The sequence below is a fragment of the Dipodomys spectabilis genome, unplaced genomic scaffold (genome assembly GCF_019054845.1).
Source record: "Dipodomys spectabilis isolate Male_0828 unplaced genomic scaffold, ASM1905484v1 ptg000231l, whole genome shotgun sequence".
NCBI lineage: Eukaryota > Metazoa > Chordata > Mammalia > Rodentia > Heteromyidae > Dipodomys > Dipodomys spectabilis.
The window spans coordinates 6,601,749-6,849,712 of record NW_024870908.1 but is presented as its reverse complement, the minus strand read 5'-3'; the positions used below and the strand labels follow the sequence as shown (position 1 = coordinate 6,849,712).

The 247,964-nt window shown below is 48.6% G+C and overlaps 5 protein-coding genes, 2 long non-coding RNA genes and 1 pseudogene across 16 annotated transcripts; 4 read left to right on the top strand and 4 right to left on the bottom strand.

Moving 5' to 3' along the window:
* Nucleotides 1-342: 342 nt before the first annotated feature.
* Nucleotides 343-21,260, bottom strand: Nlrc3 (NLR family CARD domain containing 3). 6 transcript variants are annotated; one of them, XM_042698167.1, is made up of 19 exons: nt 20,814-21,254; nt 17,474-17,532; nt 17,027-17,228; nt 15,175-16,927; nt 14,029-14,115; nt 12,769-12,852; nt 12,189-12,272; nt 10,635-10,718; nt 9,012-9,095; nt 8,449-8,532; nt 7,788-7,871; nt 6,815-6,898; nt 6,238-6,402; nt 5,497-5,580; nt 3,142-3,225; nt 2,672-2,755; nt 1,758-1,841; nt 1,057-1,140; nt 343-649 (listed from the first exon to the last, which is right to left on the bottom strand). In XM_042698167.1, the coding sequence occupies exons 3-19, from the start codon at nt 17,202-17,204 to the stop codon at nt 418-420; spliced, it is 3,423 nt and encodes a 1,140-aa protein (XP_042554101.1). In that variant the 5' UTR covers nt 17,205-17,228; nt 17,474-17,532; nt 20,814-21,254; the 3' UTR covers nt 343-417. The 6 variants fall into 6 exon arrangements, with proteins under 6 accessions (XP_042554101.1, XP_042554099.1, XP_042554100.1 ...); XM_042698165.1 differs by having other exon boundaries at nt 343-769; nt 20,814-21,253; XM_042698166.1 differs by having other exon boundaries at nt 343-769; nt 6,238-6,321; nt 20,814-21,252.
* LOC122123753 lies at nt 3,715-17,180 on the top strand. Its single transcript, XR_006150438.1, has 3 exons — nt 3,715-4,271; nt 13,874-14,004; nt 17,108-17,180. It is a non-coding gene; the product is annotated as an uncharacterized LOC122123753 (long non-coding RNA).
* Nucleotides 21,261-23,203: 1,943 nt separating the features above from the next.
* On the bottom strand, nt 23,204-42,569 carry Slx4 (SLX4 structure-specific endonuclease subunit). The gene is made up of 15 exons (XM_042698135.1): nt 42,509-42,569; nt 40,194-40,634; nt 37,842-38,066; nt 36,099-36,288; nt 35,137-35,349; nt 33,069-33,268; nt 32,659-32,975; nt 31,443-31,620; nt 31,009-31,097; nt 30,146-30,292; nt 29,405-29,571; nt 26,259-28,477; nt 25,381-25,480; nt 24,622-25,047; nt 23,204-24,293 (listed from the first exon to the last, which is right to left on the bottom strand). The coding sequence occupies exons 1-15, from the start codon at nt 42,567-42,569 to the stop codon at nt 23,954-23,956; spliced, it is 5,313 nt and encodes a 1,770-aa protein (XP_042554069.1). The 3' UTR covers nt 23,204-23,953.
* Nucleotides 42,570-55,383: 12,814 nt separating this feature from the next.
* Nucleotides 55,384-85,708, bottom strand: Trap1 (TNF receptor associated protein 1). Of its 3 annotated transcripts, XM_042698181.1 has the most exons (18): nt 85,617-85,708; nt 79,149-79,313; nt 77,891-77,973; nt 76,127-76,267; nt 73,172-73,243; nt 71,522-71,682; nt 70,403-70,512; nt 69,752-69,825; nt 69,052-69,207; nt 67,160-67,280; nt 65,765-65,834; nt 64,054-64,201; nt 62,905-63,090; nt 62,502-62,640; nt 62,142-62,227; nt 61,104-61,249; nt 60,276-60,348; nt 59,987-60,194 (listed from the first exon to the last, which is right to left on the bottom strand). In XM_042698181.1, exons 1-18 carry the CDS (start codon nt 85,690-85,692, stop codon nt 60,093-60,095), a joined length of 2,109 nt encoding a protein of 702 aa, XP_042554115.1. In that variant the 5' UTR covers nt 85,693-85,708; the 3' UTR covers nt 59,987-60,092. The 3 variants fall into 3 exon arrangements, with proteins under 3 accessions (XP_042554117.1, XP_042554116.1, XP_042554115.1); XM_042698183.1 differs by lacking the exons at nt 59,987-60,194; nt 60,276-60,348; nt 61,104-61,249; nt 62,142-62,227 and adding exons at nt 55,384-55,396; nt 61,693-61,697 and having other exon boundaries at nt 62,463-62,640; XM_042698182.1 differs by lacking the exons at nt 59,987-60,194; nt 60,276-60,348; nt 61,104-61,249; nt 62,142-62,227 and adding exons at nt 55,384-55,396; nt 61,630-61,634 and having other exon boundaries at nt 62,463-62,640.
* Nucleotides 57,663-77,077, top strand: Dnase1 (deoxyribonuclease 1). 2 transcript variants are annotated; one of them, XM_042698185.1, is made up of 11 exons: nt 57,663-57,756; nt 57,949-58,096; nt 58,382-58,470; nt 58,558-58,641; nt 58,819-58,934; nt 59,005-59,117; nt 59,191-59,345; nt 59,693-59,789; nt 59,902-59,982; nt 76,914-76,917; nt 77,067-77,077. In XM_042698185.1, exons 2-9 carry the CDS (start codon nt 57,950-57,952, stop codon nt 59,947-59,949), a joined length of 849 nt encoding a protein of 282 aa, XP_042554119.1. In that variant the 5' UTR covers nt 57,663-57,756; nt 57,949; the 3' UTR covers nt 59,950-59,982; nt 76,914-76,917; nt 77,067-77,077. The 2 variants fall into 2 exon arrangements, with proteins under 2 accessions (XP_042554119.1, XP_042554118.1); XM_042698184.1 differs by lacking the exons at nt 76,914-76,917; nt 77,067-77,077 and having other exon boundaries at nt 59,902-60,043.
* Nucleotides 85,709-90,790: 5,082 nt separating the features above from the next.
* Nucleotides 90,791-219,706, bottom strand: LOC122123684 (CREB binding protein). Of its 2 annotated transcripts, none has more exons than XM_042698094.1 (31): nt 219,422-219,706; nt 189,348-190,060; nt 165,039-165,215; nt 157,761-158,001; nt 156,401-156,514; nt 147,447-147,689; nt 142,795-142,897; nt 141,288-141,434; nt 139,905-140,022; nt 138,809-138,980; nt 138,442-138,486; nt 135,938-136,062; nt 134,482-134,670; nt 133,457-133,873; nt 130,876-131,052; nt 129,211-129,400; nt 126,322-126,440; nt 123,387-123,626; nt 122,860-122,948; nt 115,283-115,363; nt 112,291-112,347; nt 108,782-108,859; nt 107,950-108,017; nt 104,390-104,540; nt 103,990-104,136; nt 103,040-103,153; nt 101,187-101,352; nt 100,540-100,707; nt 97,305-97,466; nt 96,731-97,012; nt 90,791-95,490 (listed from the first exon to the last, which is right to left on the bottom strand). In XM_042698094.1, exons 1-31 carry the CDS (start codon nt 219,504-219,506, stop codon nt 93,340-93,342), a joined length of 7,329 nt encoding a protein of 2,442 aa, XP_042554028.1. In that variant the 5' UTR covers nt 219,507-219,706; the 3' UTR covers nt 90,791-93,339. The 2 variants fall into 2 exon arrangements, with proteins under 2 accessions (XP_042554028.1, XP_042554030.1); XM_042698096.1 differs by having other exon boundaries at nt 157,761-157,995; nt 219,422-219,582.
* Nucleotides 143,589-144,433, top strand: LOC122123705 (annotated as a pseudogene).
* Nucleotides 219,707-220,752: 1,046 nt separating the features above from the next.
* On the top strand, nt 220,753-224,629 carry LOC122123775. The gene is made up of 3 exons (XR_006150443.1): nt 220,753-220,839; nt 223,565-223,678; nt 224,593-224,629. It is a non-coding gene; the product is annotated as an uncharacterized LOC122123775 (long non-coding RNA).
* Nucleotides 224,630-247,964: the final 23,335 nt, after the last annotated feature.

Here is a 247,964-nt window from a genome sequence, read left to right as displayed (position 1 = left end):
GACTACTGCAACTTTCTGTTCTGTGTAGCTCTCTCAAAGACAGTGCAGACCAGCAGCAGTAGAGCAACAGGTTGAAAGTATTGAAAGGAGCTGGGCGCCAGTGGCTCATGCCTGTAATCCTAGCTACTCAGGAGGCTCAGATCAGAGGATCACAGTTCAAAGCCAGCCTGGGCAGGAAAGTCCATGAGACTCTTATCTCCAATAAACCACCAGAAAACTGGCAATGGCGTTGTGACTCAAGTGGGTAAAGCACCAGCCTTGAGCTGAAGAGCCTCAGGGACAGTGCCCAGGCCCAGAGTTCACGATCCATGACCACCCAAAAAAAAAAAAAAAAGATAGCAACTCATTTCAGAACTTCTACATGAGTGAATAAGGGAAGAAATCATCATTGTTTTTAAGTTGGGGCTCATGAAGTCCTCAGATATAAATAAGCTGGAACATCTTCTGGCGATACTGAGCTTTCAAGCTTAGACTGAGTCTCGTGGTGGCAGCCTCTTTCCTTCTCTGCCATAACAGTGTTCCTCTACCCTGCCTGGACTGGCCCTGGGCAGGAGAGGTGCCTGCGACTGCCTTTGGTCGTGCCTTGCCTTTCTCCGGGCAGAACTTCTTTTGTGCCGGGCAGCAGCATCCTTGAAGCACGAGATGGTGCCTAGGATTGGAAATTACCCTTTCTGGTTGGTCCACAAAGGAGCTAATTTTCCTCACATTTCCACAGTGCACATGGGAGCATTTGCCTTGATAGCATCTGAGATCATCCTGGCACCCGATTCTGCAATGAGATTTCCCTGCAGACTAGAACAGAAGGGTTAGAGCAGGGCTCAACACCAACAGGTTCCCTTTAGTAGAACAATCATCACTATAGCAATGTAGGACTCTGTGGACCCATGGTCGAGACTCTCAGACACAGGCTCCTCCTTAGACTAAGTCCCCTGGAGAACTTCTGGGGAGTCTGCATGGCAGCTCATGCCCAGAACTGGGCTAGACGCTGATGTGGGAACAGTTTTCAGGGTGAGCAAAAGTGGCCCAGAAGGGGCAGGTGCTGCCAAGTCTACTCACTTGATTTGCTGCAGCCCGTGGTTCTCAGCCAGTGCAGTGGCCACATAAATCGCTCCATCCATCCCCAAGTAGTTCTCCTGGAGACTAGGCAAAGAAGAGACCGAGATGCTGTGGGTAGCTCTCAGGACAGAAGAAACACCAGAAGAGCCAACACTGCCTTGGCGTTGTGGGAGATGAGAGGTGAGTAGTTCTGGGGTTGGTCTGCCCATAGGCATCATGGCAACTGCTAGGTGGTGTTGGACCCCTGAGATGGATATCTCTAAGTAACCATAAATGCAGATTTTTAAGTGACTTGTGTGTGACTTAGAATGAACAACTAACTACAATGGATATGAACTGTCAGAATAGCTCTGAGTCATTTACATCCAGAAGTAAGCAGCAGGGGGAAATCAAAAATATTTTTTTTGTTGTTGTTGTTGTTTTTTGCCCGCCATGAGGCCTGAACTCTGGGCCTGGGCGCTGTCCCTCAGCTCTTCAGCTCAAGGCTAGCGCTCTACCACTGGAGCCACAGCACCACTTCCGGCTTTTTCTGTTTATGTGGTGCTGAGGAATAGAACCCAGGGCCTCATGCTTGCAAGGCATGCACTCTACCGCTGAGCCACCTTCCCAGCCCCAGAAATCAAGAATATTTTATACCGAGATGATCCAGCATAGAAATTTCCTGCTCTGAGACACACGTGTAGGTCTCCATGGCCACTTACTTGAGTCTTCGGAGACTGGAGTTTATCTTCAGAGCATTTGCCAGGGCCTTGGCTCCAGCCATCCCGATGGCATTTCCTCGTAAGCTGTCAGGAAGCACAGGGACAGGCTAAGTGGTGGTGACGATGCCCCTCCACATAGATGTGGGGTTCCTGGACTTCCTCAGCTATAGGAGATGAGGGTCATTTCTTTCCCTACATCTGCAGTAGAACAGAGCTAGGCTCTAGGGAGAGGAGGGCACACAGGAAGGGTTGCTCTGTTGGAGCCCTTGTCCCCCTGTTCCATCCCAAAGGTGGAAAAACTGGACTGAGAGAGACCACTCTCCTGCCAGCACCTGCCACGCTTGGCGGGTGCTGGCATCATGGATTCCCAAGTGTAGAGATGTCGTGGACAGGCCTGAGAGCCTTGTAGAGCTTGAGCCTTCTCATAGAACCAATGCCATGGCCACTGGCTACCCCAGAGGACCTAAAGGGGTCCTCTAGACAAGTACAGCCAGGACAAGAACACTTCAAGACAAACCATAGAGACTTCAGGGAAGAGGCACTAAGGGTGAACACTAACGGGGCACACTTGACCAGGAGTGAAGATCGTGACAGTGACCTGTGAGTTTTTATGTAAATGGACAAGTTTATTCCTTTGGGATCAATCCCTTTATTTCTTATTTATTTATTTGCCGGTCGTGGGCCTGAACTCTGGGCCTGGGCACTGTCCCTCAGCTCTTCAGCTCAAGGCTAGCGTACTACCACTTGAGCCACAGCACCACTTCCAGCTTTTTTTCCACTTATGTGGTGCTGAGGAATGGAACCCAGGGCCTCATGCATGCGAGGCAAAGCACTCTACCACTGAGCCACCTTCCCAGCCCCAATCGCTTTATTTCTATGGACAAAAGATTGTCAGTGGAGACAGGAATACTCACTCAAGTATCTCCAATGTCCTGTTCACAGCCAGGGCCTCCCCCAGTGCCTGGGCCCCTGGGGTGCCAATGGAGGCCATCTGGAGGCTATAAAAGGAGGCCCAGTCACTGCATGTAGGAGCGATCCCTTTCCCATCATGCACCTACTCTGGGTCCAGCCTTTCTCCATACTCTTCCCCCTCTCCCACCCTCCCCCACCTCCCCCCACCACCCGGCTAGGGCTGAAGGTGGAGAAAGTTGAGTCCCCTATATTCATGACAAATGTGTGGATGTGGAGGTTAGCAGACAGGAAGTAAGAGTCTCCTAGCACCGGGGAGAACACTCACTGAAGCCCCTAACTCTTACATCCTAAAAGTTTGATTCACTAATTGCTGATACTAGGGAAGTGAAGCACACCTTCCTTGACTGGTAAAGATGGTGTGTGGCATCAGAGGATGGTGGGGGGCTGGGCTCCCTGCACATTCAAGACTTACTAGAGGGCAGTGAGGGTTGTGTTCACCTTGAGTGCGTTGGCCACTGCAGATGCGCCTTCATCCCCAATGTCATTCTCCTGTAAGCTGAACACAGAGTCACCCCTTAGCGCACAGGGCGTGCAGACTGGCACTCTGGGAGGACCGCTAGGTTTAATTCAGACCGCACACCAGGTATACCCCCAGTCACCTTGGGGTGACCGCCCTGCTGTGCAGCCACTGGGGCCTGTGTCCTCATAATCAACACACAGAGGAGTCTGGGCGCTTCATGATTCTGAATGAACCATCAGGCAAGCAGGGAAAGGAATATATGGGAATTACTGTCAACAAAGATTTGAGGGGCTGGGAAGGTGGCTCAGTGGTAGAGCGCATACCTTGCATGCCAGAGGCCCTGGGTTCGATTCCTCAGCACCACATAAGCAAAAAGAAAAAAGCCAGAAGTGCCGCTGTGGCTCAAGTGGTAGAGCGCTAGCCTTGAGCTGAAGAACTGAAGGACAGCGCTCAGGCCCAGAGTTCAGGCCCCATGACCGGACCCAAAAATACAAAACAAAAAAACAAAAACAAAGATTTGAGACCAAAAAGTATAGCTTGGAGTTCTCAAGTCATGGCACATTCTTGTTTGTTAGGGTTCTATATCATCCTAGAACTAGAAATAGTTGGAGGAAAATACAGGCTCTGGAGCAGTAAATGACCAGTTCAGGTCAAACAGACCTGATGTGTTTGGGGAGCAGTTCACAATCATTAGCAAACACCCACGTGGCCAGTGTGCGAGGTGTACAAGGCGTGGGCCTAGCCCACCCTGCAGGTATGAAAGCCAGGCTGCAAGGAAGACCAGCAGGGTCTCTACCCCAGTGTGGTGTCCAGAAGAAACAGGTCTAAGCCAACATCCAGAGAAGACAGGAACAGCTGAGAAGCCCAGGGAAACAGCTGAATTCCCAGAGTGGTGAGAACCAAGGTTTGGGAGTGGAAGCAGAGTTTCAGGGGCCTTGGAAGCCAGGCTTGGAGCCTTACACTTTGTCTTGCAGGTGCAGGCAGCGATTTAAGGATCTTGTGGGTCAGGTGGACATTTGGGAAAGAACTCTGCCAGCGGTGTGAAGGCACGGCCTGGATGTGGAGGCTGCGCAGTGATGGAGGTGAGTGGTGGTGTCCGTCAAGACAGACAAACAGGGAGAATGGAGCTAGAAGCGGAGATGGTGCAAAGGTGGACTGCTAGCTGGTGTGTTTCTGGGAGCCAGGTGGGGAACCAAGAAGCAGGCTTTCTGGAGAGGAGGTGGCCACCAGAAATGCCCATGGGACATGGAGAGAGCATGTAGAATAGGGGTACATTCATGCTCTGTGGAGCTATCATCAGTCCAGTCTTCGGGCCTGTGGGGTCATTGGAGGGAAAGGACAGCTGTGCAGAGAAAGAAGGTCTGGACCAGAACACTTCCCATCTCAGCGTGGAGTAGAAGGAGAAAACAAGGAGAGCCAGCTGGAGAGGAGGTGGGCAGAAAGAGATCCTGGGAGCTGCAGAGAGGAAATGGTGAAAATGGAAGCAGATGAATCTCAAGAAGTTAAGCACCAGGTTACCAGGGACCCCGCAGTTCCACTCCCTGCCCTGTATCCCCAGAGACAGGAAGTCTGTGTCCTCCCAGAAAGCATCCTTGCAGCATTTATAATAGCCACAAAGTAGAAGCCAACCAGATGTCCATCAACAGGAAAATGGATACATAAGATGTGTATCCATACAATGGGGGAGGATTCAGACTTAAAAAGGAATGCCAGGCTGACCCGTGCTACAACATCGATGAACCAAGTAGGAGAGGTGTGGTTCAGTGAGAGTGTGCAGCTTGGCTGCTCAAGGCCCTGGGTTCAATCCCCAGCACACACACTCTCTCTCTCTCTTTCTCTGTCTCTCTCTGTCTGTCTGTATCTCTGTCTGTCTGTCTGTCTCTCTCAATCTCACATTTGTAAGATGAGATTTATTAGACCTAATTGTGAGAGTAGATTTATGTGAAATGTTCAGGGTAGGCAAATTGAGAAATGGATGGATGGTTTCTAGCAATAATGTGGAAGAGAAAAATGGTTTGTTTAGGGATGATGAAGTGTTTTAAAATTGTGCCAATGGCTGCCTGATTCCTGGTATGAAGTGAGTAGTGAGTGGACTTCGTGGTATGTGGACTGTTTCTCAGTTAATCTGTCTAAAGAGCAGATGAGATTGGGGCATGGCTCAAGTGGTAGAGCTCCTGCCTGGTTAAGAAAAAAAGCAGATGAGGACTGATAGTAGCTTGCCTATGGCAGAGGCTGTGTCTGCAGGGGAAGCTCTGAGTGCTCCCCTCCCTCCCCCTGCAGACTCCCCCCGCCCCCCTCCATACTTACTCTAAGCTTCTCAGGCTCCCGTTGAGCTGGAGAGCTTGTCCCAGTGCCCTGGCCGCACCGGCCTGGATGAAGTTCCACTGCAGACTGTGCAGACACACACACGTGATCCATGGCCCCGGAAGAGCCACAGAGGCTCTGGAGGTTCTAGGAGGCTGGTGTGGTGGGGTGAGGCCTGGCAGGACTCCTTCAGCTCCCCTCAGTCCCCAGAGGGTCAGTGTGTACTCTCCGTTAGTGGTGACACAGGGGCAAGCTCATATAGCCCCTGCCTGGAGCGTGGGTCACCTCCGGGCACGGAGCCTCCTCACATGGGTCTGCCTGAGGCTCAGCCTCAGGCCCTGGAGGCTTCTGGAGTTGGGGAACCTTAAATAGGCCCCTGGGACCTTGGAAAGGGGTGTCCTACAGTCAAGTTTTTTTTGGGGGGGCAGTTTGGTCCTGGGACTTGAACTCTGGGCCTGGGTGCTGTCCCTCAGCTTTTCAGCTCAAGGCAACTCTACCACTTGAGCCACAGCGCCACTTCCAGTTTTCTAGTGGTTTATTGGACATTAGAGTCTCACAGACTTTCCTGCCCGGGCTGGCTTTGAAGCACGATCCTCAGATCTCAGCCTCCTGAGTAGCTAGGATTACAGGGGTGAGCCACCAGCACCCAGCCAGAGTCAGGTTTTGAGGGCCCGTGGTTTAGACATAGTCCTGCAGCTCTGCGGCAGAGTGGTAGGTGGGCTGGGGCAGGGGTGGTGAACTTACTGGAGGGATGTGAGGGCGTGGTTTTCCCCTACTGCCACTCCGATGGCCTGTGCGCCCTCATCGTGGAGGAGGTTGGCTGCCAGGCTGAGAGGTGAGGAGTAGGAGCGAGTGAGTGGGAGCCCAGCTGCTCCCCATCCTGTGCCGATGTTAGTATCTGGCCCACATCTGTGGAGAGATCTGGTGTGCCAGGCACGTGCTCCGGCGTGTTACGCCAGACCCTGGCAACCACCCCAGGTTGTCCCAGGCTCAGCTCAGTTGGTGTGGTACTAGGTCATACAGCCAGGACTCTCTGGAGCTGCCAAGGAGACTCACCGATGGCCTGGCCCCACACCAGCCCTTTCCCGGTGTGAGCCTGGCTGTGTATGCTCACCCATGTAACTTATACCACCCTGGGGGGAGGCTTGTGCCAGAGCCGCTGCCATCTACCAGGACTCAGACAGCCCTCCTCCCACCGGGAAGGCGAGGGTACCGAGGGCCTGGCCTTCACCAACCTAGACTCTAACTAGCCAGGTGGCCAGGGGCACAAGTGAGCCTGAGAAGCCCAGTTTCTCTGGCCACCCCCTGCCCCACCACGTACTCCAGGTGCTGCAGGGTGCTGTTCATGCGGAGCATACGAGCCAGGGTCTGGGCTCCCTCGAGGCTGATGGAGTTTTCTCGAAGGCTGAGGAAAGAGAGAAGACCCTGAGCTGCCCATTGGGCAAGTGAGACCTCTGGTTGGAGACAAGACCTTTTCTTTTCTTTTCTTTTTTTTCTTTCGGTTGGTCATGGTATTTGAACTCAGGGCCTGGGCACTGACCCAGAACTTTTTCACACAAGGCTAGTGCGCTATCAACTTTGAGCCACAGCAGGGCTTCCAGTTTTCCGGTGGTTAATTGGAGATCAGAGTCTCATGGACTTTTCTGCCTAGGCTGGCTTTGAACCATGATCCTCATAGCTCAGCTTCTCGAGTAATTAGGATACAGGCTGAGCCACTGGTGCCCAGCTTGTCTTTTTTTTTTTGGTCAGTTGTGGGGCTTGAATTCAGGGCCTGGGCCCTGTCCCTGAGTTCTTTTTGCTCAAGGCTAGCACTCTACCACTTTAGCTACCACTCCACTTCATAAGCTTTTTTTTTTTTTTTGGGTCTGGTCGTGGGGCCTGAACTCTGGACCTGGGCGCTGTCCCTCAGCTCTTCAGCTTAAGGCTAGTGCTCTACCACTTGAGCCACAGCTCCACTTCCAGCTTTTTTTTTTTTTTTTTCTGCTTATGTGGTGCTGAGGAATCGAACCCAGGGCCTCATGCATGCAAGGCAAGCGCTCTACCACTGAGCCACCTTCCCAGCCCCCTCATAAGCTTTTTTTTTAAAGCCTCCCAAACTTCAGAACAAGGGAAGAATACTGATCTTCCTGAGACAGCAGGGAGGGGACAGAATCCCCGGCTCCAGAACCAATCTTTCCCTGATTACAGATTTCCCAATTGCGGGCTTCCTGGTTTCAGACTTTCTTTCCAAGTCCCAAACTCGCATTTTCTCTGGCCAGAGGGATGGCCTAGTGGGAAGGAAAGCCAGGACTTACTTGAGGCTGAGTAGGGTCTGGTTGGTGCAGAGGGCCCCCATCAGCGCTGCCACTCCCGTGTCACTAATGGAATTACTCTGCAGGCTGCAGACAGAGGACGGGGCACCCTTGGCGTGGTGCTCCAGGACCCGGGAGGTGGGGGTGGGGAAGGGAGCTGCCTCGTGCAGCCTGGGACCACAGGCACTGAGTTCAACAGGGAGTTAGGGGACTGTTCTCATCCTCCCTTCTTCTTCCATCGCCCCACCTTCTACCCCTGGTCAGGTTGGGGCAGGAGGGCTTAGCACAAGCCCCAGGGATTAGACTCTTGCCACCTAGATGGCTCCAAACATCCCCAGAGGGAAGCATTGTGGCTGTACCATCCAGACTGAGTAGTGCAGAAATCACCCACCTGCCCCCATCCTCACCATGGCTTCTCTTCAGCCACCTGTGCTCAAGACAACTGTCATTCAGAACATTCTAGACACAACCACCACTCTTACTGTCAAGAGAAGTGGAGCTGGTGGGTAGAGTAGAATGAGGCTGATGGTGAGGCAGAGACGGGCTCATGTTGATGGGGCTCTGGTAGGGGAATGGTGCTGGCTGACAGCCCTCCTCCAGACCACCAGCTGCATGGAGAACCCGGGGGTAATTGTCACCGCTGAAGGGTGGACAGCAGACTCACTCCAAGCTCTGCAGGACCTGGTTCATCTTTAGCGCCTGAGCCAGGGTTTTTCCACCTCCATCACCAATGCTGTTACTGGACAGCCTGTAAGAGACAGATGCTGGTGAGCCATCTTCTAGAGTCACCATGGAAGGCCATCTCTGTTTCAAGGGTGCCCATGGCAGTTTGTTCTGCCTGAATCTTGTTCATCTATAATCTGTACACATGACTCCCTGCTACCTGTAAGAGAGTGAGATCTTCAGGTCTTTCTTGCCTCTCAGGCAAGAATCAGAATAATTATGCCATACTGAGAGGTGTTTGTTTGCTTCATGTCAAGAAAGCCAAGAAGAGCCATTTCCAGCTGGGTAAATATAAGGTCAGGGCTCACTCAGCCCTGAGAATCTCGATCTCTATTTTCCTTGTCTAGGAGGGTGCTATGGCAGGAGGATTCCTGTCTATTCTCCACCCACCTGTCCATCCGTCTATCTACTCGTCCATTCATCTATCTCTCTGTCCATCCAATCACAAATATTGAAGAGGGGCTGGCACTGAGAAAACAAATTTGACTCTTCAACATGTCTTACATGAGCTCCTTCAGAGTCCTGTTCTGCTTCAAGGCATCTGCCATCCGTTGGGCTCCCACGAGCCCAATGCTGTTCTTCTGTAGACTGTGAAAGTGAGAGGGGCACATCAGCAGAGTGGCCACAGCCACCCAGGCAAAGGACAGCCTGGGCCTGGGGGAGGAGGTCTGAGAAATTAGGGTGTCCTCCATTTATTACTGTAGTAAGAAGGGGTCCCATAAAGGCTGAGCATGAGAATAAGGATCAAGGGCAGCTGGGGCTGATAGAAGGGGCTGGTAGTTCCCAAGAATCTAATGGGTGGGGACTGTCACGCACAGGTCTGCTGCTCACTCACCCAACAGTCTACCTTCCATTCAGACCAGCCAGCAGTCTGCCTCTGCTTTGAGAACCTCTCTGGGGAGAGGCACAGGAGAGACAGGGAAAGACCCTCCTATATGATGTTAAATAACAACCTTTAAAAAGTATAATCTTCCTAGAAGGAAAAAGATACCCCCTTTTTTTTTTTTTTTTTTTGGGGGGGGGGGTCCGGTCATGGGGCCTGACCTCTGGGCCTGGGCGCTGTCCCTCAGCTCTTCAGCTCAAGGCTAGCACTCTACCACTTGAGCCACAGTGCCACTTCTGGCTTTTTTTCTTTTTGCTTATGTAGTGCTGAGGAATCAAACCCAGGGTGTCTGGCATGCAAGGCAAGCGCTCTACCACTGAGCCACCTTCCAGCCCGATCCCTCCTTTTTCTTAAGACTGTTTCCTTGAGGAAACTTCAGGCTGCACATCCTGTCCCTTTGAGATATATTATCTTTTCAAAAGCACGATTGGCCTGCTGCTCCTTTCTAAGCCTTATATCTTTCTGAGTCTTGGGTCTTTCCTTAAAAGGTGAAAAAGCAATATACTGTTCCTGTCTCCCTACCAGTACAGGAATTAGCCTAGATGCCTGATTCTTAAGTTGTAAAGTACCTTCTTATCACAAAAGAGAAGTTTTAAACCTCAAGCAGTTAGGGGCATGGGTGACCACCCACTTATTTGGTACATTCAGGACTTGTGTTGTCTGGCCCTTTTGCTTCAGGAAAGGATGAGAGTTCTTTTTGTCCTCGCAACTGCATGAGCGGCAGTCTGTGATGCTCACTGCAGTCTGGCTGAGGTGTATTCAGTAATGCAATTATTGGTGCCTCTCCTTTGGATTGGCCAGAGGTTTTATTGTCAATTAATTCCTCCACCTATTTTCAGTCAAAAAAGTGTGTGTGGGCTAGGAAGGTGGCTCAGTGGTAGAGTGCTTGCCTAGCATGCATGAGGCCCTGGGTTCGATTCCTTAGCACCACATAACCAGAAAAGGCCAGAAGTGGTGCTGTGGCTCAAGTGATAGAGCACTAGCTTTGAGCTGAAGAGCTGAGGGACAGCGCCCAGGCCCAGAGTTCAGGCCCCAAGACTGACACAATAAACAAACAAACAAATATATAAATAATTTAAAAAAGTGTGTGTGTGTATGTGTGTGTGTGTGTGTGTGTGTTCCAGAGAACATCCAGGTGGGTCAGAAGAATTGAGAATCAGCCCACCCATTCCTTCTTTTAGGAAACGGGCAGAGGCCAAAAGAGGGAGGGAAGAAAAGAAGAAAGAGGAGGCAAGTTGACTCACTGTAGCACACAGAGGGTCTGGTTGGAGGCCAGGGCCTCAGCCATGCACTTGGCACCTTCATCCCTGATCCCGTTGCTCTGGAGGCTGTGGGCACAGGAGGGGATGTGTCAGTGAAGGAGCAGAAGAGAAGTCTCATTGGTGGCATGAATGCCACTACAATGGGATGCCTCCATGCTACAAGGTGCTGCAGGGGTGCGGGCGGAGAGCCAGATGACCTGTGGAGAAGAGACTGTGCCACCACATGGAGAGGAGAGTCAGCCCTCACACACTGAGTCTGTGAGCACTTGCCTGTTAACTGGGAAGAAGGTGCCGTGCTGTATGGATTGCACAATGATGAGGTCATCAGTAGTCCTTTCTAAGCTAAGAGCCACAGCACCAGCCAGGCACCCATGACTCACGCCTGTAATCTTAGCTACTCAGGAGGCTGGGATCTGATTATCTTGGTTCAAAGCCAGCCCGGGCAGGAAAGTCCATGAGACGCTTATCTCCAATTAAGCACCAGAAGACCAAAAGTGGTAGAGCATTAACCTTAAATTGAAGAGCTCAGGGACAGCACCCAGGCCCAGTGTTCAAGCCCCATGACTGACCGCCCCCCTCCCCCCCAAAAAAAAGTCACAGCCCCTAGGTATTGGTGAAGATGTAGAGATATTGGAACCCTCACCCTGCAGGTAGGAATGGAAATGGTCCAGCGTGTATGGAAGATGGTTTGGCAGTTCCTCAGCAGGTCAGATTTGTGACCCAGTAATTCCATTCCTTGGTCTATACCCAAAAGAGTTGAAAACAAGTACTTGAATACTTTATACACAAATATAGCTGCATTGCTCATAGTGGAGACAGACAAAACGTCCACCACTGGATGGAAGGATAAACAAACTGCTCTCCGTCTATACGACAAACACTCCAGTCATTAAATGGAATGAGACACTGATAACATGATGCAGTGTGGACAGACCTCGGGAACGTGGTGAGGAATGAGGAAGAGCGACACAAAGGGTCTTCCTGGAAAATTCCCTTTGTATGAAATGTCCACGGTTGGTCGGGAAGCAGATGGGTCATCAGGGCTGGGAAGGACCTGGTGCTGGATGCAAGGTGGCCTGTGCCAGTGTCCAGATGCTTTGGAATGGAAGCTGACGGGTGCACAGCATTGTGAATGCACTAAATGCCAGTGTACTTAAAAGGCAACATTTTACATGCTGTGAGTTTCACCTCAAGAACAAATAAATTGAAGTAAAACAAGAGAACACAAAAACACTGCCGGCTTAATGGACTGGATACAGCCACAGGCTCCTCAAAGACAGCCAACCACGCCAGCTTCGCCATGGAGGTGGGCTTTTCAGTATCTTGGGAAACACCATGACTGTGGGGATTCGTAGAGGTACAAAGAGGAAGAAAGAGCTGGAACTTGAAACTAGCTTAGGATGTTAGCCTGGGTCCCCAGTGAGGTGGTATCTGGGGCCCAGGGCCCCCATTTGGAATCACCTCCCATCCCACAGGTGGCTCTAGAGGCACCAGTTTTCTGGGTCCTTTTGGGGCGCAGGGAGCAGGGTGTATTACCTCAGAGAGGCTAGGGTGCGGTTAATCCTCAGCGCGTCGGCCAGCGCCTTGGCCCCCTGTGGTCCGATGGCGTTGCTGCGAAGGCTGGCAGAAGCAAGTGAGAAAAATGACTTCCAGGTAGAGCAGGAGGGAAGAGACTGCAATCACACAGACTTTTAAATCTGTGATCCTTGAAGCCCTAGATGAGGGCTTCAGAGTTCATGTTTAGTTGGCCCAGGATAGATTCTTACACAGGTAAGCAAGGAAGGAGTGTCTACACCCTCCAGGTGATGAGGAATAGGGAACAGGCCCTGACAGTCCAGTGGGCGTAAGAGTGTGGAGATGAAGGGAATGGTGATTCTAGGTTGAAGGTTGAGAGCTGTGTTCTTCATGGGATGAGGAGGGATGGCCTTGTTCGATCGGCTGGCATATAGAAAAGAAAGTCATATAGTCTGGAGAAGCTAGGAACTTGGAACTACTTTAAACAGAAGAGGATAGCATGCCCGGAGCCTACCGTGGACCGACTCTGGGGAGCCAGGGAATGATGATAAAACTACAGGCGCAGAACTCCTCATTCCTGTGAATTCTGCTGTCTACTTACTCCAAAGCAGTCAGGCTTCTGTTGACCAGCAGAGATCTGGCCAGAGCTTTGGCCCCTTTGTTACTGATCTGGTTCTCAGCTAGGCTGCTCAAGAAAAAAAGAGAGGAGTGGTCATTCGGGTATCTGAGGAAGCCCTTGCCCTCCCTGAAGAGAAGGAAGAATGGTAGAGGGGCAGTTATGATCAAGATGTATGGTATTCATAAATCGCTTTGTGAACACCAAGTCCCCTTGTACAACTAATTGATACCAGTTTTTTTTTTTTAGCGCCACTTCTGGCTTTTTATTCTTTTTTCTTATGTGGTGCTGAGGAATCAAACCCAGGGCCTCAGGCATGCAAGGCAAGCGCTCTACCACTGAGCCACCTTCCCAGCCCCTGATACCAGTTTTTTTTTTTTTTTGTCGGTCGTGGGGCTTGAACTCTGGGCCTGGGTGCTGTCCCTCAGCTCTTCAGCTCAAGGCGAGTGCTCTACCACTTGAGCTACAGCGCCACTTCCGGTTTTCTGGTGGTTTATTGGAGATAGGAGTCTCACGGTCTCTCCTGCCCGGGCTGGCTTTGAACCGCGATCCTCAGATCTCAGCCTCCTGAGTAGCTAGGATTACAGGCGTGAGCCACCAGCACCCGGCTGATACCAGTTTTTTAAGACCATTCATCCTTCTAAATAAATATTCTTACGTTTCAGACAGACTTTTTGTATAATGTTTTACAAATGTTTTCTTATCAGCAGTTATATATAGTATATTTGTGGGGGTTTTTTGCCAGTCCTGGCCTAGGCGCTGTCCTTAAGACTCTTTTGCTCAAGACTAGCACTCTCCCACTAAGCCACATTTTCAGTCCTAATGTGTATTTTCTAAAGAATGAATGACTTGGACATTGCAAACAGGAACATGGCATTGAAGGCCAACCTTAAGGGGGCGGGGAAAGAGCACATGGCCATAGGAGCAATGTTTTCTTTGTTCAGAATAACTTCTGAACGCTACCATGCAGAATAAAAAGTTCTATATGCTAAAATCTCCATGCACCATGGCCGCACTTGCAGTGCTTAGAGACACCCTCCTGTGTGTGCCACCGTCTGAGCCTCACCAGGTGCCTTCTCTGCTCTTACAGGTGGCACTTTTTCCGAGAGGGCAGAAATTAGCAGACTGTCTCCTGAGTCACACACTACCTCTCCTTGAGGATGGCCCCGGCTGGATGAGCAGAGAGGATGATGGGAGAGGCGGTCTGGACCCATGACACAGGTGGGTCTCCGGGGTTAGCGTTACCTGATCTTCTGAATGCGACAGTCTTTCCCACTCAGCACGCTGCCCAGCAACTCCATCATGGGGTCCTGGAACTGGTTATTGTCCAGCCTGGCCAAGGAGAAGCAGTGACAATGAAGGCTCCCGCCATCCACACGCAGGGCGGGGACCCCTCTCCTCCTCTGATCTACGCCTTCACCCCCACAGGGTGCCTGTAAGTTCTGGCCTTCCTCCTGGGGTAGCAACAACCCTGAACACCGTCCACCTCTGTGGGTCCCCATTTCCCAGCTCTGCTTTGTAAACTGCTCTCCGGTCCTGAATGACTCTCATCCCTACATATTTCCTCCCTACTTGCTAAGGTCCGGAGCAGTGGACAGAGCATGGGCTGACAGCCCAGTCTGTAGGCAAAGCTTCTGTCAGCACTGCATGGCTCCCAGGGTCTCATGGGGTTGGATTATGTCTTCAAAAAGGGCAGATTAAAGATGGGTGCTGGTGGCTCACACCTAATCCTAGCTACTCAGGAGGCTGAGACCTGAGGATCACAGTTCAAAGCCAGCCTGGACAGGAAAAATCAATGAGAGTTTTATCTCCAATTAGCCACTCAGAAAACCAGAGGTGGCACTTGGCTCAAGTGGTAGAGTACTAGCCTTGAGCTGAAGAGCTGAGGGATAGCACCCAGGCCCAGAGTTCAAGCCCCACGATGGACATAAAAAGGGGGCAGATTGAAGTGCTAACCCCTAGTTCCTCAGGAATGTGATGTTATCCAGAGTAGGGCCCTTCCATATTCATTAAGCAGACATCACACTGGCAGACACTCAGAAGGCCTCTAACCCAGTGTGGTGGTGTCCTAGGGGGGGTCAGGGCCCTGAGAGGCTGACAACACCCCACCATGTGACAGTGAGGCCAGGGCTGGTGGGAGACAGTTACAAACCAAAGACATGCGATCGCAAGGATTGCCTGGCTCACATCTAGAAGGGCAGGAGGGGCCTCCTCCAAGGGCCCTTCAGATGCTGATGTCTTGACTTCTGTTTTGTGGCCCCAAGAACTGTGAGAAAGGGAGGTGCTGTGGTATCGGCACCCAGCTTTGAGAACTCTGCTGTAGGCAGCAGAGCAGTAGCCGTTCTGGGTCTGTCTGCACTCTCCCATGCACCCTGTACCCCGTTTCCTCACCTGAGGCTCTGGCAGTAGAGAAGCTGGGGCAGCAGACTCTGGAAAACTCCCTGTCCCAGGCACAGGGACAGGTTAATCTCTCGGGAACAGGTGTCCGACACTTGCAAGAGGTAGGCCAAGGCAGCCCAGTGTTTGGGGCCAGTCAGCTTGGCCAGGGCCCCGTTCTGCAAGGCCTCTTCCACGCTGCGGGCCAGCTCTGTGTGTTGCAGCTCATGCAGGCAATGCAGGATATTGACTGAGCGAGCACAGACTGCAGTGTTGGGGTGCAGGCACCCCTGTAGGAGCTCGGCCACCTGGGCGTGGTAGGCCTGGTGCTCGCCTTGGGCCAGCAGCAGAGAGCTGGCCAGCAGGGTATTGACCCGTGGAGACAAGAGGCCTGCGAGGAAGCGCAGGAATACGTCCAGCCTTCCATCCTCAGCCTGCATAGCCCGCTGGGCTGCGCTCCTGAAATGCGCCAGGAAACCCAGCCTGGGCCATGACATGCCACTCTCGGTGAAGAGATCAAAGATGGCCCTCTTGGATGCACTGTAGTAATAGGTAGCTGCCACAAACTCCTGCAGGGACAAGTGGTTGAAACAGTAGGCCACAGAGGATGTTAGTGTCTCCTCCTGCTGCAGGAAGCAGCCACACAGGGTGCCCTGCAGCAGGGCGAGGTCCACACCGAATGCCTTCATGTCTTGCTCATAAAACACATACTTCTTCTTGAGCAGCCCATGGAAGGCCAGCCGACCCAAGGTCCCTACCACCTTGCGAGCACTGTGGGCTACCTGCTCGATCCGTGGGTTCCCCTTGCCCTTTTCCTGGCCCTCCCCGCCGAGAGCCATCCTGAAGTACCAAGAGTAGAGTTCACACAAGGTCTGCGGGGGCCCCAGCCCCACGTTGTGGAGTGCCAGTCTGCTGCGGTACACGTGACCCAGCGCCACCCCAGTGAGCTTGCAAAATGCCGGGACGGTACACATCACATACAAGGCCCTGTCCGTCTGCACCTGGCTCAGGACCTGGCCCAGGAGGGTCTGGTCCTCGGGGAAGGTCTGCTTCAGACACGCCTGGATCTCTTCCCTGGTAAAGCCCCGGATCTCTGTCATCCTGTCTATGAGGCCTCCTGGGATCTGCCCAGCTGCACTAGGGCGTGAGGTGATCCACACGGAAACATCTGGAAAAAGGTTGCCTCGGATGATGTTGGTAATCAGGTGGTCCACTTGGATGTCCTTCTTTGGGTCCGTGCAGGCCATGGTGTTGGAGAAATCCAGGGGTGTCTTGCACTCGTCTAAGCCATCCAGGACCAAGAGGACCCTGGCTGGGGCCATGGCTGCCAGCCCAGCCTCCCCGGCGTTTGGGAAGGCAGAGCAGACGAGTCTGTCTGCAGAAAGCTTCTCATGGGTGTTGAGGTCCCGGAAGGTCAGGGGCAGCACCAGCGAGAAGTCCTTGCCCACCTGTCCCCGGGCCCAGAGGCGCACAAAATGCCTCACCAGGGTGGTCTTGCCCATGCCAGCCACGCCGACAGTGATGGAGATCCGGGGTGGGATGGACACTCGGGACAGAGGCAGGAAGAGCCTGTCAAGGGGGATGGTCCTGGCCGGGCGCCGGCCCCCACGCATGGCTTCTACCTGTGTGAAGTCATGTTCCCTTAGCTGTAGGTCTGTCAGGCCATCCACCAGCAGGAGGCTAGCCAGCCGGTGTGAAGAGCCGCCCAGCTCCTGGCCGCTTCCTGTCCTGCTCAGCAGAGCCTCCTGGTGCCTCTGTATCCTAGAGTCTGCAGGCCAGCAGGCCAGAGAGCAGGGCAGGTGAGGGCCACAAGCAAGGCAAGGAGGTCCCTGTGTGCCCTTCCCCTGGCCTCCCAGGCTGGCCTTACCATTGCTGTGGGGTGCCTGGGGGGAGTCCGGCGTCCTGTCCGGGGCTGGCAGGTTCTGACCAAGCTGACTCCCTTTCCCAGCCAGCAAGTCCACGAGGGCCTTGACCTGCTCAGCCGGGGAGCTGGCACCATGGATCTGGTTGGCCTCCCCACCTGACCGCATCTCCTGCTTCCTCATGGAGTCTCGGATTATGACCAGGAACTGTGAAGACAGGACCCAGACCTGCTGCCTGCCATGCCTCTGTACAGCAGCCTGACAGGTGGGTGAGCCCCGAGAGCAGGGCAGGACCCCACTTCCCTCCCCAGCCATGGGTGGACCACCGGCTTGCCTCTTAGATGAAGCTCCAAGAGCTTTTTGGTCCTGGACAGTGAGAACTGTCACATGGATGCAGGGGCCCAGGGGACCAGGCCTGGGGTTCTGGCTCAGACCTTGGCTCTGCCACTTACCCGCCCGGTGACCCTGGGTGGGGTGTGTCACCACTCTGCACATTGGTGTCATTTGTGACCTGGAAACGGTGGTAAGGGTATGAGTAGACTTTTTCAAAAGGAGGGAGGAATGAAATTGCCAGTCTGGAAGGAAATAGAGTGCATGCTTCTCCAGGTGAAGTACATTCTGGAAAAAGAACGGTGTTAAGGAGACCATTCCTTGACACTGTAATGGAGCAAATGTGCTGTGCACGTGTCCAGCCCATAGAATGTCCAAATGGCAAGAGGGAGCCCTGGTGTAAATGGGGTTTGGAGTGGTTGCGTGGAGTCTCTGGAGGAAGCAGAGGTGGATGGGAACTCTGTACTTCATCATCATTTTTTTTCTTCCTGTAAACCTAAACCTCTAGGATGTGAAGAGTTTAGTTAGGAAAGGTAGAGGAGAGGGAAGGGAGGGAGGCTCTGCCCTTAGCTTTCCTGGGCTGTCCTGGAAGCCCGGGGTTTCTGGGCTGCGGGGAACCCTGTTTGCTGTGTGCCAATGCAGAGACACAGAGTGGCAAAGCTGTGTCGCGGTTCCACCTGCCCCAGTCCCAGTGCTTCCCTTGCCAAGATCAGCCACTCTGTCTGCAGCTCCCTGAGCCTGTCCACCCTCTGTCCCTCCTGACCAGGCACAGAGGGCACAGCCGTTCCTCCAGCAGGCCCCAGAGACTCAGGGAAGGGTCAGCCACCTGTCTATGGTTCTATGAAAGAAAACACAGGGTCACGTGGCCCACTGCACTGGTGGCCACGCTGTGTTTAAAAATGACTCAGATGAAAAGCCGGGTATGGTGTTTCATTCTGTAATCCCAGCTATTCAGGAGGTAAAGACAGGCCAGCCAGGGCAACTTATTGAGATCCTCTCTCAAAATAAAGTTTTTAAAAAGGGCTCTAGACAAAGTATTTGCCTAGCAAGTACAAGGCCCTGGGTTCAATCCCTGGCCCAGCCGGGCCTGGGCAATTAGTTTCTCTCTGCCCAACATTTAGCTAACAACACGCTTGATGCCAACAGACTCCCTGGCTTTGGATTTTATTGGGGATCCCTGGCTTTTTAATGTGGCGTGGAAATGTTAGAACATTGAGTTAGAAGTAACTAGCACTCCCCAGCCATTGAGCAAATTAGCCAGTGCCTGAGATAGCCTGGGATTGCTAGAAATGGGGCCGGACAACAACGCCCTCACTATATTTCTGCAACATCCTTCCGGCTCTTCTCACTCTTTTATTCTTCTAAGCACCAGCCCTGCCCTTCCCAGCCAGCAAGTCCTCTAGTAATACGATGTGCATTCTCTGGGACAAGCCGCTGGTCTCCTGAATCCCGACAGAAATGAGCACTCATGCCTACTGAGACACTCATACCAGAATGCTTCTAACTACCGTTCTGCTTTCTGTCTGTGTGAGTTTGACTGTTCTAGGGACTTCCTGGGTGCAGTGTGAGGGTATTTATCTTTTGGTGTCTGTCTTGTGTCCAGGCCAGTGCTTCCTCCCTTTTTACAACTGAAGTATCCCATTGTGTGTATAGACACGTTTACATCCAGTGATGGAACCTTGGGTGGTTTCTACCTTTGGCGTCTGGTGAACTATGCTGCCGTGAGCATGGTTATATAGCTAACTATCACTTGGAGACCCTGTTCTCCCTTTTCCCAGAGTGGGACTGTTGCATCATATGATCATTGTATGGCGCTCAACTCTTTGTTGTCTTTGCTTGTTTTGTTTTTTTTTCTTCCTGAGACAGGGTTTTGCTATGTAGCCTAAGCTAGCATTGAACTCAGATCCTCCTGCCTCAACCTCTAAGAGCTAGGATTGCAGACAGGCGACACCATTAAAAAAAAAATCCATGGTGAGGGACTGGACTAACAGGAGGATGAACAGGTGGACGTGGTCGAGCCTTGAGCCTGGGAATGGGCCCCTAGCCCTATGAGACCCCCAGGGAGGGGTCAGTACTCCTCCTAACCAGTTGTACATCTTTCTTCCCTACCTTCTTAGATTGAGGGTTTCCAAATTTAGCAACTTAAAATACAAGGACACAAGTCACGCACTGGTGGCTCACGCCTAGTTACTCAGAAGGCTGAGATCTAAGGATCATGGTCCAAAGCCATCACAGGCAGAAAAGTACCTGTGAGACTCTTACCTCCAATTAACCACTCAAAAACAGGAAGTGGTGGTGTAGTTCAAGTGGTAGGGTGCTAGCCTTGTGCACAAAGAGGCTCAGAGACAGTGCCCAGGCCCTGAGTTCAAGCCCCAGGACTGGCAAATAAATAAGTAAACAAAATGAAATGAAAATAGAAATAAAAAATACAAGGACACTTGTGAAATTTTACTCAGACAAACCACATTTTTTTTTTTTAGTATGTGTGTCCCTTGGATATATGATATATACAAAGCTCTGTTTCTGGCTTTTTGGTGGTTTATTGGAGATACAAGCCCCATAGCCTTTTCTGTCCTCAGGTCTCAGCCTCCTGAGTAGCTAGGATTACAGTGTCGATCACTAGCAGCCAGGTTTGGCCACAGCTTCTTAGATTCTCCTCTCTCCTGATTCCTTGCCTTTGTCCCGCTCCCTGGGTCTGGGGATTCAGTGAGCAGCCATCTTGAGGTGGCCACTGAGCCCACTGAGGAAGTCACACTTGTCCCTGAGACATCCTGGTGAGGGGCAGGCCCAACCTGGGGAGCCCAGCCTGCAGCTCGGGATGGTGAGGGGCAGGCCCAGGCTCAGGGAGGCTCGTACCCCCAAGAGAAGAAGCCCTGAGGCCCAGAAGCCTGCCCCAGGAAGGCACTGTAGCCAATACCCCGTGGCCACCCTGCACTAGCCCTGTGCGGCGCCTGTTCCCAGCAGGCCTCTTGCATGGAGCCTCGTCCTGCTCAGGGGTGTGGCAGGGAGCCCTGGGGGTGGGGGTGGGGGACATGCACTGACACCAGGTGACATGGGATGGCAGCTGTAAACTGGACCTTGACACACACACCCTTTACCTTTGGGGCAGGGGCTGTTTCCTCCATTTACAGGTGGGCAACCAAGCAGAGCAGTAACTGGCCTGCTTGGGGTCCCACGTCAGGCGTGGAGGGTGGGGATGGAGCCTGGCCTGCCTAGTCCTGTCCTTATACCCTGTCACTGGTACCTGGGTGCTGGGCTTTGTCCCTGGGGCCCATCCTGGGGCCTATGTTAGTTCAGTCCATGCTGTGAGCCCCTGTAGCTCCAGCAGCTCCAGCACCCAAAGGAAAGCTTCCTCTAGTTTCCCTCCCTGCCCAGAGAAGCTCAGGCCAGAAAGGTCTCCATCTTCCTGCCAGCTGCCCCTTCTCCCTCCCCTGTCCCTATTAAGGCTCAGGCTCTGCTTACCTCTGTGGCCTTGATGCTGTTACAAGGATGTGAAGACTGGGGGGCCTGGGGACTCATGTCCACGTTCCTGAGCTTGGCCCTGCTCCGGCAGATGGGGGCTCCCAGGCTCTGGGCGGTGCCCAGGTCTGAGAAGCCTGTCTGAAGGGATCAAGGTGCCTGACCAGGATGACCGCTCTCGGGCCAGGGGGTGACAGACTCGCCACCTCTACCCCCTCATCACACCCCGGCTGTCAGTGCAGCTCCAGCTCCTCACCTCTTCCTGTACGGCCTCCACCTCAACCTTCCTTCCTGTCTGATTTCAAAAGCCAACCACCTCCCAGACAGATCAATGAGCTGTTTCCTTGGGCTCGTCTCTGGCTTTGTCATCACCCCAAGTGTCGGGGGGGAGCCACATTGGGGTTCTGAGACTGAGCATCCCTTCAGACGTGATGCTCAGGAGAACGTGGTACAGTGCCAAAGCTGCAGACCTGCCACCTCCCCGTCACCAAGGAAGACAGGCACCATCTGCAGAGGGTCGCTTTTAGGTGGGCGGGCAGGGGAACCAAGTGAGCATCTAGCCCAGCTCGCCCCGCAGTGACTTCCTGTGGCTCCACATCACCTGAAGACTGGTCCCCTGAGTTGTGAAACGGTAGAGTGTGGCTATTTACAGCAGTCAGGAAGTCACTGTATCTGGGCGTGTTGGGGGGCTCAGCAGGTGTCTGCACTGACAGGGAAGGGGGTTGTGAGGGGTGAGAACATGTCCAGACAGAACAACACAGAAAAGTCACGACAAAGCCAGTGTGTGGAGCACCTTTCAGTGATAGGGAGCACCTCACGACGTGGTCGCTGGGGGAGGTAGGAGTCAAGGAACAAGGGGTGCCTCCGGTGTGAACTTTCCCCAGCAAGCAAAGGGGAGTCCAGTTGAAGAGCGGGAGCCTGGGGAGTTCAGAGAGCTGTGGGACTCCACGTGGGATTGCTGTCAACCCTCCTCCCGTGTGATGGATGTGGGGGAACCTCAGGTAGCCCACTGGAGATGCTGTTTGGGGCCTGCCTGTCACCTCGGCACTCGGGAGACTGGGCCAGGAGGATTTTCAGTTTGAGGCCAGTCTGTTCTGTACTGCAAGTGCCAGGCCAGCCTGGGCGATGTAGTGAGATCCTGTCTTAAAAACGGAGTGGGCAGCAAAGAAACCTGTGGGTTTAAACAGCCCAGTGTCAGAAACGCTATTTCAGGAGCCGTTGTCTCCCTCCCCTCCAGCTGTGCTTTCCGAGTACCCCAAAACTTGTTGGGTGCTGGTGGGACAGACAGTGGCCCCTCAAGAAGCCTGGTGAGGCTCCTGGCAGGCGGAGCCTCAGCTGTGGGGTGCAACGGTGTCTGAAGCCAGGCGCCCACAGGATGTTGAAAACCACAGGGGTCGAATGAGTCTGTGATCTGCAACAGGCCAGAGAGGCTCACTGGTTCCCACAGACCGATGCCAAGCCTCTTCCATGGAACCTTCCAGACCCAACCTCCTCCCATCCCTATATCATGGGACTGTCCGTTGGCCCTCAGGACTGATCTGTATTTTCACTAAGCAGGCTGAAGTAGGCGGGCCGTTCTCCTGGTGTGTGTGTGCGTTGGTAATGTGTGTGGTGTGTGCATGCGCACATGCATGTGAAGAGTAGCTCTCACTCTCGGCTTTCTGTCCACCAGCGGTGCAGTCAGTGTGGCGTCAGATACAGACCCCAGGGTCCAGGCCTTTGCTCCCTTGGCTGGGCCGGTGGCTGCTTGCCCAAGCTAAGCTTGTGTTTCTCTTTTGGCTGTTTCCATGGGACAAGGCCAGGCCGTAGCCAGGGCTGGGCCACACACAGGAAGTAGACAGGCCAGAGGGCTGGTCAAGTCACAGTGAGGTATGGAGGATCAGGTTGTGTCCTACGAACACCAGTTCTGCTGCAGGGTGTGGTTCTTTCTTAGGCGAATTCCCCAGCTTCTGGAAGGGAGCTCCTCCTCCCGCCTCATCCACCGAGCAGCTGGGCCCACTTGGCTTCTCCAGCCTTGCTGCAGGTGCCCAGAGGCAGCTCTGCAGCCTGCTCTCTGGGCTGAGCAGCTTCTGTGGAAGGAGCTGGTGCTCTCCTGGACAAGCCGCACATGCCGCATGGCAGAGGGCTCAGGGTCTGGGGAAAGTTGGCACACACGTGCGCCTCCTGCAGGCCGCCTGGACCATCTGCCATATCCATAACTTTGTATGGTTGGGGAATGTTATAAATATCAGAAAAAAGGGATCCCACTGGATCTGGAGAGGCCCGCCTGTGCTGGTGACACTGTTGAGCAGTGGGGGTCGGGCTCAGTGCCTCTCGCGGGGTCACCTGGTGTGGGGACAGGGGACAGGGAATGCACATGAGAAATGAACAGAGAGAAATGGAGAATCAGCAGCCATCGAACTCGTGGCCTGCATCACTAGTGACTTTACTGGAACACGTATCTACATTTCTATAAAGCCTTCTTTGTTTTATTGCACATCATAAAAAACCAACTGCACTGTATTTAAGATGAGGTCATACGCAGGATGAGGAGGCCAACCTTCTCTGTGTGTTCCATACTGTTTCTGGGCCACAGCTTTAACACAGGTGGGTGGAACCCGCTGCCACTCACCATGTCTGTTGGGGAGGTTTCAGACTTGAGCCCTGGTCCCTGTCCCATCTGGAGACTGCTGGTGATGACAGGTGTCTGGGAGGGACACCAGGAGGAGCAGCACCTGGGTGTGGCTGTGAGAGGCGCGCCCACCTGGTCTGCTGGTGGTGGCTGAGATTAGCCTGAGTGCCGCCGAGCTGGGCAGACAGCTGGACCTGACGTCCACCTCGGTGCACTCTGGGACAGTTGTGCTTGGGCCTAGCGACCCTGACATTTGGGGAGCAGTCAGACCTCGTGAACACATGGGGGGAGACTCTGCTGGGCTAGGGGGAGACACGCTGTGCGACTGAGGGAGGGTCAGACCCTACAGGCAGTGGGAAGAATGGCCCCGCTGGTGGAGAGCAGAGGGAAGGGTGCAGGCACGTCTGTTGTACAGGCCCAGGCTGATGTTTGAGGGCGACATGCCTGTGGAGGCCTGACCCCCGCGGGCTCCAAGGCTCTCACACAGACGGCCGTGGACTGGAGCGGATCGGAGTGGGGGGGAGGGGGCCTGTTAGTTCCGCTCCTTTCTCTTCCTGCCCATGCGCTGCTGCCCTCTCTTCTTGAGCTTCTCCTTCCGGGCTGCAGCGGTGGTGAAGGTGATGCACTGGGTGTCCAGGATGTCCAGCAGCTTGGTTGTGGCTATGTGGATGCCATCCCGCTTCAGCTCCGCCTGCAGCTCCGCCAGCTCCAGGGGCTGGTACTTCAGCACCTTCTGGTACAGGTCCGGCCTAGAGCGGACGTAGCGGCGCAGTGCCGCCTCCATGTCTGCTGTCTGGATGGCTGCCTGCGACGCGCTCAGCTCCTCCCCTTCCCCTGCAGACTCAAGGGTTGCTCCGAATTCGCAGGAAGAACTGGAAAGAACAGATGACATTTTGCGATACCCCTTGGACAAAGGGCAGGTTTGACAGAGGGAGCTTTTATGGCCCGGTGGAACCTGGCACATGGCAGGGCCAACCCCCAGCTCTGCAGCTGGCTGGCTGGAGTTCCTCCTCAGCTGGAGAGCCAGGGTGGGACAGGGCCTGCTGCAGGGAGGGAAATGGCTTTCTAATCACCTGGGTTTCTAACAGCTCAAGCCTAGAAGTCACTGGGCTCCTGGACTTCGGCTGACACCCTCTCAGCCCCACTGCCGCTGCTCAGAGGATATCGAGTGGTGCTGACCTGTGGCCTCCGTCTGGTTACCTTTGTGAGCTAAAGGAGCTGTCACTGCTGTCCACGGAGGTGGCCACTGACTCCTGGGAGCCTAGGAACTGGGTGTCACCGGCAGGACCTGGAGAGGCTGGAGGTGGCCCACGGGCTGGTGACCTGCTCAGGAGTGGGATGCTTTCATCGGGCTGCAGCACACAAGGTTGGGGGCCCTTGGTCTTCGTAGGCCCCTTGGACCTTTGGGTCCCAGGACTCAGGGATGCCTTGAGCTGGGTGTGGCCTCTGGCGCTCAAAGGCTTGTCGGTGTCAGTGGTGAGGGTCTGGCTGGAAGGCACCTCAGGGGGCACCTGGGAGGGCTGGATCTCATCCTCAGATTCTGACTCCAGGGTCTGGTGTGTATATTGGAAAATCTCCTTTAGTTTTAGAACCATCTGGCGTTTGGGCAATGGGCGGACTCCAAATCTGCACAGAGAAACAGAGCAGTGTTCACTTAAACACTGTGTGGCTACAGTCCCACTTCCACCCAGGGGAGAGCATGGAGACCTGTTTCCCAGAGGAGACCTAAGTCTCATTTGTTGGCTTCATGGGGTCAAATAACCTGGAAACAGAATGCAGAAAGCCAGGCGGGTCCCTGCCCCAGCCACATGCTCCCTAGAGACAGACTGTAGGACTTCCCTCCCACGCACAGCCCACTGCAGGGCCATGCGCTGGACCTTCTGACTCCAGGCTTTCCAGGCCCAATTATGCACAGGATGGAAAAGACCCAAGTATTAGAAAGTGCTGAAAGACACCCACCTGTCCAGTTCCTTCTTCAGTACTGGGGTCTCCATGATGGAGTACTGTGGCATGGGAGTTATGGGCACTTTGGGGGGCAGGTTCTTCTGATCAGCACCTTTGGGGTAAGCACAAGAAGCACAGGTCTCAGTGTGAGGGAGACAGGCTTGTCACTACTTCCAGTCCTGGAAGTGTCACCAAGAGAAATACAGTATTGAAAGACTCCAGCCAGCAATGGGTAGATCAGGGCAGGCAACTTCTCCAAGTAAGATGGAGAATGACCAGTGAGCACAGGAAGAGGTGCCGTCATGGGTGTGTCAGTCAAAACCATACATTCGCATGGCGAGGCCAAAGGGCACAGGGGCCAGAGTGTGGGTGGGGACGGGAGGCACTGAGGCTGCTCGGGCTTGCCTAATCCCAGGGCTCAGGTGAGATGCTTCATCTCAGGGCTGTTGCTCCAGACATTTTTTTTTGGTCACTTGTGGGGCCTGAACTCTGGGCCTGGGCGCTGTCCCTGAGCTCTTCAGCTCAAGGCTAGCACTCTACCACTTGAGCCGCAGCTGTGTATGTGGTACTGAGGAATCGAACCCAGGGCTTCATGCATTCTAGGCAAGCATTCTACCACTAAGCTGCATTGCCAGCCAAGGCCCAGATTTTTTTTTTTAACAAGTGTCCAGGTGAACATTTGATGGAGACCAGGCAGGCTGAGGAAAAGCTGACTGACTGGCTATGAAATAGATGTTGGTAGCTATCTGCGTCTCCCGTGCTGTGGAGAAGGGTGTGGAAGGCAGTGGGAGAGTCTTGTTCAGGTGAGCAAGGCCTTTGGCATTGTTTTTACCCATCTCCAGACCCATTCGCGAAGTCAGTGTAAAACATAAGGCCCTTCCCAGGCCACTTACTTGGTGTCTCTGGCCTTGCTGGTTTCTGAGTTTGGGCATTTGGTGTCTGTGCTGCAGAAGGAGCCTCTGGAGAGTTCTCTTCCTCATCCCAGGTGTCCCACAGAGCTGGGTTCAGGAAGCTCAGCCTGCTGCTTCCTGGTGTGCTGGCCCGCGGGGGCCGCGCTGGCAGTGCTCCCTGGGCGGCCACGCTTCCCCAGTTCAGGCTGGTGTCTGGGAATCCTGGGGAGAGGCGGCCACCACTGTCCAGGGCCTCCTGGGCCCGACTTCGGGGACTGCTGGTACTCAGAGGGCCCGTCCGCTCCAGGTTCAAGTGGTCAATTGGAATTGGTGAAAGAGGCTCAGCGTGCCAAGAGTAGTTACCTGCCGGAACTGGGGGGTCACTGTCCTCAAGGGGGCTGCTGTCAGCCGGATGGGAGGCCACCACCACCTCTTCCTCATCTTCGCTGTCTCCAACTTCTACCACTTCACTCACGGCAATCTCATTTGGCAGGCCCAGCCCCGGTGGAGAGTGTTTCTGGTACTGCCGAGTGAAATCAGGGCAGCTTCTTGTGACAGGACTTGGTGCCAGCAAAGACAGCCTGTGGCGCCTAGGGTAGGGGCAGCTGACAGGTGACACGTGGGGCCTGGTGACCGAAAACTGTGCTGTTTCTGGCCCAGGCCTGTGTTTTGTGGAGGTCTTGGTCAGGCGCCGAGCCTTCTTGTCCGCTGAGGGCCTCATCCTGAGGCTTGTGATTTGGGTCTGTGATGAGCAGTCACGGCTTCTGCCGGCCAGGGGGGTGACAGGCACCAGCCACGAGGTGTCTGTGGTGGCGTCCTCCTCAGGGCTGCTGTCCTGGTCACAGAACAGCTCAGGTGAACCTCTGCCGCCCACCGTGACCTGCCGGTCTGGCTGGCTGTCCCCTTCCTCTGGCTGCAGCCCGACTCCTCTCCCCAGTGGGCTCGGAGAGTCTTCCTGATCTGCGTCCACATCAATGGCTGAAAACAGCTCAGAGGACTTGAGGCTGACTTCTAGGACATTCCCTCCTGGGGGATCGTTAGAAACTGACTTGGTTTTCGTGTGTTCGAGCTCCAGCTCTTCATCTGAATCCAGCAACAGGATGACTTCATCCTCTTTGTTCACGTGGGATGGGGGACTCTGGGGCCTGGAGCTCAAGTGGTCACACTTTGACTGGGTCAGGTCAATGGGCTGAGAATTTTCTGGGGAAATGTGAATGCTCTTGTTTTTGCCTTTCAGTGTGGAACTCGGTCTTTTGCCTCTCTGGTGGCCTGGCTCCTTAAGTACTGTAAGGTAGCTACTGTCCCTCTTGCGCTTTGATGGTTTAACTGGAGAGGGTGACCTTGGGGAAGCCATCTTGGAAACGCCACTGTGCGAGTGGGGCGCTGGCAGGGGCGCATTGCCGGTGTGGCGAAGGTGAGGCTGGGACTGGCTGGGACGTCCACTCCCAGGGGACTGTTTGAGGCTGCCGCACAGGGGTTGCTGAGGGGTCGGGGGACAGACACAGTCTGTCCCTGACTCCTCGACCGTGTCATTGTGCTCATTGTGACTGCTTGGTGTTGGGGACAGTTCAAAGAATTCATCTTGAGTTGACGCAAGGAGCTGCTCATAATCATGGACCGTGATTGGGTGCACGGGGGAGCCATCTTTACTCCCTGCGCGGCAGCCCGCTGAAGGGCTGCAGGAGCTGGTGCGTCCAGGCATCTCCATCGTTGCCTCCTGCTCCTGGGTCTCTGCCTTCTCTACTTGGTCTGAGCACTGGTCCTGGAGCAGAAGGGGGTGTTTTGAATTTTCCCAGCTGGCTGGAGTCTCAGCTTTTTCTGGCCAGACTGACTCCGCTTGTTCTGGCTTTTCCAGCTTTTCGTCCCCCTGGCCTCCTAGCTGGGCAGGCTTTGTGTCGTGACCGTCCTCCCCGAGCTGGCCCTCGTCCCTGTCTTTGTCTCTTGCTTTTTCCTCTTGGAGCAACTTCCGTTGAGTCGCTGCAAACTCATAAATTTCTTCCATGTCTGCTTCGTTCACTTTTTCTCTGTCTTCTTTGTGGCCCTCAAATTTCAACAAAGTCTCTGCTTCCTCCTCTTCATCCCCCCACACTGACCTCAAGAGTTCTTGGAAATTCTCCACTCTGCTTTCACAATTCTCATCTTCCTTCTCCTGTTGTTCACACTCCATGTCTGTCACAACTGGCACTTGTTCACACAGATAAGCAAGGTCACTCACACCAAACCTGCAACAGGAAAACTGGGTTACCAGTGCTCTGCACAGAGGCTTCTCTGGGCACTGGGGCCAGTGGCCAGAGCAGCCTGCACAAGGAGGAACAGGTGCACCTCACTGTGGCCTTCCTCCACTCTCCTACACCCAGGCTTTCTGAATGCGAGGCCTCCACAGCTGCAAACATAAAAGGGGGTCGGACTTTCTGTACATCCCAGGAGTTGGCAGAGCAGTGATAGCAAGTACAGGTGCTGACTTCCCCTGGCAGGCCCTCCAGACAGGCAGGGCCGCCAGCTAGTCAGTCAGCCGCTCTACAAGCTAATCAGTGCATTTTAGACCCCCAGAAAAGCACCTGAGGGCAGTGCTGCCTGGGATGAATGGGCCTTGGCCCCAGAGACCCTCCCCCTCCCCTTGAGCCCTGCTGCTACTATCCTGCCCTCGTGAGGACCATCGAGGAGGTGTGCTATGTGGGGTACTGAGGCCACGCGCCAGTCATCGCATGCCAGAGAGGCCTTTCAGCCAGTGCTCCACTGACTTCAACTGCAACGCTCGATGCGGGGGGGCTGCTGGCCATAAACGTGGGGTTAAAAGATATTAACAAGACTGGAGGGCTCTGTTTTTTCTTCTTCTAGTGTGTTTGCACTGGAGCTTGCCAGGCTGGGAGCTCTCCCTTAGCTTCTTTGTTCAAGTTAGCACTCTACCCACTTGAACTAAACCTTCATTTCCAGCTTTTTGTTGGATCACTGAAGAGTCTCATGGATTTGTCTGTCAAGGCTGGCTTTAAACTATGACCCTCAGATCTCAACCTCCCGAGTAGCTGGTTTATAGGTGTGAGCTGCCAGAGCCCTGCTGGGAAGTCTTTTTGATGGCCTGCACTGTTGCCTGCCAGCCCCTGTCCCTGACACTCAAACACTGTGGAGCACACGGAGTTAATCATCTCAACCTGAGGGCCAGAGTGTGCAGGTCGGGAGCCAGGTGGGAAGGCAGGTCCAGGTCTGCGGCATAGAGATACTGCAGGAATGCGCAGACTGCTTCGGCCCTCACGCTGCTCAGCAGGACACGCTGGGTTTGATCCCCGTCCTCCACAGCAGAGAAGCCTTCACGGTTTACCTAAGGACAAAACAAAATGCAGAGGCGTACTGATGGACAGCTGTTGCTGGTGTGGACAGCGACTGAGGGGTGCCCGTGAAGTTTCTGGCCTCAGAGAGCACCGGACCCCAGGAGAGTGGGTGACACGTGTGACTTTTCTTGCCCAGAATTCCGCAGGCTGGACCTTCATTTTCAAAGTCAATAGTGAAGTGGATGTTCAAGGAACTGCTTGGTTTTCACCTGATAGATGTATCCTGGGCTCTAGAACCTTCTGACAAAAACATAACTGTTTACTGAATTCTTGTAAGTCAACACATTGGAGGAGACACTAAACCTTAGAGATCAATAGTGAAAATTCATAATGATGCAAATGGGGGAGAAAAGAAATAATTCTGGGGGAAAGAAAGCGTTTTTACTTAAAGGAACTGAAAATAGGACATTTCCCAACCTTGAGGCCATTTCTTACCTCCCACTTCTCACTGAAGCAGAACACAGGAATCAAGCTGTGGAGTGGAGTGAGATGGAGGAGGGTGGGAAGGCCAGGCAGGTGTGCGACGGAGGGAGGCGCTAGGTTGCTGCTAACCTACATACTTACATACTGAATGAGCAGCGGACATCGGGCATAAAGAACAAACTTGTGGGCATAAAGCGTGTCCCCGCTGTCTGTCTGGAACTGGACATCGCTCAGGTGTGGGTTATTGACCATGGTGCCAAAGTCAGAGACCAGCAAGCCGAGGGAGTGCTGCAGTGGGGCAGAGGACAGCGCAGTGAGCTTCCTCCATCACTGCCTCTACCTGGCTGTGAGGGGCGCTGGGGAGGGCTTCCTCCATCACTGCCTCTACCTGGCTGTGAGGGGCGCTGGGGAGGGCCAAGAGCCTCGGTGCTCGTTTGCACTCTACAAAGTGTCCACGAGGTGGCGGGGGGGGGGCCCACCCCTGGGTTATGTTAAGGCCCTTGGCCATCCAGAATAAACCCACACCCTGAGCTGGAGCTGCTCAGGGACCTGCCACTCTGAGGCCACGGGAGGGACATCACCAGGTTGGCCCTCAGAGTGAGGTGCTGGGCTGATACTGGTCCTCATGGATGACACCCAGAACTCTAAAGTTTCCATCTCCAACACAGGATACTGAACTGCTGGTTGAGACCAGTTCAAGACACATGCGCACAAGGGCCCAGTAAGTCCCAAGCGAGTGCCTCAGTGAAACAGGCAATCTAAGATCCCTCTGGACCCCCAGGACGAAGCTGGCGATGGGGCTCAGCTGTTGAGGTATCCACAGTGTCCAAAGGCAGGAGGACAGCAGTCTTTTCTAGCCTGACAAGGGAGAGGGCTCTCAGCTGCTCCATTCTGGGGTTATCAGGGTATGTCCACCCTATGGAAAGCAGAGATCGTGGGGCACGAGCACCAGTAGTCAGACCACACAGCCAGGGCAGAGCTGACAGGCTGGCTTGCGTCCTTACCGACGCGAGGCTGCTCCTCTCCAGGGGCTTCTCCTTGGGAGACAGGACAAACCCAGTCAGTGGAAGTTGGCTGGGCATCACATCCAAACCTGAGAGAAGGATTTCCACATTAAAACGATGTCAGGCCTGGCAGCCGTCGTTTGCCAAGCAGACCACATGGAAGGCAGGCCTCGCTGGACCCAAGGGCATCTTCATTTCATGCAGGCTCCTCTGACCACTTACGCTCCCCCAGGAAGACAGACAAAACTAGGCTGTCTTTGGTTAAAGTTTAAGGAAATTGTGACAGACCTGAGTGTCTACATCATATTCCCTTCGAGGAAACAAAAGAACCCGAGCCTGTATTCTCCGTGTGCTGCCTTCACCCTGGCACACGGCGGGGGTCCGGCCTGCCTGGGAACTGGTGGGTGAGCCTCTACGTCCCCCCAGAGTCTCACCTTCTGAGCTGATGGGTAATGGGCTGGCGCTCAGCCCCTCCTTGGCCAAGTCCACGAGGTCCTGGAGCGCCTGGTGCTCCCTCTGACTGGCCGACGGTGGTTGACAGCCAGGGCTGACAGCAGGACTGCTTTGGAGGGCAGGTGGCTGTTCAGATAGCACCAGCTCAAGTTCAGGCTCCTGAAGGCGGTGGGAAACCAAGATGAACGGTCATTGTGGTGAACAAACACGCAGCGGCAGCTGCTCACACACAGGGGCAGGGCTGTGCCGTGCTGAGATGGCCAGTCGCAGCCAGAAGCAGCACCAGGAAGCTTCCCCTCCACTGAGTCAGCAGGCTTCCATCACGGCCCAAGCCTGCCCGTGCCTCCAGGTCTGTGCAAGCTTACCTGAAAGTTGGAAGAGCCCCAGAGAGCCCACTGCCCCTGGTGTCATCCGTATGGCTGCAGGAGCTGAGCACTGGCTCAGTGCTGGAGCAGGGATGTCTGGTGCATGCATTTAGAATGCAGGTCCAGGCCCCAGCTCAGATTTTACTACATCCAGGGGATAGGGCCTGGACTCTATATTTAATTAATTTCAATGTAATTTATTTATTTTTTGCCAGTTCTGGGCTTGAACTCAGAGGTTGAGCACTCTCCCTGAGCTTCTTTTGCTCAAGGCTAGCACTCTACCACTTGAGCCACAGCACCACTTCTGGCTTTTTCTGTTTCTTTTTCTGTGGTACTGAGGAATTGAACCCAGGGCTTCATCCATGCTAGAGAAGCACTCTACCACTAAGCCACATTCCCAACCCCTGGACTCTGTATTTTAAACAAACTCTCCAAACGCTAAATTTCAGGAGCCCAAATCCTCCCTTTTCTTTTTTTCTTTTTTTTTTGCCAGTTATGGGTCCTGAACTCTAGGCCTGGGTGCTGTCCCTCGGCTCTTCAGCTCAAGGCTAGCGCTCTACCATTTGAGCCACAGTGCCACTTCTGACTTTTTCTGCTTATGAGGTGCTAAGGAATCAAACCTAGGGCTTCATGCATTCAAAGCAAACACTCTACCACAGAGACACCTTCCCAGCCCCAAATCCTCCCTTTTCTTAACCAGGAGAGCCATTTGGTTCCTCCAAAAAGAAATGATCTACAGCCAGTGTCCCTCTGACTTCCTCCTCTACTTTTGGACTCTCTGCCCCCCAACTGTGGGCTTTCCACGTGTGTACTGGGGCAGGGGCAGACTCACCCCGGCAGGCTGCTGAGGCACAATGAGAGGCATCAGGTCGTCCGTGTAGAAGGACTCTGCAGCCCAGCCTCGGGTCAGGGCGCTGCCCTCCCACAGAAAGTTCTGCTTTCCTTCTGGGAGCTGCAGGCACCAGCCTGCCTTTTCCAACTCTTCCTTGAGGATCCTGCTGGCAGGAAGCGGTGGTGTGCTGGTCAGTTCCAACTCTTCTGCCAGGAGCTGGGCCACGCGATCCTCGATCTGTCTCCCTGTGGTCTCAGAGTCCTGGACTAACAACTGTGGTGGGGACAGCAGGACTCTCTTTTTACGACTCTTCTTCTCTAAAGATAACAGAAGGGACTCAGTCAGCAGTGGATCTGTTTACCAACCTGGTAGCCGCCAGCATTAGCTCTCAGCCAGGCAGTCACACATACCTGCTCCTAGTCTTATCTGCTCTGAAAAAGCACTTTCCAGGGTGAGTGCAGGCACGGCAGGACTCTGCTCCATCTCAGACCGGGATAGAGCCATGGCCATCAGCATGTCTTCAGATAGAGGCTCTGGCTTCACCTTCTGCCTCTTCTGTGGCTCCTTGTTTGTGGCTCTTTTCCGTTTCAGACCTCCGGTGTAGTCGAAGCTAAAAGGCAGAGAAAGTGAGGGCTTGTGCCGAGTCCTGCCTGTTTTCCTTGGAGCGGAGAGGGAAGGGATCAAGGTGTCCCATCACACACTGCCATCATCTTTCTGGTATTGGTACCAGGCTGAACTCCGGGCCTTGGGCTTGCTTAGATTGCTACCACATCTCTAGCCCAGAAGCCATCAACAGCTTAGACTTTCACTGTGCTGATTCTATTCCACATGAGCCCATTCAGTCCTGGGCCAGAGGTTCTCAGCACGGTCCTGACACGGGAGGGTCTGGGCTGTTTTTTGGCAGAGGGACAAAGCTGTCATTGGTATCTACACAGCCAAAGATTGTGGTGAAGCCACTGCTCTATAACTCTTAAGTTGGCTCCCTGGATATCCAGCAGATTCTGTTACTGAAATCAGATGCACTCAGAGGCAGCCGTGGCCACACTGGCCACGCGGGGGCCCTTGCCTCCTGCAGACCCCATGGAGGTGCCTCTGTCCAGCTGCTCTGGGAGCTGAGGTACAGCACCCCTGACTCCAGGGAGGTTGGCAGGAAGGAATCTCTCTCTGGCTGGAGAGGACCCCTGCTACCTGCATGAGCCCCAGTGAAACAGGAGGGTGCGGTGGGAAGTAGCTGTGAGCACAGACTCAGATTTCCTGTACCGCAGGTGTTTCCACCCTGTTTTGCAAAATCTCATGCTCTTCCCTGGAATGGGAAGTCCAGACTTTCTCAGGTGAGGCCTCAGACCTAAGCAAGCCGTAACTCAAACCCAGGTTTCTGAGAACCTGCATACTAACCACAGCCAGCAAGCAGGAAAGAAGCTGCCCAGGGACCGGCACCCTGCCTTCGTGAGGGCAGAGCCTGGGCTCAGGGAGCTATGTGAGGGACTCGGTGGAAGAGGCCTTTAGGCCTGCCCATACCAGGGAATTCTGGCCACTGGAAGCTGAAATACCTGGGCGTGGCTTAGCAGAGGGAGGTACAAGGTCCTCTTGGGGGTGCTCAGTTTCTGTAGCTTTCTACTAACCAGCCTTCTAGAAGGATCCACATACATCTAGTTTCATTACTTAGAGGCACTTTTAAGGTAGACATATTTAATCTGAGAGGCAAGCAACTGGCTTGGATAGTCTGTTGTAAGGCTTCAAGGCTTCCAGTCCCAGGACACTCATGTGGACATGCTAAATATAGAAGGTTCCAGGGCTAGGAGAAACCTGTGTCCTCTGTGATCTCGGCTGTGGCCCAGCCCAGAGACCCTGAGCCATGTGCAAGGCAGTTGCCAGGAAAAGCAGCCACCACTTTTAACTTTCCCTTCACTCTTGCTAACTGCAAAGAATTCCCAAACATAGAAAGGCCTGGGGCCTTGTTCCCTGTAAAGCTCTGCTCACTCAGTGTCCTCGGCAGGAGGGAGCCAGTGGGCAAGGCTGACTCTTGTGCCTGGGGTATGCATGCCAGGCACCTGTCTCCCAGCTGTTGGAGAAGATTATTTTAATATGCATGCATTCATTCATGTAAATTACAACATAAGTAAGCTCAACTCTGGTTCTGTTTACTCAACTCTTTGACCTCCGCAGAATAATCTGACACTAACAATATGAAAATCAAACTAAGTTGGAAATGGAGGTTAAAGCAAATGCCAGATCCAGCCAGGAAAATTGTCAGATTGTGGGACCAGCAACGTCTTTAGGAACTCAGAAACACCAAAGGGTCCTTTAGCAACCATCCTCATGCACAGGCAGACTCCTCTCCCTCAACCCCTTCAAGACTGGACTTGATTTCCTCCCCAAATGTGTAATTTCCAGGACCCATGAGGACCCTCCAACATGACAGTAAGCTTTTCCAAAAAGTATAATTTGAGCGCAAGCGCTGCATTTGCCTTGTCTTACCTGGGAGCAGGAGGGTTGCTGCCCGCCCTGGGCTCAGCTGCCTGCAGCCGCACAGCCTGCAGCAGGAGCTGCGGCCCCACCTCCATCCTCACCGCGCACTGCTTCAGGTGACTGGCTCGGCTCTTGGGGCTGAGGAATGGTTTGCCACAAATGGGGCATTCTGGGATCTGGGGTGCAGAAGACTTCTGTATCCCTTCAGCCTCATCCAAGCACCTGGAGGAAGTCAGCACATACAGGAGCCGCTCCCCAGCAGTGTGGACCGCAGTGCATGCCGGTCCCACACCAACAAGGGCTTAGCGCGGCCCAAAATCAATCTCCTCACAGTCTGCATGTCTCCTACGGGCGGCTCTGGATGCCAAACTAGGTGTGTGTTAGCAGCGGTAGCCAGAAAGAACAAGGGCAGATACTCCTAAGTATGGCCCCAAAGAACTAAAAACACTTGTTCAAGTATATAAAACTTATGTCCACAGCAGCTGTAATCAACGAAACACAAAAGATAGAACTAAATGCCCACCAAAGAGGATAAACATATGTTCTAGCCATACAATGGGCTGTTACTCAGCTGCAAAAAATGAATGATACCCATATATGCCACATGAATGAACCGTGAAGACTCTAAGTGGAAGACACTACTATGATTCCACTGAAACGATGCATCCAGAACTGGCAAATCCAGAGTGACAGACTTCTGTCAGGAGTGAGGAGCAACAGTGTGAAAGACTGCCAAGAGTGGGGAGGTTTCTTTTTGGGGAGATGACAAAAAAATCCAGAACTGGTAGTGGCAATGGTCGCACAACTTTGTCAGTGTCAAAACAGCCACCGATGAATTGTGCACGTGAAGTGGGTGACATACATGTGTCAGTTTTACAGTGGCATCTCAGCAGAGCTGTGTGTGATGACAGCAAGGGCATCCTCACCTGTGTGGTACTGTCCGGCGGGGGTGCCCTCGGCCGTGCCCCTACCTGTTCACATGCTGCTCCCTGCGGGTCACGGTCATGGTCGAGAGGTTCTTGTGGCACATTTGGCAGAAGAACAACCCCTTCTCCTCCAGGCCGTCGTCAATCACGGAGGTGCCTTCCCTTCCAAGCTCCTGCTGCAGGGCCAAGGCCACCGCAGCGTCGCTGTCTGTGGCAGGGAGTCTGGGCTCAAACCCTGCAGAGAAGCAGTCAAGATCCATGAGTACGGCCTGGAGGCACCCCTGCGGCGTGGACACAGCTTGGCAGCACTGGTGTCGGAGGTGTTGCCAAGTGAGGAGTGGGCACTGTGAGCTCTGAGAATACCTCTTCCCAAGTTGCAGTACACATGGATTGCCTAGGAAGCTTGTTAAAGGGTAATTTCAGAACTGGTTGCAGTGGCGCAAGCCTGGAATGTTAACTTGGGAGGCGGAGACGGAGTTGCAGTTCAAGGCTGGCCCATGGAATTAAGTCCGTGAGACTTGAGCTGGGAAGGTGGCTCAGTGGTAGAGTGCTCACCTCCCATGCATGAGGCCCTGGGTTCGATTCCTTAGCACCACATAAGCAGGAAAAGCTGAAAGTGGTGCTGTGGCTCAAGTGGTAGAGCACTAGCCTTGAGCTGAAGAGCTGAGGGACAGCACCCAGGCCCAGAGTTCAAGCCCCATGACCAGGAAAAAAAAAAAAAAAAGTCTGTGAGACTCCATGTGAGCCAGTGTCTGGGAACAGTGGTATGTGTTTGTCACTCCAGTTACGGGGGAAGCACAATGGCAGGGTACAGTGGCCAGCTTGAGTGTAAAGAAGGAAAAAGAAAAAAAAAAAGCAAGGGACTGTTCTACAAGTCTAACCTTAAGAAATGACTTGAAGTTGTGGGCTAAAAAATACAAAAACTAAAAAGGAGACTGTATGAGCTGCAGCAAAGTGCAGCATGTGAGCTTATCCTGAAGACTTGTTCAGATAAAGCCCACAAAAGATATCCTTGAATTCCTGGACAACTGGGGAAGGGGGAATATAAAGTAGACATCAGGCAATGTTATGAATTAGGCGTAATGATAGAATTGTGGCGATGTAGGAGCGTCTGAGGGTGAAATCTCATGATGTCCAGCCTTTTCAGTTGATGCAGAAAAAAAAAAAGGCATGTTTGTAGAAACACAAAAAAATACGTGGAGCATTCTAACCATTTTGGCCCAGATTGCTGCCCAATTCATAATCACAGGGCAAGATCTGAGAAAGTAAAAAGATTTGTGTGTGTGTGTAGGTATGTTACATCTGAAAGAAAGCTACAGGTGACTCAATTTGTTTGTTTTGGGTCCGGTCATGGGGCCTGAACTCTGGGCCTGGGCGCTGTCCCTCAGCTCTTCAGCTCAAGGCTGGCGTTCTACCACTTGAGCTACAGCGCCACTTCCGGCTTTTTTCTTTTTGCTTACGTGGTGCTAAGGAATCGAGCCCAGGGCCTCATGCATGCAAGGCAAGCGCTCTACCACTGAGCCACCTTCCCAGCCCCGACTCATTAGTCTTTAAAAACTTTTCCTTTAAGGCAAATTTTTCTAACAAAAGGGAAAAAAAAAAAGGAGGAAAGGGCATCCTATCAAGAAAGCTGAGGGGTAGCTCACGCGGCGCCTTTATTATGGGGCCACATCTGGTGCAGCAGGGAAGGGAGATGCCGCACAGCAGCCCTGTCCACAGCAGGAATGAACTCTGGCTCCTTCTGCCTCACCTCCTCCAGAACTAGAAGACAGAACATGCTTGCCATACCGTTTCCTGCCACCACCTCCTCGTAAGGGCTTTCTGGGCCTTCTTCTTCTAGGGCAGCCCCAAGGATGTTCTCTTCGGAAGCATGACTCAAACGCTCAGGGTCTACTCTCTTAAACTGTTGCATCCGCTGGACAGCCAGCTCCGCGGCACGGCATTTGGATGGACCTGGCCTGGCTGCTGTCAAACAGGATGCGGCAGGCTGCGAGTCACCATCAGGAGCACTCTCTGGCAAGGAGGAAAGTATTTGCAGCAGCTGTTCTCTCTGGACAAAGAAAAGACTTGCCCCCAGACGTAAGTGAGCCTCAAGCCTCCAAGGGGTTCTTTGCCAATGCATTTAGGCTTGGCTTGACTTGCAGGCGGGAGCAGGACCCATGGCTTGTTGGAAATCAATGACTGGGGTCTGGGGAGTGAGTGCTGAGCAGCTTGGGGGCTCTTTTTTTTTTTTTTTGGTCCGGTCGTGGGGCCTGAACTCTGGGCCTGGGTGCTGTCCCTCAGCTCTTCAGCTCAAGGCCAGCGCTCTACCACTTGAGCCACAGCACCACTTCTGGCTTTTTTCTTTTTGCTTATGTGTTGCTGAGGAATCGAACCCAGGGCCTCAGGCATGCAAGGCAAGCGCTCTACCACTGAGCCACCTTCCCAGCCCTTGGAGGTTCTTTCGGGGTGATAAAAAATGTTCTAAAGTGAGGCTGCGGTTGCACAACTCTGAATGTACTAAAAAGTATACTTTCAGAGTATAGTATGGCAGAAATATTCATGACAAACGTTTATCTCGTTCTAGCTCAGTTCTATCACCTGGGATCCACAGATGGCCTTCAGTGGAGGTCCTGAGGTCTCTGAAGCTGGGTGTCCACCCCACAGTACATACGGGCGGATCAAGGGCAGCGTGAGGGCCAGCAGTGGAGGAGCTACAGCCCTGACCAGGAAAAAGTGTTCCCTCGGAGCAGGAAGTGAAGAGGAGGAAGATCTAAACCAGACTCAGGAGCCCAAACTCTTGTGGTATGTTTGACATGCAAGGATGGTGCTCAGTTGTGTGTGACAGATGTATGGCGTGATATGCCAAGAGTAGCTGGGCAGGAAAGCTAAGCTTTACACACACACACACACACACACACACACACACACACACACACACACACGGAAAAAAAGAATAAAAGATCTCTGCACACCCTTCAACAGCCTTCTTAGCAGCCTAATCAAATTGGCTACTTTGGAAGGATTTCAAGAAAATATGAAAAGTGGCATGTAATCCTGTCAAGTACATCATGCAAATATTCTTAGGAAATTCTCAAACAACTAAGGGCTCTATAATCATAAAGAAAATTCATAAAGGGGTTATGGTTTCCATGACTGATATTTGCAACAGGAGTGGGCAAGCTAGTTCCAGTTCTGCTGCTGGTTTTTTGTCAATAGTTATCTTGGCACAAGGCCTCGTCCGCCCTTCTGTCAGGTCTACAGCTGCGGTCAAGCCCGCCCCACCCTCTTCTCCACCCTCCTCTGCATCCATGAGACCCTGGACACTTGCAGAAGCCCCTGCCAGTGTCAAGGTCTGCACAAGCCTCTCTGATAATATACAGTGTACTACCTGCATATAACCTGTGCGTATCCTTCCATGTTCTTTACATCACCTCTCCTTTCACAGAATAGCTACAACACTATGTAACTAGCAGTTATCCTGTATTGCTTAGGGAATAAAGGGAGCACTTGTTACATACACAGGTAAGTTTTTCTCAAGTGTTTTCCACCTGAGGTTGGTTGAATCCTCAGATCTAGGACTCACAGCTAAGGAGTACTAGCTACAGTTGCAACACAGTTTTTTTTGTGTGTGGGTGTGCTGGTCCTGGAGCTTGTTCTCAGGGACTGGGCAATGTCCTGAGCTGCTTTTGCTCAAGACTAGGGTTCTACCAGTTGAACTACAGCACTGCTTCTGGCTTTTTCTGAGTATTTTATTGGGAGACAAGAGTCTCACTTTCCTGTCCAGGCTTCAAACCGTGAGCCTCACATCTCAGCCTCCTGAGTAGCTAGGATGACAGGCCTGAGCTACTAGTGCCTGGCTTTTCAAGGTTTTCTGATCCTGTTTTAAAACATTACAGATCACTTCTCATAGGGCTGGGAAGGTGGCTCAGTGGTAGAGCGCTTGCCTTGCATGCATGAGGCCCTGGGTTCGGTTCCTCAGCACCACATAAGCAAAAAGCTGGAAGTCGCTGTGGTTCAAGTGGTAGAACGCTAGCCCTGAGCTGAAGAGCTGAAGGACAGCGCCCAGGCCCAGAGGTCAGGCTCCACGACCAGACCCCCCCCAAAAAAATCACTTCTCATGTCCTCTGGAAAGGTCTGGAATAACTCTAGCTTGGTTACCTGTCCAGATGTTCTGTGCCTTTTCCGAGAGCACAGGAATGTCTGGAGCAGGAGCAAGCACATCATCTTCTCCATTCACGGCGGGAGTGGGTTCGCTTTCTTGTGACTTGATTGCTCCTTGCTGTTCAGTCCTAGTGGCCTGGCTGTGTAGAGGAGGTTTCTTCTTCTCCACAATGCCTTGAAAGGTCTTCTTGGTAGCAGGTTGTTTGGTCTTTTTCAATTTGTTTCTTATCTGAGTGCTGTTTGAGGTCTTTTGTGGTTTCTTTTCTGCAAATACTTCTTTAGTTCCATTTTTTTTTACCCTTTGGAAAAAGCTGGCACAGAGTTCTTTAAAATCATCATCAGACTCATCCATCATCTGACCAGTTTTAAGGCCCTCAGACTGATCTTTAGGAGAGCGAGGGCCAATCTTGGAGCATATCCACAGCCGAGAAACCAAACCTGTGCTTCACCGAGCTGAGCTTCCCCCTCCGGCCTCCCCCTGCTTCTCACCCAGCCACTGAAGTGCGCACAGCTGAGCTAAAAGTATTGTGTTCCTCTCTGTAATTATTTAAATATCTTTCTGCAAATTGGACCCACAGTTAAATAATAGGTTTAAAGCCTCCCTCTGTTACAGGTTCATAGCTGAAGAGTATCTTGTTGTCCAACAGCTGCCTCTGAGCTAGAATGTGTATGAACGTGGCAATCAGATGATTCTCCCAAATCTCCATTTCTCATAAAGGACGTGGGTTCGTTCAACTTCACATCTGTAGAAAATTAAAAGCATCAAAGTGTAACTAGACAATTGCTAATTTATGCTATTTTTCCCCCCCAGGAAGGTAAAAGAGCATGTGAGATAGAGCAAGTCTCCAGAGTAACAATTCTGTCAAGTGTGTGGCACCACTTGGTTAACACGGACCTACCAGACAACAGACACCTGCCAACAGGCAGAAAAATAACCTACCTCACGGGAGAGTGGTTTTTACTGAAAGCTGGAAAACAAACTCCATGAAGGCAAGCTGTCACAGAAGGGGGATGACCACCAAGTTTAGGGGCCCTATCTCCTTACTCTGGCCTAACACCACCCCCAGCTAAAAGATTTATCAGCAGAAAAGGGCTACAATGATTGATATGCCCCTGAACATTCAGGGGAAAGGAAAGGCCACTTTTCTCCGTCTTCTCAGGTACTGATGACTACAGTGAAGTCTATATGCAATGTTTGGGTTTGGAGGAAAAAAAAAACAACACAATGATCCAATGGCAAAAAGTTCCTCATATCAAATATAGTAATGCAGTCCCCAGTGCCCAGGAAATATGGTTACTTTTATTTAGTTTTTCAAAACTGGACAGATATACTAACCTAGATTCTGCTTTGTATTGGCTGGCCCTTCTTTCAGAAGCTTCCTCTAATCTTTTTTTTCCTTTTACTTGGCTTTTTCTTTTTTTGCTTGTCGTGGGGCCTGAACTCTGGGTCTGGGCGCTGTCCCCTGTGCCACAGCGCCACTTTCAGCTTCTTCTGCTTATGTGGTGCTGAGGAATCGAATCCAGGACCTCATGCATGCAAGGCAAGCACTCTACCACTGAGCCACCTTCCCAGCCACTTCTGGCTTTTTTGGAGTAGTTTATTTGAAGATAAAGAGTTTTATGGACTTTCTTGCCCAGGCTGGCTTTGAACTACAGTCCTCAGATCTCAGCCTCCTGAGTAGCTAGTTTTGCAGGAGTGGTGGCCTCACGAATCTTTTAAGTGGGTCCTCTCCACTCCCCTTTGTTCTCTCTCATCACGTGTGGTTTTCACGGGTTATAATCATACTAACACATAACATTTATTGTATGCTGTGTGTGCCAGACATGATTCCCATTACTGTTAGTTCATTTCATCCTTAAAACAATGCTATACAATACAATCTACTCATCATCCTTTCTTTACAGGACCAGAAACAAGCAGGATGAAGAACTGGCTCAATTCACACAGTTTTTGAAGTGGCAGGGCAGAGAATAAAAAACTGAGGCAGTGTGGTTCTAGCCTACCAGCGAACGTGTGTGTGTGTGTGTGTGTGTGTGTGTGTGTGTATTTGCCAGTCCTGGGGCTTGAATTCAGGGCCTGAGCACTGGTTTGCTCAAGGCAGGCACCCTACCACTTGAGCCACAGCGCCACTTCCAGCTTTTTCTGAGTATGTGGTGCTGAGGAATGGAACCCAGGGCTTCACGCATGCCAGGCCAGCGCTCTACCACTGAGCCACCTTCCCAGCCCCCCAGCGCTTATATTTTTATTCATCAACTTCTCTGTCTCCAGCTAAGCCAACATTTTAGGAGGGCACAACGTCCGGATCTATTACATTTTACTTGGTGTTCTCCTTGGATCATGGAGAGCTGGACGAGTAAGTGCTCAACAACCATCTGTTGAATTCATGAACTGCGAAGAGCGTGACATGGGAGGGGGGCTGCGGGGCCGGCACGGCAGGCCCGTTCGGCACGCAGGTTCCACGGGCCACTAGAGAGCTCGCGTCTCCGCTGCGGACCACGATAACGGATGCCTCCAGGCTGCCAGGCACCGGGCGGCGCGGGGACCGGGACCCCGGCCGCCTCCGCCTCGGCCCGCGGGCGCCCCGAGAATGAATGGAGGGGCGGGGCGGCCGCTCCCGCCTCCCCAACCCCACCACCCGCCGAGGGGAACGGCCCCGACGGCCCGGAGATCCCGATCGCGGGGCGGGCCCCACCGGTCGCGGGGCGGGCCGTGACCAGGGCCCCCCGCCCCCCCGACGGGCCCGGGCCCCGGGCCGCCCAGCGCGGCGCCGCCCCACTGCGGGGGGCCCAGGCCAGGGGGTCGAGACCGGAGGCGGGGGAGCAAGGCTCCGCCGCCCCGGGAGAACGAGGCCGACCCGGGGTGACAGCCCTCGCCTCCAGGGCGCGGATCGCAGCCCGAAGTCCGACTCCTCCTACCTCCGGCGCCGCGGTTTCGTCTCAACGGAGAGCCTCGCGCCTGCGCCTGCGCCGTCCGTCCGCCGCCTGAGCGAGGGAAATGGCAGGTGCGCAGGCGCAGAGCGCTCGCGCCCGCGGCTGTCGGGGACTAGGCGCAAGGGGGAGGGGGGAGAGGGGAAAGCAGAGGCTTAACCGCTTTCCCGCGGTGCTTTGCGGGCGCGCAGCGGCGAGCGTTTCCGGACAGCGCGGGGCGGGGCCGGGCGGAAGCGGCGTCTGGCTGGCTGTGTGTCCGGACGCGCGCGGTTCGAAGACTGGTCAGTGTGGCGGGACTCGGGGCGGGGGTGCGGGAGGGGGGAGCCGGCCGTCCTCGCGGGGCCCCCCGAGCCTGTGGGGAGCAGGGCCGGGCCGGCGCGGCGTCCGCGGGGCGTGAGGGGCCGGGGAGGGGGGAGGGCCCGGGGTCGCGACCCCGGGGTCCGTGAAGCGGCCTGTGGAGTGCGCGTGCGCGGGCGCGTGCATACGCGCGCCCGGCGGCCCCGGGCCCGTGCGGGCCCGCCGAGGCCCCGCCGCGGCCCCGCGTCTGCCCGGCCCGAGCGCCAGGCCCCGGCCCTTCCCGCGCGCTGCGCCCGCCGGCCTCGGGCCCGCCGTCAGGCCGCGTCTGCCTCCCGCCGGCCAGCTCGGGCCGCTCCTCAGCCGCTCCCCGGCCGCGGCGCGCGAGCGCGCTCTGAGGGAATCCCTGCGTAGCGCTGCATCTGGCCGCTTGTGCGGAGATGGCAGCCCCTCTGTATCCCCTCACCAAAGCCAGTGCCCATGTCGATGGGAAAAGAACAACAACAGGCTTTTTTTTTATTTTTAATTGTCAAGATACTATACAGAGCGTGAGTGAGGTAATGAGTACACTTCCTCTTGAGCCTTGTTACCCCCTCCATTGTTTTCCCCTACCATCCCCTCCCTCCCTCCCTTCCCCGAGGTTCTTTTTTTTTTTTTTTTTTTTGATTGTGATTAAGTGATTACATAATTTCCGGAATTTCACAGTATTGTGGAATAATGATGCTCATTTTAAAGTCACAAGTTCATTCTAACTTTCCTGGAGCAAATTGTCTATCAAAGTCTATAACATGTAACGGTGCTCACATGTTATACACCGTACATGTGATCAGCAGCATGGGGATATTTAGTAGTGGTTCAACCAGATGAGTGGGAGTTCTTTGTTTCTTAAGTCCTGTTAGTTTTGTCGTATCACCTAACATTTTGGATTTAGCATCCACTTATCAGGGAGACCATGTACCGTTTGTCTCTTTGCTCTTGGCTTACCTTGCTCAACATGATTCCTTCTAGCTCCATCCATTTCCCTGCAAATGCCATTATTTTGTCCTTTCTAATGGCTGCATAATATTCCATTGTGTATAGATACCACAATTTTTGGATCCATCCATCTGTAGTGGGGCATCTGGGTTGTTTCCATATCCTGGCTATTGTGAACAGTGCTGCAATAAACATGGAGGTGCACGTGTCCTTGTATCCTGGTTCCTGTTGTTCAGGGTTGATGCCTAGAAGTGGTGTGACTGGGTCGTAAGGGAGGTCAATCTTTAGCTTTCTAAGGACCCTCCAGAGTGCTTTCCAAAGTGAACAACAGGCTTTTGATCAAATCAAAAAGGCCTTACTATCAGTCCCCGTCTCGGGCCTCCCAGATGTGTCCAAACCTTTCATTCTATATGTGGCCCCCCATGCCATAGAGACAGTCAACCGCCAGCCCCCGACCCTGGACTTTCAAATGCCCGGATCACCCACAATCACGGGGCGCCTTGTGTTAAATGTTAATCTTATGGTTTTTGCTTTTAAAAATGCCTATAACCGCTGCTGGGGGCTCTCTCTCCTCGTGAGGCAGAGACCCGTTTGGGCAAACGTCCAATAAACTCCTCTTGCTTGTTGCATCGGCTGGCCTGGAGACTGGGTTTCTGGGGCACCTTCCCGTTGACGAAAGTATCCTAGGAAACTGGGGTCTTTCAACAGCTCACTCCCGAAAGCTCCCCTCCGGCCTGTGAGGGGCTGCGGGACAGGTGAGCGTGCGTGGGGCCGGGCGGGGGGTGTGCACCTGTGAAGACGCTGCGGGGACACCTGTTGGCGGTTACGCGGGGCGCGGTGGGGTGCGGCTGTGCCTCTGTGGAAATGTCGTGGAGGCCCCCCTGCTAATGACGCTGACAGAGAAAGTTACGTTTTCTCTTTTCTTTTCTGTCGGTCGTGGGGCCTGAACTCTGGGCCTGGGCGCCGTCCCTCAGCTCTTCAGCTCAAGGCCAGCAGCACTCTACCAATTGAGCCACAGCACCACTTCTGGCTTTTTCTGCTGAGGAATCGAACCCAGGGCCTTGTGCATGCAAGGCAAGCGCCCTACCAATGAGCCACCTTCCCAGCCCCAAGAAAATTAAAATTTCATATTGTAAAATTTACCCTTTTAAAGTATGCTGCAATTTAATAGTTTTAAGTGTATTCATAAGGTTGTGGGCCTATCATCAACGATTCTCAACTAGGAAGGGCCGTTTGTGTTAGTAATCATGTCTCTTTCCCTTTTTCCCACACCCTGGTACTCATTAGTTTTTAATTGTTTGTTTATTTTTGGGTCTGTCCTGGGGTCTGAACTCTGGGCCTGGGCGCTATCCCTCAGCTTCTGTAGTGCTGAGGAATCGAACCCAGAGCCTCATGCATGCAAGGCAAACACTACCACTGAGCCACCTTCCCAGCCCTAATTTTTTTTTTCCTTGATGGTCTTGGGGCTTGAACTCAGTCTCTTGCTTTCCTGTGGCTATTGCTTACAGCCTGAGCTCTACTACTTGAGCCACACCTTTATTTATTTATTTTTTTGGGGGGGTCTGGTCATGGGCCTGAACTCTGGGCCTGGGCGCTGTCCCTCAGCTCTTCCGCTCAATGCTAGTGCTCTACCACTTGAGCCACAGCACCACTTCGGCTTTTTTTTTCCTGCTTATGTGGTGCTGAGGAATCGAACCCAGGGCCTCAGGCATGCAAGGCAGGCGCTCTACCACTGAGCCACCTTCCCAGCCCCTTGAGCCACACCTTTAATCTGTCATTTTGTTGGTTAATGGAGCTGGTGTTTATTGAAGATGGGAGAGACTTTTCTTCCCTGGTTGGCCTCATTTGGTCTTTTCAGATCTCAGCCTTCTGAGTGGCTAGGCTTACAGCATGAGGCGGCCAGTGCAGCTGGCTTTCTGTTTTATAGGCATGCATATGTTGAGCATTCTATATAAAAGCAGTAAAATGGGCACTAGGAAGCAGGCTCAGTGGTAGAGTGCTCACCTCGCATGTATGAGGCCCTGGGTTCAATTTCTCAGCACCACATAAGCAGAAAAAGCCAGAAGTGGCGCTGTGGCTCAAGTGGTAGAGAGCTAGCCTTGAGCTGAAGAACTGAGGGACAGCGCCCAGGCCTTGAGTTCAGGCCCCATGACCAACAAGAAAAAAGAAAAAGTGCTAATACGTGGCCTTTTCTGCTGGCATGTGTTTAAAGGTCATCCACATTGAGTGTGAATCCTCCATTTCTTTTCATGGTTGACTAGTATTTTCTTGTATGCATGTACTACATTTTGTCAGCTGATGAACATTTGGATGTTTCTGCTCTGGCTGTTACAAATAATGCTGCTGTGAACTCATGACTGTCTTTAGGCCTGGAAGAGGCAGTGCCTGATCACCAGCGTGATTTTTTTTTGTATGTCAAAATATAAGATTCACAACATTTTATTTTATTTTTTATTTTTTTTGGGTCCGGTCATGGGGCCTGAACTCTGGGCCTCGACGCTGTCCCTCAGCTCTTCAGCTCAAGGCTAGTGCTCTACCACTTGAGTCACAGCACCACTTGAGCCTCAGCTCCACTTCTGGCTTTTTCTGCTTATGTGGTGCTGAGGAATCGAACCCAGGGCCTCAAGCATGCAAGGCAAGTGCTCTACCACTGAGCCACCTTCCCAGCCCCGACTAGATACTTCTTATTGAGTTAATGTTTTAAACAGGTCTTAGGAAGAAATGTCAGACTCTTTCCCAGGCTCTGGTTTCATTGTCAATTACAAAGCCAAAACCTGACCAGTTCCTCCTCTGTCCTGCAGGGGTTGGGAGTACAGACTGGACAAAGAACTAATTGTCATCTGTGTTTTGGTCATATTAACATATTTTTGTAGGGCTGGGAAGGTGGCTCAGAGGTAGAGCGCTTGCCTTGCATACATGAGGCCCTGGATTCGATTCCTCAGCACCACATAAGCAGAAAAAGCTGGAAGTGGGGCTGAGGCTCAAGTGGTAGAGTGTTAGTCTACAGCTGAAGAGCTGAGGGACAGCGCCCAGGCCCAGAGTTCAGGCCCCACGACCGACAAAAAAAAATAATAATAATAATAATTTTTGTATCATGTGCTTTCCCACCACAGTCCTTGAAGGCAGAGGGAAACAACTGAGAGCTGCGTGAGTGTCTGGGCTCTGGGCTGGCGCCTGCCACTGTCCTCCTGGCCCCTCTGCTGCTCTGTGTGTGCGTGACAGATCGACATGGACACCAGGGCCTCCACCGTTCATAACTTCGATGTTGTTTGAGGCACCCTCACCCAATATATTGAAATTACAGGACTCCCCCAAACCATCTACAGATTCAATACAGTCCCTATTAAAATCCAAGTACTCCGTTGTTGTAACCAGGGAAAACTGGTCTTAGTTGTGTTAGCAAGGGACCCTCAATGGCTGGGTATTGTCTCACCTGGAGTCCTAGTTAGGATAGAAACCTGAAGGATTGAGGCTCGGAGCCAGTCCAGGCAAAACAGTCTTCCACCGCTAATTAACCATCAAAATGTTGGCTGGAGGCATGGTTCATGTGATAGCCACAGGGAGCCCAGATCTCTCAACAGAAAAAGCATAGTTTCTCCAGTGCTTGGTGCTCAACAAGGGTGTACCTCTACACCTTACATCAAAAAAGACAAGCATAAGAACTAAAGCGGTATTAAAATTGTTAGGAAGCAGAAAAAGGCCTGTTAGCCTTTTTTTGACTTCACAACTTCATCTTAGGTCCTCAGCCCTTTTCTCGAAGTTAAGTGGCCAGACCAGGCCTGACCACAGTTGTTAACCCCCACCACAGCCCCTAGCCATATAAGTTACCCGCTTTGCTCAAGCTGTGAGGGCTGCAGCCTCCTCGGCTAGCTGACAGTAAGACTGCTTTACCAGACTTGGTGTCCTCATGGTCTTCTGAGCTGGTGCTTTCGAGGCCCACTTTGTTTTCTGTTCATAGCAAACTTCTTGAGGAATTACTTCCTTGCCTCTATTTGACTTAATACTGTATTAGTTTAGTGTTTTTTTTTTTTTGTTTTTTTTTTTTGGTTGGTCGTGAGGCTTGAACTCTGGGCCTGGGCACTGACCCCGAGCTCTTAAGCTCAAGGTGAGCGCTCTACCACTTAAGCCACAGCGCCATTTCCATTTTTCTGGTGGTTCATTGGAGAAAAGAGGGACTTTCCTGCCTGAGCTAGTTTTGAACCATGATCCTCAGATCTCAGCCTCCTGAGTAGCTAGGGTTACAGGTGTGAACCACCACACCCAGCTTGTTTTTTAAAATTGGTTGTGGGGCTTACATTCAGGGCCTGGGCACTGTCCCTGCGACTTTTCACTCAAGATTAGCTAGACTCAACCACTTGGAGCCAAAGCACCATTTCCAGTTTTCTGGTGGTTAACTGGAGTAAGAGTTTAATGGACTTTCCTGCCTGGGCTGGCTTCAAACCATGATCCTCAAACCTCAGCCTTCTGAGTAGAATTACAGGTGTGAGCCACCAGTGCCCAGCTCTGTTACATTTTTAATTACAAAAATTATAGATACACAGTTTGCACTGTCTATATTCTGTCCTTCTTGAAGTACCCAGTGTTAAAGTCAGATGTGTTTTCACGTCTCAGTGCTCTTACAGATACACATAGAAAGTCCTTTCAGCCTGATATCCCTTTACAGAAAGGGTTGTGTTTTATACATTCGGTATTTCTTGTGACATCATGAGCATTTCTGTCCGTAACTAAATCAGATAGTGCTCTATTTGAGGCTGGGAAGGTGGCTCCGAGGTAGAGTGCTTGCCCCTGTATGCATGAGGCTCTGGGTTTGATTCCTCAGCACCACATAAACAGAAAAATCTGAAAGTAGAGCTGTGGCTCAAATGGTAGAGCACTAGCCTTGAGCTGAAGAGCTGAGGGGCAGGGCCCAGGCCCAGAGTTCAATCCCCATGACCGATTTAAAAAGAAAAAAAAAGTTCTCTATTTGAAAGTATATTGTTTGTAGCTTTGTTTTTCAGGTAGAGTCTTGTGTTTTTGCCTAGAGCTGGATTCAGATGTTTCTCTGTATCTCAGATGTGGCCTCCCAAGTAACTGAGATTACAGGTGCATACCATCACACCTGGTTTATGGGTTAATATGGAATTTGGTTAACTTTTTGTCCTGGCTAACCTTGAACTTAAATCCTTTGGATCTCCTCCTGGGCAGCTGGATTATAGATAAGAGCCACCGTGCCTGGCCTCTTACTTGTATTATTTATTCATTGGTAGGTATTGTTTTACAATGAATAATGCTGCACTGAAAATTCTTGATATACTTTAATCCATGATTGAGCATATTATGTCTTTAATTATTTGAGGAATAGAAATTGGACTTGTAGCTTTGATTTACATTTATTGAGGAAGTGATTCTCTTTATGACTGGTAATGTGAAGTCTGCTTTATTTGTGGACATTGTATCAGTGGGTTTATAGTTTTCATCATATTTGGTAAATTTTTATTTTTGATATATTTTGTTTCCTTTTTTGTTTTGTTCGTCCTGGGGCTTGAACTCTGGGCCTGGGCGCTGTTCCTCAGCTCTTCAGCTCAAGGCTAGCACTCTACCACTTGAGCCACAGCGCCACTTCCGGCTTTTTCTGTTTATGTGGTGCTGAGGAATCGAACCCAGGGCTTCATGCGTGCAAGGCAAGCACTCTACCACTGAGCCACCTTCCCAGCCCTCTGTCCTTCCCAGCCCTCTGTTTCCTTTTTCTGAGACTGCCAGTTGTGTATAGCTTGCTGTTAGTGTGTGGCACTTTACATAGGTCAGTTGCTGTGTCTTATAGTTTGCAGAACTCTCTTACTGTTTATCTGATGTTAATGCCATTGATCTATTTTTCTTTTACTTCAGATATTTTTACTGTCTCTAGGAATTGCAATGGATCTTTTTTTTTTTTTTTTTTGCCTTGCACGTTCTCACGCAGGCTATATTGTTGTGGGCTAGTTGTTTTGTCTGTCGTTTCTAGGTCACATTGTTTGAGGTTTTGTGGTTTATGGTTCTTGGCCTGGGCCCTCTGCACATCTCTGAGGCGATCCCTGTGTGTTGCTTCTGTACCCTGGATGCCTAGCATTGCTGTGTCTCCCCTGCTGCTCTGGAAGGCGCTGGAGGAGCAAGGCCTCGGGTGCTGTGTGCTGTGCTTAGGACACTGTGTGACTCAGAGGCACATGGGACATGGGCAGGCGTGGGACAGCTGGCCGTGTGCTGGTGAGATCAGCGGTATTTCAGAAGAATGCGGCTCCTCCGTGAGCACTGGCTGCTGCAGGTGAAAGGGGCTGTGAGCAGAGAAAGAGGTGGACAGGTGTGGGGTGCAGGCAGGCTGCCCCAGGGAGGATACTGACAGCACTCCGCGCCCGGCTCGCAGCTAGGCTAAGCACAGGTGGGCTCCAGCTAACCGGATGTATTTGGCTTTTCTCAAAAACAGCTGATATGTTTGAACTTGGTTTAAGAAGCAATCTGGCATTGCCGGGCACTGGTGGCTCACGCCTGTCATCCTAGCTACTCAGGAGGTTGAGATCTGAGGATCGCGGTTCAAAGCCAGCCCGGGCAGGCTAGTCTGTGAGACTTCTATCTCCAATAAACCACCAGAAAACCAGAAGTGGCGCTGTATCAAGTGGTAGAGCGCTCACCTTGAGCTAAAGAGCTGAGGGATATCACCCAGGCCCAGAGTTCAAGCCCCACAACCGACAAAAAAAAAAAAATCAATCTGGGCATCAGTGGCCAGAACAACATACTATCTGTTAATGATCTTGCTTATCTTGGGGGAGGGTATGGGTGTGTACCAAGTCACCCCATGGGTACAAAGGGGATTTGTCAAGATAGCTGTAGCCAGGCCAAGCAAGATCTCTAAGGTCAGAGAAAACCCTCTACTTACACTAGTGTCTTCTCAGCACTGTTACAAATAGCCTTGGAGATCATTTTATTAGCATCCTCCCAGGTGGCACTGCGCCCCACCTCTGGCCCAGGACAGTCCATGAACCTCAGCGTCCATTGGACAGGTGTAAGGTCTGAATTATTCCATTGATATGTGTCCACCCTGAGATGTGCTATGCCATTCTCTTTTGGTCCCCTCTTAGTAAATTGCCTGCACATAGTTAATAGTGCTCTGTTTCCTTTGCTTAAAACACTGTATAAGCCACAAATCGGTGGTTCATACCTATAATCCTAGCTACTGTAGAGGCTGAGATCAGAGGATTGTATTTTGAAGCCTGTCTGGGCAGGAAAGTCTGTGGGACTCTTATCTCCAGTTAACCACTAAAAAGCTACGAAACAGCGCCCAGGCCCTGAGTTCAAGCTGCAGAACTGGCTTGCACTTGCGTGCACATGTGCAAGCGCATGCACGCATGCACATGTGTGCACAGCAGCAACAACAGTATTGCTCATGTGACCCAGAGGGCAAAATCCCCAGCAGGGACCCTCCTGAGCTGCCCTGCAATGCCTCGGGAGTGGGGCGGCAGCCGAGGCTGGACAGCCGCGCTTCGGGAGCTGAGGCGCAGCGCTGGTGAAAGGCGTCCCGTGCCGGCGCCTGCTTCCACCGCCTGCTTCCACCGTTAGGACCTGGCTGATAAAGCCCCCTGGCCGTGACCCTGAAGCCGCACAAGGCAGCTGAAGCCTCTGCCGAGTGCCCAAAGCTGTCCAGGCTGGCACTCCCTTATTGTTTGGCCCCCGGTGGCTGAATGTCCGTATGGCAGTGTGCATGGACCAGCCTGGCGTGGCACTAACTCACGTCCCCCACCTTCCTGTTTCAGTGATGTCGGTGACCAGGACTGCAAGCGGACTCAGCAGGAAGCCCTGCCCAAAGGCCTGGAGCTGGCCAGCTGCCATGATAGAGATGGAGCTGGCGGAGGTGAGCCCCTTCTGCCCTGTGTGGGGCCCTCCCTGGGGGCCCTGGCAACCTGGTAAGAAATCCAGAGGCTGCAGCACCCCTGTCCCAGAACAGGGGTCCTCAGGTCAAAGTCCCGGAAAGAAGGGAGGCCAGAGAAAAGGGGGGGGTGGGCCAGTTTCTCTAATTATTTGTTGCTGGAGCGGGGAAGGGAAGGGAAGCGAAGCGGGACAGGGCAGTTTCTGGAAGAGGTCAGGGCCTGTCAGGAGGAAGGGCCCTACGTCATCACCTGAGCTTTACACAGACTGTAGGGTCGGCTGGGTGCTGAGGAGCCGAGTGCTCTGCTTGGAGGGGGCGTGTTGCGATCCCACCATATTTCGAACCGTGCTTGAGGCAGCCAGGCTCACTGAGAAACAGCAGCAGCAGAACGGGTGCAGGCAGATCAAGACTGCTGTTTAGACACAGACCTTGAACTAGTTTGGCTAACATGGCCAAGAAAATCGGCATGATGGGGAGTTCCACAGGGAACAAATTCATGAAAAATGAAAGGAGCCAATGCAGCGATTCGCACCTGTAATCCCAGCTATGCGGGAGGTAGAGATTGGGAAGATCGTGGTTCCAAGTCCCCCATCTCATTTAGCTGCTGAGCCCGGTGGTTTGCATCTGTGCGGAGCCAGGCAGGCAGCACCGGTGAGGAGCGTGATGTCGGGCGGGCCTGGGCGTGCAGCCGGAAAAGCGAGACCCTGAAAGAAACCGGGCAGTCGTGCTAGAGGGGCGACGCGCTCGCGAGATGGAGAGCCCTGCGCTGAGCCTGAGATCACAGAGATGAGGCGGCTCAGCCTGCCCGCCATCCCAGCTGCTCAGGAGGCTGAGATCTGGGGACTGCAGTTCAAAGCCAGCCTGGGCAGAAACATCTGCGAGACTCTTCAAAAGTCGGAAATGGCGCTGTGGTTCAAGTGGTTGAGCGCTAGCCATGAACACAGGCTCAAGGACAGTGCCCAGGCCCTGAGTTCAAGCCCCAGGACTGGCAAGAAAGATTAGGTAACTAAAATGCAAGTAGAAAAATACATGAAGGCAGAAGTGTTGTAACTGAAATTTAAAATTCAGTCGGTGATGTCCCCGCTGAGCAGCGCCAGCCCGAAGCCTAGCGAACCCTAAGACAGGCGCTGGAAAGCCCCGCAGTCCCCCCCCCCCCCCATGCCTGCGGGCCCGCTCACCCCCTGCGCACCTTCACCCTGAGGCAGGTTAGGGCACTGCCAGAGGCTGTTTTGGAAGGGATAGAGGCGGCTTTGGAACTCGGGTTCTGGGGAACACTTCACTGTGGCCCCCGCTGGGAACATGGCATGCCGCCATGGCTGGCCGCCACGGGGGTGCTGACCCCCCGTGCATTGCATTCCACTTGCATCTCTCCTAAAGCAGAGTGCAGAAAAGCGGGAGGTGGTGGTTGTGGGTGGCGGGGGCACGGTCACTGGCAGAGCTGTCCTCCTGGCCTCGTGTTTCATGTCACTGGGTGCCAAGCGTTCTTCCGGCATGCTGGGCTTGGCATGACTGGCCAAGCGCAGCGGGCAGCGCATGCGTGCTGTTCCGAGGAATTTTCCATGGCCCTGAGGCCAGCCAGCCAGGCTGGGTCTGGGGCCAAAGGCAGCGGTGGCTCAGGATGCCCTTGTCCTGGCCAGGACGTGGCTCTTGCCTTCATTTCCCAAGATGCTGTGCCCAGGGGCAGTGCACCGCATCCCATGGGTGCTGCGGGCGGCGTGGCTGCAGCAATGCAGTACAGGGGTTGCTTGAGCGCGTGGCGTGGTCTGCGGGGTTGTGAGTTTTGGGGGGGAGGGGCTGCAGCTCTGGAGGAGCTTGCCACGCCTGGAGGCTTCAGTGCGCCCTGCGTTCCAGGCTGGAGGCGGCGGGGGAGGGGGGTTGACAGATGGGTGACACGGCCTTTGCTTCAGCGGAATGGGGTTCCGGGGAGAAGCTGGCGCGAATGTATGTAAACAAGGAAGTGAGCACGCGCATCAGAGCAGACTCATCAGAGCAACACGGGCCGCGCTGTGGTAGGTCGGGATTAGGTGCGTGAGGTGTGGTTGGGAGTGGTGGTGCTGACATTGGAGAAGGCGCTGCTCTCGGGGTGGAAGACAAGGTGCTCCGCTGGAACTGCAGACGGGTCACTGGGTTTCATGTTAAGGGCAATGAGAAACTGCTGACAGGTCTTGAGCAGCGGAGACAGGTGATCTTATCACAGGTGTGACCTGTTCTGGGCACATTTGCACATGGGGACGGTCTCAGGAGGCCACAGGCAGGGCGGTGGTGACTGGGCCGGTTCAGAGTCCACCAGCTGCAGGGGCAGGAAGAGTGGAGCCTGGCTGAGGGCCAGCAGGGACCCCAGGGTGTCAGGAATGAAGGGACGGAAGACAGGGTTCATAAGGACTTGGGGCCGTTGCCGTTGGCGTGGAGGCATCGCATCCCCGCAGCAGCGCGAGTCTGGACAGAACCCCTGCCACAGAGCTCGCAGGAACGCAGCCGGAACTGCAAAAGGCTGCCTGGAAGGCGGGCGCTGGGGGCTCGCGCCTGTCATCTTAGCTGCTCAGGAAGCTGAGATCTGAGGATGGAGGTTCAAAGCCACCCTGGCAGTAAAGTCCATGAGTTTTTTTGTTTGTTTTTTTTTTTTTCTTCGGTCGGTCGTGGGGCTTCAACTCTGAGCCTGGGTGCTGTCCCTCAGCTCTTCATCTCAAGGCTAGCACTCTTGAGCCACAGCACCACTTATTTTCTGGTGGTTTATTGGAGATAAGAGTCTCATGGACTTTCCTGCCCGGGTTGGCTTTGAACCGTGGTTCTCAGATCTCAGCCTCCTGAGTAGCTAGGATGACAGGCGTGAGCCACTGGCGCTTGGCTAGTGCATGAGTCTTATCTCCAAAAAGCCAGAAATAGAAATGTAGCTCAAGTGGCAGTGCACTAGCCTTGAGGGGAAAAAAAGCAGCCCAGGACAGCATCCAAGTTCCAGCCTAGGACCAGCACACACACGAAAGAAGGCTCCACAAGCCCTGACCTGCGAGCTGATCTCTGCTAAGCTCTGCTGTGACACCGACCCCAGGAAACCTCTTCCTCACACTGCTTATCCAGCTTGCCCGAGGACCACACGCTCCCACCATCCCCTCCGCCTGGAGCCAGCCTGCTCCTCAGCCTCTCAAGCCGGCTTCCACCGCGCCACACTCCACAGCTTCCCACATGCAAATCTTGATGATTTTTTTTGGTAGTTTTCGTGTGTTTGTGTATGTGCGTACATGTGTGCACATGTGTTGCATGCACGTGTGCCGACCCTAGGGCTTGAACTCAGCCTAGGTGCTGTCCTTGAGCTTTTTTGCACTCATAAGCAAAAGCCACAGTTCTACTCTAGTTTTTTGGTGTTTAATCAGGTAAGAGTCACATAAACTTTCCTACCTGGGCTGGCTTTGAACTAAGATCCTCAGCTCTGTCACCAGCAGCTCTATCCATACAGCCAAGAGCTGCCTGGCACAGAGGAAAGAGTTGGAGGAGAGGTTTGAGCCTCAGGGATGGTGGCCTGAGTGGAAGTGTTGTTTGTTGGCAGTTGCCCTTCAGGGTTAACGAAGGCCTTACCTACCTTCCAGTGAGGGTTCCACGGCAAGTCCTGACTCAGTCCTGCTCTGGAGGCCACCCTGCGCCTAGGTAGACCAGGCTCAGCCATTTGCTCCAGGCCTGCGTCCTGACCTTCCTGCTGGATAGGGGGAAGAGGACAGGGTCGCCTGGCGGCTCCCAGGAGCGCAGAGGGGTGACAGCACCTTTAAGAACTGGACAGCTGGGCTGGGAAGGTGGCTCAGTGGTAGAGCCCTTGGCTTGCATGCATGAGGCCCCGGGTTCGATTCCTCAGCACCACATAAGCAAAAAGAAAAAAGAAGTGGCGCTGTGGCTCAAGTGGTAGAGTGCTAGCCTTGAGCTCAAGAGCTGAGGGACAGCGCCCAGGCCCAGAGTTTAGGCCCACGACCGGACCAAAAAAACAAAAACAAAAGAACTGGACAGCCTAGACCCCACACCACGAGCCACAGTGCCAGCTGTAGTTGGTGTTCTTGTGTCTGGTAGGGTGTTGAACCAGGCCACCTCTGGACGGTGGCTGCTCACAGAGCGCCTCTTCACAGGACTGACAATGTCAGAATCAGGAGAGCCACCCACAGCCCTGGTATTTTGGGACCGGGTATAGATGTGCTTGAGCCTGTTCTGGCCTTAGATAACTGGAAAGGGCAAGGCTGGCACCCACCTTAGCTGCAAGGGCAGCCCACCCCCCCAGATGCTCCCTCCCCGCCCCCCCAGGGGCACCAGAGGCTGCTGTGGGCGTGGCTCCTTCCCCTCGGTCAGTCAACCCCCACCTGCCTGCCCTTGGCTTCCAGGCCAAGCTGCTGACCTTGGCCTTGCTTTGCTTACTCCTGCCTTGAGCCTCAGTCCTGCCTCCACGCTGTCTGGCCCCCACCCCTTCCTTCGCACACAGCGCGCTGTCCTCCTAGAGCCGACACAGCCACTTGAAGCGGTGGAAAGACAGTTCCATAGTCCTGGAACTAACTGGGTGTGATTAAGAGTGCAACCCTCCATGCAGTCACGTTGATTTTGTAGAGAAAGGCAGACATCAAAGGGGCCACAAGACCATGGGGACAGAGACTGGACTGGATGTGGCTGCGTGTCGGAGAGGCCGCCGGAAGCTGGAAGGGACAAGGACCCGCCCAGAGCTTAGGGAGCTCAGTCCTGTTGGCATTTGGGCTTCCAGCTTCTCTCCAGAATGGTAAGAGGATCTTCAGCCTGAGTTAGTGGTAATGTGTTCTAGCACTGCAGGACATGAACGGGAACGGGAAGGTCGGGATTCTGCAGAAAAGTGACCGAGCCAAAGCCGGGCCCTGGGCTGCTGCAGTCCCCCTGGGGCTGGAATTCCAGCCTTCCATCAGCCCTGGTGTTATGTCCACACTTCCTGTCCAGAGCCCCCAAATTCTTGCCCAGTTGCCCACCTCACAGTTGGCAAATTAGGGGTTGGAGTGGTCACAGTCTCGGGCCCCCTTGCAGTAGTCAACCTGAGGTGTGGCTTGGCCTCTGGCATCAAGGTGGCCTCAAGGTCAGACCAGAGATACGGATGAGCAAGTCCAGCTCTCTAGCGCACACCTCCTGCCATCCCTGGTTGAGCGCACAGGCTGGGCAAAGGACACTTTGGCACTTGACAATAATGTTTGCATAGGGGTGTAAAGTGTTTTTACAACAGCTGTGTCTGTTGAAGTTAGCACATGCCAGCGGCCCGCCCACGACCCCGGGGAAGCACACAGGCAGCGCCTTTGTTCTGTGTTCTCAGGTGGAGGGTGCACACAAGGCCCGGGAGGTCAGACGCCTGAACCTTTAAAACCTGGCCAAGGGCATGCATGCCTGGCATTGCCTGTGTAGACACGGAGCCCTGCAGCTCTGCAAGCTCTCTGCTCGTCTTTAGACTCAGCTTTGTAAAGGACATCAAAGAGTATTCCAGACTCTTCTCTGTGGACATCACTTCAGGTGAGCGCCAGGTTTGTCCCTGGGGGTCAGGCAAGCAGGCCCCCTTCCCACAGACAGCACTGTTCCCAGGGCCGGACTGCTCTGGATGCCAGGCCTGAGCAGCTGGGGCTCCCAGATCACTAGGTGAGCCTCAGGCAGAAGGCTGCAGGGGTGCCTCACTGCTTGTCTTCCCGTGGCTCACCCTCCACCCAGGATGAGGGGCACCGTGCTGTTGGGGACACTGGTTGCCCTGGCCAGCCTACAGCAGGTGGCTGTGTCTTTGAGGATCGCAGCCTTCAACATCCAGACTTTCGGGGAGACCAAGATGTCCAATGCCACCCTCTCTAGGTACATTGTAGAGGTAAGCCCAGGATGACCTGTCCTGGGGACAGCCAGCTGCATGCAGGGTTGAGTGCCTCCAGCCTTGTTAACTGGGGGAGACAGCAGACACCTTTGTCACATGCCATGCTGTCTGGCCGGCAGCACGTAACGGTGTAGCTGTGAAAATGCCCCAAGGAACAGAAGCTGTAACGCTAGTTGTGGCCTGTGTGTGTCCTGGGAGTGGAGAGGGCCGTGACCTGGCAGCAGGTGGCTTGGAGCAGAGACGGTCCCCACAACACTCGGCTGCCCTGGCCTTGCCCCTTAGATCCTGAGTCGCTATGACATCGCCCTTGTCCAGGAAGTCAGAGACACCCATCTGGTAGCCATGGGGAAGCTACTGGATGAACTCAACCGGTAGGTGACCATCCATCTGGGTGGCAGTGAGCAGGTCTCTTGTGTCAGTAGCCGGCCCCAACGAGACCCTTTGTTCATTCTATTCAGGGACGCACCGGACACCTATCGCTACGTGGTCAGTGAGCCACTGGGTCGCAGCAGCTACAAGGAGCAGTACCTCTTCTTGTACAGGTGAAGCCCAGGGCCACAGCTGTGCCCCAGCATGGACGGGGCTGAGGTGGTCTGGGGCCCTGCAGAGTGGTGGTGTAGCAGGATGCAGGGTCCCGGGCTAGGATGAGACCCTCGGGTCCCTATGGGCACGCTTGCAGGCATGGGGAGGGGCGGCTCCGAGCTCACCTTCTCCCACAGGCCTGACCAGGTGACCGTGCTGGACAGCTACCACTACGATGACGGCTGTGAGCCCTGTGGGAATGACACGTTTAGCCGAGAGCCAGTCATTGTCAAGTTCTACTCCCCGTTCACAAGTGAGTGCCTGTCACGCTGTCTCTGCTCTGCACAGAGGCAGTGCTTATTAGCGTGTCTGCTTTCTCTCAGGTGTCAGGGAGTTTGCCATCGTGCCCCTACACTCAGCCCCCACTGACGCTGTAACAGAGATCGACGCCCTCTATGATGTCTACTTGGACATCCAGGAGAAGTGGGGCCTGGAGGTGAGGCGGGGGCCAGGGCCTGGCCTGTGGAGACCCTGCGTCCCTGGGCCAACAGGTAGCTGTCTCCTTTCAGGACGTCATGTTGATGGGTGATTTCAATGCGGGCTGCAGCTATGTGACGACCTCGCAGTGGTCCTCTATCCGCCTGCGCACAATCCCTGCCTTCCAGTGGCTGATTCCTGACACTGCGGACACCACAGTCTCCTCCACGCACTGTGCCTATGATAGGTGAGTGCGGCCCTCACTGGTGCCCGGCCACCGGCCTCTGTCCCACCTCGGGCTGCTTCTGTATGTGGTGCTGAGGAATTGAATGAGCCACCTTCCCAGCTCAAGGCCTGGGCACTCCCTGAGCTTATTGGCTCAAGGCTAGCATTATACACCACTTGAGCCACACAGCGCCACTTCCGGCTCTTTCTGTGTATATGTGGTGCTGAGGAATCGAACCCAGGGCCTCATGCTTGTGAGGCAAGCGCTCTACACCACTAGGCCATCTTCCCAGCACTGTAGTCTGGTGTTTTGTCAGTGGTCTTGGCTCAACCGCCTGAGGAAACCTTGTCTCCCCGGCTTGATTGCAGGATCGTGGTTGCCGGGAAGCTGCTCCAGGAGGCCGTCGTTCCTGGCTCAGCTGCTCCCTTTGACTTCCAGACAGCATACAAACTGAGCGTCCCACTTGTAAGTGCCCTTGACCGGCACACAGTGGGGGGAGGTGAGGGGGTGGCGGATAATAGCTAGCATGGCTCCCTCTTCCAGCTCATCCCCCAGAGCCCATGCCTTCCTCCTACAGGCCAAAGCCATCAGCGACCACTACCCCGTGCAGGTAACACTCCAGTGAGCAGCATTGTCTTCCTCAGCACATCTGGACAAAGACATGTGGATTAAGAAATACCTCTTTAATGGAGATAAATAAAGCAGTGGTGGTCTCACTACTTTCAGTGTCCAGGCCTCTTTTGTGCCTCTGAGACAGATGGACTCCTGTCAGTGTTTCTCCAGGGCCTTAACAAGAAGGTCATTCAGACGGCCAACCATGGGCCTGGGGTCATCCACGAGACCTGCGGCTATCATGGCGTTTTCATAGATCTGTAAGGCAGGGAGGAAAATGCATTAGAGGGAGGACAGGGACTTCCCCCTTCTAAGCCAAACCCTAATAGCTCCCCTTACCTGGTCCACAAGCAGCTGGGCCAGCTCTGGCTCGCCTTCTCTCAGCTGGTTGAGCTTCCTGATCAGCGTGTGCCTGCAATGATGGGAAACACCAGAAGAGTCAGCTGAGACGGAGCACCGGGTCCCATCCTCAGTACCACATGAACAGAACAGGCTGGAAGTGGTGCTGTGGCTCAAGGGGTACAGTGCTAACCTTGAGCTTTGGGACAGCAGTTCAAAGCCCCAGGATTGGGGGGGGGGGGGGAGGATTTCAGGACAGAGAGGCCCAGGGCCAGTAATCTTTTTTTTTTGTTGGTCTTGGGGCTTGAACTCTGGGCCTGGGTGCTGCTCTTCAGCTCAAGGCGAGCGCTCTACCACTTGAGCCACGGCGCCACTTCCGGTTTTCTGGTGGTTTATTGGAGATAGGAGTCTCACAGTCTTTCCTGCCTGGGCTGGCTTTGAACCATGATCCTCAGATCTCAGCCTCCTGAGTAGCTAGGATTACAGGCATGAGCCACCAGCGCCTGGCTAGGGCCAGTAATCTTGATGCCTGACCAGCTCAAGAGATAGTGAGTGAGTGCATCTCTGGTGTCTACCTCTATCTTAAAGAAGCAGACCCTGTACTAGAGGCAAACAGAAAACGGGTGTGCATGCTGTATGGTGGATATGTACATTCACCTTGGGTTGTAGTGATGACGGGGGCTGCTAGGGGTTGGCAACAAGGTTCATTTTAAACTTCACGTAGGTAGTCTCAACTGTCCTCTAACTGCACGCAGGTCTGTGTTCTTCCCCGGTCCATATGCTGCACAGTAGAACCCCCACACATGCAATTTGTAAGCAAAGTGGCACCTGGGGTTGATCTCCAGCGTGGGCTGCAGCAGCTGGGCGCGCTCCTCCTGGGTCTTGGCCAGCTGCTGCATGCGCAGGAAGTGCCGGGCAGCTCCCATCTCCAGCACTGTCACCATGGCAGGGTGGGTGTCCAGGCGGAAAGTGACCTGCAAATAAGGCAAAGGTGGGGCGGAAGGGTTGGCTGTCCAGCCAGGGAGAAGGCACTTCCGGAAGCTTACACACAGAGTCCCGCCTCCTTCCCCCAAGACCAGAAGGTCGAAGATGTCCACATGGTACTGTTTTCACCTTAATCCTCCAGCTTACACGCTAGGGCCTGGGTCAGGGCGCTACCTGTGGCACCTTGAGTCCCAACGCAGGCCAAAGACTCGGCGTGTCAGCCTGGCCACTGGGGGACATTTGGGCTGATTTGAGCCCCCAATCCCTGACGCGTGCTGCGACCTTGTCTACTAATCAGCCTGGGGACAAGTTACTCAAAGCCGACTGTGTGTGTGGGTGGTACTGAGGCTTGAACTCAGGACATGGGCACTATCCCTTAGCTCTTCCTCTCAAAGCTGAACACTACCACTTCAAGCTTTATTGAGTCTCAGACTTTTCCTGCGTAAGTTGACTTCCAACCACATCCCTCACATCCAAGCCTCCAGAGTAGCTAGCGGTTGTAAGGCAGGGGTGTCGTGTGATCCAGTCTGCTGTGCTGTCTGTAGTGCCTTCTCAGTCTGAGACCTGCCTGCGCCCAGCCGCTCCGGAGTGTGGCATGAGCCCCTGCCCTGCACAGGACTGCCCCCTCTTGCTCTGAGCTCTCTGAAGGCCGGCAGCATCCCGCACTGGGGCTACGATGGCCTGGCACTAGTTTGAATCCCTACTGTAGGCACTGCGGCTCCACAGGGTCCACACCAGGCTGTCCCCGGGGACCTCAGCTTGCTGCACCCGAGGCCTGAGCTCTCTACCGTGTGGGGAGGGCGGGCCCAGGCTTACTGCCACAGCAGGACCCCACATGGCGGCACTGTGGCCAGTGTGGCCGTCAGTCCCGGGCAGCCTCACCTTCACGTTGGCAACTCGAGGCCCCAGCGCGTTCCTCATCCAGGCCGTCAACTCCTCCGCCTCCTTCTCAGTCAGGCGCTCACTGGCTGCAAAAGAGCGGGAGTCACAGGCCTGGGGCCCTGTGCAGCCCTGCGCACCACTGCCCTCCCCAGCCACCCTGGAAAATCCCACCTCCGGTGGAAAGAAACCTCGGGGGGCTCTGGCGCCTGGGCGCGCTTAGTTCTGTTAAGGATGAAAGAGCTGGAGACATGAGGACCTCACGTTTCCACCAACTGCTAGGATGCTTCCAAGCACCAGCCCAACCGCGGGTGGGCTGCCCACCTCATGCGCTGCCCAGCCCGGGAGAGGGGCAGAGCCAACCTGGGGATGTGTCCTCGAACTTCTCCTCCTTGTAGTGATCCACCACGATGTCCGTCTCCACCGAGATCAGCTTCTTCTTGTCGAACTCACGCAGGTGCAGCAGGGTGAGCTCGTCGAACTGCTCGTAGCAGAAGAGCACCTGCAGGCGCCCCAAGCTCCATCAGCCAGACAGCGAAGGGGAGCCCTGCTGGGGGCTTTGGGCCTCTAGGCCTGACTATTCGCCAGAAGGTTCTGAGAGGGGCTCTGTTGGTGCGTGAGTCCCCTTCTGAAGGTGAAGGCTGGCTGGCTGGCAGACAGGCCTCCCCCGCACGGCCCTACCTCCTGGCGTGGGCACATCTGGTCACCCCTCCCAAGCACCGAGCGTGAGTTTGAGACCCTCCTTCCGCTGAAGTAGCTTGCTCACCTCTGTGTTCTTCTGCTTCATGGCCTCATAATAGGGCGAGTGCTCGGCCAGGTGGCGGCTGGGTGCGCACAGGTAGTAGATGTTGCGGGTGCCGGGCTGCATGCGGCTGGCGTAGTCGGACAGGCTGGTGAGGCGGCCGGCCGGCAGTGCCGAGGACTCATAGCGCAGCAGCTTCGCGATGTCCTCCTGTGCACACAAGGCGCTCACCGCGGGGCACTCACAGAGGCCCGGCACCTTCCCCCCAGGTGGCCCAGAGCCACCCAAGGCCAACCCCGCTCCCCAGGCCCTCTGCTGTCCTCAGTGACACAGCCATGGGGTGAAGCCCGCATGACCCAGATCCCCGTGGTGTAAGAGGTCCTGGAGCGGCCCTGCACGCCGCGTGCAGCAAGCCGGTCCCTGCGGCCTGCAGCCGGGGGCCGCCTGGTCTAAGCCACGGCCCCGACAGCAGAGCGCAGGAGACAGCACTGGAACCTGGGGAGGTGCAGGTGACCGGGCTGTGCCGGGTGAAGGGGCTGGGGAGCACGGCTGTGCCCGTGTGCGCACGCTGCGGGGACACGCGTGCAAGCGTGTCTCTTGGGAGAGCTCGGCACGTGTGAGCTGCAGCGTGCTGGGACCACAGTGCGATAGAGCAGGGGCAGCAGGGCTGCAGCAGGTCTTGGTCCCCAGGGGCGCTCTCGCACGCCCGCCCCACCCCCCACCTACAATTCCTCAGCTGCCCCCCCTTCCTGCGGGCCCGACTCCCATCACCCACCAAGAAGGCCCATGGGGTCCCACTTCCTGCCAGCCTCCAACGCGCAGGGGCCAGGAGGGGAGGCCTGGCCCTTCGGCCCGTGCCGGGGATAGGGCTGTGCGGTGTGAACCTGACCTGCCAGCGGGGCGCTAGGAGCACGGTAAGGCTGGCCTCTGGCTGTCTGAGGGGGTTTCAGGGAGGATTAGCTGAGGAGGAACATGGGGGCATTGCTCTATAGGTTGGGGTTCAGGTGAGGTAAGAGCGGAGAACATGCTTGCATCATGACAAACATTTGCAACTGGGAGAGGGAGTCCTGCCCGCGCCGCACCGCACGGCGGCCGGACGCTGAGAGGCGCAGAGGCCCGCGCCCCACTGCACCGCCGAGGCCCGCGCCGCACCGCCGAGGCAGGCCCGCTCACCTTGATCTCCTGCTCCGCAGAGGTCACGATGCCCTCCCGCATGAACAGGCCGTAGTCTTCAAAAAACTTGGCGTATTTCTCAGCATCTTTTTTGCTCTGGTCAATGAAAAACTTTATCACCCTCTGCTGTAGAACATCTCGAAGTTTCCTGCAAAAGAGAAGTCGATGCGGGTGAGCAGGAGCTCGGAGTACCAGGACAGAGGAGACAGGACCAAGGGAGCAGGGCGGTGCCACACGAGGGACAGCACTGCCCCCTGCAGGCAGAGACGTGCATGGACATCCCCTGGGGAGGACCATCAGCCACACTCAAGCCCAAGTCTATTGCCTGAGGCTCCAGGAAACTGTCAAGGTGTACTGCCAAACGTATGGACCAGAGCACCCACTGGGGCACATGATCTAACAAACTCGGGCGTTCCGTGGGGGAGCGCGATGCAGGGTGATAAGCCACGCCACAGAAAATCACATCTGACAGTCCCATAACAGCGCGGAAGGAAGCGGCCGTGCGGAGACGGGCTTAGCCTGGATGCGTAGTGCGAAGGCTGGGCTGCAGCTTTCCAAAAACAAGATTGTGCGCGTCAGGCCCAACGAGGCCTGCAGCACCAAGTAAGGCACCAGCTAACAGTGCGTCAGGCCACACTCCCGTCAGCCTTGACTTTCCTTTGCAAAAGTAAAGCTTCCGCTGGGTGCTCGTGGCTCACGCCTGTCATCCTAGCTACTCAGGAGTCTGCGATCTGAGGATCATGGTTCAAAGCCAGCCTGGGCAGGAAAGTCTCTGATCTCCAATGAACCACCAGAAAACCAGAAGTGGCACTGTGGCTCAAGTGGTAGAGCGCTCGCCTTGAGTTGAAGAGCTGAGGGACAGCGCCCAGGCCCAGAGTTCAGGCCCCACGACAAAAAAAAAAAAAAAAAAAAAGCCACAACCTATCCCTACCACAGTCCAGAGCAGTGACAACAATTCTAAAACTCATGGTTTCCTTCCTCTTCCTCTTCCTCCTCCTCCCCCCCTCAGCCTCAGGTGAGAACAGGACTGGATCAGGACTGAGGAGGACCTGTGCAGGTTCACAGCTGGCCGAGGGGAGGGCACGTACAAGGGCCAAGAGGAAAGCAAGACGGAATGTCTGACCACGCAGGGGGATCAGGCCCCAACAGTGAGTAATGAGGCCAAGCTGGCTTTGGATCTGTCACAAAAAGGCTACCAAAGGGAGGCTTCCTCACTGCCAACAGGGTCTCTCCAAACACCAGAGGGGAGAAACTAGAATGTCGCAGAGTAACGTACTAGCATGAGCTGGCAAATTTATAATACCAGGCCCAGGGGCTCACCCTGTGATCCCACCTAATCAGGAGGCAGAGATCATGAGGTTCAAGATCTGAGGCTAGTCCCCTGGCAAGCACTTGAGACCACTTGCAAGGCTGAGACCTGAGAACCGTGTTTCAAAGCCAGCTCAGGTAAACAAATCCAAGACACTCACCTCCAACTAACTAGCAAAAAGCTAGAACTGGGATCACGGCTGACTCAAGCACAGGCAGGAAAGTCTGTAAGACTCTCTATCTCCAATTAACCACCAAAAAGCAAGGCAAAGCTGTGGCTCAAATGATAGAGCACCAGCCTTGAACAAAACTGATGGTGCCCAGGCCCCGAGTTCTAGCCCAGCACTGACACATCTGAGCAGGGAGCCCGCTGTGACCTCCCCCAGCCCCGTGACAGACGCACCTGATGAGCGCGCTCTCCTGCAGGAGCTCGCGGCTGAGGTTCAGGGGGATGTCCTCGCTGTCCACCACACCTGAGGGGGCGGCACCGTCACACGCCAGCTTCTCACGGCTCTCCTCCCACAGCCTGGCCTGGCAAGGGCCACGTACGGCGAGGAGGAGCAGGGAGGAGGGGGCGCCCTCCTCCATACCCTGCCCACCCCCCACAGAATGGGCACAGACAGCCTGGGGTCAGGTCAGGTTGAGGGTCAGGCCTACATGTACTTGGGGACTCAGGAGACTCAGGACACTTGGCAAACATGTTCTGGATTTTATTTTAAAAGTCCTAAGCCAGGCTGGGAAGGTGGCTCAGTGGTAGAGCGCTTGCCTCGCATGCTTGAGGCCCTGGGTTCAATTCCTCAGCACCACATAAGCAAAAAGAAAAAAGCCGGAAGTGGCGCTGTGGCTCAGGTGGTAGAGTGCTAGCCTTGAGCTGAAGAGCTGAGGGACAGCGCCCAGGCCCAGAGTTCAGGCGCCAACACCGGACCCAAAAAAAAAAAGTCCTAAGCCAATGCCGGGCGCTGGTGGCTCACGCCTGTAATCTTAGCTACTCAGGAGGCTGAGATCTAAGGATCATAGTTCAAAGCCAGCAAAGGCAAGAAAGTTTGAGGTTCTTTTTTGTTTTGGTCCGGTCGTGGGGCCTGAACTCTGGGCCTGGGCGCTGTCCCTCAGCTCTTCAGCTCAAGGCTAGCGCTCTACCACTTGAGCCACAGCACTATTTCCGGCTTTTTTCTTTTTGCTTATATGGTGCCGAGTAATCGAACCCAGGGCCTCAGGCATGCAAGGCAAGCGCTCTACCACTGAGCCACCTTCCCAGCCCCTGAGGTTCTTATTTCTAATTAGCCATCAAAAAAGCTGGAAGTAGAGTTGTGGCTCAACTGGTAGAACACTAGCCTTCAGCATGAAAGCTCTGGGGTAGGGCTGAGGCTGACTGAGTTCAAGCCCCAGCACTGGCCTGTGCACACAGGTACACACAAAACCCTAAGTAGACAGGAGTAGTAGGGTACCTGTCTAATCCCAGCACTAGGGAGGTTAAAGAAGACTGTGACTTCAAGGTCAACCTGACCCACACGGCAACATACTGTCACACGCACCTCTCCTACACCACCAACAGTCTGCGCCTTTGTGCTGCTGTAGAAAGGTCTAAACATGAATTCTTTACTAAGCCATAATCTCAAAATCTTGCAAGTCGTGTTGCTTTTTTACGCACTGAGCGAACTCAGCGCGCCCTCCCTCCCTCATCAGCAGCTCCTGCCGAGGCTGGCAAGCGCCATGCTGGCATGCCAGGCCACGCTCTGCACCAGCAGCGCGCTTGCGCATACCGCCCACGGGCCGCCCAGGCGTGTGCCCGGCCCCGTACCTCGAACGAAGCGCAGCCACTTGGGCAGGACGTCTGTGGCTTTGGTCTGGATGAGGACCTTGCGGCTGTACAGTGAGACGCTGGAGCCCAGCTCCCGGCTCACATCAAACATGGATGGTTTCTGGGGGCAAGAAAGGGCAATGCTCGCTGGCATTGGCAGAAACCCACCCTAGCCATGGGAGGCGGGGTGATGGTGGCGCAGGGCTGGCCCACCCTAGGCCAGCCCCGGTGATGACCCCAGACGACAGTGAAGCCGGAGGACAGCTGCTATGCTGCCCACCCTGTGTTCCAGGAGCCTGAGGTCCAGGATCTCCCCCGAAACCTGCTGGCGGGGAAGGTGGGCTGTCTGGCACTGCTGCCATCCTGACTCACACTCTAAAGAGACATAAAGGTCCAGCAGGTCCCCAAGAACCAAGCCAAACCACGCGCCAGGGATCAGCCAGCAAATCCACAGGCCAAAGGATGAGTTTTACATTTTGAAAGGGATGGAGATAAATTCAAAATGAGTATTTCGTGAAATGTAAGAAGGCAAAAAATTCGAGGCTAGGTGCAGTAATTCAGGTCTATTTACCCTTGCTACACGGGAGGTAAAGTTCATAAAGAGCCCAGCTCAAACACAAAAAAACGAGACCCTATTTTAACCAACAAACCAGACACAGCTTGTGGTCTAGCTGCAAGGGAAGCATGAATATGCAGATTAGGGCCAAGTAGACCCAGGCATAAATTAGATCCTGTTCAAAAGGCAAAGGCAGCCAGGTTCTGGGGCTCACGCTGTAATCCCAGCTATTCAGGAGGCTGAACTCTGAGGATGGCAGTTTGAAGCCAGTCCAGATAGAGAAGATCCTACGAGACTCTTATCTCCAATGAAGCACTCAAAAACCAGAAGTGGTGCTATGGCTCACAGGGGCAGAGCGCTCGCCTTGAAGAAGAGCTCAGGACAGCGCCAGCCTCGAGCCCCACAACTGCCAAGACAAAGAAAAGAGCGCCCGACTGGCAAGCACAACCAGAGCGAGGGAACCTGGACGCCGAGTCGCAGCTCACTGTGCCCGCCTCGTGTGCAGGGAAGCCGCCGGCAGCCCTCTGTCCCTCTGTCCCGGCGCAGTGAACACCGTTAGCGCAGGACTGTGACCAGAGAGCTACTCAGCCCACCAGAAGCACTCCGCCTCAGCACAGGCTCTGGGGATGGTCTAGGCTGAGGGGGAGGTGCCGCTGGGCAGAGATCTGGCATTCTAAACAAGTCCTCAGGACACGGCGGCTCTGGCACACAGAAGCCACTTGAAAACAGGCAAGATCCCGCCTGGTTCTGTCCCGGATGGGTCACATGATGGAAGAGTGGGGGGGGGGAGGGTCATAAGTGGAGGCGTGGTGAGGCGCAGGGGGAGGCAGGGGAGGGGGTCCTGAGCAGTGGGTGTGGTGAGGCGCAGGAGGAGGCAGGGTAGGGGGTCCTGAGCAGTGGGCGTGGTGAGGTGTGGGGGGGGGGTCCTGAGCAGTGGGTGTGGTGAGGTGAAGGAGGAAGGGGGGGGTCCTGTGGTGTGCTGAGGTGCAGGGGTGAAGATGGGGGGGGGGGGTCCTGAGCGGCGGGCACAGTGAGGAGCAGGGGGAGGCCGGGGCTGTCCCATGCCGGGCTCCCGGGCACTTCTTGTGGCCCGAGCCAGGGCACAGAGCCTGTCTGCAGCCTCAGCCGGCCCTGCACGCCCACAGCCCATCTCTGTCCCCAAGCATGGGCGCCAGGCCTGCACGGCCAGACGTCAGGGGAAACGTGCCCCGTGGGTGGCCCTGTGCGCCTCACCAGAGCCAGGGGCTTCCCCTCGGCTCCATGGTGGGCACTGAGCCGTCACCGCGGGGCCGCCAGTCCCCAGCCCCCAGCACCCAGGGCTGAGCAGGGCGCTCACCGTCTCCGGCACGTAGAAGATGCTGCGGATGTTGAGGGGCGCGTCCGTCTTGTAGTGCAGGGTGTAGCGGGGCTTGTCGTGGGCCTGGGCGATGTAGCGGTAGAACTCCTCGTGCTGTCCCTCACTGATGTCCTTGGGGTCCATCATCCAGACAGCCTAGATCCGGGGACCAGTGGGGAGCGTGTTTACAACACCACTTCCCAACAGCACGGCAGGGCCAGGGGTGCTGGGGTACAGACTGCGCCCCACACCGGCACCTCTGCCCTCCAACACTGGGGCAAGGGACGGGAAAGACACAACCAACGCTCCGCAGCAGCACACCCCCTCGGCCCACGCAGGACAGAGTCGGGAAGGGTCCACAGGGCCACCCGCGAGGGTGGCTGTCCTGCCACAGGGGAGCCAGCGAGCAAGACCCCTTCCTCGTGAGAGGCGCCCCGTCGCCCACCACGGGGCAGAGCCGTGAAAACGCCAAGCTCAGAGCAAGGAGCCGACACGACAGGACAGGTCCACGAGCCCCTGCCGCGTGCAGTCCTCACGCAGCCACAGCCAGGCCCGGCCGCCAGGTTGCGAGAGGGTCACTCACACTCTCCTGGAGCCCGCGGCCCAGGGGGCTGCGCCGGGGACCCCGCTATGCCCCTGGGACGTCATCCTGGAGCGCGTATCCCCCGCACTGGCCGAGCCCGAGGGCGCTAGGACCCACCTGCAGGGTGTTGATCCTCCGTCCGTTGAGGAACAGGGGGAAGCTGACAAAGTTGCTGTATTTCGTCACCACGTCTGCAGAAGACAAAGATGACGACGCGCGGCCGGGGCAGAGCAGGAGGTGCCAAGCGCACGCAGGCTGTGGCGGCGCCCGTCCGTGCGGCCACCGCTTCACGGGGCAGGGGCAGGGGCAGGGCACGGGAGGGACGTGTGCCCCCCCCTGCACGGGAGGAGCATGCGCGGAGAGGGAGGCGGGCTGCTCAGGGTCTAAGGCCCCAAGACATCACAGAGGCTGGGCGTGACCCACGTGCTAACCGCCAGCCAAGCGGCCCGTCCCAGGAGGGCGCAGGGCTCCCCGTTAGCTTTCGGTGATAGAGAAGCGAATGGCTCGAGGCCTTCTGTGTACGAGCATTGCGTGTGCTCATAAATTCTGCTCATTTGCTTTCCTTTCAACATGCAAAGACCAATGAGCACTGCAGGTGCTGCACGCCGCGTCAGCTGGCCACCACCTGGCAGGGACTCGGACCACGCCCGCCCCACGGAGCCCCCTCACCTGGGCACGCCCGCCCCACGGAGCCCCCTCACCCGGGCACGCCCGCCCCACGGAGCCCCCTCACCCGGGAGGGTCACGTGGAGCACCCTGGCGCCTGACCTCGCACGCGGCCCTCTCCGGAGAACTCCCTGCAGTCGGGTTTGAGGTGGATGATTATTTTGGTCCCAGTTCGAACTCCAGACGCTTCGGCAATTTCGAACACTCCAGAGCTAAGACACGGGCAAAGGGAAGACAGTTGAGCGCTCACTCCCTACAAAGCCGAGTGCAGAAATGTGCACGCTGGGGTTTTTACAAGTAGAATCAAGCCAGCACGCAGAAAGGTGACCAAAAATAGCCTCTTCCTGTCTGGCTTTCTGAGGTGGGGAGGAGGGGTATGGTTACGATTCCAGGCTGGCCTTGAACTTGATCCTCTTGCCTCGGCCTCCCAAGTGCTGGGCTTGTCACAAGCGCGCAGCCCACATCTGACTTCCTGCTCCAGGTAACGACGCGGGGACAAGGACGCCGGCGTGTGGCACGCGTCGGCCCCTCCCCCAGCCTCCTGGGCCCGAGTGACTCGGGGCACCAAGGCCTCGCTCAGCTCCCACGCCACCGCGGGCTGCCGGCGGGGCAGAGCCGAGCAGAGCCGAGCAGAGCCGGGGCCTGCGGAGCCTCTGCTCACTGAATGCTCAGGAGTCTGTTGGCAGCTGGGCTCCCGCCAGCCCCACGCCCCACACAAGCCGCCATCGCACTAGCCAGAAATCACAGCTTCCAACCTACGCTTCAATAGCTGAGGTGTCTTCCTCCCTCCGACCTGCCCACAGCCCCCCGGGCTCAGGGGAGCGGCGGGCGGGCGGGCAGGAAGCCCTGAGGCACAGCCTGGCATGGCAGGGAGACGAGGCTGCGTGCACCGGGTGAGGCCCCGGCACTGGCCCGCTGGCGACAGAACTTGGGGGCTGAGGCGGCCGAGGCGCACCGGGGCGGAGGGGGCCCGAGGCGCAGGCAGAGAAGGGCGGGCAGATGCAGGCTCACAGACCAGCCCAGCCGCGGGGTCCAGTGCTACACAAGTCACGGTGACCAGCCCCCACGGGCCACTTGTGCCCCAAAACAGCGGCTCAGACTTCAGGCCAGCAAGCCAGAAAATGTAGAAAGCCTCGCCCTTGCCAAACTCAGCCGACCGTGACTTGACACGTCCTCAGGGACCAGGACGCGCCCCACGCGACCCGTCAGCTCCTTGCTCACCCATCGGAAAGCCACTGGTAGCCTGGACTCCCCGGGGCTGCCGAGCGGGAGTAGACCTCAACTCTGTCGGCCACCATGAATGCCGAGTAGAAACCCACGCCGAACTGCCCGATGATCTTGCTGCTGGCCTCAGCCTGGCTCTGCAACGCTTCCAGAAAGGCCTGCGGTGACAAGAGGCAGGTTGGAGGAGGCTGCCGCCCCCTGGCTGGCAGCTGACATCAGGCCAGGCATTAGGAGCCAGGCCTGGGAGCAGAGCAGAGCAAGCTCCCGGCTGTACCAGGCAGGAACCAGGCTGCACCCCACGCCCAAAGCCACACTGCCTCCGCCAGCGCCTGCGGCCTGCCGTCTCGCGCGTGCAGCCTGCTCGAAGCAGGCCAGCGCCGCCCACGTAGGGGGACCGCGCAGAGCGCGCAGTCAGCCCCCAGCATCCCAGGGTGGGTGGCACCCTGGCCACGCAGGTCCTTTCTGTAAGATGGTGCAAGGTTCATCCCACACGCTCTTCCCTGTACTTGGAATAATGTGGTGAAATAAGCACTTACACAGCTACTTACACTACCGCCCGGTGTAACACTGGCCCACGCCACTGCGTTCTCTGGAGTCAGTGACAATCCAGGAACAGTAAGGCGGGACGCCTCTCGCGCCCACACGTCACCCGAGCGAGAGGCGGCGGCGGTCTCTGCACTGCGCGCTGCGGCCCGGGCACCCAGGGCTGCTCAACACTGGAGGTGTGGCCAGGGGAGGAGGAGCCCACTTTTACTTATGCTCTTGTCTTTTCGCAGTCATGTGCACAGAGCAGAAACTAGCCAGGCCAGGCAGACGATCCTTAAGGAAACTATCCAAGAGCTTCACGGGCACAAATCGGTCGTGGGGCCTGATCTCTGGGCCTGGCCACTGTCCCTGAGCTCTTCAGCTCAAGGTTAGAGCTCTACCACTTGTGCCACAGCGCCACTCCCCATTTTCTGGTGGTTCATTGGAGGCTGGATTTTCCAGACCAGGCTGGTTTTGAACTGTGATCCTCAGCTCTCAGCCTCTGGAGTAGCTAGGATTACAGGCGTGAGCCACCGGCACCCAGCACACAGATTCTTAAAAGTAGAATTTGTGAGTCACTTGGGAAAGGTAAACTAACAAGATACCAGAGCTCTCAGGCTCCAAAAGAGGTGGTGGGGCCTCCAGTGTCTGCCTTAGGTTGGAACAGAGCCTGAGCTGACAGCGAGGCTCCTGTCCCAACTGCGGCCCAATGGCCCACAAAACCATGCACTGTAGAAGCCAGCGCCTAAGCTCCTCCTTGTGAACTGCTCTGCCTGGGCGTAAAGGCCGCCTGGCTCCGCAGGCTGACTGGGCCAGGCCCGCGCAGCGGGTACAATGCTGAGTGCTGACTTCACAGAAAAGCGTCAGGAGGGGCTGGGGCGTGGCTGGAGTGGTGGAGCTCCAGCTGGAGTGGTGGAGCTCCAGCTGTAATCAAGAAAAGCGTCAGGAGGGGGAGCAGCACATTCTGAACTCAGGATTTGAACCTGGCACACACCAGTGTGCAGCTCTGTACAAAGCACTCGCTCCAAACTCTTCATCCATCGAACGAGCGACCCCGGTGCTGCGGCAGGCTGAGCGCCGCGGTGGTTTGCGGGGGGACGGCGACACGCGAGGCACACTTACCTTTGACCCCGACCTGGCGATGGTGCCCAGGTTGGACACCAGCTCCGCCTGTGTCATCCCGATGCCCGTGTCCTGGGGAGAGAGGCGGAGTCTTTGGGGAGCGGAGGCAGGGTGAGGAGGGCGCAGAGGCCACAGGGACACGGCACGCCAGCCCCGACCTCAGAGAGAAGTAGAGGCGACGACCTTCATTCAAACAACCCGCCGCCGGCACTGGACCCACGCGTGCCCCGCACCCCTGTGCTCAGCAGCACTGCACCACGTGGAGGCCTGGGCTCCCTCTCCAGCACCAAACCCAACCCGAGAGGACAACCCTCCCTGCCCGGTCCCCCGCCTGGCTCCGCTGCTGGTGCTCCAGGGCCAGACAAGCGCCGGGAGGACTTCCACCCAACCTTGCAGGAGGGAGAGGGGTTGCGTCGCGGCCCGTTCCTGGCCCAGCTGCAGCTCCACCTAGGGCCACAGGCCAAACCCCACCCCCACCTACAGCAGGTGGCTGTGCCCGGAAGGCTGGTGACCTCAGCTCGATGCCGGCCCCTAGCCTACAGAGTTGGTCAAGAGGAAGCCCCCCACCCCCACCCGCCCCCCAGAACGGAATCTGAGAACTCACAGAAGGGGCCGGGAGCTCGCCCTCTGCCACCCCGCTGGCACCTTGCTCATGGGCTTCCTGCCTCAGAACTGTTTCTGAATGACCCAGCCTAGGGTATGCTGTGATGGCATCCCCAACAGACGCAGGCACAGGCCGCTTCACAGGCGACCACTGCAGGGGCTGCATCCGCGGTGGGCCATGCCAGGCCCCATCACGGCAACACCTGCCGCAGATGGGCCGCGATACGGCCCCGTCCATCAAGCCTCACCAACTTACGAGATGGAAAAAGCACCCCAAAGTGGTCTCTGCTTCCTTCTAGAAAGTCACTGTACACATTTTACCCAATGACAGCCTGTAGAGAGCCCTGCTAGGCCCCTGACAGTAAAACAAGGCTGATCAGTGCCACGCATGAAGAACCACAGGTACCAGAGAGGACTGTGCAACACTTAATCCCGGATGAGACACTGTCGGACCTCTGGGCCAAAGCCCCAGCGCCGCAGTCACCGCATGGGGCCTGTGCTCCATAGGCTGGGGACAGACAAATCACACCGCCTAGGAGATTCCAATGAATTCTCTTTGAGGTTCTGGTGTTAAGAGTCCAAAATCTGGCCTGATACATTTATTGTGGAACGTGCAACAATTATAAATAAGAAATGTTTAGAATTACTAGCCATTTAGTATAATTTACATTGATATGTTTACTTTCATACAATAGAACTTCCTACAGAACTCTTTGGGGGTCCAGTTGTGGGGTCTGAACTCTGGGCTTCAGCTCTTCAGCTCAAGGCTAGCACTCTACCACCTGAGCCTCAGCGCCACTTCCGGCTTTTTTTTTTCCCTGCTTATGTGGTGCTGAGGAATTGAACCCAGGGCCTCATGCATGCAAGGCAGGCTCTCTACCACTGAGCCACCTTCCCAGCCATGCTACAGAACTCTTCAGGAAAATGTTTCTGTTAAGATAATAAGGCAGGAGAAAATATATTTAACAGTTTGTTTTCAACTTTGTTTCCTCCCACATTGATCTACAGATCCATTATATCTCAAAAAAAAAAAAAAAAAAAAAAAAATTCTCCCTAAGTTTTGTAGAAGATTCTAAAATGTATACTGAAGTAAAAAATACCTAGAATATTTGAAAAGGAACAAGGCTGAAGAACTCACATTACCAATGTTAAGACTTGTTACAAATTTGCAATAATTCAGAAGAAAGCCAGTGTCCAGTGCGGAGGCAGGCAATGCGCCTGACCTCTGCCCTCACAGGCAGCCCTGAGATGACTGAGGCCATGTATGTTGGGCAAACCCCAGCCCTCACCTCATGCCACCCACCAAAATCTACTCCAGGAGGTTGGGGATTAGTTCAGTGAAAGAGCACTTGCCTGGCAAGTGTAAGGCCCTGAGTTCAGTCCTTAGCTCTGGGGGAGAAAAAATCCACTCCAGGGCTGGGGATGTAACCAGTGGCAGGTCTAGCATGTGCAAGGCCCTACATTCTATCCGTGGTACAGCAAAAGAAAAAAAATTATTTGAAATAGATCACGGATCGAAATGTAAAAGCTAAAGCTATAAAACTTGTAGAAGAAAACATGAAAAAGAAATTTGACTTTGGAAGTCAAAAACTTCTCACACCTAGGGCTGGGAAGGTGGCTCAGTGGTAGAGTGCTTGCCTTGCATGCCTGAGGCCCTGGGTTCGATTCCCCAGCACCACATAAGCAAAAAGAAAAAAGCCGGAAGTGGCGCTATGGCTCAAGTGGTAGAGTGCTAGCCTTGAGCTGAAGAGCTGAGGGACAGTGCCCAGGCCCAGAGTTCAGGCCCCATGACCGGACCCAAAAAAAAAAAACTTCTCACATCTGTCATCCTAGCTACTCAGGAGGCTGAGATCTGAGGACTGCGGTTCAAAGCCAGCCCAGGCAGAAAGTGTGTGAGACTCTTATCTCCAATAAACCACCAGAAAACCAGAAGTGGCACTGTGGCTCAAGCAGTAGAGTGCTCACCTTGAGCTGAAGAGCGCAAGAACAGCGCCCAAGCCCAGAGTTCAAGCCCAAAAAACCCTGATCCTCTTAAAATTAAAGCCTTGGGCTGTGGGTGTAGCTCACAGGTAGAGCATTTGTTCTTGAAGAGGTACCGCAAGATCACTAAGGCTAGCCATGGACTGGGAATAGCTTTAAATTTCCTTCTCCTCTGTCTCTCGTGTTTTCCAACTCCTTGTGCTGGCCAAGTGGTAGCTTAATAAGAGAATCAGGAAGGAGCTGGTATGTCACAGAGGGGCAAGCAGGTGTGGTGCCCTGGGTGTGCACGCTGGTGGGGCTGCAGCGCACCACTCCAGCCTGGTCTACGGGGTGGGAAATTTCCCACATGCCTGGGCACAGAGATAGACATACCTGGATCGTGATGGTGCCTTTCTCGGCATCGGTCTGCAGGTGAATCTCCATTTCGGGCAGTGGCTGGCCGCCAGACACCAGCTTATGGCGCAGTTTTTCCAAGGCGTCACTGGCATTGGAGATAAGCTCCCGAATGAACACCTACAGGAAGGGAGGGGGGGAGGAGGAAGGCGCAGTCCAGACGTCTTTCAGGTGAGCTATGTGGCCACACCTGAAAATCAGAGCCTGCCAGAGGCCGCAGGCTCTGCACACGGCCCTCTTCTGCGGTGAAAGCAGAAAAGCAGCCTCTGCGAGCAGTCCCCGCACAGTGCTCCGCTCCTGCCCCCTGGGGTTCTCAGTGAAGTCTGACTGATGGGCCCTTCTGTCAACCTAGACATTAAGAACCACCCGATGAGGGGCCTTTTCTTTTTTTTTTTTAAGTACCGGTACTGGGGATTGAACTCAGGGCCTGGGCACTGTCCCTGAGCTTTTTTTACTTACAGCTCTACCATTTTGAGCTACAGTGCCACTTCCTGTCTCTTAGCTTTTTCGCTCTAAGTAAACATTTTCCACTTCCAGCTTTTTGCTGGCTAATAAGAGTCTCATGAATTTTCTGGCCCGGGCTGGCTTTCAACGGCAATCCTCACGTCTCAGCCTTCCAAGCAGCTAGGATTATAGGCATAAGCCATGAGTACCCAGCTTACCTGCCTCTTGCATAGGAGTAACAAAACTCCCAACACCTGTCTCTCTACTCCATGAAAAGACTACTTCATTTCCTCTAGCAAACATGAGCTTCCACCTTTCAGAAAAGTCTTTACCTATAGAGCTCTCACAGAAACTGCACGGCAGCCACAGGGGAGGCTTACAACCAGGGACACGACAGAACGTCTGGGAACTGAAGCCCCTGCATCCTGCAGCGTGGGGCTTCTCCCTGCCCCAGTCTCCACAGCAACCACATTACTTAACACGGGACCAACAGGGCGGTTTTCTCTTTTTCCAACTCCTATTTCCTCTACATGAAGTTTAATTACTGGGTTTTTTGAGCTAGGATCTTGCTGACCTTAAAATTCATGATCCTGAGACTGGGAAGGTAGGTTAGTGGTAGAGAGCTTGCCTAGCATGCATGAAGCCCTGGGTTCGATTCCTCAGTACCACATACACAGAAAAAGCTGGAAGTGGTGCTGTGGCTCAAGTGGTACAGTGCTAGCCTTGAGCCAAAGAAGCTCAAGGACAGCGCCCAGGCCTGAGTTCAAGTCCCAGGACTGGAAAAAAAAAATCCATGCTCCTCTGGCCTCACGTGGGGTGGCAGGGCCACAGGCGGCACCACGCTCAGGAGCCCCACACCCACACGCTCGGGAGCCCCACACCCACGCGCTCGGGAGCCCCACACCCAAGGAAATTTTACAAAGGAACTAAAAAGTTCTCTGCCCTACACCACACAGGGCCTTTGTCTTCCCGCTGCTGATGCCAAGGACCAGGCAAATAGACAGATGCCAGCACACAGCAGTGCCAGAGAATCAGAGAGTAGGCAAGCATGCACAGAGACTGACCACAGTACAGACCCACTTCCATGCTTGGGGTTCTTAAAATACCAGCAAAATTAAATTAGCTCCTAGAGTTGATCCAACGAACCACCTGGAATTCTTATCCATGAAACTGAAGCAGACTTTGGTAAAGATACTCTAAGAGGTAGATTAGGACTGGGGCCAGCCATAGTCTAAAGCAGTCTCATGGATGATGTAGCAGCAGTTTGGTTAGTACTGGTAATGACAAATGGACACCTACCTCTTTCTCTGAGTACAGGGAACGGGCTACAATATCCAAAAGCTTCTTTGTCTCTGCCTGGAACTCGTGTTTGGAGACAGAACCTAGTAATGAATCATAAACAAAAAAGCTTCATCTCCATTTTGGTGGAAAACATGCCATGTACCATTCAAAAGTGTTAAAGGGGCTGGGAATGCGGCTCAGTGGTAGAGTGCTTGCCTAGTATGGATGAAGCACTGGGTTCAATTCCTCAGCACCACATAAACAGAAAAAGCCGGAAGTGGCACTGTGGCTCAAGTGGTAGAGCACTAGCCTTGAGCTGAAGAGCCGAGGCCCAGAGTTCAGGCCCCACGACCAGACCCCCCCACAAAAAAAAAAAAAAAAAAGGAAAAGAAAAAGCTAGAAGTGGCGCTGTGGCTCAAGTGGTAGAGTTCTAGCCTTGAACTAAAGAAGCTCAGGGAAAGTACCCAAGCCCTGAGTTCAAGCCCCAGGACTGGCAAAAAAAGAAAAAAAAGTGTTTAAGATTTCGAATTTTACGTTTTTAAATAGAGAGACAGGGTCTCTATGATCCCTGGTTGGCCCCGAACTCGTAATTTTCCTGCCTCAGCCTCTAAGTGCTGGCACTACCATACCCAGCTACTTGTAAGTATTTTTGCACAGTGACCAAGAAGACACAAGGAAAGTGGACACCATCGGCCTCGCAGCGAGGGCTCCTGCTGACAGGGAAAGAGGCACGGGGAGGGCGGAGTTCCACCGCTGAGAGCACAGGCCTCGGATGGATCAGAGGCTGCTTCTCCACAGCACACGGCCGCGAGAAGCGGGCCTGCCTCAACCACCAGACCCCAGCAGATTCTCCAAAGGAGCTGTGCGCCAACAAATCATCTGACAAGCAAAGAAGTAAGACAGCCCCATTCTCTTCTGCACATCAACAGTTCTGTTCTTCTCATTTCACGTAAAAGCCAGAAATGGAAGCCCTGGGGCCTGCGCTGGAGACAGCCTTTTTGTACTCAGAATTCAGTCCTTCACCAGCTGGGCCATTACTGTTTCCATCCAGCTTCCTTGATTACTAGCAGATGTGCTACTGCATTGCCACTCAGCAGATTCCTGGGTGGCCACCAGAGGGAGCAAGACCAGGACAAAGCCAAGAGTTCCTGGCCGGACAGAAATGGAGGCCATCCTCTGCTGCGGCCAGCAGCTCCATGCGTATCCACCTCTTCCTGGAAAACTGCTCTTCCCGAGCCAAGGCGAGCCTGTTGGCCCACCACGGCTGACCACTCACCCTGCACCGTCTCTGTGCTGCTGATGATCGAGTGCAGGGCCTCTTCCTTCTTGTCCTCAGCGGCCTGAGTGCTGTACGGCCGTCCCACACAGATGCTCGAAGCCAGAGTTCGCCTGGGACCCCTGAACTGCACTGCGGTCCTCTGAGGACACAGAACTGGCTTTCCTGAAAAGACAACCGTGCACAGAGAGTAAGAACTAGTGCTCAGAAGCTTCTAGAACATCCTTACTGTTCCCATCTCAACTGTCCAGCAGAAACCAACGCGGATCTCTGTAGCATGAGCTGTTGTTCGAGTGATGAACACTGTGCAGAAAAACACTGCTTCTGTTTCACCCCTTCACATGCGCCAAGACCAAGGGGTTCACTGAAAAGCAGCTGGTGCCCTGTCTTGATGTTAGCCAGGAGGGCACAGGAGGACAGTGGCTCACCCACTGGATGCCGATACCTCCTCATGCCCAGCCTCAGCATGGGCTGTACCGAAACCACTCAGCCTCTAAGCCCTCACCAGACCAGCAGAAGGAACCCAGTCCTGTCCTTCCAGCCCCAGGGGTTGTTTGGTAGACATTCATCATATGATGATTTCAAGAACATGGGGTCGGTCAACAAGGCTATGTATACTGGATGGAAATGAACACATCTGGGCTGGGAATGTGGCTTAGTGGTAGAATGCTTGCCTAGCACGCATGAAGCCCTGGGTTCGATTCCTTGGTACCACACAAACACAAGTAAATTGGGGCTGAGAAGATGGCTCAGCAGGGGCTGGGAAGGTGGCTCAGTGGTAGAGCGCTTGCCTTGCATGCCTGAGGTCCTGGGTTCGATTCCTCAGCACCACATAAGCAAAAAGAAAAAAGCCGGAAGTGGCGCTGTGGCTCAAGTGGTAGAGCGCTAGCCTTGAGCTGAAGAGCTGAGGGACAGCGCCCAGGCCCAGAGTTCAGGCCCCACGACCAGACCCAAAAAAAAAAAAAAAAAGAAGATGGCTCAGTGGTAGAGAGCTTGCCTTGCATGCATGACGCCCTGGGTTCGATTCCTCACCACCACATAAACAGAAAAAGAAGGAAGTGGCACTGTGGTTCAAGTGCCCAGGCCTAGAGTTCAAGCCCCATGACCAACAAAACACACACACACACACAATTTAAAAAAGAAATGAACACATCTGCCTGTCAGATATACTCTCCCTACAAACTATTTGCCATTTTTTTGCTTTTTCTTGGATGTATAACACAATCCTGAACTTAACTTCTGTGCAGAAGAGCTTGAGAATGAACACACCAATTCAGAAAACATTCCATTTCCACACAGTGAGGAATGGGGCCGCAGGCTTCTCAGCCCAGGCAGGGCCGGGCCTGGGAGTTGCCAGGAGGGAAAGGCCTCAGCAATGCCCAGCAGCTCAGCTGTCCTAGGTGCCCTGTCCTCACTAAGCCCACAGCCCGCCTCATGCTGAGCAGCTGTGCCACACCTCCCTCCTCTACTTTGTCTAAAACCCAGGACCTGCTTGATAGAGACGGCAACATGCTGTCATACCATCTTAGCAACATAAAGTGCTCTTCAGAGGAGGCAAAATCTGACTAGCGAAGCTGGGCACTGGGCTTATGCCCGTAATCCTAGCTACTCAAGAGGCTGAGATCTAGAATCTTGGTTCAAAGCCAGGTGGGACCGGCTCTTATCTCCACTTAACCAGCAAACAGCTGGCTGTCTGGTTAAGAGTATCTGGTTAGCCGGGAACTGGTGGCTCATGCCTGTAATCGTAGCTACTCTGGAGGCTGAGAGCTGAGGATCACGGTTCAAAGCCAGCCTGGGCAGGAAAGTCCATGAGACTCTCATCTCCAATAAACCACTAGAAAACCGGAAGTGGTGCTGTGGCTCAAGCAGAAGAGCACTGGCCTTGAGCTGAAGAGTGCAAGGACAATGCCCAAGCCCAGAGTTCAAGACCCACGACCAACAACAAAAAAGAGTATCTGGTTAGCTAGGAGCTAGTGGCTCACACCTGTAGTCCTAGCTACTCAGGAGGCTGAGATCTGAGGACTGAGGTTCAAAGCCACCCAGGCAGGAATGTCTATGAGACATGGGGCTTGAACTCAGGGTCTGGACACTGTCCCTGAGCTTTTCTGCTCAAGGCTACTGCTCAGTCACAGCTCCACTTCTGGTTTTCATGGTGGTTAATTGGAGATAAGTGTCTCACAAACTTTCCTGCTTGGGCTGGCTTCAAACCGTGATCCTTAGATCTCAGCCTCCAGAGTATCTAGGATTATAGACATGAGCCACCAGCACCTGACTTGAGACTATCTCCAGTTAACCATCAGAAAACGGGAAGTGGTACTGTGGGGATCAAAATGGTAGAGCACTAGCCTCAAGCAAAAGGGTCAGGGACAGCACCCAGGCCTGGAGTTCAAGCCCCATGACTAACCAAAAAAGAAAAAAAACTCTGGTTAAAGCTGGATGCCGGTTCATGCCTACCACAAATTCAAGTGGATTCTTGTGAAAGCACAACAGGTAAAAATAGAAATTGCATTATATGGACCCCTAACAGTAAACGGAGGGAAAAAGCAAGACAGATCAAGGAAGAGGAAAGGCGGAGGTTACAGCCCAGAGGTGCCAGCTTTAGGAATGGGGTCCAGGTGAGGTTCTTTTTGTAAGATGAAATCAGCTGGGCACAGGTAGCTCAGGCCTGTAATCTTAGCTACTTAGAAGGCTGAGATCCAAGATCACCTTTCAAAGCCAGCCTGGGCAGGAAAGTCCATGAGATTTTTTTTTTTTTTTGTCAGTCCTGGGATCTGAACTCTGGGCCTGGGCACTGTCCCTCAGCTCTTCAACTCAAGGCTAGTACTCTACCATTTGAGCCACAGAGCACCACTTCCGGGTTTTTCTGCTTATGTGGTGCTGAGGAATTGAAGCCAGGGCCTCATGCATATAAAGCAATCACTCTACTACTGAGCCACCTTCCCAGCCCCTACTCACCCCCCCAACCCCGGCACTGTCCACAGGGCTCTTAACTCCAATTAACCACCAGAAAACTGGAAGTGGTGCTGTGGCTCAAGTGTACAGCACTAGCCTTGAGCTGAAGAGCTGAGGAACAGCGCCCAGGTCCAGAGTTCAAGCCCCAGGACCAACCAAAAAAAAAAAAAAAAAAAACAGATGAAACCAACTAGTCACTGCTTAAGCCCCACAGCAATCTGAGGAAGAAAGTTCTACTGACCTGCTAGCACTTGCTGTTACCCTCACAACTTTAATTTCAAAGACTGAAAGTTCAGCAAAGGCGCACCTCCTGATCTTGTCTTACCAATATCAACCCTCAAAACACCAGTGTGTGCCTGGGAGGATTACAAGGCAAGACTCAGCCGCTCTGGTGATCATGAAACACCTGGCAACCCGCTGCCCAACTGTAGTCACATCTGCCTTGGGGAGACAGGCTGAGCGAAGAAATGAAGGGACAGTGCCCAGGCCCAGAGTTCAAGCCCCAGTACCCATACAAAAAAGGGGGGGAAGGGAGGGAAGGAGGGAGGAAGGGAGGGAAGGAGGAGGGAAAAAAGTGAGCTGAACTCAAGGGTAATTCAGGAGGAATCTATGACAAAGTGACACATCCTAAATGTGAAAGCAAAAATGCTAAAGTCTCAGGCTGGGAAGGTGGCTCAGTGGTAGAGTGTTTGCCTTGCATGCATGAGGACCTGGGTTCGATTCCTCAGTACCACATAGGCAGAAAAAAAGCCAGAAGTAGCACTGTGGCTCAAGTGCTAGAGTGCTAGCCTTGAGCTGAAGAGCTGAGGGACAGTGACCAGGTTCAGAGTTCAGTCCCCATGATGGCAAAAAACAAAACAAAAAAATGCTAAAAGCTGGCAACATTATCCCAAGAAGAGAGAACAAAAGAGTTCTGGATTTTGTATACAAGTGGATTCACCTGTAATTTTTCTCCCTTATATATAAATCATGTATTTTCTTGATTAAATGCGCCCATCACTCAATCCACTGTCACAGATATCTCATAGATGACAATGTTACGGGCATCTGTAACGTAATAGGCTGCCCAGAAGAGACTCAAGCAAAGGCTGACCTGGTACCAACTGCTAGAAAGATGATTAAGGGAAACAGAATTAAAAATCTGAAGGCTGAAAACTGACATATTCTTAAGATAGAAGTGACAAGGTGTTTTCAAAGCATCAACAACAATGCTTATAGACAGGCTGGGAAGGTGGCTCAGTGGTAGAGCGTTTGCCTTGCATGCCTGAGGCCCTGGGTTTGATTCCTCAGCACCACATAAGAAAAAAGAAAAAAGCCGGAAGTGGCGCTGTGGCTCAAGTGGTAGAGCGCTAGCCTTGAGCTGAAGAGCTGAGGGACAGCGCCCAGGCCCAGAGGTCAGGCCCCACGACCGGACCCAAAAAAAAGAAAAAAGAAAAAGGGGCTGGGAAGATGGCTCAGTGGTAAAGCGCTTGCCTTGTATACCTGAGGTCCTGGGTTCCATTCCTCAGCACCACATAAGCAGAAAAAGCCGGAAGTGGCGCTCTGGCTCAAGTAGAGAGCTAGCCTTCAGCTGAAGAGCTGAGGGACAGCGCCCAGGCCCAGAGTTCAGGCCCCATGACTGGCAAAAAAAAAAAAAAGAAAAAAGAAAAAAAGAAAAACCTGGAGTTAGCCACAAAAGAAACACTAATCAAACTGACAGGACTGAATCTAGAGTTAGCCACAAAAGAAACACTAATCAAACTGACAGGACTGTTAATCTACAACACCGGTGCTAGAAGACATCGAGCAACTATCTCACATCCTGAAGGGAAATCATTTTCACCTGGAATGCAGTAACCCAACAAACTAGTATACAAGTATGAAGATAAATGAGAAATCTTAAAGACACAGTGGAGCCTAGAAACTACACCCCACAGGCTATTTCTGTAAAGATAACACAAGGTACACTATGGGTAAGTAGAAAATAAATCCCCAACAGCTGTAAAAATACTTATACAAAGGTAATAGTGATCTGCAGACCAGTAAAGCCTACAGATGTCTTATCTATTAATACTGTTATTTTTAAAAGTTGACACACTGAAGATTTAAAAAAAAAATTTAAAGTTTAAGTAGGAAAGACTTAAGAGCTACCAAGAAGAAATTTGTACAGACACAGAAAAGGCCATGACACTAGTAAAAACATTTTTATTCGCACTCATATCCATGCAGGTGTAAATCAAATAAGGTGTCTTTTAAGTAAATGGCTGGGGGAGGGGGGCTTATGCTGGGGGATTGAATCCAGATCCTTGCACAAGCTCTATCTACTATGAAAATATAGCCCAACCCTTGTGGGACCAATATGCAGTGTGAGAGAAAATACTGTGAAATAAGCAGTTTCATTGCCTACCAACTGTAATATGACTTAAAAAGAAGTTGGATCACAGCTTCAGCTAACATTTTAAAAGTGCCTAAGTTCTGAAACATTCATTCTAAGACGCTAAAGAAATACCACATGTGCGTTAAGCATTCACTCATTAACGCAGGAAGTAATCTGAACTATTCTCTACTGCTGAGAACAAGGGTTTAATGAAGCATGATGGCCCACAGCACGGAACTCTGAGTAGCCACGGGGAAGCGGCTGGACCCACGGACACAGAAATGATCAGTCGTGCGTGGAATGCTGGGAGCGTTAGAAATTCCAAGGCAACGTGGCACCCCGACCTGGGCTCTTAATAAAAACAACCCAGCCGCGAGGGCAGGCCCGCGCCCCCGCGGGGACCCTCTCCAGGCGGGGTGAGGGCCGTTCTCTCTCCATTCCTTGTCGTTCCTGGGTCCCGGGGGACGCAGGGGCCAACAACCGGGGGTCCACCCGGGTTCCGGGCAACTGTTGTTGGCTGGAGTCGGCATTTACCCACCAAACCCTGAGCCCAAACCGGGAGCACGCGGAGCCCGGGGCGCAGCGGCGCCCGCGGACCGAGGACCGACGCCGTCAGGCCCGACGAGCCGGGCGCCCGACGGACACCGCGTCCCCCAAAGCCCACGGGTCGGACCGACCGACGAGAGGAGCCCAGCCCGGGACGCCCGGCCAGCCCCACCAGCCCGCCCAGCCCGGGACGCCCGGCCAGCCCCACCAGCCCGGGACGCCCGCCCAGCCCCACCAGCCCGGGACGCCCGGCCAGCCCCACCAGCCCGGCCAGCCCCACCAGCCCGGCCAGCCCCACCAGCCCGGCCAGCCCCACCAGCCCGGGACGCCCGGCCAGCCCGGGACGCCCGGCCAGCCCGGGACGCCCGGCCAGCCCCGCCAGCCCGGGACGCCCGGCCAGCCCCACCAGCCCGGGACGCCCGGCCAGCCCGGGACGCCCCACCAGCCCGGGACGCCCGGCCAGCCCGGGACGCCCCACCAGCCCGGGACGCCCGGCCAGCTCGGCGGGACGGAGCGAAAGGCCGTGCGGAGCCTGCGCCCGGCAGCAGGCGCCGCTGCCTCACGCCCGTCAGCCGAGTCTCGGCTCCGGCGCCCGCCCGCCTCAGCCGCCTCACCCGCCGTGGAGGCCGGCAGCGCCGGCAGCCGCAGACGGCGGCCCCACGCCAGCAGAGCCCGCAGCTCCCGCGCCATGTTGCCGCTCCGGAACGCCCCGCGCGCTGACTGGGGGCGCGGCGCGGTGACGTCACGGCACGCGACGGGCTGCCCGAGGCGCTGCCTGAGCGAGCGGGCGGGCCGAGCCGGCTCCTCGCGCGCGCGGACGCTTGCGCTGCAGAGTTGGCGCTCCGTGACCTTGAGTCTCGTCGTCAAGGACGACAGTGGCCTGGTGTGTGGTGCCCCCGGCGAGCTGCGCGTCGGCGCGGCATCTCCGGACGCGGCCGGCCCGGGCCGCTGCCCGCCCCTCCCGCCCCTGGCCGGCCCCAGCCGAGAGGAACGGGGCCCCGGACTTGCGCGCACCCCAAAGCGGGAGCGCGCTAACCAGACCCGCCGGCACAGCGGCGCCCCGCCGCGTACCCCGACTCGCTCCCTCTTGGTTGGGGATTCTTTGCCGGGGCACGGGCGGACTGTGCAGCTCCGACCCAAATTTAGGCCAGTTCTTCCCTGCGGGCCCCGACGCGCCCCGTGCTTGCCGCTAAGGTCAAATAATTTCTACCAGAACGTTCTTTAAAGGCTGGAGGTGTAGAGCGCTTACCTATCCCGCCCAGCGCTCTTATACACCCCCCCCCCCCCACACACACAGTGAACACTCCAGAGGTGGATGCAGAGGAGCGCCATGCCACTTGGGTCCTTGGACAGAGTGTTAGTAAAGAGGGAGTCCCGAGGTGCTTCCAGATTACCAGGGGTGGTGGCTCGGACCTATAATGCCAGTCATGTGAAAGGAAGAGCTGGTATAGCCTGTACCATTTGAAAGTATTTCGAAGAGTAGACCTTGGCTAGTATGAGGAGGCCCCAAGTTCAAGCCTTAGTTCTCCAGTACTACCAAAAAAAAAAAAAAGCCGGGCGCTGGTGGCTCACGCCTGTCATCCTAGCTACTCAGGAGGCTGAGATCTGAGGATCGCGGTTCGAAGCCAGCCTGGGCAGGAGAGACCTTGAGACTCCTATCTCCAATAAACCACCAGAAAACCGGAAGTGGCGCTGTAGCTCAAGTGGTAGAGCGCTCGCCTTGAGCTGAAGAGCTGAGGGACAGCGCCCAGGCCCAGAGTTCAAGCCCCACGACCGACCAAAAAAAAAAAAAAAAGTACAGATTAAAGTGTCAAGGATTGCCCCCAAGTTACTGATAGGAGATAGGAAAAGAATGAGCAGGTTTGGGTGGAAAAGCTGGGATTTGCCCTTGATGACTCCAGGAGCCTCATAATCCCTGTCCACCGTACTTGGTCCTGCGGAGGCCAGCCCTCTCCCTTCTCCCTGAGATCTTCAGTGGCCTCCCAGGAACTCTTACACTCAATTCTTTATTCCTTTTGCCTTTGATGGCAGTCCCTGCATCCCCCATCTGCAGGATGTCCCTGCAGCTACACCCAGCAGAACTGATAGAGGTTGGGCTCACATTTCATTCTTTTTTTCACTCCACTTAGGAAATCCTCTTTTCTGTAAGAGTTTCCACATTTGTCTATGAGATACCAGCTCTGGCTTGGAGAGCACTTTTAGGAAAGAGAAGAGGTTATTTGGAAAGGACAGATAATGGGCTTCAGTTAAAGATGAGGGCAAGATAGATAGCTAGGTTCAGGGGAGCAAAATTCTCCCAGGTTCCAGGCAAACCAATCTGGGCCTGCCCACCTGTATTGGTTCATTGCTCTGAGAGCCACGAACAGGAAGAGACAGCTTCCCACAAAAACTCCAAGGTCCAAAAAAAAAAAAAAAGAAAGCAATATTTTTAAAAAGAAAAAAGCCGGAAGTGGCGCTGTGGTTCAAGTGGTAGAGGGCTAGCCTTGAGCTGAAGAGCTGAGGGACAGCGCCCAGGCCCAGAGTTCAGGCCCCACGACCGGACCCAAAAAAACAAAAACTCCAAGGTCCCTGTGTGCTGCAACCTCAAGTGCACTTCAGCCCTTACCGGTGACTCCAGTTCTAACACTTGTCAAGTTCAAAGACTTCTTGCTAGACTTATGGAGTTCCATTTCCCTGTTTGGGGAACATGGGAACTACATTCTCAGCCTCAAGACTAGGCATTTTTTTCCTAATCATCCTCCTCACCCTAGAAGGTGCATAGAAAACCATCTTCATCTCAAGAGCCCTCACCTGTCCTGAGAACAGAGAAGTAACAAGGAAGGAGCACTAGTGGGCAGGAGAAATAGAAAAAGTACCTATGATGGTGGTGGTGCCCCTCCCAGCCTCTTCTGCACTCTGGGTCTGGATTCCCACCTGATTGTCACCAAACATCACTGTCTTCCCTGAAGGATCTTTTCCTCTGAATCTCATGGATATAATCAGTTTGGTTTAAATGTCTCTGTAAGAGGTCTCTGTGGGCAAAGAGCCACAGTATGGAAGATGAGAGAAATGCCATTTCAGTTTCACCCTCTTCTCAGCACTGTATGGGGGCAGACAATAGGATTAGGCAATACTAGGGTGTCAATATTTCTTTTGTTGTTGGTGGTGGTGGTGGGGCTTGAACTCTGGGCCTGGGCGTTGTCCCTCAGCCTTTCAGCTCAAGGCTAGCACTCTACCACTTGAGCCACAGCGCCACTTCCGATTTTTCTTTTTCTTTTTTTGGCTGGTTGTGGGGCTTGAACTCTGGGCCTGGGCGTTGTCCCTCAGCTCTTCAGCTCAAGGCTAGCGCTCTACCACTTGAACCACAGTGCCACTTCCGGCTTTTTCTGCTTATGTGGTGCTGAGGAATCGAACCCAGGGCCTCAGGCATGCAAGGCAAACAGTCTACCACTGAGCCACCTTCCCAGCCCCATCTGTGGTTTTATTGGAGATAAGTGTTCCACAGACTTTCCTGCCAAGGCTGGTTTTGAACTTTGATCCTCAGATCTCAGCCTCCTGAGTAGCTAGGATTACAGGCGTGAGCCACAAGCGCCTGGCTTCAGTATTTCTTTTCCCAGTCAAAGTTAGCCAGTACACAGCAAACAGGCAGGCCTGTTACCACTTACAGTGATACTCCTGTTTTTCCAAGTGGGCGTGGTGAACTTGGGGGATGAGGATGGGCTAGAGAAGTTCCTAGGGGTTCTCCTTATGCTCTGCCCTTCTGCCCTTGATGGCCTCTGAACCTAAGTCACTGGCTCATCTACTTTCCTACCTCACAGCTAGAGTAGAATGGATCTATGGAAAGTTATGGGTCACATACTATAATGCTTTTGCTTATCTCTTTCTTATTCACCTTGGTAGAAAACTGGGGGATTCATTCAAGATTAAGGCTGAGGACTGTGCTCCTTGCTAGGGTGTCAGGGGGCTGTTTCTCAGTTCCCTAAACTTCACAGAGGCCACAGGCCTTTTTCTTGTGGTGGTGGGGCTGGAACTCAGGGTCTGTGTGCACTGTTTCTGTGTTTGTTTGCTCGCTAGTGCTCTACCACTTTGAGCCACAGTGGCAGTTCTAATTTTCTGGTAGTTAATTGGAGATAAATTTCGTGGACTTTGTTGACTGGATTGGCTTTGAACCGTGATCCTCAGATCTCAGCCTTCTGGGTAACTAGGATTACAGTCCTGAGCCACTAATTCCCCCCGCCCCCCCCCCCCCCCTTTTATACTAAATACTGGGCATAAACACAGAGGCATGAACTCTCATTTAAACTTTTTCCTGCTCTGTTGGTGCTTTACCACTTGAGCCACATCACCAGTGCAGTCTACCATTTTGCTGTTTCTTGTGTGTATGTGCTGGTTCTGGGGTTTGAACTCAGGGATAGCATGGGTACTGTCCTTGAGTTGCTTTTGCTCAAGGCTGGCCTGCTACCACCTGAGCTACAGCTCTACTCCCAGCTTTTTGGTGGTTAACTGGAGATGAGTCTCAAGAATTTTCCTGCTGGGTTTGGCTTCAAATCATGATCCTCAGCCTCTCGAGTAGCTAGGATTACAGGTGTGTGCTACCAGTGCCTGTTTCTTAATAGTATATTCTTTAAAAAAAAAAAAAAATCAGCCAGGCGCCAGTGGCTCATATCTGTAATCCTAGCTACTCAGGAGGCTGAGATCTGAGGATTGTGGTTCAAAGCCAGCCCAGGCAGGAAAGTCTGTAACTCTTATCTCCAATTAACCACCAGAAAACTGCAAGTGGCACTCACTGTAGCTGAAGTGGTAGAGTGCTAGCCTTGAACTGAAGAGCTCAGAGACAGTGTCCAGGCCAAGAGTTCAAGTCCTACAACTGGGGGAAAAAAAAAAAAAGCCCTTGAGGCTGAGAATATGGCTTAGTGGTAGAGCGCTTGCCTAGCACACATGAAGTCATGGGTTTGATTCCTCAGTACAACATACACAGAAAAAGCTGGAAGTGGCGCTGTGGCTCAAGTGGTAGAGTGCTAGCCTTAAGCACAGAGAAGCTCAGTGCCAAGAAGCCCGGACCTGAGTTCAAGTCCCAGGACTGGCAAAGAAAAAAAAATCTGAATTTTTAAGTGAAGAAAAAAAGATCATAGCCAGTAAATTGCTATCCTCTATGAACAGATGGGGCATGTTAGCAGTTTTATGGACAATTAGGATCAGCTGCAGGGCTCCACCACTCTGTCAGTTTCAGTGCCACACTATCTGGTTTGTTTTTTACTCATCCTTGACTTATTACTATGTACAAGGATGTAGCTTTTGGCTAGTGCATGTGAAAGGAACAGTTCCTTTCTTCCTGAGATCTACCTTTGTGGTACCTGGGCCAACTTTATTCCCACTCCTACAAGTACCCATATAGGGTGGTTAGGGATTCACTTTGTACCGAGCATGCTGTTTTGTGTTAAGAACTTCCTGGTATCCCAAGGGCTATCAACACAATCACTTTCTTCATGAGTATTTTTTTTTCCCCCAAGCTCATTATGCCATGCAGCACCAAACTTTTTTTTTTTTTTTTGATTAGAAAAACCTTTGGCTCCATTTTAGAGCAACCAAAAGAAATAGAACACTTCACCTCCAACTGACAGTACAGAAGCAGAAGTTATCCACGGCCACCTCACTTGATTTCAATTCTTAAATATTAGGACTCTCAAAGACATTATCAAAAAGGCATGTTCAGTGGAGACAAATTCAACAGATCTTCGGCCTTTCAGTGACTAGCTGCTGAGCTAATGATAAGGGTCATTAGCCAATCGGAACCATCTTTGAATCCAAGCAGTTTTACCAGCTTTTATTATAAACACCAGCACATTTCAAGTTCCCTCTTTTTGATCACAAATATAGGACTTTTTCTCTTCTCCTCTCAAGTATACAGCATGAGACACAGCGTCTGGGCTCTCCAGCTCTTACAGAAATTTCCTTAGGACAGGTTTAAGGTTAGTATCCATAGCCCACACCCTCAGCCACATCCATTGACACCCGGATGGACAGTTGCATAGGATGCAGATTCCAACAAGGAAGAGGTTGGTACATAGAGTTTTGAATTCCAGGATAACCTGAAAAAGACGTCTCCACTGCCCACGTTAAAAGGCTGCACACTGGCGAGCACCCCCTCTGAGCGTGGGCTTGGAACAGCTTCTCCAGGGCTCCGGCTCCACTTCTGGTTTGAACACATGGCTCAGGAATCCCCCATCAGCAGAGAAGGGGACTCCGAAGAGGACCGCGAATGTGCAAGTTGAGCAGGATGGCAGGTTCTGGAGGCAAGAGGACGGGGTGGAGACGGGGGTGGGGTGGGGGGGGTGGGTCAGGGATGCTCGATGGCGGCCTTATCTTTACCTGGTTTAGCAAATCCACATAATTAAAAAACCAAGACTCAAAAACTCCGTGCTAATACTACATTGCACCCTTCCAAGTTCTCTGAAGGATTCCTCAAATTTAGATTCCCAACTCAAGTATGATGTATTCTGAAAATACTTCTGTGAACGTTAAGGGCCAAAAAGGAAGCTATTTGGGCCATGATTTCTACAGTTAACACCTCAGTCCCTACCCCTATCAGAAACCACCCCTTTGGCTGGAAGACAGGGATTACAAAAAAGTTCTGGGGGGTGGGGGGAGAGGGAGCAGCAGACCAGGGGTTCACGCCAGTCCCCTGCTGACGTCCTCCTCTAAGCTGGCTTTGCAATCTTTCTGAGTCACCTTACTCAGTAAGGTCACCCACAGCTGGGCTGGTGGCAGGATCTGTTCCAGGTGGCACACGGCCTATGGGGGCCTCACTGAGGCCCCACAAGACAGGCGGATGGAGGCATCCTCCCTACTGGACAAAGGATTTCAGGGGAGAGGGGGCGTCGGTAGCCACCTGGAGTTCCATGAGCACCCTTTGCATCAGATCTGGGATTTGTGTATAGAGGGGGGAGGGACTGCCTGAAGAAAGGGCAGGAAGCCCTCCCCAAACAGAGAGCTGGCTGCAACAGGAGGAAGGATGGGGAGACTGGGCCGGAGGCAAAGTGCTGCCTCAGAACCCTGGCGTGGCAGGGACGAAATTCACCTGTGAGCATCCGATCGGCGTGGCTACTGCCAAGCTGCCACCTCAGTCTGGGAAGGAAGGCGACCAGGCTGGGACGTACCCCAGCCGCCACCCGCACGGCCACCACGACCGCAGCCCCGGCCTCTCCACTCTATGCGAACAATCAGAACCATGTCTTACAAAGAACAGACTCCAAAAATATATATAAATAAATAAAAACCTTAAACATTCTTACAGGGATCTTAAAGAACAGAATACATATTAAAAACTTCAGTAATTTATATCAATTTTAAGCGATACTTTATATACAATGGGAAAAAAAACACATGCATAGTCCAAATACAATGTTGAAAACAGCATTTTCATAACAAAAAAACCCCGAACACTAAGTGTTAATACCATGTACATGAATTCAAGAAGGACCACCCTTTTTGTCTGTTGCACACAGTTTATTTAACAATATGATATAAGAAATGAGTTGGTACTTTACCATTCTATACAGTGATTGAATCTTCTTCAATTTTCTTATTTATAGTAATTATAGCGCTTGCATGATTTACACTAGAATTGCTTTTCCTCATTTCAAGTTTCACATAGAAGAAAGAAATGAATGCTTCTTCTCTATTAGCATTAGCATGGTCTAAGGAGACTGATCATCCCTATTTTTGTCTAAAACCAGTTTTATCAGAGAAACAAAGCAACAATTTCTACATCTGCAAGACAAGAGTTTGGCTTAAGCCAGCATGTATAGATAGATGTGTGTGGGTGTGTACGTGTGTGCACGCCGGAGTCAATTCCTATCGTCCAGGGTAATACTTGGAGATGCCCACAGAGTTCACTATAGAAAAAAATCTTCCCGCAACGTCAAGACAGTTACCGGGATACATTATAAGATGCATTAATTCAGGAACCAGTTTCCGAATATTATTTTTCTTCTCACTTTCAAACATAAATGTTTAAAGTCTTGAAAATACAAATAAAAAATATGAATATAATGAACTTGTTTTTCCCATTTAAAAAAAGGCATGAGTCACCAGCAATGTCGACAAAAAGAATCCAAACGACCCCTCCCCCCCAAACAAAAACAAAACGGGGAAAAAAAGAGAGACCAGATATTTAAATCAACTGGTTTTTAACAAAAAAATATATTCTTTGTATTGTTTCTTTAAACATCAATCCACCCTTCCATAGCTTGGAAGTCGCAGTCCCATCTAGGGGTAAAAAGATTAGCCTAGATGCCTGGATTTTCAGTACAAAAGGTCCAAGAACGTGAAAGGGGAAAAAGTGATGCTCTCATAATGCTACAAACCCTCCACAAACTTTTCTAGAGTGTCTCCCGTGGTGTCACCGACCAGAGCCAGTTCACTGGACAGTGCACTCCTACTGGGTGTGTTCAGTTGAGGGAGCATTGCACTCTGTTCGGGGTTCCCCAGGTGTCCCTGATCCATGGAGCTGGCCATAGTGACCGACAGTCCAGGATGAGGGGAACCAGTCTGGGGAGAGACGTGGTGTGGTGAAGGCTGGGGCTGTATCCGTGGTGACGGGCTGGAATGTGGAGGCTGGGACTGGGGCCGTGGAGACTGGACAGGGGCTGGAGATCGCACCTGGTTACTAAGGGATGTGGCGATCTGCTGGCCAGGGAGATGGGAGGCCTGCGGCTGTCCTGAGAGCATGTGCTGCTGGGGGCTCATGGGGTTAGGTTGGCCCGGGGACCCAATCTGCTGCTTCATCTGCTGCTGCTGCAGAATCCGCTGCTGCAGGGCCTGCTGGATGTTGGGGGTGCTGTCGGCCCCCAGCCCAGGCTGCCCCATCTGGCCAAGCTGTCCCATCTGAGCGGCCATCTGGCCCATGGAGCTGCCCTGGATGGGGAGATGCTGCTGCATGCGTTGCTGCTGCATGGCTGGGGCGTAGCCTCCAGGTCCTTGTGGCTGCTGAAACTGGCTATGCCCGGCCATGCCCCCGGCCATACTGGCGCTGTTTTGCTGCTGCTGCTGCTGCTGCTGCTGCTGTTGCTGCTGCTGCTGTTGCTGCTGCTGCTGTAAGAGCTGTCTCCTCAGCATCTCTCGGTACTGCGGATTCATACTTGCCATGTTGGGGTTGTGGCCTGGGTTCATGATGTTGAGGGCCTGGCCCTGGGGGTTCAGGCCTCCCATTGCCTGCTGCTGCGGAGGCACACCAGGCCGTGGCACGCCAGCTTGCATCGCATTCAGGTTCTGCAAGCCAGGCTGTTGGTGCATGCTGGGCTGGGGCTGCATGCCGGGCTGGGACTGGAGGCCGGGCTGGGGCTGCATGCCGGGCTGATTGGCCACATACTTGGCTGTGCGCTGTTTGATAAAAGCTGCCATGAGCTGTGGGTTGGATTTGAGGATGTTCAACACCTGCTGCTGCTGCTGAGGGGAGCTGGGAGACTTCAGGGTCCGTAGCAAGTCTTGCAGGGCGCTGGGTGAGATGCTCCTGGGCGGCTGTACATTGGGCATCCGCGGCCCAGCCACAGCTGGTTGGGCCTGCATAGACATCACAGGCCTTGGCATACCTGGCATTGGTTGCTGCTGGGGAATGGGTGCCTGCTGCCACTGCCCGGGTGGCATGTTGGGCATAACAGGCCCACTGACCTGGTTGGGCCGGGGCACATTCAGGGCCATCTGGCTTCCAGGGGTCCCCATACCTGTACGCCCTGGGGGCATGCCATTGTTGATATTCACTCGGTATAGGTGGTGCTGCTGCTGGGCCTCACGCTCGATCTGCCGGGCCGCTTCTACCGCTGCAGGTGGGGGCTGGGCAGGGGGAGGGGGGGCCGGCACCTGGTTGGCGGGCTTCCCTGTGGACACTGTTGTAGGAGGCTGAGTCCGGGCCACACTGGGGAAGCCGGCTGGTGACATGCTCACTGGCGAGGGCTGGGGCTGGGGCGGGGGCTGTGGCGTCTGGGGCGTGCTGGGCTGCTGTGTGGGGGTTCCAGGCGGTGCTGAGGTAGGAGAAGGCAAACTCTGCTGAGGCACATTGCGGGTGTTCATCGTGGCCATCCGCCGGCGCATGAGCTGGGCCTGCTGCAGACGGTGCTGGATCTGCTGCTGGCGGAGCTTGTGTTTGATGTTGAGGCAGAAGGGCACAGGGCATTTGTTTTCTTGGCAGTGCTTGGCGTGGTAGCAGCAGAGGGCGATGAGCTGCTTGCACACGGGGCAGCCCCCGTTGGTCTTGCGCTTGCAGCCCTTGGTGTGCTGCACCACCCGCTTCATCTTCTGGCAGGACGGCAGCGAGCAGTTGGCGTTGCGGCACTGGCAGGCGTGCACCAGGGACTGGATGCAGCGCTGGATGCTCAGGCGCCGGGATTCCTGGGGGCTCTTGGACTGTGGCTCGCCCTGGCTGCTGCCCTCATCGTCTAGGCCCAGGCCCCACTTCACCATCTTGTGGGTGTGACTCTTGGTGTTGTAGCAGTTGATACAAAGGTCATAGTCCTGCAGACAAGCAAAAGGAACGGTCAGCAGAAGCACAGGCCCAGCAAGAGTGGTCTGAACTCGGGCCCAAGCCTGCACATGCTTGAACGTAATGTCTGCTAAAGTTTCCAGGCAAAGGACCGGGGCCTCTTCCTTCCTTGCTTCCTCTGCTATGAGAAAAGCATCAGGACTCTGCCCCATCTCTCCAACAACCACAAAATCCAGTGTAGGAGGCCCAGTACGTGAAGAGGGAGAGACGCTACAGCCATTCTTCCTAAGCACACCAGGGCATGTGGACTTCATTCCCAAAAGAAAGGGTACACAGTACGCATGGTCTATATTGCACAAGCTAGTTACATGAGCCCAAGCATCTAAGAAATGCTTGCACCTGGAAATTGAGAATGAGTTTGGAGCCCTAGAATTGGGACTGAAAACCTTGCTCACAGAAAAACAAAGAATCTAGCACCAGCAAATTATAAAATGGAGAAGGCTGGGGGGAGAAAAGCATTTTAAAGTGGGTGAAGCTGGGTGCTGGTGGCTCCCGCCTATAATCTTAACTACTCAGGAGGCTGAGATCTGAGGATTGCGGTTCAAAGCCAACCCAGGCATGAGACTCTTACATCTCCAATTAACCACCAGAAAACCAGAAGTGATGCTGTGGCTCAAGTAGAGCTAGCCTTGAGTTGAAGAGCTCAGGGACAGCACCCAGGCTCAGAATTCAAGCCTCACAAACAAGCCAAAAAAAAAAAAAAAGGGAAAAAGAGAAGGCCACAGAGAAAGAGGAGCAGAATTTAGTCTGTCCAGAACAGAAAAGCCCAACACATATCAAAGCCAGTTGACCTCAGCAGAAGCTAGCAATCCAGCCCTTGGGACTCCATTGTGAGTGAATGAAAGGACTAAGACCTGGACCAAAGGTGTGTGACATGCCACTGGGATACAGGGCACCCTGACCCTGAGCTGGGTCACAGGAGAAGGTGAACAGGCAGAAATTCCCAAAGAAGCAGTATTTCAGCAACCCCCTCTGCACCTGCTCCACAGAGTGCGCCTGTGGGTCCCTATAGTCAGACTGCCTCAGCTCAGGGCAGCCAAGCCAGATAAGAGCAGGGACAAAGACAACAGAGCTTCTGCCTCCTGCTTGGCTCCTTAACCTGAGAAGATCAGCACAAATTCTGCTGTGCAAAGATGCCAATTCTGCATCACGGTCATGGATGCTCTGTGGGAATCTGCACCGGTTGCAGATGTGGCAAGAAGGGAGGCCTACCTCACACACGGTACAGTGCCAGCGTGTTTCCACGTGGTGTTTGCACTCGTTGCACGTGTAGACGAAGCGGTCCTGACCCTGGGTGTGCAGCTCCACCAGCATGCACAACGTGGACCACTTGGAGCGGCGCAAGGAAGAGAACTCCCAGTGTTTGTCTCTGGCCAGGGTGAGGAAGGCATCACGTCCATCCATTAGGTCGCAGCTGAGCAGGGGGTCAGGGTCCACGATGGGGGGCAGGGTGTTGATGACAGGCCCAGCATGCAGGTGAATCACAAAGAAGACCTGTAGAGAGGAGGTGCATTAACTCCAAGGGGGTCAGTGCAGGACAGGGCCACTTCTGCCTGTGGAACAGGAGGGTGGCTGAGCCTGACACCAGCCTGAGGCCCAGGCTCCCCCTGGCTGTATCCACGTCACATGGTATTACCACACTGGCCAGTTCTGGCTTCTAGCTTCCCGGTGGTCCTCTCTCCACCACACACCCACACAAGGGGCCAAAGGAAAGCCATCTTTGTGCCTTCTGCCTCCTCCTGGGCCCAAAGGAGCCCAGCACCTCCTACCCAGCCTGCATGGTTACCTCCTTGTGCTTCTCCATGGTGGCATAGAGCTTCTGGGACAGGTCATTTGACACATTGGGCATACTGGGCTTCTTCTTGTTTGCACGGCTAATGCTGCTTTTATTCTTGTTGGTCTTCTTGTTGTTCTTTTTCTTGGCATTCTTGCTGTCACCCTGACTTCCCTGCAATCACATGCAAGACTGTCAGACAAATGTGCAGATCCCATGCTGCGAGGTGCCAGTGAACCAGCCTAAGTCAAGGAACTTCCAGGTAGACTGCACCTGCACCCAGGCCAGACGTTACCTTCAGAAGGCGTCTAAGGAAAGGTGAGAGGGCGGAAGCAGAGTCTATACTTGTATGTCATGTTGCCTTCCCTCTCAAGGGAAAGAATACCCAAGATGCTGGTGTCTTAACAAATGGAAGGCAGCAAAATTCTTTCATTGCTCTGTTGTTCCACTGGATACTACACATGCTATGTCCTGTAGCTTTTTCTCTGTCTTGAAGAGGGACCTGAATATACACGATGGGCGCATGTGTCCAACAGAAGGCACAGGAAAGATGTGCATAGAGAAAAGCTGTGCTGTGACTCTCTAGGTTCCCCTCAAGAACTACCCCAGGCAGGACACCTTCAGGAACCTGTTTTCCTGCTAAGTCTGCAGGAAAGTCTGTTAGTGCTCCAATTACTGGGCTAAGTCTAAGAGGGCTCACATTTCAGGCCAAATGCTCTGATGTTCCTATCTCTGCAAAGAGTTAGGAATTTGGGGGAGAAGAGCTAACCAGATCTATTTCAGCCCAGGCAGGAAAGTCGGTGAGACTCTTCAATGAACCACCAGAAAACTGGAAGTGGTGCTGTGGCTCAAAATGGTAGAGTGTTAGCCTTGAGCAAAAGAGCTCAGGGACAGCACCAAGGCCCTGAGTTCAAGCCCCATAACAACCCCCTTGCCCTAAAAAAAGTTGTTTTTTTTTCTGGGTACAGAATGGGGGTGGGGGAAGAGGACAGCACTGGAAGTTGAACTCAGGATCTCACCTTTACATTGCTAGCTCTTTCTACATGGGTCACCATTTCGGCTCTGCCTTTGTTTTTTTTTGCACTGGCTGGTTTCAAACCTTGGTTCTCAGATCTCAGCTTCCTGAACAGCTAGGATTACAAATGTGAGCCACCAATACCCAGCACCCTCAATTTTTTTTTTTCTCATTTGGAACAATAGCCCTTTTCCCTTGGAATTTTACCTATGGATATTTGTCTTTGTGATGCCCCCCACCCCTCAAAGTTAAAGTTACACACATGAAGTTACAGCATCTTCACACTTAAAAAAGACTACTAGAAGCTTTCCCCATTTCTGTGAAATTGAGAATGACTTTTTTTTTCCTTTTGGTGCTGGTCCTGGGGCTTGAACTCAGGGCCTGGGTGCTATCCCTCTAAGATTTTGTACTCAAGGCTAACGGTTGAGCGACAGCTCTGATTCTGGCTTTTTGGTAGTTAAGGCTGCCCAGGCTGGGTATCTGGGTATTCTGGCTGAATCACAATCCTCACATCTCAGCCCTCCTGAGTTATAGGTGTGAGCAACAGGCTCTCAACAAGTATCTGATTTTTAATAGAACAGGAGCATTCCTTTTGTCCCAAAGTTAACCCTGAGTCCTAGGTGTCTCTGAGGAAAGCACATCTTTGCCCACATCTAATTGGACACACACACACACACACACACACACACACACACACACACACACACACGAACAAGTCTCCCTGCCAACTTCTTTGTATCCTGCCTTCTGAACAACCACATATAACCAAGTTCCTGTGCACAGCCAGGGCCAGCTGGGGCACCAGTCCCTTTCTTCCAATGGAGACCAAGTGTTGTCTCACCAGCAGTGTAACCTAAGGTACACAGTGTGTGTGACATGAGGCTTCTGATGCTACACTACATTGCTACCAACTCCAGCCCAGCCAAGTCTCATCCATCAATCTCTTTGGAGGTATTACCAAGCATTTCAATGGTAGTATGTCCTCAGCCCATTCTTGTTTTTGGTCAGTCGTGGGGCTTGAACTTTGGGCTTGGCACTGTCCCTGCGCTCTTCAGCTCAAGGCAAGCACTCTACCGCTTGAGCTACAGCGCCACTTCTGGTTTTCTAGTGGTTTATTAGAGATAAGAGTCTCATGGACTTTCCTGCCCAGGTTGGCTTTGAACTGTGATCCTCAGATCTCAGCCTTCTGAGTAGCTAGGATTATAGATGTGAGCCACCAGTGCTGGCAGCCTCTCCAAGACTACAGTAGTGGCAGTAGCAACACAGTGATTTCAACCATATATGAGGCTGCTTTAGTTCATGGTTTTTCCTCATATGCTGCCACAAAGACTGCTTCCAAGTTTTGGGACTGCTACCCTCAAAAATTCACTGTAGACCTGCACTGCATTTACAGCTACAACCCAATCTCTACCACCATCCTCTCCTACTCAATGCTTTGCAATCCCAACATAACAACAGGAAGGTTTCCCCTATATTTTTGGTAGGGATGGGATGGGTGCTGTCTCTCTCACCAGCACCTCTGACAGTGCCCTAGACCTCTCTGCTCCTCAGAACTAGCCCACCATCAGAAAAGCCCAGTGTGCAACTACCTATCCCTTCCAATTACTCTTCCTAGAACATAATCCCGGCAGGGGTTCAGTCTGCATGTCTGGAATACATGGACACTTATCAGTGAACAAGCTGAGTATAAGGCACAAAAAACAGAGGCTGGGAAAGTAGCTCAGTGGTAAAGTGCTTGCTTTAAAAGATGCATGAGGCCCTGGGTACTATTCCTCAGCACCACATAAGCAGAAAAAACCAGAAGTGGCGCTGTGGCTCAAGTGGTAGAGTGCTAGCCTTTAGCTGAAGAGCTGAGGGACAGCGCCCAGGCCCAGAGTTCAGGCCCACGAACAACAACAACAAAAAAAAAAAAAAAAAAAGAGGAGGAGGAGCTGCCACAAAAGCCAAGAATAAAGCATGGCAACAGAGGGCCTCCTGCATAAATAACTTGTGCCTACCTCTGTGCCCAGATAGGATCCCTTCCCCTGGCTTTCCTTCCCTTTCCCCCACACTGTCCAGGGAAAATGCCCTTAACCAAGCCCCCAGGCCCACTTTCTGCTGTGACAACCTGACAATGCGGAGAAAGAACCTAGTGACGTGCACTCTCTTCCCAGTCTGCCACCCCTGCATGGCCTGGGCTGCCCCCCACAGCGCTAGGAAGAAGCAGTAGGGAGACTTGGGGGGAGCTTGCACCTCAGGGGTCTCGCTAGCTGCAGTGCTCTCCTCTTTTTTCCTCTCTTCTTCTTCTTGTTCTAGCTCCTTGATGCTCTCTTCCAACACATTGGGCCAGAAATCTCCTTCAAAATATGGCAGTTCCTTGGCACTTGTAAGCCTGTCTTCATTTGCCTGCTTGAGTATGTCCTGGGAGAAAGCAAAGCACCGAGGTGAGACGAGTATCCACAGGTTCCTGGAGATCCTACCCACGGGCCACCAGCTCCAGTGCACGCACTGATGGTGCTGCTCCAATCGATGGCATAAATGCTTCTCCATTTTCTTTTTTCTGCAGAGCTGAAGACCAAACTTAGGGCCTTGTACTGTCTGCACAAGTACTAAATCCCCAACCCTTCCATTTTCACTCTAGGTTTAGGCTTCTGCCTAAACTTAAGCCACTTTCAGCTTTTTGAGTCTCACAGACTTTTCTGCTGAGGCTGGCTTCAAACTGTGGTCCTCAGATCTCAGCCTTTTGAGTAGCTAGGATTACAGGTATGAGCCACCAGCCCAGTGGTTTTTGATTTCTAATCCCTGTAGATGAATCTAATTATAAAGCATGTGACAGCAAGAGAAAAACACACAGATGTCTACTTAGCTGCAAAAAGCCATGCTCCTTTGGTATGGAGTACCTTGTAGTCATGAATGATCCGCTCTGCAAATGCTTTGTCCAGCATCTTCTTGTACCACTCCTGTAGTCGTTTTGGTTTTGGGATTTTTTGATCAGGGGGGTGACAGTGGAAGATGTAGTCATCTCCTTCACTTGGGGGACAGGCCCATATGTGCCCTGTTACATACCTATAGGACAAACACACAAGTCAGAAGTATCAATGAATTGTGCTTTACTTTCAAGGAATTACAGCTGAAGAACAGAAGCCAAACACAGGACAGAAATATGAGGAAAAAAGAAAACAAGGGTTTCAAACCAGTAGAATTTGTGTGTGTGTGTGGGGGGGGGGGGGGGGGGAGGGTTGGTCCTGGGGCTTGAACTCAGGGCCTGGGTGCTGTCCCTCAGCTCTTTAGCTCAAGGTGAGCACTCTACCACTTGAGCCACAGCACTACTTCCGGTTTTCTGGTGGGTTTTATTGGAGATCACAGTCTCACAGACTTGCCTGCCCGGGCTGGCATTGAACCGTGATCCTCAGATCTCAGCCTCCTGAGTAGGTAGGATTACAGGTGTGAGCCACTGATGCCCAGCTCAATATAAATTTTTATTGCTTTCAACTTTAACCCTGGCAACTAGCTGAAGTATTTTGCTCTCAAAAGTGCACACACAACTGGGAAGTTGGCTCAGTGGTAGAGTGCTTGCCTTGCGTGCACGAGGCCTTGGGTTTGATTCCTCAGCACCACATAAGCAGAAAAAAGCCGAAGTGGTGCTGTGGCTCAAGTGGTAGGGAGCCTTGAGCAGAAGAGCTGAGGGACAGCGCCCCAGGCCTAGAGTTCAGGCCTCATGACTGAAAAAAAAAAAAAAAAAAAAAAGTAAAAATTAGCCGGGCACTGGTGGCTCACGCCTGTAATCCTAGCTACTCAGGAGTCTGAGATCTGAGGATCACGGTTCAAAGCCAGCCCAGGCTGGAAAGTCTGTGAGACTCTTATCTCCAATAAACCACTAGAAAACTGAAGTGGCGCTGTGGCTCAAGTGGTAGAACATTCGCCTTGAGCTGAAGAGCACAAGGACAGTAGCCAAGCCCAGAGTTCAAGCCCCACAACTGACCAAAAATAAATAAATAAATAAATAAAAGTGCACACAGGTTGGGGTTGACATGAGAGATGACCCCTGACCTCATCAAAGAGCCTGTGAACTAACCCACTGGCTCAGCAAGGCAACACAAGGAAGTGCTGTCTAAGTGAAGCGCTGAATTTCTTCCTGATTTCCTCCTGTACATTGGAAAAACAGTTCCATTGAATATCTGTCTTTTGAGGGTTAACAAGAAATCTCATTCACTCTGTTCAAGACACTTTGATCAAATATAACACATTTTCATATTTGAGAAAGGAATGCAACTCATTTGCAGCTTATACTGTATCTTCCCAGGACTGGGCATAAGTTGGTCTGTATTTGGAGAGGGTCTCTCAGGGAACGTCTGATCTTTATGTTAGAAATAAAAATACATAAAACTTCAAGTGAAGGGCTGGGAATATGGCTTAGTGGTAGAGTGTTTGCCTAGCATGCATGAAGCCCAGGGTTTGATTTCTCAGTATCACATACACAAAAAAAGCTGGAAGTAGCACTGTGGCTCAAGTGATAGAGTGCTAGGGGACAGTGTCCAGGCTCTGAGTTCAAGCCCTAGGACTGGCAAAAACCAAAACCAAAACCAAAACCGAAACCGAAACCGAAACCAACCAACTTAAAACCAAAACCAAACCCCCAACAAAATCCTTTAAGTGAAAAGACTACCACACACACACACACACACACACAGACACACACACACCACCCCTTATTCCATAAAATAAACACAGAGAAAAAGATAGTATAACTTACCCCAATTTCTTCACATATTCCAGGTATCCAATAAGGATCTCATGGTAAACGGCTGTCCGGAGGCAACGTGGCCGGAAGAAATGAATACTGTCCAGATAAGATATGTACACACGCCTGGAGGTGGGGTAGAGGTATCACTTTTAATACACAGTATCTTTCAAACTTGAAACCAAATACCAGCATCCAAACTGCCACCAGAAATAAGTTTTGATAATGGTTATAGTGGCCACCCAACAGGAAGTGATAAAACCCCAATCACAGTCCCATCCACCAACCAAGTTAACAGCAATCATTTTGTTGGCCACAGAATGGCCCAACATACTCCTAAGATAGCCAAAGGAAGGCTCAGGGAAAATGGGAGAAAAGTCACTTCCAGGAACCTTTCACCTCTATTTTGGATGGAACCTGAACAGGGTAGAAATATTACTTGAACAAGTTCATCCAGCTGTCCCACCCCCATGTCTGTTCCCTATAGTAATATGCTTTGATAACACAAAGCAAGACTAAAGCCACATATACTCAGAGCAGAAACGTGTCATTAAGACCCTTTATCAAGCTGGGTGCTGGGGGCTTATACCTGTAATCCTAGCAACTCAGGAGGCTGAGATCTGAGGATCGCAGTTCAAAGCCAGCCCGGGCAATGAACTTCTGTGAGCTCTTATCTCCAATTTACCACCAGAAAACTAGAAGTGGTGCTGTGGCTCAAGTGGTAGAGTGCTCTCCTTGAGCTGAAGAGCTGAGGGACAGGGCTCAAGCTCAGAGTTCAAGCCCCACAACTGACCAAAAAAAAAAAAGACCCTTCATTTCCCATTCAGTCAATGGTTAGTTAATTGTGGCTTACTTTAGTAATGAAGAATAAAGTATACAGTTCCTCTAAAATCCCTAAGCTTTGGTCTGTTCATTCCCAAGAAACTGAATGACATGCACTCAGAAGAGTGATAGACTACTACCTTGTATTTGGTGGGGGACAATCAGAGCCATATTCCTGCACGTGCATTCCAAAAAAGCACACATCCACTCCATCAATTTCCTCAAAAGCAAAAAGTGCTTTGGTTCGATATGGGAAAGATTCCGACATTTCCCCTGAATCCACAAACCTGAAATGAAATGCAGAGAAAGGGTTGAAATGTCATTGTTTAAAGGTATAGAATTACTACGGCTCCGTCACTTCTTGGGATGATGACCAGAGTGCAGACTCAGAGCTGTGCTCCAGTTCTTCCTCATTCTCAGACCTGGGAACCATACGTTCAGGCTGGCTGCATGTGCTAAATGCCATGAAGCCGACTTAGCCCTGCAGAGATGGGTACGGGGGATTGTTCCCCCTGCATTCTAAGAAGAGAGCACACAAACCGTGACTTCATCCCAGGCTTGACCTCCACAGTCTTGTCTGAGCTGGCGACTACTCTGACAAAAACTTCTCCGGCTTCAGGATGATTCTGACGTCGCAAAAACTTGTTCACTCGGTCTTCCAAGTGGTTTCCTAATCGTGTGGTCTGCAGTCCTAGGAAGTCCGGAAGTAGGGAGGAGGCTTAGAAAGGGATGCGGGAACTTGGACCCCAATCTTTCTGCACAGTGCCTTTTTCAAGAACTATTCAAGAACTATTTATGAAAGAAGTGGACTATGGGATCCCGGACACTTTGCCTCTGAGAACAAAATGTCTGCCCAGATTTACCTTTTTCTTATTTTTTATTTTGTTGTGTGTGTGGTCTTGAGGCTTGAACTCAGGGCCTTGTGCTCATGGCTGGCACTCACTCTACCACCTGACCCATGCCTCTAGTTCCTTTCCTGTCTTTTTCCCAGATCTGGCAATCTTGTAAGACTAGGCCAGAGGAAAGCAGGCTGTGCCCTCCTCCTCCCTGCCTTTTGCTTTTGACCCCAGGACCTGGCAGGCTGGGAAGCAGCCTCTGAAAGAACAAGTCTTCTTTGTTCTATAGGGCTGGGAAGGTGGCTCAGTGGTAGAATGCTTGCTTCACATGCATGAGGCCCTGGGTTTGATTCTTCAGCACCACATATGCAGAAAAAGCCGGAAGTGGCACTGTGGCTCAAGTGGTAGAGCGCTAGCCTTGAGCTGAAGAGCTGAGGGGCAGCGCCCAGGCCTAGAGTTCAAGCCCCACCACTGGAAAAAAAAAAAAAAAAAAAGACTTGTTCTAGCTCTGCTTGGGTAAGTAAAAGACTCTATGGGGCAGGCCAGTTTCCCAACTGTCTCCCACAAATGTCACTGGCTTCCCATTACAGAACTATACTTTAGAAGCTCTAACAGTAACAGGTCATGGTACACCCTCTGGGAGACAGCTTAAGTGCAATTCACAACAGAGTCACCTCCTAGCACTGACTAGCCTAAAACAGCAAAGAACATTCCAGGGCCAACAAATCAAGCACCAGCTTAAAAACTACTTGTGGCTTTTGCTTTGTTTTTTTGGTCATGGGGCTTGAACTCTGGGCCTGGGTGCTGTCCCTCAGCTCTTCAGCTCAGGGCATGTGTTCTATCACTTGAGCCGCAGAGCCACTTCTGGTTTTCTGAGTAGTTTATTGGAGATAAGAGTCTCACAGCTTTTCTGGGCTGGCTTTGAGCTACTATCCTCAGATCTCAGCCTCCTGAATAGCTAGGATGACAGGCGTGAGCTCGGCTACTTGTGGCTTTATGAGCACACCAGTCACCTGGAGAGAGGCCGAAAAGACTAAGGATCAGTCTCAGCCAGTTTCAGATGGCTTGTCCTATCTAGGGACAGCCGCAGGTAACCATGACAAGTGTTAACAGAGGGTTAACACATTAGTCACAGCCCAGTGCAGGTGGCTCATGCCTGTCATCCCAGCTACTCAGGAGGCTGAGATCTGAGGATCGCAGTTCAAAGCCAGCCAGGGCAGGAAAGCCCGTGAGACTCTCATCTCCAATTAACTACCAGGTCAGAACCCAGGCCCAGAGTTTGAGCCCCACGAACAACAAAACACCCCCTACCCTCCCCCCCACAAAAAAAAGTTAGCCACAGTACGGAGAACTCCTATACAAGGGAAAGACTAGATGGATTTTTTTTTGGGGGGGGGGGGGGGGAAAGAGATGTGTATGTGTATATGAGAGAGAGAGAGAGGGGTTTGAACTCAGCGTCTCATGTTTGCTAGACTGTGGCTCTACCATTTGAGCCATGCCTCAAATCCTGTTTTTGCTGTTTATTTTTGAGATAGGGTCTCATTTCCCACTTCAGTGTGCATATCTGAGTCAGCATTTGCCTATTTTAGGCTTTCCGTCATTTCTTAGACCGACGTCATGATGTACAGATTCTCTGGCTGTGGGAAGAAGTCTCACATGCTTTTCTGCCCAGGACAGCCTAGAACATCGATCCTCCCGATCCCAGACTCTCACATAGGTTTGAGATGACAAGATAAGCACTACTGAAACCAGCAACAGGTTTGAAGGGATCTCTTGAACTTTTCTGCCCAGGTTATCCTGGAACCATTTCCTGGATCTCAGCCTCCTAAGTAACAGATTACATATGTAAGGCATCAGTGCTTGGAGTGAGATGCAATTTTTTTTGGCTGGTCATGGGGCTTGAATTCTGAGCCTGGGCGCTGTCCCTTAGCTTTTCAGCTCAAGGCTAGCGTACTACCACTTGAACCACAGCACTACTTCCAGCTTTTACTGCTTATGTGGTGCTGAGGAATCAAACCCAGGGCCTCATGCATGCAAGGCAAGCGCTCTACCACTGAGCCACCTTCCCAGCCCGAGATGGAATTTTTTAATGGCCTCAAACACAGTAATGAAATTTTGAATAGACTTTAAAAGTAGTTTTCTTCGTTATTCACTTTAAATTTTTTTCTACCTTAATGAGGAATATAAGAAGTAAATTTGGCTGGGAATGTGGCTTAATGGAAGAGTGCTTGCCTAGCATGCATGAAGCCCTGGGTTCGATTCCTCAACAACACATAAACAGAAAAAGCCAGAAGTGGCACTGTGGCTCAAGTGGTAGAGCGCTAGCCTTGAGCAAAAGAAGCTCAGGGACAGTGCCCAGGCCCTGAGTTCAAGCCCCATGACTGGAGGGGGGGAAAAAAAAAGGTAAATTTATTTGGGATTTTAGAAGACTCCTAGTTCCTTTAAACAAATCTAGATTTCATTTTTCTGTAATCATGGTGCTTTCCTGGGGAGTACATATTCCATTAATAAAGGAGATAAAAACAACTTATAGAAAAATTATCTGTAAGCGTATCAAAATAAAGTGATGGACACCGGCATGTGCCAGGCTAGGTAACCATTCCGAGAAGCACAGATGTGGGTGCACAGGGTCTCATGGGGGCACACATCACCTCTGTGCTGAAACCCCTGAAGAAAATCTTCAAGTTCCCTTTAAGAAGTGGTTTCCAAGCCTGGCAGTGGTGGCTTACATCTGTAATCTTAGCTAAAGAGGAGGCTGAGATCTGAAGATGACAGTTCCAAACCATCCTGGGCAAAAAAAATTCATGTAGCTCTTATCTCCAATAAACTACTTAGAAAAAGCTGGAAGTGGTACTATGGCTCAACCTTGAGCAAAAGAAGCTCAGGGGCAGTGCCTAGGTCCTGAGTTCAAGCCCCAGGACTAGCAAAAAATAAATAAATAAATAAATAAATAAAAGTGGTTTCCAATTCAGATCCATGGCAGTCCTCCTGGGGCCCTGAAGCCACAGTACTTTCATCTGTGTGGGGCTTGACTTCCTTACAGTTTACCTTCAAAGCTTTCATTCAAAATACGGAAAATGATCATACAAGCTGGCTTTCATGTAAGGATCCAAATGATTTAACCCGAAAGAAAACAACTTCTAGGTGAAAGCCTTCGATAACTAAGCTCAAACCACATGTTGAGAGGTACCAAAAGAAGACAGAAAAATCTATACAAGTTTTAAGATGCACAGTCCAAGAAACAGAAAGCTTCTATGAACTTACTCTTAGCACTAAATTTGTTTTCTTTTCGAGGTCTGCCAGTTTTCTTCAAGCAGTTGTCACACACAAAGCTGCAAAACAAATAATGGGTATGATCAGATTATATACTCCACAGTGTCTGTTGCCACACCAATGCCACATTAAAATATTTCACTGGCAATTAAATAAATTACATTATTGTAAAAAGAGTGAAAAGCCAGACAGCTTTGATCCTGCAATTTTTCTTTTTTCTTTTTTTGTTTGTTTTTTTGGGTCCGGTCATGGGGCCTGAACTCTGGGCCTGGGCGCTGTCCCTCAGCTCTTCAGTTCAAGGCTAGCGCTTTACTACTTGAGCCACGGCGCCACTTCCGGCTTTTTTCTTTTTGCTTATGTGGTGCTGAGGAATCGAACCCAGGGCCTCTGGCATGCTAGGCAAGCGCTCTACCACTGAGCCACCTTCCCAGCCCCAGATCCTGCAATTTCTAAAGCAAGCAAACACTTAAGATTTAAATTTAGAACCAACTGCCATCTTCCTTAATTGCTGAATTCTTTTTTTTTTTGGTCAGTCATGGGGCCTGTACACTGGGCCTGGGCGCTGTCCCTCAGCTCTTCAGCTCAAGGCTAGCGCTCTACCACTAGAGCCACAGTGCCACTTCCAGCTTTTTTTTTCTGCTTATGTGGTGCTGAGGAATCAAACCCACGGCCTCATGCATGCAAGGCAAGCCACTTTCCCAGTCCTAATTGCTGAATTCTTGCTGACAACAATGAACAAGACACAGCCACCATCGACACCTTGTCTGTGGTTCTGTGCTGAACAGCTCTCCTTTCCCCTGGGATCCCAGGAAAGTTAACTCACCCTGAAGGCCAAATGATGTCATAGTGCAAAACACAAATCTGATGCATCTTCCGACCACACTCTTTACAATCGACAAAACTGGAAGACAAGAAAGTGCCGTCTTACACAGTGTCACACAGATGCAAGTCTATGCAAGAACTTGAATATTCTCTGGGTCACTTTTTCTTTGGGGGTTAGTTGGAGATAAGAGGCTCAGAGACTTTTCTGCCTGGGATGGCTTTGAATTGCAATCCTCAAATGTCAGCCTCCTGAGTAGGTATGGTTACAGGCTTGAGCCACCAGCACCCAGCTCTGGGTCACTCTTGACTACCTCTGACATTTACTATTTCTCTACAAAAAGAGGTCAAGACAATTTCTATAGAAAGAAATATCGATTTTCCTTTCTGTTTTTTTGGAGACAGGGTCTTGTTATGTAGCCCAGGCTGGCCCTGAACTTGTTATCCTACCGCTACACTTCCCAAGTGCTGAGGTTACACGCATGTACCACCAAGCACCGCCAGTCTTTCTCTTTATTTGTACAATTGCTTAATCCTCCCCCACCCCCAATCTCTCTTGCAACCAGTAGCAAAAGTTTACTTTTGGTGCCACTCCTGGGGCTGGTGTTGTCCCTAAGCCTTATCTATCTGCTCAAGGCTGGTGCTCTACCACTTGAACCACAGGTCCACTTCCGGCTTTCTGGAGATAAGAGTCCCATGGACTTTGCTGCCCAGGCTGGCTTTGAACTATGATCCCAGATCTCAGCTTCCTTAGTAGCTAGGATTACAGGCATAAGCCACCTGTACCCTGCTATCATTGCAATTTTTAAACTTTCACAGCCAGGAACCAGAGGCTTCGTCCTGTAATTCTAGCTACCCTGGAAGCTAAGATCTGAGAGGCTGTGAGACTCTTTTTGTCTGTTGTGGGGTTTGAACTCTGGGCTTGGGCACTATCCCTCAACTCTTTAGCTCAAGGCAAGCACACTACTTCTTGAGCCACAGCGCTACTTCCAGTTTTCTAGTGGTTTATTGGAGATAAGAGTCTCATGGACTTTCCTGCCTGGGCTGGCTTTGAACCGTGATCCTCAGATCTCAGCCTCCTGAGTAGCTAGGATTACAGGATGACTGACCAAAAAAAAAAAAAAGCCTGGAAGTGGATCTGTGGCTTGAGTAGTAGAACATCAGCCTTGAGCACAAAAGATAAAGGACAGCTCCTAGGCCTTAAATTCAAGCTCCAGGACAGCAACAGCCACACACACACACACACACACACACACACACACACACACACACACACACACACACACACACACACACACACACACACACACACACACACACACACACACACACACACACACACACACACACACACACACACACACACACACACACACACAATTTTACTGATAGCTGGTGCTAGTGGCACACGCCTGTAATCCTAGTTACTCAGAAGGCTAAAATCTGAGGATCATGGTTCAGAGCCAGATTGGCCCTAAAAAACTCTTTCTTGTTCAAGGCAGTGCCTGGGCCATGAGTTCAAACCAGGACTGGCGCCCCTAAAAAAGCAAATAAAAAATTACTGTAATGAAGGTATATTTCACAGTCCAGGAATTCTGATCTTACTACACATTCTTTTTTTTTTTTTGGGGTCCGGTCGTGGGGCCTGAACTCTGGGCCTGGGCGCTGTCCCTCAGCTCTTCAGCTCAAGGCTAGCGCTCTACCACTTGTGCCACAGTGCCACTTCCGGCTTTTTTCTTATATGGTGCTGAGGAATCGAACCCAGGGCCTCATGCATGCAAGGCAAGCGCTCTACCACTGAGCCACCTTCCCAGCCCCCTTACTACACATTCTTAAGTCCCATACTTTCTCTAGGTGATTTCACACAGAGTGACTCAGGAGACACAGAACAATTCCTTCTGTGTTATAACCACGTGCTCTTATCTCTCAATTATTTTTAGGAAACAGACAAAAAGCTGACAGGTAATGACAGCCCCATCAGGCCTGAGGCACAGGAAACAAATGCCTGATCCAAGTCACAGAAGGTGGATGGCATATTTGAATACAGTGGTGCAGCAGGAAAGGGCCTATATACTCCCACAGAACCATTCTCTATACTGCTCTGTACAGCACAACAGCCCACAACTGGGTTCCATGCCGCCAGGAGCTGCCAGAGACCCCACCATGTCAAGAAACTAAGGAAGTCAAACTTTCAACACGTTTGGCTCACTGACTTACCCCCACTGTAACATCTTGGGGAGGCTTAGGGCACCAGAAAATATTGTGGCTCAAAGTCTTCTGTCATATGACCCAAGCTCTTGCTAGTAATTACTGTCTAGTGGGACTATACACGCTGTCCAAGCCTACAGTCACGATGTTCCTTAACCCAACTGCTGTCTTTGTTCATGTGGAAGGAAGAGAAGACACCCAACACTGAATATCATGTGTCCTTTCATTCCTTTATGTCTAGAATGTTGTCCTTCTCCCTAGCAACTGCTTCTAAAGGAGTGTCACCTTTTCCAGGAAGCCGAGTGGTGATACTACTTGCCTATGCTAGGGACCTTCATCTCTAGACCCTCATCTCTAGAAACACTCATGCTGTGCTTCCTGTTGTCTGCCCTGATTCATCTGTCACTCCTATCAGACCAAAGGAACCTCTTTATTCTGCTGCTTGGCATCCAATATGTGAATATATTTGAAACTGAAAAGTGAACGTAAGACACTAACAAGCCATGCAAGGGAAGAAGATAATGTAAAAAGAGGTGGAAAATCCAGAACAATCCTCAGGTTTATTAAAGGTGCAAGTGGGTACTTGGGAACGTCTCCATAAGGGCTAACATTTCACAAGTTGTTTAACGTAATCATGCACCTGGACTCCAGCAATAGTGAAGACAAAACTAGGCTTCCAAATATAGCCTGTGGGGATGCAGTCTTTTCTACAGCACTTGACCTCTGCAGAGCAAGGAAGCTGGACGTCAAGGGCGGGCAGGGCCTCCTTCTAAGCCTTGGGCGTACCTCAAATGTCTCAATCCATATTTCCCAGACAGCCACTATAGCTGGTGCCTGTACTCACTAAGCAGCAGCCCCAGACAGATGTCTATTTTCAGAGCAGAAAACAGTGGGTATCACTAGGCCCTAGTCTTTCCAGAAGCTCAAACTTTAGAAATGTAACATTCTCATCACCAAAAAATGGCGGCAAGGACACGGACTCATATTTTGTGTTTTTAGGAAGTGTTTTCTTTCTGACACGTCCCGGGAAAGGACATCAGCTGTAGAGAAGCCTGTGGCCCCTCTACAGAAATTCTAGAGAGGTTCAATGAAACCAAGACACCGATTTAAGCTTTCCATTGTTAAAATAATTGGAGAATATGTAACAGAGATATCTATATTTGAATTTAAAAAAAATCTATAAGACAACTTCACAAAAGAAATCCCTCAGGGTAATGTACTGTTACTGAATTCGCCTACAATCCCCGCATAAGGAGTAACTTTCCTGATCTGAAACCAAAATTAAAAGAATATATATATACTCACGGTTCAGGGTCTAAGGTGTCATTTTTCTTCTTTTCAAATTGATCCTTGGAAATTGTCCTTTTTATAATTAAAAAGAAAGGCAAATATAATCAGCTAAAATTTATTTGTTGAGTATAAATGGCTTGTTGGAATATTCTATAACTAGTTCTTTAGATAAATTATGATCAGCTGCAATCTAAAATATATGTAAATGACAATGAATATGTGTAATTCTACAGAAAGCACTACCAGTTATCACTCAATATATACGATTAGTTTATCACCCACATTCTTTCTTAGAAAACATCCAACTGCTACCAGGTTTACCAGATTTAATTAAGACTAGTCTATGCTAGCAAACTTGTTGAGATTCAATCATGTTCATTTTCACTTAAGTCTATATATAATGACTGATGACAGATACTGGCAAAACCACAATTAAGTTACAATATTTCACAGTATAGCAAGGTTCAACATATACTTAAGGATACTGTCCAAATGCTGAAAGGGCTGGGCTTTTAGGTTTATGTACTGTCTTTTTGTTATGATAGGTGTACATACGAATTACTTCTGATTTATAGAATTACAGAATTTAAAAAATCTTAACTGATACACAAACACATTAAAAGTTATATAAATTAATGGGGCAGGGAAATCATGTAATATTCAATATATGTACATTTTGCACATATATTAAATCAGGTTAGTATTTTTATCTCATCAAACATTCACCATTTCCTTGGGGTGAAAACTTTTTTAAAAAGTTTCAGAATGTGAACTTTTTTTTAGGAAATTTTTTTCTGGCCTTTTGAAGAATGTATGTAAATGTTAACTACAGCCACACCACAGCTTTTGCTCCTGTCTAATCATAACCTACTGGTTAACCACTCCCCACTCCTTCCCCGTACAATCTAGTTATTAATCACTTTTTTCTTTGGGGCGGGGGGTGCCAGTCCTGGGGCTTGAACTCTGGGCCTAGGTGCTGTCCCTGAGCTTCTCTTGCTCAAGGTGAGCGCTCTACCACTTAAGCCACAGCGCCACTTTTGGCTTTTTTGAGTTTATTGGCAGTAAGAGTCCCACAGACTTTCCAGCCTGGGTTGGCTTTGAACCATGATCCTCAAATCTCAGCCTCCTGAGTACCTAGGGTTACAGGTGTGAGCCACCAGTACCTGACTTTTATCGTATTATTAAACCAAGGAATAGAGATAACAAGAGAACTAAAAATAAATGGAATAAGCAGAACTTTAGTCTGTGGTCTGAATAATGGCAACCCAATGATAGCAGAAGTGCGCATAATGCTGACACCTCTGGGCCTGAGTCTTCCTGCCTTTGGGGCACAGTAACTTGTGGCCAGAAGCAATGGAGACTGGAGAAAACAGTCTGGAGAAAAGAGAGAACCACAAAACACTGGAAGGCTGAGGCAGATGTGGGCCGGTGGGCTTCTTGGGTGTTTTAAACATATAAATGAGTCAACCATTTGTGGTTTTCCAATTTCTTGCCATGCTCTCTGGGTATTCTACTGTCACAGGTAACTAACCGTAAGAGGCTAAGCATTGGGGAGAAAAGGTTAACTCAGTGCAGGATGAATTAAATCCATGCCTGTCCTAACTTGATTCAAGTAAGCAACAGTCCAACCACCAGTAAAGAAGAAATATTTGCACTTTAGGTCAGAAAACAGGGACAGTGAATCCTGGAATCATACTAACCTACATTAGCTTAGCCACTTAAAGGGATGGAGGTTTACAGTGGAGAAAAACTCCAAAATAAAGGATGGGGTATGAATACAAAACTCATTTTTAGCTACTGCCATTTCTGTGAGTAGTTGTCGGGTGTGCAGGGAAAAGTTTCGATTTTCTGCCATGAGTGGAGGACATCAGGAGAGAGCACTGTTTTATTCTATGGACGGGTTCGCGTGCGGCAGCGCAGGCTCCCCTGAAACTCACCGTCCTCTTGCCTCACCTTCCTGAGATGGAAGGCGAAAGAAATCTTTTTCTTACTTTTCTTTAAACATTTTTTTCGATGTTAACATAAAGGTGCTGTACAAAGGAGTTGCAGGCACGTAAGCCGCAGAGTCCATTTCTTTTGGGGCAATGTCACGCCCTCCCTCGCACTAACCTCTTCTGTGCGGCTGCGCTGGTCGTTTGAACTCTGGACCATGTGCTTGCTAGACAGGTTCCCTAACAACTGAGCTATATCCCACCCCCTTCACTACTTTATTTATTTATATATATGTCTTTTCTTTTTTCATACTGGGGATCAAACCCAGGACACTGTACTTGCAAGGAAAGCACTTTGGGAACAAGGTGTTGCATTTATGCTCAGACCAGACTGAACCAAGACTTTTCTATTTATAATTTCCAATTCTCCAATGGGAGTGACCTGTGTTACTCTTCCCAATTTTTTTTTTTTTGGGGTCCGGTCGTGGGGCCTAAACTCTGGGCCTGGGCGCTGTCCCTAAGCTCTTCTGCTCAAGGCTAGTGCTTTATCACTTGAGCCACAGCACCACTTCTGGCTTTTTTTTCTGCTCATGTGGTGCTGAGGGATCGAACCCAGGGCCTCATGCATGCAAGGCAAGCGCTCTACCACTGACTGAGCCACCTTCCCAGCCCACTCTTCTCAATTTTTTGATGGTTGAGATGAGGCCTTGTAAACTTTTTTCCTTTTGCCCAGGCTGGTCTAAAACCACTATCTTCCCAATATTAGCCTACCAAGTAGCTAAGAGACTACAGGGACTAGTTAAAATGCAATTTTTTAAAAAGACAGGAAATGTCGAGACAGAACACTGAATATAGTGGAGGTTATAGTACCTTTGCCTTGAATGGAGAAGAATGCAGAGGTGGCAGTGCTGTTTGGCTAAGGCACCTCTATCTTTGAGGATGTCTATACACATACCCCACACTTATATTAAATGTGCATATAGTTAATGTAAAAAACACTACACGAAAGTCACAGTGCTCTATTGGTTTACCCTTTAGTCATGGACAAGAGGGAAATATGACAAGATGGTACTTACGTCTGTGGTTGTGAAGGGTCGTCACCCAGGGTCACATTCTCGCCCTGGATCTCTGTGAAACACTTCTCACAGAAATGATACCTGTCAGCAAGAAGGCCATACTTGGGTGAACTGGTCCATCATAACACACAGCCACCCAAGCAACGAAGCCACCAATCAGAGCAGGGCAGAGCACCACGACGAAGGGGGGGCGTTGTTGGTTGATTGATGGGTCAGTGAGGACAATGAAAGGAACAGGAAGCAGGTGGGGAAGGGGAGGATTAGAGAACAGGGAGGGGAACAAATAGCACAGACATAGAGGTAAGACGCAAACACCAGACAACACAGAGCAGAAAGCCAAGGCAAAGCATTGATTAGCATTCGGTCTCACTGCACGCGTCACAGGCCATCATCACTAACAATGACAGGCTTGGTCCAACTCCAAGATGCGAATGTTCTCAAGGAGTTGTTAATACTACGATTGCATAGAGCCTAAATTTAGGAATCTCAATTTTGTTATAAAGTCAAATATAACGCCAGTGTTTGAGAAGGAAATTTTAACTTTGAACGAAACAGTCTGACAAAAAGCCTTTAAAAAGCAATTTAAACTGCAATAGCTTTATTTTTCAGAATGGAAATTTATGCTTCACAGCAATTCAGAGATTCTATTTCAGTATTAAGCCAGATCTTTAAATGTGGTAATGCTGAGTACTCAGAACTGGTTTTAATTTTTTCCTGTTATTTTTATCATGATAATCACTCAGTTAATTGTGTTACAATACAAATGAAACCAAATCCACATTCTAGACAAACACTTAACAGAAATGCAGTCAGGGTCAGAGACTTTCCAGCCATTTATTAATAAAAAATTATAGAGAAAAATTGATATATTGTAAAAGCAATATTGTATAAATAATACAATATATGCAAATCCATGAAAATCTAAAGGAGTGTTAAAATTAACTTCTAAGCTTTGATTTGAATTTTGGTACTGGGACCAATCATTAATCTTGTTTTTTTGTTTTTTTTTTGGCCAGTCCTGGGGCTTGAACTCAGGGTCTGGGTGCTGTCCCTGAACTTTTTTGCCCAAGGCTAGCACTCTACCACATGAGCCACAGCACCACTTCTGGCTTTTTCTATTTATATGGTACTGAGGAATTGAACCCAGGGCTTCATGCATGTGAGGCAAGCACTCTACCACTAAGCCACATTCCAGCCCCATTCATCAATTTTGAGATACTTAGTGAATGACTTTTCTGATTTGGTGACAATCCAAGTAAAGTAAATTTAGAGCTGATTTTTAAATGGCACAATCTGCATTTGAGAAATTATCCATCACCCCAATTTCTTACATGATAATAATATAGAGCCTGGGCTCATGCTGTTAAGTAAGAACAGTTAAAATAAAACTATTAAATGTTTGGAAAGGACATGAATGGGAAAAAAAAAAATCAACAAAAATGTAGGCAAATGCTGCATAAACAAGATGAGCACACAATACTGCAAACAAGCCGAATGAAGGTGAACTGCACAAGCAAGAAAGAGAAGCGCAAGGAAGCGACGGCAGCACAACAAAATGCGGTTTTAGTGCTCAAAACTATGGCTACAGGATGCTGAGAAGGATTAGTACTGCAGACACCAACAGGATGCAGAGCGCCACGCTGAGCCCCGTGCCACCCCAGGCCCCCTGCATGGGTGGGACCACTGCAGAGCGAGCCCCAGTACTACTCTGTACCCTGGCACAGGGTGACCTACGCAGAAGGAATCCCTGGACAAAGGGTGAGCAGCAGCAGCTGCAGACTCGCTCGCTCACTCATTCACTTACTCACTGGCTCACTCACTCGCTTATTCACTTGCTCGCTCGCTCGCTCACTCATTCACTTACTTCTTACTTGCTTGCTCACGCACTCACTCAGCTACAGACTGAATCATGGGCTACTAAGTGAAAGCCCCCACACATTTCAGTTTGAATCTTAACATATTGAGCATCTTGTCTGCTAGGTTTCACTAACCAACACACATACAGTAACTTTAAAACATCAAACTACAGATCATATACAACACGTCCAGATTAACCAATTTTTCATCTTCTGTTGATAAAAACAGGGCATACTATGAATTCAATCAATAAATTCTACTGAAATTAAAAACTGACTAGGAACAGATTGACATGGTTTTAAAATATATGTATATTTCTGAATGAACTATACAGCAATGTTCTGATCATTCGCTATTTTGTAGATATTCTCATGGAGCCTTAAATTCATAGACTTCAAAGAATTCCCACATGGAGGAGGGTATGGTCTTCACTGGCAAGAAAAAAAGTATCAAAAGTATAAAATAACTCAGTAGCAACCAGAACAGCATGCAAAAATAGACATTCTCTCAAAGACAAATATTTCCCTTTTAAAAAGAAAGCTCAGAACTGAGAGCTACTTTATCAGTTATACAGCCAAATTCAGCACTATAGGTCAGCAAGAAGAGGACTGCTGGCCACAATCTGAAATTATATTACCATCACAATCAAAAGTGAGTCTAAATGGTTTTAAAATGCTGGGCAGATGTTTTGCTTTTATTCACACAAGGCATCTGAACATTTGAGAAGTTAGAATCATAAACATCATTTTCCAATAGAGGAAAACAATATAAAACAAAGCATTGATGGCCTAAAAGGCAGCTTCACTCGTGACCAACTCTCCCCTGGAAACCCCAGGGTCAAAAAGTAGGAGGGGTATAATATGCATAGACTTTAGTGTTTGTCCCAAAGCACTGCCAGAAAAACTAGAGAATCCAGCCTGTTTATTAAGAGGAGGAAAGGACATGGCCCAAGGCCTCATTTCATCATCGCTCAAATGAAGGCAGTATAGATGAAGGTGGTACCATTTATGATCAAAACTCTAGCCATGGGTAAAGGACCTTACTGCAACGAACTATTACCTTTGTTCTCCCTAGAAAGCTTAGAAATTAACTTTTCAGCTATAAGAACCTAGATGACATTCTGCCTTATTTGATGAATATAGAATTGCAAATAAGTACTTCACATTATCTGATGATAATGTGCATCTGAATTGCTCACGCTAGCTCTACGTTTCTGTACAGATTATCTGTAGGAGTAACTTAATAGATAAAGTTTTCAAATGCAGATTGTTTTCAGTACTGTACCAGCTTACATAAACAATTGGGCTATCTACAGATAACCCCTGTTAGAAAAGATGCAGTTACTTCAAACTTTTCAGATTGGAAACAAGTGAATATGTAACACTATACACCACTTTATACTTTAAAATTTCACTTGTTAAAATGGTTGAAATAGTCTGTAGAATTTTCTAATGTTTAAAGTGCCCAAATAGTTAAAAAAAAAAAAAAAACTATTCATAAGAATACCAGAGTGTGTATAAATAGCCAAAATTGAAAGTAAAACTTCAAGCAATTATCATGTTCACACAAAATTGGGCCACTGTTTTCTTTAAATTACATCATGTTGATCTACTCAAGTACAGCATTCTAGAGAACTCAAAGGTATGCTGAATTTTGTGAAAAGAATCCTTTATAGGTTACAACTCCATTTTCATTTTCACTCAAGAAAAACATATTCCTCTGGTTTAGTAAAAAGTTCTACATAATAAAATTGGACATTTCAGAACTGTAAAGAGGTTCAGTGTTTGCACTCAATTGATAACTTCCTCTGAAATGGCAGTAATGCGCCTTTATCCTATCAATTCTATTTAGTTTTAATTGCTGTGAATGTACCCAGCCCAGATCTATACAAATCAGCAAAGGCAGGATTCCAAAGACCCAGGAATTGTGAGATCAACAGTGAATGGCCACAAATATTTAATAGAGACAGTGTAAATATTCTGTTGTTTTGTGTGGATCAAAACTGTGCTGGAGGGGCTGGGAAGGTGGCTCAGTGGTAGAGTGCATGCACGAGGCCCTGGGTTCGATTCCTCAGCACCATATAAGCAAGAAGAAAAAAGCCCAAAGTGGCGCTGTGGCTCAAGTGGTAGAGCGCTAGCCTTGAGCTGAAGAGCTGAGGGACAGCACCCAGGCCCAGAGTTCAGGCCCCACGACCGGACCCAAAAAAAACCCCCCAAAAAAACAAAACTGTGCTGGGGGGGCTGGCTTATGGGACTGGGAAGGTGGCTCAGTGGCAGAGCACTTGCCTTGCATGCATGAGGCCCTGGGTTCGATTCCTCAGCACCACAGAAGCAAAAAGGAAAAGCCAGAAGTGGCACTGTGGCTCAAGTGGTAGAGTGCTAGCCTTGAGCTGAAGAGCTAAGGGACAGCGCCCAGGCCCAGAGTTCAGGCCCCACGACCGGACACACAAAAAAACAAAAACACAACAAAAAAAAACTGTGCTGGGTAACACAGTAGTAGAGGCAGCAAACACTATAGTTTTATACATTACATAATGGTCTTCAAAATATATATGGTTATTCCAGCGGACACTGCACAATCTGAGGCTATCAGGGAAGAGGCTGTTGTTAATCTGGGTAAGATTAACTTTGATTCACTACGGGATATGCTGAAAGTCACAGGGATAAAAAACCATAAAAGGTGGGCCCAGAACTTCTGGTAATGTGCTGCTGTCACCTACACTTGTTATGGGAGGGATCCCATTGTGAAGGGAATATAATTTTAAACTTTGTCATGATGGGTTAGGATGTTAACAGTGGCAAAGCACTTGCCTAGCAAGTGCGAAGTCCTGGGTTTGGTCTTTGGTACCAAAAAAGAAAGGACAAAAGAAAGAAACAAACAAACAAAAAAATTCACTTGGGGCTGGGAAGGTGGCTCAGTGGTAGAGTGCTTGCCTACCATTCATGAAGCCCTGGGTTCCATTCCTCGTACCAAAAGACAGGAAAAGCTGGAGTGGAGCTGTGGCTCAAGTGGTGGAGTGCTAGAGTTGAGCAAAAGAAGCTCAGGGACAGTGTCTAGAACCTGAGTTCAAGCCCCAGGACTGGCCAAAAAAAAAAAAAGAAAACCAAACAGCCCACTTGTTTTGAAAAAGGGGATGTTCAAACAGAAATTTAACTGCTTGTTTTCATCAAGGTCGGAGAGGCTATCCCAGTAGAGATGCCTCTGAACTGTGCTGGAAACTAGAGGACCAAGGCTTTATCATATTTTCTGGAAACATTTTTGTGTCTAGAGTTCCTTTTCTTTTTTTGGTTGGTTGTGGGTTTTCTGGTGGTTTATTGGAGGTAAGAGTCTCACGGACGGGGCTGGGAAGGTGGCTCAGTGGTAGAGTGCTTGCCTTGCATGCATGAGGCCCTGGGTTTGATTCCTCAGCACCACATAAGCAGAAAAAGCTGGAAGTGGCACTGTGGCTCAAGTGGTAGAGCGCTAGCCTTGAGCTGAAGAGCTGAGGGACAGCGCCCAGGCTCAGAGTTCAGGCCCCACAACTGGCAAAAAAAAAGAGTCTCATGGACTTTCCTTGCCTGGGCTAGCTTTGAACTGTGATCCTCAGATCTCAGCCTCCTGAGTAGCTAGGATTACAGGCGTGAGCCACCGGCATCCGGCTCTTTTCTTTTTTTTTGGTCAGTCGTAGGGCTTGAACTCTGGGCCTGGGCGCTGTCCCTCAGCTCTTCAGCTCAAGGCGAGCGCTCTACCACTTGAGCTACAGCGCCACTTCCGGTTTTCTGGTGGTTTATTGGAGATAGGAGTCTCACGGTCTCTCCTGCCCGGGCTAGCTTTGAACCGCGATCCTCAGATCTCAGCCTCCTGAGTAGCTAGGATTACAGGCATGAGCCACCAGCGCCGGGCTCTTTTCTTTTCTTAATAAGATATTTTTGGGAGTTATTATCAACAAAGATTTTCTTTAAAGATTACAAGAATTTAAAAATGGGAGGAAAAATAATCTCACAACTCCAAACTTGTAAGGCCTATGTATATACATTTGAGTGAATAACAAAGGCTCTTATTTTCTAAACTATTAGGATATATGCACCTACTATGACTCTGAACTATTAGCATATATCTACACTTACTATGACTCTGAACTATTAGGGTATATGCACTTACTGTGATTCTGGACCATAGGTATATGCACTTAATGTGACTCCGAACTATTAGGTATACACACTTACTGTGACTCTGAACTATTAGGTATATGCACTTATGGCCCAAACAAGAGCAGAACAGCCAAGCCATCAAACCTTGCTAGTGATATTTAATATTTGTAGCTTAAGACAAAGAACAGATGCAAACCCCCCTCTTTGTCACATAAAGATTCCAGCTGCCAGTTCACAAAATAGATTTGATGCTACTGAATTCAAATTCATTGGCTGGACTTCAGGGCATGAAGCCCTCGTGCTGTGGTAAGGTGTGATCATAGCACAATGGATACAAATGACTCTAATTTTCAAAATAATCCCCAAACTATAAAATAATGTAGTTTTTATATATTATTATTATATACATGGGGAATAGACGAGAACAAGTTCGCCTTTCATCAGCTAAGACGGAAGATCCGTCCTATTCGCTAGTCACCTCCACACTCCAAGAAGATGAAAACTGTTCCCCAAATCCTGAAATAGCCATCTTAAACATATTTTTTTTGGGGGGGTGAGGGAGGTCTTACTGTGTACCCTAGGTTGGCCTCATATTCATAATCCTCCTAAATATTTAGATTATAGGCATGAATCAATAGGAGGGTTATTCTTTTTTTTAGCTTTGAAAAATTGCTGGTTTTATATGTATTTTAACTAATTTTATTGCTATTATTAAGTTATTATACAGAGGGGGTTACCATTTCATACATCAGGTAATGAGTACATTTCGTTTTTGTCGGTCATAGGGCTTGAATTTAGGGCCTGGGTGCTGTCCCCTGAGCTCTTCAGTTCAAGGTGAGTGCTCTACCACTTGAACCACAGCGCCACTTCCAGTTTTCTATTGGTCAATTAGAGATAAGAGTCTCACGGCCTTTCTGCCTGGGCTGGCTTTGAACTGTGATCCTCAGTTATGAGTATATTTCTTTTTGGAACATGTCACCCTTCTGCCAGGTTTTCCTTTCCTATCCCTGCCCACAAGTTGAATAGCTCCTTTTCCACATAGTGTTACTAACTACCCTGCCTGCATTTGTTCATCCTTCAGGAGAGTTATTACCTTCCTGCGGCTGCCCCCCCCCCCCCCCGCCCCAAGTCAGTCACGGGGGCTTGAACTTGAGCACTGTTCCTGAGCTCTTTTGCCCAAGGCTAGCACTCTACCACACAGCTCCACTTTTGGTTTTCTGATGCTTAATTAGAGATAAGAGTGTCACACACTTTGCTGCTTGGGCTGGCTTTGGACTATGATCCTCAGATCTCAGCCTCCTGAGTAGCTAGGATTACAGCCTGGCTTGGGATAGCTCACAGAGTTCTATTTTAGAAAGACTGTGGTTTAGGAATGAGTATACCTAATCTAACAGTGGAGCAAGTGGTTCTGAGATTAAAATCTGACACTATAAAAGTATCTGAGTGACCAAGAAGGACCAACACTGTGGTACTTTTCATTGCAACTTTAGCAAATAAATAATGTACTCAGTCTATAATTACAGGTGTATCTATATCTTAATCTAACCTCTTCCTTGAACCTCTTAGTGCAAAAAATTGCTTGATGCTTACCTATTCTGATAGCTGTAGTAGGCTGCATCTCGAGGAATTGTACACAGCTGCTTCCCATAGCAGCACAAAGTCTGCGGGGAAAATTCATACTGCAAAAACAAAAGAGAAAAAAACATATTCCACTTGCTATCCTGAAATGTTCTAGTGCACTACAAGAGTGAAAATTCAGCTAGTAAATTATTTACTAGTTTAGTATGTAATTTTCTTCATAACTATTTCAAGACAGTTTAGGATTAAATGTGACAAATTAGTGTAGCTTTGCCTCTAAGTGACAAGAGGTACAGAGACACAAAATGGGCCAGTGGCAGCCAGAAAGGCTTAACTCCAGGCCAGCCCAGTAAGCACCTATAGCTTTGATCATGAGATTGCTTGAGATAGTCCACTATGTCACAAGAGCCCAAAACAGCACCTGAGACTTTCCACGCATACTCTTGTGGTCAGAATATGAAGTATCCCATCTTAGTTTAACATTCTCTTGAGTAGATTAATCAGGAAATTTCAATTTCCAGAAGAAATGAAAACTGTACCTTGCGTCCACAGCAATATCCAAGGGACTGCATGACAGGGTCAATTTCTTGCTCAAAGACCTCTGCAAGTTTACTGCAAAACTTATAGACCCGGGACGTCTTACGATTATACAGCCAGGCATTGTTGAACATTAACCAGACATCATCCACATACTGCCAGGGCTCTTGGTACTGCCCTGTATCCAGCTTCCGTTTGATGGTAGAAAGGTCCATGGGGTTCTTCACAATGTCAAAATAATCCTTAAAAACAAAACAATCTCAGTCTAGTGCAAGGGTGGGGAAGCTTTTCTCTGCTAAGAGTCATTTGGATATTTCTAACACTGTCTGCGGATTATACAAAATTGTCAACATAGGCAGAGGGGCTGCAGGCAGCTGAAAAGCATACCGAACCTCGTCGTCTATCCCATCCTGTATCAAATGACTTCATGGGCCTTATATGCATAACCCTACCTTTGTTCTAGTGGAGCCATTGTATTTCAAATGCCAGCCTTCTCTAATACTTTATCTTAAAAAACATAATAAAAATAGAAAGTACCTGAACAATTTTCATTCTTAATAGTAAAAAAATGAAATTGAAAAAAGTAACATGTAACATTCCTCTGATTTGACAAATTAAAAATGGCAACTGATATGCGCAAGTATGATTAAAGTACTTCAAAGACAAAGTTAAAAAAAATTGTTTATTTTAGGCTGCGAAGGTGGCTTAGTGGTGGAGTGCCTGCCTAGCATGCATGAAGCCCTGGGTTCGATTCCTCAGTGCCACATACACAGAAAAAGCCATAAATGGTGCTGTGGCTCAAGTGGTAGAGCACTAGCCTTGAGCAAAAGCAGCTCAGGGACAGTGCCCAGGTTCTGAGTTCAAGCCCCAGGACTGGCAAAAATTAAAAAATAAATAACGGTTTAATAAAAACATTTCAGGGCTGGGAAGGTGGCTCAGTGGTAGAGCGCTTGCCTTGCATGCATGAGGCCCTGGGTTCAATCCCTCAGCACCACATAAGCAAAAAGCTCGAAGTGGCGCTGTGGCTCAAGTGGTAGAGTGCTAGCCTTGAGCTGAAGAGCTGAGGGACAGCGCCCAGGCCCAGAGTTCAGGCCCCACGACCAGACCCCCACACACAAAAAAATTAATGAATATTTTAATTCCTTGATTTAAAATAAATTTATCAGCATGTATTTCCACAGATTCACTTTGGTCCAAACAAAATAAATGCTATTTATTTATTTATTGCCATTTCTGGGGCTTGAACTCAGGGCCTGGATGCTATTATCCTTGAGCTGCTTTTGCTTAAGGTTAGAACTCTTACCACCTGACCTATAGCACCACTTCTGGCTTTTTCTGAGCAGTTTATTGAAGATAAAGCATCTCACAGACTTTCCTATCAGGCTGCCTTTTGAACCCTCTTCCTTAGATCTCAGCCTACTGAGTAGCTAGGATTACAGGTGTGAGTAAACAATGCCTGGCTAATAAATGCAATTCAAAGATTAACACATAGTTGTGAAAACTTTAGCTCAATTGTAGAGCATTTTTCTGAGGCTTGGTTCCCAGCACAAAAACAAACCTAAGGAATACTACTGATCAGTAGACCCTATGGGATCTATATTGTTTTTCAAGATTTCCTAGCTTAGTAAACAGAAATTTACAAGTATCTCATAATTAAATTTCTGGACTTTTTTTTCCTTTTTGTACCAGTACTGGGGGGCATGACGTCAGGGTCTAGGTGCTGTATCTTAGCTTTTTCCCTCAAGGCTAGCACTCTACCATTGAGCCACTCCTCTATTTCCAGCATTTAGGGGATCAATTGGAGATAAGAGTCTCATGAACTTTCCTGCCCTGGATGACTATGAACCATAATCCTCAGATTTCAGCCTCCTGAGAAGCTTGGATTATAGGCTTGAGACTGGCTTTTTTTTTTTTTTTGGTCAGGTGTGAGGCCTGAACTCTGGGCCTGGGCGCTGTCCCTCAGCTCTTTAGCTCAAGGCTAGCACTCTACCACTTGAGCCACAGTACTACTTCCAGCTTTTTCAACTTATGTGGTGCTGAGGAATCAAACCCAAGGCCCTCATGCATTGCAGGCAAACACTACCACTAAGCCACCTTCCCAGCACCATGGCCTTTTTTTTTGGGTGTGGAGGAGTGCATTATTTTCGGTATGGAACTGAGGCTTGAACTTAGGGCCTGGACACTCTTTTAAGTTTTTTTTGGTAGGTCGTGGGGCTTGAACTCTGGGCCTAGGTGCTTTCACTCAGCTCTTCAGCTCAAGGCGAGCACTCTACCGCTTGAGCCACAGAGCCACTTCCAGTTTTCTGGTGGTTTATTAGAGATAAGAGCCTCACGGACTTTCCTGCCTAGGCAGGCCTTGAACCGTGATCCTCAGATCTCAGCCTACTGAGTAGCTAGGATACAGGCGTGAGCCACCAGCACCTGGCCTCTTTTAAGTTTTAACTCAAGATTCTTCAGCTCCACTTCCAGCTTTTTGAGATTAGTGTCATGGATTTTCTTGCCTGGGCTGGTCTCCAACCACAAGCCTCAAATCTCATCCTCTTAAGATGGGAGCCACCTAGCTCAGCTAAATCTCACAATTCTTTGGCTTACTCAAGATCCCAAATGTAAAACAAGACTTGAGAGTTATGGACTAGAGGGGAGGGTGCTGCACTTGAGCCATAGCTCTATCTATGTTTTTTGCTTGTTAATTAAAGATTTTTGCTTGTTAGTTAGAGATAAGAGTCTCACAGACTTTTCTGGCTGGGCTGGCTTCCAACTGTGATCCTCAGATCTCTGCCTCCTGAGTAACTAGGATTACAGGCATGAGCTACCAGCACCTGGCTATAGTTTTTATATTAGGAGAAAAATCTTCAAATCAAGATTACTTTAGCCAATTTTTAAAGATAAAACAATGGATGCTCAAAACTATACCAAACTTCTATTATATTAACTTACTGGAATTCCTAGGAGCTGGGGGTCTACAGGCTGCCGAAAAGGTAGGGACTCTGGGTCCTGTCGATAGAGCGCTTCTAGGGTTGGCATAAGTGCTTGGCGTAGCTCCTCAGGTTTAAAAACTGCAGAAAACAACAACAACAACAAACAGAAAAAGATATTATTAGGTAATAAGTGCTCAAATCTTTACAGTAACACATTTAAAATGGAAGCCTGGGTTGAGGGTGGTGGCTTTCATCTCTAATCCCAACTACTCAGTAAACAGATAGGACTGACTGCAGCTCCAAGGGGTGGGGGAAAATTCAAGAGATTCCACCTAAATAGAGAAAGCTGCGAATGGCAGCAAGTGCCTAACAAGCCAGCTAAGGTGGGAAGAAAAGGAGGATAATAGTCTAGGTTTAGTTCACTTAACTCAAAAGTTAAGGGCAAAAGGGCTGGAGGTGTGAATGCATAGAAGAGAACAGGCCTAGGGAGTCCTAAATCCTAAGATCAAACTCTAGCATAAACAAACAAATAAGCCATTTAAATGTAAATAAAAAAAGGCCAAGTAGTCCATTCAGAATGATTCCAAAGCTCCCAGGCAGCTCTCACTCATTAGAATCTAAAGTGTTATTCAGGGATTCTGAAAATATAGTAATGGGTTTTTGTTGTTGTTGTTGTTGGTCCTGGGGTATGAACTCTGGGCCTGGGTGCTGTCCCCGATCTTCTTTTGCTCAAGGCTAGTGCTCTACCACTTGAGCCACAGCACCCCTTCTGGCCTTTTCTGAGTATTTTATTGGAGGAAAGAATTTGTGGGCCAGACACGGGTGGGTCATGCAAGTAATCCTAGCTACTCAGGAGGCTGAGATCTGAGGATCGTGGTTCAAAGCCAGCCTGGGCAGGAAAGTACAAGAGACTCTTACGTCCAATAAACCACCAGAAAACCGGAAGTGGCGCAGTGGCTCAAGTGATAGAGCTTGCCTTGAACTGAATGAAGAGCTGAGGGACAGCGCCCAGGAGTAGAGTTCAAGCTCCATGACCAACCCCCAAAAGAGAGAAACAATAGAATCTGTTGGACTTTCTGGCTTTTAACCACAGTTCTCAAATCTCATCCTTCTGCATAGCAAGGATTACAGGCTTGAACTACCAGCTCACAGTATAATGGTTTTAAAAACTGCATTCAGGTTGGGTGCTGATAGCTCACACCTGGAATCCTAGCTATTCAGAGGCTGATACTGTGAGACTTTTTTAAAAATAATTTTTATTGTTATTATTAAGATGTTGAACTGTGTGACTTTTATTTCCAATTAATCAGCAAAAATATGGGAATGGAAGTATGGCTCAACTGGCAGTGTCATCCTTGAATGAAAAAGTCAAGATTGAGGAAGAGGCCCTGAATTCAAGCAAAACTCAACAAAGCAAGCCGGGTGCTGGTGGCTCACGTCTGTAATCCTAGCTACTCAGAAGGCTAAGATCTGAGGATCATGGTTCAAAGCCAGCCTGGGCAGGAGAGACCGTGAGACTCCTATCTCCAATAAACCACTAGAAAACCGGAAGTGGCGCTGTAGCTCAAGTGGTAGAGTGCTCGCCTTGAGCTGAAGAGCTGAGGGACAGCGCCCAGGCCCAGAGTTCAGGCCCCACGACCGACAAAAAAAATAAATAAAAATAAATAAAATAAAATAAAAACTCAACAAAGCAAAACAACTCCATTCACATCAAGGCTGGGGAACCAAAGATACAGTTCTCCAAGTGTGTATGGTTCAGAGAGCATTAGAAAATCTCTGTGCTGTCCAATGTGGTACTCACCAAGCCCTACTAGTAAAATTCCAATGAATCACAAAAGTTTTACACAAAGTAAAGTTAATTCTGTCCATTACTTATTTTACTTCAAGGTACTTAGAAACTGTATCAGACCCTTTCTGGAGCACTGTGGTAAGATCAAAATTATTTCCCTAATGCTAAAATGTAGTATGTTAACATTTTGAACAGATACAGCAAATGTAATGGCAAATAGTTACTAATATCTTACAAAAAAAATGAAGAAAACCAAGGATACAAGCTAATACCACCAAATTCTACTTGAAAACTCTTACATTTTTTGTGGGCCCCTATACTCTGTACCCACAAGAAAAACAATGCTAGCCTGTTAATTGAAAGCATCCTTAACAATCAGCAAATCTCAACCTCTGACAGGAACCTCTCACTCTGTAATGGGAAAACATATGTGCACTGGTGCTGTGCACAAGCTGGCCTTCGAGCTGATACTTGTGCCAGCACTAGGGCTAACAGCTGAAGGACTGCAAAATGTGGAAGAGCAACAGATACACAACTCTGATTATTCAGTTATGGGGTATGCAGGTATTTCCTCAAAAAAGAAATAGACAAGGAAAAGTAAACCTGCATCTGCTACACAATCTCAGTATTTCTCAAAAATACTGTTTGGGCTGGGAAGGTGGCTCAGTGGTAGAGCGCTTGCCTTGCATGCCTGAGGCCCTGGGTTAGATTCCTCAGCACCATATAAGCAAAAAGAAAAAAGCCGGAAGTGGTGCTGTGGCTCAAGTGGTAGAACGCTAGCCTTGAGCTGAAGAGCTAAGGGACAGTGCCCAGGCCCAGAGTTCAGGCCCCCACAACCGGACCCCCCCCCCCCAAAAAAAAAAAAACAACTGCTTGTTTGAAGAGACTGAGGGTGATATTAAGGAATATGGAGGGCTTTTTTGACATCACAGGGTGTAAATGTTAACACATGGAAAAGAAGCCCACACTCTTTAGTTTGCTCAGGGATTCCAGAGAGCCATTTTCAACTCTAGGAGAATGGAGGCAAGAAAGATAAAAAAAGGAAGTAGAATCGTCTTGACTTTCAGTCTTTGGTGTGGAGGTGCAATACAGTTGTAAGTTACAGAAAACACCACCTACTTTTTTTGCGTGGCTGGGACGGGGATGTTGACTGAGAGGCTGCGCCGTTAGTGCTATTCTCCTCTTCTTCTTTAGCTTCCACTTTTACTTCAGGTTTCTTCTCCTCCACTTCCATTGGTTCTGATTTCTTCTCTGCATTGTCTGCTTCTTCTTTAACTTGGGAAGATCCTTGTAAATCCTCCTCCATCATCTTGAGAATCACAAATGACTGATGAGTATCACAAAGATCTATACCTAAATTAGCTTTTCTACGCTCCTAAATCCGTATGGGCTTGATATGCCTTCCCCCAGTTCAGTTATTTATCATTTCTTTTCTCTTCCAGAAAATGGAATCAATTACTAGTTGTCCACTGAGTCACTTCAACACAGCACCAAGGCAATTACAGACCTAATTTAAAATGTCCAAATATTTTACATGTGCATTATAGTCACATATAGATATTGCTAGCTTACAATAAGAATATTTTTGAAATTTACAGCAAGGATCAAAAGTCCCTCTTCAGAGGCAGGTGTGGTATAAACACAACAAGTAGTGAAGACTTTGGCTAACTGGCAAGCTTACATGCAGACGTCCCCACGCTGGTTCATAAGCACAAGGCTGACAAAGCTGCTCAGTTTCCATAAAAGTCAAACATCTAGTTTAATTTGAAATCTCATGGTTTTTAGAATATTGTGGAGGCCAAACATATCCAGTTTGGATGCAGCAGCTCACAGTTTGCCAGTGTCAGCTTCTGCCAGAGGTTAATTAGCAAATGAATCCATCACTCTTTCTTTTTTTCTTTTGGTCATGGGGATGAACTCTGGGCCTGGGCGCTGTCCCTCAGCTCTTCAGCTCAAGGCTAGCACTCTACCACTTGAGCCACAAGGCTAGCACTCTACCACTTGAGCCACAAGGCTAGCACTCTACCACTTGAGCCACAGCGACACTTCTGGTTTTCTGATGGTTTACTGGAGATAAGAATTCATGGAAGCCAGGTGCCAGTGGCCCACGCCTGTAATCCTAGCTACTCAGGAGGCTGAGATATGAGGATCATGGTTCAAAACCAGCCCTGGCAGGAAACTCCGTGAGACTTATCTCCAATAAAAACCACTAGAAAACCCGAAATGGTGCTGTGGCTCAAGCAATAGAGCGCTCGCCTTGAGCTGAAGAGTACACAGACAGCACCCAAGCCCAGAGTTCAAGCCCCACAACTGACAAAAAAAAAAAAAGAGTTCATGGACTTTCCTGCCCGGGCTGGCTTTGAACCGTGATCCTCAGGTCTCAGCCTCCTGAGTAGCTAGGATTACAGGCATGAGCTACCAGCACCTGGCCATCACCCTTTCTGTAGAATTAGAAATGAATGGAGGCCAGCAAGAAAAGATTGTAGAATAATTCAAACATCTACAATGAACAGCTGGAAGTGGAGGTGTAGCTCAAGTGGTAATGCACCAGCCTTGAATGAAAACAAACAAACAAACAAACAAGCAAGAGCACAAGGCCCTGAGTTCAAGCCCCAGTACTGGTAAGAACAACCACCACAACAAAAAGAATAGTAAATGTATTTTTGAACTCACACTGAAATAGACTATTACAACAAATCCAGGGACAACCATGAAAGGCTTGAGGATCTGTAGGTAAAGATTCCACACATAGCAATGTATTTATTGCTAGAGAATAACACCTACCTCAGGTCGAGACTCCCCCTTAGATTCAGGCTCGGGCTCCGTGTCTTCAGTCTTGACCTCTGCCTTCATTTCCAGTACTGGTACATCAGGTCCCGGCTGCTGGGAATTGGTTTCAGCACTGGTCACTGAAGGGGGACTGGGGACCCTGTTATCAATGCTGGCTGCTGCTTGAGAAAGCTGTGAAAACATTAAAATCAACCTCTTTGTAAATCAGACAATACAAATGGCCTTCGACCCTTTTGCTCATCCCATCTTCAACTTCTGGTTAACTTTCCTCAGTGCTATCCTAACAAGCCCCTATTGAGAACACTGAAGGACACAGTTACAAGGAGGGAGCTCTAGAGAAAGTCATCATCAATCAGAAACAATTTACTCTTTGCCACAAATGCAGAGATAGGAAAACAGACCTTTCTAAATTATGATATAAAACCATTTCCTCCCAAGGTGTCTAGCTAAACTATTTTATCATTAATTCCCTTCAAAAAGGCTTATAATGTTTATAACAAGACACTGAATTATAAACATCCAGGTACTTATGTGGGGAGGGAGCCAGCTGCCTGTGTAGGAAGAATGTCTAATGGGCTTGTGTTAGCAGAGTATAGTGATGGTGGTATACTAAAGAAACCACTAAAAATATTCCACATTTTCCAAGTCTTTTTTTTTTTTTTTTTTGAGGGGGGGGTGGTCAGTCGTGGGGCTTCAACTCTGGGCCTGGGCACTGTCCCTGAGCTCTTCAGCTCAAGGCTAGTGCTCTACAACTTGAGCCAGAGCACCATTTCTGGCTTTTTCTGTGTATGTGGTGCTGAGGAATGGAACCCAGGGCCTCATGTATGCAAGGCAAGCGCTCTACCACGGAGCCACCTTCCTAGCCCCTCAAAGTCTTACAAGGAACTGCTCCCCGACTTTTTGTTCAACCTGCATGAAGTACGAGGGATTGAACACTACCATTTCAGCCATACTCTCAGAACCATAATGAAGTCAAAGATACAAAAACAAAACAACTAAAAAAAAGAAACTGTATCTATCTACATACATATCTTTACAGGTAAGTAGAAATAATATTGGGATTCACTTTGAATATGCTCAGTACCTGCAAATAAAGTTAATATAATTATGAGAGTGGAGAGGTCTAAGACAGTCTTACAAGAAAATGATAGTAGATGGCTGAGGCAGTTTACACTTATAATCCTAGTTACTTGAGGGAGTACAGGGTAAAGCTAGGCATGATGGTGAGCACCATTTCTTTTAGCTATTATTATTATTATTATTAATTAGGAAGATAACACAGTCTGGGCTGGGCCCAGGCAAACAGTGAGAGCCTCTGTCAAAAATAATCCAAGTAAAAAGGACCAGAAGCATGGGCACTGGTGGCTCACGCCTGTCATCCTAGCTACTCAGGAGGCTGAGATCTGAGAATCGTGGTTCAAAGCCAGCCCAGGCAGGAAAGTCCATGAGACTCTTATCTCCAATAAACCACCAGAAAACCAGAAGTGGTGCTGTTGTAGAGTGCTAGCCTTGAGCTGAAGAGCTGAGGGAAAGCACCCAGGCCCAGAGTTCAAGCCCCATGACTGACAAAAAAAAAAGGACTAGAAGCATAGTTCAAGTGGTAGAGGTATGAGGTCCTTAGTTTTAAGTCCAGAATTACCACAGAAAATGATACTATGATCTCAGCAAAAACTTGGGAAAAGAATACGGGCAGCATGGGTTTAGTGTAAGACCCTGCATCAGTAAACACAACTTAGCCCAGACAACATCTGTTTATCTCAGCTGGCATGGAGCAGGAGGCTTGAAGGTATGATCCCGCCATCACCCTTCCAGCTAAGAACAGGAAGTCTGAGCCACAAAGGTACAAACCTAGCTCTGTTGTTTCATTATCAAACAGAAAAGCCTTCTGTAGTTTGGAAAGGCTGGATGGAGAGGGGGAAGGAGAGTGACAGAGGGCTAAAACTAACTGGAATATACTGTAAACATGTAGAAATGAGACAAGTTCTTACTTGTGTAACTCATACAAGGGAATGAGAGGAGAAAAAAAAAGAGGAAGGCTGATCAGCCAGGTTAAAGGGCAACATATAGTTAGGAGTATAGCATGCTTATCAGACTCAAAAAACATCAGCAATAAAACAGAACATGATCTATTAAAACCCCCAATACATTAGTCTAGGATAGATAATGGTGAACACAACGTCTTGTATAATATACCACATGATAAATACCGACTTCTGTAAACTCTTCTCATCCTTAAGCCATGTCCTACACAGCCTTGGGGACAATGCTAAAAGTATAGCATAACTCAGTGCAATTCCATCAAAATTACAGACACTTGGGTCTGGAAATGTGGCTTAGTGGTACAGTGCTTGCCTAGCATGCATGAAGTCCTGGGTTTGAATCCTCAGTACCACATAGACAGAAAAGGCTGGAAGTGGTTCTGGGACTTAAGTGGTAGAGTGCTAGCCTTGAACAAAAGAAGCTCAGGGACAGTACTTTGAGTTCAAGACCCAGAACTGGCAAAAAAAAAAAAAAAAAAGGAAAGAAAGAAAAGAATACAGATACTTTTGGTCTGAAGACAAACACAAAGGCTCACCGGTGTGCCAGGAGGCTGGGTATGCACAGGTGTCGGCTGCTGCTGGGATGACTGAGGGGTAGCTACAGACGGGGGCTGAACTGGGGTTTGAGGTTGTGGGGTCACCTGGGCCTGCACTGCTGCCTGGACTGTAGGGGTGCTCTGGGTTTGGGCAGCACTGGGCACTGAGCCAGGAGTTGGGGTGGGAGTCTGCCCAGAAGACGATACAGGAGGAGATGGCTGAGCAGGAGCTGCTGGCTGGGGAGGTGTCATCCCAGGTGGGGTCGGGTGCTGGAGAGCGGGCATGCCAGCAGCTGTGGAAGCAGGAGGTGGTGTCGGATGCAAGGGTGACTGCGTCACTGGTGGACAAGGCAGCTGGCTGGTCTGGGGCCCCAGCATGTTCAGAGGATTAGGAAGAGCTGCACCAGGCACTTGACCCTAAAAGAAATGGAGTATATTAAAACTATCTCCCCAAACTAAACATGTGACAAGATACTTGAAGAATTTATTAAAATCAAATCACAGTTCCTCAATGAGATCTGCTCATTTCATGGGGATGTGCAAGTTATAAACTCCACAAGCTAGCTGCGCACCAGTACCCCTATAATCCTAGCTATACAGGAGGTTGAAATTTGAGAATCATGGTTTGGAGCCTGTCTGGGCAGATAAACCCTGAGATTATCTCCAATTAACAAGCATAAAGCTGGAAGTGGAAGTATGGCTCAAACGGCAGAACATCATTCCTTGCGTGAAAAAGCAAATGGACAATGTGAGGCTCCGAGTACAAACCCTAGTATTGGCAGGTGCATAGGTGCACACGCACATGCACACGCACGCACGCACACACACACACACACACACACACACACACACACACACACACACACACACACACACACACACATTATATTTGCATGAAGTTCCCCCAGAGAGAATTCTAAACAAGTTAATAGTTACAGAACAAAGCAGGGAAAGACAGAGAAATGCTGATACATTTAGGTTAACAGGCCACACAAATGCTGTCCCTGGTCCCAACGTGAACGTACCTGTGACACTCCTGCTTGGGCCCCTGGCTGCCCCATATTTACACTGTTCACACTCATTGCCCCACTGGATGATGGGAACTGGCTCTGTGGCAGAAACTGGTTCTGAGTGGGTGGCTGGGCCATCATGTTGTTGGCATGTGCGCTCATCATGTTCGGAGGCTGAGGCATCCGAGAAGGAGAAATGGCCATCTATGAGACAACAAACATCAGGAGAGCTGCAGCGCAGACGTGGCACGGTTGATGAACAGAGCAAGGAGACACACAAGCTTTGCATCCTAGCCTGGCTCCATCCCTGGAGACTAGCCTTCACTTAACTCTACACTCCTACACTCTTTCCTATACATTCTTAAGCAATCTCTCAAATAAACCAACTTTGAAAGTCCTTTAAACAGTAATCAATAGCATGCTCTAAATTTTAAGTTCAAGCATGCCTTTTAATCAGTTCTCTGAAGTGTTTAGAAAACAGCCATGGGAGGGCAGGCTCAGTCAACAGACACAAAACTGCTGCCTGGCCTGAGCTCAGCTGCCTTCTCCACCTCAGATTTTCATCCTTCTTACTCTGGGCTTGTCATTCCAATTAAAAAAAAAAAAGCACGGGCTGGGAAGGTGGCTCAGTGGTAGAGCGCTTGCCTTGCATGCATGAGGCCCTGGGTTCCATTCCCCAGTACCACATAAGCAAAAAGAAAAAAAAAGCCGGAAGTGGCGCTGTGGCTCAAGTGGTAGAGCGCTAGCCTTGAGCTGAAGAGCTGAGGGACAGCGCCTAGGCCCAGAGTTCAGGCCCCACAACTGGACCCCAAAAAAACCCAAAAACCAAAACACAAAAACCTACTAACCAAATTATTCTTTATTATTGCAATAACAGAGATATCTGGGCTGGGGCAACAGTGGCTCACACCTGTCATCCTAGCTACTCAGGAGGCTGAGAGCTGAGGATCATGGTTCAAAGCCAGCCCAGGCAGGAATGTCCATGAGATTCTTATCTCCAATAAACCACCAGAAAACTGGAAGTGGTATTGTGGCCCAAGTGGTAGAGGGCTAGCCTTGAACTGAAGAGCTCAGGGACAGTGTCCAGGTCCAGAGTTCAAGCCCCGCAACCATCCAAAAAAGAAATGAGGCTGGGTGCCAGTGGCTCACACCTGTAATCCTAGCTACTCAGGAGGCTGAGAGCTGAGGATCGCAGTTCAAGGCCAGCTCAGGTAGGAAAGTTCATGAGACTCTTTATCTCCAATTAACCACTGAAAACTGGAAGTGGGCTGTGACTCAAAGTGGTACAGTGCTAACCTTGAGCAAAAAAGCTCTCAGAACAGCGTCCAGGCTCTGAGTTCAAGCTTCATGACTGACAAAAAACAAAAACGAACTCAAAAGAACAAGTAGTACAGAACTCTCAGATGCCCACGGACATTCTCTGTGCAGATAATGTTCCTGTTAAGACAAAAGCTGAGAGGCAAAGCCTTACCCCTGGGACTGAGGCCATGCTGCTCATCTGGACAGGGTGGCTCATGGGGGAGGCAGCACGTGGACCCATCGGTGCTTGTGGCAACTGGACATTTCCCAAAGACATTGGGTTAAATGAATTCATCCCTATAAACAGTGACATTTCATTAGGAAAAACCACCACAGAAAACAATTACAACTCATTAAATGCTAAGATGGAGCACAGTCAAGTATATGACAGTCAAGTGAGGGGAACCTACTCAACTGGAAAAAAAAAAAACAAAAACGACTAAGTAACAGACTTTTCCCTACCCAGCGGAAATGGCATTCCCGTGACAGGGGTTGCATAGGAGGACTGGGAGTAAGGCAGGAAAAAAGACACTAGAGCAGGTCAGGGTGAAGCCAGGTGACATGTTCAAGAAACCAAAGACACAAAGCAAGCAAGGATACTGTGAAGCAAGAAGATGCTCTTCTCATCTATGAAGACAACTCAGAAGGCCAGACTCTCAGTGAACCCCATCCTCAACAACCACTGGAGCATCAGGCTCCCAAGCTTCACAGCTGTATTACATTTATTGTTAGAACCTCTGCTAAGATTCAAAACACAATTGGAGTATTTAGAAAGCATCCAGGAGCCAAGGGTTCTCCTCCTCAGCCTCTGGCAGCTCATAGGAACATCACATCATTGACAGAGACTTCACCAGCTAGAATTATCTCCACCACAGTGGCTAGTTAGTTCAACTCCTGGGGCTTGAACTCAGGGCGAGCACTGTTCCTGAGCTTCTTTTCTCAAGGCTAGAGCTCTACCACTTGAGCCATACTGTCACTTCCGGCTTTTTTCTGAGTAGTTTATTGGAGATAAATAAGAGTCTTATAGATTTTCCTGTCAGGCTGGCTTCAAACTGCAATCCTCAGATTTCTGCCTCCTGAGTAGCTAGGACTACAAGCATAAGACACTAGAGGCTAGTTAGTTCTTACTAATTTTCTATAAAACTCTGCAAACTTTGGGCTCTAGACAAAGTACAGTTTAAGTTAGTCTTCAGACCAACACTAAAATCTAACAGAATCCTTCAAGTTGTTTCTAGAAGGTGTTTCCTTAACATTGCTGCAGCCATGAGAGGATTTTTAAAGAGCAGTCCTACCTACAGCGTACACCTTCAGAGACTAGATATGGCATTCTCAAAGAACCAAGGGCTAACAAGACCCAAGAAGACTTCCCAGGAAGCCTGTAAGCTTTTCCTTCTTGAGAGTTATGTGCAAGTACTAAGAAAAAGCACCTGAAGAAATGCACATTCACAAAGAACTCCACTTACTAGAGAGGCTGGTAAGTGCTTACCTAGAAACTGAACCTTCCAATCACCTACACCTAACCAGCTGTCTTCTCACAGTCCAAACCAGCAGCCTATTCCTATCTAGACCAAAGTTCAGGTCATGCTTATACACAGCATTCAGCCACTATCTTATGGTCCAATTTGTCTGACTTCTTGGTTTCTTTCATCTCTCAAATCCAGTCCATCTAAACAAGACACTGGTGACTTTATTCTATGTCTATTTCAGTATGCAGTACCACTACCACAACTTCCAACAACTTACCTTCCCTGCCAAACTCTTGCACTAAAACGAGAATCTATATAACATCATGACCTCACCTCTCATCCTAGACAAATGTCCTAACTGTTCAGGTCTCAATCTGTCAAGAGTTCAAAGGCTTCCAAATGTCCTTTGGCCCTGACTCTAGAATCTCAAACCGAGAGGGAACCTATGAAACATGCTCAGATAGCTGCCATCTACCAAGCTGGTTTGGGTCTCTGCACACAGCCTCCTGAAATGACTCCTGCCAGCCCGACTTCAAGCCCATGCATTATCTGGAACCATAGGCATTTCTTCCTCATCCCCACCACAGGTACCCCACAACCACAGGATTGGGACTCCCATGTTTTTCTCTGAGCATTCAGACATGCCCTGACTCATGTATAATGCTGCTTTTTGGAACTTTCTCTGGTAAGGTCTACCTGTTCATTAAAAAATTCTCAACCCTACTTCTGATCTCTTTGGAGAGCTATCCTATATTCTCTAAATTCCCAAACAGAAAAGATTCATACTACCTAAGGACTGAATTCTTCTTAGCAAAAAGGAATGGAAGGAAGCCAGGTGCTGGTGGCTCACACCCATCATCCTAGCTACTCAGGAGGCTGAGAGCTGAGAATCGCAGTTCAAAGCCAGCCTGGGTAGGAAAGTCTGTGAGACTCTTATCTCCAATAAACTACTCAGAAAAGGCCAGAAGTGGTACTGTGGTTCAAGTGGTAGAGTGCTACCTTGAGCACAGAGAGGCTCAGGGCTAGAGTACAAGTCCTGAGTTCCAAGTCCCAGGACCAGAAAAAAATAAAAGGAATGGAATGAGTGTATCCCTCCACCTACTGGCAAAGGCTGTAAGGATATACACAAGGAAAAGGGGGGGAGGGGGGGAAGAGGTTCTGGCTGTTCAAAGTTAAAACTAAACATTTTTACAACAAATAGTTAAAATACCTTGAGAAACCTGCATCCGATTTACTGGCAGGGGTAGAGGTCCATCTATAGTGGAAAATAAAAAACACAAATACTGGTTATTTAAAATAACCCTTGATTTTACAACAAGGAATTTCCTATGAAGGACTTCAAACTTCCAAGGGAACCTAGTCAATGAGTCCAAAAGCACTGTGTTCTGATGCCAACACATACTTTTAAGACCCTTCCTATGACAGAAACTCAATGCCCCTGCAGGCTACTACTACAAAAACAGTTTTCAAGTGCTGATTTCTGGAGAATATAATTCTGTACTCTAAGGCATGCATCCCAAACAACGAAGAAAAAAGCAAACAGGCTAAGGGCAGGTAGAAGGAAAGGTAGTCCTTACTTGGAGGTCTCACAGACTGAGCTGGTGGGATTACAGGAGGCTGAGCCCCGGGGGCTGGTAAAGCTGGCTGGTTTCCCAAGATGCCTTGCTTATGTAAACGTGACCTCCGTTTTTCTTCTAGTTCTTTTTGTATTTTATAGATTTTCTCTGCTAATAGATGATAATATTCATCCTAAAACACAATAACATTCAAAATCAGGCAATTGAAACTATTCAAAACAAGTGATCTGTTTAGTACGTCCTACTTAGCAACTTAGGGCCTCTTGCAGGTGATATCACCACTTTAGTCATACCCCTAGCTTTCCCCACCCACTGCTGCTGAGATTCAAACTCAGGGCCTGACATATACTAAGCTGGTGGTCTATCACTCAACTATATCTGATCTCATTTTTTTTTAAGTATTAGAATCAAAAGTAAGCATTTAGCATAAGGATAAGGATCTTTTTTTTCTTTTTTTCCTTAATTCCTAATGATGCCTGTGTACCTTTTTTTTTGTCGGTCATGGGGCTTGAACTCTGGGCCTGAGTGCTGTCCTTGCGCTCTTCAGCTCAAGGAGAGCTCTCTACAGCTTGAGCCATAACACCACTCCAGTTTTCTAGTGGTTTATTGGAGATAAGAGTCTCATGTACTTTCATGCCCGGGCTGGCTTTGAACCGTGATCCTTAGCTCTCAGCCTCCTGAGTAGCTAGGATTACAGGCATGAGCCACCGTCGCCCGACACCCGCCCCCCCCCTTTTTTGGGTCAGTTGTGGGGATTGAATTCTGGGCTTGGGCGCTGTCCCTGCGCTCTTCAGCTCAAGGCGAGCACTCTACCGCTTGAGCCACAGTGCCACTTCCAGTTTTTCTGGTGGTTTATTGGAGTCTCATGTCCTTTCCTGCCGGGGATGGCTTTGAACCACGCTCCTCAGATCTCAGTCTCCTGAGTAGCTAGGATTACAGGAGTGAGCCACCAGTGCCTGGCTTGTGTACCCTTTAATTGTGACTTTATTGTGTCCTTTAGATCATAGAGGTTCCCCACTTCTGGACAAACCAGACAGACCAGACAGAAGTAGTGTTTTCACTTTATGACACATTCAACCACTTCCTGCTGACCTACCCTGCTGTTGGCAGACTCATACATGTCTCCTTCCACTTTCTTAGCGTAGGCAACCAGGTTCTCCATGCGACGGTCCTTCAGAGCTGCGGGGTCAGGGGTTGGGAAGATGGCTTGGACACTGAAAGGATAACACACTCTATCAACCTACTTTCAAGGTGGTCACATGAGAACCAGCAAAAACCAGGATCAGCAAATGGACTAACTGTGGTAACTGATGAGCAAAACCCCAAATCTCTCAATGTTGCTATAAGTCAAAAGTCTTTTTTCTGTTAACAACATGTATGGGTCATTTTGAAAATATGACTTTAAATGCTTACTTTTTAAAGTATTCTTTTTTTGGGGGAGGGGAGGGGGAGTCGGTCATGGGGCCTGAACTCTGGGCCTCGGCGCTGTCCCTCAGCCTTTTTTTTTTCTCCCCAGAGCTGAGGACCGAACTCAGAGGCTTGTGCTCGCCAGGCAGGCGCTCCTCCACTGAGCTTTTCAGCTCAAGGCTAGCATTCTATACAAAGAACTAGATTGCCCAGGCTAAAGCTTCAATTGCTGCTGTTCTAAGAGCAAAACCGGGTCTGGGGAGACCCACCTCAACTTTGGAGGCCACACCAGTCATCCTTCCAATGGGGAAGGGCTGGAAACAGAAGGCTGCGAGTCAGGATTATTTGTCTTGACAGTTGCAGTGGTTTGCAACTTTGTATATTAGAATTACTGAACATTTTTTTGGTAGGTCGTGGGGCTTGAACTCTGGGCCTGGTCGCCGTCCCTCAGCTTTTCAGCTCAAGGTGAGCGCTCTACCACTTCAGCCACAGTACCACTTTCAGCTTTTTCTGCTTATGTGGTGCTGAAGAATCAAACCCAGGGCCTCATGCATACAAGGCAAGCATTCTACCACTGAGGCACCTTTGCAGCCCTATTCATTTTTAAGAAGATCAAAATAAGGACAAAAACCTCTAAGAAATCTATTTGACTAACATCACCTTCAATTGAGGTAGCTTATTTTGAAAAGCTAACTTTCTGTGTATTAACTAACTGTATGATGCTATTTATACTCATTCCAATTCCCCCAATCTTTAGGAGTCTCTACAACTATAGTTCTGAATTACAGAATAAGGTAAAGCTCTTGCTTGAACCAGTCCCAGAGTTCAGAGGTTCAACTGCAGCTTCTCTGATACCTGTACCCATCCATGGAGGACCGAGGCTAGGAAACCCAATTTTCCCAGGCTCTAGCAATGGTGTTGGCTTTCTAACAACTACTGATCCTCTGTGACTCTAGGGAACTGTAACACCTGGGAGCCAATGGACAAATGTGGAACAAATCAGAACTCTATGAAACTGAAAAGTTACATCAATACTCTGTCACAAAATCTGTGTATAGAGGTGGGTACATACAGTTTATGCACTAGATGGCTCCGCAGATCCTGAGTGACATGTTCGTGCCAGCCTTTCCGAACACCAGTGCTGGAAGGAGGTGCTGCTGTAGGTACCGTGCTGAGGCTTCCAATGTTACCAGAGTTTGAACCATCATTCATCAGTGGGCTGAGGGGGACAAGAACAAGGACACTTCACCTAGCTAGTCAAGTGTCTCAAACACACTTAGATAAAGCTATCTTCAAACACGTATAACTTAAAAAGATTAAGCTAACAGATGCAAAAATCCAACAAAATTCAAACTATGTTTATTCTGTTGTTTATTTACTTCCGATACTGAGGCTTAAACTCAAGATCTCACATTTTTTTTTTTTTTTTGGGGTCTGGTCATGGGGCCTGAACTCTGGGCCTGGGCACTGTCCCTCAGCTCTTTCAGCTCAAGTCTAGCACTCTACCACTTGAGCCACAGTGCCACTTCCAGCTTTTTGCTTATGTGGTGCTGAGGAATCGAACCCAGGGCCTCATGCATGCAAGGCAAGCACTCTACCACTGAACCACCTTCCTAGCCCCGGCCTCACACTCTTACTTGGCCTTTTTACCCAATTCTAGCACTACTTGGACCATACCTGCACTTCCTGCTTTTTACTGGTTAACTGGAGATAAAACTCTCAATTTTTCTGCCCAGGCTGGCTTTGAACCTTGATCCTCAGATCTCAGCTTCCGAAGTAGCCAGTATTAACAGGCGTGGGCCACCAGCATCCAGCACGTTCCATATTTATAATTTTTTGAGGAGGAGGCTTAAAACTAGGACTCAAACTTGGCAGCTGAAGCTTTTGCTCACTGGATGGTGTTCTACCAGCTGAGGCATGCCTCTAACCCCTACATTTATAATTTTATGTTATTTCTGTCAGTTGTGGGGCTTAAACTCTGGGCCTGGGTGTTATCTCTCTCCTCTTCAGCTGAAGGCTAGCGCTTTACCACTTGAGCCACAGCACCACTTTCGGTTTTCTGGTGGTTAACTGGAGATAAGAGTCTCACAGACTTTCCTGCCCAGGCTGGCTTTGCACTGTGATCTTTAGATCTCAGCCTTCAGCTAGGATGACAGGTGTGAGCCACTGGTGCTCAGCTCTATTTATAATTTTTTTTTTTTTTTTTGTCGGTCGTGGGGCTTGAACTCTGGGCCTGGGCGCTGTCCCTCAGCTCTTCAGCTCAAGGCGAGCGCTCTACCACTTGAGCTACAGCACCACTTCCGGTTTTCTAGTGGTTTATTGGAGATAGGAGTCTCATGGTCTCTCCTGCCTGGGCTGGCTTTGAACCGCGATCCTCAGATCTCAGCCTCCTGAGTAGCTAGGATTACAGGCGTGAGCCACCAGCGCCCGGCTATTTATAATTTTAAAGGAGAAAAATGCCATTCTTTCCTGAAACCCTTTACTGCCACACAGTGATAAAAGACCTAAACTAATGTGATCCTTGTCCATTTTCATGTACACATCCCTCAGACAAGAACTGACTGAAACCTTGATCTTACTTGGAAGCACCCAACGACGTTGGAAGAGCTGGTTCTGAAATCAAGTTTGGTGGCTGCTGATCTGTTGTTATTCCCCCTGCTGGAATGTTCATTGGGTTGTTTCCTTCGAAGACAAAGAAAAATCAATCAATCCCTAGATTATAATATATACTTCAAAGTTCTTATAGTAGATAAACAAATCACCATATAAATAAACAATTCATATGAGGTATAGTAATAAAATATACAAAAAAGCATGACGGAATTTTGAGCTACATTTTCAGTAATGTTGGCCAACTTATTCAAATTCCATTGTTGACTCTTTCCTACTGTACTTGGTAACAAAAAATAAAGCATGCTCTGGAGGCTATTGGTATCTTAAATGTACTCTATTGCTATAGAGTGAATTATAACAGCTCATTTGCAATGTCCAAATTTGGTTCTGTTACATTAATGTCAAGCCTAGCTAACAAGGCTGACCTGTCACATACATCTGTGTTGGTTTTTATGTATCATAAAAGAAAGTCACACACAAAAAATGAAGAATAAAAATGTAGATGGCCACCAGAGTGGTGGTGGTGGTGGCGGCTGCCCGGCCATGGGCAGGAGCATGCTGGTAGGTGGAGTGTAACCTGTATCTCGCAGAACCAGCGAGAGATAAAGATGCAGTCTTTCCCCAGCCACCTGAATAATCTAGAGTTTTGTCTGGACTCTTTGAACACACACTAAGATAGTGAAGAGCCAGATAAAAAGCAGAGATTAATGAGGAACTCAGTGATCTGGTCTGAGACTCTCTAGCACTATGTTCTACGGGTGCAGGTGGGGATGACATGATTCACTGCCGAGCCACAATTATGGGACCTAATGACAGCCCATATCAGGGTGGTGTATTCTCTCGCTCTTTTTTGGTAAGTCATGGGGCTCAAATTCTGGGCTTGGGCACTATCCTTCAGCTCAAGGCGAGTGCTCTACCACTTGAGCCACTTTGCCACTTCCGATTTTCTGGTGGCTTATTGGAGATAAGTGTCTCACGAGGGGGGGGGGGGCGGGGGCTGGGAAGGTGGCTCAGTGGTAGAGCGCTTGCCTTGCATGCCTGAGGCCCTGGGTTCGATTCCTCAGCTCCACATAAGCAAAAAGAAAAAAGCTGGAAGTGGCGCTGTGGCTCAAGTGGTAGAGCGCTAGCCTTGAGCTGAAGAGCTGAGGGACAGCGCCCACACCCAGAGTTCAGGCCCCACGACCGGACCCCCCCCCCCCCCCAAAAAAAAAAAAGAGTCACGGACTTTTCCTGCTCAGGCTCACTTTAAACCTCAATCCTCAGATCTCAGCCTCTTGAGTAGCCAGGATTTCAGGTGTGAGCCACCGACACCCAGCTGGTGTATTCTTTTTGACAATTCATTTTCCTAAAGACTACTCCTTCAAACACCTAAGGTTATATTTACAACAGAATTTATCATCCAAATTTTAACAGTAATGGCAGCCTTTGTCTTGATATTCTGAGGTCACAGTGGCCTCCTGCTTTAACTATTTCCAAAGTTCTTTTATTCATTTGTTCACTGCTATGTGATCCAAACCCAGATGACCCCCTAGTGCCAGATATTGCACAGATCTATAAAACAGACAGAGAATATCTCGGGAAGAGACTCAGAAGTATGCCAGGTAATGATACCTTAAATTCAGAATAATCTACACTATAGCTGGAATAAACCTTAAATTACTGTTCCTTTTTTAATTTCCTATCTGGTTACTCAACTATCAGACCTCATGTTTTTTTTGGTTGGTTGTGGGGTTTGAACTCTGGGCCTGAGCCCTGTCCCTGAGCTCTTCAGCTCAAGGCTAATGTGCTACCACTTTGAGCTACTGCACCACTTCCAGTTTCTTAGTGGTTAGTTGGAGATAAGAGCCTCACGGACTTTCCTGCCCGGGCTGGCTTTGAACCACGATCCTCAGATCTCGGCCTCCTGAGTAGCTAGGATGACAGGCGTGAGCCACCGGCGCCCGGCATCTTTTTTTTTACTTTAATATTTTGTTTACCTCCCTCCATGCAGTCACATGTTCACCTGAGAAAATTTAATATCTTCCAGCTTTGGACAGCTTTTAGAGACTGCAAGTAGTTACAAGAAAACAGTTGTCCAAGATAGAGTAATTTTTTAAAAAATTGAGCATGTGTATTATGTGGCTAAAATCTTCACTCTTAACTTGGTTATGAGACTAAAAAACATTCCTCGCTGCTCTAACGTGCTGAAGAAACCATCTCAGGGGGAAGGAGATGGATACTCAGCTGTCACATCAAAGAAGCAACATCCTAGCAGGATCTATTCTTCCTTAAGCCTTCCACTGTTAAGAGATTTGGGGTTACATAGTATACTTCATGATCACAACTTACACGTGGTGGGAGAATTGGTACTGAATTTAGAGCATCAGCAGAACAAAAAAATGTTATATACTTTATTTATTTTTTTGGGTCCGGTCGTGGGGCCTGAACTCTGGGCCTGGGCGCTGTCCCTCAGCTCTTCAGCTCAAGGCTGGCGCTCTACCACTTGAGCCACAGCACCACTTCTGGCTTTTTTTTTTGCTTATGTGGTGCTGAGGAATCGAACCCAGGGCCTCAAGCATGCAAGGCAAGCGCTCTACCACTGAGCCACCTTCCCAGCCCTGTTATATATTTTATACATGTCAATAAAGAAATGACCTGTTCTTGTTCTACAGAGAATGGAAATTGGAAGCCAAACACCCTTCGTATTCCAAAATAGGGTCTCAAACACTTTGTAATTTTCATGTAAATTGTTAGGATGCTTGCAGCTATTAGTTAATCTATCTTCCAATACACTGTGTAATATAGCACTGAATAAATGATACAAGATGTTAATGGATGAGTGATCAACTAATAGCTCTGCTAGTAAATTGATTTTTTCTTCAATAAAGTTGCATAGATCAATTAGTTAACTGCCTGGATTAACCAGTATGGGACACAATGTTTTGTAAACTGAAAACTTTTTTGTTTTTTTCCCACCAGTCCTGGGGCTTGAACTCAGGGTCTGGACACTGTCCCTGAGCTTCTCTGGCTCAAGACTAGCATTCTACCATTTGAGCCACAGCACCATTTACAGCTTTTATCTGTTTATGTGGTATTAAGGAATTGAACCCAGGGCTTCATGCATGCTAGGCAAGCACTCTAACCACTAAGCCACATTCCCATCCCCGGTAAGCTGTTTTTTGTGTAAACTACTGGGATTTGCTTCACTATTTGACATCCAAGGATGATGTAAAGTTCATAGAGTGAATATTTTGCCATGTTCAGTTAAAGTGCACAGTCTGTTACAGGTTGACACCTTGTTTAACCTGATTTATGCAAACTTAGTAAGCTACTTAAATAGTGTAGCTTTAATAAACTGCACATGACACTGGCAGCCCTAGAGTTCATAAATGGACACAAGACCAGCAGTTCTGGAACATGTGTGTGGAACTTACTTTCCAGGTGCATCCCCTATCTAAAACTTCTCTTCATCATGTACACCTGATAGCTGGGGGGACAAAATGGGAGTAATACTGGGTCACAATTTACAAAGTACTGTTGGTGTGGGAGTTGTCGTAAGGTTGTGTGGTATTAGGTATGAGCTATTAGGCATACATGGAAATAGGTTTATGTAGCTATTTGCATTAATGAGCGTTTAAATGCATCATTTCAGGTGACTTAACATGAATAAAAGTCAATGGTATTGTAAAAAAATTATACATATCTGTATCTATATATGGCTAGATTCTATAATCTTCATATTAAAGTAAAAAGAAGTTGTAAAGTCACTGTATTGTCTCAAGTGATTCTATCAGCAGGGGAAGAGTCAGACAGAACTTGACTAGTCTTAGGGCTCCAACCCATTCTCTTGGCCAGTATTCGGACAAGTCATTAGGCAGTTGTTTTCCAAAAAACAACACATGCATAATATTAATTTTAGTTTCAATGTGTTTTGTTGGCAGAGCTGGGATCAGATTTGGGGCCTTGTGCATGCTAGGCAAGAGCATTATTCGCCCTGACTTTACGGACAGTACTGCTCAACATGGTGCAAACCTGAGGCATCAAGGACTGCCCATTCAGAGAAATATGTTAAAACAACACGTAAGAATGTAAGAAATTGTGGAGATATGTGAGCAAGTGGTCTGAGACTGGCAAATGATGATCTGGTGTGACGAGAAGAAATGCCAATCTGTACAGAAGATGTGACATTAGGAGGTTTCTGATTGTCTTGTTGTTAACAAGCTTGAGTAAGACCTGCTACTTGCAATGGTGGGTGGACCACAATCAAGACGTGCCCGGAACCAGCAGATACCTACCAATTCCTCATCAAATAAACAAGTCTACTTAGAAATCCACCCAATTACGGTACAGCCTAATGCTACCTTGTGGTATTTTGCATTCTGAGCCACTGGATGTCCTTTATGAAAACTACCTAGACAGCAGCAGTACAGGACGCAGCCAAACACTGCTTCCCTTGAAAATCCTGTTCTTTCTACAAGCTTGGGCATCTTCCTTGCATTGGGCACTTGAGCTTTTCCTTAGGTTGTTATTTCAATTATTGACTCTGAAGTAAAAACAAGAACTGAAAACAGCCTTGGGTTCCTGTAAGAGCTGTCATTCTTCCAATGCAAAGGGAATTCTTGGGTGCTCGTCCACCTACCCAGAGGGTTGAGAGTCCTCATCTGCTGGTGGGCTGGAGGCTGTGCTGGTTGCTGGCCAGGAACCTGAGGCTGCAGCTGCGTCTGGGGCTGGTTCATGTAGGGGAGTCCAAGAGCAGCATAGGCCCGCTGCATGGAGCTGGGGTCTATAGGATTTGGGTTACTTAAAGAAGTGGCATTCTGTTGCCCTGTCCCAACAGAACCAATTGTATTTTGAATTCCACTAGCTGGAGACCCCAGGATGGCTAGAATAACAAACAGACAGGCAAAAATGGTTAAATAAAAGGAAGCAGTTCGCAAGTGATTTTTAAAACTAATAAGCAAATAAAATCTTATAAAAGACCTTGCATGTACATCATAAAACATTCAAACAAGACCATCAAGGGCTAGACTGAAAGAATATTATGCATTTACTCTTTTTGGAAGCACAAAAAGCTGTTAAAAAAAGCAACAGAGATCACTAAATAAAAACCAGTATGTATTATAACCTAGACTTCTAAGTAGCCAGTTCTAGGGAGCGGTACATGAATAACAAAGCAAAGTATTTAATTCTTTGGGGTCAGCAGCCCTCTCTGAGATGAAAGAAGGAGGAGCCTTCCTATAGTCTCCTACCCTGACCCTTCTTTCCTGCCCACCTACGTATTTAACTTTGGGATTAGCAGAGATGACATCTAGTAAACTAGCTTTTATTAATAAAGCTACAATGTAATCCCCTAAGTAATTTTTTCTTGAGACAGCATCTCAATATGTAACCAACACTATCCTGGATGACTCGAGATCTTGATTACTGGGATTACAGACATGTACATCTAGTACAGTTAAATACTTCCTATTCGGCATCACAGCAGGCTGGGCACTAGTGGCTCATGCTTTTAATCATAGTTCAAAGCCAGCCTGGGCACAAAAGTCTAAGGAAGACTATCTAATGAACAAAAATGCTGAGCTGGAGGCATGGCCCAAGTGGTAGAATATCACCTGTGAGCAAAGGCAAGCAGGAGTGTGAGGCCTTGAGTTCATGCCACAGTACAAGAACAAAATTTTTTTAAAAAGGAAAAGAAAAAGACAAAAAGCCTGCAATACTTGACTGAATACAGGTCTGCTAAAACTTAAGAGCTGGAGCAAGGGCTGAAGATTCTCCCTGGGTTTTCACTTCTTCAGGTATCATCTCAGAATCGCTGCTGTTCAGAACCTAGATCTGTCTATCTTCTTCATGGAGTCATCATCAGCTACCTCTACTGAAGCCCACAAGTGGATTGGAGAGTGGCTGTCCCGCCCAGCTGGCCAACTCCAGGAGACTAAAGCAAAAAGCCATGGACACATAAGGAAGTCCATTTCTTTTTTTTCCCCCCTGCTTATGTAGTGCTGAGGAATCGAACCCAGGGCCTCATGCATGCAAGGCAAGCACTCTACCACTGAGCCACCTTCCCAGCCCCAGGAAGTCCATTTCAAATGGCTTTCAAATTAACCGACAGGTAACTAAAACTTGCATTTCCTTGTCAAGTTACACACACACACACACACACACACACACGCCCCCCCCCCCCCCCCCACCGCATGTGTCCTCTAAGCACAGTAGCTTTCTGTCGCACTCTGTGTATGCTGGTATATTAGGGCATGAACCTAGTGCCTGGAAACTGCCCTGAGCTTTTGAACTCAAAAGTAATGCTCTACCACTTGAACTACAGCTCCACTTCTGGCATTTTAGTAGTTTGCTGGAGATAAGAATCTCATACCAGGCACAGTATATAATCCTAGCCAACCTGGAGGCTGAGATCTAAAGGTCATGGTTTGGGGCTAGGAAGGTGGCTCAGTGGTAGAGCTCTTGCCTTGCATGCCTGAGGCCCTGGGTTCCATTCCTCAGCACCACATAAGCAAAAAGAAAAAGCCGGAAGTGGCGCTGTGGCTCAAGTGGTAGAGCGCTAGCCTTGAGCTGAAGAGCTGAGGGACGGCGCCCAGGCCCAGAGTTCAGGCCCCATGACTGGACCCCCCCCAATAAAATAAAATAAAATAAAGGTCATGGTTTGAAGCCAGCCCAGGTAGAAAAGTCCCCCTAACACTCTTATCTCCAATTACCCACTCAAAAACTGGAAGTGGAGCTGTGGCTCAGAGTGGTAAGAGTGCTAGCCTTGAGCAAAAGAGCTCAGGGACAGTGCCCAGGCCCTTAGTTCAAGCTCCATGACTGACCCTACCCCCACACCAAAAAATAAAAATAAAAATAAATAAATAAAGGGTTCTCACGGACTTTCCTGTCCTATTTGGCTTTGATTCATGATGCTCAGATCTCAGCCTCCTGATGTTATTATGAAGGTGTTATACAGAGGGGTTTCCATTTCATAAATCAGGTAATGAGTACATTTCTTTTTTGGACAATGTCACCCCTTTCTTCTCCTTTCCCCAGTTTACCTCTCCCATCCCATCCCACAAATTACATGGTTCATTTTTCACATAGTATATACTGAATAGCATGATTGCACTTGTTCATCCTTCTTCCCTCCCTTTCTGAGACCTCCCTCCACTGCTCCCTCCTAAAAAGAAAACAAAAACCAAATATCATCACTATCACCAAAACAAACCCATGTTTCCATTTCCTGGAATTTGTTTTGATAAATAGTATTTTAAATGTTCAGGAGTTACACCTTTGAGTTCTTCCACTAAGGGTATCTTCCTTTAGTCTGTGTGTAAATGCCTAAAGTCCTGTATAGGTTATCATGTCCAACTGTATTTTTAGATATGGTAATAACAATTTTTGACACGGGAAATATTATCACTAAGAGTCTTTCTTTAAAATGCAAGCCATCATGTGTAACAATAATGTTCTTACATTAAGCTATCAATCCAACTATAATAAATTACTTGATTTTTTTAGAGCAACTCAATTAAACTGCAATGTGTAAAATTTTTTTCAGTACTCATTCCATATCTTTTCTGATAATGATATTCAGAACTCAAGCATATTAACGCTAATTAGATATAATTACATATACCAAATACCATATTTATTATAAATGAAAAGCAATTCCCCAAGGTAAACCTTATAATATGTAGATAAGATAGTCTCGCATATTTTTAAAGTGTTTCATCTAATAGTTAATATTCCCTGAAACTTTAAACATATCCCATCATACTTCTGAAACCAATACATTTTTTTTTTTTTTAAGGAGGTACTAAAGATACTTTTTAAAGAGTGCCAGGTACAGAATGCAGGGCCTCATACTTGCTAAGCAACCATTCTACCACAGAACTGCACTCCTGTTCCAGAATAATTTACTTTTCTATCACCTTGTGGTATAAAAAAAGAACACTATAATTGATAGTCATACTGATCAATTATGGCCAAGACTTAAAAAAAAGGAAGAGTCTGTGGCCTCCCTCTCTGAGTAATAGATGTGCGTTCCTGACTTTGTTCTATATTCTTTCATCACACTTCCCCAAATGACACTGATTTAGTTAACACCTCTACCTTAGGGTGAACGTCATTCTTAAGCCAAGGCCACTGATGGGGTAGCCAGTATCTCACTCTCAAAAGACACCTCACTGTCAACACTGACTGACTATGTATACATTATTTTTATACCATCATAATGCTCAGAGCTTGGCATTTCTAACAATTCAGAAGGAAAATAAATTACAAACAGCAGATTGACACTGAAGCACAGCCTACTGTGAGATCCATGTGATTGCTACAAGATGAAACAGCATGAACACCTAGGAGAAGAGCACACGGCTTACGGTGGGAATCATGGTTGATTGACAGGTGGGATACATAACATATTGTAAACTCTTGTAGAAATGTAACAGTGAAACTCCCCTCTGTATAACTAATGTAAGCTAATTAAAAAAAATCAACAGGAATCCACATGAGACTCATTTGCCACATAGACCCAAGTCCAGGGGATTTGCAGCCATTGTGTGTAGTTCCCATCCCGCTCCAAACTGACTGAAAAAGTGCCTTGGGGCTAAACAAGAACAGAGCACTTAAGACAGCAATGTCTCACTATCTAAATCCTAAGAAAGAGTTCTCTAGTCACCAGTTCTTCATCAATTACTGAGGTAGATCTTCTTAGTCCTTTTACCATTCATATACCTCCTTTCCTTTCTGTGGCTTACAGCTGATTAATGTGTCACCAGGCTACAGGATGCAATACCTCACCCTGAGGTGTCCTAATATGCCAGGTTTGGGTTCTCCTTGGTGTTGTACCTGAACCCAGATATTTGCTTGCCTTTTTGATTTTTAGATTTCCCTTTTTCTTCTGTACAAGTACTGGGGCTTAAGCTGTCTCTTAGCTTTTTGGTTCAAGGCTGATGCTCTACGAGTTGAGCTACACTATTACTTCTGGCTTTTTGGTGGCTAAATGGAGGTAAGAATCTCACAGACTTTCTTATCTGGGCTAGCTTTGATCTGTGGTCCTCAGTCTCCTGAGAAGCTAGGATCATAGGCGTAAGCCATGGGTGCTTGGCTTACTTGCCTCTTTAAAGCAATCCAATATCCTCTCTACCTCACCATTCCCACTCTATTGTAGGAAAAGCAGGAGACCATGGTTTATGAAATAAAAGGCCAAGTTTATTGTGTGCTCTTTCTAGGATTCACCTGCCATTCCTTGTTTCATTTTCTTTTCTCCTTTTGGTGGTACTTGAGTTGAAGTCAGGGCTTTCTACTTGTCATGTAGGAATGTGTTGTACTGCTTGAGCCAGGCCTCGTGGTGGGCCTGGAAACACAGTTCTCATCTCCACCTCCTGATAGCTAGGATTAGAAATGTGAACAAGCCTACCCAGCCTCACCTGCCATTCTTTATGCAGGGCAAGGCAATCCTTCCCTCATGAATATGAAGAGTGGTCTACTGAGAGTGTCTATATAGTACATGCTGCTAACAATCAATGAACCAGCAACATCAGTCTCTCATCTTTCTCACTAAAAATGGACACAAATTGTAATTTCAAGGCTTTGTCGGGGCTGCAGGAGACATATTGCAGAGTGGACGAGGAGGCTGATCTACCCATTCCTTGGATTTCTTCAAACAAGAAGGCAAGATTACAGCAACATGTTAGAGGGGGACCACTGAACAGTCGTGAGGACTCACACTGTGCCAAGCTCGAGTCTACACTGGAGATGACCCTGAAGCACTGATGTGTGTCCTTGAGGGGTTCAGAGCTGGGAAACCTATGATCTCCTTTGGAGATTACCGCCACCTCTCTATAGAGCTTGGCCCTTGCAGGCATCCTGAGCAGACCATTTCAAATCTTAATGTGTACCTTAGAATTTGTTAAAAATGTAAATTATAATACAGAAGGACAGGTCCAAATGTCTACATTTCTAACAAACAACCTAGAATCACCTTTGCGGCCTGAGTACTCCATTCTGAGTTAGCAAGAACCTCACCGGGTCTGGTTGAGGAACTTGGACACATGCCACACAGATATCAGGACTGATGGCAAAAAAGTTCTAAGATTTCAACAACTGAGTATTTCTATAAAAGATGCTTAACTTAGGATCAGTCATCACAGAGCTTGTAGAAAACAGTTTGAAGAAAATTTTAAAATCTCAACATAAGCCAAAAAGAAACCATTTTTGAGTTTTATTTTAGCAATAAAGGTGATTTGGAAGATTGTCTCAATAGTACTTTAGCTTCAATTATAGGAGTTAAAAATAATATAGGATGTGTGCCAACCAATGAGGTGTACACGAGACAGTCATGCCAAAAAGCTGAGCTGTGTGCTGGCCCAGTGCCGAGTGCCAACAGCAGGTGCGGGTGGCCTTCAGCAGTACACTGTGGTCTTTAGAAGCTCACTCCAGCCCACCTCACTTAAACAGGTACCTCTGAGTCCAATCAGATCCGCTCCTCACAGACTAGTGTTATGCCAACATTGTTACTGCTGCCTAAAATGTTCTTCCATAGCTATTATGTTTCGATTGAGCTCCATCCAGCCCCACCTTTCTCTATGAAGTAGTCCAGGCACATGTTTGTTCTCCTCCCAAGGATTGCCAAAAGCACTGACTTCATTAGATCCTTTCAGTGAGACCATCACCTCAGTGTCTTGTTAAGTTTCTGAGACAGGATCTCACCATGGTATAAACTAGGCACTAGGATCGCAGGGACATGCATCACATTTCACCACATCATTTGGATGCATATGTCATTTGCCTCTAGAATCTAACCTTAAGTTATAGGGGATCAGATCACATTTGTCTCTCAGTTCATAAACCAAAGTTTACACATTATAAGCACAATTTGGTTTAGGAGAAAAAAAATTACAGAAGACTATTGCTAAAAATGCCCTCACTTATTACTCCATACTCACAAAAGTACAGGTCTAGAGTCAAACATCACACATAGGGCTTAAATGTAATTTAAGAAGCACTTAAGCTAGGTGTTTGTGGCTCATATTAGCAATCCTAGCTACTCAGGATGCTGAGATTTGAGGATTGCAGTTAACAGTCCAGGCAGGAAAGTCCAATTAACTAGTTGATAACTGATAAGTAGGTGATAATTATCATTAATTAAGTAGTGGAAAGAAAAGCTGGACTAGGAGCATGGCTCAAGTAGCAGAGTGCCAGCTGTGAATAGGAAAAGTCAAGTGGAACACAAGGACCTAGATCAATCAAGCCCCCAGTATCAGCATTAAAAAAGAGGGGGGAAAAACAGTTGAAACATTTAAAAAGAGCTGTCGGACCTGTTGGCTCTTGTCATTAACTTTATATGCCCAGAAGGCTGAGGATCACAGCCCAAGGATCACAGTTTGAACCCAAACTGGGCAAAAAAGCTTGTGAAACTTTTATTTCCAAGTAACGAGCAAAAAGTTAGAGGTGAAGGTGTGGTAAAACAAACAAACAAAAAAACCCTTGAGCAAAAAAGCCAAGTAAGAGCACAAAGCCCAGAGTTCAAGAATTGACATAAATAAATCTTCAATTTTTCTCATTAAAAAACTACCAAAACCTTTTGCAGAGTACATATGAGCCTCCTCCGTAACATTTGCTACCGAATCACCCTGGAAACACTTCACAATATGACTAGTAGAGAGACTGTGGTTTACCACTTGAGAGGGCATGCATCAAATCAGTTTTCCTAATACTCAGGCAGTTACAAAGAGGTTAAGAAAAACAAACCACACACATTTCTTTCTTTTTAAAAACAAAACCACGTAAGTGTTTCTTCTTCCTTTTTTTCTTTTTTTTTCTTCTGGTGCCCCTGAGCTTCAGTTTGCTCAAGGCTAACAATCTACCATGTGAGCTACAGTCCCACTTCCAGCATTTTTTGTAGTTTATTTGGAGATAAAAAGTCTCACAAACCTTTCTTTCTGCCCAGGTTGGCTTCAAACTGCAATTCTCAGATCTCATTTTCCTGAGTAGCTAGGATTATAGGTGTGAGCTACTAGTGCCCAGCTTAGAGAAATATATTTTTAAAAGGAGAAACCACAGAAGTTTAGAACTTTCCTAGCAATATACACCAAACACAAAAGACCTCAAAATCTTCGCACTCTCAAAAAACTAACATCCTAGCTTATTAAGAAATTAATATTGTACAAGTACAAACTTGACAATGAAATCACAATAAATTAAACCGCTGCCATACATTTTTTAGAAGTTTTACAGTAATTTGGAGAAAAGTAGTCAGTATGCCACCAGAACTATTACCATCCCAAATAAACTGGCTCCAGAAGACTTAGTCTTCTGGAACTTTATTTATATAAAAGATGTCTGGGAAAACTTATGTACTAAAGTACAATTTTTGGTCAAAGAATAATATAACTGATTCAGGAAACTAAGTTTTAAAAGAAACTTACTGTGATGGGGGAGTATGGCTCATATGGTAGAATGCCTGCCTTGCAAATATGAGGCTGTGAGTACTGCCAAAAAGAAACTTACTGGGACTCCTGTGTAGGGAGGAAGAGTAAAAGACCCCCGCGCCCTAGATTTCTCTCAATACAGACAAGGACAGCTCCCAGTGACAGCTTCAAGGGAGGGGAGCTGGACATGTAAGAGGAGACCGTGGAGCCAGCACCGGCTCCACTCCATGACCTTCTCGGATCAGGGTTCCCATCTCTCCCTGTGTCACTCACATCCAGCCAGGAAAAAAAGCAGCATGTGTTCCCAAGGCTGCAGGTGGAGACCCTGAGGATGATGATGAAGAAGTACGAGGAATGTAAACTCAGAACACAACTGTGGAGGAGAAAAGCTGGCATAGATGAGATGGAGGAAGATGAGGAAGACCGTGCCATGAGCCCGAAGGGCTCCTCCTAGCTATCCAAACGAGGAACACTCCCAGAGACCACTGACATGATAGAAAACGGCCTTCAAAAGAAGAGATATTGTTTTCTTATTGCTTTGATGCCTACAAACGGTAAGGATTCATGGGGGCCTCCCAAATGAACAGACATTGGTGTAGAACCGATCATTCTAAGGGTTACACAGACGACTCAGAAGACAACAAAACAATGGGAATGAGCAGATGTGCCAGTCCTGGAGCAGAGACTCTCAACGGAAGTGGAACAGTTCTGGGAACTGCATCTCTGAGTAGGAGGAAGAAAGTTCGTAAATGTCTCTCCATGTGGGAATCTTATACTGACCAACCTAACCGACAGAGCCTTCACTATTTGTTTGGAGGGATATCTAATGCAAAAGAAGTACTGTTTCACCTTCCCGTATCACTGCCACTATAAGTGACACAGTATTCAACTCCTCATACTTGGTAACTGAGAAAAAAAAACCCATCTTCATATCTGCTATTTGATGCACTGCACTCCAAGTGCATGCATACAAGGTAGGGCCAGGGAGGAGGGTAAATTAGAGCTCAACATGGACATGGCCATCAGCTTCACTAACGGGTGGGTTATCTACAGGTTGAGCTTGGCTGTACCTGGATCTCTGCCTGCACTGCCTTACTACTGCCCTTTGCAGATGGTAACCCCTTAAAACATTCTAGTCTCATCTCCAAGCTTCTCTGCCCCCGTGCTCACTTACTTTGTTGGTTTCGCTTGTCACTGGCATTTTTCAAAGGGAGGCAAACAGGACAGTCATGTCGTGTGCAGTTCTTCCAATGAGAGATGATTTGTCGTGAAGATGCACAATGGGCAACTATGACCAGAAAAACAACGAGATGTTATTTTTCTATCCAAATCGTCACACTTTCAATTACACCTAAATTATAATGCCAGATTCCATAAGAAAATGGTAACAAGTGTAACCATAACACAATACAGGCATCTTCAACTTACAGATTGCTTTCCAAAAAGTTTGTAAGTTGACTGTCAAAAACTCCAAACAGAAAACTTCCCATAGAGGCAATGTTATGAATGATGGGTGATTAAGATTTAGCCCACAAACAAAATAAAACTATTCAACCTGAAATACAGAACTGAAAAGTAAAACAAATATAGTTCTGCAATGTCACTATTTCAAATAAAAACATTGAATTGTATTTAAAGATGAAAGCATCTAAATACTTCAGTTGAAGAAATGTAGACAGAGAAGCAAATGAGAAGTCTGTGGAAATTTTGAAAGAGACCCTTGAGTGTTTATGGTAAAGTACTGGAGAGGATAATCAATGCTCTAGCTATTCTCAGTCTTCATCTTCGAAGTCTAACCTTACCTGTTCCAACCTACTCATGATCAGGATTACTCTGGGGACTCACAAGTGACACAATGGGAGAAAGACAAGGTAGAGTTTACCCCAAGGTTTAGGAAACAAGAAAGAAGAGAAGGAAAGAAGATAAAGATGACAGGAAAGGCACAGCTGTTCATGTGAACAGTTCACCTCATTCAGTGTAACTGAGGTGTCTGGGAAAAGGGGTAGAGGGAACACATGATGTGCCTTGGGATGAAACGGTGCACACAGTCTCCCCTGTCACTGCCAGTCACCCAGGACAACTTGCTGTCATTGGAGTAGCCTCAAGATGTAGGGCAGAGAAGCAGAGCAGTGGGCAGCAGCAGGTCTGAGTCCATGAACAAGACAGATGCTAGCTTCAGAGAAGGGCATGTGCCTGTCTGTGCATGTGCTAGTCACTGCCCAAAAGGAAATCACAATCTAGATATTTACAACCAGGAGTGTTCAAGAAGAGATAGTCTTCCATGACAGGAAAAGAACACAGGTCCTAGCCTTATGCAGAAGAAATCTAAGTTATTAGAAAACCAAACTGCCTTTCTCCTTAGCAGGTGAGCCTTCCACAGGCAGCTGAGTGTCAGGTGGTGGGTGCAAGAGCAACATGTTCTAGGCCACACCAGAAAGGGGTCAGTACAGAAGGGTGCACAGCCTGTGACCACAACAAGAACAAAGGCACATTCTACCCTGACCATGGCCACTAGTTCAGAAAAGAGCACTTACCTTGGCAGGCTTTCCCAGCCTGACAATGTGTCATATGATTCAAAACATTTTTCATGGTTCGACAATGTGGGAGAGAGCAGGCCCGAACCTCTCCGTTTGCTTGTTCTCGTCTCTGACATTTATGAGCATGAAGCAGTAGAACCAGCTGCTGCTGTATCAGTTTGCGTTTTTCAGGATCTGCAGTAGGACCTGTTGCAATTGCTTGTGTGGGTACAATTCCCACTGATGTTTGCATCTGTGACTAAAAAGAACAAAACAACAAAAAAAACCTTAGTAAGCTTTCAGAACTTGAATTTACCAGAGCTCCTTCAGCTTAGTTTCTTCAGTGGTGCCTAGAACACATACACAGTAATTTCACTGTGGTCACTGCCTCTCCTAAGAGAATACAACACTGTCCTCAACAAGTGCAATTTTAAGATTATCATGTCTTAAGAAAGGTCAAGCGCCATGGCTGGCAAAATAAATAAATAAATAAATAAACAAGTAAGAGGGCTAGGAAGGTGGCTCAGTGGTAGAATGCCTGCCTAGCATGCACGAAGCCCTGGGTTCCATTCCTCAGTACTGCATACACAGACAAAGCCAGAAGTGGCTCTATGGTTCAAGTGGTGGAGCGCTAGCCTTGAGCACAGACAGGCTCAGGGACAGTGCCCAGGCCCTAAATTCAAGCCCCAGAACTGGCAAAAAAAAAAAAATCCTCCTCTGATAACAGCTAATACCTATCATATTCTGAATTGGTTTGTTTTGTCTTTATGAGAACTCAGGACATGTACGTGTATGTGTAGAAAAACCAGGTGACTTTGCTTAGAAGCACATTAGAAGCCTGAGTATAACTCTAAGTACAACCCAATTTCTAGCTGAAGTACATCTGAGGTTTCACAGTGACAAAAAAAGATTGCCCACCTATAAACCTGAGATTCTGAACTGGGCAGACTAGATGAGGCCCAGGAGAAACAAATTGCTGGGGTACATACTGAGAGATACTACAGCATGAGCCCTACAACTCACATGCCACCCTGAGAGGACTAGCACGCATGGCTCACCATTCGAATGCCATCAGTCACTGCCCATTGTGGCAGGACACAGAAGACAACCCCATAGACAACCCTCTCCAGTCAGAACAGCCCTGTACCATCCATACTCTCTTCCCTTATAAAAACATTCATCAGCTGCTGATGGGGTTGGTCCAAAACCTCAACTTCAGAATTCTGATACATGATCAAAACAAGTGATAACACTGCTCTCATAAGGCCTTTTAAATAAATAACACACCTGGTAAACCTCCTGCATTATAGCTTTAGGAATGGTCAAGTTTTCAGCACAGTTAATTTTTCTTAAAAAAAAAAAAAAAAAGCCCACATGAGCTGTGTATCTGAAATAACCTTGAAAGAGAACCTAGAGACGAAGCCTGTGTGATGGAGAAACGTTCTCAAAGACTCCCCACTTCCAAGCAGCAATCTGTTACAGTGGCTCAGCAAGATGATGCCGCCGGTTACCAGGTTGTCTGTCTTCTGAAAGAACCACCAATACACAGCCATTCCCTGCCACTCTCTTGACTTCTTTTTCCCTCTGGTAGCAGTGCTTCAACTGAGAGAACTCATACTTGGATGGCTTGCTTGCTCACAGCTGGTACTCTACCACTTCAGCCACATCTCCAGTATTTTGCTGGCTAATTTGAGAGGGAATCTCATGGATTTTTGTGCTCAGGCTGGCTTCAAACTGTGAACCTCCAGGTTTCAGCTTCCTGAGTAGTGTGTATTATGGGCACAAGGCACCAGCACGCAGCTTCTACTCTCCTAACTATGCATTCCTGCACACACATCCCTCCTCAAAGATACCTATGTATCTCATATCTAATCTACACAAAGGCAATTCAATTTCTGCCCCCCTAAAAATCTGCTCCTCCTCCATCAATAAAAGTAATTTTAAAATTCTTGCTCCCACATTAAGCTGTCCTGGAAACTGTATAGAGAGCTCATATTTATTAAAGTACTCAACAGAGACAAGTAAATCAGCATACATACTAAATGTCATTAAATCTAGGATTTGACTGAGAAGTGAGACGCTCATGAAAAAGTGCATCTGAGAATCATGAAAAATTATATGATGACAATTCTTTTTTAAAAGTATTTTTTATTTAATGACTTTTTTGTTGTTGTTGTTCATATGGTACTAAGTAATCGAACGCAGGGCCTCATGCATGCCAAGCAAGTCCTCCTAAGCCACTTTCCCAGCCCATATGACAATTCTAACAAACCTCAAAGTCTGTATAAAGTAAAAGAGGACAAATAAAATGGTCAAAGATAAAGTGCAACAAGATACACCTGAAAATTTAAGAAAATGTGTACTTGCTTTTGGATATATCCTCAGGAATAATTCTATTTCCAAAGAAGCTTAGCCCTTTCAGAGCTCTCACCAGCATGACCTAGGAATAATGGCATCAATACTGGACGTGACCATGGAGACATAATCCAAAGGTCGCCACACATGCCTCAGTGGAAGACACTTCTTCCAAGGCTAACCTGCATGTTCTGACGTTCTGATATCCTCTTGGTCTTAGCACTCTAATTCCTCTGATCCCAAGGTTCCCTCTCCAGTGTTTTATTCTTCTGCTGTCCTCCTTGCCAGCTCCTCCTTCTTCCTTTTTTCCCTACTCACCCTAGCTGGCTTGTCTGTCTAGTGTTCTGCCTAGAATTAATACCCCATAGCTGTCACTACAATGTCTCATAAGCTGCTGATTCCCAAATGGCTAATGGCTACCCTACTCATATACCCATTGACTTGTCTACCATTTCTTCTTGGGCATCCATAAGCATCTAGGCACTGTCCTAGAGTGCAGTCTATCACATCCTTTCCTTTGTGCCCCCCCCCCCCCCAAGGCTTCTCTCTCCTCCACAGCTCAGTCAGGGTTTCTTCATTAGATTATCCCCTCACCATACACATTGGCTTTGGTGAGCCACATCCAGGCCACTAGTGCGTCTCCATAATACTGCAGTGCACATTCCTTTCCCAATCCTCTCTCTACACATGAGCCAGAAGAACAAGCTTTGATGTAAAGACTGCAGCTCAAGGCTGGCAGAGTGGCTCAAATGATAAGACTACCTGCCTAGCAAGTATTCAAACCCCAACACTGAAGACCAAAAAAATAAAAATCAGGCTCTGATACTGGCAGAATTGCTTGAGTATGGAGTACATGCTTAGTAGTGCAAAGCCTTCAGTTCAACCCCTAATACTAGAGATAGCCAGCTAGCTAGCTTAATTTCTAGCAAGCCAATGGCCCTCTTTCCATCCAAGTTGCATACCTGCTTAAGATAATCCCTGCTTGGCCTCTGTCTTCTCTCAAGAGTCACATTCAAAGCCAAGAACTGGTGGCTTAGACCTGTAATCCTAGCCACTCAGGAGGCTGAGACTTGAGGATCACATTTTGAAGTCATCCAGGATAGAAAAGTTCGTAAGACTCATCTACAATTAGCCAGTAAAAAGCTGGAAGTGGAGTTGCAACTTTAGTGGTAGAGCTTTTTCCACCTTGAGCAAAAAGTCAATTTAGAGTTAGAGGCCTGAGTTCAAGCGCCATTACTGTGATTTTTTTTTTTTTTGGGGGGGGGGGGGGGGGGAGTCGTGGTAGGCTTGAACTCTGGGCCTGGGCACTGTCCCTCACCTCTTCAGCTCAAGGCTAGTGCTCTACCAATTGAGCCACAGTGCCACTTCCGGTTTTCTGGTGGTAAATTGGAGATAAGAGTTTCATAAACTTTCCTTGTCCCAGCTGGCTTTGAATGGTGATTCAGATCTCAGCCTCCTGAGTAGCTAGGATTATAGGCGTAAGCTACTGGTGCTGGCGATTTTTTTTAAGTCATCTTCCAAAGCACTGTCTCCTACCAGTTCCCACACAAGCCAATGCCTCCCGTTCCCCAATATGGCCTTCTCTGGTAAAAAAAATTTCTTGGTCAGTCATGGGGCTTGAACTCAGGGCCTGGGCTCTGTCCCTGAGTACTTTTGCTCAAGGCTAGTGCTCTACCTCTTTGAGATACAGCACCACTTCTGGTTTTCTGGTGGTTAATTGGAGACAAGAGTCTCATAGACATTCCTGTCTGGGCTGGCTTCATACCATGATCCTCAGATCTCAGCCCCCTGAGTAGCTACAGTTATGGGCATGAGCCACTGGCCTGGCTTATACAGACCTTCTTGAGCAGTTTTCTAATTATTCATCATTGCTGCACATCTCCAATTTCATAAAAAGGGGCAAGCTCACCATTACTCACACCTATGTTCTAGGCTCTTCTCCAAATCCTGGGCACATGGAAGGGTCTCACAAGTATGACAAATTAATTAACTGAGCAACTGCAACCTTTCCCTTTTTCAATGCCACCTGGCAATGTTAGAATCATACAGAAACCAGGTGGAGCTCATAGTTCATCACCACACAGACTCAGTCTATGAAGAGCTAAACCTCGGTACCAGATAATTCAGCATCCATCATGACTTGAATTGTTTGGTACCAAATCCAGTTGACTTTCAAAGATTACTCGCAGAAGCATGAAAGAAAATGTTAAGTCCAAGTCATTCTATATTCCTTGATCCATGAAATAGACCTTGTTTTTCAGTAGCTTCTTCTCATCATGCAAAAATCTGCAGATTTCAAGAGGCCAAATATAATAGAGAAAATTCAAGGAAGATCACAAAACACAATCAAGGAATTGCAAACAACTGTTTAAACACAGGCTAGGGGGACATTCCCAGCAGACTCAGAGCTGCTGAAGCATGACATCCAGATGTAATTAAAAAGCAGTTTGCAGGAAAGATGTTACAAACCAGACCTCAATTTCCTCATCTCTGAAATGGGAGCTATAATGATGGCTCTCAAGAGGATGCTACAGAAATACAGTACAATGCAGGATTTGGATGCGCTTTGGAAGAAGCCTGGCACCCTGGGAGTTGGTCAGTCTGGCCTCCAGTGGGTCACTGAAGTCTGTTCTCAGACCACGCTGGCTCACAGACAACATTCACACACATACAAGCCCACCTACTCTGCGCCCTACAGAGCAAACAATGGATGCAAAAAACCCAGTTTTCCTTCTAAAAGCACTGTGGACTTCCCCCAAGCCCCAAGCAGAGCAGTGCAGCTCCTGTGGACAAGTACATTCTTCAGTTTTCCGTGATCCTAAGAAAACACAGAATACGAATTTGATTTCCTGTGAGATTCCAGAAGACCAAAGGATGAGCCACTATTGATACTGCTTCCCTGAACTATCTCTGGAGCAGTGGTTCCCATGAGGGGGTGGGGGAGAGAGGGGAAGAGACTATTATGTCCCAGGGGACATATGTCAAAATCTAAAAACATTTTGGATTGTAACAAGGATAGGAAGATGTTTCTGTCCAGTTTTGGGCATATTATGCCCAGTAAGTTCAAGCCGCTGGAGCAGCACTCAAGACTGGCAAGAGGTACCTTGAACAGAGGAATTCTTTCACTCGGATGAGAATGTGAACCAAAGAGGCACTTAAAAGAGAATAGGGGCATCATGATTCAAAGCCAGCCTGGGCAGGAAAGTCCATGAGACTTTTATCTCCAATTAACCACCAAAAAATCGGAAGTGGAGCTGTGGCTCAAGTGGTAGAGTACTTGACTTGAGCTGAAGAGCTCAGGGATGGTGCCCAGGCCAAGAGTTCAAGCCTCATGACGGGGGGGGGGGGGGGGGGGGGGGGGGGGAGGGGGGGTGTGGAAGAGGAGGGAGGGAGGGAGGGACAGAGGGGGGGGGGCGAGAAGGGAGAGAGAGAGAAGGGCAGAAAACACTGAGAGATTCTCTGAGTATAAAGCATGGGACATCTTGAAAAAACTCAAATGCTATCACCTAAAGCCTAAATGTACTCTTGGGTTGCTGAGCAGGCACAGGTAATAAATATTGTCCAGCCCTGGTGTCCACAACACTATCCTCTCAGTGAGGACTGGAAAAGCAAGAAAGACCAACCATGTAGGTGCCAGGTCCTAACTCCCTGAAGGCCAACACCATTCCCAGAACCCAGGCCTGAGCTGTGAGGGAGAGGATAATCATGGCAACCAAAAGCTAGCAGAAAAGGGAATGGAGCCCGGGGTGTAGGGGGTCATCATTAGAAATAAACAACAGTAAAATCTTCAGTGGCTTTGATACTCCTGGAGGATGAGGGTAAAGATACCTTCTGATTCTATCCTATTAGAGAGAAAAAAAAATTCATCTCTGCTTCCCAACAGCTTCAGAACATTAGACATTGTAAACATTCATCTCTTAGTTCTGATGTAGTAAGTGCAAAGGCCAGAGAAGATGTAGACAGAGGAAGCAGAATGAGGAACACAGAAGAATCCTCTGAACACTTCAAAATGAAAAGTTTTAAAACAACAAAAGGAAAACAAGACAAAAAAAAAAAAATCCTGCTGGGTGCTGGTGGTTCACACCTGTAATCCTAGTCACTCAGGAGGCTGAGCTCTGAGGATCACAGTTCAAAGTCAGTCAGGGCAGGAAAGTCAGTGAGACTCTTTATCTCCAACGAACCACCAGAAAAAATGGAAGTGGTGCTGTGGTTCAAGTGGTAGAGGATAAGCCTTAAGCTGAAGAGTTGAGGGACAGCACCCAGGCCCAGAGTTCAAGTCCCATGACCGACTTCTCAAATTACTACTGGAGAAGTATGTGCACGGCAAACAAAGTCTAGCTGCTAGCAACAGCACAGGGAAAAGGAGTAGCTTTTTAGAGACTGACCAATCACCACATGCACATCATACATACAGTAGATGGGGTATGTAGTGAGGATGGACAGAAAAGGCAATATTCTAAATTAACAGAGTTCTACTTCGTGGCGTAAAAGATCCTTTGTCACATTAACATCTCAGATGGGTCCACAGACTTCTCGTTTCACAGGTCAGAACTCTTAGTGAGAGAATGAAGGCATAATCATCTCTCAACTCAGATGACACTCATCTCATCAGCTCAACACAGTCCTTGCAAGACAAAGGTCTTTCTCTTGACTGTAACGTTGACAGCTTCAACACACTAACAGTAAGGATAAGAAAAGTCAGCACCACTGGTTTTAAAGGTGTGGAAAGATGAAACAATTCATCCATTCTCTCCTTCAAGGAGAGTTAAGTCAGCCTTCTGTTGTAAAGCTTATTTAGAGAGGTGCTGGTAAGAAATATGGATTATCTTCCTATCACCCAATGACATACTTTCAGTCAAGAGTGTCACTGAGAGCACAATTAAAGCGGTGTGTCAAAGCCCCCACCAGGAGCTTCAGCACTGAGAGCCAAGGATAACTTACCATATTTGGCACATTGGTGACTGAAGTATTCTTGATATCTGTAGGGAAGGCAGGCAAACTATTAACCAGGCTTTGTTTGCTGGGTAACTGAGGGTTCACTCCAGTGGCTCCCATTTGCTGCCCTCCAGTTTGACTAAAGGGTTGTCCAAATGGACTTGTGTTACCAGTCATTCCCATCTGAAAGAAAAACAGCAAAGATTAACTGACATGACACCATCTTATTACATAAAAGGGCCTCAGAAATGCTCACATGATCCACTGACACAAAACAATGATTTTTTGTGGACCCCTCTTCAGTGATAAAGCTTACAATCAGCTCACAGTCAGAACTGTGAGAAGGCAAGGTGGGCAGCAGACTAGTAACTCTTCTACATGCTAGACGCCATCCCAGAAGCCGCAGTGCTCCTCCTACCCCCAGCCACGTTCCCTGACCCAGGCCCTCATACCCAAAAAGGTCCTTCCAGAAACACTGACCACGGGGAACTCCTTCAACTTAATCCTCAATAACTGCAGAAATGCTTTGTTTCTTTCAAGTTCTCCATCAGATCTGAACAAGTTTCCATTAGTTCCAAACATACAGTAAGAATACTGGCATTGAATAACTTTTCTCTCTGGGATTTGCTTTGAATAGCTTAGCAAGGCAGGTAGTTGTGGTGAGAGGTGAAATGAAGGGGGACTGTTAGCATGCTGGTAATTACCAACCACACAACAGTTAAGTATTCAGTGAATGTACAACCTTTAATATTATACATACCATATTAATATTACACTATTAGAATATTAGAAATTCCCTTTAATAAAGCTTGTCTTTATTAAAGTGGAGTACTGGGATAGTGGTTCATGCCTGTAATCTTAGCTATACAGGAGGCTGAGATTTGAGATCACAGTTCAAAGCCAGCCCAGGCAGGAAAGTCTATGAGATTCTTATCTCCAATTAGCCACCAAAGAGCCAGAATTGGAGATGTGGCTCAAGTGATAGAGCACTAACTTACGCAGAAAAGCTCAGAGTGAGTGCCTAGGCCCTGAGTTCAAGGCCCAGGACACACACAGACACACACACACACACACAGACATATCCTCCGCCCCCCCAAATTAAAGTGAAATAAAATATACGGTAAAGAGAAATTTCGGAAAGCGAAACCCTAGGCTCTATCTACTCCACAAGGGCAGCCACAGAGCCGTCCCAGTTTCCTTAGGTCCCCTCAGTTACAACCTCAAGTACATGTGTGAGAATCCCCAATGCAATGTCCTGGTGTTTATCTGTCTCCTTTGGGGAGGAAAAAAGAGAACCTAAAGGTCTGAGTGCCTACCTGTATTTTTCCCCCCAAAGTTGAAATACTCAACTGGTTGCCTTTACATTTCTGGTATCTTGTTCAATTTGATGTTTATCTGGAAGAAGAACTCTGGACAGGGAAAACCTCCAGAGCTGAGTTTCCATTCCAGATATCACCATGGACCAAGAATACAGCTCAGTGTGAGAATGTTTACCTGGCTTGTATAAGGCCCTGGGTTCAATTTCCAGCACTGCATGTATGTGCATGCACACACCAAGTTCTACATAAGTAAGCAGGACCTCTGTTAGCAACTGCCACACCAGGGTGCCTACTCTGAGTAACTTACATCCTTGCCAGAGACTCAATCATCTCTCCTGAAAGGTGATGTATTCAGCGAGATAGATCAAATGATTCTGTCAGCTCTACAAGTCTAGGCTGTAAAGAAATCAATGTGTAATGAACTAAACTCCATTTCTGCTGAAATGCCAGTATAAAAACAAAACTAAAGTAGCATAATCAGAAAGGTCTTCCCCGCTGCATTCTCATACACGTGGCATCTTCACAGATAAGGCTTTCCACTTTTCTAAAAGTAAGCCCATTCCAGCCATCACTTTTACCCTATGTGCTCTGCATGAGTTTAAACTGACCACAAGCCTTCATTAAACCCATAATGAGATTCAATTTTTGTGGTTAGGAGATTTTTAATCAAGGCAAAAGGTAAATGAGTAAATATGATTGCATTTCTGATTCCCAACTTAGTTCCTTGAATTGTAATTTAAAAACCAACAACTCAAAAGGGGTTAGGATATAGCTCAAGTGGTAGAGTACCTGCTTAAAAAGTACAGGATCCAGGGCTGGGAATATGGCTTAGTGGTAGAGTGCTTGCCTAGCATGCATGAAACCCTGAGTTTGATTCTTCAGTACCACATACACAGAAAAAGCCGTAAGTGGTACTGTGGCTCAAGTGGTAGAGTGCTAGCCTTAAGCACAAGAAGCTCAGGGACAGAGCCCAGGCCCTGACTTCCAGCCCCAGAATGACCACCCCCCCCCCCCCAAAAAAAAGAGCCAGGTACCTGTGGCTCAAACCTATTATCCTACCTACTCAGAAGACAGAGATCAGGATCATTGTTTGAGTCTAGGCCAGGCAAAAAGGTCCCAAAACCCCATCTCAAATACCAGCTGAGTATGGGAGCATATATCTGTCACCCCAGATGCTTGGAAATATACATAGGAGGACTGTAGCATAAACATGAAACACAATCTCAAAAGTAACTAAAGCAAAATGGGAAGCTGGGGATGTGGCTAGTTAAAATGAGGCCAAAGAGGCCACCAAAGGACCACCATCACCCATATCCAGGGAGGCCAAACGGTCTCTGGGAGACTGGGTAGAACTCACGGGCCACACTCTAGCCCTCAGCTATAGTTTTTATGTTAAGCTACTTGTTTCCATAATTTACCTTTTTTTTTCCCCCAGGTCCCAGTACTTGAACTCAGCTTGGGTGGTGTCCCTGAGATCTGTTTGCTCAAAGCTAGTGCTCTACCACTTAAGCCACAGTGGTACTTCCTGCTTAATTAGAGATAAGAGTCTCACGGACTTTACTGCCTGGGTTGGCTTTGAATCACAGTCCTCAGATCTCAGCATCCTGAGTAGCTGGGATTACAGGTGTGAGCCACTAGTTCTCTGCTATTAGTTTACATTTCTGAGCGCTAATTCTTTATCTATTCTCCATGGATCAAATTCAGCACCTGCAGTCTGTGAAGTCTATGTGAACATACATATTTTATAGCACCATGCTCAAAATGAAACAGTGAAATCAAGATTTCTAACTTTAATGCATAAAAACCTGCTTTGGGGGCTGGGAAGGTGGCTCAGTGGTAGAGTGATTGCCTAGCATGCATGAAGTCCTGGGTTTGATTCTTCAGCACCACATACACAGAAAAAGACAGAAGTGGTGTTGTGGATCAAGTGGTAGAATGCTAACCTTGAGCAAAAGAAGCTCAGGGACAGTAACTAGGCCCTGAGTTCAAGCCCCAGAACTGGCAAAAAAAAACAAAAAAAAAAAAACAAAAAAAACCCAACAAACCTACTTAGTTCTTTCAATTTCCCACGTTTCTTGATAGTAATCTAGTAAATGTGGATATCAGGATTTTTGAAGGATGCTAGAAAATGAACCTCCAAGTAATCTTCTCAGTAAAATTCTAAAAGCAGAACAGATATGAAATAGGAACTGTTTAGTGATGATCAAATTTAGGAGCAAATTAAAATCTATGGAATTGCTGATAATCTACCTCATACACTAACAGTCCATATGTTAAAATGTGCTCTTATTCTGTCCTTATTAGCTACTCTTTTAAGCATTTAAGTCAAGTTCAATCTCAGAAAATAGAAGTTACTACATCAAAAACCAAAAAAGAGCTAGGTGCTGGTGGCTTACACCTGTAATCCCAGCTACTCAGGAGACTGAGATCTGGGGGATCACATTCAAAGCCAGGCAAGCAGAAAAGGTTGAGACTCCATCTCCAATGAACCAGCAAAATGGCAGAATGGAGACATGGCTATATTGGCAGGGCGCCAACCATGAGCAACAAAACCCAGCAAGAGTAGAAATCTCTGCATACAAGCCCCAGTACTATGCAACACTGTATAAAGGAGAATCAAAAAAGGAGACACATGGGCTGGGAAGGTGGCTCAGTGGTAGAGTGTTTGTCTTGCATGCATGAGGCCCTGGGTTCTATTTCTCAGCACCACATAAGCAGAAAAAAAAAAAAAAAAAGCCGGAAGTGGTGCTGTGGCTCAAGTGGTAGAATGCCAGCCTTGAGCTGAAGAGCTGAGGGACAGCCCCCAGACCCAGAGTTCAGGCCCCACGACCAACCCCCCCCCCCAAAAAAAAAGGAGACTCAGCAAGCACTGGTAGCTCACACCTGTAATCCTAGCTACTCTGGAGGCTGAGAACTGAGGATCACAGTTCAAAGCCAGCCCCAGTGGCTCACGCTATTAAGCCTAGCTATTAAGGAGGCTGAGATCTGAGGATCTCGGTTCAAAGCTAGCCCGGGCAGGAAAGTCCATGAGCCTCTTATCTCCAATTAACCACCAGAAAATCAGAAGTGCATTGTGGCTTAAGTGGTAGAGTGCTAGTCTTGAACAGAAGAGCTGAGGAACAGTGCCTAGGTACAGAGTTCAAGCACCATGACTGACAAGATGGGCGGGGGAGGGGGGGGAACTCTCCCCAAATTAAATGCATTAAACAATGCCTTAAAGCTCTACTAGGTTTTCCCATGGAAAAGCATTGTAATCAAGTTTGTCAATCAGTCTTTCAAGAGCCTTCCTCCCTCTTTTGTCCCCTCCCTTTCTGTGTCTGCTGTGTCTCTCTTCATTGGGAGAATGAAGAAAGTAAGTTCCTATGATTAAAGAAGGAACACAGTAGATAAGGACACACTACATAAGGAGAGAAATTCAAGCTCTACATGGGTGGCAATGTTATCAGATACTTTGTATTCATATACTGTTTAGCAGAATGGGAAATTCTTTGTACAACCACTTAAGGATAATAAAAAAGTTTTTTTAAAAAAAAAAAAAAAAAAAAAGAAATTCAAGCTCTAGACTTGAGTCTAGCCACCCTCAGGGACAGAGGTTCAGTACTGCTCTTAGGAAGGCCTAAGTATTAACCTTGTAGGCTGAGGGAGGTCCATACCAGCATCCCTGATAGGAAGTACCTGCCACAAACTCTGGTGGTTTGCTCAGCCGTCAGTTAAAGCCGCTCGGGCCCTGAGCTGTCTGGCACATGGACGACAGCCACCAAAAAAGTGGAAGAGTATGGTGCTTCTATTTTGACAGACACCGTTACCGATAATGAAAAGTACAAGGCACTCCACAGCCCACAGCACTGTCTGCCAGAGCATATTTATATGACATATCCAGAATCTACGCTGGACACAAAACCAGGAAAAAGATCTTGCCTTTTGTCAACATTCGTCTACTCTGTATCCCCAGCACAAAGCAGGAGTTTAGTATTAAGAAGGAGCTAAATAAATGAGTACTCCAAGAAATCACCACCTTACACAGACCTTAAAAACAAGAGTCACCCATATACTAGCCCTGAGATAAAAGACCATCAAAGAATGTACTGACAAGTCACCGAGGCCAAGAGAAAATGCTACAGAGGGCCAGTGGCCTGCAGGGCACTAGGGGAAACAGCACCTTTCTATCTATTAAACTTCCAAGTATCTGGGGCTGGGAAGGTGGCTCAGTGGTAGAGCACTTGCCTTGCATGCATGAGGCCCTGGGTTCCATTCCTCAGCACCACATAAGCAAAAAGAAAAAAGCCGGACGTGGCGGCTGTGGCTCAAGTGGTAGAGCGCTAGCCTTGAGCTGAAGAGCTGAGGGACAGCGTCCAGGCCCAGAGTTCAGGCCCCACGACCGGACCACCCCCCCAAAAAAAAAAAACCAACTTCCAAGTATCTAAGTTACTATGTGGAACATACAGGCAGTCCAAATGTCCATGCTGAAAGGTTGAGCAGAACAAGATTATATTATCTTAGAGTTGATTTTTTTCCTTTTCTTTCTTTGCTTTTTTGGTGCTAGACCTAGGGCTTGAACTCCAGGCCTATGTATTGTACCTGAGCTTTTGTGCTTAAGGCTAGTGCTCTACCACTTGTGCCACAGCTCCACTTCTGGCTTTTTGGTGGCTGACTGGAAATAAGAGTCTCATGGACTTTCCTGCCCATGCTGGCTTTAAACCTCAGATTTCAGCTTCCTGATTACCTAAGATCACAGGCGAGAGCCACTGGCACCTGGCTTTAGAGACAGTTTCACATTTGATTATAGCATAGATAGAAGTGCAGCTTGACTCTGAGCCTTTGGCTTTAGTGCAAGGGCTCAACCATGTCCTAACCTAAAGCCTCTCAACTAGGCTCAGAAAAATACTGGTTCAAATGGACCGCCATGATGACTCTCACTCACTAGCAATGAGCCACATATTCTTGCATGTCTTTAGGATGGAGGCTAAGAAGTGAGGCCCCACATGTGGCAGACAGGATGCCAATGGGGTGAAACGCTGAGCAGGATTGCCTGGGTAGTTAGTGGGGACAGGAGAGGTTAATGCTGACACCTGTGGAAAATGCTGTATGATATACATTTTTGAGGGGAAAATGCATTATCTGATTGTCAAAGAAAGTCCAAAGGGGGACCTAAGACTTGTAAAGATAAAGAACACCTTCCACTGGGGGAGGAAATGCTGTTGGGGAAGAATACGCTTGTCTCTGAACCCACTCAACCTCACAACAACAACAGCAACAAAAAGACCTTGTACAGTCTCCTTTCAGAGATTCCAATAACAAGTGAAAACTACAACACAAATGGATTCCTCTGATTTTCATTTCCAGATGGCTACTTAAAATGAGTATTTGTGGGAAGGATTGGACCCAGCCAACACTCAATGGAACATACCACGAGACCAGCAGGAGGAAGAGGAGGACAAGTGGATGTATATGCTGCCACCTAGGAGTAGGAGGGTCTTAGAAAATGCTTCCAATAGCAGCAAACACTGAGTGTGATGTGGTTTTGATGAGCCCACTAAGAGCATAATTTTTTCAGAAGCTGACTTCTTCTGTTTTTTTCACACTCTGATGTAACTCTTAAAACCACATATACATCTGAGTGTTCAGAAGAAACAGGGTCAGAAAACATACAGAAAAGAAAATCTTCAACAATCATCTTAGTACTTAGGCTCGGCACACGTGCAAGTCCAGAGTATTAGTTAAAGCTTATCATTTCATGGAGGAGGAAACAATCACCCAGAATCCTCAGGCAAGTAACAGATCAGCTAGGAACTCATTCTAAGCTGGGTTCTAGTGGCCCAAGCATATAATCCTAGCTACTCAAGAGGCTGAGACTTGGAGGAGTGCAGTGTGAAGCCAGCCAAGACCGACACATCTTGGAGATTCTTATCTGTAATTAAACAGCAAAAGCAGAACTGGAAGTTTGGCTCAAGTGTTAGGAGTAGCAGTCTGAGTGAAAAAGCCAAGTCCCATTATTAAAACCAAAAACAAAGCAAAGTAAAACAAAACAAAAACTATCCAACTCCAGGAAAAGGAAAAGGCACGCCGATAAGCAGATATAGAAGGATTACAGACTGGTACAAGGCCAAAAACACAAAGCCTTACCTGAAACATTCTGGAGCAGTAAGGGCTGGAGGACATGGTTCAAGTGTTGGAGCGCTTGCCTAGCCAGGATGAGTCCCTGAGCTCAGAACCCCAGTAACCCTCCTCCCACACACACCTGTCTTTGAAGCACTATATAACAGGTACAGGGAACGCTCCTTGAACAAGACTCATTACCTCCTTGTTGAGCCTTCAAGATACTTGATTCAAATAAGTACCACTGGACAGACGCATGCTCTGTGCACAAAAGTAGCCAGTCCACCCAGTGCGTGACTTTGGAAAAAAAACAAAAAAAACAAAAAGTCCTACTAGAGAGGCAGTAAAACTTCGTGGCCAGGTGTGGGTATATATTTAACTCATAATGGTGGCTCTGTCACTTGCTAGCTGTATGATCTTGAAAAAATTTATACCTCTCTGTCTTGATCTTACCATCTATAAAATGGGAATAATAGCTTCTCCTCTTAAGAGTTGTATGAGAACCAGCCAAACTCACATACACGAAGCATCATGAAGAGCAGACATGCAAGACCATGCTATGAGTGTCCTCTACTTCATTATTACACTTATTCTCAGGCTTTACACTGTTTTCTTCCTAAGTATGCTTGGGCAACAATGAGGTGGAGCGGCTAACAGACACAGGCTGGCAGCAAGAGGACAACTAGAACCTCTGCCTGGGATATGAGGCCGATTCAAAGACATAAAGAACCCTGACAGAGATCATCTCAGAGTCTGGTCTGTTATTTGTAAAAATTCTCTGAATAGACAATAACTTTAAAACTGTCAGATAATCACAAACATTCCAGTTTTCATCTGAATTTGTTTTTATCTTTAAAAACAAATAAGCTCAGACAGGAATGTAAGAGTCTTAGAGGGGAGAGGGCTAAGAGGTAAAAACGGAGACAAACATATGGTCATTAAATACAGCCTATATACATGGAAAAAAAAGAATAAAACTTGTTGAAATTGTTTAAGAAAGGGAAGTCGGAGAGTGGAGAGTGACAGGAGGAGTGAGGTTGGTCAGGGTGATACTTGATGATGCACACAGACCTGTGTGGAAATGTCACAAGGAAGCCCCTTTTGTACAACTCATATATGCTGATAAAAGAGAGGCTCGGGATGTTCATTTCAGATTTACAGTGCATCCTAAGCACTTGGGAGCGGTGGTTCACACCTGAGAGCCCAATACGGGGAATGTGAGGTAGAAAGAGAACAGGTTTAAGGCCAACCTAGGTTTCACAGTGACATCCTGTCTTTTTTAAACAAAACAAAAAACTCGATATGGTGATGCAGGCCTGTAATCTCATCTTCTCAGGAATGGGAGCCAGAAGAATAGTGAGTCCATGGAGAGCCAAGGCAAAAGTATTAAAACACTTATACTCCTATAACCCTAGTTATGTAAGAGACTGATCTTAGGAAGACTGCAGTTCCAAGACCAGAATAGCAGACAGAAACGTTCACAAGACCCCTTCTCAAGGGAAGATGCTGAGTGTGGTGGTACATTCCTGTCATCCTAACTACTATGGAAAGCAGAAATAGGCAAACTGTGCTGGAAGCAAGGCTTTATCTCAAAAATAACCAGCTCAGAAAAGTGTTGGAGGCATGGCTCAGTGGTAGAGCCATGCAAGTAAGAAGCCCTGAGTTTACACCCTAGTATTGTCTAACTTTAATCTATATCTAAAGCTGGGCCAATGCCAGTAGCTCATGCCTATAATCCTAGCTACTCAAGAGGCTGAGATCTGAGGATCACGGTTCAAAGCCAGCCCGGGCAAGAAAGTCCATGAGGTTCTTATCTCCAATTAACCACCAGAAAGCCAGAAGTGGCGCTGTGGTTCAAGTGGTAGAGCGCTTACCTTGAGATGAAGAGCTCACGGACAGGGCCCAGGCCCAGAGTTCAAGACCCATGACACACATACACACACCCACACACACACGCACGCACGCACGCACGCACGCACGCACGCACGCACACAGCTGGGAGTATGGTTCAAGTGATACAGTGCTTGTTCAATATGTTCAAGGTCCTAGGTTCAATCCCCAGTGCAACACAAAAATGAAGTTATCCTGGCCTAACAAAAACACACACCAGGCTGGGCACAGTAGTTCACACCTGAAATCCCAGCTACTCAAAAGAAAAAAAATCAAGGTAACTACTGTCTGAGCTCAGCCCTGGACCCAAACAACAACAACAAAGTTAGCAAGACCCCCATTGTCAACAAGGTGGGTGTTGTGATGGTTCACACCTATACTGCCAGCTAGACAGGAGGTGTTCAAGGCAGGCCCTGAGCAAAAATACAAGATCTTATTCAAAAAATAACTAAAACAAAAAAGGACTTGGGGACTGTGGCTCAAGTGTTCAGAGTACCTTCCAAATTAAAACCCCAGTACCACAAGGGGTGGGTGAAGACCAATATACCTCCTGCTCCTAAACAGGCCACATCACCACAGTGACCATTCACTGACATGGCGTAAACCTAAGCTGACATGTTTATTAAGCTGGAGTTTCCAGCATCTCTCTGTACATGCTGGAATACAGTTAAAACTACAAATTCAGGGGCTGGGAAGGTGGCTCAGTGGTAGAGTGCTTGCTTTGCATGCATGAGGTCCTGGGTTCGATTTCTCAGCACCACATAAGAAAAAAGCCAGAAGTGGCACTGTGGCTCAAGTGGTATAGTGCTAGCCTTGAGCTGAAGAGCTGAAGAACAGCGCCCAGGCCCAGAGTTCAGGCCCCATGACCGGACCCAAAAAAAAAAAAAGAATTTAAGGACCAGAAATAACTCTTTTCAATGGTATAAACAACCAGAACTAGCCCAGACTATGGCCAGATCATTTGCAAAGTCAAAAGCATTTTCTGTTGGCAACCTACCACTGCTGGAAAAAAGCCAAGGAAAGCAGTTTTCATGGAAAGGCATGGCTGTATTCAGTTGTCTGCTATCACCCACTTGCTCCTGGAATTCTTCCAGGACCTCAACTTGGTGACTGCAGAGTAAGGGAAATAGGCTACTGATTACAATGCCAGAACCAGCAGTCACTGGCCACAGCACCCCTGCTGAGGCGCAGACCTGGACAAGAGCACTTCTTAGGCCCCCGACTCAGCCCGTACCGCTCCACTTCAGAAGCACGGCTATCACCGACTCACCAACGAAAATGATGGAAAGGGCATGCAGAAGAGGTCACAAAGGACTAGGTAGTAGGAGTGCAGGTGTCACAAGAATTCAGAGCAAGGAATAGATGGGACTGAGTCTGAAAGAAGGCTTGAAGAAAGAGGCAAAGGAAAAAGCTAGCAATACCTTCAAGAGCTGTGCCTCCACTACACCGGGGCAGGAAACCAGACAAGTTCTTCAATCAGGCTGTTAGTTTTACAAGACGAGAATAACAGTATGCAGGGATGAGCCCCAAGATGAGTCCACTTGGTCCTATGCCCTAGCACACTAAGTGCATCCCCTGAAGTGCAAATCACACTGAACCATGATTGTCATGTTGCAATGCAGCTCTATGGCTTACCAAATAATTGAGGTGTGAAAAGTCCTATTAAACATACAGTTGGGGCTGGGAAGGTGACTCAGTGGTAGAGTGCTTGCCCTACATGCCTGAGGCCCTGGGTTCGATTCCTCAGCACCACATAAGCAAAAAGAAAAAAAAAAGTTGGAAGTGGCGCTGTGGCTAAAGTGGCAGAGCGCTAGCCTTGAGCTGAAGAGCTGAGGGACAGCGCCCAGGCCCAGAGTTCAGGCCCCACGACCGGACCCAAAAAAATAAATAAATAAATAAACATACAGTTGCCAGAGAAAAATGTTCTTAATCAAGTCCTTGTGATTGATGGTACCAATGAGGAGACTCCGAGAAAGCCTAGAGTTCCCTCAGCAAGCAGCAGGTGAGGAGGAGACGAAAGCAGTGTCCGGGACGGCTGGGTGGTGAGGCTGCTCTGTTACTCTAAGATGTCACTGACACCACAAGAGAAAAGGGCTCTTTTAAGTTAAAAAAAAAAAAAAAGGAACTAGTGGCTCACACCGTAAATCCTAGCTAGCTACTCTGGAGTCTGAGACCTGAGGATCATGGTTCAAAGCCAGCCTGGGCAGAAGAAGTCCATGAGACTCTTATCTCCAATTAACCAAAAATGAAAGAAAGAGAAAGAAAGAGAGGGAAGAAAGAAAGAAGACTTTTTTTCTTTTTTCTTCAGTTGTGGGGCCTGAACTCTGGGCCTGGGCACTGTCCCTAAGCTCTTCAACTCAAGGTTAGCATTTTACTTGAGCCAAAGCAACACTTCCAGCTTTTTCTGTTTATGTGGTGCTGAGGAATCGAACCCAGGGCCTCACACATGCAAAGCAAGCACTCTACCACTGAGCCACCTTCCCAGCCCCGTGAGACTCTTATATACAAAAAACCACCAGAAAACCATAGCTGGGCCTGTGGCTCAAAGTGGTAGAATGCTAGCCTTCAGCAACAGACCTCATGGATAGCACCCAGCCCCTGAGTTCAAGCCCCATAACTGACCAAAAGAAAAAAAGAAAAGCAGTTTGGGGCCAGGTGTCAGTGGCACATTACAGATCCTAACTACTCCAGAGGCGGAGATCTAAGGATTGCAGTTTGGAGTCAGCCCAGGCAGGAAGATCCACCAAACTCTTATCTCCAATGAACTAAAGCCAGAAGTGGAGCTGTGGCTGAAATAGTAGAGCGACAGTCTTGAGTAGAAAAAGCACACAAAATATATAAACAAGTATATATACATATGCATAGAGCATTATCAAAGTACTTAATAGTAATGAGGGTTTCTTTTTTTTAAACATGTTATTGTATCACAGGGAAAACAAATTTTTTTAAAGACATTCTCAATTCAAACATTCTGCCCATACATGACAACCCACTGTTTGGCTGCACAGCTTTTCTTAAAATATTAACCGAAGCTGCCATCAGATATTGAATACAACTAGATTCAACTAGGCAAACCAAACTGATGACTGTCAGAGATGACACTTGTTGGTCATTTACATCAAATTCACCTAAACTGTCATACGTGGCTCTACAGTATTATATGTGACCAGAACAAAGTGTGAGTGAACAAGGCTCAGTCACTGCTATCACACATCTACTACCAGTCTTTGCAAAGGCAGGGAGGACACAAAAAGCAGGATGAAGCTCTATCCAACAGCTTATGTTTACTGCTTCAGCAGTCACACAGTTGCCCTTGGTACAAAGAAGGTACAATTATCCCCACTATCTGAACTCTGGTTCAAATTCAGGCAGCAAGAGATGCCACTGCATTAAAATCTATTTGATACCTGAGCTTTGGAGAATAATAAACAAGACACTAGATCAGAGATTTGCCTGAATATGCTTAGTTCCCAAGTACAGACAGCAAGACCCTGTTGTAACTGTAAAGAGCCTATAAAGGAGCAAACCTTCCCCTTAAGAGATCACCTGGCAGCTAACACATCGCCCACCTGCCTCAGGCTCAGCACTGTCTTCAGAATGGTAGAAGTTAAAAGGCTGTGGCAATACACATATAACCAAGAAAGTGATGTCTGTCAGACATCTTCCCAGAGGAAGGTACTACGAGGTGATGGAGGAGGGCAACCCACAGAGGCTAAGTTCACCCAAGCACACGTCAGAAAATACAGAACACAAGGAAATCAGATATGTGCTGTGAACAAAACTCTCAAGAAGGGGTGTGGCTCAAGAGGCCACACGTGAACTGTGCTGGGAAAGGCACAAACAAAACAACAGTAATAGCCGGGTGTCAGTGGTTCACACGTGTCATCCTAGCTACTCAGGAGGCTGAGATTTGAGGATTACGGTTCAAAGCCAGCCCGGGCAGGGAAGTTCATGGGACTCTTTTTTTTTTTTTTTTTTTTTTGGGTCCAGTCGTGGGGCCTGAACTCTGGGGCTGAGTGCTGTCCCTCAGCTTTTCAGCTCAAGGCTAGCACTCTACCACTTGAGCCACAGCACCACTTCCGGCTTTTTTCTTTTTGTTTATGTGGTGCTGAGGAATGGAACCCAGGGCCTCAGGCATGCAAGGCAAGCGCTCTACCACTGAGCCAACTTCCCAGCCCCTCATGGGACTCTTATCTCCAATAAACCATCAGAAAACCAGAAGTGGCACTGGGGCTCAAGTGGTACAGCGCTAGCCTTGAGCTCAAGAGCTGAGGGACAGCACCTGGCCCAGAGTTCAAGCCCCATGACCAAAAAAACAAAAACAAAATAAACAAAAACAACAGTAATGCTCCACTACTACTCTTGCAGTTTATCTTCCTCTACTCCAAAAACATAAATGTCCATAACATCACAAGATGAGCAGCCATCTGGCTAAGGGATAAATGACAGACCTAGTCTTAATGAACTCCAGAAGGCACAGAAGTGAGCTGACTATTAATGCTGATTACGAGTTTAAAAGGTGAGCACTGCTCGGAGCAAGGCGAAAGCTGCTTAAATTTCTCAAAATTCTTAGGACTTGATCCAGTAGTTAACACCTCCCACCCCTAAAACCACTATGGAGGTAGCATCTTGACCACCTGCTCAACAGGCCGCTCCTCCCGTTCTGGGACCCTCTAGTGCCATGGCTCTATGGGAACAACCTTCTCCTGGTTTGTCCTATCTCTCTGTCCCTATCTTACCTCCCCACAACTGATCAGGATGTCTGCTCACCACCATTCACACGGTGCACTCTTTGATGGAGTGTAGGAAACTGCAAATCTTAAGGTAGGTTTAAGATCTCTTTCCAAAATGGAGAACAAAAACATCTACAACAGCCAGGTGTGGTGGCTCACACCTGTAATCCTAGCTCCTCAAGAGGCTGAGATCTGAGGATCACAATTCAAAGCCATCTCCAGCAGAAAGTCCGTGAGACCTCTTATCTCTAATTAACTATCCCAAAAGCCAGACATGGTGCTGTGGCTCACGTGGTAGAGTGCTAGCCTTGAGAAAGAGCTCAGGGACAGTGTACAGGCTTAGTTTTCAAGCCCAGGACTGGCACTAAAATAAATAATTAAAAAAAATATGTACCTACAATATCAGGCAGAACTCTCTGAAAAGACTTTTCTATAGTATGAAATCGGAAAGGAAACAAACTGGCAGGGTAATCTAACTAACACAATTACAAAGTTAGTAACTTTTTGTGGATGATGTCTAAGGACACATAACCATATTACCTATCTCTCTTGACTTGTTCTTGGGAAGAACAAGTTCTGGCCTGTTTTCCAGTATATTTTTTATTTGGGCAGAAAATGCAAATTGAATAATATGGGTCATCATAAGCACATGAAGTTTCCACTTAGAAAAGGCAATTGTTGTGATCACATTTTTCAAAAGCCATGAACTAAAGTTTACATTCCTAAGTATGTAATAATATACCTATGTGCATACACAGTAGTAGGCTCTTGAAAACACCATCCACTGATAATTATTTGCACTTCCTGACAATAAAGTCACCAGCATTCAATTCTTAGTTCTAATAGGCACTGTTAAGTGTACTCTAGATGCTTGTCTCAGACCACGCAGGTAAGAGCCCTATACTCTGCTCACAATAAAAAAGAACGCATCTTTTACACACATACAAGTTGAATACCATTATAACAAGTAAATCTAAGAGTCTGAATCAAAGATGCTTGAGGGAGGCCAGCCTGTAATCCCAGCTATTCAAGAAGCTGAGAACTGAGGATCTCAGAAAGCTGGAAGTGGAGGTATGGACTTAAGTGTTAGAGTGCCAGCCTTGAGTTACAAAACCTAAGCAAGAGCATGAAGCCCTGAGTTCAAGCTCCAACACCAGCAATAAGTAAATAAGCAAATAAAACTTCAAAGAAATCCAATTTGTGAGCAATATAGTGTCCTTGTCTTTTAAGACAGTGTCTTATGATGTATGTAGTCCAGCTCTGCCTCAATTTATATAATCCTCCTGCCTCAGCCTCTCAAGTGCTAATGAGTATGCATATATTTTAATTACTAAGAAAAATCATTTGTTGTGATACTGATCCATACCAGCTTCTCAAATCTCTTCAAAGAATTTTTTATTCCTTTTCTTGCACAACTCAGTATCATACATATTAAGAAGCATTCTACCACTACAACTATGTCCTTAGCTCTTTTATTTGTAAGTATGCACGTATTTGTATACATGTATATACGTATACATGCAAGCACACATGTATGTATATATTTGAGATGGACTAAGTGCTACTTCTGCCAGGACTGGCTTCAAACTCTAAACTCTCCTGCCTCAAGCAATTCTCCTAAGTAGCTGTGTTTATAGGCACAGGTCAACCAACACTCCCAGTTCATTTTAGAATGTCATGGTATACCTTCAAAAGCATGAGGAAAACTGTAATCAAATAAAAAATACCAAGAATTCTTCACAGAGTCATGAACAGGCCAAGTACAAAAGTCAGAAGTGTTCTTCCAGGAAGATGTAAGCTGTAAATCTTCATACAATAAAAAATACTCCTAAGAGTTGAGGCTTACTCTCCTAGCAATCTGTGCTATAAATTTTGTGTATGGGGAAACTGCATTCTACTCATAGAAGATAAAATGTTATATATTCCCGTTACTTTATAGACAAAATGCTGTAGTTAAAAAAATGTACAAGGGGCTGGGAAGGCGGCTCAGTGGTAGAGTGCTTGCCTTGCATGCATGAGGCCCTGGTTTCAATTCCTCAGCACCACATACGCAGAAAAAGCCAGAAGTGATGCTGTGGCTCAAGTGGTAGAGCGCTCGCCTTGAGCTGAAGAGCTGAGGGACAGTACCCAGGCCCAGAGCTCAGGCCCACGACCGACAAAAATAAAAATAAATAAATGTACAAGCTGGGAATGTGGCTTACTGGTAGATGCTTGCCTAACATACATGAAGCACTGGGTTCAATTCCTCAGCACCACATAAACAGAAAAAGCCAGAAGTGGTACTGTGACTCAAGTGGTAGAGTACTAGCCTTGAGCAAAAGAAGCTTAGGGACAGTGCCCAGGCCCTGAGTTCAAGCCCCAGGACTGGCACCAAAACAAGAAAAGCAGCAGGCCTGGGAGTTAGTCATGGTGGGACGTCAGTGAATGTCTGCACTTTCTAGTAGTCTTGAATGATCTTCCGTCCAGGGAGGAAAGTGACGCAAAAAATTTTATTCCTTGTGCAAAATAGATTTGGTACCCATTTTATAGGGTTTATTAGCCATGATATGATCACATTTGCAAAGCATACCCGGCACAGGGCCCAGCACAACTGGCACATCCTTTCCTGCTCTCTATCATAATTCAAAAAATATAAGCATAATAATTGCTTCTTTTGTTCAAGGCTAGCACTCTACCACTTGAGCCACAGAGCCACAGATTTTTCTGTGTATGTGGTACTGAGGAATTAAACCCAGAGCTTCATGCATGCTAGTCAAGTACTTTACCACTAAGCCACATTCCCAGCTCTAATAACTGTTATTCTTATTCACAAGATCATGCTGAAATTTCATGTTATAGGCATGTATTACTTTTGAAAAATGTCAAAAATATTACACAGTGATGAACGTACAAAAAAACCCGTGTTATAATTTGGTGACAGATGGATAGCAAATTACTGTCTACATTAAGTATAACTCTTTCCAAAATACAGCAAGAATATTTTGGAAGAGCCAGTCCTTGCAGTTATGCTTAGGATCTGCTTACATTAAGAGAAGCACAGCGTTTCAAAGATTTCTACACTGAACTTATTCTGTGGACAATTCAACAAACTACAGAGATAATCTGTAAACTGGAAATATACAATCACCATGGGCCATCCACTGCACAGCATTATGGATGTCCACCCTCACCATCAAAACAGAGCATACCACAGTGGTACCACATCACCAGCACCACTGACACAGCATCTGCTCCAGATGAACAGATCTGGAAGTTGCACAGTGCCAGGAGCCAAGTCTGATCAGCCAGTTTCAAGTTCTGTTGGCTACCCCAGGGATTAAACTGTGACTCCCAAAAGACCCTATCTAAGGAGAATGAAGCCATAAAACCTGCTCTAAGAAAGTTTAAAAACAGGGGCAAGGAAGGTGGCTCAGTGGTAGAGCGCCTGCCTCGCATGCATGAGGCCCTGGGTTCAATTCCTCAGCACTACATAAGAAAAAAGCCAGAAGTGGCACTGTGGCTCAAGTGGTAGAGCGCTAGCCTTGAGCTGAAGAACTGAGGAACAGCGCCCAGGCCCAGAGTTCAGGCCCCACGACGGGACCTCCCCCCCCCCCAAAAAAAAAAAGTCACATAGCCGGGCGCCAGTGGCTCACACCTATAATTCTAGCTACTCAGGAGGCTGAGATCTGAGGATTGTGGTTCAAAAAACCAGCCCAGGCAGAAGAATCTGTGAAGCTCTGATCTCCAATAAACCACCAGAAAAAAACAGAAGTGGCACTGTAGCTCGTGGTAGAGCACTAGCCTTCAGCTTAAAAGTTGAGGGAGAGCACTCAGGCCCAGAGCCCCACGACCAACAACAACAGTCTCACAGACCTTCCTGCCAGGGCTGGCTTTGAATTGCAATCCCCAGACCCTAGCCTCCTGAGTAGCTAAGATTGTAAGCCACTAGCATCTGGCTTTCCATCCCATTTTTCAATAGCCATGAAAGAGCTAGATTAAGTCCAAAAGTTATGGTCTCCTGGCCTCTGAGAGTCCAGAAGTAGACACTCCTTATCTATTAAATTTCATTCCAAGTTAGTTATCCAAAGGAAATGAAAGCCTGCATGTGCACACAAAAATGTGTAATAAGCCAGGCACAAATGGCTCATACCTGTAATCCTAGCTACTCAAGAGGCTAAAATCTGAGAATCATGGTTTGAAGCCAGCTAGAAAAGTCCATCACTCTCATCTCCAAAAAACCACCAAAAAAACCCAGAAAGTAGAGCTCTGGTTTAAGTGGTAGAGTGCTAGCCTTGATTGAAAAAGCCCCAAGACAGTGCTCAAACCCTGTTCAAACTCCAGGACCCATAATAAACAAACTAATACACACTTGTAAAAATGTTAACAGAAGCTTATTCGTAATAGTTCCAAAATGACAAACATAATGTCCCATTAAAAGAAGAACAAATAAGCAAAAGAATGAACAGCAGGGCTGGGAAGTTGGCTCAGTGGCAGAGCGCTTGCCTTGCATGCCTGAGGCCCTGGGTTCGATTCCTCAGCACCACATAAGCAAAAAGAAAAAAGCCGGAAGTGGCGCTGTGGCTCAAGTGGTAGAGCGCTAGCCTTGAGCTGAAGAGCTGAGGGACAGCGCCCAGGCCCAGAGTTCAGGCCCCATGACCAGATCAAAAAAAAAAAAAAAAAAAAGAATGAACAGCAGCAATAATAATAATAATAATACAACCCTACTGATTCATATAACTAAATTGAACTCTTCAGAAAAATATCTTTAAAAAAGAGCATATCTCAAGTGGCAGAACAACACCTTGCAAGGGCAAGATCCTTAGTTTAAAATCAAGTACGAAAAAAAAGAAAAAAAGAAAAGCAAAATCTAAGACACACATCCCCACAAAGTGCTGAATATTAGCCCAGCTAGAGAAGGGCCCAGCACTTAGGAGAACCTGCCATCAAGTGGGGAAAAACTCAAGTCTGAGCTTAAAGTATCCAAACAAAATGATGGCAAATTAGAGACAGGGGTCCAGATCTCCAGGATGAAGTGCTACAGGTAAAAATAAAAGTAGTATTATTAATATCCCTAGTACTTTACTTGGAAAAAAATGAAAAGGGAAAAAAAGCCCTACTCTAGCCCCACTGTGAACAAACATTCATTACACATGCCTGTTTTGGTCCCTTTTTGGATATGTTAGAACTAAAAGGACCTCTAAGGCCACATAGGCCAAAGCAAGCAGTGGGAAGGTGGACTTACCAGGGTTTAGTGTTTGGTAGGCAAGTGTCCACATCACTTTTTCTTCCATTCATTCTTCAAGGAGGGTCCTGGGCTTCTGCCCGGGGCCAGCCCCTACTTCTGTTTCTGTGTAGCTGGGCTCACAGGCATGCATCATCTCTCTCAGCTTAGTTGACATAAGAGTTCTCCTAAACTTTTTACCCAAATTGGCCTTGAATGGCAAACCTATCTCTGCCTCTTGAATGGATTACAAGTGTGGGTCATTAAACCAAAGTTTAATCAGCCTTTAAATCAGAACGATTTTGGATCACCTGGCCAAATAACCTCACAATACTTTCTTCTTTATACCAGCCATCTTACCCATGCAGTGCAGTATCTCTCAGCAAAAGAAAGCTAATTTAAGTGTGTATAGCTTCTAAATCCCACTTACGCTGATCTTTTTTTCTTTCAAACTACAAGCCAAGTGTTTGGGTTATTTTCAGTAGAAAACTAGAACATACTCCTAAAAAAATACATCTAATTTTGTTGAAATGGCTTGTATTTTTTCTATTTTGAATGTCTTCTCATCTGGTATAATAATGCACACTGATAATGCCAGCACTCAGGAGGCTGAAACAGGAGGATCACAAAGAATATAAGCAATTAGCAAAACCAGCTACTCATAAATTTATGAAAAGACATTGTGTGTGTGTGCTGGTCCTAGGGCTTGAACTTAGGGCCTAGGTGCCTCCCTGAGTTGTTTTTTTCTTCAAGGACAGCACTCTACCACTTGAGCCAGAGTTCCACTCCCAGATTTTTGGTGGTTAACTGGAGAGGAGTCTCCTAGATTTCCCGTCTGGGCTGACTTTGGACCGATATTCTCATATCTCAAGCCCCTAAGTAGCTAGGATGATAGGCATGAGCCACAGGTGCCTGGCTGCAATTTGTCTTTATTAAGAATATCTTTGGGGGGCTGGGAAGGTGGTTCAGTGGTAGAGCGCTTGCCTTGCATGCCTGAGGCCCTGGGTTTGATTCCTCAGCACCACAAAAGCAAAAAGAAAAAAGTACTGTGGCTCAAGTGGTAGAGTGCTAGCCTTGAGCTAAAGAGCTGAGCGACAGTCCCCAGGCCCAGAGTTCAGGCCACACAACCAGACCCTCCCACCCCCCCCCAAAAAAAAGAATATCTTTGGGCTGGGAATGTGGCTTAGTGGTAGAGTGCTTGTCTCCCATTCATGAAGGCCTGGGTTCAATTCCTCAGCACCACATAAACACAAAAAGCCAGAAATGATGCTGTGGCTCAAGTGGTAGAGCCCAGAGAATAGCTTTGAGCATAAAGACGCTCAAGGACAGTTGCCCAGGCCCTGAGTTCAAGCTCTAGGACCAACAACAACAACAACAAAAAAGCACTATGGAAAAAAACAAAAAGATATATTTTTGCCAGGTGCCGGTGGCTCACGCCTGTAATCCTAGCTATTCAGGAGGCTGAGATCTGAGGATCTCGGTTCAAAGCCAGCCCGGGCAGGAGAGACCGTGAGACTCCTATCTCCAATAAACCACTAGAAAACCGGAAGTGGCGCTGTAGCTTAAGTGGTAGAGCACTCGCCTTGAGCTGAAGAGCTGAGGGACAGCGCCCAGGCCCAGAGTTCAACCCCTCGACCGACCAAGAAAAAAAAAAGAGTATCTTTTTCGGGGCTGGCAAGGTGGCTCAGTGGTAGAGTGCCTGACCTGAATGTATGAGGTCCTGAATACGATTCCTCACACCACGTAAGAAAAAGCCAAAAGCGGCACTATGGCTAAAGTAGTAGAATGATAACCTTAAGCTGAAGAGCTCAGGGCCAAAGCCAAAGCCAAAGCCCAGGCTCAGAGTTCAGGCCCCACAATCAAAAAAAAAAAAAAAAAAAAAAGAATGTCTTTTCACTAGGCACTGGTGGCTTATGTCTGTCATCCTAGCTATTCAGGAGACTGAGATCTGAGGATATCAGTTCAAAGCCAGCCCTGGCAGAAAAGTCCATGAGACTATCTCCAATAAACCACCAGAAAACTGAAAGTGGTGTTGTGGCTCAAGAGGCAGAGCGCTAGCCTTGAGCTGAAAAGCTGAGGGACAGTGCCTAGGCCCTAAGTTCAAGCCCTATTACAAAGAAAGAAAGGAAAGAAAAAGAAAGAAAGGAAGGAAGGAAAGAAAGAGAGAGAGAGAGAGAGAGAGAGAGAAAGAGAAAGAAAGAAAGAGAGAGAGAAAGAGAGAAAGAGAGGGCTGGGAAGTTGGCTCAGTGGTAGAGCACTTGCCTTGCATGCCTGAGGCCCTGGGTTCAATTCCTCAGCACCACATAAGCAAAAAGAGAAAAGCCGGAAGTGGCACTGTGGCTCAAGTGGTAGAGTGCTAGCCTTGAGCTGAAGAGCTGAGGGACAGCGCCCAGGCCCTGAGTTCAGGCCCCACGACCGGACCCAAACAAAAAGAGAGAGAGAGAGAGAGAGAGAGAGAGAAAGAGAGAGAGAGAGGGAGGGAGGGAGGGAGGAAAGGAGGGAGGGAGGAGAGAAAGAAAAGGAAGAAGGAGAAAGAAAGAGAAAGCGAGAAAGAAAAGCAAGCAAGCAAGCAAGGACAGATTGCCTGAAAGAATGACAAGTATAAGAAAACCTCTATCTAACAGTATCTAATATTGTTAAAAATTTAGGCAGGGGCTATTCACTCTTGGTAAGGGTGAAATTGGCACAATATTTTTGTGAAGTGTTTGGTAAGATCTATTTCAATTTAAAATGTCAAAATCCTTTAATACAAAAATCCCAATTTCAAGAATTTTTCAGCATTCACTCAATTGTACAAAAAAATGTGTGTAAGAAGGTGTGAAACAAAACTGTGACAATACCAAAATACTGAAAATAGTCCGTTTAGCGTAAAGGGCTCATGTCCTATAAATTACAACAGACACAAATTAGGTTACTACTGCAACAGGTTACTACTGCGACACTATAAAGAATAACTGACTTCAGTACAAAACATGACATGATTTCCAACTAGCAGTGGAGTTCTTCAGACCCTGTGTGGTATGTCAATGCCAGTGAGCCTGACAGCTAATGTGTTTTAAAATGCTGTATAAATACTGATTTTAAATAAATCTCCTTGAGCTGGGTGCCAGGGGCTCACACCTATAATCCTAGCTACTCAGGAGGCTGAGATCTGAGGATTGCGGTTCAAAGGCAGGAAAGTCTGTGAGACTCTTATCTCCAAACAGTCACCAGATAACCAGAAGTGGTGCTATGGCTCAAGTGGTAGAGCACTAGCCTTGAACAATAGAAGCTCAGAGACAGAATCCACACCCAGAGTTCAAGCCCTAGGACCGGCCCAAAAAAAAATAAAATTAAAGAAAGAAAGAAATCTCCTTCAGGTATCCAAGATTATTCAAGAACTTGAGAGCGCGGCTGGGAAGGTGGCTCAGTGGTAGAGTGCTTGCCTTGCATGCATGAGGCCCTGGGTTCGATTCCTCAGCACCACATAAACAGAAAAAGCTGGAAATGGCTCCAGTGGGAGAGCGCTAGCCTTGAGCTGAAGAGCTGAAGGACAGCGCCCAGACTGAGTTCAGGTCCCATGACTGGCAAAAAAAAAAAGAATCTGAGAGCAAAAAGTTTGAAAACTACTGGATTATGCTAGTTATGTCTCCTTTTATGTCTGATTTAAGTTCTCCAAATTCTACTCCACAGTGTGGAGTAGAGTGATGACTTAAGAGTGTAGAAATGTCCACATACCCAGGAGGTATAAACCCTTTCAATCATACTCTAAAATGATCAGTGCCACCCACTCACCCCAGACTCTTCTTCCAATAACAGGTAACATTAAAATTTATGTTTGCATTCCCCACTACTTCCATTTCAAAAGATAAACTCAATCACAATGTGGGACTTCTCTCGTACTTAAGTAAAAAAGAAAGTCATGGGGCTCCGTACCAGTCACCCATGTTCTCAATCCACCTGAAGGAGAAACTGTGTTCTACTCTTACCTCTCCCTTCTTCTTGAGAATAATCAAATTCAAAGAACAGTCCTAACAGTCTGGATTTGGCTAAATTGCACTGAAAAAGGTCCACCGTGGCTATCATTTGTAAGCCTTGGGTTGCAGAATCTCTGCAGGGTTTTTTACTTTACTGGCAAATCAGCCTGTGTTTCTTTTTCCTCACTCTTCTCCTATGTCAGGTTCCATTTTCTTCAGTTTCTCCTATCTGTCTTGGCATCTGTCTTTCCTTAGTGGATGTAAATCCCAGCCCAGACTATTCCCCAGAGTATAGCTCCAGGCCTTGCAGGGTTGTACAATCACCCAGAGGCTTCTTAAAGCTCAGAGTTCCAGGCTGCACCCCAAGATTCTAAGTTAGTACGTCTGCCTTCCCAACAAGCTCCCAGGTGACTCTAAACTGCTAGCCTAAGGGTACTTTGAGAACCACTGCTGTGGTCTTTCTAATGAGACCCAAGGACCCACATATCCATGGCTCTGTCCAACCTTTCTCCTGTGTTAAAGGAGCAGATAACTAACCATCTTGGGTAAAAATGGACAGGAACAGTAAACAATATTCCCAGGTAGATGAAAAAAAAAAAGACACACACAAGAAAGTACTCTATCAAATGCATAAAGTATAAAGCATTCATTACCAGATCTACAAACTAATGCACTAAAAGGCTTATTTTTGGCAGAAGTTGCCTCTTTCAAGTTCCCTATTTTTACACATGCTCTTTGGGTTAAAAATTGAAGGTCAGTGGTACATGCCTATAATCCTAGCATTTGGAAGTCTGAGGCAGGAAACAAGTTTGAGGCCAGGCTGTGTCACACAGTTTCCAGTCGCCAAGAGCAACAACAAAGCACTATCATTTTAAAGATATGGGCAGAAATCTTTATCATGAAAAGAGGAGCTCTTCCACATATGCATGTCATGTACAAAGACCAACAAGAGGGACAACAGAGCATGTTACTTAGAGAATAATGCCTCTGAGGGGCTGGGAATGTGGCTTAGTGGTAGAGTGCTGGCCTAGCATGCATGAAGACCTGGGGTCAAGTCCTCAGTAACATATACAACAAAACAAACAAACAAAAAGCCAGTTCAATCACTTCAGTTTACATACCTTAGTCATGCCTCCTGCTTGCGCTGTGTTCAGTCCCGTGTGGCCGGCCATTTGCGGGGAAACCTGTGTTAAGGTTTCAGCCAACACACTGCTAGTGGCTCCCTGCATAGTTGGAGCAGGGTAAGGCATTCCAGCTCCCCTTCCTCTGCCAGCAGCCCCAAGAGATCCATTCATGACTTGGGCCTGGCCTTGTTGGGCCTGATTCATTAAGCTATGGCCAGAGTTACTATTGAGAAGGCCCGGGTGGGTCTGGTTAAAGTTAGCATTCATACAGATCCCAGGTCCAGTCTGCGACGTAGCAGGGCTACTAGTCACCAGCCCTACTTGCTTTTGTGCTTGCGGATTCAGTGCCTGGGAAGCTGGGGTGGTGGGTCCCGAGGTGCTGGCTGCCTGTTTGGGCAAGTTAGGGGTTGATGAATCACCCTGGTTCAGAGGGCTCTTGCCCATGGCACCCAAGTTGGCCATGTTTGTACTATTCGGCTGCCCTTGAGCCTGGCCACCAAGGCCCTGATGCACAGGGCTGCTGGCGCTCACATTTCCTATTCCTGGGTTGATACTAGAGCCGCTGCCACCGCGAAGAAGCTCCGACAGTTGTTTATGTTTGGAAGCAGCATCTGGAACCAGGTTCCCACTGTTTAAAAGGCTTAACTCTCCTCCATTGGGGATCAGCTCATCAGGAAGATCATTTTCCAAGTCAAACAATGATCCAAAATCTAGAAATTAAAACAGAAATGGAAATGAGAAACTACACAATCATAATAGCTCTCCAACTGTGATATATTACTACGATCTTAACCCTAATGGGACATTTAATACAAAATACTAGCAGATCTTTTTTGTTTTGTTTTGGCCAGTCATGGGGCCTGAACTCTGGGTCTGGGCACTGTCCCTCACCTCTTCAGCTCAAGGCTAGTGCTCTACCACTCGAGCCATAGCGCCACTTCTGGCTTTTTCTGCTTATGTGATGCTTAAGAATCGAACCCAGGGCCTCATGCATGCAAGGCAAGCACTCTACCACTGAGCCACCTTCCCAGCCCAATACTAGCATATCTTAAGAGCAATGTCAAAATGTTTCAAAACTTTAATAAAAATATTTTTAAGCTCAAAAAAATGGAAATAGTTAAACAAAGATGAGAAGGGGGTCAGCCCTACTATACTTTATCATTTCCTAAAATAATAAATGTGGTGTGAGGAAAAGCTCAGGTATACAAATAGGTCTGGGGAAGGTCAAAAACTCATTAAATTAAATGCTAAGATACTTTTTAAGAATGGTTGTGGGGGCTAGGAAGGTGGCGGCTCAGTGGTAGAGCGCATGCCTTGCATGCATGCGGCCTTGGGTTTGATTCCTCAGCACCACATAAGCAGAAAAAGCCGGAAGTGGCACTGTGGCTCAAATGGTAGAGCGCTAGCCTTGAGCTGAAGAGCTCAGGGACAAAGCCAAGGCCCAGGCCCAGAGTTCAGGCTCCACCACCGACAGAAAACAAAACAAAAAAAAAGAATGGATGTGTGGGGCTGGGAAGGTGGCTTAGTGGTAGAGTGCTTGCCTAGCATGCATGAAGCCCTGGGTTCGATTTCTCAGTACCACATAAACAGAAAAACCCAGTAGTGGAGTTGTGGCTCAAGTGGCAGAGTGTTAGCCTTGAGCAAAAGAAGCTCAGAGACAGTGTTCAGTCCCTGAGTTCAAGCCCTAGGATGGGCACAAAAAAATGTGTGTGTAACCAGGCATCAATGGCTCACACCTGTAATCCTAGGTACTCAGGAGGCCGCGATCTGAGGGTCCTGGTTCCAAGTCAGCCCGGGAAGGAAACCACCAGAAAATCAGAAGGGATGCTTTGGCTCAAGTGGTAGAGTCCTAGTCTTGAGCTGAAGATCTGAGGGACAGCGCCCAGGCCCAGAGTTCAAGCCCCATGAGACACAGACACACAGACACACAGACACAGACAGACACACACACACACACACACACACACACACACACACACACGGTGTGTAAAAGAAGTAACTGAACAGGTTACATGACTAGCAATTTGGAAAAATTCACCCAGGCCCAGAGTTCAAGCCCCACGAGACAGACAGAGACACACAGACACACACACACACACAGACACACACACACACACACACACACACACACACACACACACACGGTGTGTAAAAGAAGTGACTGAACAGGTTACATGAGTAGCAATTTGGAAAAATTAATGTTCAGCCTTAAACGATTGCACATTTACAAGTTTCTGGCCATAATAGAAAATGAGATTAGTGATTTCTCAAAATGTTAAGGCTGCTGATAATAATTATACACATAGAAATCAAAATAGTGAGGCTGGGAAGGTGGCTCAGTGGTACAGTGGTTGCCTTGCATGCATGAGGCCCTGGGTTCGATTCCTCAGCACCACATAAGCAGGAAAAAGCTGGAAGTGGAGTTGTGACTCAAATGTAGGGTGCTAGCCTTGAGCTGAAGAGCTGAGGGATAGCGCTCAGGCCCAGAGTTCAGCCCCCATGACAAAAGAAAGAAAAGAAAAGAAAAGAAAAGAAAGAAAGAAAGAAAGAAAGAAAGAAAGAAAGAAAGAAAGAAAGAAAGAAAGAAAGAAAGAAAGAGAAAAAAAGAAACTAAAATACGAGCAAAGACATCTGTATTATATGAAATGAATAAGAGTCAATTATATAGAAGGATGAAAAACAAATATCTCCCAAGTAAAAATGGACAGAGCATATAAGTAGATAAGCCCAAAAGAAAATAAAACAGTAAACAAAACAGATTATCCAGCTGGGCACCAGTGGCTCACACCTGCAATCCTAGCTACTCAGGAGGCTGAGATCTGAGGATCACGGTTCAAAGCCAGCCTGGGCAGGAAAGTCCATGAGGCTCTTATCTCCAAATAATCACCAGAAAACCGGAAGTGGCGCTGTGGCTCAAGTGGTAGAGTGCTAGCCTTGAGCTGAAGAGCTGAGGGACAGCGCCCAAGCACAGCGTTCAGGCCTCATGAATGACCCAAACAAAAAACAAAAAACCCAGATCATCCTTCCAACTCATTTTTTCTGATTTATGTCTGTGTCGTCTGTAGTCCCTTTCTATGTAGCCCTCAACATACACTGATCAGGCTGCACATGCACATTCAAGGACAAGGTCTGCAGAACTATGCTCACAATGGTATTATCTGTGACATGGAAAGAAATAGTAAATACCCCAAGTCAGTTTAGTCTGACAGATACAGACTAGTCTAGGGCTGCCTACGCTTGAACCCTTGCTTTGTCTTTAACTCCCTACTTACTTCCAGTAGGTTACTTGGCCTTTCTGTGACAGACTTTTTCCTCATCTGGAAGCTAGTGATGGTAATATGGCAGTGTGAAAACTAAATATACTAATGAACAAAAAACACTGAAAACAGGCAGTGCTAAGCATCAACTTTTACTATTACTGTTATTTAATAACAGAAGGCTTAACCAATTGTCAGATATAGAATACTGTATGTGTTAAGTAAGTATGACTGGAGAAAAGAAGCAAAGATGTGTATGTTATAGAAAAACATGCAAAAGGAATATGTACGCAAATGGAGAGTAAGATTAGAGCAATAGCGGGAATATAACATGTTAAAAATAAAATTAGGGGCTGGGAAGGTGGCTCAGTGGTAGAGTGCTTGCCTAGCATGCATGAAGCCCTGGGTTGATTCCTCATTCCACATACACAGAAAAGGCTGGAAGTGGCGCTGTGGCTCAAGTGGTAGAGTAGCTATCCTGGAGCAGAAAGAAGCTCAGGGACAGTGCCAGGCCTTGAGTTCAAGCCGCAGGACTGGCCAAAAAAATAAAAATAAATTAATGCAATTGGTCATATTAGTGTAATAGTAAGAGAGTGGGCACGTGTGGCTTCTTAAATTTTAATATATCCATCTACTCTATCACTTCCCCCCTTTAGAAATGTAAAAGTGCTTTCAGGGGAACAGACCATGTCCTGTCTGCTATCTAACATCTCTCTTTCACTGCTGACAAACCTGTGTGGTTTAAAGGTAGCTGCCTCAGAAGTTTCCTGAGAAAGAGCAGAGCCTTTCCTGGCCACTGGACAGCATGATCAAGTAAGCCAGACACCATGACTACCTTCCCTGTGCAGAAGACGCAGGAGGCTGAGGGGAACTGAACATCTGTCAGCCAAAATCATTCGGGAAAAGGTTTTTTCTAATAGTACATTATGCTCAGAAAGAAATCTCCTTTTCATCACCAGGTTTTATTATGGGCTTGGAGCACCCCCACCTCGTAGCCATGAGAGGATCTTCAACCATTTTCACACTAAGGATGGCCACAGAAAAAGGGGGGAAAAGCCCAAAACCCAACACAAGGTAGTAAAGCTGCTGCACTGTTTTTTTTGGGGGGGTTGGGTCGGTCATGGGGCTTGAACTCTAGGCTTGGGCGCTGTCCCTGCGCTCTTCAGCTCAAGGCGAGTGCTCTACAGCTTGAGCCACAGAGCCACTTCCGGTTTTCTAGTGGTTTATTGGAGAACAGAGTCCTGCCCAGGTTGGCTTTGAACTGTGATCCTCAGATCTCAGCCCCCTGAGTAGCTAGGATTACAGGCGTGAGCCACAGGTGCCTGGCATCTGCCACACTGTTTAATCATTGGACCTTTCTACTTTCCTCCAACTTCTTGTTATGCGGGAAAATATACTTACTGGGGCTTAAGCCACTTTAGCTGGAGTTTACCCTAATTGCAGCTGAAAGCATCCTAACATATCCATCATGTCTGTGAAGTTCAAGCTCCTGAGCTTATACAGCATACAAGACCAAAAGAAAGAGACCTCGGCATTCAAAGGTCTTAGCCTTCTTTACTCTGCACCTCTGGATGCACTCTACTCTCTAGCCATTAACATAGTGAGCTGCTACATACATCAGTAATCTTCCTTCTGGATACTCTCTTGGTTGAAAACCAATTCCATTCCCACTAGATCAAACACAACAGCTACACAGACTTGCAGATTTCTTTAGGCTAGTCTTGCAGAGCAGCCCCTCTCACACACAAGTTATCTGAACTTCCTTGCCTAGCAAACTTGCTCCGACACACTCTTTTCAGCTGATTATAAAGAATGAAGTACTATTCGCTGAGTGTACACACACACACACACACACACACACACACACACACACACACTCTCTCTCTCTCTCTCTCTCTCTCTCACATAGAGCAGTAAGATCCTTTCCTCCTAAGTAGTTCAGTGTGTATCTCCCAAGAACATCTTTTACATAATCACCACACACATGTCCAATGCACAAAGTAAACTGGGCGTCCTCACACCTGTAACACTAACTACTTAGAAGGCTAAGATCTGAGGGGCATGGTTTGAAGCTACTGGGCAGAAGTGGCGCTGTGGCTCAAGTGGTAAAGCACTAGCCTTGAACTAAGTAAGTAGCTCAGGGAAAGCACCCAGGCCTAGAGTTCAAGCCCCATGACCAAAAAAAAAAAAAAGTCACAAACTTTCACGCCCCAGTTGGCTTTGAACCACAATCCTCAGATCTCATCCTTCTGAGTAGCTAGGATTATAGTCCTGAGTCACCAGCATCTGGCTCCCAATGAGCTTTTTAAAGCATCCAGAAGTATTTTTCCCAGGAGAGGAAGAAAAAAAAACAAAGAAAAGTAGATAAGCCTAGACAAAAAAAGTTGATAAACCCATATAAAGCCACAATTTATTTAACTTCAGAGTTATGTCAGAGCCCTAACTTGGTACAGAAAAACAGAAAAGTTGAACTCAGAGTTCAGATCCTGACAACTCCTGGCCACGCGTCTTTGAACCAATTAATTACTTAATCTTGTCATCTAAGATCCTTATTTGCAAAACAAAGACAGCAGCCCAGGTTGCATAGCAAAAGCTGGACCTGGACACTTTGTGCCACGACATGTTGTTGTTTGTAACATCCTACAGAACTTTTTTTTCCCCCCTTTGGTCAGTCATGGGGCTTGAACTCTGGGCCTGAGCACTGTCTCTCAGCTCTTCAGTTCAAGGCTACTGCTCTACCACTTGAGCAGTAGCGCCACTTCCAGTTTTCTGGTGGTTTATTTGGAGGTAAGAGTCTCACTGACAGGCTGAGAATGTGGCTCAGTGGTAGAGTGCTTGCCTAGTATGCATGAAGCTCTGGGTTCAATTCCTCAGTACCATACACACAGAAAAAGCCGGAAGTGGCACTGTGGCTGAATTGGTAGAGTGCTAGCCTTGAGCAAAAGAAGCTCAAGGATAGCGCCCAGGCCCTGAGTTCAAGCCCCAGGACTGGCCAAAAAAAAAAAAAAAAGTCTCACGGACTTTCTTGCTTGGGCTGGCTTTGAACTGTGATCCTCAGATCTCAACCTCCTTAGTAGCTAGGATTACAGGCTTGAGCCACCAGCGCTAGGCTACATAACTATTTTCTTACCAAGTACACAGGCTTTTTACTTTGCCTGATGTTTGGTTTAGATTCCTCTGTCACATCTTGTCCACCTTGAAGATTCTTTTCATCCTATTTCAGTCCAAACACATCTGAAGCTATTTGGGTACAGTGAGTGTCAACCAATTCTCTCAGCTTTATCTAAACATGTATATAACCATAACCATGAGTACTAGGTGTGGCTTTTTAAGAAGACAAGATAGTCTGTCTACACATTTATCATCTTTTTCTTACTTTTCCCTATACTCTATTTTTGAAAATAGACAAAGAGTAAAAAAGGCACCCAGGATATTGTGACATGGCATAGCTACACTTTCTACATGCCAGTGTCCCAACAAAGGGGTTGAGCAATGGCAATCTGAATCATCATCGGAAGTTCCTAAGATTCAAGACTGAGAACTGCCAGGCACCAGTGGCTCAGCCTATAATCCTAGCTACTCAGGAGGCTGTGTACTGAGAGTCACAGTTCAAAGCCAGCCTGGGCAAGAAACTCCGTAAGACTCTTCTCTCCAATAAACCATCCAGAAAACCGGAAATGGTGCTGTGGCTAAAGTGGTAGAGTGCTAGCCTTGAGCTGAAGAGCTGAGCAACAGCACCCAGACCCAGAGCTCAAGCCCCATAACCGTCCAAAAAAAAAGGACTATAAGAACTACAATTTCAATCTCCCAGGTAAATTCTCTTTGTGTGCAAATCACCAGAGTCTTAGAAACTGTACCATCCTGCTGCAGTACAAGACTGCCAGTACCCTGTTTTCAGGTCCATCAGCCTTAGCAGGAGTCTTCCCGATCATATAATAAATACCATACACTATCAGTCATTCTAAAACTGCTAGGCAGAGAACCTTTTCTCTTCTGGGGCTTCTTGGCCACCAATCTGAAGCCCACCAAAAAAAGAAACCCAAAGACCAAAAAAAGAAACCCAAATCAGTACACACAGATTCTGCTTAGGTGATGACCTTCTGAACACTCAAAGACAAATAGTATTATTCCACATGAGCTATAAGACTTAGTCTTATTTATTATGATCACGGGTAGCAGTGCAACTTTTATCTCAGTACTTGGGAAGCAGGAGGATCACAGCCCTGGCTGTTCTGACTATTACATAGGAAGACCCTATCTGGAAAGAAATAAATCTGTATTTTATCTTAAACAAAGAACAGACTACTATTGAGTACTCATGGGGGAAAAAAATCCTGTTTTTTTTGGAGGGGGAATGCTAATAGGGTTAGAACTCAGGTCCTTGCTAGCAGGTGTCTTACAACTGAACCTCATCTCCAACCCCTACAACTTGCCATTTTACAGAACCAAATACCAAGATGACCAAGGCAGAATAGCACATGGTATAGATCCAGCTCCTCAGAAAACAAGCTAGAGGCTCACTTGAGGCCAGGAATAAGAGACTAGCCTGAGCTCCCTCCTCCTCTCACAAAGCAAAAATGCAGGTATGGGACGACATGGCTGGGGCAGCAACACAAGCTAGCAGCCAGTTGAAGCAACTCAGCAAGACCCATCTGAAAGAAAAAAAAAAAAAAGTAAAATAAAAAGGGTTGGGAATGCTGCACACCAAAGGTGAGTATGCTCAGTCCTCAGAGCAAAAGGGAGACAGCTGGGCGTCGGTAGCTCACACCTGTCATTGTAGCTACAAGAGACTGAGATTTGAGGATCACAGTTCAAAGCTAGCCTAGGGAAGAAAGTCTATGAGACTCCTCTCCAATGAACCACCAGAAAACGGGAAGTGGTGCTATGGCTCAAAGTGGTAGAGCACTAGCCTTGAGAAAAAAAGCTCAGGGACAGTGCCCAGACCATGAGTTCAAGCCCTATGACCCTCCCCCCATTAAAAAAAAAGGGGGGGGGGCGCAGGGAGAGCAGCAGTAAATGGCTGAATCAATTTGCCCAGCCAATAACATCTTAAAAGTTGAGTAGGTACAGTGGCTCAAGAATGTAATCCTAGGGTCTGGGGAAGAGTGGTAGAGTGCTCACCTTGCATGCATAAGACCCTGGGTTCGGTTCCTCAGTATCATATAAGCAGAAAAAGCCAGAAGTGGCGCTGTGGTTCAAGTGGTAGAGCACTATCCTTGAGCTGAAGAGCTAAAGGACAGTACTCAGGCCCAGAGTTCAGGCCCCATGACCAACCAAAAAAAAAAAAAAAAAATGTAAACCTAGTTAACTTGGGAGGCAGAGTTCAAAGGGTGGCAACTCTAGGCCAGCCTGAGCCAAAAAAAAAAAAAAAGGAGTTCAGGGGACTCCCATCTCAATCAATGGTAAAGTAATGCATGCCTACTATCCCAGCTACAGAAGCACAATTGTTGGGTGCAATGGCACCTGCCTGATATGAAAAATGAGAAGGCACAAATAAAAGATGTAGTCCAGGCTAGTCTAGACAGAAACCAAGACACTACCTCAAAAAGAAAATGACTGGAGTCATGGCTCAACTAGTAAAGTGTCAGCCTAGCAAGAGCAAGATTGAGTACAATCCCCAGTACTGTCCCCTCTTGGGGGAAAAAAAAAAGTTCTTTTGCTTAAAAACAATGTCAAATATGTCAGCTAAACAAATCATCCACAAAACATCTTTCTTCAGATTTAAGGTCTCATTTGTCTTTTATTTTTTTTACTGGTCCTGGAGCTTGAACTCTGGGCCTGGGTGAATCCTGAGCTTCTTTGGCTCAAGGCTAGTGCTCTACCACTTGAGCCACAGTGCCACTTCTGGCTTTTTCTGATCAGTTTATTGGTGGTAAGAGTCTCACAGACTTTCCTACCTAGGCTGGCCTGGAACCATGGTCCTCAGATCTCAGCCTCCTCCTCCTGAGTTTCTAGGATTACAGGTGTGAGCCACTGGCACCCAGATTCTCTTCTATCTTAAGACCTTATTTTTTTCAGCAGCACTTGGGAGGATAAGGCAGGAGGATTTCAAGTCCCAGGCCAGCCTGGAATTGAATTTTGTGTCCCAGACTCTCTTTATTGACCTAATTGATTATCAAAACATAGACAAACCATTTTACCATACTTTATTAGCAGGAAGAATGAACTGCTGTACTCTACAGACAGATGAAATGAGCTGAACTTACACTACCCACTTCAAGTGGGTACCTTGCAAGGTCATAAGCTCCATGAAACCAGCAATGTCACATCTAACTCAGAATCTGGCCTGTATTGAAAGAGACTATATGGACCACAAAGAACATGTAATTACAAATTACAATGCGGATATGGATCATGAAGATTATTACAAAGTAGTCATCTTAACATTTACATTTATCGCTACATACTGAAAATAGAAACAAAAAGAACAAAAATTAGAAAGTGAAATCTGTTGGAATGTTACATTGTTTGACTTGTCTTTTTTTTTTTTTTTTGGGTAGGTCATGGGGATTGAACTCTGGGCCTGGGCGCTGCCCCTCAGCTCAAGACAAGCGCTCTACCACTTGAGCTACCGCACCACTTCCAGTTTTCTAGTGGTTTATTGGAGATAGGAGTCTCACGGTCTTTCCTGCCCAGGCTGGCTTTCAACCACAATCCTCAGATCTCAGCCTCTGAGTAGCTAGGATTACAGGCGTGAGCCACCGGCACCCGACTCTTGTCTTTCTTTTTATATACCTCTTTATTATCTTACAGAGAGCCATTCCCATATTCTGGAGTCCGGAACCTGGATCCTTAACACTTGGCTGCTATAGCCCTGAATCAACGAACCTCAATTCTGAGACTGAATCAAAGACTAAATGTAGAGGAAGAAATGGAAATGTGAGAAATAAGCTACACAGGCATTCAGATACTGTTAAATATATTCACATTTCTGTACTCCCTTCCCACAAATATTTCCTCTTCCCACCCACTCCTTATTTCTCTCTAGCATCCTTACTTCCTGTGAAAAATATTCAGGTCTGCACTCCCTAATTTTTCAGAGTTCTTTTGACATTACTTGTATCTCTGACTACTTGAATCCTTCTCTTAAATCTGTCCAAATCTGCACACTTCTATTCAACCCTCTAGATAATCTTACAAAAAGAACACAAATTCCAGTTACTCCTGGATACACTGTGAGGTAATACATATGTTCATTAGCTGGATTTAGCCAATTCACAAGGTAAATGTAAAATATCATGCTGTATAAGACAAATACATTATTTGTCAATTGAAAAGGATACAAAAAACTTGACCAATGGGGCTGGGAAGGTGGCTCAGTGGTAGAGTGCTTGCCTTGCATGCATGAGGCCCTGGGTTCGATTCCTCAGCACCACATAAGCAGAAAAAGCTGGAAATGGCACTATAGCTCAAGTGGTAGAGCGCTAGCCTTGAGCTGAAGAGCTGAGGGACAGCACCCAGGCCCAGAGTTCAGGCCCCACAACTGGCAAAAAAAAAAAAACTTGAGCAATAACAAAACATGCTAAAAAAATGTCTTAAGGCAGAAGGGTAGACACATTCATAAGGCAACTATTCTTATATGTGGAAACCACTTTACTTTCTCAATGTATAACAAAATATTACTAATTAGATACAACACAGGAAGCAAGTTACCTAAAGAATCAGGCTGGGCTGAGTTCAGATCACTACTACTAGTGTCACCACTACTACTGTCACCAGCCTCCCTGCCCCAAGCCATGCTTCCTCAAAATGAAACAGTACTGCTCACACACAGCAGCACCTGCCCCCAGGACAATGGATGAAGGAACTCAACCATGCAATTGTGGATATGGCACTCAGCATTGGGCCTGGCTTGCAATAACAGCTCAATGAGTGAATATTTGTCATTATTATCACTGTCAAAAGGCAATTGAGGGCTGAACAAGACAATAACTGTCAATGACCTGGTACCTACCCTTAGGACAACACAGGCATTAAGGGATAGCCCTGAATATCCTCAGCCTAGTTGATCTAGCAATTCTGGTAGAACTGAAGCTGACCTGGTATTGTGAGTGCTTAGAGAATAATATAAATATATAATGGAATAGCTCTCCAACAGTGAAGAATGAAAAATACAAAAAAAAGAGAAAGACCTATTTTATTAGCATTTACACAGTAATTTTAATCTAGGCAATTAAACAAGTTCCCAAAGGACTTTTTCTTTTTTACAATGACTGCTAGGAAATAATTAAATTCTCTCTAAAATTTTCTGTAATTCAGGTTTCTTTTACACAGATACAATACCTCCTAATTAGCAGGATAATAAGGGTTTACACCTCACCCTGAGCATGAATGATCTGAAAGGAGTACCCTCAGCATCATTCATCTGGGGATGGGCTACTTGGTCCCAGTGAGGCTACTGGGTGGCCTCTCCTTTATACCCCTCCCTGAAGTGGGGAACAAGTCACTGCCCTGGGTCTTCCTCTGTACAGGACTAACTCATTGGGTCTACTTAAGATGCAAACAGACAGCTGGGCGCCGGTGGCTCACGCCTGTAATCCCAGCTACTCGGGAGGCTGAGATCTGAGGATTGCGGCTCAAAGCCAGCCCGGGCAGGAGAGACCGTGAGACTCCTATCTCCAATAAACCACCAGAAAACCGGAAGTGGCGCTGTGGCTCAAGTGGTAGAACGCTCGCCTTGAGCTGAAGAGCTGAGGGACAGCGCCCAGGCCCAGAGTTCAAGCCCCATGACAGACAAAAAAAAAAAAAAAGAGTCTCACAACCTTTTCTGCCCAGGCTGGCTTTGAACCACAATCCTCAGATCTCAGCCTCCTGAGTAGCTAGGATTACAGGCATGAGCCACCAGCTCCGGGCTGAAGGTTTTTTTTTTAACAGGAATTAACCAAACCCATGTTTGTCCTCACTTAGCAGATTCTCTTGAGAATACAAAAATGTGTGCATGATATTGAGCTAGGGTTACAGCTCAGTGGCAGAAATGCTTGCCTAGCACTAGGTCCTGGGTTCAAGTGTGGCCCTGCACATGACAGGCAAGCACTTTACCACTGAGTTACATGCTCAGCCGTGGTTTTGGTTGTTTAAAAAAAAGAAAAAAACATTCAGAAGGATTCAAAATAAAAAGGAGAAAGGCCCCAAGATCCCCGAAGTTCCTCAATTCCTAAAAGACTCGTCAGGAATTCCTTCTAAAAACCTGGGCCACAAAGCTCATAGCTGGGGTGACAGGCACACACAACCATGTCCAATTTTTATGGTTGAGACAGGGTCTCCTGAACAGTCACCTTCTGACTGGGCCAGCCTTGGATCTTGGTCCACCCAAACTCTGCCTCCTGTGTAGCGAGGACCACAGACTTGAACCACTATGCCTGCTCCTTCTAGGAAAGAGCTTCTATTTCTAAAAAGGGTCTAATATTACCTTTTTATTCCATGCTTTGTATCACCCATTTCCACTGCAGTATTCACCTACAGACAGTCAGGGTGGCAGTGGCAGTGAAGGGTAGGAGTGGTGCTTAACTACTGTTCCTCCTCCCTAAGATGACTTCATCATTTTTTGCCTAATAAGACTTTTGGGGTCATATTCAGGATTTTACAATCTCAAAATTAATTAATGAAAATAATGAAAAGGTCTGTGATTGGAATGGTCTGGGTTAATGTAAATGTTCTCAGCAGGCCTACCAAGCAAAAGGATGTTTAGTGTAGATTGTTCAACTAGATATTTGTACACCAACAATGATGGTGTGAACTGGCTGCTGACATATTGGTTTTTTTTTTAAGGCCTGAGACTGGAACTGGAACTCGGTACCTGGTGCATTTGTTCATTGGTTAGCACTCTACCAACTGAGTCATGCCTCCAACAGCAAAACCTCTGATATTTGAGATAATAGAAAATTAATTTTTAAACATTAATTCTGTTATATAATGTAATGACCACACTAAAATCATTTTGCTATTTAGCTAAATATTGCATCAAAATACTCTTACCATTAAAAGATAGGATCAAGTCACTTCTTCTAATATTGCTATTTCCAATAGCTCTGAGCTATTTATACACCTGAAAGTGGTAGTACAAATTCAAAGAGCTACTCTGAGTAAAGAGTATACAGAAAACAAACTCACTCTTGTAATCCTAGACACTCAAGAGAATGAGATCTGGAAGACTGAGGTTCAAAGCTAGTCTGGGTAGAAAAGTTCAAGGGGCTCCATCTCCAAAATAACTAGCAAAAAGCTGGTAGGAGGCATGGCTTAAGTGGTAGAGGTCAAAACAAGCAAGCCAAACCAAATGAGCCCTGAGTTTCAACCCCAGCACTAGCAAAAAAAAAAAAAGGTATGCAGAACTTTTATTAGCTTAATGATGCAAAGTCCATCTCTAAAATGAGACAGAAGAAACTACTATGGGCTGGGCACTGGTGGCTCACACCTGTCATCCTAGCTACTCAGGAGGCTGAGATCTGAGGATCACGGTTCAAAGCCAGCCCAGGCAGGAAAGTCCATGAGACTCTTATCTCCAATAAACCACCAGAAAACAGGAAGTGGCACCGTGGCTCAAGTGGTAGAGCGTTCGCCTTGAGCTGAAGAGCTAAGGGATAGTGCCCAAGCCCAAAATTCAAGATCCATGACCGACAAAAAAAAAAAAAGAAAAAGAAAGAAAGAAACAGTTATGGGTAGCGGCCTGTGGGAGTGAGAGCAGGTGACTCCAGAAACAAACAGGAGGAAGACTGTGAAAACTGGTTTTTCACTTTGGGGATTTTTCAACCATATGAATGTATTACCTGTTTAATTTGTTTTAACCTTTTGAGTTCTGTTTATACAAAAATTTCCCAACATCTTAAATAAGACCTCTAGTCCCAATTCTTACACTTTTCACAGGACCCTTCTCCTTCCAGGAGTGAGGGTGAAGGAGAAGGAGGGCAAGTGCCAACTGCAGGTACAGCCTAAGAAGAAACATACAACGTGGGAAAAGCCGATCCAGGCTTGTGGAACACAAATCTCAGTAGCTGCTCCTAAATGTTCTGGGTATGCTCAGTTTTTCAAAACTTTGCATTGTTCTTTAATCCCTAACAAAAGAAGACCTGGGCTCCCTTAAGCTCCCGTTCAAGGCTCTTAGTGACTGTACCCAGAGCTGCAGGTGCTCCACCTGCCTTCCCTGCTCACCACACAGGCTCTCACAGGCCCTTCCTTTGACAGGCTCATTGACTACCCTACCAACGCCTTCAGTCAGAAGCTGTCCTCAGGCCAGGTGCCATTGGCTCAAGCCTGTCATCCTAGCTACTCAGGAGGCTGAGATCTGAGGATCACAGTTCAAAGCCAGCCTGGACAGGAAGGTCTATGAGACTCTGATCTCCAATAAACCACTCAAAAAAACGGAAGTGGTGCTATGGCTCAAGAGTAGAGCGCTTGCCTTGAGCTGAAGAGCGCAGGGACAGCGCCCAAGCCCAGAGTTCAGGCCCCACAACCAACAAAAAGGAGAAGGGGAAGGGGAAGGGGAAGGGGAAGGGGAAGGGGAAGGGGAAGGGGAAGGGGAAGGGGAAGGGGAAGGAGAGGAACTGTCCTCAATCTGAATGGCAGCGTCACTGGTGTAAATTAGCTAGTTCCTCATTACCATCACCACCAGACAGAGTGCACCTCACACAAAACACAGTGAAAGGCCAGTAGCAGTGAATGAACCAGTAGCAGAAGCCTGCGCCGGTGGCTCACCCTGTCATCCTAGCCACTCAGGAGGATGGGATCTGAGGATCGTAGTTCAAAGTCAGCCCCGGCAGGAAACTCCATGAAACTCTGTTTCTCCAATAAACCACTCAGAAAACCGGAAGTGGCATTGTGGCTAAAGTGGTAGAGTGATAGCCTTGAGCTGAAGAGCTGAGCGACAGCAACCAGGCCCAGAGTTCAAGCCCCACAACTGGAGGGGGGAAGAAACAGTGCCAGAGTTGAGACTGGAGCTCAGGCCCAACCAGCTCCCCTTGGGCAGGACCACATCATTAGTCTTTATCTTTCAGAAATAATTGGAATCAGGCCTAAATTGAGGTAGACTGGTAAACATAAACCAAAATAAAACTAACTTTTATAAAAACTGTCAAAGAAAACTTTTGTAAAAACTTAAAACAAAACAAAACAAACAAACAAAAAAAATCCCTTCTGTATCTGTTGCTTCCCATGCTTAGCAAAGTACCACCTGCTAGGTCCTGAGGACAGGAATGATAATTGCCCTCAGTTAAGTCCTCAGGGCCTCCTGAGACCCTTCCGAGTGGCTGGAAGCTAGCGTCTCCTCCAAGAGGCCACACCTCGACTGCCGTTGCACTGTCTTCCCCCCTACCCCATGAAGGCAATCTGTACCCAGCCAAGGACACACCAGTATGACAAATATTTGAATAACTAATCCTCAATGGAATGACCTAAGCCATGAATATTTCTGAAAGTTCCACCCATCTTCAAAAGACAGCCTTTTCTGTGCTGGTCCTGGGGCTTAAACTCAGGGCCTGGGCACTGTCCCTAAGTTTTTTTTGCTCAAGGCTAGCAACCTACTACTTGAGTCACAGCTCCACTTCCAGCTTTTTGGTAGTTAATTGAAGATAAGAGTCTCATGGGGGGGGGGGGGGGGGGTAACAGGGGGGAGGGGCGGGGAGTGATGGCTCATCCTATAATCTTAGCCACTCAGGAAGCTGAGATCTGAGGACTGAGGTTCAAAGCCAGCCAGGGCAAGAAAGTTCATGAGACTCTTACCTCCAATTAAACACACACAAAAATTAGAAGTAGAGCTGTGGGTCAACTGGTAGAACACTAGCCTTGAGCAAAATAGCTCAGAACAGTGCTCAGGCCCTGAGTTCAAGCAACAAGATCGGCCACAAAAAAAAAAAAAGTCTCATGGACTCTCCTGCCCAGGCTAGCATGAACAATGACCCTCAAATCTCAACCTTTTGGATTATAGGCAAGAGCTACCTACCTCTCCCTTTTCTTATGCCAGTCTAGGGCTTGAATTCAAGGCCTATGTTGTTCCTGAGACTTTTTTTTGTCAGCCGGAGGGCTTGAACTCTGGGCCTGGGTGCTGTCTCTCAGCAATTCAGCTCAAGGTGAGCACTCTACCACTTGAGCCACAGCACCACTTCCAGTTTCCTGAGTGGTTTATTGGAGATAAGAGTCTCATGGAGTTTCCTGCCCGGGCTGGCTTTGAACTGCGATCCACAGATCTCAGCCTCCTGAGCAGCTAGGATTACAGGCATGAGCCACCAACTCCCGGCTGTCCCTGAGATTTTTTTTGCTCAAGGCATGTGCTCTACCACTTGAGCCACAGCTCTACTTCTGGCTTTTTGGTGGTTTAATTGGAGATTTTAAAAAATGCCTCACAGAGGGCTGGGAAGGTAGCTCAGTGGTAGAGCGCTTGCCTTGCATGCCTGAGGCCCTGGGTTCGATTCCTCAGCACCACATAAGCAAAAAGAAAAAAGCCGGAAGTGGCGCTGTGGCTCAAGTGGTAGAGCGCTATCCTTGAGCTGAAGAGCTGAGGGACAGTGCCCAGGCCCAGAGTTCAAGCACCACGACCGGACCAAAAAAAAAATAAAAAAAAAAAAGCCTCACAGACTCTCCTGCCCAGGTTGGCATGACACAATGATCCTCAGATGCTGGCCTCCTAAATAGCTAGGGCTATAGGCATGAGCTTACCAGTGCCTCACAAAAGATGGCCCTTTTAAAGGAAATTTGTCCTTCAGACTCTAAATACCTTCAAGAAAACTTGAGAAGCAAATACTCCTAGAGATATGCTGTTTAATACAGTGGCTACTAGCCACATGGAGCCATGTTAGTATTTTTACATTTAACATTTGCATCACACCAATCACATTTCAATTTTTCAATGTCATATGCGGCTCACACTTCCAGCCTGAGCAGTGCAGACACAGAATGCATCCACTACCACAGAGAGTACTACTGGACAGTGCAGGCCTACAAACCAACATTATCTCTAACAAGGGAATGTGCAATTACTTTCTCTAACTGTTAAGAAGGAATCTGTTTTTTCCTCACATGTTGAGGACCATGAGAGCTAGACTTTTCTTTCCTTCATTTGAATGAGTCTCTGAAGATTTTTCACAAGAAATTCTACTGTGAGTAGATCTTGTAAAACAAAACCTGATTCACACAGAAGCAGAGGAACAATCAAAATGACACTGAAAAACCTATCAATATTTTAAACCTTTTTGTGTGTGTGTGTGTGTGTGTGTGTGTGTGTGTGTGTGTGTGTGTGTGTGTGTGTGTCTGTGTCTCTGTCTCTGTCTCTGTCTCTGTCTGTCAGTCGTGGGCCTTGAACTCTGGGCCTGGGTACTGACCTTCAGCTCTTCAGCTCAAGGCTAGCTAGGAGCGCTCTACCACTTGAGCCTCAGTGCCACTTTGGTTTTCTGAGTGGTTTATTGGAGATAAGAGTGGTTTATTGGAGATAAGAGTCTCACGGACTTTCCAGTCTAGGCTGTCTTTGAACCTCGATTCTCATTATCTCAGCCTCCAGAGTAGCTAGGATTACAGGTGTGAGCCACTAGCACCAGGCATTTTAAACCTTTTAAGGTTTTTACTGAAGATATAAGATTTAATGTAAATATAATCACAAATTGGGAGGGGGGGGGAATTCTCCATAGTCCCAAGGGATAATTTTTACAGATTAAAAAAAACCAGTCACCACACCTAAAATAGTGAAGATAATGCAATCTCCATTGAAAGGTTTCCCATAGTGAAACTGGCAGGAAGAGAACTTCTCAAAATAAATCTGTTTCCCTCAACGCCCACAAGAGCTGCTTTCAGGAGGAATAAAGTCTCATGTACCTGTCTCTCAACCAGCCAACATACAAAGTTCAACAGGGAGCCAAGGCCATTCTCTCCTCTAATTCTGCTTTCTAAACAACAAAAGCAAGTTTTTATCATTTCTCTGTACGCTTTTTTTTTTTTAACTAAGTCTTACCCTAAATCAAGCCCTTGAAACATAATAATCTAAACAAACAATATTCAGGAACAAAGAAAAAGTTACATTCAATTACAGTTCCATTTTCCAATAAACAAGAGTGGAAATGCAAACAGATCCAGTACAGTAAGTCATAGTATTGCCCATTTTGTAGGATTTCTAAATCTTAGCTCTTAATTCATTCAAAATGTAAACTATACCAGCTAGACTTGGTACTAGAAGTGAAACGGCAGGGATGGCAGCTTCTCACACTGGCACCTTGAGTAGCGTCTGTAGGTCTGGATCTGAGACAGGCCTTTACTCCTATCATCCCAATCCTTACTGGCTGAAAGGCAGGTAATACTGCTAGTCTCCCACACAATTAAAACAACCTGAGCTGCCTCAACCTGTTATAGATCAGGCAGCACAGTAGCTAACACACAAAACTAACCAAGTAACAAAGTGTGTGGGGAATCCTCCCCTCCCCTTCTTTGTCTCTGATTCACTTCCCTGCTCCTTTAATTCACACATGCAGACAGACACCTAACCCCCAAAGCTCTAGCATGAAGCCCCAGCCACCGAGCTGCTGGGCTAGGAATTAGGCTCTTATGTCCACTGTGATCCTAAGCCAGGGATCCCTTCCCTTGTACCACACTGATGGCTCTCAGTATAAAAAGCACTGACATTTCCTTCAACTCTGAGTCATGCTTAGAAGGTTCTACTTTTAATCAGGTGACAAATACTCAAAATATTTTAATCCAAAGGAATTGGGTCAAGCTCTTATAGTCCATAATTGTAAAAGCAAACACTAATTACTAATAGATCTCAATAGCTCCTTAGTGCATCATTCAGTTCATAATCAAATACCAAAATCTGCTGCTCAGTTTAAATGTTGTGCAAGCCTTCTCCATAAGCCAGAATAAAGAGAAGCTTTTTTTCCTACCCACTTCATCAGATATTCTAACCCATAAAGTTGAAATATTTATCAGTAGTGTCATTTTCAAAAGGATAATCCACACTATTTGGGTAGGTAAAGAGAAGCTTTTGTATTATAAAAATAATATACACTGCAACAGAATTATACAACCCCATTAACAGTTCACTTTGTGTTTTATTATGGATGATTTGAATTCAAAAATTAGATTTAGGAACAGCCATAAGAAATATCAACTGTACACAGTAAGGTACAGGTATATTAGAAAGAGGACATATTATAGGATTTCCAGACAGTAGCTGATAGAACATCTTGAGAAGGGAGAGAAATTCAGATGTACTCACGAGTGAGGATTTTCACCATTAGGTTTTAATCATTCTTAGTGATAGCTCAACTAAGCATTCCTTTGATTAATAAAAACAAAACCCCAAGGAAAATGTCACAAGGGATGATATCCAATTCTTTCTTAAGTAAGCTTTAAAAGAAATACTCTTAGAAACAGAAACCAACAAAAGCCTTGCCTCCTAAATTTAAAGCCAGAAAACATCCTAATGGTAGTTTTTCAATCACTGTCATTCTCTACATTGTCTAAAAACTTTAAAAGGGGAGGAGAAGTCTAATCTTCCATGCATTTTTCTATGTGCGGTACCCTAGCTCAGATCCCTTCAGGAATGTCCAGGCTCAATGGCAAGGTCCACCTACTCCAAGGAGCTCTTCACATAACTCCACTGACAAAGTGGAATATGCAAAAGCTCCAAAAGGTACTGGTGCCATGGCTTACATTTCTGCCTCAATGTGAGCATTTTCTTTTTTTTGGGGGGGGGGGTCCGGTCGTGGGGCCTGAACTCTGGGCCTGGGCGCTGTCCCGCAGCTCTTCAGCTCAAGGCTAGCGCTCTACCACTTGAGCCACACCGCCACTTCCGGCTTTTTTTTCTTTTTTGCTTATGTGGTGCTGAGGAATCGAACCCAGGGCCTCAGGCATGCAAGGCAAGCGCTCTACCACTGAGCCATCTTCCCAGCCCCGTGAGCATTTTCTTGAAAGCTAAGTTGAAGACTGAATATGAAAGGGTGTATCTCTTCCCCAGTTAAAGCAGATTTGGTCATTCCACACCAGATCCAACAGATATATTCCCAGAAGGATGCATGCAGAAAAAGACCTCAGCATAGGCCAAAGGGCTTAGGACACATACTGTAATCGGAAGGCCTATCTAGGAGCATTAGGGTTTCTGGGAGGCCATCTCAGAACAAGCAGAAGACTTATGAGTGCAGTGACATAGAAGGAAATAGAACTGTCATGGCCAAGGTACTATTCCAACCCTGAAGGCCAGAGAGGGTAGCAGAGCTTCAAGGGCCACCACACTACTAATGGCATGCATGTTCCCATCAGCCCCAATTCCCCTCACCCAACTCTCAGGGTCCACCTCAGGTGCCCCTTCCCCAGTCCCTAGCTCTAGGCTTCTGAACTGTGAATAAGTGCTGCCCTCTTTGGATTACCCTTTCTGAGTCAGGCACTTTCACACTCATTGCATTTTGTATTCTTTTCTCAAAGTTTGTCCTAAATCTTATTATCACAGTTCTAAGCTACTGAAAGACATCTATCAGAATTCCCTCTATACATACATATCTACATACTCTCTCTATAGCTCTATATCTATATATCTATATATGTATGTACCTAGATAGAGACAGATAGACAGACAGACAGAAATACAGAAAGAAATCCTATATATATTGCTATTGCCTACTGAATATCTCAGATTAAATTATAGTATACACTGTAAGGAATAGAATCAAATATTAATTTGCTGCTTAACAGTCCATGAAACATTTAAAAATTATAAAGTGTGTTTAGAACACAGGAGATAACTTTGGTTTTTATCTTCCTCATGTTCTTATTCTTAAAAATACAAGTGAAGGGCTGGGAAGGTGGCTCAGTGGTAGAGTGCTTGCCTTGCATGCCTGAGGCCCTGGGTTCGATTCCTCAGCACCACATAAGCCAAAAGAAAAAAAGCCGGAAGTGGCACTGTGGCTCAAGTGGTAGAGCGCTAGCCTTCAGCTGAAGAGCTGAGGGACAGCGCCCAGGCCCAGAGTTCAAGCACCAAGACCAGACCGCCCCTCCCCCCCCAAAAAAAGAAACTTGATACTCTTTTGGGCTGGGAAGTTGGCTCAGCGGTAGAGCGCTTGCCTTGCATGCATGAGGCCCTGGGTTCGATTCCTCAGCACCACATAAGAAAAAAGAAAAAAAGCCGGAAGTGGCACTGTGGCTCAAGTGGTAGAGCGCTAGCCTTCAGCTGAAGAGCTGAGGGATAGCGACCAGGCCCAGAGTTCAGGCCCCACGACCGGACCCCCCACCCCCCAAAAAAAACAAACAATTCCAACAAGTAGGTCTTAGTCCAATCACACAAGACTCCCAGGAAGTCTTTTAAGGACAAGACACATTCTCATTCCCTGATGGTTCCAGTGCCAGCTCCTCAGTCACTGAGTATATGCTTCAGAACAGACCCTTACTCTGCCTTTCCACTGGGAATCACTAACATGAGAATCATTATCTTCATCTGCTGATGAAGAAAGGGAAGTTCTGATAGCTGGCATAAACTATCCCAAACATGTTCTGGCCTGAACTCACCTAGGTCAGGTGGGTTGATCACTGCGTGGCAGCACCCAGGTGGGGAGCTCAGGATTAAAAAGGGAAACGAAGAACAGATTCAGAGAAGTCAAAAGGAACTTTAAAATGCAGACTTAGGAGAAAGCTATGAGAACGCTGAAGGACAAAAACTTTACATTCTTTTATCCCTTGCCTCAAAGCTTCCCAAGAGCCTCCTGTGTCAGGTGCGGTGTGCGCACCTGAGAGCTGCTGGGGGAAAGTGAAGCAGAGCAGGAAAGGGAGGCGGCTACCGACCTGAGGTGACAAACTGTGATGAGAATGTGTGGGGGCTACCCCGCAGGCCAAAACTGAAGCGGCCAGCGAAGAACCAAAGAACCTCTTTGTGAAGCTACCTGGTTGGCTTTTTGCTAAACTTACCTGATTTTAAATAAAACACATAAACTGCTACAGAAGGGGGGAAAAAAAAAAAAAGGAAGAGACTCCTAATAAAGGCAGAGACTCCGCTAGGACTTACCTCCCCTAATCAGTGTCCAGGCCAACACACAGGAGAAGGCAGGAGAGGCTCAAAAGACTTGTGACGCTACTGTAGCAGGGCCACGGGAGGTGAGAGAAGGGGCAAGCTCTGCAGCCCAGTGCGCCCAGCTGAGTGCTCAAAGCCCAAGTCCAAAATCACATTAGGTCATCAAGCAGCAGCTTGTGGACCAAATTCCACGGAAGCCAGTATTTATATCAAAGTTTTCTGGGAGTAAGCCATAACATCAGATTCCACACTGTCTACGGTCTTTCCAAAATGGCAGTGCACAACAGGTGAGATTCCCCACAAAGCTGAAAGAAAGCATGGATTCTCCAGCTCTTTACAGAAGTTTGCTGATCCATGGATCACATTAAAAAGAAAGTACTACTGCTTGCAAGACTGGGGAAACTCTAGCCCCTTTCTCAAAGGCTCTAAGAAGCCTGCACTGAAAGGTCTTTAGCTAAAGCTGGTTGCTGGTGGCTCACACTTGTAATCCTAGCTACTCGGGAGGATGAGATCTAAGACTCCTGATCATAGTTCAAAGCCAGACTGGGCAGAAAGGCCCTTGAGACATTTTTTTTTTTTAGTCAGTAATGGATCTTGAACTGAGAGTCTGGGCACTGTCTCTGAGCTTTCACTCAAGGCTCTAGTGCTCTACCACTTTGAGCCACAGTATTATGGGGCTGGGAATATGGCTTAGTGGTACAGCGCTTACTTAGCATGCATGAAAGCCCTAGGTTCGATTCCTCAGTACCACATAAACAGAAAAGGACAGAAGCGGCATTGTGGCTCAAATGATAGAGCACTAGCCTTAAGCAAAAGAAGCTCAGGGACAGAGCCCAGGCTCTGAATTCAAGCCCCAGGACTGGCAAAAAAAAAAAGAGTTTCATGGACTTTCCTGCCCCAGCTGACTTTGAACCATAGTCATCAGATCTAGGCCTCCTGAGAGGCTACGATTACAGATGTCCATGTCTCCACTTAACCACCAGAAAAATGGAAGTGTAACTGTGGCTCAAAGTGTAGCCTTGAGTAAAAGAGCTCAGGGACAGCAACCAGGTCATGAGTTCAAGCCCCATAAATCGTCAAAAAAAAAAAAAAAAAAAGACCTTAGTTAGAACCAGCTGCATTGGAACACAAAGCCTTTTTGGAGAAATCCCTCTCAGGATGCCCTCTTGTTTCCTGGAATACATTCCAAGTGCTAGTTTGAGTAAGATACAAAGGTGTTCCCTCACCAATATGACCCTGGGCCGCGCATGCACACACACGCACGCACACACATACTACATCCTCTCTAGCTAAACTGGTAAGTTTTCCTCTCCTTTATTAACTCACAATAATGTACAGGCTCATCTTCAAAAAAGACATACTTCAGCCAATCCATTTTTAACTAACTTAAAACATATGAATTTCAAATATATGATGTAAAAATATAAAGTAAGCACTTACACAGCCCCAAATTAAGAGTACACTTAGAGATGGAAAAAGATAAAGGAGGGGGGCGGGGTTTAAAAAAAAAAAAAAAGATAAAGGCGTAAGAACACACACTAATAATCTAAGCACCAACTTCCACCTGTAGGATTAAGCCTCAGTCCCATTATAAAACATTCTCAATTATGTTTAAGAATTACAAAATCACTGGGCTCTAGGGGCTCATTCCTGCAATATTAGCTGCTGAGGAGACTGAGATCTAAGGACTGCTGTACAAAGCCAGCCTAGGCAAGAAAGTCCATAAGCCTCTCTTCTCTAATTAACGGGGGTGGGGATAGGGGGAGCCAAAAATGGAGTTGTGGCTCAAGTGGTAAAGAGCTAGTCTTCAATGAAAAAAGAAAACTCAAGGACAGTACCCAGGCTCTGAGTTCAAGCCTCAGGATCAACACACACACATATGAAAAAAAAAGGGGGGAGGAGGTGCTTGGAATGCAGCTTAGTGGCAGAGTGCTTGCCTAGCATGAAGCCTTGGGTTTGATTCCTCAGTACCACATACACAGAAAAAGCTGTAAGTAGACGCTGTGGCTCAAGTAGTAGAGCATTAGCCTTGAGTACAGAGAGGCTCAGGGACAGAGCCTAGGCTGAGTTTAAGCCCCAGGAAGGGGGAAAAAAAAAAATTAAGAATTGAGCCAGCAGCTCATACCTATAATCCTAACTACTCAGGAGACTAAGATCTGGAGGAGGGGCTGGGAAAATGGCTAAGTGGTAGAGTGCTTGCCTTGCATTCATGAGGCTCTGGGTTCAATTCCTCAGCACCACATAAACAGAAAAAGCCGGAAGTGGCACTGTAGCTCAAGTGATAGAACACTAGCCTTGAGCTGAAGAGCTGAGGGACAGCGCCCAGGCCCTGAGTTCAAGTCCCAGGACTGGCAAAAAAAAAGAAGCAATTCTGACTTCGCCAGTTTGTGAAAAAGAGAAAAAGACTTGGGATCAGAAAGGTACAATGTCACCTAACGTAACGCAAAGAGGGAACCTAGCATGACCCACAGGGAGAGCCGGGGGTTGGGCAGAACTCTGGCCCTCTCACTCACACATGCCATCACCCTAATCACATCCGTAAAGCATGAATAATGGATAAGCATGTTGCATATATCATTTTTTTCCACCAGTCCTGGGGCTTGAACTCAGGGCCTGGGCATAATCCTTGAGCTTCTTTTAGCTCAAGGCTAGCATTCTACTACTTGAGCTGCAGCACCACTTGGGGCTTTTTTTGTTGATGTGGTACTGAGGAATTGAACGCAGAACTTTACATATGTTAGGCAAGCACTCTACCACTAAGCCACATTTCCAGCCTCCCAAGTCTATTTTTTTTTTTTTGGTCCGGTCATGGGGCCTGAACTCTGGGTCTGTGCGCTGTCCCTCAGCTCTTCAGCTCAAGGCTAGCACTCTACCACTTGAGCCACAGCGCCACTTCCGGCTTTTTTCTTCTTGCTTATGTGGTGCTGAGGAATCAAACCCAGGGCCTCATGCACACAAGGCAAGCGCTCTACCACTGAGCCACCTTCCCAGCCCTCAAGTCTACTTTTTTATAGCAAAGATAACTAGAAACTTAGGTGAAAAGCCTTCCTTCCTTTTTAGGGAGGACTTAATGATGAGGTAAATTAACTTGACTATTTCTCAATTATCCCCAGCAGTAAACAGGAACATGAACCAGTTTTGACTGAGGGTAACACCAGAACCAAAGGGAAAAGAGAGTCCTGCTCCATCATGCCAGGAAGAGCAGTCTGCTTTCCTCCAGCTAACTGGCTATAAACTTTCTGCATAGAGCTTTATTTAATTCACTGGCTGTAGTAGTAGTGCTACTGAAATTTCCTAAGTATCATAGTCTCCTGTGTCTACTAAACTCAAGTAAACTCAATGTTTTTGTTGTAGATTTACAAAATAAATATACAGTCTGTTACTTTTACCATCTAGACTTAATTCTGGTTTTGACTCTTTTTGCTGCTTTGGGCAGATCAACTCTCTCAAATCTAGGTGCTCACCTAAAAAACAGCAGTAATGGTGTCCTCTTGGCCCCCTGAAGATAGTGCGAAGATCAAACTGAGATGATGCAGAGAAAAGCACTTTGATCTGCACTAAAGTATTGTACATACAACAAGATTACTTGTATTTGCCTCAAGCTTTCTTTATAAACACACATCTCAATTGCATTCAAAGAGAGTCATGGGTGGAGCCAGTGTAGTTCTAGCTTCTAGAGGCTGACACAGGAGGCTCACGGGAGCCCAGGAACTGGAGGCCAGTCTGGACAATAGTAAGACTGAGTCTCTTGAAAATATGAAGACAGGTACCAGTGCCTCATGCCTATAATCCTAGCTACTCAGGAGGCTGAGATCTTAGGATCAGGGTTCAAAAGCCAGCTGGGGCAGAAAAGTCTCTTGAGACTCTTATCTCCAATTAACCACTCAAAAACCAGAAGTGGAGCTGTGGCTCAAAGTGGTAGAGTAGTAGCGTTGAGGAGAGCTTTAGGGACAGCTCTCAGGGCCTGAGTTCAAGCCCTATGAAGGACAAAAAACAAACCAACAAAGTTAACTTCTTTAAAAACAAAGCATCAGGGCTGGAAAGGTGGTTTAGTGGTAGAGTGCTTGTCTAGCATGCAGGAAGCCCTGGGTTCAATTCCTCAGTACCACATAAAAGAGAAAAAAGCCTGAAGTGTCACTATGGCTCCAATGGTAGAATGCTACCATTGAGCAAAAAGAAGCTCAGGGACAGTGTTCAGGTACTGATTTCAAGCCCCAGGACTGGCAAAAAGCAAAAAACAAAAATGCAAGCATCTACATTATAAAATGTAATCACAACTGCTTGGGGCCATCTATATGTAATATATGATGAAATATACCTATGATCAATTTCAAAAAGAAATTTGGAGGGCTGGAAATGTGGCTCAGTGGTAGAATGCTTGCCTAGCATGCACGAGGCCCTAGGTTCGATTCCTCAGTACCACATAAACAGAAAAAGCCAGAAATGGCACTGTGGCTCAAGCAGTAGATCACTAGCCTTGAGCACAGAGAGGCTCTGAGACAGAGCCCAGGCCCTGAGTTCAAGCTCTAGCACCGCAACAAAAAAAAAGAAAGAAATTTGGAAACTTTTTTTTTTTTTAGGTCGTGGGGGCTTGAGCTCTGGACCTGGGCGCTGTCCCTCAGCTCTTCAGCTCAAGGCTAGCTAGGAGCGCTCCACCACTTGAGCCACAGCGCCTCTTCCGGTTCTCTGGTGGTTTATTGGCGATAAGAGTTTCATGGACTTTCTTGCCGAGACTGGCTTTGAACCATACTCCTCGGATCTCAGCCTCCTGAGTAACTAGGTTTATAGGCGTGAGCCACTGGCACCTGGCTTTGGAAACTTTTTTACTCTACTCCTTGTGCACAAATTTTGCTGTAACAAAGTTGACCCAAAAAAGTCTACCATTTGCCTGGATAGTAATTACTTATTTCTTCTACACTGTGCTATGATAATTTCCTGCTATTGAAAGACACTAGTATGCTGTTTTAATTTAGACATATTAAAGAAGTTTCCCAAACACACAATTATATATTAGTAACAAAAAGTCCCCACTTCTTATAAAGGGTGCCAAGAAAAGGAAGAGTACATCTGTGAGCAAGTGTTTAAGGCTTCAAAGTAAAACAAGCAAACGCCACTTCACTACCGTCTGGTGCAGTCAGACTCTGTGCCACTTCGAGCTGCTTTATTAGTGGGATGAAAGTACTGCTTCTCCTTCTTCCTTGTAGTCTCTTCCTGTCATTGGTGACAATGACATTTATCACTCAGATACTGCCTGGCCCTACTTCAGTGGCTTATTCATATGAGGACGTCCCCTAGGTGGACTTCTATAGCCTACAGGCAACACTCTGGCTAATGAGCTCCCCAACATGAGGACATTCCCTTCTGAGTCCACAGCTACCTCAACAGACACATCTAAGACACTGAGGGCTTCCACCAGCCTCCTCAGCTGTGCTCAGCATCCCCGCAGTCCAAACTGCTCGTTTCCCAGGCTCCAAGGCCACCTCCTCCTTCTCCTTCCACTCTTCAGTTCTTCCCAGACAGAGCTCCCTCCCTCAAAGCTGACACTCAAGGCAAACATGGTGCTTTATCTGACCCACTATTCTCCTGGAAGGCTGAGCTCCATCCTCACACTAAAAAATGAAAAAAGGCTGAGTCTTTCAAGAATATTATTCTTAAGTCTCTGTACCATCTAACCTAATGCCTTTACTCCTTTGAATGTACTTGATGTAAACACTTTAGCCTCTTATTTGCTTAATACATATCCTTAAGATCTGTGTCCATTCTCATTTACTGGCTATCTTAAACTACTAGTTACTCCAGACACGGTTTCACCTTGTTTAATGTGCTCAATAATGATCCCTTCCTCAGTGGCCCATGCTAACACACCCTTTCATGATAATGGGATGGTAGTGACCAGTAACTGAGGACTGGAATATCACTGTCCTTTTTTTATTTGGACTAAATTACTTTATGTTCCACATTTGGGAAAGTAAAAGTGCTCCTGTGCCTGTCAAGGGTCAAAACTGGAAAAGGATTGGGGAAAAGTGGTTAGAGACAATCTTTTTTGATAAGCTCTACTGTGATCAGTGGCACAATAATATCTGACCACCAACTAACAGAAACTACTCTGAAGAAGGCCATCCTTTGGGCTCCATCTTGGAAACACCCGAATAGATACAATAGTACAAGCCTTCTTCAGTCTTATTAATTTGTCCATGCTTTTAAGAAAAAAAATCTACAATAACTTCCACAATAGCCAGGCTGCAAAGCCATTCAAGTTACCAGTGTTAGGAACAAAGCTTCAAAGCTGACTGCTTGGTGTGACTTATATTTTCTGATTAAAGACTTTTCACTCCAACATGGCAAGATTAACAAAGCAAAGGAGATCTGTTCAATGGAAGGGTATTCAAACTGTTGTCATATTCACATTTCTCAATTCAGTAACTTGACTCTATAAAATGAATGTCAAACTTAAATTTTAATTAGTGATTTCTTTATCCCCGAGAATCATTACTCTTTCCCACTAATGAACACATTTCACCTCAACAAGACAAAAAAAAAAAATCTCCTTAAAACTGTTTTTTTAAAAAAATCATCTCTCCTTTCTACATTAGCAATATTACATGCTGCCTTTCATGACTGGTTTCCAGGAACTATATTCAAATTGAATCCACCAAATTCAAGTTTTATTTCAACAGCAGAAGAAAGATTTAAAAAATACATCACTGGTCAGTGGAAGAAATAGCTCCATAAGTTAAACGACTGTTTCTGGAGCAAATCTGAAGGCAGCAATGTAATTCAATTTGGACCCACTCATCAAAAACTGATTTTCAGATGCCACTACTCCGAGACTACAGGAGAAACGCTAGCTGCGCTGAGACTGCATTGTTCCCAGCAGAGATCAAGTTTTTACTGCAAAGGTGAGCTTAAAAGAAAAATACAAATAGTTGGTAATGTTACCATGAAGCAATCTAGAAGACCCCAGAGTTACTGAATGAGCGGCCGTATCTCCTGGACACCTGATATGATAACCTACGAAAATGTCCAGCGAAGTTGTTTAGTGGGAGGGAGAGGGGGAGGGAGGAGAGGGAGATGATTTAAGTCAATATCAGGTTCAATTTCTGGAAAAATTCTAGTCCCTACATTACTTGACACGGTTTTTGTTGTTGTTGTGGGTCTAAAGAAAAAAAAAAATCAACGCGAACTCAAAGGGCAGCAAGGATGCCCAAAATGGGCTGAAAAAATCTCCCAACTTTCTTTGGAAGTTACCTAGGTAAATTCAAACGCGCCACAGCAACTCGGGTGATGACATCTTGTTAATGAAGTTTGGGTATTTAAAGAAAAGAGAGAGAGGGGAGAGCGAGAGCGAGGGAGTAACGAGATGGCCAGAAGAAGAGAGAGAGAAAGGAGAGAGAAGGAGAAGCGAGTTTCCCGACACTGCTCGGCCCCCCCCCCCCCCCCCCCAGGAACACATTCCAAGAAAACTTCGCAGTCGCAACTCGGCAGCCTCTGGCGGCTGGGTCCGCGGACTGCGGCGCGGGAGCGGCGGCCGGGGCCGGAGCCCGCCCGGGCCCCGCCGCTGTCAGCGCGGCCGGCCACGCGTGCGGACGCCGGGCCGCCCCCCGCCACACACACGCACGCACGCACACGCACACACACACACACCCCGCTTCACTTTTCCTCCCCGGAGCGCCCGGGCCTGCCCGCGAGCAGGGCCGGTCCCGGCCGGGGAGGCCCGGCGTCGGATCGCGGGCGAGCCTCGGCCGGCCGGCCCCCGGGGCCTCCCGCCACGACCCCCACCCCCCCCACCCCACGACGGGCTCCCTCCCCGCGGCGGGGCGCTGACAGCGCGCCGGGCTCCGTCTCACCTGTGCTGTCATTCGCTGAGAAGCCGGGCGAGCTGAGTTTGGCTCGTTTCGGGTTGGGCGGTCCGTCCAGCAAGTTCTCGGCCATCTTCACCTGCTTCGCGGGATGCGCCCCGAGCGCGGGCGGCCGGCCGGCAGGCAGCAGAGGCCGAGGGGGTCCGGCCGGCGACTGCGAGCGAGCGAGCGAGCGAGCGAGCTCCGGAGCGCAGGAGCGCGGGCCGGGCCGGGCCGCGGAGGGCGCAGGCCGGGTGGGGGAGGCGGCGGCCAAATCTCAGCCTCAGCAACAGCGCCCCGCAGCGCTCACCGCCCGCCCCCGGCCGCCGCCGCCGCCGCCGGCCGCGGCCCCCTCATCCCCTGCCCGCCTTCCGAGCGCGACACTCCGCGGCGGGGGCGCCCCGGCGGCCCGGCCGCCCCCCCGGGCCCGGCTGGCAGCGACGGCGCCCGGCCCGGCGGCTCAGGCGGCGCCCGGGAACATGGTGCCGCCGCCGCCGCCGCCGCCTCGTTCCCCCCCCCCCCCGCGCCCCACTTAATGAATTCGCCCGCGGCCCGACGACCGGGGGGCTCCGGGCTCCGACGCCCGCCCGCGGCCCGCCGCCGCCGTGAGGAAAAACAATGCGCCGAGCGGGGCCGCCGCCGCGCCGCGGCCCCCCCACCCCGTGCCGCCGCCGCCGCCGCCGCCGCTGCCGCCGCCGCCGCCGCCGGGCTCCGGGAGGCCGAGCCGAGAGGCGAGCGGGGCCGCCGGGGCGGGCGCCGAGGGCCGGGCGGAGCGGGCCGGCCGGGCGGAGCGGGGTGCGCGGGCGGTTGTGGGGCCCGGGACCGGCGGGGCCGAGTAGATCGCGCTCGAAGCCCCGGTCGGGTCCGCGACAAGATGGCGGCTGTTGATTCCTCAATTAAAAAAAAAAGAAAGTTTTTTTTCTTCTCTTTCCAGAGCCTGAACGGGGAGGGGGAGGGGGCGGGGCACGCCGGTGCGTCACCCCCCCGCGGCGTCACCACGCACGGCCCCCGCCCCGCCCCCTCCACCTGCGCCGGCCGCGGCGGAAAGAGCCGAGCGCGCTCGGGCGGCGGAGCCGAGGGCGCGGCGGCGGCGGCGGCCGTGCGTGGGGCGCCGGCCGGCGGCGCCGGGGCCCGGCCTGAGGGAGACGCGGCCGGATCGCGGACCGAGCCGCCGCCGCGGCTGCTGTTCCGGGGGCAGCCCGGGCCGGGCGTGCGCGGGGAGGCGGCCTGGCCGCGGGCCGCGCCCCGAGGCGCGAGCGGAGCCGGCGCCGGCCGGCCGGCTTGGGGCTGCTCCGCCGGCCCCCGGCTCCTCGCCTCCCTGCCCGCGACCCTCCCCGGCGACTTCGGGCGACGATGACCGGGAAGAGCGCAGCCGGGGCCGCGCCACGGCCCCTCGCCCCTGTGCCGGCGACTGTGCGACTCCGCAGGTTACCGACCGCCCCCGGGGAAACCCGGGAGGAGTGCGTGCGTGCGGGCGGGGAAACTGAGGCTGGCGGGAGCGCACCTTCCCCAAGGTCACCGGGGGAGGACGCGACCGAGCGAGATTCGAGCTCGAGCCCTCCCCTAGCGAAGCGAGGGGGGATCCGGGTCCGACCCGGTCACCTGCAAGAAGGCGGGAGCGGGGGGGGGGGGGCGGAGAAGACGCCGCCATCGGGGCTCAGGACCCCGGCGTCCCGGGGCGCCCCCGCCGCGGACAGCCAGGCGTGGGGTTGCGGGTTGCCCGTCGCTGCCCACGGGACACAGCCACAAGAACTAAGGTCTTCCCCTCCCCGTTCCCTCTCCAAACTTGCCGGTGATTCCTGAACCGGACACCTTGAGGTGAGGGCGCCCCCCTATCCCCCCCCCCCCCCCCGTGCCTCCAGCCTTTACCTGGGAAGCAGTTCCTCCCCCACCCCACGCTGCTGCCCCGCTGTCGTCTCGCAGCTCCAGTCCCAGTCCCGCAGCTAAGGGGTGATTGCTCACTTGAAGAGTTCCTTGGCACCACGTGGCCATGGAGTTAATGTCCTGAAATAAAAGAGAGGGGGGGAAAAAAAAAGGAAGAAAAATGTCCAGAGCAAATAGCTTCTCTACATAGTCTAAGAACACACATGAAACCCAGTTGTCTGCCAGTGATCGGCATACATGTTCCCATTTGTATGTGCTGCCCACCCCTCTTGCCTGTCTCTCTGGGTCACCGCCAGCACCCCACACCCACTGGGCTACTAGGTGGTTCTCGTCAGTCATGCCATTCTATACTTTTGTAGATTCCAGCAAATGTTACTTACTAACACATGACTGGCAAACCATTCATCCTCCAAGACCCAGTTCAGATGTCACCTCTAGGAGGAAACCCTTCCAGTCCAAGGCAAACTCTTAAGAGAAGACCTATAACACAACCCCTTCCCTCCCACCCCCATCCATTCACGTTTTTATTTATTCATCAGCTATCTTGAGACTCTCCCTAAGGCATTGCCACTGCGCTAAATCCCTGGGCAAAGTATAAAGAAATCCCAATGCACTCTATTTGAAGAGTTAAAGTAACAAGCCCTGGGAATCACACTGAAATATTACAAAAGAAGTCCATCTGAGCTAGGCTGAACTGCTGCAGTCCTGTAATTACTCACTACTCAGGAGGAAAAGCAGGAGAGGAGGATGAGTTTGAGGCCAGCCCAGGCAAGAGATAAAGGAGATCCTGTCTCAAAAACAAAAGGCTGTTGGGCACCAGTGGCTCCTCACTTGTAATCTACTCTGGAGGCTGCAATCTGAGGATCATATAGTTCACGAAGTCAGTCAGGAGGCTGGGAAGGTGGCTCAGTGGTAGAGTGTTTGCCTTGCATGCATGAGGCCCTGAGTTCATTCCTCAGCACCACATAAACCGAAAAGGCCGGAAGTGGCGCTGTGGCTCAGCTGAGGGACAGAGCCCAGGCCCAGAGTTTAAGCCCCATAACCAACAACAACAAAAAAGTCAGGGGAAGAAAGTTGATGAGGGCTGGGAAGGTGGCTCAGTGGTAGAGTGTTTGCCTTGCATGCATGAAGCCCTGCATTCAATTCCTCAGTACCATATACACAGAAAAAGCCGGGCGCTGTGGCTCAAGTGGTAGAGCGCTCACCTTGAGCTGAAGAGCTCAGGGACAGTGCCCAAACCCAGAGTTCAAGCTCCATGACTGACAAAAAAAAAAAAGAAAGTCCATGAGACTTTCATCTCTAATAAACTACTCAGAAAAAGCTGGAAGTGGAGCTCAGTGTTGGAACCATAGCCTTGAGCAAAAAGAAGCTCAGGGACATCACCCAGGCTGAGTTCAAACCCTAGGACTTGCATAAAAAGGGGGGAGGGGGGCTGGAATTGTGCCTCAAATGGTAAAATGCTGGCCTAACAAGCGGAATGACTGTCAGGAAAGGCAGGAAGTACAAGGAGTCACAGAGTGACACAGAGCAAGCTGCACAGTTGCACGTGAAGTACCCTAGCTGGCTGTCTAACCAGGGGGCTTTGAGCCCCTTGAGAGCAAGGGCTATGTCTGGGTCACAGTACAGTGCGCAGCCAGAAGTAGATATGTAAATATAATGAATGAGGAGCTTTGGCTAAGAGGTAGTATGCAAATATACCTCAGGGGCATGCCCAGGCCCGGAATTCTAGCCCCAGACTGGCATGGGGGGTGGAGGAGAACAAAAACTCTCAAAGAATGAGTGAGTGAACAGTGTCAGATCCCCTGAGTCCTAGAGGTCACTGAGATTGAGTGGGTCTACCGTAAGCAGTGCCAGGCTACTGCCCCACAGAGTGGACAGGTACCCAGCCACAACAGAAGAAGCCTTAGCTAAGACCTAACCCAAGGGCAACAGGGACACCGCGGAGCTCCCCTCCCCCTGGAGCTCCTTGATAAATAGTTCACACAGCAGTGTGTGCAGGACCCCTAACTCTGGTCTTGCTAGTGAGCAGCTTTGAGTCACACTTGATTTCACAGTGGAGAAAGCTGGGGGGACCCAGTCCCCACAATGCGGAATGGATATGTCAAGGGCCAAGCCTGGATCGTAAGTTTTCCAGCTCCAAACCTCCCATTCTTCTGCCTGCCCAGGCCCAAACCTAAAACACTTCTACTGGGAAGAATCCATTCCTATCTCCATCAGTTCCCCTGGTACTTCCTGGCACTTACCTACCTTTTCTCTTTCTCCATTCAGTCCCCTGACCTCTGGCACAGCTGTGGGGACAGAACAGGGGAGATGTGGGTCCTGCCCAGGGGGTCACAGCTAACCACAGAGGGCCTTGAGTGGGCTGGGCCACTGCCGCCACAGGTGAGTAGCACTTCCCACAGGCCTGGGGGGGGGGGGGGGAGGAGTGTTAGCATTTCCCAGAGGAAAAGAGCGGAGGACACTAGGGGCTTCAGCATGGTACACATCTAAGACTGCCTCCTCTTCCCACAAGCCATAGTGGCTTGAGGGTCCCAGACTGCACTAAATGACCAAGGAATGCTTTGGTCATGTCTCCAGGGTCAAGAGAAGAAGGTGGGTACATAAAAGAATGAGGGGTGGGATGGGCTGGGAAGGTGGCTCAGCGATAGAGTGCTTGCCTTGCATGCCCTGGGTTCGATTCCTCAGCACCACATAAAGCAGAAAAAGCCGGAAGTGAAGCTGTGGCCCAAGTGGTAGGGCACTTGCCTTAAACTGAATAGCTGAGGGACAGTGCCCAGGCCTAGAGTTCAAGCTCCATGACCGACCAAAAAAAAAAAAAAAAAAGAATGAGGGGTGGGAATAAATCAGTAAATCAGGAAAAGTTTCTGAGAAAAGTTCATTGGAGACTGGGAAGGTGGCTTAGTGGTAGAGTGCTCGCCTAACAAGCATGAAGCCCTGGGTTCAATTCCTCAGTATCACATAAACAGAAAAAGCCTGAAATGGTTCTATGGTTTTTTGAGCACAGAGAAGCTCAGGGACAGAGCCCAGGCCCTGAGATCAGCCAAAAAAAAAAAGGAAAGGAAGAGAAGAAAAGAAAGAAAGAGAAGAAGAGAAAGGGGGAGGTAGAGAGGGAGGGAAGGGAAGGGAACAGAGGGGAGGGGAGGGGAGGGAAGGGAAGGGAACAGAGGGGAGGGGAGGGGAGGGAAGGGAAGTCAGTTGAACCCATCAGCTGAGGAATGGTGAACACAGTGGAATGGGATTTGGCCATGGAAATAAGACATACTGCCGGCGCTGGTGGCTCACACCTGTCATCCTAGCTACTCAGGAGGCTGAAATCTGAGGATCGAGGTTCAAAGCCAGCCCGGGCAGGAGAGACCGTGAGACTCCTATCTCCAATAAACCACCAGAAAACCGGAAGTGGCGCTGTAGCTCAAGTGGTAGAGCACTAGCCTTGAGCTGAAGAGCTGAGGGACAGCGCCCAGGCCCAGAGTTCAAACCCCACAACCAACCAAAAAAAAAGAAAAGAAGATATACTAACACCTGCTACAACATGGATGAACCCCCAAATCACATGCTCAGAGACAAAATAAAAATTTTGTTTTGAATACTCAGACATTTGACATAAATGGCACATTGCGTGATTCTGGAAATTGCTTTTTGGCAATCAACATCATGAATTTTTCTTACGGTATGGGGGTTGAGTTGGCTAAGTAGGCACTCTATCACCTAAGCCATAATATCAGCCTTTTTTGTTTTTGGTCGGTCATGGGGCTTAAACTCTGGGCCTGGGCGCTGTCCCTCAGCTCTTCAGCTCAAGGCGAGCGCTCTACCACTTGACCCACAGTGCCACTTCCAGCTTTTTCTGCTTATGTGGTGCTGAGGAATGGAACCCAGGGCCTCATGCATGCAAGGCAAGCACTCTACCACTGAGCCCGTGTGTGTGTGTGTGTGTGTGTGTGTGTGTGTGTGTGTGTGTGTGTGTGTGTGTGTGTGTGTGTGTGTGTGTGTGTGTGTGTGTGTGTGTGTGTGGTGTGTGTCGTGTGGCTTGAACTCATGGGGCTTAGGCACTGTCCCTGTGCTCTTCAGCTCAAGGCGAGGGCTCTACAACTTGAGCCACAGCACCACTTCCAGTTTTCTGGTGTTTTATTGGATATGAGTCCCATGGAGTTTCCTGCCCGGGCTGGCTTTGAACTGTGTTCCTCTCATCTCAGCCTCCTGAGTAGCTAGGATTACAGACATGAGCCACCAGTGCCTGGCTTGCCTTAGTTATTTTTGAGGTAGAGTTTCACTTTCTGGCTGAGCTGGATTGGACTGTGATCTATTATTACTTCCCTTTGTCACTGGGAAGACGCAGTGACACCTGCCACTGTGACCAGCCATTGGATGAGATGGAGTCTCATGAATTTTTATCTCAGCCTGGCCTTGAACCACAAAGCCTCAACCTCTGGCCTCCCAAGTAGCTAAGATTACAGGCATGAGCCACTGTGCCTGACCAATTTTGTTATGTGGCTGGTTTTGTTCCTGATAGGTATTTTGGGCACAAGATAGCCTTCTCTACTTTGATTTCATAAAGATAGATTCCCTGATTTCTTTCTAGAAAAGCATTTTTCTTTTCTCATTCAGATGTTTGATGCATTTGAGGGGGCCTGTGTGCATGTGTGCATGGGGTTTGGGGTAGATATAACTTCTTTAGAGCCACTTCCTTATGGAATACACTATCCTTTTCTCTGTGACTCTTAATATAACTTTTAGACCCCAGTCCTCTTAATTCTGTTGGATTGGCCAATTTGTATTTCTGCACCAATATAATGTTTCAATGTTTCCAATTTAGAGTAACTACTGAGTAACTTCTTCCATCACTCTTTCTTTTCAGAATTGGCTTTTTTTTTTTTTTCTTGTAGGACATGGGGCTTGAACTCTGGGGCTTGGGCACTGTCTCTGTGCTCTTCAGCTCAAGGCAAACACTTTACTGCTTGAGCCACTTCCAGTTTTCTAGTGGTTTATTGGAGGTAAGAGTTTCACGGACTTTTCTGCCTGGGCTGGCTTTGAACTGTGGTTCTCAGATCTCAGCCTCCTGAATATAGGATTATAGGCATGAGCCACTGGCACCCAGCTTAGAATTGGCTATTTTTTGCCTCTTTACTTTTCCATAGGAATTTAAGGTCAGTTTGACAAGGGCCCATTTCTGTGGGATTATATTGAATTTGTACATTCATTTCAGAGAAAGTTGCTCTGTAAAGAAACAGTGCTTCTTCTTACCAGTTATTAGGCAAATAGGGCAAAAGAACACAGCATTCAATACTACAAAATGTCACCAGATAAATCCAAACTGTGGGATACTGCAAGAAAAATACTTGGCTTCTTTAACAAATAAATGTCAAAGAAGAAAACATAATGAAAAAAGGGAGAAACTATAGATTAAGAGATTTAAGGGGCTGGGAAGGTGGCTCAGTGGTAGGATGCTTGCCTTGCATGCATAAGGCCCTAGGTTCGATTCCTCAGCACCATATAAGCAGAAAAAGCCGGAAGTGGTGTTGTGGCTCCAGTGGTAGAGCACTAGCCTTCACTAGCTGAAGAGCTGAGGGACAGCACCCAGGCCCAGAGTTCAGGCTCCATGACCGACAAAAAAAAGAGAGAGAGAGATTTAAGCAATATTGCAAGAATGCAGTTGCATTCTGAACCTTGCATGAATCCTGATCCAAATAAATTCAGATAACAATAATGAGACAGTTCACCTGAAATGGAAACAGACTGGCTAGGATTGGTACTGGGAAGCTACTGTTAATGTGGGTGTATACATCACAGGTTCATGCCTGTAGTTCTAGCTATTTGGGAGGCTGAAATCTGAGGACTATGGTTCAAAGCCAGCCTGCGTAGACAGTCTGAGAGGAGACTCATCTCCAATTAACCAGAAAAAAGCTGATCTGGAGGCCTGGCCCAAGTGGTAGAGTGCTAGCCATGGTCAAAAAGGCCAACCGAACATGAGTTCTGGAGCTCAAGTCCTAGTACCAGCAAGTGTGCGCATGAACACACACACACACACACATTTTACTGTTGTTTTTTAAACTGTGATATTGTGATTATGTGTTTTAAGTAGCTATCATGTCTTAGAAGCATAAGTTAAAATATGGTCAAAATGTAATTTGATAATATGCAAATACATATGATAAAGTATAAAGGGTTGGAGTGACAGATGAGGCAAGATAAGCCAGGAATTAACTAGTAATTGAAGCTGAGTGATGAGCATGAGAAGATTCTTTACATGGCTCTCTGTACTTTTGTGTATTTTGACAATTTCCATAATAAAAGGTTTAAACATTGAAATTTGAATCTTATCAATCACAGATATGTTATAACTGTTCATTTAAGTTTTTTTTCTGTCTTGCAATAAGACTATCTAATTTTTTCCATCAGGTCCTTTTTACATCTTTAGCCAATCCAAAAAAATTGCTAAACTATTTTTAGTTCTAATTTTACTTTATTGTTTTGAGTGTGGGTGTGGATGTATATGCCCTTACTAGGGCTTGAACTCAGGACCTACAGACTGTCATTTATTTATTTATTATTGTGAACATACTGTACAGAGGGGTTATAATTACATGGGCTCATTTATTTATTTATTTTTATTTTTGGGGGGGGGGGGAGTCCAGTCATGGGGTCTGAACTCTGGGTCTGGGCGCTGTCCCTCAGCTCTTCAGCTCAAGGCTAGCACTCTACCACTTGAGCCACAGAGCCACTTCTGACTTTTTTATTTTTGCTTATGTGGTGCTGAGGAATTGAACCCAGGGCCTCCAGCATGCAAGGCAAGCGCTCTACCACTAAGCCACCTTCCCAGCCCCAGACTGTCACTTAGCTTTCTTGCTCAAGACTAGCACTGTACCATTTGAGCCCACAGCTCCACTTCGAGCTTTTCTGGTATTTAATTGGAGATAAGAGTCTCATGGACTTTCCTGCCCAGGCTGGCTTGGAACCATGATTCTCAGATCTCAGCCTCCTGAGAAGCTAAGATTACAGGCATGAACACTGGCACCCAGCTTTGCACTAATTATTTTTCTCTAGAATCTCTTGGGAGTTTCTATGTAGACTATTGTTTTTTGTTTTGTTTTGTTTTCCTTTCTTCTCTTTTCTTTTGCCAGTCCTGGGGCTTGAACTCAGGGTCTGGGCACTGTCCTTGAACTTCTTTGGCTCAAAGCTAGCACTCTACACTTGAGCCACAGCACCACTTCCAGCTTTTTCTGTATATGTGGTACTGAGGAATGAAATCAGGGCTTCATGCTTGTTAGGCAAGCACTCTACCACTAAGCCACATTCCTAGCCCTATATAGACTATTGAAGCACATGTTTAAAAAGAAAACAATGGCTGGGAATGTCAGGGACAGTGACCAGGCCCTGAGTTCAAGCTCCAGGACTGGCAAAAAGAAAAGAAAAGAAAATTGTTTCTCCTCTCCCATAGATATAGCTTCCACTTCATTGCCTTGGGATTCATTGCTGGCCAGACAGAGCCTCTAGAACAACACTGAATACAGTGTATAGACATTGTACATGTACACAGTGTGTATTCAACATGATACAGTACTGCTGTTTACAGAAGCTTTGGTGTTTTGTTCCTGGCTTGAGTAAGGCTAGTCATTTTATAAGCTTCTTCATTTATTTGCCAACAGTTATGGAAGACGTTTGATGTACCAAGTGCTGGGGAAGTACTCTAGCGAACTTTATGTTGCTGTGACAAACTACCTCAGAGAATTAACGTTGGCCCTGACTCCATTGCTTCTGGGCCTGTGGCAAGGCAGAAATGTCATGGTAGAAGGGCGTGGCAGGGGAGACCTGCTCAGGTCATAGCATCCAGGAAGCAGAGAGTGAACAAGGAAGAGGCCCAAAACAGGCAATGTCCTTCCAGTCACTGCTTCCTACCTACGAAGTTTCCAACGCCTCAACAATGCCATGGAGTTTTCAGTCCATCAGTGGAATCCATTGATAAAAGTCAGAGCCTCAACAGTTCAATCAATTCCTCAGAGTCTCACCTCTGTTTTTCTTTGGGGGGAGTGGGGAGACACTTTATACCCAAGCCATATAACAGACTCCTTATACAGTGAGCAAAATAGAGATCACTGCTCTCACAGACCTTACATGCTAATGGGCACTGGTGGCTCATGCCTGGATCTTAGCTACTCAGGAGGCTGAGATCCGAGGATCATGGTTCAAAGCCAGCCCGGGCAGGAAAGTCTGTGAGATTTTTATCTCCAATTAACCACCAGAAAACCAGAAGTGGTGCTGTGGCTAGGCTGGCAGAATGCTTACCTTAAGCTGAAAAGCTCAGGAACAGTGCCCAGGCCCAGAGTTCAAGCCCCATGACCTACCAAAAAAAAAGAGGGAGAAGATAATGAGTAAAGTATACAATATATGTCAGAATAATAAATACTACACATTAAAAATGGAGTGTTAGGGCTGGGAATGTGGCTTAGTGGTAGAGTGCTTGCCTTGCATGCATGAAGCCCTGGGTTCCATTCCTCAGTACCACATACACAGAAAAAGCTGGGAGTGGTACTGTGGCTCAAGTGGTAGAGTTCTAGCCTTGAGCAAAAGAAGCTCAGGGGCAGTGCCAAGGCCTTGAGTTCAAGCCCCAGGACTAGCAAAAAATAAGAATAAAAAATAAAAATAAATGGAGTGCTAGCCTGCCCACTGCTGGTGGCTGGCGCCTGTAATCCCAGCTACTCAGAAAGCCAAGATCTGAGAATCACAGTTTGAAGCCAACCCCTGGGCAGGAAAGACTGAAAGATTCTATTCTCCAGTTAACCACCAAAAAGCTAGAAATGCAGGTATGGCTCAAGTGGTAGAATACCAAGCCTTGAGCAAAAAAGCCAGATGAGAGTGGGAGGCATGGAAATGCTGCAGCGAACTCTCTCTTGAACAACTGATGTATAGGAATAAAACTGAGGATGGAATGGGCCCAAGGGGACCTGCAGTGTTAGTGTGGGGACGGGGAAAATTTAACTGAGGTGAGGGAGCTGGCCTCACTGGGATGACTGTGAGACTTGAATGGGAGGAAGAGAGGGATGAGCGCGTGAGGGCAGGCAGGGCTCAGCCCGCGGTGCAGTCTGCTCCCAGCGCCTGTGCTGCTGCCCGGGCAGCCGAGGCAGAGCAGGGGAGGCCACAAACCCGCCCACTCGGACAGTGTGGCCTCCATCTTGGACCTCTTCTGTTCTTTCCTTGCTTTTTTTTTTTTTTGTCGGTTGTGGGGCTTGAACTCTGGGCCTGGGTGCTGTCCCTCAGCTCTTCAGCTCAAGGCCAGCACTCTACCACTTGAGCCACAGCACCACTCCCGGCTTTTTCTGTTTATGTGGTGCTGAGGAATCAAACTCAGAGCCTCATGCATGCAAGGCAAGCGCTCTACCACTGAGCCCTTTCGTTTCTGTTTTTGTCTTTGTTTTCGTAGCTCATTGTCAGGTGGCATTCTGACAGTACTCAACCTCTGGGGAACCTTCAAAATACCAGTTCCGACCTTCTTTTTGCTTCTTACTGACAGCTGTTGTAAGTGCTGTCTGCATGGACACCCACCCCCCTTTCCCTCAGCCACGTGCCTGCAGGTGCTTGGTCAACCCAACTTAGGTCTCTGCTTTATCTTTTTTGTTGTTGTTGTTAGTCATGGGGCTTGAACTCTGGGCCTGGACCCTGTCCCTGAGCTGGCTCAAGGCTAGTGCTCTACCACTTGAGCCACAGCACCACTTCTGGTTTTCTGGTGGTTAACTGGAGATAAGAGTTTCATGGAGTGCCGGGCGCTGGTGGCTCACGCCTGTAATCCTAGCTACTCAGGAGGCTGAGATCTGAGGATCACGGTTCAAAGCCAGCCCGGGCAGGAGAGACTGTGAGACTCCTATCTCCAATAAACGACCAGAAAACCGGAAGTGGCGCTGTAGCTCAAGTGGTAGAGTGCTCGCCTTGAGCTAAAGAGCTGAGGGACAGCGCCCAAGCCCAGAGTTCAAACCCCACGACCGACCAAAAAAAAAAAAAGTTTCATGGAATTTCCTGCCCGGGCTGGCTTTGAACCATGATCCTCACATCTCAGCCTCCTGAGTAGCTAGGATGACAGGGGTGAGCCATGGGCATCTGGCTAAGAAACAAATTCTATTTGCTCACGACCTCCCTCCAGGGGGACTGTTATATCTCTTACTTCATTGTAAACCTTACCCTTCATTTACAAAGCCTCATGACAAAGTGTTGTTTGGGCCTCAAATCTGATGTTTTCGGTCATTTTCTCAAACCACTCTGCTTCCACACAGCCTTCTTCTTCTCTCGCAGGGACTCCAATTTTTGATGGCACACATTGTTCTTGAAGCTTGGTTCACTTTTTTTTCCAATCCTCTCCTCACTTTTCTTCAGGATTAGTATCTTTTATTTTTTGAGGCAGGATTTTGCTGTTTATCACAGGCTGGATTCTGATTCTCAATCCTCTTGTCTCAGCGCCCCTAAATCTGGAATGACAAATACATTTGTCAGCATACCTGACTCAAAGTGAGTAACCATCTTTTCCCCTCTTTTTCCCTCCACCTTCTCTTTTCCTCCTGTTCCTCCTCCTCCTCCTCCTCCTCTTCCTTCTCCTTCTCCTCCTCATCCTCCTCCTCCTCTTCCTTCTTCTCCTCCTCCTTCTCCTCCTCCTCCTCTTCCTCCTCCTCCTCCTCCTCCTCCTCTTCCTTTCTGTTTTTGGCAGTACTAGGAATTGAACTCAAGACTTTATTTACAAAGCAGGCACTCTACCACTTGAGCCATGCCTCCAGCCTCTTTTTAAATTGTTTACTTTCAGGGTAAGCTATTGGTTTGTGCCTAGATTGGTCATGATCCTCCATCTTTGCCTCCCAAAATAGCTAGGATTACAGTCTGAGCCACTGTCCACAAAAAGATCATTAGGTGAACATGTTTTCCTTTAAGAATATATTCAGGATGTTTGCTTAGGCCTTGGGGAGGGTAACTCCAGAAGACATCTTATCCTAGGGCAGGGATTTGACAGATTACTATACCTGGGCCAGATTCATCTATCACAGATGGTTTGATTGTTTGTTTGCATGAGGCCTGAACTCTGAGTCTGGGCTACGTCCCTGAGCTCTTCAGCTCAAGGCTAGCGCTCTACCACTTGAGCCACAGTACCACTTCTGGTTTTTTCTGCTTATGTGGTGCTGAGAAATTGAACCCAGGGCCTCAGGCATGCAAGGCAAGCGCTCTACCACTGAGCCACCTTCCCAGCCCCTAATTGTTGTTGTTGTTGTTTTTTAAAATAAAATTACAGTTTGATTGGAACAGAACCATGTCCATTCACTGCAGATGTCAATGGATTCTTTGACACCATAGCTCTAGAGCTGAGTGACTATGGAATCTTCCAGATTACCCACAAAGCTTAAAAGTTTCATATCTGCGCCTTTGTAGAAAGAGCTTGCTGGCATCATGTCTCGGTCATGGATGCCAAATGTCATGTATCCACAACGCGTCATGGAGATAGTAACTCTCTCTGTACCAGCACAGGGCCCCCATGCCCAAGATTTTTTTCATGTGTGTGCTGGTACGGGAGCTTGAACTCAACCTAGGTGCTGTCCCTTAGCTTTTTAGCTCAAGGCTTTTTAGTGGCTAAACTGTAGATAAAAAGTCTCTCAGAAGCCAGGTGCTCTGGGGCTCACACCTGTAATCCTAGCTACTCAGGAGGCTTAGATCTGAGGACCACGGTTCAAAGCCAGCCCAGGCAGGAAAGTCCATGAGACTCTTATCTCCAATAAGCCACCAGAAAACTAGAAATGGCGTTGTAGCTCAAGTGGTAGAGCACTTGCCTTGAGCTGAAGAACATTGGGACAGCGCCCAGGCCAAGTTCAAGCCCCATGACTGACCAAAAAAAAAAAAAAGCTTCTCAGATTTATCTGGCTGGGTACACCTTTAACTGTGATCCATAGATCTCAGCTCCTGAGGATCTGGGATTCAAGGCCAGCTTAGGATGGGAAAATAAAGTTTGCAAAATTCCAATTAGACCAATGGCTAGATATAGTGAGTCACATCTGTCATTCCAGTGAGATCTGAGAATCATGGTTCAAAGCCAGCTCAGGCATGAAAGTCCGTGAGACTCTTACCTCCAGTTAACCACAAAAACTTGGAAGTGGAGCTGTGGCTTTAGTGTACTGCATTAGCCTTGCACTAAAAGCTAAGAGCCAAGCAGGTGCTGGTGGCTCAAACCTATAATCCTAGTTACTCTAGGGGATGAGATCTGAGGATCACAGTTTAAAACTAGCCCCAGCTGGAAAGTCTGTAAGACTTTTTTTTTTTTCCAGTCGTGGGGCCTGAACTCTGGGCACTGTCCCTCAGCTCTTCAGCTCAAGGCTAGCGCTCTACCACTTGAGCCACAGTGCCACTTCCAGCTTTTTCTGCTTATGTGGTGCTGAGGAATCAAACCCAGGGCCTCATGCATGCAAGGCAAGCGCTCTACCACTGAGCCACCTTCCCAGCCAAGACCCTTAGCTCTAATTAACCAGTGAGAAAACTGGAACTGGAGCTGAGCACAAGCCTTGAGCAAAACTGCTCAGGGCCATTACCACGCCCCAGAACCAACAAAACACTAACAAAAAGCTAAAGGACAGTGCTCAGGTCACGAGTTCCAGCCCCAGTAATGGCGTACACACACAAAAGAAATTGTAGCAATAGGAACACTGCCCTGTGAATTCATTAAAGACCATTGAATATTTATTTACTTGTTTTTGTTCTGGTACTGGACCTTGAACTCTAGGCCTTGTATTCTTACCTGGCTTTTTTTTTTTTTGCTCAAGGCTTTTGCTTAAAGTAGGATGCTGAGATCCTGAGTAGCTAGGATTACAGGTATGAACCACTGCACTTGGTCACTGAATATTTAATTAATTATTTATTTTTGGGTCCGGTCGTGGGGCCTGAACTCTGGCCTGGGCGCTGTCCCTCAGCTCTTCAGCTCAAGGCTAGCGCTCTACCACTTGAGCCACAGCGCCACTTCCGGCTTTTTTCTTTTTGCTTATGTGGTGCTGAGGAATCGAACCCAGGGCCTCTGGCATGCAAGGCAAGCGCTCTACCACTGAGCCACCTTCCCAGCCCTCACTTAATATTTTAAAGGGATGAATTGTATTATCAGTGAAGTATATCATAGCAAGTTTTTTGTTTTGTTTTTGTCAGTTGTGGGGCTTGAACTCTGGGCTTGGGCGCTGTCCCTGCGCTCTTCAGCTCAAGGCAAGGGTTCTACCACTTTGAGCCACAGTGCCACTTCATGTTTTCTAGTGGTTTATTGGAGATAAGAGTCTCACAGCCGGGGAAGTGGCGCTGTAGCTCAAGTGGTAGAGCGCTCGCCTTGAGCTGAAGAGCTGAGGGACAGCGCCCAGGCCCAGAGTTCAGGCCCCACCACCGGACCCAAAAAAAAAAAAAAAAGAGTCTCACAGCCGGGAGCTGGTGGCTCACGCCTGTAATCCTAGCTACTCAGCAGGCTGAGATCTGAGGATCGCGGTTCAAAGCCAGCCCAGGCAGGAGAGACCATGAGACTCCTATCTCCAATAAACCACCAGAAAACCGGAAGTAGTGCTGTGGCTCAAGTGGTAGAGTGCTCGCCTTGAGCTGAAGAGCTGAGGGACAGCGCCCAGGCCCAGAGTTCAAGCCCCACGACCGACAAACAAAAACAAAAAACAAACAAAAAAAAAGAGTCTCACGGACTTTCCTGCCCAGGCTGGCTTTGAACGGTGATCCTCAGATCTCAGCCTCCTGAGTAGCTAGGATTACAGGCATGAGCTACCAGCGCCTGGCTATTTTTGTTGTTGTTGTTGTTTTTTAATTGGCAAAACCTATGTCTTTATTATTATTTTTTATTGTGAAAATACTGTACAGAGGGGTTACAATGAAAGATCACTTTGGGGCCAGGGAATGGCTCTCAATTGGGAGAGTGTTTGCCTAGCAAGTGCAAAACTTTGGTTTTCCAGTACTAAAAGAAAAAACTAAAAAGATTCCTAGCAAAAGCTAAGTGGCTAGGCTCCTGGCGTGTGAGAGGAGAGGGCAGGAAGGGAAGGCTTTGGGGACTGTACCGAGAATAGGTTCAGGGTTGGAGGCATGTTTCCGTTGGGAGAGCTCTAGCCAATGAGCAAAAGCATTGGGTGCCAAGTTCAAGACCTGGTCTCAGACCAAAAGAGAGAAAGTGAAAAAGAAAGAAGGAAGGAAGGAAGAGAGAAAGAAAGGGAGAAAGAAATAAAGACAAAGAAGGAGGGAAGGAAGGAAGGAGGGAGGGAGAAAGGGAGGGAAAGAAGGAAAGAAAAAAAGATAACAGGTACAGACAGAAGGAGACTCACACCCTAACTAGGTGTAGCAACTTGGGCCAGAGATGACAGCACAGCTGGGAAACATGGCTGGATTCTGAACGCACTGTGAAGGTAGAAACAGTCAGATTTCCCAGTGAACCAAAAGTTAAGCAAGAACCCGGCCTGGGGCACGTGAAAATGGAAAGAGACAGGAGGAGCCCAAATTTTAGTCAAAGCTGCTAGAAAACTGGAGCGACAGTTCTCGGAGCTGGAGGAGAGTGGAAGGGTTAGGAGGGAGATTAGGAGTCAGTGAGCGCGGTGTTAGCCTCTCTCAGTTCTAATCTAGATACTCTTCACAGATAAGGTACTCTCACTTCTAATCTTTGTTTACTGAGAATTGTCACAAAGAGCTCTGGATTTTAATCAAATAGTTTTCCTGAACTTGAGATAGTCCCTGCATTTTCTAGTTGAACCTGTCAGTGCCTTCACACACACACACACACACACACACACACACACACACACACACACACACACACACACACACACACACACACACACCACATACACACACACACACACACACACACACACAGATTTTTCAAGTGTTAAACCTTCATTTTATTCCTGCACTAAACCTTACATGATCTTAATTTGATTATGAGTTTGTTTGCTTTTCTGTTATCATTTTTAATATATTACTGGATTTAGGTTGGTTAATATTTATTTAGGATTTATGCCTCGAGTTTCATAAATGAAGTTGGCTTGTAATTTCCTCTGTTCAAATTGTCCTTGTCTCATAAAATTATAGGGAGTTGCTTTCCCTTGTATTTTTCTTTTCTGAAATAGTTTGTATAAGATAAGTTATAATTGCCTTTTAAATATTCAGCAGAACTCACCTATGCCACAAACATGCTATGTGTGGTTTAGGACTGCAACTTTTTTTTCTCTTCTGGAATAGAAATGTTAAGTACGGAATCAAATGGGGTTTTTTTGTGATTATAAGTTAATGCATGTATTAGATGATTTTCTTGGGTTTCTTGGGTTCAACCCCAGGGCCTCACACATAACTAGACAAGTGTGAGCACATCCTGGGGAACTTAGTGATATCCTATCTCAAAATAAGGTTTTTTGTTGGTTCGGGGGCTTGAAGTCAGGGTCTGGGCGCTGTCCCTCAGCTCCTCTTGCTCAAGGCCAGCGCTCTACCACTTGAGCCACAGCACCACTTCCAGCTTTTTCTGTGGTATTTGGAGATCTGCCTGGGCTGGCTTTTAACTGCAATCCTCAGATCTCAGCCTCCTGAGTAGCTAGGATTATTACAGGCCTGGGAACAAAAAATAAAAGATTAAAAAAAAATTAAAGCTGAAGATGTAGCTCACTGGGTAGAACATTGCCTAGTCTCAAAACCCTGGGTTATAGCCAGGCGCTGGTGGCTCACGCCTATAATCCTAGCCACTCAGGAGGCTGAGATCTGAGGATTGAAGTTCAAAGCCAGCCCGGGCAGGAAAGTCCGTGGGACTCTTATCTCCAATAAACCACTAGAAAACCAGAAGTGACGTTGTAACTCAAGCAGTAGAGCACTTGCCTTGAGCTGAAGAGCACAGGGACAATGCCCAAACCCAGAGTTCAAGCCCCACAACTGACAAAAAAAAAAACCCAAACCAAACCAACCAACAAACAAAAAACCCTGGATTAAATCCCCAGTAAAGGGGCTGGGAAGGTGGCTCAGTGGTAGAGTGCTTGCCTTGCATGCTCAAGGCCCTGGGTTCGAATCCTCAGCACCACATAAGCAAAAAAAGAAAAAAGCCGGAAGTGGCACTGTGTCTCAAGTGGTAGAGCGCTAGCCTTGAGCTGAAGAGCTGAGGGACAGCGCCCAGGCCCAGAGTTCAGGCCCCACGACCGGACCCGAAATAAATAAATAAATAAATCCCCAGTAAAGGAAGGAAGGAAAGAGGGAGGGAAGGAAAAGATGAAAGGAAGGGAGGAAGGGAGAAAAAGAGAAAGAGAGGAAGAAACAGAAAAGAAGGAAAGAAGGAAGACAAAGGGAGAAGGAAGAAGCAAGCAAGCAAATAGGCAAATAAAACAATAACTAAGGGAACACAAATGATGTAGGAAGCCAATAAAGTAGCTTGTTAAATAAAGAGAAGAGACTGTATTTTCAAAAGGGACAGTCAAAGAACATGAAACTGTTTTTAGAAATTAAAAATACTGTAGTTGAAACAAATAATTTTAAGTAGACAAGTCAGAGGTGGGGAAAAGCCCCAGAATGACAGTATATCCAAGGCCTTCATCCCTAACACCAGAAGAAAAAAATAGCAAGAAAGAAAGGGGAGGAAAAATAAGAGAGAAAAGCTAAGCAAATCTGTGGGCTCGGCATAAGCAACCTGAAACTAACTAATTACAGCTCCAAGAGGACAAAGAGACAGTGGAAGAGGAGACCTGGCATCTAAGAGGTGAGAATACTTCCTAGGAGGAACAGACATGTATTTCCAGATAACACCCAGTCCCAAGCCCACCCCTAAATGTCCTAGGCAGGTGTATCAATGTTGACCAATATGCCATATGCCTGACAAGCTCTCAAACAGAATATGTTCTGTCTTCCTACCTTGACAAATACACCTTCATGATGCCCCCAGAGAGCCTGGCTCACATAGAGAACGCTCAGACTCGGTGGAGTTCTGCTCCAGAATGTGGAGGGGGGCGAGGAGGAGGGGGGAGGGGTAGTGCCACACCCATTCCCTCTCCAGCTACTAGGTCTGTCCCACATCCCAAGGGGCATCCGACTCTCCAGCCTCACACAGTCGAGCTCCAGCCTTGATACCCACTCCCCTCCAAACAGCCATTCCTTAGAACCCCATAGGCTAGGAACCCCATAAGTTAGTGGCTTGATTTCTGCCCAAGACAACAGGGAAAACGCTGGCAGCAGTCCTAGATGTGAATTTGGGGCTGTTTGGGCAGGAATTCCAGGCTCCACCAGGTACCTTATTTTCCCAACGCCTAGATCACTGTCACAGCCGAGGCTCTGGCTGTCCCAGATGTTCCTTGTCCTGTGAGGACCCGGCTAGTCTGGAAGATGCGTAGGGGCTTCCTAAAGTGGAGGGCTCAGGCCAGAAGACATTCTTGCCCCTGTCTCAGGGAATCCTTCCTCATTTTGCGAATGAACCCAATCCACACCAAGGGGTCTGATTCATCGCTGTGAAATTTTAGAACACTGGGACAAAGAGAAGATTCTAAAAACTTTCAGGAGAGAAAGGGAAAGGGAGAGAGAGGGGAAGAAGGAAGGAAGAAGGAGAGGAGAGAGGGAGGGAGAGAGAGAAGAGAGAGAGCAAGATTGAAAAAAAGGCTTCATCCAATGAGCCGCTGTGGGAATGACGATGCACTAACAGGGATGGAAGCAGAGGACCAGAGGGGAAAGCTTCAGCGTTCTGAGTACAGAGCTGAGCTGTAGTGGCACATGCTTGTAATCCAAGTACGGGGGAAGGTGAGGCAAGATGAGGAGTTTGAGGCCAGCTTAAACTATAGCAAGTTCCACGGTCAACCCACGCTATGTGGGGAGTCCCTACCTCAAAAAAATAAATCAGGAGCCGGGCGCTGGTGGCTCACACCTGTAATCCTAGCTACTCAGGAGGCTGAGATCTGAGGATCGCGGTTCAAAGCCAGCCCGGGCAAGAGAGACTGTGAGACTCCTATCTCCAATAAACCACCAGAAAACCGGAAGTGGCGCTGTAGCTCAAGTGGTAGAGCGCTCGCCTTGAGCTGAAGAGCTGAGGGACAGTGCCCAGGCCCAGAGTTCAAGCCCCACGACCGACCAAAAAATAAATAAATAAATAAATCAGTCTGAGGGAAAGTGATTTCAGATTAACCTAGAATTCTACCTGCAGGCAAACATTCATTTCTGGCTGGACAGAGAATGAAGGCAAATTCAGATGTGTAAATGTGGCCACGTCCTTCCTTCCTCCCTCCCTCCCTCCCTCCCTCCCTCCCTCCCTCCTTCCTTCCTTCTTCCTTCCTTCCTTCCTTTCTTTTTCTTATTTTGGTCACACTCTTCTAAGGATGTGCAACCCCATGGAGGATCAACCAAGAGGAAGCTGTCCTAGGCTGGTGCCAGTGGCTCATGCCTGTAATCCTAGCTACTCAGGGGGCTGAGCTCCGAGGATGGAGGTTTTAAAGCTATCCCTGTCAGAAAAGTCCAAGAGATTTCTCATCTCTGCCTAAATTACCAAGAAGCCAGAAAATGGAGCTAGAGTGCTAGCCTTGAGTGGAGAAGCCCTGACTTCAAACCCCAGTACTGGCCTAGAAAAAAAACAAGCAAAAATGTAAAAAGAGGGGCTATCCTGGGACTGCCCTCGGGATGGGCGTGTCTGGCTCTTTGTTGTTGTGTGTGACAGTCACCACAAACTATAGCCAAAACACTGGCTGGCTCTCGTTTCCAGACGTTGGGGGTGGGAAGGCTGGGTGGGTTCCTTGTGTGTGGCCTTTGGAGGCTCAAATCCAGGCTCTGGTGGGGCTGCTTTGTCACCTGTGGAGCATCCACCTGTCCCCTGGTACTACCTATGTTTACAGGACAGCATCACAGCTCCTGGAATGGTTCCCTAGTCTGACCTCCATCCTAGTCAGGGCCAATGTCTCATATATCCTCTAGTGTCGTCTACCATTGGCCGGAGAAAAACTGCCTGGGAAGAGCACCTGTACTTCAGTCAGGCCACCCAGGGAAATCTTAGCTAAAGGCCAACCGACCAGTGACTGTGATCACATCTCCACTTCCCTTCAGGGGTGAGACGGCGGCAGAGCGCAGGACTCCTCCAACTCACCCGTCACAGCTTCGGCTGACACTGGGGCTCCTGGGGGTCACCGGAAATGATCTGCAGCCCTGTTGAGAACGATAGGAAGACTAAGGAAAGGTCACTTGGAAAAGCTGAGGACCCTCGGGGAGGCTGTTTAAGATGAAAGCAACTTGAAGAATGAGCCAGGTATACACCAAGGCAAAGCAAACCAAACCAAACCAAAATGTCCCAGATTTTTGACAGCTTCCTGGTATTGGGGGTGGGGGGCATAGAACAGAGAGGCCATGTTCTGAAAGTTGAATTTGGGAGTCTTTTTTGGAGGGTGGGACACTGCAGGCAAACACTTGTCTCAAAGACCTGCAGCCTAGAATCCAGTTTGAAAAAAGCTTTTTTTCTTTTTCTTTTGCCAGCCGTGGGGCTTGAACTAAGGCCTGGGTACTGTCCCTGAACTTCTTTTGCTCAAGGCTAGCACTCTACCACTTGAACTATAGCTCTACTTTTTCTGTTTATGTGGTACTGAGGAGTTGAACCCAGGACTTCATACAGGCTAAGCAAGTACTCTACCACTAAGCCACATTCCCAGTCCAAACCTTTTAAAGACAGAAATCACATGTTTGGGGTGGAGATCCAAGTCCAACAGAAAGCTGGGCACTGGTGGCTCATGCCTGTAATCCTAGCTACTTAGGAGGCTGAGATCTGAGAATCACAGTTCAAAGCCAGCCCAGGCAGGAAAGTCCGTGAGACTCTCATCTCTAATAAACCACCAGAAAACCAAAAGTGGCGCTGTGGCTCAAGTGGTAGAGTGCTTGCCTTGAGCTGAAGAGCTGAGGGACAGTGCCCAGGCCCAGAGTTCAAGCCCCACAACTGACAAAACAAAACAAAAACCAAATTCAACAAAAACAGACCATATAGGGAAGTAGCTCAGGGATCAGCTAAACTTTAGGGAAACAGTCTAGGCTGAGCAGATTAAACCATTTGGGGAGATAATAAACAGGACCTCTGCAATTCCATGAAAGGCTTCTCGCATCTCCAGGCTTTTCAGAGCTAGGATGAAACCCCCTCTACCCAGCAAGGTACCAGGGTGGCTAGGAGGACAAGTCAATGTTACTTAGACCAGCCTCCTTATTTCACCAGGAAAACAAAACGTTGCTTAGGAAAGAAAAACAAGACAAACCAAAACAAACAAAACTCTCCAGCCAGGCACCCATGGCATATACCTACAATACTAGCTACTCAGGAGACTGAGATCTGAGAATCAATTTTTTTTTTTTTGGTCCGGTCGTGGGGCCTGAACTCTAGGCCTGGGCGCTGTCCCTTAGCTCTTCAGCTCAAGGCTAGCACTCTACCACTTGAGCCATAGAGCCACTTCCGGCTTTTTTCTTTTTGCTTATGTGGGGCTGAGGAATCGAACCCAGGGCCTCGAGCATGCAAGGCAAGCGCTCTACCACTGAGCCACCTTCCCAGCCCCTGAGAATCAAGTTTTGAAGGCAGCCCAGGCAGAAAAGTTCTGGTGAAACTCTTATCTCCAATTAACCACTCAAAATACAGAAGTAGGGCAGTGGCTCCAAGGGGTAGAGTGCTAGCCTTGAGCAAAAGGAGTTCAGGGACAGAGGCTAGGCCCCGAGTCCACGCTTCACTACTGACCAAAAGAAGGAAAAAAAAAAGCTGTCTGCAATATGCATGTGGCTTCGAGAATGGAATAGTGCTAAAGCCAAAGACTGATGTAATATATTTTTGAAAGATGAAAGGAAAGGAAATGTGTTTGAGATTGTGTGCTAGAGGAAGTGGATAAAAGAGCAATATTCTCATCTTCCAGGACAAAAAATGTCTCTAAATTAGAAATTAAGAAAAAATTAACAAAAAAAAAAAAAGAAAGAAAAAGAAAAAAAGAACCTAATACTTAATCTAGAGACAGAAAGGTTAAAAACACAACAGGAGGTTGGAAGCCTGGCTCAGCTGATAGAGTGCTAGTCAATGAGCAAAAGCAGCATTTCTTTTTCTTTTCTTTTTGTCAGTGGTAGGCTTGAACTCTAGGCCTGGGCGCTGTCCCTCAGCTCTTCAGCTCAAGGCTAGCGCTCTACCTCTTGAGCCACAGCGCCACTTCCAGGTTTCTGGTGGTTTATTGGAGATAGTCTCACAGACTTTCCTGCCTGGGCTGGCTTTGAACTGAGATCCTCAGATCCCAGCTGCTTGAGTAGCTAGGATGACAGGTGTGAGCAAAAACCAGCATTCTTAAGGGCCTACTGGGCCTACCCACCGCGCTAGACACTCCTTCTTCAAGGGGGCCCATGACACATCACAAGCCTGGAATCCTAGGACACCTTGACAGATGAGTTCACGGAGACTCTAGCCCAGGATGAGGTACCATCTCCGGCTGAGATGCTGACATGCTCCCCACCAGGGACCGCACCTTTCCTATGAACCAGAACTTGCTTCATGACCAGAAAGAAGGTGATGATGACCCAAGAAACAGACCCGCTAATGATTCTGTTCTAGATCTCTCTCTCTCATGCACTGTGTGACCATGCATTGGGTGCCCTATCACAATGAAGACAGCCCCGAGGGGAGAGACAGCCAGAGGTCCTTTGTCCTTTGTGACTCCCTAGCATGCTGAAGGTCAAGAGTGGCTTTAGGACAAATTCTTTCTAATCTAAAGAGAAGAAAATCGTACTGGTAGTTCACCCCTGTAATCCCAGTGCACCAGGGGCCTGTGGCCGGAGGACTGGGAGTCTGAGGTGAGCATGCGCACTTGCTTACTCTTGGAGGGGGGAAAATTGGCAAAGTAAAAATAGTTGCTAGTTTGTTGCAACGTTTCCATTGTTGTAGCCAAAACCAAATACAGATGGGTGTACTGTTCCAGTCTGTCACTTGGCCGATTTCATGTACGGGTTAAATGTCCTCATATTTGCATTTGAAACTGCCTGTTGTGTAACAGAAGCTCGAGTAAGTAAAACCCATGCTAATAATTCCCAGTCGTCATTTTCCTGCATTTAGAAAGACAATGGTAAATTAAAAGTTCGATGCAGAGCTGGTGGCTCCCGCCTGTAATCCTAGCTACTCAGGAGGATGAGATGAGGATCGCGGTTCAAAGCCAGCCCAGGCAGGAAAGTCTGTGAGACTCTTATCTCTAACGGACCACCAGAAAATCGGAAGTGCTGCTGTGGCTCAAGTGGTAGAGCAAAAGAAGCTCAAGGAAGTGCTCAGGCCCTGAATTCAAGCCCAAGGTCCGGTGCACACGCGTGTATACATAAAGTCAAGGCAATGGCCAGGGAAGAGAGAAGGAAGTGCCGGGTGTTTCCCCTCACGGTCTCGGGGCTGAGCGGAACTCGCATGTGCTGCTTGCACATTTTGAGCCAAGGCTGACTTGTGCACACCCACCCAGTGTTGGATGTAAGGCCCCCGAAAGGCTCCCGTGCCAAAGCCTCCACGGAGGGCTGAGCACACAGCTGTGCCTTTGGGAAGTGACTAGCTCACCAGGGTCCGGCCTCCATCAGCGGATTGATCCACTGTGGCTTACTAATTTAGCAGCGTCATTGGAGGCGAGGCCTACTCGGAGAAAGTCGCTAGGGTCACCGAGTCACACCACTGGAGGTACGTACGTTCTTGGGGTCTGTCTTGTCCAGGGCCTCTTTCTGTCTCTGCAGTAGCTTCTTGACCCTGGACCCTCCCAGGAAACCAAAGGTTGCCTCCAGAGAGACTCATAGGGACAATGACAAACACTGGTTTGGGTGAGGGCACACTTTCAAGGGGGAGGCAGAGGGCTGTTGGGAGAACCCTTGCAACATGCAGATTTTTTTTTTTTAGGGAGGGGGAGGACTTGAACTCAGGGCCTGGGAGCTGTCCGAGAGCTTTTTCACTCAGGGCTAGTGCTTTACCACTTTGAGCCACAGAGCACTACCAGTTTTCTGGTGGTTTACCAGCGATAAAGAGTCCCGTGGACTTTCCTACCTGCTTTGGACTTCGATCCTCAGATCTCACCCTCCTGAGTAGCTAGGATTACAGGCCGGAGCCACCAGTGCCCAGCAGCATGGAGATCTTTGTCCTTAGAAGTAACCAGGATGTGTTTTGCATGGCTCTGTCTCTCTCTCTGCTGCCTCTCTCCCTCTTTGGTGCCATCGGCACCGGGAGTCCTTGAAGAACTCTGGAGTGAGGCCAATCTTACCCCTTCCTGCCAGGCTGCCATGAGGCCTAAGAGAAGGGATGAGGAGATGGAGGGGATGGAGAAGGATAGAGCAGACTGAGCTTTGGACTCAGACAAGGCTGAGGGATTCCTCTGCAGCCCTGCATCCCTAAGCAGGGAACTCTGGACGCTGGGCTCTCGGAACTTCCATTTCTTCACGGTAAAACGGTGAGGACACACAGAACAGAGTGATGCTCACAAAACTGTGGCCCACAGTACCACTTGGTGCCTGGGCTGTGGCATCAGCCACTGACATCTTGGTTCTTGGTGACCCATAAGGGCATGGGGCATGGGGGCACAGCTGTCCTCAAGCTCCCTATGGTGGCACAGTGTGGGCTGCAGACAGCCCACGTGCAGATGGCATCGGGAGAGGTGTCCTGACCATCCACTCGCTGCATATTTAGTTTTTATTTGCTTTGAGGCTCAAGGATGTTTAATGATTTGTCCAGGGCCAGCCCCAGCTAAAACCACGAGTCCTGGGTAAATAAGGGGTAATAATCACGCTTGGCCTCATGACTCACGACACTTAGAAGCCTTTAAATTGCAGCATGCATGGTTTGCGCCTCTGTCCTCACAGCCCAACAGTCCTCTTTTTTGAGATCAACATTAAATGCTTCTTGCCAGACAGAGGATGGGGACAGCGTTGGTGCCGGTAGGGGTTTGCTCCATTAAGTGGTGTCACACGCCTCGACCCCCAGACACAAGCAGGAGAGTTGTTTGTGGTGAGGACCAGGAAACAAAACAAAACAGAGCAGAGCTGCATTGCAGAGTCCGGCTCCGTGGAGCTGGCACAAAAGCTGCGGAGAATTCCACGCTGCGAGGGGGCGGGGGCGTGGATCCCGCTGCGAGCCGTGGACGTGGGCTCCAGGCATCAGTCACATAATGGCTGCTCCCTGGGGCCTCCTGTGTTTCTCCCCGCCGCTCTCCCTGTTCCTGCAGCAGGTGTCTGACTATGAACTCTGACGGGAGCTTTCGTCCCCCTTTGCTATGCTCAACTCTGCAAGGCTGACCCACTCCTGCCGTCCTGGATCATGGGCAGTGGGCAGAGACACTCCTCGAGGCACAGAAATGTTCCAGAGCAACACGACGCCCCTGGCGAGGCTGGCAGCGAGCGGCCCCTGCGCTCTGCTGACCCTTAAAGGTCTTCTCGTGGGCGGTGACACTCTGGACCTTAAATCTGAAGGCCCATGTGTTGGCCCCTGCACGGCACTTCTAGAAGGTAGTAGGGCCTGAAGAAGGCAGGGCCCAGAGGAGGTCTTTAGGTCACTGGGTGGGTGCCCTTGAGGATGATAATGGGATCGCAGCCCCTTCCTCTCTTACTCCCTGGCCAGGCCATGAGGCAGTGATTTTCTCTATCACCCCCCCCCCCCCCGCCATGATGGGCTGCCTTGCCATAGGCCCAAAACAATAAGGACAACAGACCTCCATGTTGTGAGCCCAAATAATCTCAATACTCTCTCCCTCTCCCTCTCCCCCCACCCCCCCATCTCCCTTTCTCCCCGTCCCTCTCATGGTAGTACTGGAGTTTGAATTCTAGGACCTCTTGGGTAAGGTGGTTACTCTACCATTTAAGCCACACCCCTAGCCAGTCTTTGTGTGTGTGTGTGTGTGTGTGTGTGTGTGTGTGTGTGTATGAGTGTGTGTGTTAGTGTTTTGTTTTGTTTTGGATAGGGTCTTACCTTTTTGGACAGGGGATTACAGTCCTCCTACCTATTACCTTCTGGATTACAGGGATAAGCATCAGTCAATGCTTATTACTATGCCTAGCTTGTTGGTTAAGCTGGGGTCTTTGAGTGGGGGGGAGACTGGGGTTTGAACTCAGTCCCATGTGTTTGCTAGACGTACACCAGCCCTCCTTTTTGCTTTATTATTTTTCAAACAGGATCTTGCTTCCCCCTTCCCCCGCCCCAGGCTGGCCTCAAACTACAATCCTCCCCATCTCTGCCTCCCCAGTAGCTGGGATTACAGGTATGAACCAGCACACTCACACACTCACACCTCTTTTTCCCATCATAAGTTGATATCTCAGATGTCTGTTTCAGTGATGAAAGGCTGACAAACACATGCCCCATCCAGGGCTCTGACCCCATCTCTCCATTGTGTCCAGATCATCTTAGGAGTCTAACTAGAGCACAAAGAAGAGCAGCTGAGAATCCAAGCTGGTGCTGAAGGTGTCAAGAGTATCCGTGAGGGTGATGCAGAAGAGCCCAGATGCATAAAAACGCCCCTGCGGCCAGCGCAGTGGTAGAGAGTTTTGAGATGGGGACAATGACCTTAGACAGTGGGAACTCATTGGGTACCTCCTCTGTGCTGTGAACTGAGTCACAAACTGTCTTGTGGGATCCTCACAAGACCCCTGGATGGGAGGCAGATGCTGTTATTATTATTATTAATTTCCATTTCACAGTGGGTCATCCTAAGCTCAGAAACTGCCCAAAGTCAGGAAGCCACATAGCAAGACTGCAGGGCCCAGCTGGGCACTGGTGGCTCACCCCTGTCATCCTAGCCACTCAGAAGGCTGAGATCTGAGGATCATGGTTCAAAGTCAGCCCGGGCAGGAAAGTCTGTGAGCCTCTTACCTCCAATAAACTACTAGATAAACTGGAAGTGGCTCTGTGACTCAAGTGGTAGAGTGCTCGCCTTGAGCTGAAGAGCTGAGGGACAGCGCCCAGGCCCAGAGTTCAGGCCCCGTGACTGACCAAAAAAAAAAAAAAAAGACTGTAGGACCTGGCTACCAGCCTGGTGGTCAGAGCCTTGGCTCCTATGGCAGAGAAGTGCTTGGACTCTCCAAAGCGTGGGGAATCTGCCCTTAATTGCCCAGCTAGGAGTGATCAAACAAGTTCTATCACATGCCAACGCCCAGGCCCCTGTGGCTCTTTGAAGATGCCGCAGCACTTGCTGGCATGGTCTGAGGGCAGAGAGAGGAGAGAAGAGGCCTCTGGACCTGCTCTGCTGAGCGCCTGGGGTCCACACGGTGGTGGGGCCCCTCCGACCTGGCAGCATCCGCACCATGTGTGGGCCTGACGTCCACCAGTGCAGGGCATGCACCCCTCCACGGGCACTTTCTCTGTTTCCCAGTGGGGAACACTAGTGTAGGGTCTATAGTTGAGCCCAGCCTAAGCTGGACTCAGACATCTTGGAGGTAAATGCTGTGCTAGTAGGTCTGCCCCATCCCGATAGGCTAGCTCCAGAGGCCAAGGAAGGAAGGGGCGGGGCTTGGCGGCTGGCTCTGTAGTAGGCGGCTTGGTTGAATGACCCAGCACCAAGGAGATGCACGTGGCATGCTCAGAGGGCTGGAGGAAAGTGAGGGTGGTAGATGTGCCATAAGGAAAAATATAACCGTGCTGAGTTGTATACTCTGGGCAACACTGCCTGCAACCACCTTGCTCATGCGCATCTGCCACACACCAAACAAATGGGATGCCCAAGACACAAAGCAGTTCCTTTCACTCCTT

Bases quoted from the DNA above. Each gene is read 5' to 3' on its own strand.
- LOC122123684 (XM_042698094.1), bottom strand. From the start codon at position 219,506: ATGGCCGAGAACTTGCTGGACGGACCGCCCAACCCGAAACGAGCCAAA. The intron at 158,002-165,038 runs GTAAGTTATCCT...TGTTCTTTTTAG, and splicing joins TCACCAATGTGCCAAATATG to TCACAGATGCAAACATCAGT. The intron at 112,348-115,282 runs GTAAGTACCATC...AATTATAAAAAG, and splicing joins GACCCTTCACAACCACAGAC to GACAATTTCCAAGGATCAAT.
- Dnase1 (XM_042698185.1), top strand. From the start codon at position 57,950: ATGAGGGGCACCGTGCTGTTGGGGACACTGGTTGCCCTGGCCAGCCTA. The intron at 58,471-58,557 runs GTAGGTGACCAT...CATTCTATTCAG, and splicing joins CTACTGGATGAACTCAACCG to GGACGCACCGGACACCTATC. The intron at 59,346-59,692 runs GTGAGTGCGGCC...GCTTGATTGCAG, and splicing joins ACGCACTGTGCCTATGATAG to GATCGTGGTTGCCGGGAAGC.
- Trap1 (XM_042698181.1), bottom strand. From the start codon at position 85,692: ATGGCGCGGGAGCTGCGGGCTCTGCTGGCGTGGGGCCGCCGTCTGCGG. The intron at 69,208-69,751 runs GTGGGTCCTAGC...CCCCGGATCTAG, and splicing joins GGAGGATCAACACCCTGCAG to GCTGTCTGGATGATGGACCC. The intron at 65,835-67,159 runs GTACGGGGCCGG...CCGCCCCCTCAG, and splicing joins GTGGCTGCGCTTCGTTCGAG to GTGTGGTGGACAGCGAGGAC.
- Slx4 (XM_042698135.1), bottom strand. From the start codon at position 42,569: ATGGTTGTTGAGCACTTACTCGTCCAGCTCTCCATGATCCAAGGAGAA. The intron at 29,572-30,145 runs GTAAGTATGTAG...TTTTGTCCTTAG, and splicing joins GTCCGCTGCTCATTCAGTAT to GTAAACCGTGAAGGCTTCTC. The intron at 28,478-29,404 runs GTTGAGATGATT...TTCCTGTTGCAG, and splicing joins CTGCACACTCTGGCCCTCAG to GTTTGGTGTGAGTGACCTTG.
- Nlrc3 (XM_042698165.1), bottom strand. From the start codon at position 17,204: ATGAGGAAGCAGGAGATGCGGTCAGGTGGGGAGGCCAACCAGATCCAT. The intron at 5,581-6,237 runs GTAAGTTCACCA...GTGTCTGCACAG, and splicing joins CACGCCCTCACATCCCTCCA to TCTGCAGTGGAACTTCATCC. The intron at 1,842-2,671 runs GTGAGTATTCCT...GCTTCCTGACAG, and splicing joins AGGACATTGGAGATACTTGA to CTTACGAGGAAATGCCATCG.